The 288,358-nt window shown below is 43.6% G+C and overlaps 1 protein-coding gene and 1 long non-coding RNA gene across 3 annotated transcripts; one reads left to right on the top strand and one right to left on the bottom strand.

Annotated features, from left to right (window-relative positions):
- Positions 1–61,154: 61,154 nt before the first annotated feature.
- SPTLC3 (serine palmitoyltransferase long chain base subunit 3) lies at positions 61,155–190,774 on the bottom strand. Of its 2 annotated transcripts, none has more exons than XM_075596051.1 (12): positions 190,380–190,774; positions 167,240–167,428; positions 166,777–166,931; positions 165,452–165,600; positions 149,325–149,449; positions 136,639–136,732; positions 110,643–110,748; positions 97,920–98,139; positions 94,967–95,093; positions 74,097–74,232; positions 68,960–69,089; positions 61,155–66,797 (listed from the first exon to the last, which is right to left on the bottom strand). In XM_075596051.1, the coding sequence occupies exons 1-12, from the start codon at positions 190,473–190,475 to the stop codon at positions 66,684–66,686; spliced, it is 1,641 nt and encodes a 546-aa protein (XP_075452166.1). In that variant the 5' UTR covers positions 190,476–190,774; the 3' UTR covers positions 61,155–66,683. The 2 variants fall into 2 exon arrangements, with proteins under 2 accessions (XP_075452166.1, XP_075452165.1); XM_075596050.1 differs by lacking the exon at positions 190,380–190,774 and adding an exon at positions 180,471–180,685.
- Positions 190,775–224,982: 34,208 nt separating this feature from the next.
- On the top strand, positions 224,983–281,271 carry LOC142491954 (uncharacterized). Its single transcript, XR_012800613.1, has 3 exons — positions 224,983–225,363; positions 278,503–278,589; positions 279,722–281,271. It is a non-coding gene; the product is annotated as an uncharacterized LOC142491954 (long non-coding RNA).
- Positions 281,272–288,358: the final 7,087 nt, after the last annotated feature.

Below are 288,358 nucleotides of genomic sequence, written 5' to 3'. Positions count from 1 at the left end.
TGTGACCGGCGCCCGGCTGACGCGCGGCACGCCGGAAAAAAATAAAAGTAAGCCGCGTCTGCCCACACTTTGCAGTGGCGGCCGAGTTAGAATAAACTCTGCCGCCACTGTAGGTGCAGAATACTTAACCTACACCCACTGTTAAATGCAAGAACATGTTTACCAACATTTCTACATTCTACTTCCCTATTTCGAGGGACTATTTCCAGACTGTAAGAGATGTGTGCAGAGGTATGCAAATGGAGACTGTTTTAGGGTGAAATTATATCTTGGCTTTATTGAGCCTGTTCCTTTATCCAGGCAAAACATACAAAAACAAAAAAATAACAAGCCCCTATCCCTTTGTAAGGGCTAACTTATTTCACCAGACCCTATCTACAGGACGGGAGGGATATTCCCATTACCAGCCTATCACCCCAAAGTCTCAGGAAGTACCTTAAGCAGGTGGCTCTCCATGTCAGTCTCTGGCAGGTACCTGAGTCCTCTGTGTCCAGGAAATATAGGTCTCTGGGTGTCTGGATGTCTTGATCTCAGCACAGCCTTTGTACTCAAGACAGTGTCTGTGTGCAGGCTTCTCTGCTCTCCTTCTGTCAGCCCAAATGTGAGCTAAGGAATCTCTCTCCTATTTCCAACAGGAGGCTTTTTACAGAGGTCTCATTAGTCCAGGGGGAGACTAGTTAATTGAGTGGCTGCAATCAACTATCTCTCTGTTGGATTCTCAGAGCTCTGATGCTTCTTTATTTAAACCAGGATAAGTCCCTGTTACATAGACAATGACATTATTTCCTGTAAGTCTTCTTCCCTATTAGAGTGTAAGCTTTTTTACAATTTAGAAAACGCAGTGGTGCTGTTTATTGAAACATACTTTGTTTTCTGTAAAATCACTTCCTCATACATATTTAAGTACTTCATCACCACAATTCACAATACATATCTTGACTACATCACTTTCTAAACCAGACCCTCATAGTGATTGTCTGGGGCCTTGGTTCTAGCATCCACTGTCCTCTGTCATCTTTGTGATCTCCCAATCCCTCATTAATCCCATCCAACAGAACCTGCCAGGGAGGGATTGCAAATAAGAGTGCTGAGCTTGGTCCAAGTTAGTTCAGCTCAGAGTTATAACTTCTTAATTATTGCAGTTCCAGTTTTTAGTTGCAGACAACCATGTAAGGCTACTGTAGCTGAGTGGTGCCGCAACATCCCTGCTTCTGGACCTACCAGCTAGAGGTGGCGGCAAGTTAGAGTAGGCTCTCAAGATTCCTCCAAGCAGTGGTGGAAGGATGAGCTTCTGGCTAAAATGCTAGATTACTTGATCGGTCACCGTTTCTACAACCAGCCTATCCCATGCTGTTTCTAGTGCCCTCTAAGTGAAGTGCCCCTAGTGCTGGGTGGTGCCAGCGACCCAGTCTAGGTGATTTATTGCTGTAATTCATTTCTAAATAAAAGATCCTGCTTTCCAAGGAAAGTGTCAGCTGAGAGGAAAGCTCAGTTACAAGATTTACGAACGTTAGAGCAACGCATAGGCAAATAAGATGCTAATGACCCGTTAGCCTGACATCGCAGATCCACTAAACTCCGTTAAGATTAGCACAGGGAAATATCATTATAAAAAATAGGTCGCCGCTAAACGTGACGTTAATCACAAGCTGACCATGAGTATCCTAACGTTATTTCAGTCAATAGGCTATGATGACAAAGGGATGTAAAAAGTGGTACCCTGATATTATTTTGGTATGGTACTTTGCACTTCCCATTGAAATAGTTATGTGTCAGACCAAGATATATATTAACAATGATATACCATTCAGAAACATATCAAGAGGTGCATCTAATAAAGTATCATTTAGGTTATGTAATACACTGTATAAGGTATTTATTTGTTTAAAGTTAATGTAGGATATGTTTCTAACAGTTGCCACGATATATTATATACAGTATTATGTACTAACTAAATGATGTGTGTGCAATGACATTACAACTAATTATCGCAAAGATACGGAAATACGTAACTGAACATTTATTCATACACACAGTTAAAGCACTGCAACTGAAACACAAAGTGATCAAACAAAATGTTACTTAAACAATGCCGATTGACAAGGAACACCATTAAAAAAAAAAAAGCTTCCTCTTGTTACATTATGTAACAGACATGCGTTCCCGGTGCTGGAACGCATGTGCATTAATTGGAGTTAGATGTTTCCCAATGTGCATTGCATTGCTTATCCCTGTGCTATTAACGTACCCGCTAATGCATTTATCGCTACAATGCTGCTTATGGTGACGGACGCTGTCTTTCCATATCATTAGCTTTGTGGATACCTGTTAAACTCGCAGAAAATCACATTATTTGCCCTGATTTAACAGCGTTTCATGCATCTGGGCCTATCAGTGCACATTTGCATGTCGTTACACAGAATTAGAGATGTCTAACATTTTCTCAACGGTTTGCAAACCATGTGAAATTGAGGAAATATTTTTTCGTTTGGCAACATTTTTTTCAGAACAGAGGTTCATAATATGGGGGGAGAAAGAGAGAACGAAAGAAAGAGAGATGTATAAAGAGATAAACAGATACCTTTGAAAAGACCTGAGTTACTTGGGAAGTATGCACATTTGCATATTTAAATTAGCTAATTTGCATATTATAATTACTTTATTTCCATCTCCACATATTTTTGGAGTTCTATAAGTCAATACGTACTGATGCAAAATACCTTAATTAAGAGAATGAATGCCCCTTTCCATTATCCATTATAACTAAGGTAACAAAGTCTCCCAGTTGCAAAAATGGGGACAAAACTGGAGCAATCCAAAACTGTGCCATCTTTGTTAAAGCTAAAAATGCCACTATATCCTATAAGAATTTTTTTTTCTTTGATAAATCTGATTTTTTTTATCTTCTGTTTTGCAGCCGGGATATTTTAATATATATCCCACTACCCACAGACCGTACTTGGTCCCTTTCCCAAGCAATAAATGATATGATCAGTGTTCTTAGTAGACTCTCTAATAATAATAATTTTATATTTTTTTTATAAAATTTCCACTTTATCTTGGGTACCAGTCTTAGAATGCATCTGCCTTTTTGTGCTCTAATTATTCAGTGCCCAATGGAATAATTTTGTCAAAATCCTCTTTTATGGATAACTAATAGATGTTCTTACAGTGGAAATGTAATCATGTATTCAGTCAATGCGTAATGGTGAAGAATACAGACTATACATTTTCTATGTTTTCCATAGGCTGAGGGAAATGATTCTCTAGTGCTGGAAGAACAGGCAATGCATTTCTAAACTTTAATAATTATATAACATTGTACAAACTAGAGTATACGACCCCATATAACCTTAAATAGCAGTATGTATGATTTATTGTTCACTATATTAGACCCAATTGGAGAATGCTTTGAGCTCACAGTGTGATGTATTGAGGTTTCTGGAACAAACTGAAAGGTTTATGTGAAGCATGTGGATGAACATATCAACTAACTCTTTAAACTCAAAATAATCCCCTGATTTACTGTTAACCCCTTTGCCACTCAATAGAGTTTATATCAGAGATGTATAATAAAACTACAGATAAAACTAAATAAAAATATAATAAAACTAAAGATCTTTTACATTTTTATTAGAATTTCAAGAAATATTTTGCTTGCAGCCAAAATTAAAGTGATCATTATTTGGTTAGTTACAAAACAGAAATAAGGTTAGGTTATTACTTATGCAGGTTTAGTAAAACAAGCCCAAAATGTGATTGGGAGTTCCAGTTATAGGGGCGAATTATATGTTTGTTTACCGTTAGTTCTAATTTTATTATGTTTTACCCATCAGGCCTAAACCATTAATAGGTTTGGGTTTAGTGATATGATTCTCCAGGACTTAACACAACCACAAATTTTGGTCTTTAACTTTAGTGTCAGCCTTGCCATCATTTTGTATTTAGTTATGCAGAAGTCATACAGATCTTTTTCAGACTGTTTTACTCCATTATTAAGATGAAGCAGAAATGCCATAATAATGGTAGCCCGGGCCCTACGCTAAAAGGGCGACCTGACTCTCCCTGCCTTTTTCCTATTGGTGGGATGTTTACTAGATTGGACAGTGGCAGCTAGAGTACAAGGTTGCCACGGTGATTGCATGAGCCTCCATTCTAATTGATTTGAAATTTAGCGGTTTCTTTTGGTTCCATGGTATATAAGAACTTTCTATGGCATTTTTACATACTTTTTGTGAGGTCATTTGTGTCTTCCTCCCAGAATCAATTTTTTCAGTTTTATATCTTTGTGTTCTTGTATGTTTCTTGTAGTTTTGGTTCTGGTTTTTTTTAGCTATGTTTTACTTCCATAATGAATTAATTATTTTGTATTATGTTGATGTATTTAAATGGTTTGTAACGTATATAAATAAATATATTATATATAACACATTTTTAAAATATAAATACAAAAAATAAATAAAATAATAATTACATGTAAGGAGAAAAAGGATTGTTGCTCACTAGTACCCGATCCAATCACTCAGGTAGGGAAATCCCCGTTCTCCGGTAGAAATCAGCTACTGCTTGGTTTGCGCCTTCCAAACCCGGCTTATGTAGTTTCTTTTTGTGGTTATGGTTCTCTTCCAGCAGACACCTAAGGGAGATAAATTGTACACCTCCGCTGCTCAACGGGTCTTCACTTTGACACCAAAAAACTTCAGTATTCCTCCAGACAGGTAAGTTACGGATCCCCGCAAGGTTAGGTAGTCTTACCCTCTAGAAAGCTACTGGTTGTGGATAAATGTATATAACAAAAAACAAAAAAGCCCAAAGCTACATCCAATATGACAAACATATACAGTGAAATAAAACTCTTGAAAAAAGGGTCATTTAGTTAAACCCTTTGGCCAAAGAATTTTAAGCCTGCGAGCCACTTCAAGGCATGACCAAATATTGCAGGTCCTAACACTAACTGATTAAAATTCTTATTTACCTCTATAGTTAGAGGAAGAATGATCACATTGGATCTGTCACAGCCAGCTGCATGTCAAAGAAAAAACTGCTTACTTGGAAAGTGGGGAGGGGCGATCTTAAACCCTGGGAGGGAGGAGCCACTAACTTCCAATACAGCTGAGACCAGCTGGACAAAGTTAATAAACACATAGATACCCAGCAATCTCTAATACCCCCCAAAATTACCACATAATATATATATGTATATGTGTCAATTGGAGTGCTACTGGGCATGGCTAAATGTATGTAACAAAAAACAAAGAAGCCCAAAGCTACATCCAATATGACAAAAATATACAGTGAAATACCTATATTTCTCTTGAAAAAAGGGTCATTTAGTTAATCCCTTTGACCAAAGCATTTTAAGCCTGCAAGCCACTTCAAGACATGACCAAATATTGCAGGTCCTAACACTAACTGATTAAAATTCTTATTTACTTCTATAGTTAGAGGAAGAATGATCACATTGGATCTGTCACAACCAGCTGCATGTCAAAGAAAGACCTGCTTACTTGGAAAGTGGGGAGGGGTGAGTTTAAACCCTGGGAGGGTCCAAAACATTCAAGAAGGTAAAAAGTTCCCCGCGTCTAGTAATTTGGCTCATATTAGAATTATACATAAACAAGAGAAGGACCCCCTGAGACTGGAGTCGTATAGACCCATATCTCTGATAAATCAGAATATAAAAATCTTCACCAAGATATTAGCTGACAGGGTAGCTATGGTTCTTCCCTCAATTATACACCCGAACCAATTAGGCTTCGTGAAGGGCAGGTCCGCAGTAAAAAAAAATATAAGAAAAGTAATTTCGGTCATACACTGGATAAAATCTCGCACACTAAAAAACTTAGCCTTGGTTGCGATAGATGCGGAAAAGGCATTTGATAATATACTATGGGAACATGTGCACTATGTGTTAAAAAAATTCGGGTTTAGGGGGAACTTTTGCACAATAATCAAAGCCCTCTACAACAAAACCTCGGCCAAAATTATTCTGGGCAACAACCTATCAGAAGCCTTCACACTACACTGAGGCACCAGACAGGGATGCCCATTATCACCATTACGCTTTAACATGGCAATAGAACCATTGGCCCACTATTTAAGACAAATGGAGTAGTTTGAAGGAATTAAAATGGGAAAATTGGAGCTCAAACTGGCAGTGTTCGCAGATGACATTTTACTATTCATAAAAAACCCAGTTAAATCAATAGAGCATATACTAAAGGCAATCTCAGAGTTTAGCTCCTTTGCAGGATTTTAAATAAATGTGACTAAAACTGAGCTATTATATATATTGAGCCTGATAAAATAAACAACAACAATAATATTTCCCGAAAAATCACGACGTCCCCAATTAAGTATTTGCATATAAACCTAGAACCTGATTTGTCTAGACTATATGACACTAACATAAAGCCGATAAAAAAAAAAATAGGAGAGGAATTAAAAAGCTGCGTTGAATTTCAACTATCCCTATTCGGAAGGGCGGCAGTAATCAAAATGATTTCTTTTGCACGCCTTCTTTACCCCATGCAGACGCTACCCCTGCTTATCAAACATAAAGACATCAAACAGTTAAACAAAGATAAATAAGTTCCTTTGGAAGGGAAAGAGGACAAGAATTTTGTTGAAAAAAATGCAGATGAGTAAGGAAAAGGGAGGGATAAATCTACCAAACATAAGAGACTATAATCTAGCATGCCTAATGCGACATGTTGGAGACTGGCTCCTAGGAAAGGAACATTACTCTACATTAGACATAGAAAGACAATTCTCCAAGAACTCTCGCTAGCGAAATCCTACACCTAGAATGGAGCAATCTGCCCTCGGAACTCAAAACAAATATACTTATCAGGGACACAATAATGACATGGAAGGCGGTGAGAAAGAAATTGAGGCTTTCCTATTCAATCTCAAATACCCTAGTGTAAAATATTAATACTTACAGTACACATTATATATATATATACTGTACTGTAAGTATTAATATTTTACACTAGGGTATTTGTGCACCCACAAAGTTTAGTCCATAGGACAATAAGATATTGCATATATTCAATGTAGGTACCTGCTAAACGGAGTTTACCTTGACGAGGTTTGCAGGCTTGAATCATGTCTTTATAAAAAGATGCAACCAAATGACTCCTTTGTTACACAGACATAGGTTCTAAATGTAAACATGTCACTAGTATATTTTAGCCCACTTGGTAGGAGCGCAGGATCTGTTCTTTTGTTTTACATTAATACAAGCATTGCGGTGCAAGTGAATACTTTTGCTGGTTGGTATCTTTTTCCAAAGGGAAGCTATATCCGACCCCAAAGCTAGGTCAACAAGTAATTATTGTACTAGAGACAAAGCTGCTCTGTGCACAGGAAATGATAGCTAAACGGCACTTTAACAGGACTGCTTAAAATGAATGAGACTATTAGAACCTTGTGCTGGATTCAATTGGTTTTCAGCTTGAAAGTTCTGTGCTGCAGGTCACAGATATCTGGAATCTTTCGACTAATGATTTCTACTTTTGCAAAAGAATATTCTTATGGGGTAGGATACTTGGTGAAGCACAGGAATTGTACACATTAGCGCAACTGTGATAAGCTGGACAGTTTTAGTAACTGCACATATTTTTGAGAATAAGAAAGAAGTGGCAGATAGTTTACACATTTTCAACCCACACTTTGTGTTTCCAGTATTTTTATTAATAATAGGGATTTTATAATTGTTTGTTCAATACTAACTCAAATCTCCCTATTTCCTTTTCCTATTATTATGTTCCTATGAATATTATTATTACTCTTACTAGAAGTAACTAGAAATTATAATGATTCTTATTATCGAAGTGTGCAGCAATATATTGCAAGGGAAGCACAAAACTACAAGAAACAATTAGTTAGGATCCAATTCATTAGTAAAAGACAGTGCGATTTTTTAGACTATTTCCTTACTTATTTCTATTCAGACTCTTCCTTTGGAGCCCATAATACATGTAGGGCCACATTTAGTAAGCGGTGCCAACCACCAATGTACTTCTGATACTGGAAGACACTTTAAAGTCCATCGAGGTGAATTCTGTAGGGTGCCTTATGGAGTAGCTTAGGAAATATGGCGCACATCATATTCCCCATATTGTTACAAGCCCTTTTATTTAGTATAGTTGTTCACTATACTAAGATACTATACTAAGATGAGAGAGGATGAAGGGAGGGGGGTGAGAGAGGATAAGGGGAGGGGAGTGAGGATGAGGGGGGTGGGAGGGTGAGAGGATAAAGGGAGAGAGAGAATGAGGAAGGGTGCAATAATCTTGGAATTTGTGGGGGGAGCATTAAGATTAGTATTGTTCACCATGTACAGTATGACTACAGGTCAGTTATTTATTAAAGATCTGACCATTACGTAATTTGTTCTAAATTTCACTCCAAGCATGCACCAATTTGCATCAATTTGCACTATTTCATATTCTATTTCCTAAAAAAATCCTCGGATGGGCGCTCCCTCCCAAGACACCTCCCCAGATTTTTTCCGAAACAAAATATAAATTGGTGCAAATTGGTGAATACTTGGAGTACAATTCAGAAAAAAATACAAAAAAAGCCAGGTAATTTATAAATAACATTGTTCCCCACCAACGATTCTCATGCGCGTCACACCTTTCACCATTTTGTCCAGTATTTTTGGACAAGCCACCTGGCAACCCTACCCACAGCTTTGCACACGTGCAAGCACCTCCCCCAGCTAACCACACCTTTCCCAGCCACACACACCCTCCCCCCCCTCCCCCAACCTTGAGGTGAGCAGCGGTGCGGTCCTGTGCCGGTTCAGGGACTCCCCAGCTCCCCTCTCTCCTGTCGGACAGAATTTGGATCCTGGTGCCGACAGGCAAAGGGAGATGAGGGAGTGCGGGCCACCTGAAGGCACGGGCACAAGGTAACCACCTTGCCCTAAGGCCTGCCTGTGATGGTAGGGGCAGCCAGCCTCACATAATAAAGGTGAAGTCAGGCTGGTTGCCCCAAAGCCGTGTGTAATGGCCGCCTCTGTGAGGCTCATTTTGGCCTGTATTTTATGTGTTTTGTGTAACATCTTCCAGAAGAGAGCTATATCACTGCGTGATATGTGTAAGGGGGAAACTGTGTGTCTTGGGGAACTGGGATTGTAAAAAAGCACTGTTATTCCCCGTGTTAGTGTTTTCCCCGCACAGTTAGTAAGCCAGCCATGTCCTTTGGGTTTCTAGTATTTCTCCATGTGCAGAGACAGTAATTAACTTAGCTGGGCTGCATACAGAGAAATACCGGTTCGTGGCAGAGCTTGAGGACCTGGACAATGGTCAGTGGGCAAGGGCTGTGACTCAGGTCCGGGAACTGGTTTTTGGCGGTGCAGAGCTTTTGTTTGCCGAGACTCTTGGGTGCCTACCCCGCAGGGGGTATGGAGATGGCATGGGGAACCGTTGCCGGATCTCAGCCCCGTAGGCACACTTCCCATTGGCCAGTTCAAATTTCCCGCTCAGCAGTAGCTCACTCCCTGATGGGCGGTCCAGAGTTCCTAGGCCGGCTCCCTCCTCCGATTGGTGCAGCCGGACGAGCCCTCGTCCTCCGATTGGCTGCACCATCACAATTGGGCTGATTGGTCGGCGGCCTATGCTCCAGTGAAAATATAGGAGACTGAGGCCTATGTAATGGCCAGAGTGGGAGTTGATCCTGGAGCGTGGACCGGAGACTGTGGCATCACGACTGGCGGGCTATTCGAAAGTTTATTCTACTACTGTGTCCTGTCTGGTGATAATGATCCCGGGGTGAAAAGTTCTGGTCTCCCGTGAGACTGCCCAAACCCACGTTGTCAATCCTTCCTCATTTAGCCTATTGCATCACGTCAGTAGTGTGATAAGGATGTAAAGTGGACCCACTCAAAGACAGCTGTTTTGTCATTTTGGACTGATCATTTTGAGCTTGGTCACTGATTCTTCAATTGTCTGTTTAATACTTTAATTGTTTGACGCTTGTTTAGCTTAAAAAATCCAGTACTATAGTCCAAGTCTAGCACCTGTGTTTGTCCTGGAGAAATGTAGATTTGTTGTAGGTTGTGATACCTCTTAGGAGACAAAATGTAGGGTTCTTCATATGTAGCCCTGTGTAATTTTGGAGTTACATGCCTCTCTCTTCTGTGCAGTAATCCCTGTTAAGAGGGCAGGTTTGCCAGAAGTTATCATGGAGGTTTGCCCTCAAACCCCTGTGAGGTGTACTATGTAACAAAGGAAGTGACAGCATGCTCGGTGTCCACTTACAGTGACATAGGGGTGGTGCCTCCTGGAGCTATATAATACGCATCACTTCCTAAAGTTAGTCTGTTCAAGCTAGTCAAGTGTCAGATCTGTGAGACTGAAGTTCCAGATCAAGTCTGTCAAGTAGTTGCAGAGTGACAAGCTGACCCCACACTGTGCCAGGGCTCTGGCACAGATGGTGGCCCTCCCTTAGGGGAGAGGTGGCAGAGATGTCCCTGTATCTCTGTTTCAGAGTCAGGAGGGAACTTCCTTGAGGTGGGCAACTATGCTGATGTGCAGCTAAGTACCGGTTGCTATGATGGGCAGTCTGCCATGGAGGATGTTAATAAAGATGCCCTTGATTCAAAGAAACTTCTTGCCTGAGACTGGAGTTAATCAAGGAGAAGCTGCACCCAGGGCTCTCTTCCAGAGACTCCTCCCTGCTGTCGTGGGGACCTGGAAGAGATGGAGGCGCTGTACCAAGTGTGAGTACGATCTCAGCACTACCTCACTAGCCAATCCTGGTGAAATCCCCAATACCATCAAGCGGGAGACTCAGGAGTCCTGTCAGCCAGCAGGTGCACCACACGACATAACATGTAACTGGGGGCAGTTTCCACACTTTGGAGTCAGTATGAGAGGTGCCAAGGGAAACACCGTTACACATATATGAAATTATAGTGTACACAGAGTTAGAAACCCCAAGGCTTTTTGTACACAACTAATGTTTCAGTCAGAATTTATCACCATTGCAACTGTATAAAAATGTGCATTAGGAAGATTACTTCCTTTTCAAGAGTGTGTGGTGTCGAGTGTGTGGTGTCAATGGGCTATTTCATTATCTTGTCAGATGTGAAAACATAGTAAAACATGCCTTATCCTAAATTGCAAGTTATCAGTGAAGAATACTCGTAATAAAAAATTATTTCAGCATATTATAGTATATGCTAGGTAAAATCCATCTTTGAATCCTGCTTCATTCAACCATTTGCTGTGTGTATTATAGTATATGCTAGGTACAATCCCTCTTTGAATCCTGCATCATTCAATCATTTGCTGTAAAATCCATCTTTGAATCCCTAATTGAATTAAGCTTTGACACCTAGGCAGGGAACACCCATCTAGGTAGAAATACCATCTGTTTGAATGTGCCTCAGATGTGCTAATTAAGCAGACAGAACCTAACTGTCAGGTGACTTGCTAGGCCCATATAACCCCCAGATAGAACAGCTTTATGCTGCCTGCAGCCCATCTCCAAGTAGCCCATTGTAAGTACCTGAAGTTTAAAAGGAAGGTCAAAAGAAGTGAGGAAGTGGACAACCCCTAATGGCCCATTCCAGCATTTGAACTACGCTGGAAATGATATAGATGATATATCTATACCAGACTGCACATCTCAGCACTTTACTACGGCTGTGATGCTGCCTTTACCATTTATATTTGCTGTGATCTCACTTCTTCTCAAATTATGCACTTCTTTCTACCAGCCTCCTTATGTCTCTAACTCTATTCATATATCTGCATCACTCCTTCCTTCGCCACTTCTCAGTTCACATGAACTCCTTTCTTACCTGCACCCTCTGAAACTACACAACTATACCCCCTGTACTAAATCACACCCCTACAAATCCTCCTCACACATTCTCTTTCTATCCATGCTTCTCCTCCTTGCTTCTGGGGATATCTCTCCCAATCCTGGTCCCTGCCTTATTTCTGTATGCTCTCGTCCTCGCCTGCCAAATGCAACCTCTACTCCTTCTGGTGTTAACCCCTCTAACATCATACCCATCCCCTGTCACCCTCCCTCCTCTCTCCCTTTCTCCTGTGCCCTTTGGAATGCTCGCTCCCTTTCTAACAAGTTCCTCTCTGTGCATAACTTCTTTCTCTCTCATTCTCTGCTCCTATCTATCTATATCTATAAGGCTGAAATAATGTTTGTGTGTGTATGTCTTCTCCCTGCGTGATTGGCCCTGTGTTTTCCCTGTGTCATTGGCCACGGACGCACCCCCTGCCCCCTCACCCCACCCCTCACATTGCACCTTTTGCCCTCACTTGGATTAGGAATCTGACTTAGCAGGACCATCCACACCACTACCACCTGCCGCTCCTCGGCGCCAGCCTCACCTCTCCCCCACCACCAACCCCCCTCCCCCTGATCCCAACACTACCACCCGCCGCTCCTCTTCGCCAGCCTCACCTCTCCCCCACCACCAACCCCCTCCCCCGGTCACACCACTCTGTGTCCCTGTCTCCCGCTGAGTCCCCCTGCCCCCGGGTATCACCTCCACCTGCCCCTCCCCCCCTGGGTAGCGCATCCCCATGCCCCCCCGGGTGTCACCCCTCCCCCTACTGCCCCCTGTGTCGGTCCACCCAGGACCCTGTCCCCCACCCCTTTCCCCGGTGCCCTCTACCCCTTTCCCCGGTGCCCCCCTGTCACATGCGCACGTGTGCTCCAGCGACCTGGTGGTGCGCGCACGCTGCGGCTCCAGCCTGTGGCTGCTCCCGCTCATCGGGCACTTCAGCCTCCTCCCTCGCGCCTGCTCCGGGTTGCCGTGCGCTCGGCGGCCTGCGCTGCATGCTCCGCCCCCACCGGTCAGAGTGCCCGGACAGGAGAAAGGCGCCTTCTGGACCGGTGGGAGTGCGGAGACTGGACGGAGGTGGCTGGTGTCCGCCGGTGGGGGGAATGGGCGGGTCCTCACTGCAGTTGTTGTGGGTGCTCGAGGACATTTGTGTGTGTGTATGTGTGACACTGTGTGTGTGACACTGTGTGTACAGTATGTGTGACACTGTGTGTGACTGTGTGTGACACTGTGTGTGTGTGTGTGTGTGTGTGTGTGTGTGTGTCACTGTGTGTGTGACACTGTGTGTGTGTGTGTGTGTGTCACTGTGTGTGTGTGTGTGTCACTGTGTGTGTGTGTGTGTGTGTGTGTGTGTGTGTGTGTGTGTGTGTGTGTGTGTGTGTGTGTGTGACACTGAGTGTGTGTGTGTGTGTGTGACACTGAGTGTGTGTGTGTGTGTGACACTGTGTGTGTGTGTGTGTGTGTGTGTGTGTGTGTGTGTGTGTGTGTGACACTGTGTGTGTGTGTGTGTGTGTGTGTGTGTGTGTGTGTGTGTGTGTGTGTGTGTGTGTGTGTGTGTGTGTGTGTGTGTGTGTGTGTGTGTGTGACACTGTGTGTGTGACACTGTGTGTGTGTGTGTGACACTGTGTGTGTGTGTGTGTGTGTGTGTGTGTGTGTGTGTGTGTGTGTGTGTGTGTGTGTGTGTGTGTGTGACACTATGTGTGTGTGTGTGTTTGTGTCTGACACTGTGTGTGTGTGTCTGACACTGTGTGTGTGTATGTGTCTGACACTGTGTGTGTGTGTATGTGTCTGACACTGTGTGTGTCTCTCACTGGGTTTGTGTGTGTGGCACTGTGTGTCTCACAGTGTGTGTGGCACTGTGTGCTCCGCGCGGGGAGGGGGGGTTGGAGGACCGGAGCAGCCCAGAGGGGGGGAAGGACCACAGCTGCTCATGGGTGGGGGGAGGCGGAGAGAGACGAGGGGAACGGGGGGGGGGGGGGGTGGCGAGAGGAAGGAGCGGGAGGTTTTGGTCCCAGGCAGCGCCGGGTCTCTCAGCTAGTGTATATATAAGACTGAAATAATGTTTGTGTGTGTATTTGTTCGCCCTTTGTGATTGGCCCTGTGTGTATTTCTTCCCCCTGTGTGATTGGCCCACGGACGCCCTCCCCCCCCCCCTCACATTGCTTGCACCTCTTGCCCTCACTTGAAATTGGAACCACACTTGGCAGGACCATCTCATTTGGAAGCTGACTTGCTAGGAGAACAACTTTGCTACTCAACGCTACCCACACTCCTCGGCGACCCCGGCCTCACTGCCTGACCTCTCCTCCCACACCCACCCCCCCCGGTCACAACACAAACAGCCGCCGCAGCCACCGCTCATCGGCGCCCCAAGCAGGCGCCGGACTCACTGCCTCACCTCTCTCCCACCCCCCACCCCCCCCTGCCCAGCACAAACAGCCGCCACTCCTCTGCGCCAACGGCCTCACCTTTCTCTCTCCCCCCCCTCGACCCACCCCCCCCACCACAAGCAGCCGCCGCTCCTCGGCGCCAACGGCCTCGTCTCTCTCTCTCCCCCTCTCTCCCCCCCCCCCCCCCCGGCACAGCACAAGCAGCCGCCGCTCCTCGGCGCCAATGGCCTCACCTCTCTCTCCCCCCCCCCCCCCCGATCACAGCAAAGGCAGGCTCTGCTCCTCTGCGCCAACAGCCTCACCTCTCTCTCCCGCCCCCAAGCCCCCCCCACCTGGTTACAGAAAAAGCAGCCTCCCCGTCTCCCCCTTCCTCCGCACAACTGAGGGGTGGGGGGAGGGTGAGGGGGGGCAACACCAGACTGACTGCCACACACACATACGAACTGCCTGACACCCACACACACACACTGACTGACGCGCACACACACTGACTGGCTGACGCACACACACACACTGACTGACGCACACGCACACAATGACTGACTGACGCACGCACGCACACATGCATGCACACACATTGACGCACGCACACACACACTGACTCACGCACACACACTGACGCACGCACACACACACTGACGCACGCACACACACACTGATGCACGCACACACACTGACTGGCTGACGCACACACACACACACTGACTGACGCACACGCACACAATGACTGACTGACGCACGCACACGCGCATGCACACATGCACGCACACACACACTGACGCACGCACACACACACTGACTCACGCACACACACTGACGCACGCACACACACACTGACGCACGCACACACACACCGACGCACGCACACACACACTGACTGCTGCACACACACACTGACTGCCGTGCACACACACTGTCACGGTAACTTATGACAGGATATAATATACACCAAATAACTGGGTTGAACTGAACACGGCTTAGATATAATACAAGAATTTATTCCTTAGATAGCTGAACACAGCAGATGATACAAATAACAAACAAGAAATACACTTACTAGGGAGTGGGAATGAAGAAGTAATCAGGAACTCTATTAGCAATTCATCAGCAATCAGGCATCAATCAGTTGGTATAAATGAAGACAAAGGATATAGGGCTGACACCGCTTTATATATAGTTTCAGTCCTATATCTATCATTATAGTGCAGGCTATTGGAGAACAATTACCTGCACCCAATCTCTAACGTGGGAACATTACTAACCCATGCCCGCCAGCTAGTTGGCACATGCGTACTTTGGGCCCTGAGGGTCTCATTTCTTTAACCCCACACAAAAGTCAGGGCACCGACGAGTCTACCAGATGGGGGACCTGGTCAGGAAACGCTTTGTTTGTAGGTATGAGTTATAGCACTTACAGACCACTCAAGCCATGCATTTCTCCGCCCTAATGTATACAGCTAGGGTGGCTGAGCCTTTGATCAGGGGGTCTGTTGTAGACAATAGGACTCCCCCCTGACCATTTACATTCCACATATGGCAGGAATCTTCGCGGGCTTTTATCCCCGCTTTGAGATTCAGTACAGTTTTTAATATTGAGTCATATTAAAATAATTCATTCTGTTGGGCCCAGCGGGCTGAAACCGGCCAGTCTTTCATGCCGGGAGTGACTCTCCATAGTGGCCAAGTTTCAGCTCGCTGCGACCTTCCAGACCGGAGATACACAAATGCAGTTTAACACACTTTTTAATTTAATACAGGATTCTCCGTGAACCTCTGCTTTTCACTTGTTTCCCATTGAAATCAACTGGCTCCGCCGCCATGGGCTTTCAATGGAGCAACTCCGGCGTTGAAGTCAATGGGTTCCGCCGCCATAGACTTTCAATGGGGCAACTCCGCCATTGGCGTCTATGGGACTTCTCCGCCATAGCCTTTCAATGGGGAACCGCCGCCATTGACGTCTATGGGAAAAATCACCAATCTTTACCGTTGCCCACACTCCGTCTGGTTAGTCGGAGGGGCTGGAAATGGCCATGCAGACATGCCAGAACAGTGACTACATGTGACCCAAATCCCAGCCCTCTGGTCCTCTCAGAACCGGAGATATGGGCTTACACTTTTTATAGTTTCGGTTTTCTCGCGCTGTTCTCTCCTCCGCCATTGGAGTCAATGGCGCGACCCTTTTAGCGCGTGCGACCCTTTACGGGGGTCCTGGATTCTCGGACCCGGTGGTGGTCGAGTGTGGGGAGGCCTAGGAGCTAGGGGCAAAAAGAATTTTATTTCTATGTGCCCTAGAACCTAAGGATCCCACGCCAATTGCAGTTGAACTTGACTGATAGTGATAAAGGCTCTTTTCAAAGACATTGCTATTGCGGTCTGCGGTTTGGATGGCTGCCAACCCATTCCTAGAGGTCGGCGTCGAGGAATCCCCATTGAAGTCAATGGGCTCATTGACACAATAGGAAACCGCCGCTCCTCCTCTCGGACGCCACCTGCTGGTCTTTGCTGGAAACAGGTCCAAAACCGCTGGATTCGCCATTGGAATGAATGGAGCTGCAATGGCGACCTATTGGACCCTGCAAAATGGAGCCTGAAAAGGTGGGAACATGGAACAAAGGGCTATAATCACTTTCTAACTATTAAACCTTCTCCTCCCGGATGGATCCCAGTGTGTGTGTGGTGCAGACATGGACATGATGAGACAATACATGATAACAGGGGAAATACACATTGGAATGTTGTAGCAAGGTAAAAACCACATTCCTGGACCGCAGTCCAGTTAACCCCTTGCCTCCCTGGTGAGGTCAGGGATGGCCATATGGGGTGCAACCCCTTTAATACTGGGCCAATCCCCCTCTCCCTCCACACACACACACACACACACTGACTGCCACACGCACACGCACACGCACTCAATCACTGCCGCGCACACACACCCTGACTGACTGACGCACAGACACACCCACACACTGCCTGATGCGCCCACACACACAATGCCTGACGCGCACACTCACACACCCACACACTGCTGCACACACCCTGCATGAAGCTCTAAATGGGAGGGGGGAACTGTAAAGGGTGGGGTGAACGGGGGACAAACAGAGAGGGAGGAGGGGGGAGGGAATAGAGGACGGGGGGAGGGGAGAGAGGAGGGGGGAGGGGAGAGAGGAGGGGGAGGGGAGAGAGATAGAGAGGGGGGAGAGGAGAGAGGGGAGCGGGATCATTACATCCCGGGCAACGCCGGGTATATCAGCTTGTTTGCTATAACTGAGACCTGGCTCACTCAGTCTGACTCTGCTCTGGAAGCTGCCCTCTCTTATGGTGGCCTTTCTTTCTCCCACACTCCGCGCCCTGATGGCAGGGGTGGAGGTTTGGGGCTCCTGCTCTCCTCTCTCTGCCATTACCGAACCCTTCCTATTCCTCCCTCTCTTGTTTTTCCCTCCTTTGAGGCTCACACTGTCCAGATCTTCTCACCTCTCCCTGTCCACGTGGCAGTCATCTATCGTCCCCCTACCTCTACTCATCCCCCTTCTGCCTTTCTCTCTCACTTTGAATCCTGGCTCTCTTTCTTTCTCTCCTCAGACTCTCCTGTTCTTCTCCTTTGGGACTTCAATTGCCACATTGATGACCCCGCTCTCCCTTGGGCTTCCCGCTTTCTCTCTCTAACCTCTTCTTTTGGTCTTCAACAGTGGACTGCAGCCAGCACCCACAAGGATGGCCACTACCAAGACCTGGTTTTCACTAAAAACTTCTCTCTCTCTGATTTCTCCATTTCCCCTTTTCCTCTCTCTGACCATCACCTCATCTCATTCTCTCTATCTCGCTTCTCCCCTTCTCCACCTCCATCTACCCTCCGGTTCTGCAGAAACCTGCGCTCTATACACTTACCTGACTTTGAGTCCACTTTACGCTCCTCCCTCTCCTCTCTCAGCTCTGCTACAGACCCTGACAACCTGGTCAGGAACTACAACTCTGCCTTATCCCCCTCTCTTGATCTACATGCCCCGCTTTCTCTCTGCTGTCCTCGCCCTTCTAACCCCAGACCCTGGCTAAATTCCCACACATGCATGCTGCGTTCCTCCACTCGTTCCTCTGAACGCCTCTGGAGGAAATCTCATACTCTCGCAGACTTTCTTCACTACAAATTTATGCTATCCTGTTTCAACTCTGCCCTCTCGCAAGCTAAACAAGCCTACCTTTCTTCTCTAATCAAAAGCACAAGTCTAACCCACGCCGACTCTTCTCTGTCTTTGATGCTCTACTCAAACCACCCTCAGCTGCCTCTTCTTCCTCCATCTCCGCCCAGGACTTTGCTGACTATTTTAAAGAAAAGGTAGAATCCATACGTCAGAACATCCTGTCTGTTTCTTCCTCCCATTCTACACCTCTTCCTAACTCTCCTCCTGCCTTCCTTGACTCTTTTTCCACTGTCTCAGAGGAGGATGTGTCACTGTTGATCTCCCCTCCCCCCCTTCCACTTGCCCTCTTGACCCCATTCCCTCCCATCTCCTAAAACCTCTTGGTTCTACTATAATCCCTACCCTCACACACATTTTTAACTCCTCCCTCTACTTTGGTACCTTCCCATCCTCCTTCAAACATGCAACAGTTATACCATTACTCAAAAACAGCAAGCTTGACCCTACCTGTCTTTCTAACTATCGACCTGCCTCCCTCCGGCCTTTTGCCTCTAAACTCCTTGAACGTCTTGTATTCTCTCGCTTGCTCCTTTTTCCTAAACACCTATTCTCTCCTAGACCCTCTACAATCTGGCTTCCGCACTGCTCACTCCATGGAAACAGCCCTCACTAAAATAACAGATGACCTCCATGCTGCCAAAGACAGAGATCATTACACTCTGGTCATATTACTCGACCTCTCTGCCGCATTTGACACCATGGACCACCGTCTTCACCTTCACATTCTCCATACTCTTGGTATTCGTAACAAAGCTCTATCCTGGATCTCCTCTTACCTCTCCCATTGTACTTTCAGTGTCTCTTCTGCTAACACCTCCTCCTCCTCTATTTATCTCTCTGTGGGGGTACCCCTGGGCTCTGTCCTGGGACTTCTTCTCTTTTCTCTGTACACACTCTCTCTAGGGGACCTAATAACATCTCTTGGGTTTAAATATCACCTCTATGTTGACGACACACAAATTTACTTTTCAACACCCGACCGTACATCTGCTTACAAACCAAAGTTTCTGAATGTCTCTCTGCTATACCATCCTGGATGGCCCTCCGCCGCCTTAAACTCAACATGGCAAAAACAGAGCTCCTCATACTTCCTCCCAAACCTGGCCATATTCCCTCCTTCCACATTACTGTTGGAAGTACGATCATTCACCCAGTAGCCCAAGCACGCTGCTTATGGGTCACACTCGACGCATCTCTCACATTCTCCTCTCACATTCAGAACGTTTCTAAAACCTGTTGCTTTTTCCTCTGCAATATCACTAAGATACGCCTGTTTCTCTGTTGCTCGACTGCTAAAACTCTGACTCAGGCCCTCATTCTCTCCCGTCTAGATTACTGTAACCTCCTGCTGTCCGGCCTTCCAGCCTCACCTGTCTCCCCTACAATCTATCCTAAACGCTGCTGCCAGAATCACTCTACTCTTTCCTAAATCTGTCTCCGCGTCTCCCCTCATGAAATCCCTCTCCTGGCTTCCGATCAATTCCCGTATCACACACTCAATTCTCCTCCTCACTTTTAAAGCTTTACACTCTTCTGCTCCTCCTTACATCTCAGCCCTAATTTCTCGTTATGCACCATCCCGCCTTTGTATCTAAAGCCCTCTCCCGCCTTAAACCTTTCTCACTTACTGCCCCGCACCTCTGGAATATCCTTCCCCTCAGTACCTGACTAGCACCCTCTCTATCCACCTTTAAGACCCACCTTAAGACACACTTGCTTAAAGAAGCATATGAATAGCACTGTGGATTATACTGGACACATGATACATAAAGCTTGGCCCTTTGCAGACGCACTTACCAAAATTTCCTCCCACTGTCTCTGTACGTTCTCCCTACCTTCCAATTAGACTGTAAGCTCCTCGGAGCAGGGACTCCTCTTCCTTAATGTTACTTTTATGTCTGATGCACTTATTCCCATGACCTGTTTATATTATCTGTTATTTATTTGATTACCACGTGTATTACTACTGTGAAGCGCTATGTACATTAATGGCGCTAAATAAATAAAGACATACAATACAACTCCAGTCCTCAAGCCCCTCTCCCAACAGGTCAGGTTTTCAAAATATCCCTGCTTCAGCACTGGTGGCACAATCGGTCCCTGCTTCAGCACAGGTGGCTCAGTCAGAGGCTCAGTCTTTGACTGAGCCTCTGATTGAGGCACCTCTGCTGAAGCTTGGATATCCTGAAAACCTGACCTGTTAGGGGAGCTTGAGGACTGGAGTTGACCACCCTTGCTGTACAGGTTGTAACAAACATAACAGAACCGGAGTGCTGAAACCGAAATGTCAGCACAGGCTTACATGTGCAGGTGACTCCTTTAAAGTGGTCTTTAAAAAGGCGTTAAGCACACTTTACAAGAAGCTTTAGATATACACTAGTCAGAAAATACAAAGACACATTCCTTCCCAATTTGTTGCTATTGAATGCCAATTAGCACCAGGTTGATTTATGAGTCAGCTCTTGTATGTTGTGTGAGAAAATATTAACTCCTTTGATGCCGGGGACTATCCAGCCATTAAAAGGGCAGTCCCACTTAGCTGTGACAAAAAGGAAAGACGTTCTGCAAACATATTATCAATGTCATTTACTTCTTTTAACTAATGTAACCACCCGGAAGGCATATGCGCTTACACGGTTTATTTAAAATGGAAATAAGTGTTTGGTTTTACCTGAAATGTTGTCAGTTGTTTCTTAAACCTTTTGGTCTTTTTGAAGTCGTCAGAATTACCACGCTAGCTTCCTTTTCTATCAGGGAACCGAATAGAGTACAGCAAATACTGTGTTTTCCATGGAAGGAAAGGGACAATATTACACTACATCACACTAGAGAGTGGAGCTAATGGGAGGAAAACTACTAACATACAGCATAGCAAAATAACACTAATATACACCAAAATTGTTATAAATGGTGTGATTTTGTTTTAGGCAGTTGGAGATCCTGATGTTTTATTTGTATTGGGGGATGGGGAGGTTAGAAGCTGCCTCTTCCCAGTGGTCAACTGAAGAAAGTACTGTAGAGATGCTCGCTCTTCTCCTGCTCCATCTAGATCTAACGCTTATACAGTCCCACTAGCTATGTCAATGGATTTCTTTTTTTTTTTTTTACAGTTTAGTAACGTTGCAATACCAGTGCACCCCTAAATAATGTACATTGATGTAATGTGCAGATCCATTTTCTGTAACCAGAATCATAACGTATGCTGGAATGCAAAATGTTACAGCATCTATCCATATGGACAATCATGTTTCCCCACCTCCCAAACTGTGACACAAATAACGAATTGAATTCCTGATTGTATTCCATCACGAAATCCATTTTGTTTGAGTTATACAGTAGCACAGCTAGTGGCATTTAAATTAGATGTGGATTGCATGGCTTGCTAATACATATTTTGCTTTGCAAATAGGTTGGTAACTTGAGGAAAGACCGGGGCATTCACCATCACTGGCCCATGCAGATTTCATTAGATTTACATATTAGTAATCAGATTTTCGTTTAGTGAAACTCTTTATGGATCTTTAGCAGTAATATCTTAACCCAGATTAGGCAAATGACACATGAAGCATTCATGTTTAGTCAGTTTACAACTCTACTTCCCTTGTGTTGGATGTCTGTAAATCACCAGCATGTTTGTATCTACTGTACAGTATTATTTTAAATTGTGTGTCACCTACATGAGTTTCTTACATCCCAGAACTAAAGTAATTGCAAGAGGGCATACGGTGCACCATAAAATGTGGTATTGTGGTGGGAGCATCTGCACATTATTCATGAGCTGTTTCATCCTAGAAAATACTGCAATCACATAACATTGTAATTTTCTAAAGAGATTAATGCGTTGAGTACACGTCATTTTTTTATGTCATTGGATCATCTCATAATATAATCTGGAGATAAGATGACTGACAAACAGCATGTGAGTCTTTTTCATTGTGATTTTATATACCGTAGTCATAGTTTGTAGACTATTGGATGCAATGGCTTAATATTTTGCAGTAAATAAGGTCTATACAGCATATGATATAATTTTATAATAACTAGCACTAGAATCACATTATTAGCACTGTAACCCCTCTTTATTTGACCATACCTCAGTGTATGAGGTGGGGGCCTGAGTCCGTTTAATATAGTAATCCTTACACTTGAGTGGGGTCAGTAATAAGGGGGAACACCACAACAGGATATGTATAACAGTTTATGGATAACCAAAACAGGAATAAACGCAGGTTTGCAAATACTCGTGTGACCCTTATAATTAGGGCCACAGTATATCACACACAGTAACTTATTAACCTCTCAAATTTAACTAGCACTGCACTTATCAGTGTATAGTACTGTCACTTTAACTGAGTTCACTCCCCTATTGATCTGACAGGGATAGGTGATATTAATATCTGGTTGGAGCTCTTTATTCTGAATTGCCAGTTGCAGGCTTTTGCTTTTGATAAATGTAAAGGCTGCCCTTTCCTACTCACAGCAGGGCGATCTCTCCCTTCAGCTGTCTGTCTCCTGGGCTGATCCTCTGGGCCTGGCAGGTTCCTCACTGTGCTGCAGCTCGCCACATAAGGCCGAGTTCAGGGTGCTTACTACACGACGTGCGCGCGCACGACCGGAACAATGACATGGTTTTCCATGAACCATGTCAGGTTGCAATTAATTGTGGCGGCAAAGTACAGCGTTGTCGCTGCTACATACGAAATAGTTTTTTGGGGGGCGTCAGTCGCGACACGTGAGCTGGTTCAGCAAACCAGCACCGTGACACGTTGGTCACGTCCCCAAACGCCGCAACCCGACTCCTGCAGCCTGAACACAGATCGCTGGGCTGCAGGAGCGTGCGGTGGAGGCGCGCACGGCAGCACGCAGCCGCAGCATGCACCCTGAACTCGGCCTCACTCCACTCTCCAGCTCTGTCAGGCAGGTGCAGATCCCTTTTTGTGGATGGTTGTGCAAGCAATGCCTCACCGTCCCAGCTCCATGCAGATCTCTCTCTGCAGGATGGGCCTGCACGCCCTCACTGCCTCACAGTCCCAGCTCCATGCAGATCTCTCTCTGCAGGATGGGCCTGCACACCCTCACTGCCTCACAGTCCCAGCTCCATGCAGATCTCTCTCTGCAGGATGGGCCTGCACGCCCTCACTGCCTCACAGTCCCAGCTCCATGCAGATCTCTCTCTGCAGGATGGGCCTGCACACCCTCACTGCCTCACAGTCCCAGCTCCATGCAGATCTCTCTCTGCAGGATGGGCCTGCACGCGCTCACTGCCTCACAGTCCCAGCTCCATGCAGATCTCTCTCTGCAGGATGGGCCTGCACACTCTCACTGCCTCACCGTCCCAGCTCCATGCAGATCTCTCTCTGCAGGATGGGCCTGCACACCCTCACTGCCTCACAGTCCCAGCTCCATGCAGATCTCTCTCTGCAGGATGGGCCTGCACACGCTCACTGCCTCACAGTCCCAGCTCCATGCAGATCTCTCTCTGCAGGATGGGCCTGCACGCCCTCACTGCCTCACAGTCCCAGCTCCATGCAGATCTCTCTCTGCAGGATGGGCCTGCACGCCCTCACTGCCTCACAATCCCAGATCCATGCAGATCTCTCTCTGCAGGATGGGCCTGCACACGCTCACTGCCTCACAGTCCCAGCTCCATGCAGATCTCTCTCTGCAGGATGGGCCTGCACACCCTCACTGCCTCACAGTCCCAGCTCCATGCAGATCTCTCTCTGCAGGATGGGCCTGCACACCCTCACTGCCTCACAGTCCCAGCTCCATGCAGATCTCTCTCTGCAGGATGGGCCTGCACGCCCTCACTGCCTCACCGTCCCAGCTCCATGCAGATCTCTCTCTGCAGGATGGGCCTGCACACCCTCACTGCCTCACAGTCCCAGCTCCATGCAGATCTCTCTCTGCAGGATGGGCCTGCACACCCTCACTGCCTCACAGTCCCAGCTCCATGCAGATCTCTCTCTGCAGGATGGGCCTGCACACCTTCACTGCCTCACAGTCCCAGCTCCATGCAGATCTCTCTCTGCAGGATGGGCCTGCACACGCTCACTGCCTCACAGTCCCAGCTCCATGCAGATCTCTCTCTGCAGGATGGGCCTGCACACCCTCACTGCCTCACAATCCCAGCTCCATGCAGCTCTCTCTCTGCAGGATGGGCCTGCACACCCTAACTGCCTCACAGTCCCAGCTCCATGCAGCTCTCTCTCTGCAGGATGGGCCTGCACACGCTCACTGCCTCACAATCCCAGATCCATGCAGATCTCTCTCTGCAGGATGGGCCTGCACACCCTCACTGCCTCACAATCCCAGCTCCATGCAGATCTCTCTCTGCAGGATGGGCCTGCACACCCTCACTGCCTCACAGTCCCAGCTCCATGCAGCTCTCTCTCTGCAGGATGGGCCTGCACACCCTCACTGCATCACAGTCCCAGCTCCATGCAGATCTCTCTCTGCAGGATGGGCCTGCACACCCTCACTGCCTCACAGTCCCAGCTCCATGCAGATCTCTCTCTGCAGGATGGGCCTGCACGCCCTCACTGCCTCACAATCCCAGATCCATGCAGATCTCTCTCTGCAGGATGGGCCTGCACACCCTCACTGCCTCACAGTCCCAGCTCCATGCAGATCTCTCTCTGCAGGATGGGCCTGCACACCCTCACTGCCTCACAGTCCCAGCTCCATGCAGATCTCTCTCTGCAGGATGGGCCTGCACGCCCTCACTGCCTCACAATCCCAGATCCATGCAGATCTCTCTCTGCAGGATGGGCCTGCACACCCTCACTGCCTCACAGTCCCAGCTCCATGCAGCTCTCTCTCTGCAGGATGGGCCTGCACGCCCTCACTGCCTCACAGTCCCAGCTCCATGCAGATCTCTCTCTGCAGGATGGGCCTGCACACCCTCACTGCCTCACAGTCCCAGCTCCATGCAGCTCTCTCTCTGCAGGATGGGCCTGCACACCCTCACTGCCTCACAGTCCCAGCTCCATGCAGATCTCTCTCTGCAGGATGGGCCTGCACGCCCTCACTGCCTCACAATCCCAGATCCATGCAGATCTCTCTCTGCAGGATGGGCCTGCACGCCCTCACTGCCTCACAGTCCCAGATCCATGCAGATCTCTCTCTGCAGGATGGGCCTGCACACCCTCACTGCCTCACAATCCCAGCTCCATGCAGATCTCTCTCTGCAGGATGGGCCTGCACGCCCTCACTGCCTCACAGTCCCAGCTCCATGCAGATCTCTCTCTGCAGGATGGGCCTGCACACGCTCACTGCCTCACAGTCCCAGCTCCATGCAGATCTCTCTCTGCAGGATGGGCCTGCACACCCTCACTGCCTCACAGTCCCAGCTCCATGCAGATCTCTCTCTGCAGGATGGGCCTGCACACCCTCACTGCCTCACAGTCCCAGCTCCATGCAGCTCTCTCTCTGCAGGATGGGCCTGCACACCCTCACTGCCTCACAGTCCCAGCTCCATGCAGATCTCTCTCTGCAGGATGGGCCTGCACGCCCTCACTGCCTCACAGTCCCAGCTCCATGCAGATCTCTCTCTGCAGGATGGGCCTGCACGCCCTCACTGCCTCACAGTCCCAGCTCCATGCAGCTCTCTCTCTGCAGGATGGGCCTGCACACGCTCACTGCCTCACAGTCCCAGCTCCATGCAGATCTCTCTCTGCAGGATGGGCCTGCACACTCTCACTGCCTCACAGTCCCAGCTCCATGCAGATCTCTCTCTGCAGGATGGGCCTGCACACCCTCACTGCCTCACAGTCCCAGCTCCATGCAGATCTCTCTCTGCAGGATGGGCCTGCACACCCTCACTGCCTCACAGTCCCAGCTCCATGCAGCTCTCTCTCTGCAGGATGGGCCTGCACGCCCTCACTGCCTCACAGTCCCAGCTCCATGCAGCTCTCTCTCTGCAGGATGGGCCTGCACGCGCTCACTGCCTCACAGTCCCAGCTCCATGCAGCTCTCTCTCTGCAGGATGGGCCTGCACACCCTCACTGCCTCACAGTCCCAGCTCCATGCAGATCTCTCTCTGCAGGATGGGCCTGCACGCCCTCACTGCCTCACAGTCCCAGCTCCATGCAGATCTCTCTCTGCAGGATGGGCCTGCACGCCCTCACTGCCTCACAGTCCCAGCTCCATGCAGCTCTCTCTCTGCAGGATGGGCCTGCACACGCTCACTGCCTCACAGTCCCAGCTCCATGCAGATCTCTCTCTGCAGGATGGGCCTGCACACTCTCACTGCCTCACAGTCCCAGCTCCATGCAGATCTCTCTCTGCAGGATGGGCCTGCACACCCTCACTGCCTCACAGTCCCAGCTCCATGCAGATCTCTCTCTGCAGGATGGGCCTGCACACCCTCACTGCCTCACAGTCCCAGCTCCATGCAGCTCTCTCTCTGCAGGATGGGCCTGCACGCCCTCACTGCCTCACAGTCCCAGCTCCATGCAGCTCTCTCTCTGCAGGATGGGCCTGCACGCGCTCACTGCCTCACAGTCCCAGCTCCATGCAGCTCTCTCTCTTCAGGATGGGCCTGCACACCCTCACTGCCTCACAGTCCCAGCTCCATGCAGCTCTCTCTCTGCAGGATTTATTTATTTATAAAATATTTTACCAGGAAGAATACATTGAGAGTTACCTCTCGTTTTCAAGTATGTCCTGGGCATAGAGTTAAGACTAGGGTGACCAGTCGTCCCAGTTTTGACGATACAGTCCCGTTTTTTTCTGGGCTGTCCCGGGTGACGGTCCGTCCCGGAAATGTCCCGGGTTTTGCCCCTGGTTACTGGTCCCGTGCGCGAGTCGGCGGCGGTGGGCGGGGACGGCAGCATGAGGAGGATGCGGCAGCCGTGAGTATTTATTTTTTTCAATAGTAGAATGCCGCGGGGCTTTAGAGTAGAAGCATGGGATTGGTTGGAGGTTTGATGATGCCGGGGGCGGGGATTTGTACCGGGGGAGGGGGTCGAATGGGATGGGGGGGTGTGTGTGTGTGTTCGTTCTGAAACTTCCTCTGTTAGTCTGCCTCCCTGCCTCTGCTTGCTTATAAATCTCCTCCTGTGGAGGTGATTACAGTGCAGCAGTGTCTGCAGCTGTGTACCTGCTGCTGGCTACTTCTCTGTGGGTGCAAGTAATGACACAGCCTCACGGAGCCCTCCTCTGCCATCTCTAATCAGACTCCTCCCTCATCGTGAGAGGGTCCCCTCGTATCTATCCTTCTATAGCCCCCCCCCCGTAATACCTCTCTCCTCCCCCTCACTCTGAGGGAGCCCCCCTCATACCTCTCCCCCTCCCTCTGAGTGTCCCCTCGTACCTCTCTCCTCCCCCTCCCTCTGAGGGTGCCCACTCTGTCTCTGTGTGTGTGCGTCTCCTTTGTTCTGTGTGTGTGTGTCCTGTCTGTCTGTGTGTCATAGGAGGAGGGGAAGATACAGTATGAGATGAGAAGGGGGGAGATGTGGGGAGTGGAAGGTATGAGGAGGGGGAGATGTGGGGAGTGGAAGGTATGAGGAGGGGGAGATGTGGGGAGTGGAAGGTATGAGGAGGGGGAGATGTGGGGAGTGGAAGGTATGAGGAGGGGGAGATGTGGGGAGTGGAAGGTATGAGGAGGGGGAGATGTGGGGAGTGGAAGGTATGAGGAGGGGGAGATGTGGGGAGTGGAAGGTATGAGGAGGGGGAGAAGTGGGGAGTGGAAGGTATGAGGAGGGGGAGATGTGGGGAGTGGAAGGTATGAGGAGGGGGAGATGTGGGGAGTGGAAAGTATGAGGAGGGGGAGATGTGGGGAGTGGAAGGTATGAGGAGGGGGAGATGTGGGGAGTGGAAGGTATGAGGAGGGGGAGATGTGGGGAGTGGAAGGTATGAGGAGGGGGAGATGTGGGGAGTGGAAGGTATGAGGAGGGGGAGATGTGGGGAGTGGAAGGTATGAGGAGGGGGAGATGTGGGGAGTGGAAGGTATGAGGAGGGGGAGATGTGGGGAGTGGAAGGTATGAGGAGGGGGAGATGTGGGGAGTGGAAGGTATGAGGAGGGGGAGATGTGGGGAGTGGAAGGTATGAGGAGGGGGAGATGTGGGGAGTGGAAGGTATGAGGAGGGGGAGATGTGGGGAGTGGAAGGTATGAGGAGGGGGAGATGTGGGGAGTGGAAGGTATGAGGAGGGGGAGATGTGGGCAGTGGAAGGTATGAGGAGGGGGAGATGTGGGGAGTGGAAAGTATGAGGAGGGGGAGATGTGGGGAGTGGAAGGTATGAGGAGGGGGAGATGTGGGGAGTGGAATGTATGAGGAGGGGGAGATGTGGGGAGTGGAAGGTATGAGGAGGGGGAGATGTGGGGAGTGGAAGGTATGAGGAGGGGGAGATGTGGGGAGTGGAAGGTATGAGGAGGGGGAGATGTGGGGAGTGGAAGGTATGAGGAGGGGAGATGTGGGGAGTGGAAGGTATGAGGAGGGGGAGATGTGGGGAGTGGAAGGTATGAGGAGGGGGAGATGTGGGGAGTGGAAGGTATGAGGAGGGGGAGATGTGGGGAGTGGAAGGTATGAGGAGGGGGAGATGTGGCGAGTGGAAGGTATGAGGAGGGGGAGATGTGGTGAGTGGAAGGTATGAGGAGGGGGAGATGTGGGGAGTGGAAGGTATGAGGAGGGGGAGATGTGGGGAGTGGAAGGTATGAGGAAGGGGAGATGTGGGGAGTGGAAGGCAGGAGGGGGAGATGAGGAGGGGATGTGTGGGGAGTGGAATGCAGGAGGGGGAGATGTGGGGAGATGAGGAGGGGAGGTGTGGGGAGGGGAAGGTATGAGGAGGGGGAGATGTGGAGAGTGGAAGGTATGCGGAGGGGGAGATGTGGAGAGTGGAAAGTATGAGGAGGGGGGGCTGTGTGAGTGTGTGTCTGTGTGCACATATATTGGGGAGGGAGGTTGAGTGTGTGGAGGGGAGAAAAATACATGGGGGGTGTAAGAGAGAGAGGGGGAAGGAAAGGGTAACTGGGGAGTGTGAGGTGGGGTGAGAGTGAGGTGGTGTGTGATAAGGGGTTCTCGCAAGGCCACCAAAACGTGGGTGGGGGGCCCTGGTGGAAACGTTGGTCCTGGGCCCCAGGAAAGCTGTCTGCTGCCCTGCATGGCAGTGATGTCACTGACTGCCACGAGGAGAGCAAGAGACCCTATTTTGCAAAGTGTAATATACATACAAGGTCAGGAATGTCAGATTTTTAAAATGTCTTAATTTTAGTTAATGCCTACATTTTTTTATTCAATTTTAATTTATGTCAATTATTTATTTAATTTTAATTTGTTAATTATTTTGAGGGAGCTGAGAGCGAGAAAGGGAGGAAAGGGGGGGAGACGAGAGTTTGTGTTATATTAAGAATCGAAAATAAATACATTTTTGAAGTAGTAATCATCCCCTCCGAACTGGGCATTCTTGGCCAATAATGCTCTGGCTGCAAGAGTTGAAGGGCCCAAGCAAAGCCCCCACCTCTATACACACGAACACATACTTCAGCCCCCATCTCTATAAGCACAAACACACACTGCAGCCCCCCACCTCTATACGCACAAACACACTGCAGCCCCCACCTCTATATGCACAAACGCACACTGCAGCCCCCACCTCTATACACACAAACGCACTCTGTAGCCCCCACCTCTATACACACAAACGCTCACTGCAGCCCCCACCTCTATACACACAAACGCACACTGCAGCCCCCGCCTCTATACACACAAACGCATGCTCCATGATGTCACGCTGCATCAAGTTGACATGCGCGTTATGGCGCCGAGGCATCACGTGATGCCACATTGTCATGGCAACATGTCACCACCTGACGTCAGTGTCTCGTTGTCATGGAACGGGGTGCGTCATGTGATGTAATTTGTTTTAAAAAATTATTTATAAATGTGTCCCGGTTTTTCGTTTTGTTCACCTTAGTTAAGACAAATAATACATGGTTACAAATACAGTTACATAAGTGAACAGGGTATACATTATATATAAGACATTGCACGCACAGTTAGAGATAATATATATTATAGGCGTATGTAACAGTTAAAAACCAGATTAAAATGTGAGACAGCCTTAGTTTTGAAAGAACTTAAACTGGTGGTGGATGTGAGAGTCTCCGGTAGGATGGGCCTGCACACCCTCACTTCCTCAGCTCCCTCTAACACTCTCTCTGTTTCCAACTGGCACCCACTGGCTAAGCACAGTCACATGGTCTAGTGGAGGGAAATTCTTAAAGGAGCCATGTCCTGTGCTGCTTACAGACACAGGGGGTTACAGCACTAATTACAGTACACGGCCAATTACTTGTTATTTTTATGACACTTTGTTCTGCATGGTGCATGGTGTCAAATATGTTGGCCTGCTTTGTATATGTCATGCCCTTGCTTTATTATTGTATACTTGTTACATGTGCATTTCTTGATAAGTAAGCACACAATACGAATGATATTAACAGCTTTACAACTGATCAGGGAAGTCACGCTTAATAAAAGGTGCCGTTACTTAAGTGCCTGTGCTATTCCCTCTTCTGGGTCTGTTTTCATTTTGACAAGAATTGGAGAAAAGTAAGATTAATGTAGGATCAATATAAATTCTGCTTGTCATTTAATATTTTTCATGTGACTTAAAATAGTATTTCAAAGCAAAAGAAAAAAAGGAAACATTTGGTTTCTTTCCAAAGATATTGGGAAAATAAAAAATGATTGAAAGCTGAAGAAAGTATGACTTCCATCCATATAACGCCTATTGATACTGTTCCAACTTATACTGCAACAAGCTATGTCCCATTATCTGGAATACTTTTTTTATCTTTAATATCTATGTAAAGACTGAAATATAGGTTGAAAAGTAGCATCTGTATCTTTGTTATTGTCATTTTAATCATTTTGAGTTAAAGTTCTGGCAAAACATGAGATGGTTTTTCAAATGATGCCTCAACAAGTTAACATTTTCAGACATTTACAGAGCAGGACTGAAAGCCAGTCTACCAGTGTCGACTTGACTAAAAACATATAACCAAGCTACAAACATATTGTACACTCAATATACATGATGTATGGGGGTGTATTAAACTCACACAGCCACTAAAAGGAAAAACACATCTGTGGAAAGATTCCAGACAACCATCATCTTCTCTTTCTCCAGACCTCTTACCGTTGTATTACTGGTTGTGTCCCAGTACAGGACTGTTCTATGAAAAAGAAAGGTGAAATAATTCCACCTGGATAATTGCAGGGCTCTTATGAATAGGTTGTGCTTCTGTAAGACAAATTACGAGAGAAACAGATTGCAAAAGATGAAGGTCCAACGGCTAATGTCATTTTTGAAAATGGTGTACCTTCACATTTAAAGCATTTTATTTTTAGAGTTAAAGAGGATTTGGGCTTGTGTGATGCTCAATGTGCAAAACCTTCATTTTGTTTCTTTGTAGAAAATATATAAGCTTTGTCACTTACATTATGTACATATAGAATGTGGGTACTTGAATTGCGAAAATTAATCAGGCTGTCTCTATGCTGTCTGTAAAGCCAGGGGTTATGCCCAATATTCTAGTGTTACCCGAGAAACTGATGAAATGGGAGGTAAGACTGTATTTCATGTACACTTTACTATTGCTCTAAAAGAATTCAGCTCCGTTCAAATTAGACAAGGTCTTATTTAAGAAAATGAAACTGTATTTTAGTTTCTGCATACAATATAACACAAGACAAAATCGTTTTAAAATAGTCAAAAAACAGTCATTTGTGTAATACTGCACACAACTTGGAAACCCAAAACACGTTCTACAACTATTCAATATCTAAAAACATTAATGGAATAAACACTAAAATACTGAAACACTCATGTACAGTATATTGTATGTAGTTGAATTATTCATTAAAGGTTTTTCACCATACATACATGCCCGTATTTCCGAATAGGCCTACTAGGCCCAGGCCTAAGGCGGCATAATCTGTTTCGGTTTGCGCCCGGCACCCGATACACATTAGAGCGACGCGGTCCAACAAAATATCTTTCGTACTTTTAATGGAAGTGGCGCACAGCTGTAATGTGTATCGGGCGGCGGGCCTAAATACAGTGTAACGGGTTTCCCCCCCCAATCGCAGATACAGTGTGGGGTGCAAGAGAACATACGGTGTTACCATAGGTGTGGTGCATTACCTGTTGGCTCGCAGGAGGGCTGAGCTTCCGCCACGGGGAACCTGGGGCAATTATACTAGGGGTACTTACTTACAACGATGCAGCGCCTCCACCTGCGATGGCTCCCACCAGAGGGGGAGTGGTTCCTCGCAGGACAAACACAATAATCACATAGACAGCATGTATATTAACTAGTGACTTTACTAACATGCAAGACAACACATCACATTCATAATAACCTGTGTCCCTCTCACGAGGAGACAATAACCGCGACGTCTCACAGGACGCTTCCCCAACACCAGGTGATCCCACCCAGTGTCCAAAGAACCCCACCCAATGTCCCGCACTCTTGCAGAGAGAGTCAATGGGTGACTGCGCAGTCACTATTTATACTAAGAGCCCGTTGGTGCACTTGTGTATTAGATAGTACCTGCCGAGCACTCCCGTGCTTGGATCTCCAACTGGCTTCGCAAAGGATCAGTCGTGGAATGATTCCGTCTGATCCTACACCGGACTCCTTGCACGCGGACCACCAGGGGCGGTCCCAACCTCGAAACAGTCTCTGAGGACCCAAACTTGGATCCGGACCTCTTAGCAGGAACCGCAGCGTCCGCTGTGTCCCTATCTAATCTACCCTACTGTGACAGGATCCCTAACATAGGACCTGTCCCTACAGCACTAAGTGGCACGCGCTATACTATAGGCCGTCCCTACAGCACAGCAACCTGTAATGGCTTGGGGGAAACTCCTAGGGGCCTATAGGGGTAGCCTATCTTATGCAGGGGTCCTTGACCCCCTGCACCCGCACTACCTCTTCCCGAACTACCCAAGTCCCCTCAGCCCCACTATTACCTAATGGGTCCCAGCGCCTACAGCAGCAAGCTGTAGCTCACTGGATGCTGGCAGCCAACATGCTGCGCAACAAGGTGCCTGCCTGTCAGACCTCACAGCACTGACAGCCGTGACTCTGACAAGGCAGCACTCTATGCTAAGGGCAGCGTCCCTATCTTGGGCCTCCCTCAGCACTTACCCACTAACCTAGTGGGGAGTTGGGGTCTACCTGGGGTGTGGGTACCTATGTGGGTGCAGGAGCTGCACTTGCTCCCCGCACCCTTCCTTCCCTCACAGCTCCCTGACTCCAACTGACAATCCTGAGTGACAGGGTCCCTTAACCTAGGGCATTCCCTGGCAACACTCACTACATTGGGGTAACTAGCTACCTCGGGCCCTGGGGGTGCTGGCCTAGTACAGGGAGTCCCTGAATCCTGTACCCTACCTCCTTCCCTGGGCTGCTCCGGTCTCTGACTGCCCACACAGCTGCAAGCCCGCAAAATGTATCCACTTGCCTCTGCAAACTCTTGGCCCTCATTGGCCACACTAATGCACCTGGTGTGCTTGGCCCTAAGCCTCATGGGAGTTGTAGTCCTGTGGAGGCTGTACCTACATTGGGGCCGCGTGCGCACCTTCCCTGCGCCTGCACTAATCCCTAATGGCCGCCACAACCTTTCTATCACTGTCCCTACTCTCGCGCGACTCTGTCCTGGCTCTGGGGCTCTACCTGCGCATGCGCGACCACTGCGCATGCGCGAGCTAAGGGGCAATGGCGGCGCCCTCTCCGCCCGGCTCCGAGAGCGCCGGGATCCCCGTGACACGCGTGCGGCCTTGGCAACCGGCCGCACGCGGCCCCGGCAACCCCCGAGCCGGGACCTGACCGCCCTCTCCCCTGCCATCGCCGGATGGAGCCGCCATTGGACGCACCCGCGATCGGCAGCTGGGTGAGGGGGGTGCTGACGAGCTGGGGAGACCTGGCTACACAGTAAGAGCGTTTTATAGTTATTTGTTCATTTAATTTAGTTTTCTTTCATCCGGACGGTTGAACTCACACTGGGCAGTGGGCACTGACGTCACACGTGACATATGCATTTTATGTGAGTTTTCGTACCTAGTCCACACTCGTATTGAATTAAAAATGAGTGACGGCTGAAACAAATTTAGTGGTGCTCAATATAAGAAAAAAAGCACAAGAACAGATTGAAAAATAACTCATACTTTTAGCTCATATTAAAGATATAAAATCGTATTTAGCTGCAGTGATAGTATAGTGATCCATTGCATTTCTTAGCGAAGAGCTACTTCCTCAGGGTGTGATGAAGTAGCTCTCCACTACGAAACGCATTGGATTTAGTGTGTGCATAATTGACCTCTAAATGTATCCTTCAAATATCCTTTGATGATACTAAGGTTATATGTGTTACTGCTATTGCTATTTTGTAACTTTGTTCATTGTGGACGTTCCTCTCCTCTGGTCTCCCTTTTGGGGTGACGTCACACGTGAGCGCTCTGGTGATCCACTGGCGCCGCCCTGTACACAGAGGTGACTATATACCTGTCCTTGTTTGCTGGGGCTGAGTGAGAGGTCTGGACGTTTCTGTCTAACTTGGACTGTTGCTATTCTGCATCTGAGCTTGTATCAATGCGTCTGTTTACCCGTTTAACTGTGCTGACCATCTCCGTGCCTGGTACTCCTGCCGAGCCTGGGCTTATTAATGTCGTGAGAGCCTGCTCTGCTGTAATTTGGGACTTCATGTGCCGGACTGCGCACTGCATCTGTGGTGGTCTCAAGTCTGCCTACCATCATCCATAAGAGCAGTGGTGGGATTGAAAAATGTTAATAACCGATTCTTACCTTCGCGGTGGGTGGCGTCTACCAGCATCTTTTCCCTGCATATCTTCTCAAAATGGCTGTGCAACATCACAAGGCGCCGCGTTTCCATGACAAAGCAACGCTGCATAACGTTGTGACGTCACGTAGTATCTCGGTGCCATAGCAACGGACGTCATGTGATGCTGTTATATCAGGTGGCGTTCCCGTTGGCATGGCAACACGGCGCCATTTGATGCCGCGTGGCCATATTGAGACGATATGCAGGGAAAAGATGCTGGTGCCGCTGCCGCTGCCGCCGCCGCCACCTCAGGTAAGATAATTAAGCACCGGTTCGGCGAACTTGTGACATTTTAGTAACAGGTTTGCACGAACCGGTGCGAAACCGGCTGACTCCCACCACTGCAACCGAGGCTGGACGTTGAAGTGAAGACCTACCCCGATGTGCGGGCTCATGATTTTTATACAGTACCTCAATGCTTTAAAAATACTGATTTACTGTTCATTACCACCCCCTTCCTTTTTGTTACCACTAAATATTTTCAATACTGCACTATGAGGGTTTTGCACTTTTCCTTTGCTTACAAATGCTTCTTTCTACTCCTGCCACAAATTGCTCGGGAGAGCGATCTTTTTCTACGTTAAGAAGAGTGATAACGTATTTGCGTGCATCTATAGGGCATAAAGGCTAAATGCTTTAGTCATTCACTGCATTGAAAGGGACATTTTGCAAAATATGAATATGGATGATATCATTGACAACTTTGGAGCAGAAAAAGCAAGAAGGAAGTGTTTTTATTTTGTTTTGTATTTTCTATAGGCAATAAGTAATATTGTTGTATTATATACAGTATAATATAATATATGTTTGCACACCCCAAGTATTTCAGAGACCCACACTCTTCCCCACAGCAATTAAACTGATTGCCTGGGGAGAGAGCTGCCCTATGTAAAACAGCAGCCCTCCCATCAATGTCATGTCGTCATGGTGACGCGCCATCACGTCATGATGCCATGACGTATGCGGGACGAGGGACAGGCCGGCATTTACTACTGTATATCTACCTCATTTACAGTTTAATAAAGAAAAGAACAAAAAAAAAAAAAAACCACCAAGTTGTTCATTATTTTTATTCACTATTACAGGGAAAAGTGGGCGGCATTTCACACCGGGCCCCAGCAATAAAGTAAAATCCTACATACATATATGGAGTCTTCTCGGTATCGTGTAAACAATAAGAATGTTAGAGGTATTTTTCTAAAAGAAAATAAAGTTTTGTTTGAAGTACTGCACAATGTAACTACATAAAATGTATGCAAATAAAAAAAACTGATGTGGGTTAGATTCTCAAAATCTGTTAGGAATCTGTCCATGATTATAAAAAATATAGTAACCATTAAGGGCCATATTTACTAATGGGTGCTAAGCCTTACGGTAAGGTATACTGCGGTGCCTTAAAGTTAGTAAATGTTTCTGATTTTCTTTCCAGTTTTGTAGAAAAACTATTGGCTATGTCTCTGTTTGAACATTTGTTATTAATAAGAATACGGATCATGGTAACACAGTACAAGAATTCACTGTCAGAGCTATTGGTGTTTACTATATCTTAATGATTTGAACAAATTGGATGCAAGGCCAGAGTCAGAGCTTGTAGGCGATATTCAGTCACTTCATTCTTTTTACAGCGGAATATAGCATTTGAGAGACAAACAGATTAGATTTGATGTGGAAAATATATAGTTCACTGTTTTTTTTGTTACAAAAACCTTCAAATAAATATTTTGACATGCTATGCAGCTGCTAGGAGCGAAAACGTCTTGACGTTATGTCAGATTAAATGCCAGAAACGTCCGCACATTGTCAGCAAAGAATATGGCGTGACTGAAACATACAGGTCATTCTAAGTAGGAAGAGGGAACTGTTCTTTCTTTCTTTGTATCGTATAAAGCATTTGTAATTAGAAAGTAGAAGGGAGGGGCTGGGTAATGTCAGATTAAGGTTATATCCTCTAACACACACGTTGTTTGGAGGGGATAAATTAAAACCTGTTAGTAGAGTGCAAATCGATAAAATTGGCTAAAGAAGAGTTGGAATTGGTAGCAAGAAATGCTATTTTAAATCTTTTAAAGTGTAACATTTTATTAAATAGGTGACCTGAAGAAAGTAGCTAACTATAGCAGCCTGTTTGCTAACAAAAATACCTATATGAATAATATGTGGGTCCAGGTGCCCTAACATCATACAGGCAGCATTCAACCAGCCTGCCAGCTGTTTTGTGCAAATGCCTTTTTTCCAGGGGTAATTAATGAGGTTTTGTGTAATCTAAATAAATGCACAATTAATAATCGTATAAAGTATAATTATTCAAATAAAACCACGTTGTAACTAAAAGTGTAATAAAAACTTTCTAAAAGAAAAGCTGTATTATTCTGAAAGTAGCAAGACCAAATGCATAGAATATTTGGTTAACATAAATTAAAATGGTTTCTTAAAAATATACAGCGTATTAATAATGGCCATTCCATCAATACGAGAAGGTGTAAAATAACTTTCTAAAGCATAACAGTAATAGTTATAGCTAAAAAAGAAAACGATACACTAACATTAAATAACTGATGAAAAACATATGTTACAATAAACACATTAAGATGTTTTAAAAAGGAGTCAAAATTAGCTGCATTACTAAAGCCATCTTGACCAACGCTAAAAGCTTCATTGCTAGTAACTAGTTATACTGTACCTGAGAGTCAGCAGGGGGCGATCGGTACAGTAGTGTTTTGTCCTGGTACATACTATTTATTTATAAAATGTTTTACCAAGAAGTAATATATTGAGTTACCTCTCGTTTTCAAGTATGTCCTGGGCACAGTTATGATTGTATTGTATTGTATGTCTTTATTTATATAGCGCCATTAATGTACATAGCGCTTCACAGTAGTAATACACGTGGTAATCAAATAAATAACAGATAATATAAACAGGTTATGGGAATAAGTGCTTTAGACATAAAAGTAACATTAAGGAAGAGGAGTCCCTGCCCCGAGGAGCTTACAAGTCTAATTGGTAGGTAGAGAGAATGTACAGAGACAGTAGGAGGGAGTTCTTGTAAGTGCGTCTGCAGGGGGCCAAGCTTTATGTATCATGTGTTCAGAATATCCACAGTGCTATTCATATGCTTCTTTAAGCAAGTGCGTCTTAAGGTGGGTCTTAAAGATGGATAGAGAGGGTGCTAGTCGGGTACTGAGGGGAAGGGCATTCCAGAGGTGTGGGGCAGTCAGTGAAAAAGGTTTAAGGCAGGAGAGGGCTTTAGATACAAAGGGGGTAGAAAGAAGACATCCTTGAGAAGAACGCAAGAGTCTAGATGGTGCATAACGAGAAATTAGGGCTGAGATGTAAGGAGGGGCAGAAGAGTGTAAAGCTTTAAAAGTGAGGAGAAGAATGGAGTGTGAGATGTGGGATTTGATCGGAAGCCAGGAGAGGGATTTCATGAGGGGAGATGCTGAGACAGATCTAGGAAAGAGTAGAGTGCTTCTGGCAGCAGCGTTTAGGATAGATTGTAGGGAGACAGGTGAGAGGCAGGAAGGCCGGACAGCAGGAGGTTACAGTAATCAAGACGGGAGAGAATGAGGACCTGAGTCAGAGTTTTAGCAGTCGAGCAACAGAGAAACGGACGTATCTTAGTTATATTGCTTAGGAAAAAGCGACAGGTTTTAGAAATGTTTTGAATGTGAGGGGCGAATGTGAGAGAGGAGTCGAGTGTGACCCCTAGGCAGCGTGCTTGGGCTACTGGGTGAATGATCGTAGTTCCAACAGTAATGTGGAAGGAGGTAGTAGGGCCAGGTTTGGGAGGAAGTATGAGGAGCTCTGTTTTAGCCATGTTGAGTTTAAGGCGGCGGAGGGCCATCCAGGATGATATAGCAGAGAGACATTCAGAAACTTTGGTTTGTACAGCAGGTGTAAGGTCGGGTGTTGAAAAGTATATTTGTGTGTCATCAGCATAGAGGTGATAATTAAACCCAAAAGATGTTATTAGGTCACCTAGAGAGAGTGTGTACAGAGAAAAGAGAAGAGGTCCCAAAACAGAGCCTGGGGTACCCCCACAGAGAGATCAATAGAGGAGGGGGAGGTGTTAGCAGAAGAGACACTGAAAGTACAATGGGAGAGGTAGGATGAGATCCAGGATAGAGTTTTGTTCCGAATACCAAGAGTATGGAGAATGTGAAGGAGAAGAGGGTGGTCCACGGTGTCAAATGCTGCAGAGAGGTCGAGTAATATGAGCAGAGTGTAATGACCTCTGTCTTTGGCAGCATGGAGGTCGTCAGTTATTTTAGTGAGGGCTGTTTCCGTGGAGTGAGCAGTGCGCAAGCCAGATTGTAGAGGGTCTAGTAGAGAATAGGTGTTGAGAAAATGGAGCAAGAGAGAGAATACAAGATGTTCAAGGAGTTTAGAGGCAAAAGGCAGGAGGGAGACAGGTCGATAGTTAGAAAGGCAGGTAGGGTCAAGCTTGCTGTTTTTGAGTAATGGTATGACTGTTGCATGTTTGAAGGAGGATGGAAAGGTTCCAGAGCAGAGGGAGGAGTTAAAAATGTGTGTGAGCATAGGGATTATAGTAGGAGCAAGAGGTTTTAGGAGATGGGAGGAAATGGGGTCAAGAGGGCAAGTGGTAGAGGAAGAAGAGACCATCAACAGCGACACATCCTCGTCTGAGACAGTGGAAAAAGAGTCAAGGAAGGCAGGAGGAGAGTTAGGAAGAGGTGTAGGATGGGAGGAAGAAACAGAGGGGATGTTCTGCCGTATGGATTCCACCTTTTCTTTAAAATAGTCAGCAAAGTCCTGAGCGGAGATGGAAGGAGAGGCAGCTGACGGTGGTTTGAGTAGAGTATCAAAGACAGAGAACAATCGGCGTGGGTTAGACTTGAGCATGTTGATTAGTGAAGAAAAGTAGGCTTTTTTAGCTTGCGAGAGGGCAGAGTTGAAACAGGATAGCATAAATTTGTAGTGAAGGAAGTCTGCGAGAGGATGAGATTTCCTCCAGAGGCGTTCAGAGGAACGAGTGGAGGAACGCAGCATGCGCGTGTGGGAATTTAACCAGGGTCTAGGGTTAGAAGGGCGAGTGCGGCAGAGAGAAAGCGGGGTATGTAGATCAAGAGAGGAGGACAAAGCAGAGTTGTAGTTCTTGACCAGGTTGTCAGGGTCTGTAGCAGAGCTGAGAGAGGAGAGGGAAGAGTGTAAAGTGGACTCAAAGTCTGGTAAGTGAATAGAGCGCAGGTTTCTGCAGAACCGGGGGGTAGATGGAGGTGGAGAAGTGGAGAAGCGAGATAGAGAGAATGAGATGAGATGATGGTCAGAGAGAGGAAAAGGGGAAATGGAGAAATCAGAGAGAGAGAAGTTTTTAGTGAAAACCAGGTCTAAGTAGTGGCCATCCTTGTGGGTAATGGCTGCAGTCCACTGTTGAAGGCCAAAAGTAGAGGTTAGAGAAAGAAAGCGGGAAGCCCAAGGGAGAGAGGGGTCATCAATGTGGCAATTGAAGTCCCCAAGGAGAAGAACAGGGGAGTCTGAGGAGAGAAAGAAAGAGAGCCAGGATTCAAAGAGAGAGAGAAAGGCAGAAGGGGGGTGAGTAGAGGTAGGTGGACGATAGATAACCATCACGTGGACAGGGAGAGGAGAGAAGATCTGGACAGTGTGAACCTAAAAGGAGGGAAAAGCAAGAGAGGGGGGAATAGGAAGGGTTCGGTAACGGCAGAGAGAGGAGAGCAGGAGCCCCACGCCTCCACCCCTGCCATCAGGGCGCGGAGTGTGGGAGAAGGAAAGGCCACCGTAGGAGAGGGCTGACAAATAATACATGGTTACAAATACATAGTTACATAAGTGAACAGGGTTATACATTATATATACACAAGACATTGCATGCACAGTTAAAGATAATATATATTATAGGTGTATGTAACAGTTACAGACCAGATTATATACTAGACAGAATAACAGACTTAATTTATTGAGCAATGAGTCCTTCTTTCAGCCATGACCATTACTCTGCTAATATGTAAGGGTTAAGTCTTCATTTATAAAATGTACATTTGTAGGGGACTTTTAACAATGTTTTAACATTTTTTTATGTCTGCATAGTTTAATTTATATATATATATATATATATACATACACACACACACTCTTAAAAAATATGATGCTTACTGTCACGGTAACTTATGACAAGATATCATTTACACCAAATAACTGAGTTGAACTGAACGAGGCTTAGATATAATAAAGTATATTTATTCCTTAGATAGGTGAACACAACAAGATAGTACAATTAACAGACAAGAAGGTAACACTTACTTAGGGGTTGGAATGAAGAAGTATCAAATAGCAATTCTCCAGCAATCAGGTATCAATCAAGATGTAACAAGAAGACAAAGACTGTAGGGTTGACAACAGTTTATATATCTTTGCAACCCTATTCTTACTATTGAGTGCAGACTATTGGTGAACAATTATCTGCATCCAATCTCTAACGTGGGAACACAGTTTAACCCATGCCCCCCAGCTTGTTGGCACATGTGTCCTGGGACCCTGAGGGTCTCATTTCTGTAGCCCCACACCCAAGTCAGGGGCGCCGGGCAGTCTGCCAGATGGCGTATCTGGCAGGATATTCTTTGTTTGTAGGTGTGAATTATGGCACCTACAAACCACTCCAGCTTCATGCTTCTCCGCCCTCATGTAAACAGTTAGAGTGGCTGAGTCTTTGATCGGGGGCATGGTTCTTAGACATTAGGTCGCCCCCCTGACCATTTGCATTCCTCAGTGGGCAGGAATCTTCGCGGGCTTTTGTCCCCGCTTTGAAATACAGTATGGTTTTTAATATACACCCATATTAAAATAACTGGTTCTGTTAGGTCCAGCGGGTCCAAACTACCCAGACCTTAATGCCGGAAGTGGGACACTATAGTGTCCACGTTTCAGCCCGCTGCGACCTTCAGAACCGGAGATATGCAAATACCACATAAACCGTTTCTTATTTTATTACAAAATTCTCCGCTGCAAAATAAATCTCAGTTTTTCACTCATTCCCCATTGAAAACAACGGGCTCCGCCGCCATAGACTTTCAATGGTGAAAACTCCGCCATTGGCGTCTATGGGAGTCTGCCGCCATAGACTTACAACGGGGCACCGTTGAAGCCTATGGGACTTCTCCGCCATAGCTGGTCAATGGGGAAACGGCCGCCATTGAAGTCTAGGGGAAAAACTCACGAACCTTTATGCTGGTCCATACTCCGTCGGGTTGGTCGGAGAGGGTCGGGAATGGATCCGCGGTCATGCCGGAGCAGTGACTGCAGGCACCCCAAACCTTGGCCCTCTGGACCCTCCAGAACCGGAGATATGGGCTTATGGTTTTCAGGGTTTCGGACTTAGCCGTTTTCTCGTGCTGCTTCCGCCGCCATTGGAACCTATGGCGCGACCCTCTCAGCCAGCACGACCCTTTCTGGGGGTCCTTGATTCTTGGACCCGGTGGTGGTCAAGTGAGGGGAGGCCTAGGAGCTAGGGGCAAAAATTATTTTATTCCTGGGTGCCCTAGAACCTAAGATACCCATGCCACTTGTCTTTGAACTTGAACTAACAGTGATCAAACTCTTTTTTAGACAAAGTATCCGCTTCTGCGGTCTGCGGTTTGGACGGCTGCCAACCTGTTCCTGGAGATCGCCGTCGAGGGATCTCCATTGAAGTCAATGGGACCATTGACTTACAATGGGAAACCGCCGCTCCTCCTTTCGGACGCTACCTGCTGGTCTTTGAAGGAAACAGGTCCAAAACCGCTCTCTCCGCCATTGAAATGAATGGAGCTTCAATGGCGGCCTATGGGACTCTGCAAAATGGTGCCTGAAAAGGCGGGAACATTAAACAAAGGGCTATAATCACTGTCTAACTATTAACCCTTGTCCTCCCAGATGGATCCCAGTGTGTGTGTGGTACAGACGCGTACATGGTGGAAATACATTACAACAGGGGAACATACATTTTCATGTTATGGCAAGGTGAAAACCACATTCCTGGACCGCAGTCCAGTTAACCCCTTGCCTCCCTGGTGAGGTCAGGGGGTGGCCATATGGGGTGCAACCCCTTTGATACCGGGCCAACCCCCTCTCCCTCTACACTTACAAATCAACCACCAATAATGTATGCTGTGAAATGCAGTGCTACAAGTGATATATTCCTGCTAAAACATTTTATAAATAAATATAAACAAATAAATAATGCTTGGTCTATCCATATTTCTCCATTGCTGCTTGAGAAAACAAAGCAGCATGTGTATGATCAACATTTTAAAATATGGCCTTTATTTCATACAAGCTGAAGTTGATTTACAGTAAGTAAACTGCATCATACCCCTGTGCTGCAGTGAGGCAGCTGAAATGTGTTTAATAAAAATTTTTAAAAAAAAAGTTCAAATGGTTACAGATTACACAGAGGAACATAAGAAATCCTTGAAACTAACAAACAGAAAACACAAAACAAAGTACTATTGTCAAACATTGTTTGGGAAAGCACAGTTTGTGTAATACGAGCTTGAGACAAAAGGTGGCACTGAGTGCTCATTTGCATGTCATTTCCCAGAATCCCTTGCTGCAGTGGAAGCGCTGTATGCTGGGTGACAATGGGGAAAGACAGGGTTGCAGACCTGTCTAAGACATGCAAATGAGCATACAGTAATATTTACAGTTGCTTTATGCTTTACTGTGGAGGGTTTTTGTCACTTTTTTTACCCACCATAACCTTAATGACAGTGGTGATTACCTAGTCTAGTCTCAAACCTGCTCTAGCCATTAAGACCAGCCTCACACTGATGATACCCATCAAGGTTGAAACATGTATGTGAGTGGGTCTAATGGCTTTGCATCTCATCCCAGCCTCTGTTTAAAAGCTGTGTTTAAAACGGCATGCATTGGCTTGAGGATTGGCTTGTGTAATACGAGCTTGAGACAAAAGGTGGCACTGAGTGCTCATTTGCATGTCATTTCCCAGAATCCCTTGCTGCAGTGGAAGCGCTGTATGCTGGGTGACAATGGGGAAAGACAGGGTTGCAGACCTGTCTAAGACATGCAAATGAGCATACAGTAATATTTACAGTTGCTATATATATATATATATATATATATATTATATGTATTTTTTTTTTTAAATCCTTGTTAGAATTCATATAAAAGTATTTTATTGTCAGAGTTCTCATTTCTATTTCTACTATAAAAAGAAATGACAGCCATCCTTTTATTGCAGTAGAAAGTATAAAAAGGCTTTTTAAATGGTTGAATCACCTCCATGAAAGCTTACTTTGTTAATAACATATTTGTGATGGGAAGGAGGGACTGATAGTATGAAGGGATCCTCTCTGACATCTTTACTGTTACTGAAAACCTCTATGTTCCTTGGTAAATAAACACGTTGGTTCATTGTATTTTGTTTAACATTCTAGTAGCTGCATTGGTCCTGGAGAAATGTAGGTTGTTATCTCTCTTAGGCTGCGCTTATAGTGCCAGCGATGCGATGTTGCGTCAAAACAAATGCATTGCCGCCGTCACGTGTGCTTATAGTAAGCGCGGCGCGACGGAGCGACGGCTTGGTCGCGATCGCTGGAAGTCATCTCAATTTGATTTTTCCAGCGACCGCAGCCTGATGTCAACGGCACTATAAGCGCAGCCTTAGGATTCTTCTTAGATGACATTATAGCGAACAGACCTTTCAACCCCTTCAAGTAAAATAGACAAGAAACCTAATTGAATTTCAAATCAGAAAACAAACAAAAAATGAGTCATTCCGATACTGTTTGAAAAAAAGATAAATGCCCAACATTGATAAAACAATAAATGTGTGCAGTTTAGTGCATAAGTAGTGGGTGTCGGGATACCGATTGTCACACATCTGCTCATAATGAAAGGCAGGGCTAATTTATTGAGCTTCACTTATAAAGTAACACAAAGTAAAAGTAAATGTTTGTTTCTTCAAACAGGCACATGCTACAAGATCAGACCAGTGAGAAAGCAGTCACACTTTCTGGTTCGTTTGAGCAGGATATAGCTTCTTCTAAACAAGTGAGAGGAGGAAAAGATCATACTGCAGTGCTAATGCACACCACAGCACTGACACATGGGTGCCACAAGTGACAAACAGGACTGCAAATCAATAGCCATGCATCTATCACAGAACAGATCAAAGAAACACTGCTGAGGTGATCTTTTCCTGCAATGCAAACTAGTGCTTTAACAAAGTTAGTACATATAGGGTACATTTCTCCATTGTGACAGACTACAAAGTTTCAGACCTATCTGTACTTATTTGGCTAGATTTGTATTAGTTTGAGCTAAAATAAGAAAAGGCTGTTTTGTATCTGCTGTTGTGTCTAACGTAGGCCCGTCAAACTCAGAATAGCTGGGGGGACAATTCTTAAGTCTGACTGCAAGACTCAGGCCGTGCCAGGTATATCTTTTTAGAAACTGTCACTAGAACCTTAGCTTACACTTTTTTCTTACGTTTTCCTTATTAAAAATATGTAAACGTTGCTTGTACTGCTCTCCCTTCCCCTCCATTACGTCTCTCCCTCCCCCCCATCCCCTCTCTCTCTCCCATTCCCTCTCTCCCTCCCATTCCCTCTCTCTCCTCTCACCCCATCCCCTTTCTCTCACCCCATCCCATCTCTCTCACCCAATCCCCCCCTCTCTCCCCCATCCCTTCTCTCTCTCTCCCCCATCCATCCTCCCCCCATTCCTCTCTTTCCCATCTGGAGAAGTCTCTAGAGAAGAAGAAACAGAAAGTGGCCCTGAGAGAGAGGGGGGGAGAGACCGTCTACCCCCCCCTCTCACGTCCTCCCCCCACCATAGACTTTCTCATAAAATAGCCATTAGTTATTCCTATGGCACATAAAGAAGTGATCTGGCAATTCAATATAGTGCAGTCTATTTGACTACTCAGTCAGAAGGCATAACATAAATGTTGATTTGTTAATACATATCATAACATACAGGAATCTGTTAGCATGCTGGTTAGTGGGCTGCTGGCATACAAACAACATCGGTCTTCCAAAGGGATTTAGTTTGGCAAAATCTGTGTTCTATGTGCCTGAAAGACAAACATAGGAAGTCTGAGACAGAAGAGGAGAGATGCACACTTGGTGCCCACAGCAGACAAAGTGACCACAATACTCTTGCAAGTTCGCATCTTCACTCAGTGGAAAAATATTTCCCCTTCTTTTTGAAAATGGCTATTTTCACAAAAAAAACTCTTTGACAGTGATACAGCTTACTAGGCCAATTCTTGTTTTACCAAATGATGACTGTAAAAGAACTGATTGGGTCTATTCTGGACCTCTATCTGGATTGCTGAACTATTATGACTCTATCCCTGGAATTCACTTTAAATAATGACTCTACTTATTTCACACTCTTCTTCTGAAGAAAACCAGTATTTCTCAGAAGCTATTCTCCAAAAAAAGTCTGGATGTTTTTGTCCCATATACGTGCTGCAGATCGTTCAGCACCTGGTAGGATATCCTTCTCAAAGCAGTGTGTACGACATTAATTAGTAGAGATGTGCGCAACTACTTTGCGACTGCAGTCCAATGCAGAATTTTTTTTTTCGGGAAGAAATATTACAACACTTGAAGAGCTTTGCCAAAATCCGCCAACCATTAGAAGTCAACGTACATCGTAATATCTCTTACTGCAGGGACTATAAATAGGGCACACACCCCAATAACGAAACATGGGGGGGGTGCAATGGCGCATTTGCAACCTCCAAGAAATTCATATATTTACTCACGGTTACATAGGCCCCGCGTTCTTCCCCAGAATTAAACTGATTGTCAGGGGAGAGAGCGGGGGCTCTGTAAGAGACCAGCCCATCTCCATGTCATGTCATGTTACGCTGTGTTATCATGGCGATGCAACATCACACGGTGAAGCGTTGCCATGACAACACGCCATCACGTGACATAGTGATGTAATGCCGCTGCGCGTCACAGGACAGCAAGTAAAAACTTTGCAACCCCCCTAAAAAGAATTTCTTGATTCGCACTTAGTAGGCAATGATTGTCAAAAATATATCTGAAGGAGTGGCTCAGCGAGTAAAGACACTGACTCTGATAACAATGACACGGAGTTTGAAGAGGGGGAGCCTGACTCAAATCCCGGTGTTAGCTCCCTGTGACTTCGGGCAAGTCACTTTATCTCTTGTTCCACAGGCACCAAAAATATACATTGTAGGATCATCTGGGCAGGAACTGCGTCTGTAAAAATCCTATGTACAGTACTGCTTATCGCACTCAATACTGTAAGTGTGAAGTGCTTTGAGTCCCATTGCTAGAATAGCGCTTTATGAAATAAAAAAGTAAGTTATAGTGGCAAAAAAGGAGCGTTGCAAAGGTGACGTGGTAGTTGTGGTCATTGTGGCTGTTTATTTCAATGACAAGATTATTAAGGAGTAGGAACTTAGAGAAAAAACTAGGAACTGTGACTACTGTTCCAAAACATCAGCATTTGTAGTTGAGGCCCAGCAGCCTTCCACAGTAAAATAAATACATCTAACAGGAAGGATTCAACATCATCAGCAGGAGGTCAGGACAAACAGTTCACCAGGGTGGAACAGGTTTCCCAGAAAGAACTGCATGTTGCTGGCACCTCTCAAAGTGGCTTAGAGATTAGCCATCCATACCAAAGAAAGCAGACGTGTCATTAGTGAAAGGGAAAAACCTCTGAATGTACTCCCACAGGAGGAACAGCAGTTAATCATAATCAGGTTTATTTTGAGTTTCCTGACCACAGAGATGGAGAAGAGGAGGAGTATTTGTTTTCCCCTCAGCAAAACATGCAGGGATGGATGCTGAACTGGTCTAGCTCTTATATTTCAAGACTTTGAGGAGGTGGAGGGAGAAGGGATGACTGGGGGAGGGATTCAGGCAGAGGCGGAGATGGATGAGGTATATGATGAATTCATATTCATCATATACCTCATCCATCTCCGGTGCTCATGGTGCTGGTAATGTGTGTGTGGTGCACAAACTGTACAAGCGGGGTAGGGAAGTGACTCTGATGGTAGTGGAGGAGGTAATGATGTGATTCTTGGAGCTACTGCAACGGTTAGTGTTGTTGGTGGCAGTAGCAGTGAAGAAGGTGATGATCATACTAGTCATATATTCTGTGAGCAGCAGGCAGCCCTAAACAACCACAAATAGTAGGGCTAGTGCGCCTATTATTAGCGCTCCTATTATTAGCGGTACAGCGAAAAGATTAATTGACATGCGCATAGATTCTATATTTTAAAGTAAAAAAAAGTACACACAATGCCACTGGCAACATCATCAGCGTCAGCTTTAGAAAGAGCACACAGTGTTGGGCAACAGCAGCAAATGCCACATCATTTATCATAATCAACAAGAGTGCATAGTCCTGGTAGACTCAAAGGATACTTTCACAACAAAGTGATATAACAGATTGTGAAACCTCATCACACGCTAAACCCAAATCCTCTGACTTCACACCACCCCCTGGACTTAACCCAAAACTGGACTCCTATATACAAACCTTCCATCAGAGAGTCAACGCCAAAATCCTCAACATACAGTACAACACAGATACAAGAACAACGTTACTCTACTGGAGAGAAGAGCAATACAATCTATAATAAAAATGTTTTATGTTTTGTCATCAAGCCAGCAGACTAAAGAGGTGCAGGTGTCTTTATAATTTTCCTCCCTCTCCTCACTCCCCCCCTCTCTCCCTTCTCCCCCCCCTCTCCCCTCCCTTTTCTTTCTTTTTCTTTCTCTGTATTCTCTTTCCATCATCTATTTCTTTTCTTCTTTTTTCTGTCTCTTTTCTTTTCTTTATGTCCCTTTCAATTCCCCCTCCTTTTTTTCTCCTTTTCCTCATTTCTTTCTAGTATATATTTTCTTTATTCTTTTATATATATTTTTATTTTTTATCCTTTATTTATTCTTCTCCTATTCCTTTATTCTTCTATATTAACTTATTGTTTGTATGTATTAATATTGTGATTAATTGTGGTCTTGTTAATTAATTATACATGACCATGTAAGTTTATAGCACATATATGGGTGGCCTTTAACAGTGTTCCAATTAATTAATCCATTATTTTAATGTTTTTTGTAGACTTATTACATGTTACAATTATAGTTCTATTACTTAATTAATATTATTATATATATTTACAGATGAGTGTTTACATATAATAACTGCTTAACAGTTAATTGCACCTTCAGCGCTTATTACACATACCACTTGATCATTGTAGTCAATTTGGAGTGACTGTATAAAAGGCCCCCCTATAGGTGTCCTAAACTACAGCCTGATGAAGCACTGAATTGTGTGAAACGCGTCGCAGAGTTCTTTCAGTGCACTCATAGGGATCCAGACTGTTAGCTGTATAGTCCCAGCCTCCCCACAGAGACTTGAGCCAATTCCACATCCTCGCTCGAAGTGGGATGTGTGCTGGCAATACAGAGTACAGGCGATTGTGGTGGACTACTGAATACGGGTCCTGCGAGAAGCCGCAACCCGGAAGTGACATCTGTGTTTTGCCGAGCCGGTTAGTCCCAGCACGGGGGACTGATTTATGAACCTCAGCATTCACACACCCTGCGCCTAACATCTGACTGGACTGGAAACCTGTGTACTGGCCTCTACTGGACTTACTATATTTTATATGTAAGTTTTTACTTGTTATTACATTATTTGTATAATACATGTACCTTGACCCTTGGTGCGCATCTGTGTTTATTTCTGCATTGTTGCCCGGCGTTGGAGTCTTCCCACGGCGGTTATTGGTGAAGGAGGGGTGCCTTCATACCACAGCAGCAGCAAGAGGGGAGAACAGATCTACTTCAAGATCCTTTTTAAGAAGCATGAGCGCGTTTTGATTTTTTCATCATTTAAGGGGTGGTTGTTTGAATAACTTTTAACTATACAAAAACATCTTGTATTGAAGGGTTTAACTAATTTCTAAGACTTTTAATAGGGTGTATTGTATAATGAAGATTAATAATTTCAGTGCTGGTGCATTGTGGACCCCACTTAGGGAGTTAAACCAGAAAAAGAAGGACACACACACACACACACACACACACACACACACACACACACACACTGCAGAAGTTCCTATGGGAACCACATGTTATTTGGTTCTTTTCTCCATTCCACCTAAGTACCTTGGTAACAATCATATACTAACCACTGCCTGCTGCTCAAGCTGGTTATATGGACACCTTTTATCCAGCAGCAAAGTGTGCAGACCCTTCCCACCCCCCCCCACCCCCCCAAATGAAGCCCCATGCTTAGTGGCAGGACCCTCTGCTAACAGTTTGCAGACACCACTGCAGCTTTAACTGGCTAAGATTTTGAAACCAGACTAGCCTTTTCCAATAGACAGAAGAAATCCCCCTGTGAACCCACAGAAATTCAGCCTAATCATTTCTGTCTGTTAAGAACAACAAACAAACAAACCAAAAAAAACTTATTGGGAGGAAACATCCAGGAAGTGAGATTTACCAACAGCAGATAGAGACAATCAACTTGACGCTCTCTTCCAAATGGCAAAATGTGGGGAAATCTCAATATCACATTTTTATCAATGTCAGAAGAAAACATTACATTATGATGACAACACAACGGGAATTGGAGCTTGGTTAACAGACTTCCTAAATCTAAGTATGGAGACTATCATGAGACAGTTTGCGAAATCGTTGAAAATCTTCCCATCCACAGTATACCAAGAAATGCACTACAACATTTTACATAGGACATATACTAAGCCCAAATTCAGATACAAAGCAAAACTATCACAGGACAGTAAATGTACAAAGTGCAAAGCCCCAGAGGCAGACCTTATACACTGCCTATGGAACTGCCCGGTGGTCCAAGAGTTCTGGTCAAGAATAGGCGAATACTGCATAGATTCTCTGAATACAAAAATCCATATAGAGCCCGAATGTACGATTTTTAATATTATAAACCTAAACGCTGAAAGGGAAGCAGGGGACCAAACTGACAACAGCAAACAAACAAATTATAGCTATGGCTGCAAGGAAAACGATCTTACAATGGATACATAACACTCCCCTATCTCTGAAGATGTGGAGAGAAAAAATGTTTGGTATATTCACATTAGACTGGGTGGAAGACACGACGGACAAAGAAAAAAAAAAAGCGGAACGATTCTTCCAAATCTGGGAAGGCTTCATTGCCACACAGTCAGATGAGACAAAGTAAAAATCCAAGAAAACTAATGTAATAGGACTCACTGGTACTGCCCCTGAGGAGGTAGGTACAGCAGGTTTGTGATTGCCTAATCTTGGGACAGACCTGGTGCCTCTCCTGGCTGTACAAAAGGGCAGACACTGCCCACCTTCTGTAGTACCTTCCCCCACTTGAGGAAGGCAGGTCACACATTGGAGAGGCTGCATATTGGGCCCACTTTATTCTTCTTCCCCTTGGGGGAGAGGGATTGTGAACCTTACCTCTGCCTCCACTAGGGAGGTGGGGAAGAGCTAAGATGGCTGCAGGTGCCCTTGGCCTGTAGTAGCGGTCCAGGGACCATCATTTTCAGTGATAGCTGATCTGAGAGACTGTATCCGGTAGAAGACTGCTGAGTAACTGTTACTGCAGAGTGTAGTAATAAACCCGTTCCTGTTTGCAATATACTGTACCTCCTGCCTGGTGAGTTACCTTACTGGGGGGAGTGGTAATAGTTCTACCGTTGGAGATCACCTTCAGTTCCTGGAGTCCACGGCAGATAGAGGCGCCGCACTGCTAAAGAGATATGTGGGGTATGAATCCCAGAAGCCTGTTCCTGTGTACCCACTACCATCGGCGGATGACTCAGCCCACCTGTTGCCAGCAGGTATAAGCACCACACACCCCGTAATGGCCCCTATCTGCGTTGGGGGGGGGGGGGGGGGGTTTACACCGTTACACTAGGTAGATTTTTTTTCTCCTTCAGTTTTGGCTTGGTTTTTAGTCTGCTATATTCTTGAGAACATTCTATAAGAATGTTAACCTGAGCTCTAGTGTCCAGTTTCAAAGAAAGGCTTGTTTGATTCAGTGTCAGTGGTAGTACCCAGTCCCTTTTAGCGGAGACATATTGTGTTCAACTGTATACAATTAACTTTTCTGCATGTGGGATTTACAGCATTATATAATTATTGTTGCCACATTTATGATATCACTTCCCAAAGGACACACATAGTTTAGGGCCACGCTGCAACCCACATGTCCCACAGAACCTTCTTCATGTGTTATCTCCTGTAGCAGTGGCTTTCCTTTTATGTGTGTACCACATCAAACCCCGGCCAATAGAAAAGGTACCACAACAATAGGTTTCTGTGTCTTTGTGTTGGTGTTGGTGATGCTCAGCGGTTTGTTACCTTATTCTTTAGGTTCTCAGGGTGCTGGAATTCCTTCAGGGCCGATATGGTGAGCCATAAATAGATAGACGGCACCAGGAACTTTTCTTTAACTTTATTTGAACAGTCCAATAATACAACTTCCTTCTTTAGGGGTGCTCATGCAGCATTCCCCAAAGAGGCACAATATTTTCCCTGGTTGTCACTTTAAGGCAATGCACTTGCCTTTGAAAATGTGGCCGCTCCCACCTTCACTGGGACCTGTTGGCAGGGTGCCCTCAAGTTTGAGGAAGCCCACTTTATCCCCCTGACATAGCTTCTGTGCTCCTCTTTTGAGGACAGCAGGGAACCTTTCCCATATGGCAGCTATGGCGTGATACTCTAAGGCAGGGGAGCACAAACTGGGGGGCGCGAGAATTTTTATGGGGGGGTGCGGCGGTTACAGAGGTCCCGCGCTCTCCCCCAAAGCATTTCAATGAAATGCCGGGGAGCGGGCAAGGCCTCTGTATTACTCACTTATCTTCTCCGATGGCTTCGGGCAACTCGTCACCATGGAAACCCCGTAATTTGACGCCGCAAGGTCATTTGACGCTGGATACCAGGTGGGGTATCTATACTTATAGATTTTCCCCTGTAGCTGGGCAGAATAAAGCAAAGTTCGGCCTATGCTGAACCACCCTCTATCAGGTGTCCCTTCCAGCACATCCTGGAAACCAGAGACGGGCCAACCACCCATGTGACTTGCAACATGAAATTAGTGACATGCAACCTGCAACATTATACGAGGGTCTGTAAAATGATTTAACCCATTAACTCCCTGTAGTAACCAGGAACCCACCAAGATAACTTGGCATACCCCAAGGCTGCTACATATGAATGTTTTTTGTTGTGAGCATTTCTGACTATGCTCTTTTGTACTTACTGCATGGATATCCCCTTCTGGCGAACTCCGCACCTTCGCGTGTGCTTTGCCAGTTTCTGCAGCCCTGCATAACTTGGGAGTGTTATCTAAGGTTAGATCAGATTCACAGAAAACTCTCTCTCAACACATTTTCTTTGATGCCAGAAATGGCTTGATCTCTTATCAGAAAGTCTGTCAACTCACCAAAGGCGCAGAGTTTCAGTCATTTGGTGACATATTGCTCTATGGATTCATCACTGTTTTTGCATGCATGTGAAAATGTGTAGCAGTCAAAAGTCTCATTCATTTATGACAAACAATATTCTTCTAATTTGGCCAGTACCTCACAACCTAAAGTTTTTTTTGGGAAATATCCAATGTTTCCCCCTGCACATTATGTTAAAAAAAATTATGAATTTAATGTCATCATCTTTCTCCTGAGCTCCTATCGTGTCAAAAAACAGTCCAAAATTCTGTCTGAACTTCTTCCAGTTCTCTGCAACATTGTTAAACAGTTGGTGGATGAATGGGGGGTTGCGATACATCCATTACTTATAACAGCCTTTGTGCCTCTATTGCTTACTGCTGCACTTGTTCTCTCTTTTTCCAGCATTGAAAAAACAGGACTTCTGACTCCATGTAATGTTCTTTGCGGGTTCATAAAGCAGTGAAGCATTTTCATGAGAAAAAATGTTTTTAAATAACAAGCAACAGCCATGTTTTAGAGCAGAGGTGCGCAAACTGGAGGGTGCGCAAGATTTTTCCAGGGGTGTGGGGGGGAGGGGGGGTAAGGTGGGGAGGGTGCGTGCGGCAGTTACAGAGGCCCAGCGCTCTCCCCAAGGCATTTAAATGAAATGCCGGGGGGATCGGGTGAAGCCTCTGCAACTTCCCTTACCTTGTCAACGCGGCGTCAAATGATGCTGCAACGTGACTCCGCAGCATCTTGACGCCAGAGAAAAGGTGCAGAGGGGGGGATGTGCAAACAGGGGGGGTGCAGGGGGGAGGTGAGTTTGCACACCCCTGTTTTTGAGTACAGCTTCTTCCTGGGTGCATCACATGACCACTGCCCTTGCCTCACTGCTAGGGATCATCTCTAAATTCCCTTATTAATAACGCTGTTCTATAGTTCAAAAAGGGGCCATCGTTATACAATGTACATTTATCCGCAGATTGCAATCCTTTTATGGAGCTAATGAAATGCTCGGAGTCTCCCTGCTTTGCCCATGTACTCATCTTGGTGGTTAACCATTTCTTAGTGCAGTATGAGGAAGTGCAGGAAATATCAGAATTTAGAAAAATCTCTGTCCACTTTAGCTCCTATATAGCTCGTAATGCCCTCGGTTGTGTGTAGGAGTCTAAAAACCTGCCATGCCACAAGCTCAAAACAGAGGTTCACACTCTGCAAAGCGCAACCCTGTGCATGCTAGATGGGCTCTATTAGCAGCACAAAGCAGCAAATGATTACATAGTGGACAACTTCATGATCATATATGTGGCAAACTTGTTGCCTAACCCAGTAATTCCCAACCAGGGTTCCGCATAATATGGGTATATGAGGGTGATGATGAAGGGTGTTGGGAGAGATATGAGGATGATGATGATGAAGGGTGCTGGGGGAGATATGAGGATGATGAAGGGTGCTGAGGGAGATATGAGGATGATGAAGGGTGCTGAGGGAGATATGAGGATGATGAAGGGTGCTGGGGGAGATATGAGGATGATGATGAAGGGTGCTGGGGGAGATATGAGGATGATGATGAAGGGTGCTTGGGGAGATATGAGGATGATGATGGGTGCTGGGGGAGATATGAGGATGATGATGATGAGGGATACTGGGGAAGATATATGAGAATGATGTTGAGGGGCGCTGGGGGAGATATGATGATAATTATTTTACCCGTGCAGCCCAATAGGGCTTCCCCAAGATTTTTTTAAAGGGTTCCTCCAAACAAAAAAGGTTGGGAATCACTGGCCTAATTTGTGGCATCTGACGGGGGAGTTATATTGGCTACTACAACCATCTGAGGAGGCCACAGCTATGATCAGGAGTTGAAATGCTGAAGTCAGTGATATTATTCCAGTGTTTTATGTGACGGCTGCCACAGCATCGGGGTCTAGCGGGAGAAATCAAGTGAGAAGTGAAAGCCAGAGTCTGTCACAAGCTCATTTACTGCTGCTCAGTAAGCGGACTGACAGCTGCCACCAGTACTATCCTGCACATCGCAAATTGCTAGTACTATCAAGCACCCTTAAGTGTTCACCACACCCAGCACAGCCATTATCATCATTGATCACTAGTGCCAGTTGCATCATTTAAAATGCCATTTATTTTCTACAATTTTATGGGGGCTCAAACAAGCCAGAACCGATGCAGCATGGCCAGCCACAGATGTAATATCCCTGTTGGTCCAGTGCTTGGCTTGTTCTATGTATGTCCTAACTTTCATCTGTGGCACAAGGAGGATGGCGGGCCCAGGACTCTGTCATGGCTGCAACAGGTGGATTTTCTGCAACTATTGGTTTTCTAATGGATCCCTTTTAGGCTTTTAAGAAGCACTCTTAGTGCCCAGCTACCAGTTAGACTTATAGAGGCCAGTTATAGGAGGAGCTATAGATTGTGATGGTAAGAGTAGACAGGGGAGGCATTGCTTATTGCAGGGGTGTGCAAAGTTTCCTTCCTGCGCTCCCCTGCCTGCTCGCGCCCCCTCCCCTGCTTGGCTCTGGCATCAAATGACGCCACAGGGTCATGTGAGGTCACTTGAACTCACGCCATAATTTGACTCCGAGTTGCCTCGACGATGCATCGCTGGAAGGCAAGGTAAGTCAAGTTACAGAGGCCTCACGTGATCCTCGGCATTTAAATTAATGCCTCTGTAACCCTTCCCCCCCCCCCCAGAAAGTTTTGCGCACCCCTGGCTTAGTGCAATGTTATAATGCGTCACAGTTTGCATCTGTAAATGTCACCGTTTTCCATTTTTTTGTGTTGGTTAAATACGCCAGCTCTGAGATAACATTAACCACTGTGCCCAAGATCAGATGGAAGCAATTGAAACAACATGAAATAAAATCATCTTGGACTCTTCTGCCTCCTCAGCTTGGCATAATATCAGAAGCAGCATCAGGCAGCCACAGCAACAATGCAACTAGTGCCACCTGTGAGGCTCAGGGAGCCACGTCCTCTGCTCCCACCTCCTGCCGTGCCTGGTAACCTCCGCATTATACGCGCACACCAATCCGGAAATAGCACTGACCCCAGGCCCGCGTGGCATCCGCACGGACGCACTCCCTCACTGATGGTCCACCTCCCTACTCTGAGGTTCTCCCTGCACCTGCACTCTGCCCTACCACAGCCCTTGCTGGACACACCCCCCCACGCTGCAGGTTCTTCGTGCGCCCTCGTGACAGTGGGTGGCGTTATATCCATTTCCCACCTCAGCACCACGGGTCCGCCTTGTTTGTGGTGAGCACACCGTGACAGTATGCTCAGCCCAACAAACATGGACCCCGCTGAGGTGGAGAGGACTCTGTCCTCTCACGCCAATATGTTCTCGAGACTAGATACCTGGAGCAAAATGACTGTCGGGTGGACCTGCTACAGCAGAGCCTCCATTCCCTCACTGTCCAGACACAGACCGCCTCTCCCGTATCTACTCCACTGACAGCTGCCTCTGCTACTCTGGTTCCCGCCACAACTTCTACAGAATCCCGTCTTCCAACGCCTAACCGTTACGCAGGAGATCCCCATGGGTGTAGAGGCTTCCTTAATCAGTGCTTCATACAGTTTGAGATCACGCCTTCTCGTTATGTTTCCCCAAGATCCAAGGTCGCCTACATCATCTCTCTCCTTACGGACGATACCCCGACCTGGGCTTCCCCCATCTGGGAGCAGAGGTCGGACCTTACACAGGACAGCGGATTCTTTGCCAGGCAGTTCCGCAGGGTCTTCGACACTCTGGGACGTAAGATGACCGCAGCTTCCTCCCTTTTCCATATCTCCCAGGGGAACCGACCAGCACCTTGGCCCCAGGGGGTATGAATAAGGAGTTGCACCTGGGGTGTTTCTGAATTGGGACACCCTTGGTTGATTTTCATCCTCCTCCCCCTATCTAGGAAAGCTGATCAGCAGTGTTGTATGCTACTGTATCCTGTCTCCTCATCAGGTCTAATCCCACTCATTCCTCTTTTCAGATTGTGGACTCCTATGGCTATATAGTTGTCCCTGACTTCATGAGGGATGTGTCTGTGGTCACACTGCACCCTAAGACACTCTCAATTTGCACATCGCTATACACCAGGGATCCACTTCGGACGTCAGTGGTCTTTACCCACCTCTATTCCACTGCCTTTGGCCTTCTATATCCCACACCACCATAAATACTTTAGGTATCAATAGGCGTTCCTTACTTATTTTACTGTGCATTCCAGGTTATACCCTTCACCTGCATACTAGGATTATTTACGGCCACCCTCGTGTCTCTACCTTATGCTTGCTCACTTGAACCGATTGGCGAAACGCGTTGAGTGGAAGCCGCCAGAGGAGAGACGAGGTGCTAGTGACTGTCAATCCAAAAGGCAAAACCGGAAGTGACACGACGCCCCAGAGAGTCACCGGGAAGCAGAGAACTAACAGCAGAGGCGTCCTACCATCTGATCAATCGCTGAAAGGAGGCAGGGGGTGAGCCAGGCACAAATCGACTCTCCTATATCACATTTGGTGATTCATGCGTATTTTAACGTTTTTATTGTAAGTGTGCATTTTTGGTACCATTATAAAATTACGTTTTACTATTGGTCTGCACTATGGATATATTTATTTTTTATGTGTAGTTATGGGGCGTAAGTCCCAAATACAGTGCTCAATCTAGGTCAGAACTTGAGTAGATGATAAAGTCCTTAAACTTTTGGGGAGTCAGCCTATGAACACAGCAATGTATTGGACCCAGTGCTTGATGAATGCATCCACAATAACGTTATCATATATGAAGATAAATAAGGGTTAACATACCATTACTTTGTAGGATTGCGCCATACATGACCCTTGTGTTGCTGCACTGTTGCCGGTCATCAAGTCTCAAAGAAGAGAGACATGCAATACTCACATAGGACTGCTTCCCTGGGTGCGTGCATCCACACTCAGTGTGCAATATAGTTGTAGAAGAGATCCGAAGATTCCAGCGGTGCACAGCTCGTAGGAATGGGAGACCAGCAAGGTGTTGATTAAAAATGAATTTTTATTGAAAAAACATGTTATGGGGGACACACTCTGACGCGTTTCGGACTGGCGTTGTCCTTAATCATAGAGCTCTATGATTAAGGACGCCAGTCCGAAACGCGTCAGAGTGTGTCCCCCATACCATGTTTTTTCAATAAAAATTCATTTTTAATCAACACCTTGTTGGTCTCCCATTCCTACGAGCTGTGCACCGCTGGAATCTTCGGATCTCTTCTACAACTATATTTATTTTTTACATACATCCTCATCTCGCTGCGATTGGAGAACAACATCACTCCAAAGCCTGAAGTTTTTCCTGCTAGCCAAGCTGTCTCGTTGCCCGTTTTTCACTAAAATCCTGTGAGTAGGCTGCACATAGGAGCCAAGAATTCTACAGAGTTTATTTACTTTATTTAATTGTCTGCACTTAGATTGTTGTGTTTTGTCTTGTTTCCCTTTATGCTCCCCCTGGACTGCGAATACATTTCCACGATTTGGGGCCCAGAGAAAACAGGCCCTACCAGATGGGTCTGAGCAGGGGGTTATAATTCATATATATATATTTTTTCAAGTATTTGCACCATTATTATTCACTGTTCACTATTGAGTTATTTATTATCACTTTATTTTAAGTGGTCACTAATAGTGTTAGCGCCTGTTTTTTCACTGTCACATATCACTATGTGGATTGGCTCATCCATGATAACTCCAGCCCCTCATAGTTATGATTGATGACGCTGATTAATTCAGCGGTCCCTCCCACCTGGACAACAGATGGTCTGTTGTCTGCACAATCTAAACACTCCTTCATCCGGGGAACACTGATGATGCCGATGACGTCAGCAACTCCGTCCACGGTCACTGCACCAAACATTGTATTGGCTGAACAATCCCCTCCCTCGGTCTGGCGCGAATAGCTGGGCTATTTAAAGGCTGTGATGTGCTCTTCTCTGACACAGGGACTGTTGCAGACCATCCCAGGGGACACACGAATATTTACCACAGCAGAGGATTCGTATATTGCAGTTTTTGCTTCTCTCCATTTATCTACCTCTAGCTGCCTGATGCTTGGACTTTCACTAGTTATACTGCACCGACACACTTTATTCGAGCAAATACCCAGTATGTACCTGGCAGATACCTGGAATGCGCCGCTCCTCACCTGACAAGCCCCGTTGCGTTTGCCTTCCCAGCCTGGGTTCATGCCTGGCTGACGGGCGGCTGATCTGTTAAATGATAATGATTAGGATTTAATAGGCTGCAATGCTTCGCGTGTCTACCAGATGGCATAAATTCATGAATTGTAATGCAGTATATATATATATATATACTGTGCAGTATTGCAGCCAGCGGGAATAAAATGCTTCAATCCCTGCCTGGAAAATAACCCAATACACTCGGGCAGAAAACAGTCACAAACCTCAATACACCCGGGTATACCCGAATTCGTGGGACTAGCCGAGCTCGAATAAAGTGTGTCGCCAGTGTAGTTCAGTTTATGCCATTTGTTGGCCAGCCAGTGATCCCTTAGAAAGGGCTGGACTTAGGTGCTTAGATCAGGTTTTTCTGTGCTAGTATATTGTGCTCACCCTGTGTTGTTTTCATTGAGAGATATCTGGTTGGAGATGTGTTAATTAGGGAAGTACCACAGATTTATTACATCTGTGGGAACGGGCTTGAAAAAGGGGCGTCTGTGGCTCTAAAACATTTATTTATTTATAAAATATTTTACCAGGAAGTAATACATTGAGAGTTACCTCTCATTTTCAAGTATGTCCTAGGCACAGAGTAAAACATTGTCCCCCGACTATTTTATCCCCCTTGTCCATTACATGTATTGTACGTATAATATATATATATATTTTCCCTTTTGTGTTTTTATTATTCATTCCACCTTGTTTTCCCCGCCACCTCTCCTTTCCCTCCTTGGTGTGGTTGTCTCTGCAGGAGAGGTAGTCTCCGGACCCCGCAATTTGGTTCAATGTACAGCTGCTAAACATTTTTTCAAATACACTTTTGACTTATTCAAATTGACCATTGTCTATTGCTTCTATTTGTGTGCTGGTGCCATATGTATATATCTCTGCTCCCCTTGGGGTGATTGAGGTTCCCCCTGCTTCCGTGCGCCAACTCATCCTATTTATATACTTACCACTAATGTGGAGTGCTACCCAACCGACATACTTTTTCCAATTATGTATACAGTTTACAATATGCAAAATGATCAAAGTTTTCAGGTTGTGCCCCTCCAAACTGGCATTCAAAGGAATAAGGATGATACATAGTGGAATATATTATTGGTTATCGATGCAATGCATTGCTCTGCGCCCTCAGAACAGAAGGGTCAGAACAGAACATAGCTTTAACTTGGATTTAAACATACTTAAGTCATTTTGGCGCAAGACCGTTAAAAAATAGACAGAATACATATTGATTTCTTAAGATGCAATAAAACATCAAACATCTTTATTAAACATTAAAAAGTTCAGATAGTGTTATAGAAGTCATGTTGCAATAAGCATGTCTTTTATGAAAAGCGTATTATATGTACACCATCACATACATTTGAAACTATATATAAAAAAAAAAGATTTGAGCACATTTTGATTTACATTAACAAAATAACAATTCTGATTCATAAAATTTATTTTACACATGAAATTAGGGTTTTAGAAAAGGAATAGTTTACATTAATTAAAAAAAAAAAAAAGGCATCTCTATATACTGTAGGTAGCAACTATGCATCCTCTAATCTTGCATGTAAGATAGGTTTCAGACACCTCCAACATTTATAGTATATATCCCCAAATGCCGTAGACCAGTGGTTTCCAACCTTTTTTTTGGCTAAGGAACCCCAAGTGAAATTCTGAGGAACCCCCAAGCATCTCTAATAGGAACTCTGATCAGATAGATTGTAAATTCTTCTGTATTTGGCAACATTTTCAAATTACCAGGAAATTGCAGGGAACCCTTTAGGGATGCCCGGGGAACCCTGGTTGAAAAACACTGCTGTAGACTGTAACCTAGCATAATGCAATTAATCCTCTACTCCTTGGCCCACTAGACATCAGGCCTTTAAAGAGAAGAGGGGAAATTTTACTGATCACCATATTGGGTTTAATAAATATTTTCTAAAACATCTCAATAGCCAAAGATTCCACATACTCCGCAATCTACCTCAAAGTTAAGATGTCCACAAACCTCCATAAGTCTTACTTCAATGGTAACTATTGGATTTAAGCCATTTAAACAACCTTCAGTAATTCAAAATTGCCAATAAAGTAGTGTGGCTTCTTTAAACACTTCCGCAACATTTGTGAAACTTATGTCTTGTTAAAAAAAGTAGCCCACCCTACTTTACTGGTTTAAAATGAATTGTACTTTTGCTTGGTCTCTAGAGGAGAAAGGAAGTGCAAGATTGTGAAAGCAAAGCTTTTATTGTTTTAGGCATGTACTGAAATGTTTTTTTTTTTCCTTCAAAACCTTGGTTTAAAAACAAAATCGTTTTATTAAATCGCCTTTTCTTTTCCATTTGTATCTTAATCACATACTGCAGTGGAAAATCTACAAAAGTTTTCATTTTTTTTTTAAGAGAAATATTAATTGTGATAAAATTGTGGATATTCTAAGAAAAGCCTAAAAACTCACATCATACAAATCTGGAATCACTAAAAAGTGTAGCTCATATAGGTGATTCCTTCACTCACCCCCCACACAAGCAGTGTGCATTGCATACGCTATGGCATTTTTTTGTTGTGCTTCAAGTAGTCAGATTTTTTTAGTGTAAATTTAAAAAGCTATTAAATAAATCTTGAGCTACGAAACGAACAGTAACAAATTGTAACACAATGTGTCAAATCCCTGAGCACTCTTAAGCAATTGAAATACATTACAAAGTGTGACTGAATAAGTGTTACATAATAGTCTTCCCCGCATAAGAACAATTTCAATGTCAAGTTAGTCCACTAGCCTATTATATGCTGGCTGAATTTAAAGTTTGTTGCAGGTAGCACGAACGTTTCATGGACCAGAGTGAACAGTGTTTTTAAATCTCACAGATCTATTCATCCTGTGTATATACAGTATTGTTCTAGAATTTGTTTGACGCTTCTCCAGCACTGAATGGGTTAATACAGATGAACCTTCCTGAGTGTCCCAAATACCATATTATTGTACAAAATTAAGACATTCATTTGAATGTATTTATTTACTTACATGCTGTAAGGTGTGTTATGGAGTTGCACAGTTTAGGAAATATGGCCCTTAATTTGCTCACTGCAAGACAGGACTTTAAAGAAGCCATGAGGGTAAGATGCAAACACTGTGATAATGAGAGCAGTGAGTATTCATGTGCAAGCATTATTTCAGTGCAATGCGAGAGGTACTTTTTTATTTATCATCCAAGAATAAAACGGCTCATCTAACACAATTACATACATACAATTATTGTATCAAAAAGTATTTATACTTTAAACACAGGGAACTTCAGTGCAAAACAAGAACCTGTTACACATACAATGCAAACATTTCACATTACCGAATAATCCTTATTGCTGATGTGAAAGTCAACAATTATGTAATTTTCAATGACTTCTATCACAAAACAAAATGTGGTAACACCAGAATTGAAAATATAGCAACACAGAGGTGGCCAACTCCAGTTCTCAAGGGCCACCACCAGGTCAGGTTTTCAGGATATCCCTGCTCCAGCACAGGTGGCTCAATCAGACCCTGCTTCAGCACAGAACTGAGCCACCTGTGCTGAAGCTGGGATATCCTGAAAACCTGACCTGTGGGGGGTGTGGGGGTTGAGGACTGGAGTTGAGCACCCTTGCAATAACACAAAAAGTTAGAACATAGTGAACAATGGTAGTGAACAATGGTAAGGTCTGCCCACCTGCACCAGACCCTGCAGACACATTGCTTCTAAGGACTCGTTACCGTCAGCACCAGAGCGACCTGTAAGATATTTCAAAGGCACTGAAAAAAGCAGGGCATTGTGGCACAATATTGAATTAACCACGTCACTGCCAGAGAGGCCTGCAAAACACTGTAAATTAATGCAGTTCCCGCTCATCGACATTTGGCGTGGCCACTTTCTTCCCCATTACTGCAATTTTTTTATTTTTATTATTATTTAAAACTTTAAAGCACCCAACATTTGTATTCCTTCTTCTCAAGAGATATTTGTACCAAGGATGAAGATTGCCAATGGTATGGTTTTAATTTTCCGCTCAGTGATAGTTAATACTGCGGAATGTGTGGTAGCTGATTTTCAAAAAGTTAAAGAGACCAAGTGGCTTACATGGACTTGAATGTGAAATGTGAGTTCTTACGGTAAAGTCTCACATAAAACGGTTTTAACGAGCAGCTGAGCCTTTCTTGAATTGGCGCGCTGCTATTAAATTGATCCTTTGTAAATCCCATAATATGGCCGAGGTTGAATCTGAACCCGTGTTTACACGGACTTACAGTGTAGCACAACTGAACATTAAACACATGTTGAGGTGGTATATCTAAATCAAGTTTGATATGCTTTTCCAAGTTTATTAGCCAAGCCACAAAACATAGTGACTGTACTTTATAAAATGTGTATCTGCAGCATTTCTTTTATGAACAGTCTTACATTTGGTTCATGACAAAGATCTCTGAGATATTACAAAAATAACCTGTTCTACATTTACAATTAGTTCATCCATAGACCAATTCTTCTTCCGCTTCATATGAACAAATATCTTAAACCACATACTAAAAAATATAATCCAACATGTAAAATTAAACATTGTAGCAGCAGCAAAAAAATGAAAATGAAAGACATCCACCTACACCAAACAATATGTTTAGGAAAAAGAAAAACAGAACTATTTGCTTGTTTAACCTGGGTCAGTGCTAGAGGGGCTGGAACGACAGTAATTCGCCTGTAGACATTTCTTATTGGAAGGGTCTGAAAACCATTACAAATATTTGCCCCCATTTCAATAGGTTTTGAAACCGTTTTTTTCCTTTTTCAATGAAGCTTCAAAACTCCGTTCAAATGAACGGAGTCCAGCGGCTTCCAAGCTGCTTCACAGCACATTGAATTGGGGCCACAGAAAGATTGACATGTCAATCTAAGGATGAAAAATAATACTAATGGTGGTCCTTTACATTACAAATCCGTCCAAGTGTGATACGACCCAGCTAGTGCAAGGGGACACAATACACAGGGATTTTCTTTTACTATAGAAGGATTATTATTATGTAAGTAAGATTTGCTTATATATGTTTACCCATCCAGTCTATGGGGCATTCACATCTGCTGATGTGGCCATTTAGAACTCTTAACATGTTCCTTTATAAACAACAACAACAACAACAACAACAACAAGTACCACTTCTGCTCACGAGGCTCCACGTTTCTAGATAAAATCCATGTTATGGATGCATTGCTTAGTATTCAATTCATAGTTGTTTTTACAGCAATGCGTGCAATGATATAAAATTAACTACGGTAGAATAATATTACGTTTTCAGAAATTCAGTGTTTTCATTACTCTTATGAAACTCTAAAGTAATTCAAGTTCATTCAGTGAACCCAAGATTTGTGTCGTTTTCTGAAATTTTATGAATATAAAAAAAAGTATTAAAAAAAAAATATTTTAATAGACATTTCATATATTTTCAATCTGCAATTTTTCTCATTTAAACTGAAATGACATAGCTATCTGGAGATGCTTACAGTGGTCTCACTGGATTAATATAAATTATTACACATTTGTTGTCTAGATTAATTTCTACACAAATTAATACTTGGACATGCGATAGTTGTTATGTTATAGCACTATCTCGGAGATTCTATCATTCAAGATGGGTTTTTCTCAATGATTTTGTTTTATTATTTAAATCCTTGAGATTTTCATGGTAAGAGAACTACTGTAGTTCCAAGTTTATAAGTTGATACTACACTTCCACATATATTTGAAGGTACTGCATGCAGACATTTATAGATCAAGTACAGTACCCTTTAGAACAGCGATTCCCAAAAGAGGGTTCGTGAACCCCTAAGGCTTTGCCAAAAAAAATACAAATGTAATGGTAGACCCAGACAGTAGTGGGTCCCTGAGCCTGTGTGGGCACTGGACACTTCGTAAGGCCCCAAACTGCATCGTGAGTGGCATAGCTGTCAATTACAGCAGTAGCTTCCAATGTCTCTCCCCACATTGTTTTGCATCTAGAGCGACAAGGCATTGTGACTTTGGAAGCTCCCACTGTAATTGACAGCTATACCATCCCTGCCGTCTGCACACACTGAGGTGCAGTTTGCAGCCTTATTAAGCATGTGTCACCCACACGAGTTCAGGATACTATTCGGCCTGGGATTGGTCACACCGTTTGTTAGGAACAGCCTGATGAGTAGGCAATGAGATTAATTAGGGATTCTCGGAACACATATTTTCCATCAGGGGGGAAGGGGTGCAAAATGTAAAAAAGGTTGGGAACACCTGGTTTAGAAGATATAATATTATCAGAGTATGTTTTTGACATATCTGCATACTTTAATATTCTTTTCTTCAGCAGTAAAAAGTAGAAATTCAATTGCACACAGGATGCTCTACCCTCTGTTTGGCAGCACTGCATCCAGCTGTCACAGTGCAGTTGTATATTCACATGTGCAAAATGTTTTAAAGTATTAATGGAGACAAAATGACAAAATTAAAGTGGGGGGAAAAAAACCACAACAAGAACAAGACAAGTAAAGCAAAGAACGGATGAAGACAAAACACTGCAACATAATGATGCTACAGTATATTTTTGTATTCCCTTTATTGCAAGCTTTGTTGAGTTGAGGCTTCTCCTGCAATGAAGGGCTGAATGGCGTTATCCACAGCGGTATTGTCCTCTGAATCCAGAGATATGAAGCTACACGACAGCAGTGCTATCATGTTGTGGAGGCATAAGGAGGAACACGAGGCCCTTCGCTCAGTCATCAAGTTCCAAGTTGGTTTCATCAAACTGCTCTGAACGGGGTGATCTGGGGTTCCTTGAATATTTCACCCACAGAAAATCGCCCATCTCATCAAGAGTATCAAGGACCTGAAAAATCCATGTATATGGTAAGCTTTCTGCAAAGACAGGGCATCTAAAGAAATGTATAGTATGTGTACCTACTGTAGCATGCATTGATATATACAAAAGGCAGGTGTTCTCAACTCCAATCTTCAATCTTTCTGCTAGCAGCTACATCCAATGTACCGTGATTGTTGAAGGTGATTCTTTAATGTGACACTGGTTAAGTTAACAGCTTTATGCTACCTCAGGTATCACAAAGTTTGACAAAAAGTGTAATAAAATGATGGTCAGAGAAGCAAAATTATATAATAGCGTCTCGCTCCTATTATGAAGTATTGTAAGTCCTCCCTAACCTCTCCTTTGACACACCTCATACTGCCAGCTGCTGATATAAAAATGCTTCTGAGCATCAAATCGTCTTACTACCTAAACACCAGAACCGTTAAATCCAAGGTGATAGAGGGGGACATGCAATAAGCTCAGACGTGGGGTATCGTATCCTGATCCGACATTACTGCCATTCAAGGCCATGCCAGATACGATACCCCACACCGGCGGCACTCATTGAATCCCGGCCAGAAAACTTAAGGGGCTTATTCTATACCTGGCGAAGAAGATATTTTACCTTTACTTAGAACTTCACTGACTAGCATTTCAGATTAGCCGGTTGTCAAAAAAAATTACTTTCTAAATCACTTCTCTTTTTCAACAATATAATTAATTCTGCAATTCCCCAACAGCTTTCTGATTTAAAGACTTGCCGGTCAAAAATGTGAGTACTGAATTTTTTTTTATCCAATTGTGAGTTTTTTCAAATGAGTATAACCCGGAATGGATCATTACATTTGCGTATGGAGCTCCTAAGAATCTCTAAGCTCCCAAGTACGATGCAGAGAAATTAGCATTGCATGTTATGCAGGATTTGCTACTTTGTCAAACAAACTTTATCAGGGTTGAAAAAAAAAAAACTATGAAACAAATGTTAAATATGGCATAGAAGATGTTACATTCCTGTCTGTTTTTCCTTTTGTGAAACTTCAATGTATGTTGCAAAAGCTGAGACACTTTAAAAAATTTAATTAAAGAAGATGTATATTATCTAAAATACAAAACACCTGACTCATTGCAAGCAATACTTGGGTATATATAAATATAGATCATTTGAATATTAATGATATGGATTAACATCTGCCAATACAGTACATGTCATTAAAAACACATCAACTCAAAGTAAATAAGTATACAGGCGGTCCCCGTTTATCCAAAACAATGCGTTCTTTTAAATAGCTTCGGATAGTGAATCATCGTAAAGCGAGACCCATTTTCTGCCCATTGGTTTGTATTCTAAAAAGAGTCGGATACGAGTCGGTGAGTATTGGGTAAGGTGTTTTGCCGTTTGGAAAACAGCCCATTGGTACTGTATGCATTATAAAGCATCGGATATGATGTGCGTTGAAAAGGGAAACGTCGGAAAACGACGACCACTTGTAGTTCACTCCCAATACAGTGAGATAGTAAAATCTGAAAGCAATTCCAACAACTCAAACTTTCATCATATCTTAAGCCTTTACAGCTCATCAAAAGTATATTACGCACACAGTTGTTGAATATATTCCAAGTGCTCTCTCCATCTCACCTACCCATTTTAAAACTATGAAGCACAGCACCAGCGGACATACTGTATAGTCCTGACATGGTGCCTGAGGTATGCTGGGTGATCTATAACGTTAAAGTACTCCACAAAACAAATTCTACAAATACAGAACATGTTCACACAGCAGTACAGAGAGCTGTATCTTTGCTCTAAAACAATTCTGAAATTGCACTCCAAACAACTGAAAAATATATGTGTATCTTCCCAGATATGGATCATAACCCATGTAAATAAACCCTTCTATGATCAGCCATATCTCAAAATGAAAAGCTATCTGTTTTATGTTAACTATGGAAGTGCATGGGTCTAGTTTGCTGTAGCAGTTTAATGAAAAGGGGACCGATGCATTACATTGTTGAAATTCTGTCCCTTCCAAAAAAGTTGCGCATGGGAGGTTGATAAAAACGGAACTCCAGTATGGGAAATTACTGTGGCTCAAAGCTACCTGCTTTCCAAGTCATTTTCAGTTGCAGTTATAAATCATCTATCTTTGCCAAAACTCTGAGTGCGACATGTCAACATGGGAACTTACCGTGTCCAACATCTCTCTCGTATGTGCGGCTGACATACAAAATCTTGCTCTGGATTCTGTTATGGGGGTTGCTGGAAACCCAACTACAACAACACCAATTTTTTTTTCCAACATATGCCTTGCAAAGGCCCTGCGGGGGTAACAAAAAGGATATTAGTAAACATGTTTTTTTTTTTTTTATGTTTTATCAAAGTGTAAATTGAAGACAGCCTAATATTCGGTTAAAATCATCACATTACTTTAACACCAATCTATTTATAACTAGCTGAAAGTACCTGGCGTTGCTCAGGAACTCTAAGAAACACCAAAAATACTGAGATTTATAAATGGATAATTACATTTTTTTAGTGTCTTAATGTGAAATCCCTCTGCTAAAATAACAACTCCTCCACCCAAAATAGTTCTCTTGCCTCTATGGTCCTGAAGTGTTTGATCGAGATCCTTTAATGCGTGTTTGTGGGACATTGTACTCTCATCCCAAACAACGATCTCACACACTCTTAATGGACTATGGCTCATCTTTTTTGCTAATGTTGCAAATGGGATTTTCAGAGTGACCAAGCTTAAGTGGTAGCTTAAGGGTTGTGTGATGGGATGAAGTCATTTGTGATGCCATACTGTACAGTATGTGAATTGTATCCAAACAGACAAAAACCTGCTCCTTGATCTCACAAACCATCATGCAGAATTTGGTTACGATCTCTTAAGAGATATACAAATCCATAGCAAACAAGACACACAACTTTCCAAAATATATAGTAGAAGCATCATTATGGAGATAGAATGATATTCTGCTGTATGTTTCCTCCTTTTATGTTGGTTATACTCCATTCAAGTCATATACTGAATCAACTACCCAAATTGAACGTGAGCTATAGAATATGTTGGTTCCATATATACACAAAGTCAGGCTTTCCCTCAGACAACACCCATAAACATTAATATTCAATATTTTTGTTATAGGGTCTAATCCTCTAAACTGCATTAACAGTATCAGAATGCGCATTATTAAGTAAGCAAATTAGCACAATATTCACTAAGGGAGTTATTCGCCAAACTCTGTTACGGATTAACACACCCAAATGGGCAAGAACTCCCATTCAAAGCCCGTTTGAGCGAGTTAGCCAGTAACAGAGCTTGATGAATATAGGTTCAAAATTCAGAACATTTCAAAATCAAGCGAAATGTGATGCCTAGCAGCTACAGGACTTTAAATCAATAACAGCTGCTAACATTATAATACATGTGACATTCAAATAAAAAAAACAATATACTACCCAATGGGAATGATCACCTAAGATGAAAATATTACCTGGCCATTATTACTTAAATTCACGCATGCTGTTCTTTTATTACTCGTTTTAGCATCCACTTAAACAGGGATGCAAATGACTTGCAAACAATCAAAGTGATCCGTATCATGGTTTCTCACACTGTTATTAGCCTAATTTATATCGGATTAGAACCAAATGTAATAATCTATGGTAGGAGATATGTGTAGAAAAATAAAAATAAAAATACAGGAAGCAGCCTACAAATGATACTTTGGTACCTAAAAAGCCCTTTTCAGCTTGATTTATTACAAGTTCACTTCATTGCTAGAACTCAATGCAATACTTTTCTATAGTTTATAAAGTTAAAAAATACGTTAGATCATTCAGATTTTATATTTTCCCATAATTATTTTTTACAATCAGTAAACATATTGACACACGGTTATAATATTAATATGCAAAAGTTAAATCAATTTTGGAACCCATGCATAAAATATATGGTAATAAACATCTACAGATTATAATATTTATGGGGGAAAATATATTAAACATGTTACTTGAATTATTTACTTTTTTTGATAACTGAATAAGAGACATTGGAACCTAAGGGTATAAATAAAATGAGTATATACACACAGTATTGTTTGTAGCAGTAATAGGCTTTATCACTTTTTGCACTTGTCATCTTAGGTCATATTTTATATGGGTATTGGTAATTAATACATGTATCTTTTTTGTGTACTTATAACTAATAACTAAGGAGTTATTTGTTACATAATATATATTTGTAGCACTCATTCTAAGATTATAGCTTATTTTTTTAATCAATACTAGTTTTTGAATGATTAATTTCTATACTGATTAAGTCATACTTTAACTATTATACAGTAAATGTTTCTAATTAGTGTGTAATGTATTCTTACCTAACTAAATGTTATTTTATATATCATTTATAATATATTAAAGATCTAATATATTGAATTGTAGCAATGGATATAAGGTGTAACAAGACTTTTTTTTTTTTAGGAAGAGCCAATAAAGCTTGAAACGCGTTGGCTTTTTGTACAAAGTTACAATTTCTACAGTGTGTAGTTTTAAGTTCACTGAGAGGCAGAGATGGTAGGATGTCTGAAGAGGCGGTAAAGGACTACAGCTAGCAGTAACGTCATGCTGTGGTGCCAGGGAGACCTGGACGTAGCGGAAGGCCAGTCAATGGCTGGTCTCGAGAAGATAACGTTCAGTACGGAGGGCAGCAGTGACGATGCTGGAAAGTGGCGAGAGCTGGAGACAAGCACATCAAATGTGTACGGTTCTGCACTGAATAATGCTGAAGGCCTCAAGTCATCAGACATTACTTATAGAAGGACAGTTTTCTGCGAAGAAGCCATAGTTCTTTTATTATCTTTTAATATGCAGATATACTAAATAATGCGTGTTGAATAGTGGGGGAAAAAAGACTAGTACAAATTCTATTGTAATTTTGTAAAGTTCTGGAATTATTACACTGAGAAAAGCCTTTTAGATGGTATTATTCTGGTAAGGCTACTCGTTACAAATAATCACAGGGAAAAACATTTACTATTTAAAGTACATCTGTAGCATACTACGGTTATTTGCAAGACAAAATATTTTGTTAAAATGTACTTTTAATAAATAAAAACAATTTTTCTGTTTTAGTTGGCCAAAATTGTATTTAAACCCTGTTGCAATAAATAACAGTGAATATAATTAATGGAGTTCCATGCATAGCTGAGATACCTCTGACTGGTTTTACGGATGTCATTGGCAATGAGAGCAAATCTCCAGAGATTTAATCATCCATAGTAAAAAAAACAAGAAGGGATTACTGTGCACCCATATTGGGTAACTCTCCATCTGTTACCATGCTTAACATTTGTACTTTCATTTATCCATGCATCCTGGTCACTCCCTGCTTTCTATGTAACTACAGTATATAGTTCATATAGTTAATACTATAGGTAATACTTATTGTACTTTTCTCCCAATGGGCTTTACAATCTGTTTGGTGCCTGAGGCATTTGCCCAAAGTCACAATGAGCAGACACTGAGATGTGAAACCGGGCTCTACTTCTGTAAGGCTTGGTCCCCGCTGGCTGCCGCTGCGAGGACAAGAGCCCCCCCTCACTGGGGCCGGGCCTGCTGCAGGGAGCGGCCGCCGCGCTGTGCGCACCGTTTTTCCTGCAGACAGGAAAATTGTGAGCAGAACTAGTGACTGAGCACAAGGCCACACCAGCCTGGCAGGCACGTGTGCAGCGCAGACAGCGGGGCCGTAGCCTAAAGCTGCAGACCAAGCAGTAGCCTTCATGTGTAATTTTTAAAAAATAAAATCAGTTCTATACTATGAGAAAATATTTGTAGCATTTATCTTTTTTAAACAACTCTGAATTACATTTTTTATGTATTATAATGTAACAAGCTTTGTTTCTATAGCAAGCATTTACTAAGTCACATCGCCTTCCTCTTCTGAAACAGGCTCGGGTACACCCCTTTTTGAGCCCCGCCCACCCTCTAGCAGTGCACAAATTGTATCTAGTGACTACCTGTCACATGATCGTCTCCACAGATCTTTGCATCTTTGTCCCTCTTCTGCTGCACTGACAGCCATTTAGTGAACCCCAGAGCCAAATTTTCACCGATCGATCACAGGAGAACGGATCGATCAACAACTTAGCTAATTACGTATCATTGTGTGGATTGTATTGATGCACACATTAAAGGGGGAGGGGGAAATTAAAAAAAAAAAAAAAAATGACAGCTTGGACTGCTGCTTTAAAGTCTGTGCCTTTACTCACTGAGCCACCCACGTCAACCCTAAAACAAGTGTATATAAATAAATGTATATAGCTACATATAAAAATGCACGCGTGTAACTTTGCATGTCGGCAAGTTAAAAGTGTTAACCCTGTGTTACTGTATACGGACAAAGCTATCCGGACTGCAATAGAATCAAAAAAGGGAATGAAAGCGGCAGTATGTGGTATTCACACTTTGTAATTGGGATCTTCTGAAATGCCGCCTTTTGTGCTAGTTTGACTAAATCAATACTTTTTTTTTTAGTTCTTATTTCATATCCTAAAAAACACTTTTTTTCTGTGATATCAAAGGAATTTCATGATACCTTACACTATGACTATACTGTACATATTTGTCAGGTGCCTAATGAAAACCAGCTGTACCTATTGTACATATTTCTGCCATTGTGTGAAAGCCGAGGAGGGCGCCAATGTGACTCCTGAACCGCAAAACCTCCCGCTAATTTGAGATGCTGGTTAACATACTACTGAAAAAAATTAAATAAAAAAAACACAGATGTGAAACATTTTATCAAAGAGAAAAATTCCTCCTACTCTGCTTACAAAAACGCAACGTGTGTGTTGTGTGTGTGATTAGCTGCATAAGTTAAGGGACTTCCATAGGAATTTCTTGAAAGTAGCAACTAAAGTGTATCTATTTTTGTGTCATGTTGCAAGGTCTGTTATAGCCAATGACCCGGGAAAGTATGTGAAGAGCATCACAAAACATAATATGTATAGCATTATTACTCAGACCCCATACCCGGTTCCAGACATATTGTAAGGTCTGGCTGAGAATGCAAGCTGCTTGTGGTATAGATTGACTTGATCCTGTGCTTTACTGCAGTTTTACATTGCTATATTCTAGTATTGTATCACCCCCCTGCTACATTTTAAAAAGGCAATGGGTTTAGATAGTGGCTGGCCCTATATCAAAGTAATATCAATATAAATATATAATGTATATCAACATATAAAGTTTTATGTTTCGCAGCCTTCAAAGAAAGCAGCATTCACATGTGATTTCTAAAATAGACCTGTAATACTTACCCTACTTTACCAGGCAAGTACAAGAGTAGAGGGACGACAGGAGACTCCTCATTCCCGTAAGTGATAAATCCCATGTCATGCAATCTCTCTCTGAAGTATCTGGTGTTTTCCGCAAGTTGACGCACCCTTTCACGTCCTAACAGGAGCAAAATACCACAAACAATTAATGATTAAAACCAAAATTTTTTTTTTTAAAGCAATATTTCTGGTTTCAAATGTATGTCTATTTTTATTTGTAGAGCACAAATGTATGCAGCAGTTTATAAAAGAAATAAATACATTAAAATAGAGGGAAACCACACGCGAACCAGACCCACAAGCTTTCTGCCCCTTTATTTCTGTTTCCCTCTGCGTCACAAAATATCTAAATATACCATATTTTAATAATGATGTTACACTAATTTAAAACCTCTACTTACTACTCACAAATGTTTCAAACTGCTCACAAGTGATATTTTTATTTGCTTAATCTGTTTCGAAACACTTCACAGTGTATTGTATAAAACAGTGTGTGTGCGCTAATCAATGCAGATAAAGAGATCTTAGTCATTTCCCTCCCAAATGGAGTTCAAGCACATTGGCTACGTCAGGGTTACACGGCAAAGTGGTGCAGTGTTAACATACACACAAATCTTTACAAGCATATACAAAAAATAAATGCATACAAATTCAACACTATTTAAAGTGACAGCCCCTCCTATGTCCAAAGTGAATGAACGGGAGATTTAATCATTTAAAAAAAAAAGCTATTACTTTGAGAAGTTGTTTAAAACACTTAAAAAAAAAACATTTTTGACTGCTATCTGCAAATGCATTGTTGAGATAATCCAAATTCGTAAGAAAAGTGAATCCATTGTGGTTAAAAAAAATAAAATAAAATACAAGTAAAATAAAAGAAAATACAATATTCTCTTAAGTCCACAAATGAGTAATGGGGACTCACGTTCTCAATGGTGTATGCACCTTCACATATATGATTTCGCAAAATAATTGTGGAACTTTGTGAAGGAGCCAGACAGGGAAACTCTGCCTATGCTGGACCCTGCTCACACAACAGAAAGTGCATACAGACCTCTCTCTCACTCACCAGTGCCATTTTTATTGGGTGTGCCGTGTGCTCTTCGTATTTCACGGATCACAGAGCCCATAGGTAAAAACTAACAATGGCTTTGTCTGCCCCCCTCCCTTAGTGCACTGGAGAGAGGCTTCAGGCAGTTCCTCTTCCAGGATGTTCCAGCACACTGACTACTTTCAATATATAAAAGGACTGACATTCTGTTTTCTATTTAATGTATATTGGGTCTCTGACGTGCTGGTCATATTCATGGGCACAAGAGCAGAACTTCTTTCTGTATGTGATTAGCGTGTGCAACAGTAACCTAAGAATCACTTAAGTAAATCATCTAATAAAGTAGTACATACGCGTCTAACGAATATTTTTTTTCTACAAAAATGGTCTGTTTAAATTAAAGGAAACTATACTCAATGCCAATAAGTTTTTTTTTTAATTGTTATTTTTAACTTGCTTTAGTGTGTAGCATTAGCTCATACCTGCAAAACAAAGTTCTTTATGGCTACATTTGTACAACTTAAAATATAACATAATAAATTGGTTGAATGGATACCATTGCATTCAAAGTCCCACATTTATTGGTTAATCTAAGTAGTTGTTATGAGTTGTAGCTAAGACACAGACACTAAGATATAAGAAATAATAGGGTAATAGACTGTTGTCCTGTGTTTGCTTGCTGCTTTACCTTTGTATGGTTCTAGACATCCTTTAGAAGTTAAGGATTATAGGGAGTACATCTCTGACTGGTACAACACAGCACTAATGTCATACTGATTTCAGGAAGTTTATAATTAAACGACTGGCAGGAGATCACATAACTCCATAAGACTATGGAGAAGACGCTACCGAAAGCTTCAAGCTGCATTTACAAATATACAGTATTTGACTTTAGGTCACAATATATCAAAATTGTTGTGCCTGTAACCCCCTACCAGCACTTTCATGTCTCTTTATTTACTCACTTCAAGAAGCCTAATTCTGTAGGGTTAGAGGAACGCATACCAAGTTTATTTCAGATCCTTCTGTATTATTTGTGCCTAGAACATTTAGGGGTGTTTCTTGGTATTAATTTTGAATGAGTAACATGTCTACTGAGAAATAAATTAAGAGGCGAATTTCTAAATTGCGTTAAATGTACTGAGGATCAGAAGACTACCTACAAATGTAAAGGCTCTAGCAGTGCGAATTACGACGAGCCCGAGGAAGCAAATGTATCTTGTGAAATGCATAGGGTGAGATTTAGAGATACCAGTGTGACAAGCAGTAAAGATCAAAGACTCTGAAGGAACTCCGTGAGACTCCGGATGAGAGATGCGCATGACCCGGAGTGACGTTAGACGCCAACATCAGGAACGGACACACGAGATAAAGAGATTCTCTCCTGCACTACACTGATACTTTTCACTTAAAATCAATGCTTTAAAGAATGACTCTACTGTAAGTGTTTTTAATTCACTTTGACCACATTTTAAAAGTTCATTATACATATTGCGCTGTGTTTGCCCCACTTTGTTTTTTCTTACAAACTCCATGAACATGTCCCTGTGACCAAAAACAAAGGAGGAGGTTCGCCTTATGAACCACCGCCTATATTATAGGCACTAAATGTGAGTGCAATACCCAATATTTTTTCTCAACAGCACAGTCATTTAAAGCTGTATTACACTATATATTGTTTCTTTTTCCCATCAAACTCCTTCTCGAGGTTTTTTTTGTGCTGCATTATTCCTGTTTTCTACAATAAAAAATGGACGCAGGAACAGTCCCCTCACTCCAGCAGCAGAGCATTTAGAGTTTTAAGCCTAGCGGTATCCCAATATTCACCGAGTGTTTAACTAGCGCTTTAGTCCTTGTTCTTTGTTTATATTTTGCTGTGCTTGAAGCATTTTTTCCGACACGCACATTATTTGAATAAAATCCTATAAAACACGCTGTGTTTCAGTTTCTAGAACAAAACATATATTTTTCAAAAATTCGCTTTCTGATTAAAACCTGTAGTAGTTGGCTACAACCTGCCGTTTGGTTTGGTTTTACCAGTTCATTTTTCAATATACTGGGTGAGTTGAGGCCACAAATCCTTCGTAAATTTCCCTGTCTAAAACAAAACATCTGTGCCATACTGAAGAAAGCAGATGAAGTGAAGCGCTCAACTACAAATCTCTCCAGTACTTAATACAAAAAGAGGTCTGTGGTATTTTTAAAAGAATATTTTTGGCATACCATGCTTCCACAGAAATCCACTCTCCCACTTACAGTTTCTCTAAAAACAAGACAAAATAGCTTTTAAAATTACTTGGGATTCTAGATGCTTTACCATACACAATGGATTTACACCATATGAAGTCAACCAGATGCAGAAAAGTCCACAGTGGCTTCCAACCTTTTCTTAATCTTGACCATTGCAAACATTTTCAAATAATGTCAGCCAAGAAATACAAAAAACACGCAACAGTAAACAAAATGCTTTACAGGGAGGGATAATTTGTCTTTTAACCATGTTTTAGGTTGTATTAGCTCATTTACTAACATGGATGTACTTAAAAGAATATGCTGGATCAACCAGAAATATTTATTAATGAGCTCTCCAGATCCGTACATTTGCTCCCCACGAACAAAGTTTATTGAAGGAACTTCTGTGGTTTTGTAAAAGCCAGCACAGCCTTTTCCCCAACATGATCGGTACGGATATTAGAACTCTACACTACATAATAGACTGCCAAATACATTCACTGTCAGCCAAATCACACTTTTTTTTTCTTCTCGACTTTCTCCCACTTCTTACATAGCATCCCCTTTATTTCCTCCATCAAGCAAAGCTGCTGATTTTACAAGTTATTATTATTTTTTTACAGTTTGGTCTGGAAATGGGTCACTAATAGAAATATATATTGATAGCAATGGCCTCATGGCACTAGGATTAACATCAACATGCTTAAACTCAGAATGCAACATCTTCACTCAATTCCCTATTCCACTCTACAAATCCAGATCATCAGGACAATGATTCCAAAGATATTTTTAGATGCCTTTAATTCCCCTTTTAGGTAATTAACATGGCTGCTAAATCAGCTTCAGTCAAGTCAATTCAGTTTCCAACGGGAGCCTCCGTTAATCCCACTGGACTGTGCAAGTATGGGAATGAGAAAGCAAAGCTTTTTCTGCTACCATACCAATGACAAAGTGATGAAGAAAGGGATGTCTTTGAAGAACAACATATAATGAAAGGCTAATCAAGCAAGAGGAGTAACAGGAAGCTTGCAATGACAAAGTATTCACCAGTGAAACTGTCAGTGCACTACAACAGCCCCAAATGGGATAACTGTATGTATATATATATATATATATATATTTATGTTCTTACATTTTAAAGTAGCTCTTCTTTAATCTATTACACTATAGTAACTGGCTGCTTTGTAGAACTGCCCCTTTTTACAGACATAAGGCCTTGTCCATGCTGATCGCGAGCGCACATGAGCGCACTGATCGCGAGTCCATACTGTGCACGCGGGTAGGAGCGATGCGTGCAAAGATAAACTTTTTTTGTCTTTGTCGCACGATACCGGGGTCACGTGCGCGGTTCAGCCAATGAGGGCAAACCGCTCACGTGCTGTCACGGGCATGCCCCAGCCACGCCCCCCATAGCGCATCACTGCAGGCCATGGATCTCAGGAAATACAAGCGCGCATGACGTCACGGTGCTCAGTTGCGCACGTGCAATCAGCATGGACGCGACCTTAGAGAATGAACATTCAGCAAAGTTCAAGGTTCTGCATGTTTTTGTTGACATTATACAGGCCGACAAAGTGATATACTTCATTGAGCTAGCTGCCGAGGAAGGAAAACTGAGCTTTTTGGAGAGAGCAACTCCATAAGCATTGCCACTGATGCACATACCTAATGTAACGCTCTGTATAATGTATGCAGCACGCACTTTAACTACTCTGTCAGACTCAACAGTGAGCACTGAGCATGTGACTAATGATGGAAATGACAGCAGCCAATGACCAATGATGTGAGAAGGGAGGGACTAAGTTGAGAGGAGTCTTTAAGAGAAGGTGGCGGAGCACGCGTAGCAGAGGTGCTGGAGCCCGAGGGATCTCAGGATTGATCAATGGTAACCGGGAGCCAGTCAACGATCCACTCTAATTAACGGAGATTGCCGTCGCATTGCCGCCATCGCGCACGCGTCGGCTATGTATTTGTTTTGGGGCGGCGTCGCCGGGACTATACGCACGGCCTAACTTAGGACCAGAGGGGAATACCGTATCGAAGGAGGGCGAATGAGGCCCCCAACTCAGCATTAGGTGTCGGTCTGAGGCAAATGAGAGGGGTTACAATAAGAAAGTTTACTTTGAGTAACTGCAGTAATATTATGTATTTGCCTGAGATTTCCCATTAAAGAAGGTTAGTGGAATGTGAACCTACACATGGCCTCCACCAAACCACGGTGGGCCATCTTTTACCATGCGGTGGCAAGCCATTTCACTTGAAAGGGTCTTAATGTTAGGGTGACCAGACGTCTCAGTTTAACAGGAACAGTTCTGTTTTTCTACACTTTGTCCCAGGTCCCAACTTTTATCTTAAATGTCCTGGTTTTTGGGACAGCACTGGTATGCGCACGAGCAGACGGCTAGTGCCGATCATGCATGCGTGGCCGGCATTTGGCAGCTGCTCGTGCGAATGCGCGTTCGGCACATGCGCACTCGGCGGTCTTTAGCGCTCAGCGGTCGCCTAACTGTGAAAATTCTCATTTACCTCTGTAATGGAAGCAGAAATGTCTCAATAGACGAGGTGTTAGGACTTACAAAGCGGCCATGCCTTGGCGTGGCTGCAGGCTTATAATGCTTTGGCCAAAGAGTTTAACTAAATGACCCTTACTTTTGAGAAGACAAACTGTTAAGTATTTAACTCTATATTTTTGTCATATTGGATGTAGCATTGGGAATTGTATTTTGTCATTATCGCAGAAGTGTTTAATGAAACAAACACCACCAATCTTCTATAGCTGTTAACAATATTGGTAAAGGTACTAGAGCCTACTCTCCTTTAAGGAAAGTAGAATGCTTAATGACATCATTTATTAGGTCATTAATTCATGATCAAGTTTCCAATATCCAGACCTGCTACCTGTTTACAAATACTTCCCATGGTTGCACTTTCATAATCTTTTGACCTCATGTATGCAGAGACAATCCTGTCTGTTACTTCACTTAATATAATCAATGAGATTTAGGTAGAGTTCTATTTTAAAAGAAGTAGTCCCTTTTATCCCACCCCTAAACCAACTTCAACATTTTTTTTTTAATCCAATTCCTCTCTACCTTGTAGTTTTTGATTGAGATCACCATTGTAAAAAAAAAAATCTGCAGTTTTTTGGTGAGGGGAAAACGTATTTAGAACATTCCCCTGGAATAGATCCAGGTTTCTTTCCTTGGTTATTCAAGCACTGGTGATGAAAGCGATTACAATTGCTTATCCTCTTGTGGTGGCTCCTTTAAGAAGCTATTAAACATACCTTGAATTATATTATAATGATATTTTTTCACAGCTTGTGTTCTCATTGTAACATACAAAGTACCGTCAACTGTACCTATTTAAGCACCTTCATTTTTCATCCTCGTCTTATAGGTCATGATGAAAAAAAGCTTTCCATTTTGGAGAAATATTAATTTCAAGTACTTTTTTCATTGACGAGGGGGGGAAAAAAGAAAACCACTAATGTAAATTACTTGGGAAATTCAACAGAGTTCTTTCTTCACTTATATTTGAGCCACAGACAAGAGACAATGTGTGGCTAGTCTGTGGCAGTGAAGCTCATATTCAATTAGATTGTAAGCTCTTTGGAGCAGGGACTCCTTTTCCTAAATGTTACTTTTACGTCTGAAGCACTTCTTCCCTTTGTGTTATTTATATCTTATTATTTATATGATTGTAACTATTACTGCTGTGAAGCGCTATTTACATTAATGGCGCTATACAAATAAAGACATACATACATATTCCGGGATATTGTCTGTTGCCTTGTTTGGAATGCACTGGGCAGTACATAATAAAAACATCTCAACTTCAGATCTAAACTTTCAAATTAATACAAAATGTATTCCCTTTGTAACAATCTTTTACATGTTGGACCAACACATGTAAAGCCTTCTGTGTGCCGATTAGAAAAAGAAAAGAAAATTGTAATATTTAAAATAAAATCAGTCCCTGTTTTCTATTTAATTGGCATGTTGGACTGTGCTCTCTATGATTGCTATATTCCAGCTTTATGTATTTACGGAATATAAAATAATCACATCTACCAGCTACCAGATAACACCTGCATACCTTCACTTTTCTCTTTTATAAACAAAGAAGAGGTTTGCTTGTTCCCTTCTGTCTGGCTCATTGGTAGGTGCATTAATGTGCAGTTCTTTTAAATGGGGTTTTATAAAGGCTATAGATGTGTTTGTGGAGCCTTGGTAGGAAGAGAACCACATCAAATAAATTGCAATTAAAAAAAAAAAAAAAAAGGAATATAGCTGCTTCAGCTTAAGTAACATGTCCAAAAGCTTCTACTTCTTGCAAAGGCTACTCTAGTACAGCAGGTCTTATGAGTATTACCAAGTACAGGTGATTAATCACCAGGCATGTCAGGTCCTCAGCCGAAAAACAGCCAGCACATATTGTCCTCCATCTGGTATGTATTACGTAGCACTGAAATGCCAACGATCTGAAAGCATTTAAAAAGTTCTCTCTTTTGTGTTTCTGAAACTGATAACAGATTGCCAGCTGGAGTTATAAAATTAAAAGGCAGGCCCAGTTACCAATGCCATTGCCAACAGAACAGAAGACTTGTGCAACATGAAGACGCTGAAAGGTCTATTTATCAAAGACTATTGGCTGCAAGACTAGGGCACAATTGGTGCAATAAACGGCACCAGACTTATCAAATAAAATGTATCCTCATAAAACGTTTTTTTTTCTTTTCATATTTTTGATTTGCACCAGTTTTTCATTTTTACACCAGTTTTGCAGCTAGGAGACAATGATAAATAAATCCTTAAGAAAATATATATTTTTATCTCAGTCAGGAGATGTCTTCCATACTAACTTCTTGAATTTTACATAAATACTTTTAGCTAGAGAGATTCATGGCACCTCAGACTTGGCACTTTATTTGTAAATGCACAGAAATAGACAAAAAAAAAAAACAAGGGTACAGATTCGGACGCAGAACTAAATACATTCCATTAGAATGCATGTAGTGTAAATCTTCCCTAACTCCTATTAATACTATCCAAATACGTTATAGTGTATAGTGTATATTCAGTAGTTAACTACACTAGTTAACTACAGTGCTATTTGGATCTCCATGTGTAAACCCCTGCCGTCTCTTAATGGGTACGGTTAATCTGCATATTATCATTTGTTATGGGCAAATGTAAAAAAAAAAAAAATGTTTGCCTTCCTCTGGATCAAAATGCTGTAAAAACAAATATAGGATAAAGCAGGGGTGCACAAACTGGGGGGGGGGGGTTTGGAGATTTTGCTTGGGGGGGGGAGGGGCTTGGCGGTTGCAGAGGCCCCTCGCTCTTCCCCAAGGCATTTAAATTAAATGCCGGGGGACTGCGTGAAGCCTCTGCAACTCTCAACTTACCGTAATTCAGACGCTGCGGGGTCATGTGACGTGACGTCACACGTGTCAAATGACGCCTCGGGTCATTTGACACAGCTCCAAGGTAGGGGGGGCGAGCACCGGGGCAGGCAAGACAGGGGGGCGCGGAAGCAAATGTTTGCACTCCCCCGGGATAAAGTATCCGTCGTCTAAATTTAGCATAGGTTGAACTTGATGGACACGTCTCATCTAATATGTAACTACTTTGTAACTGCGTAACATTTATTGTAAAATTACGGTTGGAGATCAATGCAACCCAGTAAATTGGTGACATCAGAAAATAAAATACACACAGATGTAGCAGGAATCGCTGTTCTCACTGAGGACAGTGTCTGCAGTGATCGAACTGTGGGGGGTACATGGTTCCGAATGGGACCCCCCACAGCGGTAATCCCCCAGTGCCGAAACCACGGGTGGCAGCGGCACCGAAGACACTGAGTCTAGCTACATCTGTATACGTTTTCAAAATCATCCCCAAAAAACTGCTCCACTGCAAGCAAGATCCAACTATAATTTGACAGCATCAACAAACACAAACAGCTTGTTGAACAATGCCCTCTACTGGAAAGTGCCTAGTTGCATAAATAAAAGATAATTTAAAGCAGTGCTTCTCACACTCTTCCATATCATGAACCACTTCAATGTCAATAATCATTTGGAGGACCACCATACAAACAGCTAGCTCTGTTCATTAATGTATTTATATACCCGTTTTGTTTAGCATACATTTACAAAATGCTGGGCCGGTATCTAAAATTAGCCTTTAGTAGTCACAGAAAATGCAGAGGGAGAGAGAGGGAGAGAGAGGGAGAGAGAGGGAGAGAGAGGGAGAGAGATGGAGAGAGAGGGAGAGCGGTGAGAAAAGAGTGAGATGAGAAGAGTGAGAGAAGTGATTTAATCATTTTTAAATTATTTTTTTAAAGGTAAAGCTCATTTAAAGCATCATTTCCTCCTTTTAAATACATGCACCAGTTAGTTACATTTACAGTAATGCATTTATCTAAGCAGCCGATCGATCGGCAAAGATCCTGCTTCCCAGGGCATGCAATATGGCCGCCTATTTCAAAAGAGGAAGCCGCGTGGTTTCCTAAATGGTTACTATAGCAACCCAAGGACACTTAATACAGTATACCAGGAGTTCTCAACTCCAGTCTTCAGAATCCTCCAGGTCAGGTTTTAAGGATCTCAGCTTCACCACAGGTCTTCGACTGAATCACTGACTTAGCCACCTGTGCTGAAGCAGGGATATCCTGAAAACCTGACCTGTTGGGGGGGGGGGGGGAGGGGGGTCTTTAGGACTGGAGGTGAGAACCCCTGCATTACACAATAGAAATCATAGGGCAGTAACTATTATCTAATATTACACAACTGTTTTGTTTAAAAAAAACAAACAAACAAAACACATACAGTATAGGATTTTGAATTAAATTCTGCTTTAAACAAAGGCAAAAACAAAAACAGCCACATGCCAGTATGATGCCTCTAAAAAGCAAATCACTGGAGTCTATTTTGCTGTATGTTTTCAATATTTTGATCTGATTTCCAGATGAAGCGGAAAGCTAAATTAAAAAAATTCTTCTATGTGGTTTGAAAAATCAATGCAGTAAAAGACTTTAATCCTGAAGCCAGTTGCACTTCCCCATGAGCAACGTTTAATGAACACGTTTTTACCATGCTCCCAATTCCAAGAAATAATTGTAACTATAAAAATATCGGGCTTTAAATCAATGTTCTATTTGTCTTGCATAGGCCAAACCATAAATATACTTGCTAAAGAGACCTATCAAGGCTCCAAAGCTGTAAACCGGAATGGTAAAGAAACAAAAAATTTTTTTTATCAAGAGAAAAAACAAAACATAACCCTCCAATGTGTTCTTTACAGTAGGGGAGCTCAACTCTAGTCCTCAAGCTCAAGCCCCCCAAACAAGTCAGGTTTTCAGGATATCCCTGCTTCAGCACAGGTGGCTCAATCAGAGGCTCAGTCGAAGACTCTTTTTGTAATATTATTGGATGTGTGTGTTTTTTCCCCCCACTGTTTTGTCTGTCTCCACAGGACAAACGCCTCGAGCGATACTGCTAAAATTTTGAGGATATCTTTTCTGCCATCCCAAGTTAGATCTGACAGACGGTTTAACCAAAATCAATGCACTCCCCATCTTGGAATTACATTTTAGTTTTTTTAAGTGATTAAAAAAAAAAAAAAAATGTAAACGGTACATCACATCGACCGGATTCTAGATGCAAAACATTAAATGTACAGTATTATTTTGCAACTTCTATTACATTTTCAACTAGCTTGAACCAGAGAAATTAAACATTTAAAATTAAAATAAATTGGTAACCACAATAATAAAACAACAACAACAACCTGTAGATTAACTTTGCCATCTACTGTGGTTTGCAGTGATAATTATTCACTGCATAATACGTTTTTGATTGGTGTTCTACTGTAGCTACTAAGTCCGTACAGGAATCCCCCGATACATGGAACAGATACGTTCCTGAAAAGTTGTCCGTAATGCGAAATTCCATATATCAAAACCTATTTTCCCATTGACTTCCATTAAATAAATAGAGATGCGTTCCTACAAAGAAAGATTCAGCCCCAAGACATAATAAAATCACACGTAAGAAGGCAGCAAACCTTTTTTATGCACAGATTTATTGGGAAATTGATAATTGTATGATAAAATATTAATAATAGTAGTCAAAATTAAGAGTGTGAGGAAACCAGTTCAGGATGAAAAGCGTGCGCAAACAACTTAAAGCAACATGAACTGCATTTGGACAAATGACAGACCGTGCAATGTACAGCCCCTCCACCCCCAAATGTATCGTTTAGAGATTCAACATTCTGTAAATGTAACATTTCTTCTCCAAGTTATAAATTCCGTTATAGCGAGATTCCGTACATCGAGATTCCGTGCATCGAGGGATGCCTGTACACGAACAGACCCTCTTCTCTACGAGGCCGCCCATAGTGCGCGCGAGTGATGCCGAGCGTCACGTGAGCAGTTCAGCCAATGGGGGTCGAACCAGCCTGGTAATGCCTCCCCATCGCCTAAGACCTCGGTACAGGGTTCGCTCGAGCGATAGGCGTGTGCGACGCCATGCGCGATGTTGTGCACGCCTACTATAATCTCAGCCCAACTTTTCATACATCACAACCTTCTTGAGAATAATTAGTTTTGTGTGTTTGTTTTTCAACTTTCAGACAGTTTGTTGTGAATGAGATTGTTACATGGAAGTGTTTTGCAGTTTTTGATATTATATAAAACGCATTTCTTTTCAAGTCACAATAATGTGAGTTTTGAGGTGGTATTCAGTATTTACATTTTTGTTTGACTTCAATACAGTGCTTTATCATTGTAACAGACAATAGCTGCCTTTCTGGACAACTCCACTATCAGTGGAAACTAGACTTTTTTATCAGTTCTTATAATACAACACAATAATGTGATAATTAAATTAGCAAGACATTATAATTTTTACTGAAGTTTGAGAATACTAGGACAATTTGATGACAAAATTCACAAATTGATGATGTTTCAAATTTTGTTTTGCCCGCATTCTATTAGGTTTACGCACTCATCCCACAAAGTGGTATAAAATATAGTGTTTTCCTAGTAGCTTTTAAAGGGTATTTAGTATTTGTCAGGTATCTTGTAAATCGATTTATTTTTCTGTGTTTGCAATCTATGTTTTTGTTTATTGATCACAAATTACATTGTGACATGCAAATTTCATGACATTTAGAATAACGAAAACGGAGTATGGAATAGGGTTTTTTCTCATGTTCCTTACACGTGAAGAGACAGGCACATACAAAACGTGATGTTTCAGGGCGACACAGCTCTTTGTTCCGACTTGCCAAATATATACCTAAGTGAGGAGGTTGTCTTAGTGATAATTAAGGCGAGGCCAATTAATCAAGTACCACATCTTTATATGAAGGTGATATAAGCATATGGGTAACTGGATTGGGAGGCATAGCAGATACATCCAGGAATTTCTGGGTCAAAGATGTCAAACTCCAAAGACTGAAATCATTGAGATTTGAGGGTTCTAGTCTAAGAATTGCATTTTAATGGAAAAGTACCATTATTTGGAGTGAGACTCCATTGAAAACTATTGCAAAAAATCAATGTGACAGAAAAAAAGTGACAGTTACCCCAGACCTGTTAAGTTGTTAATCCTTAAAACAGATGGGAAAAAAACTACTGTCTCCTACTAATTGATATACCTTCTCTTCCCTGCTGGGCCCCTCAAATTCACTCCTGATTGTCTGCATTACCCAGCAGCAGTCATTCAGGATAAAGGAAGCTGCCCAGCCCCCTAGCAGCAGCCCTGCTCGGGGAAATCATGCAACCCCCAAAGCCGGTCAGGTCACTATGTCCACAGAGATAATACCGGACACATACATGTCCAGTATTACCTCTAATTTTTGTGCAGAGATAATCAGCTTAATAGTACAATGTTTCACATCTAGGAATTGTCAAAATGCCCCCCCCCCCCCCCCAATAGAAAGTGCTTATTTACAATAACTCTCCCCCCCCCCCCATTTTATTTTTTATTGGAACCTTAATCAGGAGGGCCTACTTATAAAATTATCAAAGAATTGTTGCAAAAATCACTAAAAAAACATTTGTATTGATACAAATTGTGAGCTCTTGCCATATTCAGTAGAGCTAGATATGTAAAAATATTGCTTTTAAGAAATATCATTTACATGCAGTTACGTGACAGTGGTATGTTTGACACGATTTGTCTTTATACAGATTCTTGCACACAATTAATAAGTAAGCCAGAGGTGGTGTTACAAACAAGAGATAGATTACCGTTAATGTGTGTCCTCTCTCTCTCCTTGACATGAAATCCAATTTTCAACATGAATCTATCATCCACTGCTATCCAGTGGTGGGACCACCTCAATATTACCACCAGGAAGTGTGCTGGCACTTTGTACAACTAAAAATGGATGAGCCGCATTGCAGCCAAGGAATAAGGGGAATGTTGCATCTCATCGCAACTTCCTCTTTATTTATGGCCTGTCTCAATAGGCAGTCAAAGCTTAAAGAGAGTTCAAATGTCAAGTCTTCCTCTGAAAAAAATAAATACAGAAACATCCTGAGGCACTTCCTCCGGCTCTGGTTATTGTAAGTGTTCTTAGAGAGAGCACTTTTACTTCTCTACTCCGTCTCCCCTACAGAGTCCTCCCAAAGAATAAACAGGTGCTACTCAATCTGTTGCTCGTGCAGAACCCAAACCAGCCCCAGACCAACATTGCTATTGCTGCACTATACAAGGTATATATACTATAAACTATACGAGCTTCTGTTCAGGCGCACACTTTACGTTGTATGTGCCTAGTTCAAAATTACATACCGTACCTTCCCCTTCCACAATCTCTACGTTATATAGCGTGCCTTCATACTCTCTAAAACTAAACTGTAACAATGAAAGACCATCGCAGAGCTGGTCTGGTGGGTTTAATCTCTAGATATGCACATGAAACCACAGCTTTTTTTGAGACTAAATGGAAATGTTACATGTTTAAGAATAATGTGAACGCATAATTTTTTATTATTTAAAAAAATAAATAAATAAAGGAGGGGGGGGGGGGAATTCTATTAATATTTTTGTTTCAGTGCAAATATTCAACATTGCACCAGTAATTACACTGAAACAACATAATTGTCTTTTTGTCTCAAAACTTCTCCAAGCTTTGCTCCATAAGGACCCGTGCTGATGCGCGCTGCTGCTCGGCAGTGAGCCCCTGCAGCCGCAATGAGAGCGGCTTTAGCAGGGGCTCGCTTACGCAAGCGTGCGGAAGCGGAAGTCTTACCAAAATTTTAAATTCAAGCGCTCAAGGGAGCGCAGGGCCGGTCACGTGAGCGGTTCGCCCAATGAGGGCGAACCAGCTCCGTGACGTCACATGCCGTCCCCCCCCCCCCCCCGACACGCCCCCGGACGGCGCGTGGTCTAAGGCCAGGGAAAGCACCCGCTTTCCCTCAGCCTCAGCGCACCTCCGCCTAAGGCTGCGTCCTCTGTTCCGCTGATGGCGCTCATGCTTGAGAGCGACGACGTCACCAACTCTCCAAGCATGAGCGCTCGGCTGTCCGGCATATTTTTTGTTTTCGCATGAGCAGGGGGAAGGGGTGTTGGCAGGCGCGTTGCCAGGGGTGTGGCTGATCAGTGATTGGCACTGATTGGTTGAAGTGGTCATGTGACCCCTCAGCGCGCCTGAAAGACAAATTAATCTGTCTCGGCAAGCACCTAGAGCCTTCAAGCATACGGGCGCGCCGTGTGAGCGTGGCCGGACACCTTCCCATTCATTGTGCTGACCGCGCTAAGTGGCACAGAGGACGCAGCCTAATACACAAGCTAAACGATTAAAACTTGGAGGAAAAAGAGCTTATAAAGAGCTAATTTAATTTAAAGAATTAAAATAACACCACTATTTTATTACCATAGTACTGCACATGCAGACCAACGGAGCCCTGGAAAACTGCAGAAGAGCTTCTGTGCTAAACACATTTAAAAGAAGAGATCAAGAGCACATGTGGAAGTCACATTCATGTCTGCACTTCTGTGTTCAAAAGCAACAGTGAAGAAAACTACTGTCATTTTTTTTTTTTTTATAAATCAGAAGCACGGTTGCAGCCACTGTTAATAAATCCACACGGGCCTCAGGCCAAAATGAACATATGTTTTTAATCTGTTTTTACAAAAAGACCATTCCATATAGAACGGAGCAACACACTGTAGGCACAATAGCAGTCGCTATTTTTATACTTAGAGGGGTGGGGGTTATTCACTAAGCAGTAGTAGCAATCATTGTTAAAATACTCCATAGAAAATATTGTATATGTACAATACACACACATTATGTATATATATATATATATATATATATATATATATATATATATATATATATATATATATATATATATATATATATATATATATATATATACACATACACATACACATACACACACACACACATTTTAAGTTATAGTGGCTGAAAAAGGCAACAAAAAACCTCCACCGTTAGCATATAGCCAATAAAGAATATCACTTGTGAGCACATTCACATGTCTTAGACAGGTCTGCAACCTAGCATACAGTGCTCCCACTGCAGAAAGGGATTCTGAGAAATGACATGCAAATGAGCACACGTGTCACCTTTTGCCTGGAATATCCATTCACATGGAGCCCATGGGCCGCAAACAGAAATTGGTCCACAGAAAACTTTACAACGAAGTTAAAGACACTGATAATAGAACAAAACAGTGCAGCAACACACTGTGCAACAGTATGATCCTTTAACATTGAGTGTTCTATTGTTGTGACTGGCTGTGGATCTTGGCATATACAGTTGTGTGAAAAAGAACGTACACCCTCTTTGAATTCTATGGTTTTACATATCAGGACATAATAACACTCATCTGTTCCCAAGCAGGTCTTAAAATTAGGTAAATACAACCTAAGATGAACAACAACACATGACATATTACACTGTGTCATGATTTATTTAACAAAAATAAAGCCAAAATGGAGAAGCCATGTGTGAAAAACTAAGTACACCTTATGATTCAATCGCTTGTAGAACCACCTTTAGCCGCAATAACTTGAAGTAATCGTTTTCTGTATGACTTTATCAGTCTCTCACATCGTTGTGGAGGAATTTTGGCCCACTCTTCTTTACAATGTTGCTTCAGTTCATTGAGGTTTGTGGGCATTTGTTTATGCACAGCTCTCTTAAGGTCCAGCCACAGCATTTCAATTGGTTTGAGGTCTGGACTTTGACTGGGCCATTGCAACACCTTGATTCTTTTCTTTTTCAGCCATTCTGTTGTAGATTTGCTGGTGTGCTTGGGATCATTGTCCTGTTGCATGACCCAATTTCGACCAAGCTTTAACTGTCGGACAGATGGCCTCACATTTGACTCTAGAATACTTTGGTATACAGAGGAGTTCATGGTCGACTCAATGACTGCAAGGTTCCCAGGTCCTGTGTCTGCAAAACAAGCCCAACTCATCACCCCTCCACCACCGTCCTTGGCAGTTGGTACAGCTCAACCCCGTTATAGCGCGATCCCCTTATAACGCGGTCTAAGCATGGCTCCCGATTTGAAAATCTCAATTTTGCCGCGCGAGGACTGACCGGCATCTAGATCTCTCTCCTAACTTCATTGGGCTGTGTCCACGTGCTGACTAACGGACACATACACACATACCATTTGGAAATGTAACATTAATACATTTTGTATAACACACATGCAGGGATCGAACTCAGGACCTTCCATATACTGATATCAATGCCTTACCTCTACACCACAGGCTTGGTGTGACAAGACGTACCCTATAAATATATTTATCCTATACAGCACATTGCCACAGTGCACTATGCAAATGTTACATGTTGTGGTGTAGAGGTACAGACCTTAACTAGCATATGAAAGGTCCTGGGTCCGATTCCTGTATGGTATAATTTATATATTAAAAAAAAAAAAAATAATGTATAAATTATTATTGTATTTTTATTATATTGTATAATTATCATTAATATTAATCATTATTAATAATAATCAATAATAATAATCATCAATGATGATTTTTATTAATGATGATGATAATTATTATTGATTATTATTATTAATAATCAATAATAATAATAATAATATTGATGATTATTATTGATTATGATGCTACCATGCTCCGCGGTCACCCGGGGACTCACACCCGACACCCCTTGGGCTGTCAACTCACCTTTGTCGGCGTGGAGGTGTACTGATCCCAAGCCTGGGACCGTCGGTACCGTCGTTGTAGGCCGGACTGGCCGTGGTAGGGCCCACGGGCCCACCGCAGGGTCTGCAGTATCAACTGAGGTAGCAGCAAGTGGCATGGAACCCCTGGAGCTTCTGGACACATTTAGCAGGGCGAATGGGCCCACGCCATCCGTGGCAGGAAACAGGAATGGAACGGCACCCGTCGGGGTAACATGTCGCGAGGTAGGCATACAACTCTGCAGACACAGGGCTGGCAGGCCGCAGATAGTAGGTGCCACAGTGCTGGCACCGAGCATTTAGGCCCACAGGGCCACCAGGTAGGCGACAGTGCACGCACACACTGCGCAGATGGATTTACTCTCCAACCCTCACTATCAGATAGCCACCTGGGAGGGAGTAGTTGGATACTTCTAAATCCAGAGATTCGCTAGAGGCAGCCATGTTACAGTGATTCCTCACAATGGTATGACAGCTCTTCTCTCTCTTACAGCTCACAGATAAATGACCCTTCAGAGGCAGGGCTAGCCTCCCAGCACTAGTTTCTCTAGGATTGGCTGATGGACTCGCTGTTAGCTCCTCCCCTGGGTGGAATTAGAAGCAGGGGTGGAAGCAGAGTGTGACCTGCTCTGACTATGCCAGTCACGTTGAGGGGCGGGGCCAAGCTTTGGCGCTGAAAGAATGCAACTTATTTTGCAACTTTTGCAGATTTTGCAATTGCAAGCCCATGCGGTCTACTGCTCTGGCAGGAGCGCCATTTTGGATATCTTTACTGCGCGACCACCACGCGGTGGCAGCCTTTTTAGATCACTCATTAGGTGCACAGGATCCCTGCCACATACCACAGGGCCTGTCCCTTTTTGCTCTTTCAACCCCCAGCATGGAAAGTCTAGAGCCTGCCAGGTACACAATCTTCAAAGCCACTGCAATAGATGGTTCCTTGTTGGCCGCGGCCAATTGGGGTACACGCTCCCAGGACAATGTTCCCTTCTGGGAGCCCCAAATACAGAATGTGTAATGAACCAAGTGGGGGTCATGTTACCACGGACACACTGTCCGGTATGACTCCCCCACAGTACGGGGTACGCCGAGCACAGTGGTGCTAGTTTGCTGTACCCCTCCCCTGTTTACCCCCTCTGAGGGTCATTGTGCTTCCAGGTGCCCCATTCCACAACAACTAATGCAGCTGGTGGTCCCCTATATGGCAGAGTATAAAAATCAGGGTACACACTCCCAAGAGTCACACAGTAACCTGGTGGGAGCCCCCTCAGAAAACCTGGACATGGACCGTGGGGGTCACGCTACTGTCGGACACAGTCCAAGGCGACTCCCCCACAGCACGTGTACTGTGTGGACATTGAAAATAGCACAATGTATCACCCTGTGATACCCCCTTTGACGGTCAGGATGCTGCCGGGGCCCTGATCTCAGAAACAAATGCAACAGGTGTTCCCTTAATGGCAGCGTACACAGATTGGGGTACACGCTCCCAAGAGTCACACAGTCTCCTGGTGGGAGCCCCCAATATAGAACATGACTGGGTGAAGGGTATACACGCTCCCTGATGCTGGATGCGCCCAACACCATCCATTAAGGAAAGGTTCAGGGATTTCTTATCTCTCCACCAGCCTAGCCCTGTGAGGATTCCCCCTTTCCCGCACAGTCTACACTGGCGACACACTTTATTCGAGCTTGGCTAGTCCCACGAATTCGGGTATACCCGGGTGTATTGAGGTTTGTGACTGTTTTCTGCCCGAGTGCATTGAGGTATTTTCCAGGCAGGGATTGAAGCATTTTATTCCCGCTGGCTGCAATACTGCACAGTATATATATATATACTGCATTACAATTCATGAATTTATGCCATCTGGTAGACACGCGAAGCATTGCAGCCTATTAAATCTTAATCATTATCATTTAACAGATCAGCTGCCCGTCAGCCAGGCATGAACCCAGGCTGGGAAGGCAAACGCAACGGGGCTTGTCAGAGGTGAGGAGCGGCGCATTCCAGGTATCTGACTGGTACATACTGGGTATTTGCTCGAATAAAGTGTGTCGGTGCAGTATGTGCTTGGTGCCCCGGGGCTTCCCCGTACATAATGGGGCTTACCCCTGGCCCTCTTGCTCCAAAGTGAAGTATGGGTGGCCAAGGGTCCCTGGCAGTATACCATCAGAGGCCCTGGCCTTTTTCTGCATTCGCTGCTTTCTGAAAACCTGCCTTGATTGATCTCAGCAGCGCCTCCAAATGTAACCCATGTCTGCCCCCCCCCCTTGGGAGAAGGATTGAATTACTCTCTTAGTGTGGTGCTGAGGCATACCTGCTAGTTCAGGAAAGCTGAGTAGCCACGATGGTAGGGGCAACAGGACAGTCTTTTGGGTGGTCTCTGGGTTATTGCTAGTAGTTTCAGCGCCTCCAGCTGTGACGGGATCCTTGGTAAAAGGATGTCCACTGCACTCCTTACCCCTCCTGCCCAGGAACTGACACCCAGGCAGAGGTATGGTGAACAGACAGCTTTATTGGACATGCTGCAGCAGCTCTTCACACAGCATAGTTCTTATAGTTCAACATCCCTGGACTTCAGGATGGTGCTTGCCCGATAGTATGGAACCTTGAGTCTTGTTGTCCTCAGGACCTTAGGCCTGTACCCATCACCAATAGGCTTACACAGGCCATGAGTCACCACCTTACTTCCATCACTTACAAGTGGGCGAAAAGGGGGGTCAATGGCCATAGATTAACCCATGAAGGCCCTGAACTTACTAGGGACTTACATTACAGATACACTGTGGGGGAAAGAGAGGTACGTATGGACATACCATGTTACACTAGTTATAAATACAAAATACACATAATTCTGCTTTAATTTAAATTGTATGAGTCAGGTATTTAACATGAGGGGTACAACAACAAAACATGTCATACTGTATGCATGAAGTCTTCATATATGGAAGTCACATTTATTGAAAATTTGCATTACTTTTTAGCACTGAATTGTTAATGCATTAAAAAGAATTAATCTTAGTGCCTATCCTCCATCATATCAGTTGACACTAGTGGAAAAAAAAAAGGTGAAAAAAAACCCCATCAAACTGTCAACCTGACATTGGATAACTTAAGGAAATTGGCTACCTCATCTTATACGTTTGTATAAGATGAGGCATCTTAAAATGAGACACTCACAGCTCAGTATCAGTCTAGCAGCCACTCTGAGAAGAGCAATGCAAAATATTTTTTTTGGTGGGGGGTGGGGGGGTGGGGGGGAGGAGGGGCAAAGAGCGCAACTGCTGCTATTTATTAAGCTTAGGAAGGAACTCATACAAAACTGAATGTAACAAGAGATCTTACCTATCGATGTCCCATCAAGTCCCATGATGCACTTCATCACCTTCATGATCTGCTCTGTAACAGGTGGGGACATTGATGTTGCATAAACTGCACTATGTGAATGAGTTCTCAGGAAGTCCACAAGCTCCTGCAAATGGAAAGATGTTAAGAACTTTAATTGGAACTCAACAGGTTCCCATTCAAAACAAAAATGTTGACTTAAAAAAAAAAAACGCTCTCCTAATCACGTTTGACCCATACCTGTGGCAAATATGCAAATGGTTTAAGATCTCTAAGAAGATGCCCCAATATTTGCTCAAAAAGATTACATGATAGACTAGAGTCTTGACATCTGCTGTTCATCGTTGTTACATTTTCTGTGTAACAGATTTTACTTGCGAGTTCCACTGCCCGTGTTCAAATTTGTGGAAAAGAAATAAAAAGGCCACTTTAGCTATGGAGGAGACAAACACTTCCTAAAAATTACTTCATGAGACACACACACTTTTTATAATTATTTTTTTTAAGCAAACCCCCCAGAAAAGTTGGAACAATGTTCAAATAACCATATTTTACAAAATCCTAAAGACGAGAATACAATGGACCATATTTAGTAAGAAATGCTACTTTCTAATATACCTTCTATGAGCCAAAGGGGGCCCTGTTAATTCAGGGATGTTACTCCGCGAAATAAATTTTACAGGCAATTCACATGGGCCATAAAGGACCATGGTTATAAAGTCCCCGGGTAGGCGTCTTATTGCGTAATCCTGTTTAGTAAATATCCCACTAACGCTGGAAATATTCAAGTGTGTTGTAAGATATTGTGCCTATTCTGGCACTAACCGCCATTCAAGTCAATGGTAGTTACCATCATCATCTTTTCAAACCAAGCAGAACTGGATGCAGATTTACAGGTCTTTATTTTATAAACTTTCTAAAACAGGACCAATGGGGAAAAGCATGAAAAAGCGACACTGTTGTTCTTTAAAGAATGCACAACTTTGTACATTTTAGGAGGACAAATCTTGTGAAGAAGAAAACCTTGATTTAAGAAGAGCCTGTGCTCCCCACATTGTAAGATCTTATGTTTAATTGCAAATACTATCACAGGATTAGGGTAACAGCAATGGGCACGGCATGTTCCCCTATCTATGATAATCTATATCTATGGCAATGGACGGACCAGATTGTATTGATCACAGGGATATCAAAATACACTGATCATATCCAATTATGGATTAGATTTATAATGACCTTTTACTGATCTGGAAGGGACTGAAAAAACGATTTAATGCATTTGTTGCGTTTTGAATTGCAATAGGCTCAATTTATAGATGACCGATTTGGTCTTCCAATATTTACGCCTTGAGAAATTGCTCAACAACAGAAAAATGTAACAAAAACAGGCAAAAGATTTATAAGCACAAAAACAATACGATGCATAAATAAATTCAACAGACAATGGTCACAGATAAAAAAAATAAAAAACATATTTGCAATACACTGGAATATCCTTTTAGTGGATGATGATTTTAAGCCTGTTCGGTGTCCAAAAGCAGTGACAAGTACTGTATGAGATCGCTGTATCAGATCTTTAGCTCAATAGCCACTTTGTACTTAAAGCACTAATGAACAGCTAGCTGGCTTTCATCACAAATACTGTAGTTGGTTCAAATACAGTAAATATAATGACTGCAAGGCGGGCAGGTTTAGAATACCAAGTAAGCATTTCTTCTATTCGGATGAAACAGACAAATTTAAGATACAACACTTTATTAACTGCAACCAACTGAATTATCTATCTGGTCATGTGTACAGTACTGGATGTGGTGTAAAATTTGTGGGTAAAACTATCAGATCGGTCAGACAACATATTGTTTTTTAAATATTAACAGCATCAATATGTCTGACAGCCCTCTGCACACCATGCAAATAACCATCATTATGGTAAAGTGAATTGTGTGAAATTTATTGGAATTGACTGAATTAAAAGCCCAATTTTAATAGATCTTGATAATAAATGCTTTAAATGAAAAATGAAGTCCAGCAGGTTTAAATAAGGGATTTACAGTATGTTTTCCCCATTATCTGAAGAATACAGAATTATTTATCTTTAATACATTCTAAAGGACAAAAATGTATGCAAAGTATAACTATGTATAGCAATAAAATTGAATACAGTTGAGACAAATATATAGTTAAATGTACATCAACTCCGTCCTGTGTGCATCATGACAATATAATCTACGTGAATTATTCATTACATGGGTTATCAATAATGGTTTTATATCTAATTATAGAAGGAGCCCCATGTATATTTGTATATTTATGTAACCCTACCTGCCCGGCTCCTGGGGAGTTAACATCAATCTCTTTATTATTGGCTACTCAGAAGGCTTTACCTTATTCAGGGTGCTGGCAGGGGTGGATTTACAAATCCACCGCCCTTTGGCACTTGCTTGTGTCTGCCGCTCTGCTTCTCCTTCAGAATACAGCGCCAAATGACGCCGCGGATGTCCCCAACGTGACGTTGCGCGGTATCACTTACCATGGTAACGCGGCGTCATGACGTCATTTGACGGTGCACCATCACGGTTGCCATGGCAACGAGACGCCGTGTGACATCGTTTGTGACGTCCGCGGCATCATTTCATGCTCGATTTTGAAGGAGAAGCAGGGCGGCAGAACGGAGGTGGCCGGCACAGGCAAGTCCTTTCCATTAGGTCCGATAGGCCTGCGAGTGCGGCAAATCCAAAATGTTGCCGCCTTAGGCCTGGGCCTGACAGGCCTAATTTGAAATCTGACACTGGGTGCTGGACTAGGGGGGCTGGGCGATGAAGTAGCAAAGATATTGTGTTTGTATTTAGACATCAATTTTAGCTGCAGTGTTTGTGTACAATACGATCAGTGGTATATACATGAAAATAATTTTTGTACTGTACCCACACTGCCCACAAATAAAAGGGTTTACCTTTTTTCCAGCAATGTATCCTCCCACTGCACCAAAACTTTTGGTGAATGTGCCCATCAACACATCGATATCATCCGGGTCTATTCCAAAATACTCCACCACTCCTCGGCCTGTTGGTCCCACTGCACCGACACTGTGTGCTTCGTCCAAATACAGGTAGGCCTTATACTTCTTCTTTAAAGCTACGATCTCCGGTAGACGAACAATAGAGCCTTCCATGCTGGATAAAAAGCGTTAAAGAGTAAAAAGGTAAAGCGTCTGCAATGTGTAATGAATAACAAAACTTGATAAGGAGATCCCTCTCCACAATATTCATTATCAAAAGTATTCACCACCTGAGGAAACATGGCCTCCATGTGTTCTGAATTAATTAGGCCTTAAATGGAACCAGACTACACAGGTCAAACCAAATTCTTACAGCCCTGGCAGATCAAAGCGAAACCCTTAATCATTCGCGATATATATACTCCATGGCTGGATGTCGGAAAGAAAAACAGCGCAAAATGAGCACAACCAAATATTAGGAGGGCTTGTTGACTAATCCCTCCCCCCCGCCCCCCAAAAGGCTGGCTTTTTGATGATTTTTTTTGAATGATATATATATTGATCAAGAACAAATTGGTTACACTGTAGTTTTTCCTGTTACTGACAACCTCTGACCAGTTCCAGTCATGGCTAGTAATATTTTTTTTTTAATTTAGTACTGCTTAAGCTTTAAAAAAAGAAGAAAAAAAAGAAGTTATTATAAGGACCAGATGTTTTCTTGCATTGACAGGCTGTGATTCCTAGATTAGGTGAAGACTTTATTATTATTTTTTACATTTTTTAATACCATGAACATACAAATAAATTCACCTAACAATAAATGTACCAATATTTAGTCACGCACTGAGATGCCTATAGGACTTCTATTTATTCCTACTGTCTCTGTCCCATTAGATTGTAAGTTCTGTGGGGCTCCCTTTGTTTACACATGTATAATGCTCTTATCACTAATTATACATGTCCAGTAAATTCCTGTACTGTAATTGTTGACAAGCTCCCATTGCACTGCATGTAACACGATTGTATTATATCAAAATAAATTACATGTTACACTGCAATGCCTTCATCACGCAAGTCTGTTATCTCATTTGACACGCATGGATTGTTCCCATGATACAGACAACTATATTGCAATGACATCCACGTAAGCCAATAGTGAAATAGAGTAACTATACACAAGAGCAAATATCACGGTTTACTTTTGTTTTTTTGCTATATTTATATTTGCTGGTTCATAAATCTGTGTGAAATTGTCCAAAAATCTTTCAACATTATGAGCATGTACATTTTTATTTATGTAGCAGCAACCATGTATGCAAATCTTTACAGCAATAAAATGCTGCAAAAGTAATGCAAAGTAAGGATACAGCCCTTTAAATATAAAGATTGTTTTCTACCAGTTTCGGCCCTTAACAGCCTAAAATTTTAATGAGTGGTATGTTGGGAGAAATATGTCTTTATTGTGCAAGCGGCAAGAACACCCATTAGAAGCTCCGTAGCATAGTCGGATCAGACCCACCGGAAGGTCCTAAGTAAACTCCCGATCCGACAAGTATAGACTAGGAATGCCATGCACCAAAACGGGATAGTGATCCCAGAGAAGTGTGTGTGCGCGCCAACAAAGGTCAACCTGAGATAGGGCATTATTGAAGCTATGCAGGAGATCAGCAGGAGATCACCAATCTAACTAATACTAAGGGGGGGGAAAGTTGTGTGTGCGGAGCACGCGCATTGTAAGTGAAACTTCTTTGTGTTTTGTCCCAGAAATGTTATTTGCAATGGTGATGTTTTTAATTCAATAAGTGTATAATTTATTTGATTTATTTTTGTGTTGAAATTTCCATGCTATCACTTGGAATACATGATATATGTATCTTACTTTAGTTATCATAAGTCAATTATATTTGGGATTTTAAAGTATCTAAATGCCGTTACTCTCAAAAGTCTTTCATTCAATGTAAATCATGAAAATCAAAAACACAATTTCAGTGACGAAACGCAAAGAAGAACGTGCGTGCTCGGCACACACCCTCTCTTATTTTTTTATAATTATTACAGCTACTATATTATATTAATCTATATACAATTCATGTGTTATATGTTTACACACCTTGCATGTCTTCCACTTCTGCCTTTTGATTATAAATGGTACATTTCAATTTTTTTTTGCTTATGCACTTCTATATTTATACTCACTTGGAATTCTTCTAGTAACAGTGGTGTGTGTGGGAGGTGGGGGGGGAGTGTGTCCCCTCCCTTCTGAGCTTGCGCGTGCCGGGCGGCCCATTCTGCGCATGCGCGGAGTCCGGCGGACCCTTCTGCGCATGTGCGGAGTCCGGCGGACCCTTCTGCGCATGCGCGGAGTCCGGCGGACCCTTCTGCTCATGCGCGGAGTCCGACGGACCCTTCTGCGCATGCGCGGAGTCCGGCGGACCCTTCTGCGCATGCGCGGAGTCCGGCGGACCCTTCTGCGCATGCGGAGTCCGGCGGACCCTTCTGCGCATGCGCGGAGTCCGGCGGACCCTTCTGCGCATGCGCGGAGTCCGGCGGACCCTTCTGCGCATGCACGGAGTCCGGCGGATCCTTCTGCGCATGCGCGGCCATCACCAGGCCATGACGTAACTTCCGTTACGCATTTCCGTTACAAGCAACGAGATTTTTCCCATCAAAACACTGTAGGTGCCACCAAAGAAGTTTCACTTCAACAAGCATAAGTACCTCCTCAGCGTAGGAGTGAGAGCCAGCAGGGGAAGAAACACAGAGTAACCGTATTGTTTGACACCAGGTAATTTCGGAAGTGAAGTCTGTCTGCTCTATGGGGAGCATTATAAACGGCTGTGAATAAAGCTCTTGTTTGTTCTATAAAAGCTCCTGGCACCCATTATTCTGTCTGCATATCCACGCCCAGCCTGCACAGACCCAGCACCGGTATGAGAGATGAAGCGCAGCTATGCACACATATCTCCAACTCGATGTAGACGCCTTTAGAGCCGGGCAAGGAGGGTTACATGCATATGAACCTTTCTGCTTTAATAGAGATGTGGATGGAAGAAACACAATGCACTCTTAATTTCCACTAAGTAAAAACAGCTAATTGTTTGCTTTAACATCTGTTTGGGGAAGCCAATTAAGTGACTCACACAATGTTTTCTTTAGTCAAGCTAATTAGGTTCCTTATTTACATGCAAGGCTATACACTTTTTCAAAACTTGGTTAAAAACGATAAAACAAATATGTATAATTTCATTTATATAATATCAACCATGTACGCAGCGCATTACAACGTAACAGTAGGAGGTGAATAATGTACATTATAAACAATTGGAATAAGGGCAATAGGTAAATGACAACATACGGCTAAACGAGTCCCTGCCCCAAAGAGCTAACACTAAGTGCTACGTCCGGAAGCTTACAGACATTAGGAGAGAAAAGTTAATTACTGTACTTTTCCTTACAGTGCTTGCACTGCAGCAAGGGATTCTGGGAAATTACATGCAAATGAGTACACAATGTGTTACTTGAAATGCAGACAGAGGAGGTCAAGTGCATCTGGAGTTAATAGCAAAGGCATAACACATTTAAACGAACTGCTTCTTCTAAGGGTGGATTTTCAGCTGGGATTTGAATGTGGAAAGTGAAGGTTCTTTGACGAATATGGAGTTCCATAGGTAGACAGAGATTAGTAAAATTAACCGTTTAAGGCGGGAGAGGGCTGTAGAAGTAAAAGGTGCAAAGATGAGACCACCTTGGGTTGAGCTTAAGTGACGAATAGGGGTGTATATTTAAGAGTTGGCAAGATAGTTTTTGTCAATACAGTGCTTGGTAACCATGGAAATGTAGGTAAAGGTAATTTGCACCCTCATTTTTATTTTTTAGGTTAATTGAACAAAACTGCTACACGGAAGTAATTCAAATTCTTCAAAGAATAGGTATTTTTTTTCATATTTGTTGCTATAACTGAAGTAATTGTAATATAATTGAAAAAAAAAAAAAAAAAAAAAAGGATGCTATATGAAAAGTAAATATGTAAAGCAATACCCTTAATAACCAAGCAAACTTCTTCGATAAAAGAAAAAGCAAAATCATCACCGCTCCAATACAAGCTGCACCCTGCATCAATAGGAAGATTTCAGCAGGCTTTGGAAAAGCAGCAACAGCAGCTGCAGCTGCACTGCGTTCTGTGCACCATGTAACCAACAGTGATATTTGGCATTAACATGTTGGTGGTCCCATCTCTAGCTGATCAAAGAGTTTAAGAACGTAACGTTTCTCTGTTGTGCCAAATTCTGTTTATTTAGTGTTTAATCTGATCAGAGAGAGAAGAGATGTCCAGACTGCTCAGGATCAGCAGGTCAGTGGTAATGTTGTGCTAGCATTGAGTGACAGGTGTTTAGATAAAGGCTGGTTTATGCATTTGGCCTGTCGCAGATAACACTTGGATTATGCTGGATATACTGGATAAGGAGCAGCCTGGAGGAATTCTCTAAGAAATGTCTCTAGGTTGCAACAGTGAGAGACTTCTAACGGTACCAAAAATATGTGCTCAGATAGGCGAAAAGGACTTCTATTGATTCAAGATGTGGAAGATAAACTATGAGGAAATCTGGTTACAGATCATGGCTAATGACAGCATTTGTTTAATAATCAGAATTAGCCTTTTCCTGTGACCCCTGTCTACTCTTGCTACACTTTACAATCAAGACAAAAATGTCAGCATCATTATTAAATTGTTTAACTGGCCAATATGTTTCCAAAGGAATATATAGAATTATATAAAAAATGCCTTTGTATTATATTGTATTGTATTGTATGTCTTTATTTATATAGCGCCATTAGTGTACATAGTGCTTCACAGTAGTAATACATGTGGTAAACAAATACATAACAGATAATATAAATAACAGATCATGGGAATAAGTGCTTTAGACATAAAAGTAAAATTTCGGAAGAGGAGTCCCTGCCCCGAGGAGCATACAGTCTAATTGGTAGGTAGGGAGAATGTACAGAGACAGTAGGAGGGAGTTCTGGTAAGTGCGTCTGCAGGGGGCCAAGCATTATGTATCGTGTTTAGAATATCCACAGTGCTATTCATATGCTTCATTAAGCAAGTGTGTCTTAAGGTGGGTCTTAAAGGTGGATAGAGAGGGTGCTAGTCGGGTACTGAGGGGAAGGGCATTCCAGAGGTGTGGGGCAGTCAGTGAAAAAGGTTTAAGGCGGGAGAGGGCTTTAGATACAAAGGGGGTAGAAAGAAGACATCCTTGAGAAGAACGCAAGAGTCTGGATGGTGCATACCGAGAAATTAGGGATGAGATGTAAGGAGGGGCAGAAGAATGTAAAGCTTTAAAAGTGAGGAGAAGAATGGAGTGTGAGATGCGGGATTTGATCGGAAGCCAGGAGAGGGATTTCATGAGGGGAGATGCTGAGACAGATCTTGGAAAGAGTAGAGTGATTCTGGCAGCAGCGTTAAGGATAGATTGTAGGGGAGACAGGTGAGAGGCAGGAAGGCCGGACAGCAGGAGGTTACAGTAATCAAGACGGGAGAGAATGAGGGCCTGAGTCAGAGTTTTAGCAGTCGAACAACAGAGGAAAGGGCGTATCTTAGTTATATTGCGGAGGAAAAAGCGACAAGTTTTAGAAATGTTTTGAATGTGAGGGGCGAATGTGAGAGAGGAGTCGAATGTGACCCCTAGGCAGCATGCTTGGGCTACTGGGTGAATGATTGTAGTTCCAACAGTAATGTGGAAGGAGGTAGTAGGGCCAGGTTTGGGAGGAAGTATGAGGAGCTCTGTTTTAGCCATGTTGAGTTTAAGGCGTCGGAGGGCCATCCAGGATGATATAGCAGAGAGACATTCAGAAACTTTGGTTTGTACAGCAGGTGTAAGGTCAGGTGTTGAAAAGTATATTTGTGTGTCGTCGGCATAGAGGTGATAATTAAACCCAAAAGATGTTATTAGGTCACCTAGAGAGAGTGTGTACAGAGAAAAGATAAGAGGTCCCAGGACAGAGCCCTGGGGTACCCCCACAGAGAGATCAATAGAGGAGGAGGAGGAGGTGTTAGCAGAAGAGACACTAAAAGTACGATGGGAGAGGTAGGATGAGATCCAGGATAGAGCTTTGTTCCGAATACCTAGAGTATGGAGAATGTGGAGGAGAAGAGGGTGGTCCACTGTGTCAAATGCTGCAGAGAGGTCGAGTAATATGAGCAGAGTGTAATGACCATATATATATATATATATATATATATATATATATATATATATATACATACTTTTATATTCTTATCTCATTTGAGCAAATGTCAGCAAGCCAACCTCACACTGATGATACCCATCAAGGTTGAAACATGTCTGTGAGTGGGTTAACTGACTGCATCTCCCAAGTCCTTGCTTAAAAGCTGTGTTTAAAGCAGCATGCATTGGCTAAGGGTTGCTCATGTAATGTGAGCATGAGATAAAAAGTGGCACTGTGTGCTCATTTGCATGTCTTTCCCAGAATTCCTTGCTGCAGTGGAAGTGCTGTTTGCTGGGTGATAATGGTGAAAGACAGGGTTGCAGACCTGTCTAAGACATGCAAATGAATATACAGGAATATTTACAGTTGATATAGATAATATATATATACAGTGCTCGACAAATAATGATAACCACTCGCCCGTTGCGAGTGGATTTAGGCCGCTGGCGAGCCGTGCTGCAGCTCTATGAATTCCCCTGCTCCTGCCAAATTTTTTTTTTTTTTTTTAATAAATAAATAATCTCCCTCCCTGATTGGGTTAACGCGGGGAAGAGCTCCTTCCCCTGATCTCCTCCCCCTCCTGATCTCCTCCCGTGAGTCAGGGGGAGCCCGGCCGGGTGCCTGTTCATTACATTTTAAAAAAAAGTTAAAAAAAAAATGGCGGCGATTTCCTTGGTCCCGGCGCGCATGCACAGGGCAAGCAGGGTGTCCTGCCCTCTGTGCTGCCTGTGGGCCCGCTGCCTGCCCCCCCCCAGCAACCCAGAATCCCCCGCACCCTCACCCCCCCCCCGCTCCCCACGTGGGACGGAGGGGGAAGCCCAAAACAAGCGCCGCGCGCAATCTAGCCTCCTCCGCTCCCTCCCCCCTCCGCTCCCTACGTGGGACGGAGGGGGAAGCCCAAAGCAAGCCCCGCGCGCAACCCACGTGGGACGGAGGGGGAAGCGCCAACCCAGCTTCCCCCGTGCGTGCCTCCTGCGCATGATCTCCCCCTAATCACCTGCCCCCGATCCCCGCTTGGTGTTCGGGGAGCGTGCTTCGGGGGGGGGGGGAGGGGCCTGCTGCCGTGCGGAGGGGCCTGCTGCCTTAAGGAGGGGCCTGCTGACGTGCGGAGGGGCCTGCTGCCTTAAGGAGGGGCCTGCTGCTGTGCGGAGGGGCCTGCTGCCTTAAGGAGGGGCCTGCTGCCTTAAGGAGGGGCCTGCTGCCTTAAGGAGGGGCCTGCTGCCTTAAGGAGGGGCCTGCTGCTGTGCGGAGGGGCCTGCTGCCGCTTGCGACCCGGTGAGTGTGTGTGTGAGTGACAGAGTGAGTGTCTGTGTCTGTCTGTGAGTGAGTGTCTGTGAGTGAGTGTGCCTGTGTGTGTGTGCCTGTGTGTGTGTGCCTGTGTGTGTGTGCGTGTGTGTGTGTGCGTGTGTGTGTGTGCGTGCCTGTGTGTGTGTGTGTCTGTGTGTGTGTCTGTGTGTGTCAGAGCGAGTGTGTGTCTGAGTGTTCGGAGTGAGTGTGTCTCTGAGTGTGTCTCTGAGTGTGTCTCTGCGTGTGTGTCTCTGCGTGAGTGAGTGTGTCTGAGTGAGTGTCTCTGCGTGTGTGTCTCTGCGTGAGTGAGTGTGTCTGAGTGAGTGTGTCTGAGTGAGTGTGTCTGAGTGAGTGTGTCTGAGTGAGTGTGTCTGAGTGAGTGTGTCTGAGTGAGTGTGTCTGAGTGAGTGTGTCTGAGTGAGTGTGTCTGAGTGAGTGTGTCTGAGTGAGTGTGTCTGAGTGAGTGTGTCTGAGTGAGTGTGTCTGAGTGAGTGTGTCTCTGCGTGAGTGTGTCTCTGCGTGAGTGTGTCTCTGCGTGAGTGTGTCTCTGCGTGAGTGTGTCTCTGCGTGAGTGTGTCTCTGCGTGAGTGTGTCTCTGCGTGAGTGTGTCTCTGCGTGAGTGTGTCTCTGCGTGAGTGTGTCTCTGCGTGAGTGTCTCTGCGTGTCTGTGAGTGTGTGTGTCTGTGAGTGTCACCCTCTCCCTGTGTCGCCCTCGCCTTCTCCCTGTGTCGCCCTCGCATTCTCGCCCTCGCACTCTCTCTGTCTTTGTCTCACATTCTCTCTCTCTGTCTCTCTTTTTCTGTGTGTCTCTCTTTTTCTGTGTGTCTCTCTTTTTCTGTGTGTCTCTCTTTTTCTGTGTGTCTCTCTTTTTCTGTGTGTCTCTCTTTTTCTGTGTGTCTCTCTTTTTCTGTGTGTCTCTCTTTTTCTGTGTGTCTCTCTTTTTCTGTGTGTCTCTCTTTTTCTGTGTGTCTCTCTTTCTGTGTGTCTCTCTTTCTGTGTGTCTCTCTCTTTCTGTGTGTCTCTCTCTTTCTGTGTGTCTCTCTCTTTCTGTGTGTCTCTCTCTTTCTGTGTGTCTCTCTCTTTCTGTGTGTCTCTCTCTTTCTGTGTGTCTCTCTCTTTCTGTGTGTCTCTCTCTTTCTGTGTGTCTCTCTCTTTCTGTGTGTCTCTCTCTTTCTGTGTGTCTCTCTCTTTCTGTGTGTCTCTCTTTCTCTGTGTGTCTCTCTTTCTGTGTGTCTCTCTTTCTGTGTGTCTCTCTTTCTGTGTGTCTCTCTTTCTGTGTGTCTCTCTTTCTGTGTGTCTCTCTTTCTGTGTGTCTCTCTTTCTGTGTGTCTCTCTTTCTGTGTGTCTCTCTCTTTTTCTGTGTGTCTCTCTTTTTCTGTGTGTCTCTCTTTTTCTGTGTCTCTCTCTCTCTGGCTCTCTGGCCGAGTCCATAGAAGGACAGGCCGCGCTGAGCCGTGCGGACGGTCCGTGCTGAGCCCCTACATCCTCAATGCGGATGCCTTGAGAGGGGGCTCACGCGAGCGTCCGCAGGCGTGCTGAGGCGCTGGATTTTTCAGCCGACAGCAAAACTGTTTTTCAGAGCACTGTCGGCTGAAAACATCCAATCAGCGCGGAGCAGCGTCAACGTCACGGCGCCATGACGTTGACGTCGGTGCGTCGCGGGGGATTGGCCCAGCGACGTCACTGCCCCGCCTCCGTCAGTCTCCCCCCGTCTCCCGATCGCGCCCGCTGGCTCGCCTGCATGGGCATGAAATCGCGCAGATTTCAGCAGGCGAGCTTCAGCGTCAGCGCGGTTCCAAACTGCTTACCCCTCTATGGCCCCAGCCTTAGTCTCTCTCTCTCTATCCGTCTCTCTGTCTCTCTCTCTGTCTCTCTCTCTCCCACCCACTCTCTCACTCTCCCACCCACTCTCCCACCCACTCTCTCACTCTCCCACCCACTCTCTCACTCTCCCACCCACTCTCCCACCCACTCTCTCACTCTCCCACCCACTCTCCCACCCACTCTCTCACTCTCCCACCCACTCTCCCACCCACTCTCTCACTCTCCCACCCACTCTCTCACCCACTCTCTCACCCACTCTCTCACCCACTCTCTCACTCTCCCACCCACTCTCTCACCCACCCTCCCACCCACTCTCCCACCCACCCTCCCACTCTCTCACTCTCCCACCCACTCTCTCACTCTCCCACCCACTCTCCCACCCACTCTCTCACTCTCCCACCCACTCTCCCACCCACCCTCCCACCCACCCACTCTCCCACCCACTCTCTCACTCTCCCACCCACTCTCCCACCCACTCTCTCACTCTCCCACCCACTCTCTCACTCTCCCACCCACTCTCTCACTCTCCCACCCACTCTCTCACTCTCCCACCCACTCTCTCACTCTCCCACCCACTCTCTCACTCTCCCACCCACTCTCTCACTCTCCCACCCACTCTCTCACTCTCCCACCCACTCTCCCACCCATTCTCCCACCCACTCTCCCACCCACTCTCCCACCCACTCTCTCACCCACTCTCTCACCCACTCTCTCACCCACTCTCTCACCCACTCTCTCACCCACTCTCTCACTCTCCCACTCTCCCACCCACTCTCCCACTCTCCCACCCACTCTCTCACTCACCCACCCACTCTCTCACCCACCCACCCACTCTCCCACTCACCCTCTCACCCATCCTCCCACCCATCCTCCCACCCACCCTCCCACTCACTCTCCCACCCTCTCACTCTCTCACTCTCTCACTCTCTCACTCTCTCACTCTCTCACTCTCTCACTCTCTCACTCTCTCACTCTCTCACTCTCTCACTCTCTCACTCTCTCACTCTCTCACTCTCTCACTCTCTCACTCTCTCACTCTCTCACTCTGTCCCCCACTCCCTCGCTCTCCCACTCTCTCCCCCTGGATATCTTATTTACCCTATATATCTTAACTGCTCTATACTACAGTGAAATAACCTATACTGCTTACTTCCAGATCTGACTCAAGCTTCACACTGAAGACATCGGAACTCCCCCCCCCCCTAACCCAGAAGACAGGTAGGGAACACATCCCCTCCAATGTATAACATTGCCGGAATGAGGGTACCTGGACATTGAGGGACTGCGGATCAGGTAAGATCCCAGGCGGGATTGCTGCTTTAAATATTCTGGCTTTTTTTTTTCTAGATTCGACATTTATATACACACACACACACACACACACACACACACACACACACACACACACACACACACACACACACACACACACACACACACACACACACGACTAATTGTAGTATAATGTAATACAATAAATAAACTAATGTCAAAAACGAATGTTCTTACTAGGAATTTGTTTTTTTAAAAATGAGGGACTGGGGGCGGGATTAGAGGCGGGGTTGGGGGCGGGATTAGAGGCGGGACTAGGTGGCGAGTAGATTTTTTGGTTCGGCGAGTAGATTTTTGGGTGATTTGTCAAGCACTGTATATATATAGATATATATATCTGTTCCGTGTTAGCCGAGCTTGAATAATCAATATATAATCCAGAGAGAGAGAGAAGTATGTTTAATTATCTATTATAAATACAAATCTGAAATGTATTTATAATATGCTCCTCTGAGTATAGTCCTTCCCGACTTATTGAATCCGTTTGCTAGGATATGGTTTAACCATGCACAAGCGCCATTATGTGCGGCAATCACGACCAAATATGTTGGTGCCATTTTAATAAACAATAAAAGGTCACACTTTGTGTGCCCCACTGCTTAATAGACATGACAAATCCGTAAAGGTTCTAATTGTTTTGTATATTAGGTCTCTATTTATAAAATTAAGAAAAGGGGTTTCCTGGTAACGGTGACCCTGTACAACACTGCAAGTCCTATTGTTGGAGACGGTGTGCATTACCGGAAGTGTCCTGTTCACAGAGAACCTGCAAACATCAGTGTCGTTAAACTTAGTAACCAAAATGCCTGATTGACTTCATAAAATGTGAGTGTAATACTTCTTCTTGCTCAAAGTGCATCATACAATATTACAATATTGTGTGTTTTTTCTTCCTTTTTTTATTTATACTTTGATGAGACTGTGCGCATTGGAAACCCCTTTTCATCAACTACTCAAGTGGCTTAGAACGAACCCATTTGCTATCCGGTGCGGCACCCATCAAAAGAAACCATTATTTATGGACTCTATCGTATCCTTTTAAACTCTCAGTCTTTTTGCGCTTGTTTCTTTTCCTTTTTTTATTTATAAAATGTCATCATACTTAAATATATAGTGCAGATAGTAGATCACTGCTATAAAGATAATCAATATAGGAAATACTCCTGACGAAGCAGTGTGCGAAACGCGTAAAGTTTTTGGAGAGAATTTGTGCACTGAAGGATTGGCAATCTACTGCTGTTACCAGACCCATTTTGGCTTCCCGCCCTCACCCGTGACGCGAAACCGGAAGTGACGCGACGGCAGAGACTGATGCGGAACTACACTGTGAGGTGCAAGTGAAGCACCGGACAGCAGCTCCACACTTCACCACCCTTCTATCGGCGGTTCTCTCCACCACCCATCTTATTTATGGAAAATTATGCACTATTTGTGGTTTCTTTTATTCGCATATCAACCACTTCACTGAGGGGTATCCTGACCCCAGCTATACAAAGGGCTCCAGTCAGAGAGAGATGGATCTCTGACATGCAGTAACATAATACGATTTTTGTGAGTTCATTGCCTATATTGATTATCTTTATAGCAGTGATCTACCATCTGCACTATATATATATATCTTTATTTTTTGCATATCACGAGTATATCCTGCGCTCCTCCTCAACCCCAAGAAAAGAAAAATCATACTTAAATACTTTATTCATTCTATAATTAACAGGTTTATAACAATTATTTCTAATCATAACAGAAAAGGGGAGACACTTTAATTTTGATACATATAGATATACATGGCAAAAGCTATACAGTATGTACTATATTTGTCATGTAATATCGCTATATTCTGGTTATAGTTAGAGTAAGGCTTTCAGGCCTCAATGTGAAAAGCTATTAAATATACTTTGCATCATAAACAAAAAAAACACAGTAGAAAAAGTTGGTGAAGATGCCAGATATACTTCTTTCACTTTATTGCTCTCTAGCATATCAATCTGCACTGACGTTTACCTGTAAATGCCTTCAACAAGAATGAGGATTTTTCTCCAGCCTCTGTGGCTGCGAGGCTGACCACTGACCACTGCGTCCCGTAATAGCTTCTCCAGGCTCTGCATATCTAAAGACACAGTACCAAGAATAAACATTACAACGGTGCCGGACACAAACCTCTGTAAAACAACTCAGTTTGATGAGAATAAATCAATTTCGACATCTTGTATTACTTAGATTTGAATTCAATAAGTGGTCGAAGTAGGCATGAAATAAGATTTTGAGCACACCTGATTTGGGGTTTCTGGGAACTCCCCAGTGTTATTACCTCCAGAAAAAAACCGTCAGGCCACTATGTGTCTCCATTGTACCTGGAACAGTCAGCAGTAGAACACTGCTCGTACAAAGCAATAATGAGTACTGTACATAAATCGCTATTCTCTTTGTCGAGAGGCTTGAGATAATGGGGGGGAAAAAAATTGATGGATTTCTGAATTATGGTCCAAAACCATCTGTATTGCTGTCACACCCCAAATATGAGGAAAATGTTAAACTAATGGCATTTTAGAAAAATTAGCTTGACAACATTTTTTAAGCAGTTTATACTGGGAGTAAGAAAGGTTGGTACTCATTCCAAATAGGTGGGAATTGATCAGACTGTATTTGTATTATTAATCATTCTGTGTCCAAAAGACGTGGAAATCAAAATGTGGCATGTGTGTTCTATTGCTTCCATACAAGATTCCAAACTGATGCAACTTTTGTTAGCATTATGCACCCGTGGACAGGTGGAAATGTATTCTTTATGTCAATGAACAACAAATCGGCTTGCTGGTCTGTTGATAATTACGAGAAACGTCTCACAATGATTAATTTTTATATTTGGGGAATCTGGTCTATATTGCTACATTCAATTATTTTATTCTATAAAATATGTGTCTAGGAATGCCAGACGTTTCTACATTTTTATTGATAACATCCATTCTTTAAACTTCATAATGATTATGCAATTTTAAAAAAATGGTATGATGCATACTTCAATATTGTATTTGTGTTATTAATTGTAAATTAGATTTGTTTACATTAGAAAAGAGCCGTCTAAGAGGGGATATCATAACTATATACAAATATATTCGGTGACAGTACAAGGAGCTTTCAAAAGAACTATTCATCCCAAACAATACAAACAACACAGGGTCATCCCTTAAGGTTGGAGGAAAGGAGATTTCACCAGCAACAAAGAAAAAGGTTATTTACAGTTAACAGGTGGAATTCATTACCCATGGAGACTGTGATGGCAAATACAATAGATATCTTCAAAAAAAAGTTAGACATTTTTAGAAATTATATAACCAGAGATGGGGGGGGGGGGGGGAGGGGGACGGGTGGAGGGAGCCCTCGCTACTGCCACAAACACAGGTGCTGCAATCAGGGGAAATAACTGAACAACAACAAGGAGAGGAAGATCCCCTATGATGAGAGCACTCAGCGGCTAGTGATACTGATTGTTACTATGAACCTGATGGAGACAATAGGTCAATGGTTGACATGTAATGTTGAATAACTTAAAATTCAATTTTAATTGGAGAAATCCTCAAATAAAATAAATGGTCCTCAGTGTGAGGTAATCCTAAACAATTAGCGAAATTAAAATGGAGGTAAGGGGTAGGGATAATGAGTCCTATTAAATAATAGGTGCTCTCTATACAACTTCAACATCCAAGGTAAGTATACAAAAATGTTCAATGATCGGGTGTGCTGGTGTACCCAAAAGTATATGGGATATACTGTGTGACATTAACACATACAGCAACAAGAGGTATAGGTGACTCAAAATGTGAACAAAGTGTCTAGCTCAAACATAATGCACACATAATAGCTCCTTCATATAAAACCTGAATAAGTTCTCTATATATCCAGAGCTGTGAGTCCGACAGATTGGCAGGTAAGTAATATCTGCCAAGGTGTGTTATGACAACGACTTGTGCCCGGAGCCCTCACTAGTACCAATGAAAGATCCGTGAGTCAAGTACAATATATACCTATTAGGGATTATGGACCCGTATATACACTGAACAGTAGTGGTGGTGAAGATATAAGCAATAAATAGAACATACACACTGCGTGGCTGGACCATGAGGCAGACTGAATAATGTCTGCAACAGTGTCTCCAACTGCCACGTCTAACACTGTGCTGGGAACTCAATGTAGTTTAAATCAATAACCCTTGCGGTAAGAATATCGCTACAAACCCCCCTCCAGAACACACAGACCATAGAAGTCGGTGTATCAGAAAGTCCCTCCACGGTGGGAAGGAGTGAAACAGTGTTCAGCGGTATGCGGAAGTGACGAACCGGAGAGTCTCGGAAGTCGTCACCTATGACGTCATTACGTCTATTTGCCGACGTACGTTTCGCTGGTAAGCTTTATCGAGGCTGATGGGAGCCCTCCAAGTGCCTGCTATTTAAGGTAGTGTGCAGTGCCCTGATTGGTAGTTAGAGAAGTGAATGCACGATGGCGTCAATTAGCATAATTGGGTATTATGATTAAATGAATGAACGTTGAGGGAATACAATCCCCGAGGGCCTCTAGTGGTGGAGATGAGAAACCCAGAATCCCAGCAAAGGGGGAGCGTAGGAAAAATGACCATACTGCTGCGGCACAGTTTATTCGAGCATTTGCCCGTTCTGTGCCGCAGCAGTAGCCTGGCGCGCGCCCGAGTGTGACGGGCGCGCGCCGAAGCAGCGGAAGAGCGCCCTCCGATCGGGGCGCTCTCCCTACCGCTGCCGGGTCCGCCGGGTCCCCCGGAACCCCCTGCCGCTGTCCCGCGATCGCGGGACACCAGGGCTCCCTCGGGGAGCCCCTGGACACGCGTGCAGGGGGCGCACGCTCCCGATGACGCGTGACCGCGCGTCACCACTAGCAAGCCGGGAGATTTCCCGGCTTGCGGTACCGACCACACTTCAATAAAGTGTGTCGGTAGTGTAGATAGGCGATACAGTTTAAATGAAGGGATAAAAAACAAATCCCTCATTTAAACCTTGGGGGGAGAGTGTACCCAATGTATATATCCATCTTGATTCTTTTTGAAGTAGAATCTCCTCCTTTTTGAAGTAGAATCTCCAATCTCCTTTTCTTGGGCCCAGGGAATATTGGTCTATGCCTACAAAATGACAAAACATTGCTGTCCCCATTGTGATTTTCCAGAACGTGTCGTGTCTTTGAGTTTTTTATTGATTGTATTGTATTGTATGTCTTTATTTATATAGCGCCATTAATGTACATAGCGCTTCACAGTAGTAATACATGTGGTAATCGAATAAATAACAGATAATATAAATAACAGATCATGGGAATAAGTGCTTTAGACAAACATAACATTAAGGAAGAGGAGTCCCTGCCCCGAGGAGCTTACAATCTAATTGGTAGGTAGGGAGAACGTACAGAGACAGGAGGAGGGAGTTCTGGTAAGTGCGTCTGCAGGGGGCCAAGCTTTATGTATCATGTGTTCAGAATGTTCACAGTGCTATTCCTATGCTTCTTTAAACAAGTGTGTCTTAAGGTGGGTCTTAAAGGTGGATAGTGAGGGTGCTAGTCGGGTACTGAGGGGAAGGGCATTCCAGAGGTGTGGGGCAGTCAGTGAAAAAGGTTTAAGGCGGGAGAGGGCTTTAGATAAAAAGGGGGTAGAAAGAAGACATCCTTGAGCAGAACGCAAGAGTCGGGGTGGTGCATAGCGAGAAATTAGGGCCGAGATGTAAGGAGGGGCAGAAGAGTGTAAAGCTTTAAAAGTGAGGAGAAGAATGGAGTGTGAGATGCGGGATTTAATTGGAAGCCAGGAGAGGGATTTCAGGAGGGGAGATGCTGAGACAGATCTAGGAAAGAGTAGAGTGATTCTGGCAGCAGAATTTAGGATAGATTGTAGGGGAGACAGGTGAGAGGCAGGAAGGCCGGACAGCAGGAGATTTGCAAGCTTTGCAATTATGGCAGCTGAGGGCTTTATGGTTATAGTTTTGTCCTCTCTGAGTTCTTTAAGGGTTATTATTATTAAGGTTATCAAGTAAATTACGTGTAGATTTGGTAAGGAGTTCAAGATCCTTGGTGACCAAGTTAACAAATACTGCAATACTAGAGCTTGAATCAAGTGAGGGCATAAATTTGGATTTAGGTCTTAAAGTTGGAAAAGGGCCCTCACCTAGTATCAGAGTATCTAAATTTTGTCTACTCATAAGGTCCATAGGGTCAAGGCCTAGATCATCAGTGATCATATCATCCCTACGCTTGAACATCTTATGTAAGAGTAACTTTCTTGCGAATCTATTTATGCCCTCCCTTGATTCATGCTCTAGTATTGCAGTATTTGTTAACTTGGTCCCCAAAGATCTTTAACTCCTTAACAAATCTACACGTAATTTACTTGATAACCTTAATAACGAGGAAAGACTAGCCCTTAAAGAACTCAGAGAGGACAAAACTATAACCATAAAGTCCTCAGACAAAGGGGGCAACGTGGTTATTCTTAACAGCAAAGATTATTTGATAGAAAATGAGCGACTCCTATCAGATAGGGCCTGTTACACAATCCTCAAAATTGACCCTACTGCTACCTTTAACCTGGAACTCAATGAAATTCTTAACAGTATATTAGACAAAGTTATCTCTGATAAAGAGAAAGACTTCATTTTAGTCAAACATCCAAAGATTGCTACCCTATACAGTCTACCCAAAATACACAAGGGTAAGACACCACCACCGGGACGACCAATTGTCTCAGGCATAGGGAGTTTGACTGAAAATGCCAGTGATTACATCGACTGTATATTAAGATCATTTGTTATAGCCCTTCCATCACACCTTAGGGACACCAAAGATATCCTCTGTAAAATAGAGGATATCAATGTCACTACAGATACCATCCTGGTGTCCCTAGATGTTGAAGGGCAATATACGAGCATACCTCATACAGTAGGTTTAGCGGATGTATCCTATTTTCTTAACACTCGAGGTACTAACCTTTCAAATCACAATGAGTTTGTTCTCAAGTTGCTTCAATTTGTTTTAACCAAGAATTACTTCTGGTTCAACAAAAAACTCTACCACCAAACCAAGGATACAGCAATGGGTACTAAATGTGCCCCATCATACTGTATGCCAATCTGTACCTGGGCTGGTGGGAAGCGGAAGTAGTTTTCTCCGAGAACCTTGAACATTATACCAACCACATTTAACTATGGTATAGGTTTATAGATGATATCATCTTACTCTGGAATGGTACAGAGAAACTACTATTAGAGTTCATTACCATCTTGAATACAAATACTTTCAACTTGAGACTTACCTTTGAAATCGGTCCTACTGAGATTTCCTTTTTGGACCTGAAAATCTCAATCAAAGAGAATGGGTACATGGCATCCACTGCCTTCAGAAAGATAACAGCTACCAATAGTATCCTCAGAGCGAACAGTCACCACCCCCCTAATCTCATTATGAATATCCCAGTTGGTCAGTTCCTCCGTATCAGAAGGAACTGTACCACATCCTCTGACTTCGAGACACAAGCTGTCCTTATGAAGGAAAGATTCCTTGCACGTGGCTACAGTAAGAACAGTATAAAGAGGGCTTACAAAAGAGCTAGAAACACTCCAAGGGAAACTTTATTAAGAGACAAAACCCAGGAACCCATACCTAATTGCATCAGGTTCATCGGTACATACAATTCTAAATAGGATCAGGCCAGAAGAATTTTTCAGACACATTGGCACATTTTGCAATCAGATTCTGACCTTAATGAAATACTCAAATCACATCCAGAGATGACACCTAGAAGGGCCAAAAATCTCCGTGATTATCTAGTTAACAGTCACTTCGAAGGAGATAAGACTCTGAGTACTTGGCTACCATACAAACCAGTTGGTTGCTTTAGCTGCCATAATTGCAAAGCTTGCAAATCAATAAAAAACTCAAAGACTTTCCACAACTGGAATAACACTAAGAAATATGACATCAGGAGATTTATTAACTGTAGATCCTCTGGTGTTATCTATCTAGTGACCTGCATCTGCCAAAAGAAGTATGTAGGAAAAACCGACGTCCATTTAGGATCCGAGCCCTAGAACATCTGGGCAGTATTCGCAACCATCAGGACACACCAGTAGCCAGACACGTTCTGGAAAATCACAATGGGGACAGCAATGTTTTGTCATTTGTAGGCATAGACCAATATTCCCTGGTCCCAAGAAAAGGAGATTGGGACGAGATTCTACTTCTAAAAGAATCAAGATGGATATATACATTGGGTACACTCTCCCCCCAAGGTTTAAATGAGGGATTTGTTTTTTATCCCTTCATTTAAACTGTATCGCCTATCTATGGTCATTTTTCCTACGCTCCCCCTTTGCTGGGATTCTGGGTTTCTCATCTCCACCACTAGAGGCCCTCGGGAATTGTATTCCCTCAAAGTTCATTCATTTAATCATAATACCCAATTATGCTAATTGACGCCATCGTGCATTCACTTCTCTAACTACCAATCAGGTCACTGCACACTACCTTAAAAAGCAGGCACTTGGAGGGCTCCCATCAGCCTCGATAAAGCTTACCAGCGAAACGTACGTCGGCAAATAGACGTAATGACGTCATAGGTGACGACTTCCGAGACTCTCCGGTTCGTCACTTCCGCATACCGCTGAACACTGTTTCACTCCTTCCCACCGTTGAGGGACTTTCTGATACACAGACTTCCATGGTCTGTGTGTTCTGGAGGGGGGTTTGTAGCGATATACTTACCGCAAGGGTTATTGATTTAAACTACATTGAGTTCACAGCACAGTGTTAGACGTGGCAGTTGGAGACACTGTTGCAGACATTATTCAGTCTGCCTCATGGTCCAGCCACGCAGTGTGTATGTTCTATTTATTGCTTATATCTTCACCACCACTACTGTTCAGTGTATATACGGGTCCATAATCCCTAATAGGTATATATTGTACTTGACTCACGGATCTTTCATTGGTACTAGTGAGGGCTCTGGGCACAAGTCGTTGTCATAACACACCTTGGCAGATATTACTTACCTGCCAATCTGTCGGACTCGCAGCTCTGGATATATAGAGAACTTATTCAGGTTTTATATGAAGGAGCTACTATGTATGCATTATGTTTGAGCTAGACACTTTGTTCACATTTTGAGTCACCTATACCTCTTGTTGCTGTATGTGTTAATGTCACACAGTATATCCCATATACTTTTGGGTACACCAGCACACCCGATCATTGAACATTTTTGTATACTTACCTTGGATGTTGAAGTTGTATAGAGAGCACCTATTATTTAATAGGACTCATTATCCCTACCCCTTACCTCCATTTTAATTTAGCTAATTGTTTAGGATTACCTCACACTGAGGACCATTTATTTTATTTGAGGATTTCTCCAATTAAAATTGAACTTTAAGTTATTCAACATTACATGTCAACCATTGACCTATTGTCTCCATCAGGTTCATAGTAACAATCAGTATAACTAGCCGCTGAGTGCTCTCATCATAGGGGTTCTTCCTCTCCTTGTTGTTGTACATTTTTAGAAAGGAAAGATATACAGGTATATACCAAATAAGTAAACATGTGAAGGATGTTGTAATCTGCCAATATTTGGAGTCAGGAAGGAATTTATTTTCCCCCTTATAAGACATTAGATATTTCACTGGGGTTTTGTGTTTGCCTTACTCAGGATAATATACTGTAAGTACAAATATAGGATAAAAGTATCGGTCATCTAAATTTAGCATAGGTTGAACTTGATGGATGTATGTCTTTTTTCAACCTCAAATACTATGTATTTAGACCATGCAATGTGTAAACAGGTCAAATCTCTATTGTTTTTCACTATACAGGGCTTTGTTTTATTACATTCCACATATTGGAATAATACAGTCAGCTCATCCTGTCCTTCCGATCTGTGACGATTCAGAACAAAAATGTATGAAATGCTTGTTTGCTTATATGTATGGATTTACGCCCTAGTTACAACACTGGATATCCATGCGTGCTGAAAAAATGCATATGAATATTCAGATGAGAGAACAAAAAAAAAAAAAGCATCTAATTAATTGATGCAAGACAATGCATCATCTTGAGCTGGTAATTTATCCATTTCTGCATATCATCCTGAACTGACCATGTTTAAATTTTGGGTGAAACGTGTTATATTGGGCATGTATATATTATTTTTTAACATTACCTGTTGTGTTTCTACCACAAATATCAAATATGTTATACTTGACCCAATGAAGTATACTGTACATGTTCGTTGGTATATGCAGGTCACATTCAATATCATGTTCTAAGCATAGTTTCACCAGACACCAAGCAGAACACACGGCAGTAATCTGTGTTATGATGAACTTAAACAACATGTGCTTTTAAAGCCATTAGGTTCGGTTTGTTTAACATCTGGTCAGCCAAAGACAAAATAGTGACTTGTGAAGTCCTTTTTATTTGAAGAGGTCTTGGGCTTATTCCCAACATAGTCAGCTGCTTGTAATCATCAAAAGAAGTGCTTTGATCAGGACGAATGAATCACAACAGAATAAAACAATCCCTTACAAGATAACAAAAAAAGAGAAACCTGTCTCACAAAAAACAAGATGGTCTTAGAGTTTGAACATAAATACTAGGTTTGTGACGCACATAACAACTCATAATAACTCCTACACTCTGAGACTAATCCTACAATGCTGTACCATTCCTTCATGCGCACCATAACAGAACTGAATGAATGTACACTGAAGTATGTAGCATCACTTAGACAAAAAAAAAATTGTGGCTAAAACAATTACTCTATTAGGAGGGAGAAAGACCACCATTGGATCTATATCCAGTAGAATGATATTCCCAGGTTTTAAGCCCGCCCCTCCCCACTTCCCAAGTGAGTAGGTTCTTTTATTCTATTGGATATAGATCCAATAGTGGTCTTTCTCCCTCCTAATAGAGGTAAATGAGAATTTTAATCCTAATAGAGATATATTAGTATTTTATCTGGTAGTGTTAGGACTTGCGAACAGGGTTTGCCTTGTCGTGGCTTGCAAGCTTACAATGCCTTGGCCAAAGGGTTAAACTAAATGACCCATTTTCAAGAGAATATATAAGTATTTTACTGTGTATTTTTGTCATATTTGATGTAGTATTGGGCTTCTCTGTCCTTTCTCCATTGGCGCATTCTAAATCGATATGCATTAATATGAAGGCATGTTCATACAGAAAGTTTAAAATAGGGGCTGGTGTTACATTAATCCCCTGACCTAGAATGGCTCTTCTATCTGCTAATAGAAACAACTCAACCATCATAAGGATTTTTGTGTTTTTGACGATTAGTTTCTACCTTGGATATGTATTACTAAATAATAAAGTTAGTGTGTTCATATCCATTTTTATTCGCTTGATTTTTAAAATATATTTGGCTACAACATCTTTAGGATATACTCCATAACAAGGTTTTAGATAATTGGTTAGCTTTCACTTTTGGCATTTGTTTTCTGTTTCTTTTTGTTTTTTTATTAGTGTCAAATCCTAAATCGGCTCTATGTACTGTATATTCTAAAAATTAGGTTCCTCTCCAAATTCCAACAGAAATAAGAAGTCTTCCAAATATGAGATTTCAGGAAAGTACTTCTTCCAGTTTTTGAAAGTTTTTTTGTTAATGTTTTGTATTTCTCAATTAAGTTTGTAAAAGTTTGCAACTTTATATCTAAATTTTTCTGATGTCTTGAGGAAATTGGCAGATTTGGGCTTTTTCCAAGAATTAATCCTCCCGTGGTGTTCCAAATATCTCTTTGAAAATCCCTGGAGTAAAATAAAGTTCTGGCGCTCCTACCAGCAACTAGGAATAGAGCTACATTTTTCTTCAGGGTATCATCCCCAAACCAACGGCCAGACTGAGCGCACCAACCAGTCCCTGGAGCAATATATCTGGTGTTTCGTTTCGGATACTCAGGACGACTGGTCCGAGCTCCTTCCCTGGGCCGAGTTCGCCATAACAATTTGACCAACGAATCCACCACAGAGTCGCCCTTCATTAATTATTAATCTTCTTCATTACTTCTACCAATTTCTACTTCCACTTCCGGGGTACCAGAAGCAGACAACAGAATCAATAGTCTTCAAAAGCTGCGGAGAAGGATCCAAGAGAATCTCAAGACGGCAACTACCAGACAAAAGGACCAAGCAGATCGTCACCGAAGAAAGATCCAAGAGTTTAAACCAGGAGACAAGGTGTGGCTGTCATCTAAAAACATCAAACGCAAGGTTCCTACGCTGAAACTGGCACCTAGATTCATAGGACTATTTGAAATTACTGAGAAGGTCAACCTTGTCACTTACCGGCTGCGTCTCCGACATCCATGAGGATACCCTCTGTCTATCATGTTTTCCTCCAGAAGCCGGTTATCTTGAATCCCCACTCTTCTGACACGTCCTCGCCTCCTCCTTCTCTTCTCGTACAAGGCCAACAGGAGTACAGGCTATCCTGGATTCTAGGTCCTCCAGAGGATCAACTCAATACCTGGTGCAGTGGAAGGGTTTCGGACCCGAAGAAAGGTCTTGGATTTCACACCGCCGTCTTCATGATCCTACAGACTCCTACAACTCTTCCACCAGATATATCCTCACAAACCTTCCTGGAGTTGCCCAGAGGTCCCTCCTGAAGGGGGGGGGGGTACTGTAAGGACGCATCATTTGCGCCCTCCCCAGCGCGCTCCCTACCTGCCTAGACCTACAACCGGGCCTCACGCGGTCCGGCGAATACCAGCGTTTCTTCTAGGGGTGCGCGGACCGCACTCGGCACTAAATGCTGTTCCCGCCTACAAACTTCGCTTGCGCAGTGACATCGCCATGCAGTGCGCACCCACTATGCGTGGCACCTGCGCATGCGTGCAGAAGCTTCCTTGTTCATCTGTTTAAAGGGATACACCTGTGCGGTCTCTCTCAGCCAACCACAGCCAGGCATACTCCTGAGTATGCTCCCAGCTCACTGGACTATTCTCCCTTATATGCTCAGCCTGCCCTCTGGCACATTGGCTGAGCATAACCTTGTTTATGTATGCTGTGTTCACTGCAGTTCTGCCTCCTGTCTGAGCCTTGTTTGCTTTTTGGATTACACACTCCTCCGCTCCCGACCCAGGCTTACCCACGACGATCCGCACCTCTTCAATCCCGACCTTGGCAAAAGTACCTGCAACGATTCCTACGGCTCCAATCTAGACCTCGGCAAGTATCATTGACCATCCTGACCTCTCCTACCCCGACCGGGCTACCTCGACCTATCTACACTCCAGACGCCCTTGCGGCTGTGGGTTGCCGTTTACCAAATCTCCACCTCGGCCTTGCGGTCACGCCTTGTTTGTGGTGAGCGCATCTTAACACTATTGCAGGCATGAATTCCTTTACTACCGTCTTTGCAATCTCAGTGTGATCCAAGTTTTAGTTTGGCCCCTGATTCATATCCCCTCCAATCTCCCAGAGGATCGGGTCTCCTGAGAGTCTGCCATTTTGGGCAGTTCCCACTTTTATTCCTGCTTCTCCTGAATTTTTGGTGCCATTTGAGGTAGCTTTTTAAAGATGAATTTGTCCATAAAAAGCGATTTTCTGCAAGATTCTGCCTTTTTGGCTTTCGGAGGTTTTTTTTGCTGTTGCTCCTTTCTGCCGGAGCCATACCGGAATTCCCATAATGCATTTTTATAAATAATAGAACGTAAAATAGCCAAAAGGCAGCACACAGTATTATCATGCTTATTCTTATAATGTGCACGCTCATCTTACTCCCAATAATTATCAGCAAGGCATTCTTTCCACACAACCGAGGTTCTGCTGTTACCGAGTCTTGGCGTGGTCTTGAGGCAGTTTATATAGGCAGTATAGTCAACAGGTGTAAGTGGAAATTGCCAAAATAGGTACTGGATCTCTTCAAACAACAGATATGTCTTAGATAATAAGGGAGATGTCATCAGCAAAAAAAAAAAAAAATGTAATGACCAATCCCAGGAAGTATAATGGGTTTCAGAGCTCGTGTGGGGACGGCGTACTTACTAAGGCCCAAAACTGCACTGTGGGTGCTATAGCGGTCAATTAAGCTTCCAAAGTAGCTCCCCAAATTGTTTTGCATCGACAGCATCCAGGCATTGGATGAAATAAGGCATGACATTGGAAGCTCTTCCAGATGCAGTGGCCGTTATCCGACCATTTCTCTAATTGGTTTTGGAGATACTTTCAACATTTGCCGCGACAAACTAATGGCCCATAGGATTAACACAGCAGGGGTTCCTGCTGTGCTAATCCTACCGGGGTCTGTCTGTAAGTGACACACAGTAAGAGATAGGCTGAATCAGTCACTCTACCTGCGTACCTCTAACAAGCGATCGCTGGGTTTTTATTTAATTTTAACACTACAGTATTTTAGCAGGGGGTCTCCAGAGCTGAACCGCATTGATTTCAGGTCTGTGATCCCCTACTTCCCGAGTTACAGGCCCTGTTATGGGGTGCCGGTATCCCGGCCATGTTAAAATCCTGTGGGTCACGTGGCCGTGGGATTTTAACATTGCAGGAGATACCGGCACCCCATAACGGGGCCTGTATCTTGGGAAGCAGGGGGTCCATTTAGTCTGCAGCGGACAATCTCGGATCACCATGCACTAAGGTGCGTGATTTAACCTGAGAAATGGTCCGATAACGGCCGTTGCATCTGTACTATAATTACCCGCTATACCACCCATGAGGTCTGCACTATAATTACCCGCTATACCACCCATGAGGTCTGTACTATAATTACCCGCTATACCACCCATGAGGTCTGTACTATAATTACCCGCTATACCACCCATGAGGTCTGTACTATAATTACCCGCTATACCACCCATGAGGTCTGTACTATAATTACCCGCTATACCACCCATGAGGTCTGTACTATAATTACCCGCTATACCACCCATGAGGTCTGTACACACGTGGAGCAGTTTGGAGCCTTATTAATGGTATGTTCCCCCCACAAACTCAGGACACTATACTAGAAATGTTGTGGTGGTCAGCGCAAGATGTTGAACTCAAAAGATAAAAGATAATAAAATACACGGAATTTGTTCATTTTGTATCAAAAACATGCACTAACAGCCCAGTGTCAGCCGTAGGTCTGTCCGGCAGACCCTTTCCTTCCAGTTGCATTCCCGCTAGCGCGTCCGACAGCGGGACCGAGAGGGAGGATCTTTTCCGGAAGTCCGGCGGCTGCCTGGGTCTCTCACACAATGAACCTGACGAAGCATCATTTGCGAAACGCGTAGTTCCCTGCCGGAGCTCATTGTGTGAGTGACCCAGGCAGCCGCCGGACTTCCGGAAAAGATCCTCCCTCTCGGTCCCGCTGTCGGACGCGCTAGCGGGAATGCAACTGGAAGGAAAGGGTCTGCCGGACAGACCTACGGCTGACACTGGGCTGTTTGTTCATTTTGTGTCATACAGTTTTTATATTTTATTGATGTAATAAACCTTTATTTGCCACTAATCCAGGCTTTGCCCATTTCTTGGCATATGGGCACCTGGGAGAGGAGCTATTCACGCATTGCCTCTATTGGGAGAATTTGAAAAAAGAAAAGACGTTACTGATTCCTATCAGACTGATGACATCATTCACTGAGGGAAGGGGCTCACACAAGGCCGTGTGAGTTTTTCTTTTCTGTAGTATTCCTCGATTATAGAGGAATTATTCCACCTATTTCATTCTTCTCTGAGGGTGGAGTCTCACATTAGGCCGTGTGAGTCATTGAAACATATGTTTTAATGTTTCTAATATTTTATATTTAGTATCACCAATTGCTCTTCACCTATTGTCCCCAACCCCCCCTCCCCCCTCCATTCTACCTTCTCCTCCCCTCTGCACCTTTAGACCAATTATGTCTATCAAAAGCATGCACTAATTCCGTGTATTTTATTATCTTTTATCTTTTGAGTTCAACATCTTGCGTTGACCACCACAACATTTCTTTTGCCGCTATAAGAAGATCCCGGGCTTCATCTTCTCCTCGGTCCAACTGCAGAAATACAACGAGGGCCAGTATATTTTTCTTTCCCTTGGTTTCACACTAGCCCACAGGCGTTCTATTTTTATACGCCACATTCAGTAGGGAGCGCCCCAGTTTCACCTTTTGTTTCAGGACACTATACTGCCTGGTATCGCTCAAACAGTTTTGTTATCAATAGTTGGAGTAGTAGACAATAAGATTTATTAATTAGGGGTTCTTGGAACAAATATTTCCTAGCAATGTAAAATAGATTGAGAACAGTTTGAAATTGATAGAAGTGCCCGGGCACAGTCAGTTTTCATTTATACTGTAGCAAGTGCATTTTGTTGACTTGTGTAAACATATTTTGGTGCACACAAAATGCCTGATACACCATGGATAGTTAGAAACAAAATAAACAATGTAAATAGGCAAAAGAAGAAGAAATAAGGAATGTTAATATATCACTGTGTTTTTAACATTTATGATGTCTGAGTATATGTAGGGTAGAAACCACTAGATGGTGCTAAAAGTCAACATAAAGAGCTGTACAGTACAAGGCGATCCAATAACAAAGTAACCTATTCTGGTGTAACTCAGCAGGATAATTAAAAGTTAAAGCCTAATTAATAAGCACACACACACATCCTGCGCTCCACCCAAATTGTCTTGCCATTTGGGAGGAGTGCAGGATTTGTGCATTTGTTTTCTATAAATGTAAGGCCAATTATTTTCCTAGCTGCATACTCAGTCAAGGGAGGAGCACGGAGTTGTGTATTTAGTTAAGAACATACACACACGTTCGAATGAAGTCAAAATACTCTGCCATGTAACACATGTTCTAGTAGTTTTACCAGTGGCTTCATAATGTAAGTAAGGTTATATGGCGTGGCAGATTTAGGCCAGCAAAGTTAAAAACTGTGCAATGCAGTATAACATATTACACACTTCTGGTATCTCTGTTGAATGGATATGTTTCTTGGCATCATGTAATATGCCATGATAGTTTTATGTTACATAGGGGGGGCAGCTTACAATGCATGTTTCTTGCAAGCTAACAGTCATAGCATTTGCCATGTAAATTGTCCCCACAGTATATATAATCAAAATGTCACAAATATTGGTATAGCGAGTGAGCACGTTCATATTCAACATATATAAGTGTTTCATCCAAGGTCTTGTGGCAAAAAGTAGTAGATTAAAGCCAGGCTTTTTCAGCAATTGGTATAGCAATCCTATAATTTTTCTACAGATTTTATAATTATGAATGCATAGTCATTTGTAATTGCAGGAGTTTGGTTTGATAATTGGTGTCGTCCTAATGGCTGGTTTATTGGAAAGTCAAAAGTGTTCCAACGGAATGCAAGACAAGTGTGGTTATCAGTGACAAATCCTGACACAAGAGTTGCTCCCTTGAGTGACTCAGAGCTACAATGGCATTAATACTTATAGAATTTTTTGTAAAGGGATCGAAAAAACATATCAAGATTGATCCGAATTTCGTATTAAAAATACATAAATTATAAGCACATGCATATGTTTAAGGCAAACCTGTATTTGTACCAGCAAAGCATAACATGGCGGTTGCTTCTAGTGAAACTACGCAAGTTATCCTAATCTCAGTAAAAGGCTAAAAACAACAGAAACTCCTATTAAATCGGTTCCTCCAACAACCAAAATTATATGGTTTATATTTATTTGTGAAATCAACGACCAAATTAATCTTTTTTTTCTTATTCTGAGGAGCCCTAAAATGCCAGGTTTCACCTGTTTGGTCGAAAAACATTTCCTTGTAAAATTTCAATTATAATTCTAATCACGCACACTTTGGTCATTTACTGTGAAACTACACATTGGTTTTCTGTTGAGAAACATCAATGAAAACACATTTATTTTGATTCTTTTAAAAATGGCTGTTACAGTACTATTAATTTTGGTTTTTTAAATGCTGCGTAACTCATTCTTGTGTAGTTAAACTTAAAGCAGCAATCCTTCCTATTCACCCTAAAAATAAAAAAATAAAAAATAAACATTTCCATTCTTTTTAATCAATGCGAAGTCATGTGGTTGATATTTTTAGCAAAGTCACGTTTTTAAATTCTGTAATTGTTTTCTGGAAGTGAATGATTAATTAAAATTGCCACTGATGTCCACACACAGTAAGACAGTGATTCCCAACCAGGGTTCCTGGGGCTCTTTGAAGCAGTCTCAGGGGTTCCTCTCAGACCACGGAACCCTTCTGTCCCCCCCCCCCCCAAAAGCCTGCTCGCTCTCAGGACTGTATGGTAGGAGCGCGCTCTCTAGTAGTGTGACCCGGCACTTCTGGTGCCTGCTGCTAGCTAGAGCGCTCGAGCGTGTGCAGTCACTGCGAAGGCAGACTTGGTCTCAAAAAATGATATCTGGTAATTGGTCCAAAGGCTGCAGCTTCTTGAACACCACTTTTATTATTCAACTTCTTGTCACGTGCTCCACACACCAAATTTGGGGATTTTATTAGCCTTTCCATATGCTTCAGTTTTCTGAATAGTCTTCACAGAAGGGGCTTTAGGCCGCGTCCATGCTGGTCGCGCGATCAAAACAATGTAAATTGAAGCGCCCACACTGCACGCGTGCGCGCACATGTGAGCATGGGTAGGAGTGATGTGTGTGGACACAAACTTTTTTGTCTTTGTCGTGCGATGCCCTTGTCACGTGAGCGGTTCAGCCAATGAAGGCGAACTGCTCACGCCCCCCCGGCATGCCCCCCATCGCACAACCCTGCAGGCCATGGATCTCTGCAAGTACAGGAACACGTGACTGTCGTGAGTGCGAGTGCCCCTACTATGCAGCTAGCCTTAGACATTGTAATAGCAAGAACAATTTTAAAAAGGACAAAACAAAAACCCCACACAAACATACACACGGTGCATGTCCTGAAGAGGCTACTGGAGGAAAAACTTGTTCAGACTTCACCATGATGCTCAGAGTCTTCCGTGTAATAATTCAATATCAACAGGCTGCTGAGGTCACTGCGCACCCCAAAGCATAATAATATAGACTCCCAGGCCTATTTGGCACATCCCAAATGTGAAGCAGGGGGGTATGTAGGTCTGCCTACCACGGGGCATTTCCCTGAAGCCCCTGCATATGGTGCACCCCCATGCCTAGCATGGTTGGCCACGAGTCTGGTCATCCACCATATGGTGGCCCACTGACTGCAGCCCTACTTCTATGGGTTTCTCAGATTGGGTCTCTTGCACACCAGGTCACTGGGGACATCTGACACCCAAGAATAGTACAGCAGACATGCAAAATGCACACAGGTAAGCCCCCACTAACAAACCACACTGCGTAGGGACATTGTGGAAGAAAGGAGGTGCCTTATCTGGGGGAAAAGCGTCTACTTTACTGCTCAGCAAAAGGGAGGAGCTTACCAGTTGGTCTTTACTGTCATAGAAGAAATATTATTTTACAATACAACAAAAATAGCATTTGAATTTCACAGTGAAGTCTATGAGCAGAATTCAAAAAACAAAGAGCAGAGAAAATAAATATTTGTGAAACAAGTAAATTATGCTGCATCTCAAAAGGGCACAATGTGAGTCCCTGGAACGCACTGCCACATGCGGAGTATCACACAGAGTTTAAAAAGTTAGGATGGGCACAACATGCATTACAGATATACGAGATACATTAAAGGAGGCATTATTAAAACGAAATAGAGCCATGTTGAACTAATTGAGATTAACTAATCAATCAGGTGAAATGTTTATAGACGGGTTAACATTAAAAAAAAATACAGATTTGCACTACAGAGATTTTACTTTAATAACATGACCTCTGCAAGGTGAATTGCACGAATTGCCACTCGGGAGGAGATTAATGTGCTGAATTAACCACACAATTTAAGAAAACCTCTGAGCATAATGGCTATGTGAATTCAGCCACCTCAGCAGGAATAATGAAGGCAAATCTCTTAATCCTCCCCAAAGTGCACCGAGATCAGGGAATTTGCATACAGGAGAGAGAAGAAATGATGTATTTTTCAGGTAATATCTGAATATCTGATCAACATACTTCTTAACTACGTTGCTGCCAGAGGAACCTAAAAAATGACTGCATTGCATATTTTGCAGGCCCTTGTGACAGTATACAAGTTCAAAAGAAAGAGATACTATGTTTGTTTGTACCGGACAAAAACCCATAAAAGAATATAACTTAAAAAAAAAAAAAAAAAAACAATTTAACAGTTCATTGTCGTCATCCATCCCCAGCAGTGAAAACTTTAACACCTAGTGAGAAGTTGGGGATTAGAGATCAATGGCACAAGGATTTTCAACCAGGTATAAAGTCCATCTCCGATACCGGTAACCCAACATGATGTTTATACAGCGATTGTAAAAGGGCTAGGTGTTTGCTTAAAACGCACCCGCATTATAATTATCAATTTTTAACTACAGGGTATTTAGTGAATGTACTACATTGCAAATAAGGTTATCGCATGTGAATCATCGACTTTCGCTGGAATGCTTTATTGCTATGGTTGCCGTATGGCACACTTGTTCTCTTATATCCATCCAAATGAGACCATGCTTTCATACAACATCATCTCTGGGAAATTGGCTACTGTCCGACAAAACGAGGCTTGCATACGTCCTAATAATATAAATACATACATTGGAACTGTAAAAACATTCACAGTGGAATGGTAGTAGGGCAGGGGTTCTGAACTCCAACCCTCAAGACCCCACCACCCCCCAGGTTTTTGGGATATCTCTGCTTCAGCACAGGTGGCTCAATCACTCCCTGCTGAGCCACTGATTGAGCCACCTGTGCTGAAGCAGGGATATCCCAAAAACCTGATCTATCGGGGGGTCTAAAGGACTGGAGTTGATCTGTGTGGTTGATTGAAGTGCTGGTTGGTTAAAGTGTGTGCAGTTAGAACCAGAAGTAAAGGGAAGTGCTGGTTGGTTAAAGTGTGTGCAGTTAGAACCAGAAGCAGTTTGAACAAGGAAGCGGTTAAACAAGGTATAGTTATTGAAGTACAGTTTACTGTTAGTACTTCTAAACTTCATAGTTGCTAGAATGAGCAGGATTGAAAATGCCACTCAATGCACATCTTGCCACATGTATGTGCACTTGGAGCAGCTGTTCCAAGGAGCATACCGCTGTGAAAAGTGTGAGCGGGTGGTCTCTTTAGACTCAGAGATTGCTGATCTGAAGAGGCAACTTGCAATATTGAGGGACATTGGCAATCTTGAAAGGGAATTAGAGCTAACGGAGCAGGCCCTTGCTTCGACTAGTGGTGCAGATGGTGGCGCTGTTAGTGAGGAGCAGGTAGGTAGCTTAGTGGCTGTTAGTGAGGAGCAGGTAGGTAGCTGGGTGACAGTTAGAAGGGGAAGCAGGGGCAATAGGGAGAGGCAGGCTGTTTCTGAGCTGACACATCCCAATAGATTTGCCATGTTGAGTGAAGATATTGGGAATGTTGGGGCAGAAATGGCAAGGCTGGGGGAGACTAATTCCTCTAGCAGCCAGGGGAATAGTTCCTCCAGCACAGTGGGGACCCAGGATGCTCAGATACAAAGAAAGATTTTGGTGGTAGGGGACTCCATTATTAGGAAGGTAGATAGGGCAATCTGTTGCCGGGACCGCATGAACCGAACAGTTTGTTGTCTCCCGGGTGCTCGGGTTCGGCACATTGCGGATCGGGTAGACAGATTGTTGGGGGGGGGGGCTGGGATTGACCCGGCGGTCTTGGTACATGTTGGCACCAATGACAAAGTTAGAGAAAGATGGAGGGTCCTAAAAAATGATTACAGGGATCTAGGCCAAAAGCTTAAGCCAAGGACCTCCAAGGTATTATTTTCTGAAATACTACCAGTGCCATGCGCTACCGCAGGGAGACAGTCAGAGATCAGGGAGGTTAATGCATGGCTAAGAAAGTGGTGCAGGAAGGAGGGGCTTGGGTTCTTAGAGCACTGGGACTCCTTTTCTGAGAGGTGCCATCTATATTCTAGGGACGGATTGCACCTCAATGAAGAGGGATCTTCTGTGCTAGGGGGGAGAATGCTAAAAAGGTTGGAGGAGATTTTAAACTAGGATGGAGGGGGGAAGGGAATGAAACAGATAATTAACTAAATGGAGTAGAGGAGGATACAAGGTTGTATGGAGGTAGAAGGAGGGCAAGTGCAAGTTTGACGAGCAGTGAGATACCCATAGTAAATAGAGATAATACTAGAAAACATCTAAAGACTAAACCAAGTGGGAGCAGAAAGGAAGGAGCAGATAAGATAATAGTACAGGCTGAAAAAAAAACTTAAATGCATGCTTGCTAATGCAAGAAGCCTGACAGATAAAATGGGGGAGCTTGAATTAATAGCTACAAGGGAGCAGTATGACATCATAGGCATTAATGAAACATGGTGGGATGAAACTCATGACTGGACAGTTAATTTAGATGGTTATTCTCTTTTTCGGAAGGATCGAACAAATAGAAGGGGAGGTGGAGTATGTTTATATGTTAAACCGGATCTAAAACCTATTATAAGGGATGATGTCTATGAAAGGAATGATGAAAATGTAGAGACCTTGTGGATAGAAATTAGCAGTGGAGGTAAAAGTATAAAGAAAATGTTTGTGGGAATATGCTATAAACCACCAAATATCTGTGAGATTGAGGAAGCTAAAATACTTTTGCAAATGGAGAAGGCATCAAAACTGGGTCATGTTTGCATAATGGGGGATTTTAATTATCCAGACATAGACTGGGGCAATGAGATTAGCGTTACAACAAAAGGAAACAGGTTTTTGGGGGTGCTTAAAGATAATTATATGACCCAAATTATTGAGGAACCAACCAGGAAAGGGGCAGTTCTGGATTTGGTCATATCAAACAATGTAGAAGTAATAACAAATATTCAAGTCCTGGAACATTTGGGTAACAGTGATCATAACATGGTCTCATTTGAAATAAATGATCAAAAAACAGATTAATTGGGTTCAACAAAGACTTTAAACTTTAGAAAGGCAGATTTTAATAAACTGAGGTCTAATCTAGTAGTAATACAATGGGATGATGTTTTTGCAGGGAAAAATGTAGAAGATAAATGGGCAGTCTTTAAAACATTGTTAGAAAAGCACACTTATCAGTGTATACCCTTGGGTAATAAGAATAAAAGAAATACGTCAAAACCAATGTGGCAAAATAAACAGGTAGTGGAGGAAATGGACAAGAAGAGGAAGGCGTTTAGATTCTTTAAGTCAGAAGGGACAGAGACATCGTATCAGAATTATAAGGAATGTAACAAAAATTGCAAAAGGGCAATCAAATTAGCAAAAATGGATAATGAAAAAAAGGATTGCAATAGAAAGTAAGGTCAACCCTAAAAAGTTCTTTAAGTACCTTAATAACAAAAAAATGAGAAAAGAAAATATAGGACCCTTTCAGTGTGAGATGGGTAGGCAGATTATTGGAGATAAGGAAAAAGCAGAGGTATTAAACAAATTGTTTGCCTCTTTGTTTACCAGGGAAGAATCAAGTTCAATAGTAGCGCCACAGGAGGAAGCCACAACCTCCATATTAATGAACAATTGGTTAACTGAGGAAGAAGTTCATAAGCGACTTGAAAAAATTGAAGTTAATAAGGCACCTGGCCCCGATGGCATACATCCAAGAGTTCTCAAGGAGTTAAGCTCAGTAATAGCAAAACCATTATATTTAATATTCAAGGACTCCATTTCCACAGGCTCAGTACCACAAGATTGGCGTAAAGCAGATGTGGTGCCTATATTTAAAAAGGGAGCTAGATCACACCCGGGGAATTACAGACCTGTAAGCCTGACTTCAATAGTAGGGAAACTACTTGAAGGTTTAATACGGGATAATATTCAGGAATATCTAATGGAAAACAAAATTATTAGTAATAGTCAGCATGGATTTATGAAGGATAGATCTTGCCAAACTAACCTTATTTGTTTCTTTGAGGAGGTAAGTAGGAATTTAGACCAGGGTAATGCAGTTGATGTGGTCTACTTAGATTTTGCAAAGGCTTTTGATACGGTTTCACACAAGAGGTTGGTGTACAAAATAAAGAAAATTGGACTCAGTAATAATATATGCACCTGGATTGAAAACTGGTTAAAGGACAGACAACAGAGGGTTGTCATAAATGGAACTTTTTCAGGTTGGGCTAAAGTCGTGAGTGGAGTACCTCAAGGATCGGAACTGGGACGCCTGCTTTTTAACTTGTTTATTAATGACCTTGAGGTTGGGATCAAGAGCAAAGTCTCCATCTTTGATGATGATACTAAATTGTGTAAGGTAATAGAATCAGAGCAGGATGTAATTTCTCTTCAGAAGGACTTGGAGAGACTGGAAACGTGGGCAGGTAAATGGCAAATGAGGTTTAATACAGATAAATGTAAGGTTATGCATTTGGGATGCAAGAATAAAAAGGCGACTTACAAATTAAATGGAGATATATTGGGGGAATCCTTGATGGAGAAGGATTTAGGAGTGCTTGTAGACAGCAGGCTTAGCAATAGTGCCCAATGTCATGCAGTAGCTGCAAAGGCAAACAAGATCTTATCTTGTATCAAACGGGCAATGGATGGAAGGGAAGTAAACATAATTATGCCCCTTTACAAAGCATTAGTAAGACCACACCTTGAATATGGAGTACAATTTTGGGCACCAATCCTAAGAAAAGACATTATGGAACTAGAGAGAGTGCAGAGAAGAGCCACCAAATTAATAAAGGGGATGGACATTCTAACTTATGAGGAGAGGCTAGCTAAATTAGATTTATTTACATTAGAAAAGAGGCATCTAAGAGGGGATATGATAACTATATACAAATATATTCAGGTACAATACAAGGAGCTTTCAAAAGAACTATTCATCCCACGGGCAGTACAAAGGACTCGGGGCCATCCCTTAAGGTTGGAGGAAAGGAAATTTCACCAGCAACAAAGGAAAGGTTTCTTTACAGTAAGGGCAGTTAAAATGTGGAATTCATTACCCATGGAGACTGTGATGGCAGATACAATAGATTTGTTCAAAAAAAGGTTGGACATCTTTTTAGATGGGAAAGGTATACAGGGATATGCCAAATAAGTATACATGGGAAGGATGTTGATCCAGGGATTAATCCGATTGCCAATTCTTGGAGTCAGGAAGGAATTAATTTTTCCCCTTAATGGGGTTTTTTGTTTGCCTTCCTCTGGATCAATAAGTAAGTATAGATATAGGATAAAGTATCTGTTGCCTAAATTTAGCATAGGTTGAACTTGATGGACGTACATCTTTTTTCAACCTCATCTACTATGTAACTATGTAACTCCTGTAGTAGACGGTACGGAATACCACTAGTTTATTTACAAACTCATTGTCCAAGGTGCAGCTCACATTTCTTTAAAGAAAAAGTGTATTCAAAAATAAATATCCCTCTTCTTTTTGAGAACTGACGAAGCACGTACATTTGGGAAATGTGTAAGAAATGATGGGGGCTCTGTGTTAAAGCAGGAGTCCAAGGTGCCCCCCCCCTTAATATGTGCATCAATATAATCCACACAATAAGTAATTGGCTAAATTGCCGATGGGCGAAGATTCGGCTTGGGGCTCTCTAAATGGCTGTCAGTGCAGCAGAAGAGGACCAAAGATGCAAAGCTCTGTGGGGGAGATCATGTGACCAGGCAGTCACTAGATACAATTGGTTCACTGCTAGAGAGGGCAGAGCTCAAAAAAGGGGTGTGCCAGAACCTTTTTCAGAAGAGGAAGGGGATGTGAATGGTGAATTGTAAATGGTTCCAATAGAAACAAAAAATGCTCCTTACATAATACATAAAAAATGCCCTTCACGGGGGTTAAAAACCAAACAAAACAAATATGCTACAAATAATGTCCCATAATACTAAACTGATTTATTTAATAAAAAAAATAAAAAAAACATGTAGGATATGGCTTGGTCTGCAACTTTAAGGTCATTTTTGAGCAAAGAAAGTGTGTTTTGGTGCATGGCACCATTATTTGAAACAGTTGTGTCGAATGTTTTAATGCATGGAGAAAGGGAGAAAGTGATGCACAGAGACGCAGCTTCATACATCTCATTATAGGCACATCTTGACATTTCCCAAATCGCAAGCTGACGCATATGGGGCAAAAAATGCTCAATACATTGACGCATGAAGACACGAGATGAAATGGACACTATTTGCTTCAATTTTGCTATAATACACATGTCTTAGGCAGGTCTGCAACCCTGCCTTTCACCATTATCCCCAGCAACCCTACAGTCTTGAAAATTGCAAAGCCAGCAGTACAACCAACACTGATGATAACCATTAAGGTTGAAACATGTCTGTGAATGGTTTCTCTGGCTTTGCATCTGATTCCCATGCTGTTCTTTAAAGCTGTGTTAACAGCGAGCATTAGCTTTTATGGGCTCCATGTAACAATGGTTTTTCAGACAAAAAGGTGACACATTGTGTGCTCATTTGCATGTCATTTCCCAGAATCCCTTCCTGCAGTGGAAGCGCTGTGTGCTGGGCGATAATGGGGAAAGACAGGGTTGCAGACCTGTCTAAGACATGCAAATGAGCATACAGTAATATTTACAGTTGCTATATATATATGTTCTGTGGTTCACCTGTTAAGTGATACATGCCAGTTTTTATTGGCACTATTGTAAGTGCGTTTTCTATATTTTACTATAAAGATTTCCTTTAATATAATTGATCTGTGCTATGTAGTCCTTCTTATCTTTTTTACATCGGTTGGAGTACACACCTATCGCTGTGACATTGGAGGAGACGCACTTATTTATTCGTGGGATTTTATCCCTCAACGCCTTGTGATAACTTCTTTCCTGTGAGTAGGCTGGGCATAGAGCCAAGAATACAACTTCTACATTGCCACTGTGTTCCTACGTCTGCACTTATATTTTCTGTGTCGCCGGTTTCTTCTCTTCCCCATGCTCCCCCTGGATTTCGTAAGAATCATTCTTCTGTTCTGGAACCCGTGAAAACAGGTCCCACCGGAGGGTTTGAGTTTATATATAATTTTCATATATTTTTAAGATTGACTTTTGGGGCAATTGCGCCTATAATATCACTGTCACATACTCACTAGGGTTTGGATTGAGAAATCCTTACATACATTGTTTGATACTCTTACACAAAGTTCTTTCTTGCATTTGCTCTCCACAAGTAATAATGAATAGAGATGTGCAATCCTTCTGAGAATCGCTTTGCCACAGTTTCGAGTGGTGTCTAAAAGTTTGCAAAACCAGCGAAAACTTCTCAAATCAAAAGTTCTAGAAAAAATGGCCAAAATTGATAACATTTTGCTATTTCACGTTTTAAAAAGGAGCAATCCAAGCACGTTTAAAAAAAAAAAAAATATATTTTTTACCCAGAATTGAAGCAGGGGGTCTCCAGAGCTGAACCCCATTAATTTCAGCTCCGTGGCCCACCTGCTTCTGGAGAAACCTCCATAGTTGGTGCCGGTAGCCGCTCGAACGTTTAAAGCTCCCGCGTCACACTGTTCGATAGGAAGCCGAACCTGATGACGTCACAGCTTCCTGTTGGCCTGCGGAGCGAGGGAGCTTTGAAACGACTCCACAACATGAACGCTGGTAACCGAGCAGAGCGGCTACCGGCAGCCCCTATGTAGGTATCTTCGGAAGGTCCAGGGAGTACAACTTTAAAAGTGGTGTAATTAGAAGACCTGCAACTTTTTAACATCCTTTAAAAAATAAAATAAAGAGTTATTGAATTTCGAAAGTAAAAAAGTCATCAAAAATTAAATCAAACAGGCCGTGCCCATTGACTTTTTAGCGTTAAGTGAACTTATTGCGAATGTTTGGATAGAAGAGCACTTTTTTTTGCCGGGCTAAAAATGGTGATATTCACAAACTTCGCTTAGGCATACGAAAGGTTTGCACATCTCTAATAATAAACACTGACGTACTGGATGCAATATGCATTGTACATCAGACACTTACTATTGTGTTTGAAAATTCGAATGGTAGCTCCTGAAAGTCTGGCGCCAAGTACCAAAGAGGTGTGGTTCAACTCGTCACTTAAAATGAGACAGCCCTGTAAGAGGAAAGCAGATTGGTTCAGCTGGCAAACACAGATTGAGAAAAGTAAATGCATGACTTATAAAAGGAAGCTGCTAATATGGACAATCATTAAACGTCACATTGGTTTTCTAGCAAGCTCTACTGTATATTAAGACACTACTTGCAGCAAAGAAGACAACATTATACCGCCGAATTTATGAGAGGATTTAGATGAATGGACACACAAAACAGGGCAAGGCAGCCGCCTTGGGCCCCACACCTCCGGAGGCCCCACGCTCCCTCCTCTACCTCCTAGTGCCGGGATCCAACTTTCACTCGACCGCAGAGGGAGCGCCCCCCCCTGTACCCATACCCGGAAACACGGCTTGTATCATGAAGCTTTGAATACTCTGACCCGCCGAGGCAGACTAGCTAAACTGTTTGTTATAAGTAGCGCTCTCCTATACAGCATGCATTGCCACATAACAGATGACAACATACTTTAGATTCAGACACAGCCATAATTTGATGGATATTTTCTGTGTGTGTCCTGCATAGAATCTGATAGTATTGTCTTATATCTGTGAAGCAGAAACATTGGTATAACATACTATGGTATTTCTTTGAGATACTGGATTTGAAATGTCTTTATGGTGTGTATTCACCAATCTGCTTTTACTATGACTAAAATTTATTGTGACGCAAAGCATGTATGAACTACCGAGAGACTAAGGCCTCGGTCCCGCTGCGCTCGTTGGCGCGGGCGGCGGGTCGCGAGTTCCCCACCAGCAGGGGAATCCTCGCGAGCCGGTCCCGGTCCCCACTGGCTGCACAGAGCACTACACGCTGTAGCGCGTCAGCCGCTGGAGACACCAGAGAATGGTGTTTTCTAGCTTTGACGCGTGACGTGTGTGGCTGTGAGCCAATGGGGAGGGGAGGCTGCGGGAGGAGGAGAGGCTTCGGGGAGCGGGGAGGAGTGTGGAGTGAAAGCAGGTGAGTGCCTTTCTCTGTGTGTGTGTCTGAGTGCGTGCCTGTCTGTGTGTGTATGTGTCTGAGTGCGTGAGTGCCTGTCTGTGTGTGTGTGTGCCCGAGTGCCTGCCTCTGTCTGTGTGTGTATGTGTCTGAGTGCGTGAGTGCCTGTCTGTGTGTGTGTGTGCCCGAGTGCCTGCCTCTGTCTGTGTGTGTGTGTGTGTATGAGTGCGTGAGTGCCTGCCTGTGTGTGCGCGCGTGTGTGTGTGTATGAGTGCGTGAGTGCCTGCCTGTGTGTGTGTGTGCGCGTGTGCGCGTGTATGAATGAGTGCCTGCGTGTGTGTGTTTAAACTTACCTTCCAGCTCCAGCCCGAGTCCGTGGAGGGAGGGGGGGGGGAGAGTAGCGGGTCCCTCCGCTCAAGCCACGCCCCCCCTCCCTGTCAAACCTCCCACCTCCCGCCCACCTCCAGCTCCGGCTCCCGCTCCCTACAGACCGCAGATCGCGGTCTGTGTATCTCAGCGCACCGCCTGTCAGCAGCGCAGGTGCGCTGACTCTGGGAGCGGGGCCTTAGCCTAAGAGATACTAAGCGACTACAACATTGTGTTACAAGCCACTGTTTATTCTGACCCGCCGAGGAAGAACAATAACGTCCTACCTTGGAGTTACAACATATTGTATAACATACTTATGAATATATACAATGCATAATCTCCTATAAGCAAGAAATATCTTCAAATTGGAGATGCTACTTATTCGTCAATAGGCTTATCTGCAATAGATAATCCTGACCCACTCAGGCAGGATCTTTGCAATATTTGCCCAGACGCTTGGGATTCCATATGTCTCTATTCCTACCATATATCTAGACACATATAAACACGACACCAATTTATGTGGTAACATGCCTTGTCTGTGAAATCAGCTTGTGTCAAAATAGAATATTTATGGTATAATCATCTGGACTTACAACTAGAGATATGGAGTCTTGTATCTAGTATTACAAACAGTTAACTTATTATATGTTTTTCTAGAATTTTTCTGGTAAATATAATTGGATATAATACCAATTTGGATGTCGCAGTAGAAATTGGGCCAAAAACCTACATGGTTAAAATATTTCCTAATTTGCCCAAAATCTCTATACCAAAGAGAACTTCTACTACTCCGATACAGGGGTTTTTAAGATATTTTTATTTTTCACTAAGTCACATATATAAATTTTTTGATGTAATAAAATTTTATTGTTTTGAATTTTAAACAGACCCTACTCCAGAGAAAACATAAGCTGGCTGAACAAACCATATATCAGTACTTATATTATCATAGAGTGCATCTTTGGAAGGTCTTCTCTTGATCCTTTTAGGATCAATTTGTTAATACCGGTTGTCCCGTAATTCTCCCCGACATGCAAGCAGGATCTGCGGGTTCGCAAGGTGAATTACACCGGGGTTACAGTGTCCCCCAGAATCCTGGTTTTCGACCCCAGGTATCCCAGACCCATTTCCCCCATAAGTATAAGGTTTTCCAAAGGTATAAGTTTAATAAAACAGTGTAATATGTTTTATACTGTGTGTATTAATCTCTATACAGCCAGCCCGGGCATTTACATAGGTGCCGGGATGTCTGTATAGAGATCGCGGATCAAAGGGGAGAAAGGATGTCCAGAGGTGTCGGAACAGTTTGGTGAGCGGGGAAGGACGGAGTACTGGGTGTAGAGAACAAAGACTTCCCACAGGGAAGACACTTGGACTGCAAGACCTGGTTGAGCCTGCCCAGCGGAGGCCAATGGGTTGGCTGGAGGAAGCCGGTGCTCGTAGGCGCGAACCCCATTGGCAAATTCGTATTTCCCGCTCATCTGACTATGTGAGCCAGCTCGACGCACCCCCTACTCTGACATGAGCAGCCAGACGAGCCCCTATTCTGATTGGCTGGCTGAGTTACGATCTGTCCTCTGATTGGTCGCCACCCCCTTCTCCATGTTAGACATAGACCTCTGTGTTCTATGTAAGGGTACTGGCCGATCAGAGGACCAGACGATTTCAGGCTTAGGTCAGTGAGGTGCTGGCGGGCTTTTCAAAATTGCTCTGTTGCAAATGGCAGAGCAACCAGCTTCGTTTTTAGCCGGAGAAGCCTGCCTAGCTGAGACCAAGTCCTGCATTTTGCGGCCAAGTTCTACTTTCCACTTTGCTCGCTGTTAAGGTATAGAGGCTTGTATCTTCCTGGAGTAAGGTACGGGGCCAGGAGCGGACAGGGTAAGCCTTCTGAACCAGGCGCCCTGCACCTAGTTAGGCTAGTTTCTTCCCCAGTCCCCCAGTAAGTGTATATTCTCTGTATTTTGTGTAATATCTGTATGTCTACCTTGTTTTGCAAAGTGAATGCTCCCAGTAGGTAAAAGGTGTGAAAAAGTACTGGTCACCTGTGAAACAGTCACAATGTCATGTGACACCTGGTTGCCATGGCAACGTTGTCACTCTCCCCCAGAAAATCTTGCGCCCCCCAGTTTGCACACCTCTGCCTTACACAATGGTTTCCACCGTACGGATTTCATTACAAGTATATTTGAAACAATATTATTATCCTAATACCGGATATTTACGGCATGTTTCCCTTACTTACTAAGAGACCATCAGTATGACAAATGAATTTATGCTTGATAGACAAATAAAAGACTGTCCAAATGGAAGGGGTTTATTCTTCATCTCAGTATAGCTCCCACAGATTATGGTAAATCTGTTATTTAGTTTTCCGTAGGAAACAAAAAAGGTAGACTGTTTTCTCTTGGGATTTAAAGGGGCAATCTCAAAGTGAACTAACCACAGTGACAATTTAGGGGGTTACATTTGAGCAATTTACTTTTTTTTATCAAATTCTAACACCTTAGAGTATTTATGAATCATTCTAAAAGTTCGGTTGTAAACATGGTGAGCTGAGCCTTGGGAGGAATTTAATTTCTTCTTGCTATTCCCCTGTGTGTGATGTCGGTGTGTTTTCAAAAAGGAATTGCACAGGGAAAATGATCTCTGTCCTTCCCTTCTCTTTATTGGTTCTCCGATTGAGACAGTGTGAGATAAGGGTAAAGATAACACTTGCTTAACAAACACCACCTTCTTCCATTTAGAGGCCCTTAAGAAATCAAATAAAAATTCCCACAAAACAAAAAGCAGTCATATAGCCTATTTGCTTTTAGAACAGTTAGATTTAATGAAGCCACTTAATATTGTTTCACTCCTTCCAAAAGGTTGTATTTTGGCCAGCAATACGGGGATTGCCAATTTAAGTGTTCTAGTACTGCTAACGTATTGCAGTGACAAACACCAGGATACCAAGTCATGCTTTAAAGCTGGAGGTTGACAGACTCAGATGAGTTGGATTTTGCAGCAATAAGAAAAATGGTCAGAATATGTGGGGCAAATGTCTCTTGCCCGTCACCGGTTTCTAAGATTGGTAGCTGGCCAGTGGAGACCGAGGATGCACAAATGGGAATAGGAACGAGAGGGGGAAAAAAGCAATGGTATGAAAGAAAGTTCACTAACCACACAGCACCTTACAGCAGTAGCCACATATTGTTCTGCAGTATAATCAGCAATCATTAGTCCCCATTTCCCTGTGTATCAGTATCTTTACTTTTCAAAGTGTGAACGATCCTGCCATGCCAAGAAACTAGAGGCTGTTCTAACCTGCAGAGGTCTCGGAATAACAAGATGTGTAAAGCCAACACCAAAGAGACAGCCTGTATTTACTGGCTACCATTGCTTCATTTGATATGAGAAAGGTAGCAAGTCAAATGGGAAGATCACAGCAGTGGAAGACCCAGGGCATTCTCTATATACAGTAGTCACACAGGAGTGACCAAATGCCTTTGATCGTGGCTTTGGATAAAATAGCTTGCAATGCTCGACTCAGGTTATGGAATGGAAGACCATGCGCAGTGTGATGTACTTAAATACTTAAACAAACCTGGAACACCAGGAGTACCTTCCCTGAGGGACTGATAGCAATGCCTGAACCGCCTGCGCATCCAAACTGGCAGATGAAAGACTAACATGATCAAATGGGGCTACTCAAAACGACACAAATACATGCGAATGTGGTGAAGTACAGACCGTGAAGCACCTACTCATTTTTCGACTCATTGGGGAGACCTGTACGATGAAGGACTTTGCTACAGCAACGGAAATAGCCATTGCTTGTTCATGGTTCTGGAAAAGCATCTAGTCTGTGACAAGGACATGAGAAGAAGTATCTTTACAGGACGAAGGATGAAAATATACAAGTTCCTTAACAGATTCCTAGATGTTCTTGATTCTTGGTAACAGAAGTATATTTAAAGGTCAATGTTTCGAGCTTCTCCACTTTTCTAGATATAACTAGCTCACTTCTACTAAAAAGCCTTTAAACTCAAGGATAGACTTGGAACCATAAAAATGGAATTTGAATTAACATTTTCTACACAACAAAAAACAAGTGAAATTAAAGTCCTCCTAACTTCTTGCTAGGACTGGAAAGTAACTGGGCTGAAATCACTAACTAGTCCAGCAGTAACGCTAAAAAAAAAAAAACTCCCCCAAACTTTTTAAGGCTCTGACACTAGGTACCCTCTGTTGCATGGTTTTAAAATTACACAGTTGCAGTCTTTTTTAAATGCATGTTGTTGAACTATACAGATCTGTGGATCACTACTCTGCATGTAGGTTCTTTTTCGTTTGGATACTATCCACTACCCATATTGCCTGCTAAATGAAATCTATGAGTTGAGGCTTCCTGTGTTCCAACATCTCTCCTCAAAATCTGCCTTGGTTCAAACTGATCACTCTGTCCTGCGCTCCGGTGACACTAGGGCCAATAGCTACAAAAAGTTGATTAGCACACCTCAGCTCCCACTCACATGAATGGGAGTAAAGGTGTTGTAAAGCTTAGAATCTTTTTGTAGATCCGGGCCTAGGAAATCTGTGGTAGGGCTCGAAACTGAAGAGGATCCGTATTCTGTTTGGGTAAAAGATGGAAGGCTCCAAAATAAAACGCAGTCACTGTAATATTGATTACCTCTCCGGACACAAAAAACTCAACTCAAAACTCAATTAGACCAACCCCACCCCCCCGTCTGCTTTACAGTTTTCAAGTATGTATGTACGTATGTAATATTATATACACACACACACACACACACACACACGTGGAAGCCGGCACTCCACTGGTAAAGTCCATACAGGTAGGTGCTTATCCCATAAAAGATAAATAAGCAATACGATACCGTTTTCACACGTAATCAGGGGATAGCCCTCGGGTAAGTCAGGTAAACAAGTTTGTATTGTGAACAAAAAATGACACAGGGGGAGGGGGCAGATAGCACACATGGGCTGTTTCAGCCCTTGTGAAGCAGGATATCCACTGCTGGGTCAAGGTGACTTTGTCAGTCCTGACGGAGACCAGCAAGGAGGAAGGTAGTGTCCAGGGAGCAGTCAGCTTCCTGGACTAGGCCAGACCTTGCCCCCTAGGCCCCGAGTCAGCTATAGTGCAGTATTGTAGGGGAGGCCCCAGATAGGGACTACGCAGGGTGTGATATTATTGTGCTGTTGCATTATACTGTGTGTAGTAAAGATGAGATATAGATATAGATATATATATATATATAGCCCCTTTACCCCCACCCTAAGTGAGATTAGGTCTGCTACTCCATATTTGCTGTGGTGTATACCTGTGAGGTAACAGGAGGGCTGGGCACTTCCGCGGTGGTGTGGGGAATCATCAGGATAGGTTCACAAGGTACCTTTGTTCATTGGTTGCAGCGACTCCAGTCAGCTTGGATCCTCTGGACAGAAGGATGGCCCAGACGGACACCTTTCTTTAGCCCAAGACAGTGAATCACACGGGTATCTGGTTCCTTGGTATTTATTGCAGTGTTCAAGATCTTACACAGCAGGTACATTTTTTGCTTCCCCAAAGAAGGCAACTTCAAGGCTTGAGGCCCACCCAAGTTTCCGCCTGCATGGTACTCCTCGAGTCTCCTTGGGAAACCATGGAAGTTGTTGCTCACTCCACAGAGGGAGGAAAGAGACACACCCACTTTTGGGAAAGTACCAGTATTTATACCCTTGGATTGTGTTTGTAACTCTGCCCTATAACAGTGCAGGTCTGGATACTGACAGGCCATCACATCCAGCATGTGACCCAACCAGTATCCACCCGTCAGGCTGATACTTTCTGGATACATCAAATGTATCCAAGGCTGCAATAGCACACAAGGCCTTTCTGAAGGAATTAACCCATCCACTGCCTGCACCTAACAGGACTTACACTGGTAGGGCCAAGGAAAATAAGTAGCGGCCGGAGGCTATGCTACACATATATGGTGTGATATTATTATTAGTTTGTATTGGTTCCTATGAGGAGTCATCCCGCCAACACTGGGATCCCTCATAGGTGGAGGCGCTGCACTAAAAGAGAGAGCTCACCCCAGGCTCCCAGAAGCGGAGGCTCAGGTCTCCTGTGAGTGTACAGCTACTAGCAGCATGCGTAAAGCCCGCGGTTTCCCCTAGGCATAGGGAAAGGGGGTTACACCTATATCAAGAGTCCTTGCATACTGTAAGCACTTAGACGTCGCAATGACGTATGTACTTACTCCTACAGTAGCAGATGTGTCATTACTTACCAACAAAAATTAGTCTACCTTTTAATTGTCACTAGTGAATAGTAGATTTAGTTGTATGAAGTGCAAATTTATTATTGCTCCCAGAGTAAAACAATTAGTGGAAACCTAATCAGCTGGATACCCAGCAGGAATGTTCTGCAGGAAATAGGTTTGCCCAAACACTAATCCCTTTCAATAAATAGCTACATATGATCAGCTTAAAAGACGACGTTTCAGTATAGTAACTGTATCCAAAAATGATTTTTTCGGGGGGGGGGGAGGGGAGGAAAAGTACGTGCATTCTCCGTTTCAACTTTAGCACGTAACTGAAATGTTGATGTCAAAACTTTGCCGTTAAAAAAAATGAGGAAAAAAACAATATCATTTTATACAAATATGATTTTGAACAACTGCAGCATTTGTTTCTAAGCAAAGAAGGGTGTATTCGAACGCCTGTGTTATTTTATATTGTGCTTTCTGGGTTAGAATTTACAAAGCTACCTTACGAGAACTTAAATTGTAAAACATCATAATCATAGTAGACCAGGTATTATGCGACTGCACATTTCATAAGTATTTATGCTGTCAGTATCCTATTCAGAGGGAGAAGGCATGCAACTGCATGTTGTCATGGTGTCACCTGGGGGAGTACGCCTTTAAATACTACTTGAAATCTCCCAGGCAGCAGAGAACTAGGCGAATTGCTGACACACTGACAGACTGGACTGACATGTAATGCAAAGAAAGTAGACAGGAAGCAGCAGCTCAGCCTGTTGTATTGCTAAAAGAGATGGAGGAAAGCATCAGGTGTGAGAACTACAGTACCTCGTTCAGAAGGTCATTGACAGGGCTGTGGTTTGTTTCCTTTCTGGCTTCCTGTTCCATCTGCACTATGAACTCATCATGAGACAGGGAGTCACTCTAGTGTGTTGCAATAACCTTAGAAATGGTTTCAATTTTTCCCATGATTTCTGCCCTTATCAGGACCTTGGTAATTTGTGAAATTTAACTAATGCAACACATTACGTAATAATGACAGCATGCCGACGAGCTTCTCTTCCTCATTTAAATGGCAGAAAATAGTGTATTTTTTTGTATATAAATTATAAAAACATAACATTTATATTGGTTAGATCTTCAAAAACACAAACATTAAATATCAGCAACGGGCAAGATCTAGATAGATAAATACACACACACACACACACACACACACACACACACACACGTTGGATGGATATTCTAGGAAGGATGAGCCAGGCACTTCTGGATAGCACCATCTCATACTTCTTAATACTTTTATTTTTTTTATTTCAAATAGTTTTTATTAGTTTTCCGCATAATACAAATCACAGACATCTGAGCTTCAACAAAATTACCGAGCAAACATTCTTATACATTTAGTAGGAATAATATCAATGAAATACTATAAAATAATCATACAAACACTCTTAGCTATGTACTTATATTCTCGTTATGCTTAAATTGCAGATGATTAGACACAAAATCTACTTTAGTACAGTTACTGTTGGCGACTCGGTTCCAACAGGGTGATTTATATACTATGGTGCAGGGTAATAAGAACAGAGAGGAAGAATACAGAGAGAAAGAGGAGAGAGGATAACCAAGAAGGACGGGGGGTTGGAGATTTTCGATTTTCTGTTGGGCTGTTTTGTATTAAATTTTGTATTGCATACTTTTTTTCACTGGTAATTATTACATATCTTGGTGTGATATTACTTGATAACATTTGTATATGTCAACTCACCAGTCCGGAATACAGCTGGATAAACGTCTATCATTTACAATGTTTGTCAGAAGAAAATGGTACTGTATATTTTGGGTCAATACATTGCGTATAATATATGGAGTTCCATCAATTTGATAGATCATCCTTGTAAATATTATTGTCACCCTTGTCATGAGGGATTCCATACCACGGAAAGCAGGTGTGAGACAGAGCATCAGGAAAGGAAGAAGTCATTTGAGTCCACTTTATGCTCCTCCCTCTCCTCTCTCAGCTCTGCTACAGACCCCGACAACCTGGTCAGGAACTACAACTCTGTCTTGTCCTCGTCTCTTGATCTACATGCCCCGCTTTCTCTCTGCCGCAATCGCCCTTCTAACCCTAGACCCTGGCTAAATTCCCACACACACACGTGCTGCGTTCCTCCACTCGTTCCTCTGAACGCCTCTTGAGGAAGTCTCACACTCTCGCAGACTTCCTTCACTACAAATTTATGCTATCCTGTTTCAACTCTGCCCTCTCGCAAGCTAAACAAGCCTACTTTTCTGCACTAATCAACATGCAAAAGTCTAACCCACGCCGACTGTTCTCTGTCTTTGATACTCTACTCAAACCACCCTCAGCTGCCTCTCCTTCCTCCATCTCTGCTCAGGACTTTGCTGACTATTTTAAGGAAAAGGTGGAATCCATACGGCAGAACATCCCCTCTGTTTCTTCCTCCCATCCTACACCTCTTCCTAACTCTCCTCCTGCCTTCCTTGACTCTTTTCCCACTGTCTCAGAGGAGGATGTGTCGCTGTTGATCGCCTCTTCTCCCTCTACCACTTGCCCTCTTGACCCCATTCCCTCCCATCTCCTAAAACCTCTTGCTCCTACTATAATCCCTATGCTCACACACATTTTTAACTCCTCCCTCTGCTCTGGAACCTTTCCATCCTCCTTCAAACATGCAACAGTCATACCATTACTCAAAAACAGCAAGCTTGACCCTACCTGTCTTTCAAACTATCGACCTGTCTCCCTCCTGCCTTTTGCCTCTAAACTCCTTGAACGTCTTGTATTCTCTCGCTTGCTCCATTTTCTCAACACCTATTCTCTCCTAGACCCTCTACAATCTGGCTTCCGCACTGCTCACTCCACGGAAACAGCCCTCACTAAAATAACTGACGACCTCCATGCTGCCAAAGATAGAGGTCATTACACTCTGCTCATATTACTCGACCTCTCTGCAGCATTTGACACCGTGGACCACCCTCTTCTCCTTCATATTCTCCATACTCTTGGTATTCGGAACAAAGCTCTATCCTGGATCTCATCCTACCTCTCCCATCGTACTTTCAGTGTCTCTTCTGCTAACACCTCCTCCTTCTCTATTGATCTCTCTGTGGGGGTACCCCAGGGCTCTGTCCTGGGACCTCTTCTCTTTTCTCTGTACACACTCTCTCTAGGTGACCTAGTAACATATTTTGGGTTTAAATATCACCTCTATGCTGACGACACACAAATATACTTTTCAACACCCGACCTTACACCTGCTGTACAAACCAAAGTTTCTGAATGTCTCTCTGCTATATCATCCTGGATGGCCCTCCGCCGCCTTAAACTCAACATGGCTAAAACAGAGCTCCTCATACTTCCTCCCAAACCTGGCCCTACTACCACCTTCCACATTACTGTTGGAACTACGATCATTCACCCAGTAGCCCAAGCACGCTGCCTAGGGGTCACACTCGACTCCTCTCTCACATTCGCCCCTCACATTCAAAACATTTCTAAAACCTGTCGCTTTTTCCTCCGCAATATAACAAAGATACGCCCTTTCCTCTGTTGCTCGACTGCTAAAACTCTGACTCAGGCCCTCATTCTCTCCCGTCTTGATTACTATAACCTCCTGCTGTCCGGCCTTCCTGCCTCTCACCTGTCTCCCCTACAATCTATCCTAAATGCTGCTACCAGAATCACTCGACTCTTTCCTAGATCTGTCTCAGCATCTCCCCTCCTGAAATCCCTCTCCTGGCTTCCGATCAAATCCCGCATCTCCATTCTTCTCCTCACTTTTAAAGCTTTACACTCTTCTGCCCCTCCTTACATCTCAGCCCTAATTTCTCGCTATGCACCATCCTGACTCATGCGTTCTGCTCAAGGATGTCTTCTTTCTACCCCCTTTGTATCTAAAGCCCTCTCCCGTCTTAAACCTCTTTCGCTGACTGCCCCACACCTCTGGAATGCCCTTCCCCTCAGTACCCGACAAGCACCCTCTCTATCCACCTTTAAGACCCACCTTAAGACACACTTGTTTAAAGAAGCATATGAATAGCACTGTGAATATTGATACATAACATGATACATAAAGCTTGGCCCCCTGCAGACGCACTTACCAGAACTCCCTCCTACTGTCTCTGTACGTTCTCCCTACCTACCAATTAGACTGTAAGCTCCTCGGGGCAGGGACTCCTCTTCCTTAATGTTACGTTTATGTCTAAAGCACTTATTCCCATGACCTGTTATTTATATTATCTGTTATTTCTTTGATTACCACATGTATTACTACTGTGAAGCGCTATGTACATTAATGGCGCTATATAAATAAAGACATACAATACAATACAAAGTCATTACATGTTATCCTGGAGTACTGAAATCCAAGTAAATATATCTCAGGAACCAGGTAGTCCATAGAGGTCAGAGTATTGCAGTTCTCCCGCAGGAAAGCTCCTAATCTACTTAATGAAAAGTCAATAAAAAATGGCGCAGCAAGCATTGCTGCTTTAAAGAGGCAATCCAAGCTGTTTTTCATCTTAATTTTTTTAATACAGGATTGAAGCAGCGGCTCTCTGGAGCTAAACCCCATTAATTTCATTCCGGGTCCACCTGTTTCCAGAGTTACTTACCCTCCATAGTAGGTGCCAATAGCTACTCAAGGGGTCACTATATGGCTACTTTTCAAAGCGCTGGGACCCTGCGGGCCAATAGGAAGCCATGACATTATTGACCCTTCCTATTGATCCATGTGAACGGGGGCTTTAAAATGCAGAAAACTGTATATATACCCCAGAACGGAAATTAATGCATTCAACTCCAGAGAACCCTTTGCTCAATCCTGTATTAATAAACGAAGAAGAAAAAAACAGCCTGGATTGCTCCTTTAAAAAATAAATAATCGTATTATGTTTGTTTGATGTTAATGTTGTATGCCAACAATGACCTTTCAATGGCCGATGTTTTCAGACACAATATATAATATTATAATATATATCATCAAAATAAGAATTATGCCTTACCTTGCCAACCAATGCAGGGATATTCATTGAGTTTGTTGCAAAACCCATACCAAAAACCATAGCTGCTTCTACATCAAGGAACTGGGCCACCAAATCTTCCAGCTCTTTATGCTTATCCAAGTTTCCTGGAAGACAATGAGTTTGCAATTAACTGAAACTTGCCCAGAGAAATTACTATTTCATGTTTTGGCTTAGCACCACTAGTATGGGACTAGTGTGGGGGGGCGAGGGGGGTGTACACACACACACACACACACACACACACACACACACAGAGTATAGAACTATACACACCTAAAAATGTGGCACAACATTTTCAATAAACACAAATAGATGACCTTCGGTCCTCCCCCAGTTCACCATGATAAGTCAAACACACTTGTGGTAGAAACAAGTCTGCTGCTCCAGCTTATGCTTTTTGTGCACACACTCAAAACCATGATTAAGACCAGACACAAGTCTTGGATCAAATACAGATCTTATAACTAAACCTGATGACAAGAGTTATGAACATTCCAACTACAGAAGTAAAAAATTTAGACAACTCAATGACGCGGCTGCTTATCGCAAGTTTGATAGAGACCCCACCAATCAATAAAAACTGCTTTTTGATTATACTCTGAAATTAGGTTGTGCAAATGGTTGGTTGGATGACAAAACCTTTACATTTCTGACACAAACACCCGAAACGGACAACAATATATATTCTCCCCAAAATTCACAATAAATATCCTTGGCCGGCCAATCATCTCAGCCCGTGATTCTCTCTGCCAGCCCATAGCCCAATATTTAGACTACCGGCTGCAACCTTTAATGGAAACGCTACCCAGTTACCTCAGAGATAATACCTCTTTTTGTACAGCACTGAATGATATCACAAGCATGCCTAGGGACACTATTCTGGTAACATTAGATGCAACAAGTCTGTATACAGCGATTCCGCATCTAGAAGGTGTTGAAGTAGGTAAAAAAAGCCAGCACAGCAAATCCACTCTACCCCCGGTAGAATTCTGTGTAGACCTACAGTCAATGACACTTACCCATAATTATTTTAAGTTTGAGTTCACCTTTCATCACCAACTCAGGGCACTGCAATGGAGTCAAATGTTGCCACATCATTAGCAAAATATATATACATATATATATATATGTATTTGAGGGGGACGTTTCCACTATCGCTATGGTCTTTGCACTGATGCGCAGCGGTAGAAATCCTAAAACAGGTATTAGTGGGCGCTGGTAACCATATAAGGAAGGTAAATCTTTAAAAGAGACATAACTGTTCACCTTAGGCCGTGCTTATAGTGCCGGCGACGCGACGTCGCCTGAAAACAAAAGCATTGCCGCCGCCGCGTGCGCTTATAGTGCGCGCAACGGCGACAAAGCGACGGAGCCGTCGCGAAAACTGGTAGCCAGCAAAATTTTATTTTTCAAGGGCTGTCGCGTCACGTGACGGCCCCTGTACCAATCAAATTGCCGGAATTACGCGCCGCCGCCCGGCGAAATATAACTTTCGCCAGTGGCGATGGCTGACGTCACCCGTCGTGTCGCCATCGACGGCACTATAGGCACGGCCTAAGAGCATCAGTTTGCAGTGTATACCTTGCATACAGATCCCAGGATAGTACCTGTGATTGTAATCCAAAGGTAACAGGAGTAGGTTTTGAGAGACAGCTTTTAGCTCAAGAGTGCTCTTATACAAAGATTTGTAGTATCCCAATAAGGTTTTATGTATGCAATACTAATATTATACTATCCATTGAGGATGGTCCAGACAGGTGCAAAGCCAAGATGTTGATTGATATTATTACTAAATATACCAAATAAATCATCATTTAATAAGGAGTGGCTCAGTGAGTAAAGACACTGACTGGCACTGAGTTTGAAGCAGGGGAACCTGGTTAGTTAGTTTATTTTATTGCAGATTTAGCAATAGTATAATTCACAGTAATTTACACTTATTGCACATAGTAGTATTTTTAAAGCGTTTAACATGGGTGGGTTATCAATCACCCAGGCTGTATACATTTGATATTGCACCAGCTGTATCCTTCTCTGCTGATGCACGCAATGAATCATGTTTGAAATGCATACACATTTCTGTGATGCATTGTGATTGGATTAAGGGGCTATTTAATACCTGTGAGGTTGCTCAGCGCGTTCTCTCATTGGTTGGTGTTGCTGAACTGGAAAGTTAGACTTGCCGTTCCAACAGCTGACGGAGATCGCAGTCCAGACTAGAACATCTGCGGTTCATCTCCAGCTATCTGGTCTGCCTACACCTTTACTTATTGTAAGTTTTATTCTTTGTATTTTGTTATTGCGGATTTTGTATTATTTTTAAGTGTAGTTGCATTCTTGAACATGTCGTATTTATTTATGTGGTCCGTTATTAGTGGACTTTTTACTAAAGATACTTATTCAAACTGACCGTCTGCTTTTTCTTTTTCTGTGGGACCTCCTTTGCGAGATCTCACATAGGGGATTTTGGAGTGCTCCTGTCGACTGCTGCAAGGGGTTATCAGTAACATCATTTAAACACACACTGGGCAGGTACGAGCACGGATTCCATTATAGGAATCTTTATGAATCAATACAACCTTATAGAATGTGCACTCAGATGCTACCCATTCTTTAGAGCAGGGATGTGCAATTTGACGTTACGTCACCCCACAGTGGCATTTGAGGGTGGCGAGGGCAGAGAGGGACAGGTGGCGGGGCAGGGAGGGACAGGTGGTAGGGGCAGGGGGGGACAGGTGGTAGGGGCAGGGAGGAACAGGTGGTAGGGGCAGGGAGGGATAGGGGCAGGGAGTGACAAGTAGAGGGCAATGTAAATAGGTGATCCCTAGCCTGTGCTCAACCTGTTGTGCAGCAATGAGGGAGGCAAGCAGCACAGAGACCCCACCCCTCCACACATAACAGGAGGGGAGGAGAGGTGGTGACGTCCTCTCCTAGTCTCTCCCTCCCTGTGTAAGTTAAGACCGGCCCTCAACAGCAAGTGTTGGTGAGGTAGTGGCTTCGGCTCGCATCCCCGCCCATAGAGCTTTACTTCCGGGGTTTCAGTGTCCCGATTTCCCGGTGAAGGAGCAAATTTCCAAGGAAATGAGAAATTTCCCGGGAAGTGGAAACACTGAATACAGCAAATGACGCAGGGCTATACCACGTGCTAGGGATAGAGCAGTGGTTTCCAATTTTTTTTGGTTAAAGAATCCAATGTGAAATTCTGAGGAACCCCAGCCCTCTCTAATAGTAACTATGATCAGATGCATTGCAAGGAACACCAACCCTCACTAATAACGAGTCTATGTATTGTAAAGGAACCCCAACCTTCTAGAATAGCGTATCTAAGATCAGATGCATTGTAAGGAACCCCCAACCCTCTCTAATAGCATGACTGAGTTCAGATGCATTGTAAGGAACCTAAACACTCTCTAATATCGCGTCTGAGATCAGATGCATTGTAAGGAACCCCAACGCTCTCTTAAAGCGCGTCCGAGACCAGATGCATCTCATTCTGTATTTGGTACAATTTTAAAAGGACTTGAAAATTACAGGGAACCCTTTATGGATGCCTGGGGAACCCAAGGGTCCCTAGGAACCCTGGTTAAAACTCACTGGGATAGAGAATCATACCAAAACCCAGGGGCCGGGAAGGGTGACTGCTGAAAACAAAGGCTGAATGGGAGCAAACGGCGGTGACCCAGACACATTATGCGGTGACCCAGACATTATGCAGTGTCTTATTTCTGTGCTGACCTGAGGACTTTCTACCACTTATGCTACACAGCTGATAAGTATACAGTATATGGAGACACCATACAACCTTTTCTCCTCTATACTCAGGATTTCCCTTTGGGGATGAACATTGTTCCTTTTTTCCTATTACCAACATGAGGTTCTGCTCAATGTTTGGACTTATTGGATATTATTGTATCTTATTCACTGTTCTATAGTATTTCAGGGATTTCCCTAGATTTACTGCAATTGAGATTTTATTCTCCTTCATATCCGCTGATTGCTCTAAATTGACTCATTCTTCCATGTGTTAATGGTCTTTACAATATTTGAGATATTAGCATTTTGATTCTTGTACTTCTCGGGTCTTTTGATTACATATATGACCGGCCGGTCTTGCGTACCTAGGAAAACATTTTTTCCTTAGGTTTGCACAGTATATTCTATTGCACCAGCCTTTATTTAGGGTGGTGGTGCAGTAAGCCTATCCTGTCATTCCTGATTTATGTGCACGTTGTGTTTATTTAGGGTCCCACCCCCCTTTTTTTTGGTTTTAATATGTTTTTAGCATGTTATAATTGATGACATTAAAGTTTGTTACCTTTTCAGTTGATATTTTGAGTGCTCGTTTTTGAGACCTTTTTGTCTTGTTTTTGAGAGATTTGATTAGATTAGATTAGATAGATACTGCCGACGCTGCAAATGACCAGCGGAGCAAACCAGATCCAATTGTTCCATAGTGTTCATTCTTGCCTCATGGACAAAACTTGTTGAATCTTGGGAACTGAGAGGTTCTTGGAGGTCAGGGTACTGTGGATCTCCCAAGGGATCCGCCCTGTTCAGGTAATTACAACAACAAGAAAGAAAGCGCAGACTGCTGTTTTGAAAAGTTATTCTAGCTAAAGAATGTATTATACGGCTGAGTGCCGTCATTTATTTATAGTTTTGCTATAAACGGCTTAAATGAGACTCACTTTCAGTCATCAGAATGAAGCAAATGTAGTGGTGAATAGTGTTGTGCTATTGAATTACATTGTTGTGCTTACAGTATTTTTTTATGTGCAAGCAAGCAATTATAATAGTGATATGGTAGTAAATCACTGATTAATGCAACATCAAGTAAACTTAGCATGCACCTAGAGAGCTTTTTGAAAAAATGACTATGTAAATATACTGTAGACCAAAAGGATCAGCAATGCAGCAAAGGGGAGGACATGTTGCAATCTGTGAAGCAACTACTACCACAAGATCCCTTCCACAATTGTATAACCATGACTGCGCATATGTAAAAGTACAAAAATGTATGATAAGAATCATGCACACACATCCTTTACTACTGAATCAGGGTCTATACTATGTTCAAAACCACAAAAGTTTGAAGTAGCAAGTATGTGTTCTCCTAATTGGATCCAGGATGATTTACTGTATGGGGCTGAACTGTGGTATTTTAACTGCAGGGACCACCCTGGTTACCGAAATAATATCCGGTCAACTCACCGGTGCCAGAGCTCCCTCCTGGGAAACAATATGGGCGCCAAATCTCACGGAACCTGCGAGCCAATAGAAAGTCACAACCAATGACAATGTGGCGTCTCATTGTTCTGCTGGCAACAGATTTGAAAATCTGCCACCACCAGGCACTTAGGACCCGCTGCATGCGCCCGCACGGCCGTCTTGCTTGCCGCCGGTGCATGCAAGTCAATGCACCGCGATCTGTGGTCTGCAGTTAACGTTTTTCGGTGCGGGGGCTTGGCCAAAACGGGACGGGGGGGCGCAGCGATTGAGGAGGAGGGGAGAGGGGTGGAGGAAGTTGTGGGTCTGCAGGAGAGGGAGGAAATGGGGGGGGGGGGGGGGTTAATATACAAGGGGGCAGATTGATCGGGCTGTAAAGTGCTGTAAAGTCCCCCCCTCCCGGGCTGTGCGAAACACACACACACACACACACACACACACACACACACACTTTCCACCCTACCTTTTGGAGGTGGGGAAAGCTCTGACAGCTCCAGGCTCCGGTGCTGATAGGCTCACAAGCGCACCACGTGATGCATCACAGCTCGGGATCACAATCCTCTTGCATCCCCTGGCGGCTGATGCGTCACAGCACGTAGTGAGCAGGGACTGCTGGGGCCGGCACAGGAGGACATCATGGGCAGGTGAGTGACGCGCACGCGGCCGCGTGCGCCACCGACCGCAGCGGGTCCTCAGCCTTACAAGTGGCGGCCGCCTCCTTGCTGTCAACCCCCTTCTCCTTCTGAACCGTCACACGGCATCGCGTTACCATGTTAATGCGACATCATGATGTCATTTTTCGCTGTGGTTCAGAAGGATAAGGGGGGCAGCAGCAAGAAGGCAGCTGCCACATGTAAGTTCTTCCCATGAAGCCCGATAGGCCAGAGAGCGCAGCAAATTCATATGGGGGCAGACATTTTTGCCTCCCCCAAATTTTGCTGCCCGGGCCTAACAAGAAACCTGCCACTGTCTGATGCATGGTTGCCACCACTCCGGATTTGACCCAGAGACTACGGTTTTGGCCACGTAACTCCGGGTGGTGGCGTGCGGCGACGTCTCCTCATATCCTCAGTGTCCTCCCGGCATCTCCCCCTAAACCTCCTGTCAATATGGCCATGCGGCGTCAAATGGGGCCGCGTTGCCATGTCAACAGGGACGCCCGTTGCCATGACGAAACACTACATGATGTCACGTGGCTCCATTACAACGTGCCGCCTCGGTGCCGTAAGACGTCCCGTTGTCATGGCAACTTGACGCTGCACGGTCATATTGACGGGTTGCAGGAGGAGATGCCGGGAGGATGCCCGGAGACAAAGGTAAGTGCTAAATTTTAAAATGTTGTCTCCGTGTAAGCCTTCAGTAGAAGGTGGCAACCCTGGTCTGATGGTCTGCCATATTAAAATCTGTGTGATGAACACCGGCACCAAAAATAGCATTTATTTCAAGAATGGGAAGGCCTTTAGAGCGGAATATATAGAGCGGTTACAAAACACGGGAATAATATAATAGAAATGATATCTAAATTTGTTAAATTCTCACCTACCATCAAGAGAATAGATTTAGAATATTATTAGAATTCTTCCAGGGAGAACCTCAACTTTTGAGTTCTCCAAAGATGCAAACACATAAGCACCTTTCCGGTGATTTGTTTTGTGAATCAGTGAAGAGAGCATAAGACATTACGAGCAGTGTAAAGGCATGCAGTATCGCCCAGTAAAACAGGTATTTCCACATGGGTGGTTTCTCTTTAAGAAGATGTTAAAAACCATTATTTGTCTCAATGTCAACATACTAGCAAAATTTGCAGTGGTTAAAAAAAAATGAAGGCCTTGAAAAATATACATTATTTAAACACCCAGGTCGGAGAAGGCTGAAAACGTTTCAGGCATATAAATCTAAACACAATACATCTCTTGAAAATGTAGTGATGACATAACACTTACTCCAGGAAGGGCAAAGATCAGATCCACAATCTTTCCCCCCCCCCTTTCTTTTTTTAGCATCATCCACTATACAGGCATACCCCGCTTTAAGTACACTCACTTTAAGTACACTCGTGAGTAAGTACATATCGCCCAATAGGCAAACGGCAGCTCACGCATGCGCCTGTCATCACGTCTTGAACAGCAATACCGGCTCCCTACCTGTACCGAAGCTGTGCGCAAGCAGGGAGACTATAGAGCCTGTTACAAATGCGTTATTTACATCAGTTATGCACGTATATAACGATTGCAGTACAGTGCATGCATCGATAAGTGGGAAAAGGTAGTGCTTCACTTTAAGTACATTTTCGCTTTACATACATGCTCCGGTCCCATTGCGTACGTTAATGCGGGGTATGCCTGTATGTATTTTGTAAGCGGAATCGGACATTTGGCCGTCTGGCCGATACCACGTCTCCGTCAGCGTTTTGCTGCCGAAGGACCCTTCAATGCTGGACACTCAGCTGCCGGCCGTTTCGTCAAGAAGGTAAATTAATTTAAGGGGATTCAGCGGTTAGGGTAGGGGGTTAAGGATAGAGGTTCTAGGGTAAGGGGTTTAGGGCAAGGGCGCAGCGTTCGTATTGAAGTGCAGATAGTATAACCAAAAAAGATGAAAAAACAAGTGCACTATTCCCCTCGGATCTTTACTGTCCTTGTAATACCCACACTTTTTTTATTTTTAACACAATGCAAGTAGTACATTTTACTTTTTATATTGATATATACCATGAACCATTTTACATTCTGCACTATTGGTCTTCTCTGGTTCTATCTGCAAAAGATCCTCTCTTGTAAGATTACCAGCGGGTCACGCTGCCAATGCCACCGATTTGGAATATGCTTGTAATACTGGGGAATATGCGAGTATATTCCACATCAAAGTCTTGTTCACGTTTTTTGGTTCCCAGACATACTGCACTTTATTGTAATTTTTTTCTTCGTTTTTTGGTTGTACCATCTTCACTCCCCGAGTCTTGGAACATCTATACTGAGGGATTGAGGAAGCAATTCACACGAACGGTTTGAGCTGCAATCAACGGTTATTTTATTGATTATTAGTAATTTATTCACGTTTGATTTTTACCCTTTGATCACGTGTGTTTATGTGTGGATGTGCACAGGTGTTATCCAAGGCGCAGAGGTGCGCAAACTGGGTGGCGCAGAGGTGCGCAAACTGGGTGGCGCAGTGCTTACAGAGGCCCCCGCGCTCTTCTCGAAGGCATTTAAATGTAATACCGGGGGAGCGGCGAAGGCTTCTGGCGACGCGTCACCATGGCAATACAGCAGCAAATTATGCCGGAGCCAAGGTATGGAGGGGGGCGCGAGCAGGAGGGAGAGCTGGCGGGGTGCACAGGGGAGAAAGATTGCGCACCCCTGATCTAAGGATATAAATTGTTAGATTTACTATATCCTTCACGTTAGGACTGAACAGTGGTAAGAAATCCTATCACTGCTATAGGTCTTCTAACACTGTTTCAGGTTCCTTTACTGATGTTTTAAAATCTATTTATTGGGCGCCAAGTGTAACTTTCATTCTCTATTAAGGTTAGGGGTTCATTTTGGACGACCCGATAGAGAGATGTCACTGCGGTTAGGTAAGTAGCGGCTAGACACCAGCGAACATTTTCTACATTACACACCTGCCTTCCAGAGTTACTGCTACATGGGACTGTGTTAATATACCTGGTCACACGTATATTTCAAAGAAAACAAAAGGAAAATATGCAGATGTCCACGTTGCAAAGACCATTTGATCCCACTGGTGTATGCACTATGAGCAGCAATAATGTGAAAAACACACAGCAATTCACTTTTTTACTCAAAATGAAATGTCCTGTTTTCTGAAGGCGCATTGACAAACTGCGGGATATGATATCAAGATGGAACAAATACAATCTGAAAACATAGTGCTTCAGTTGAGTAGAAGTAGGAGAGAGAGAGAGAGAGAGAGAGAGAGAGAGAGAGAGAGAGAGAGAGAGAGAGAGAGAGAGAGAGAGAGAGAGAGAGAGAGAGAGAGAGAGAGAGAGAGAGAGAGAGAGAGAGAGAGAGAGAGAGAGAGAGAGAGAGAGAGAGATTAACAAGTCTCATCATATCTACTCAAGATCATAACATTAAAGCAGCAGTCCAAGCTGCCGGTTTTTATAAAAAAAAAAATATTCTTTCCCCCTTTAATATGTGCATCAATACAATCCACACAATGATAAGTAATAAGCCAAGTTGCTAACCTATCGATCGGCGAAGATTCGGCTCGAGGCTTCTGTGGCAGGGAAAGGGTTAACCAGGCTTATAATAAAGGTCCAGCCCACTTGGTTACCCCTGACCCGTGTTTTGGGGTCCTAGAGTGTCAAGCTCTTGGGCCCGGGCATTGTGTATGCATTACTGTGACTGTGTGCAAAATATGAGAAAACTGTAACACATTGTAGCAGCAGAATGTGTATATTTTACCACACATAAGACAGGCCACAATATATTATATTACACAGGTATAGTTTAATGTGTATATATGTTGATGCCCTGTGAATGAACTGGGATTTCAAAGTCATGGCTACCAAGCTCGGCGCCTATGCGTCTCCGAGACAGCCAGGACTTGAAAGCCTCAGAGATCCCAGAGGTGTGAACCCTCTTGTTAGAAGGAAAAGCTAAAATAGAATAACCATATCTTCTGTTCAAAGGGTCACCTAGATCAAAGTCCCACATGTTGGCATAGGTGTGAAATATAGCACAGTTGGCTACACAGGGGGCCGAGCCTCAAAGCATTTCTAGACAAGGGGGGTATAGAAGGCCAGGGGCTTGGCTACAGAAGGTATGAAGGGAGTGACCTTATTAAAATATGAGAATATCGTGAGATGTCCTCTGCGGAATATGATAAAAATTACATGTGTGTATCGGTGGGACAAAGTCGCACATGCTGATTAGACACAGGGGGTCTAGCAGGTATTAAGAGACAGATATTAATATTTCTCTTAATTTTAGGATGACCCGGTTATGTTTAGTATCATTGGGACTGGCATGCGTGCCGGAATGTATTAATGTGTCTCACGTGTCAGGCAGTATTACAGAACTGAAGTTCTGAGTACATTTAGATATGAAAAGCAGTTTTTAAACGTCCTTTGGGGGCAGAGTTTTACTCTAGGGTAAGACTGTCAATCTCACCACTGATTTACGACAGGGAGGCATTATATCTCCAGGGAAGTAGGCTTGGCTAGATATACTAAGCGGCTGAAATGCAAAGTTGGCACATGCTCACAGCATACATTGAAGCTTCTGCCAGGCTACCTGAAGTACTGGCGGAGCATGCCCATAGGTGGGGGGGGGGGGGGGTTGGTTCCCACGCAGTGATTCGCTGCAGACTCTCAGGATGGACTTTTAGGAGTTTTTAAAAGGTCGTGCAGTCCGTCAGAAAGTTAGTTCCATCGGATCCATCTAAGTTTTTCATGAGTTACATCAGTTCCATCTTGTGTGATTCAGTCCCATTTGAGAAGTTCCAGCTCTGAGTAAATCGCCTAAATTTCTCAGAGGCTAAGTGACCAGAATCCAAACAGCAAGAGGTCACAGGAAGGAATTATTTTGCTGTGTGTTTGCAGCTAGAAAATATTAGTTTTGTTATCCCAGTTTCTAAAGGAAGTGTGTCTTTTTCCTGTAATTTGTGTAACATAGTTGTGTACGTTCGTTATGTGCATAAATGCAATTTATTTTTATCTCTCTGCTTTTCTTAATCAAAGATCCCGGTAATTAAAAGTCTTAATAAGCTTGGACTACCGTGACAGGTTCACCAAATGGAGCAGAAGAGGACCAAAGATGCAAAGTTCTGTGGGGAAGATCATGTGACAAGGCAGTCACTAGATACAATTGGTGAACTGCTAGAGAGGGGGCACGGCTCAAAAAGGGGTGTGCCAGAGCCTATTTCAGAAGAGGAAAGGGATGTGACTTTCTAAATGGTTGCTATAGAAACAAAAAAATGCTTGTTACATTATAATACATCAAAAATGCCAGAGTTGTTTTTTTTAATGCTATAAATATTTTCTCATAGTACAGAACTGATTTATTTAAAAACACATGTAGGGTATTGCTTGGTCTGCAGCTTTAAAATGCAAGTATATTACAACAGGAAACTGTGTTTCAAATAATTGGAGTATCAATGATACTGTATTTATCGTCTTCACTGCTAAAGGAGCCTGCAGCACAATGCAAGCCTTTCTGATAGCAAAAAAAAAAGTTGTCACAAGTATACTGTATATAGTCACGCTACTAACCACCTAAGGGGCCATATGACATATACTACGTCATCGGGTCATCGGGTTCCGCTTGTTTTCTTCAGGGTGTTTGCAAAACTAAAAACAGACCGCAGATTGCGTGAGTGCTCAGGACTGCGATCACAAGTGTCGGAGAGACCATGGTCTCAGAGACGACCCTAAGGCACTAAAAGGGGTGGATGCTAATGGCAGGAATTCGATTGATTAGATAGAATGCTGGATTTAGATAATTTATCTCTTACTAGCTGAAATTACCCGGCGTGCCTTGAGAATTCAAAGAAACTAAAAGAATATACTAAGATTTATAAATGGATCATTAACATTTTTAATTCCACAATGGGGGGGGGGCGGGGAAGAAAAAAAAAGGGGGGGGGGGAGAATGTATTTTTAGGCTAATTCTGTTGTGTAAACTATATTTTTGTTTTTTCCATCAGGCGCAATAACATACTAATTTTTCTCCAGTTCTCACTCTGGAGCATCCAACATAAAGTTGACCACGTGCAAAACATGAATTTTCTAAATTCAGTCCAGCTACTTTAGGCGACTGTCCTTGAGATTTATTATTATTATATTGACATTGCAAAGGCAGCTTCACAGGGAACTGAAGTCATTTGAATTCGAAAGGAATGCTGGTTGGAATGAGCGGCATTCTTGGTATGACTAGGTCTTCTGCCTTACCAAAGCCTGTTAAATTAGTGGCTTCGATGACATTAGATAGAGAGTAGGTGTACTTTGCTGTCTAGACAAGGTACACTGAGAAGGTCCCAAATAATGGCGCACTGCAGACCAATTTTATAATATAATAAGGTCAAAAGGTAAAGCTGGATATTTACAGTTAAAATAAATTTTATTGATAAACGTTATATACTAGTAAAAATAGATATAAATCCTAATTAAGAGGAATAGGATATACCTATGGAAGAAAACCCTCAAGATGGAAATCTATATGTAGCTAGTGGTTAAGGCATCCATAAAATTCGAGAATGCCTATATCCTAAGTGTAAATATCAAATGACTAGGTAGGGAAATGAGTCACAGTACCTCCTATGTATTCTTATCCTACATCCTAGGTGTACATTTTAAATCACTAGGTAGGGAAATGAGTCACAGTATCTCCTATGTATTCTTATCGTATCTCTGCTGCTAGTATGCACAGAGGAGGATTATTACTTCCCGGGATGTGATGAATCAGATTATACCCCCTAATGAGCAGGTGGCTCTGTGCTGTGGGAATCTGAAGTTTGCTAATCCTCAGGTAGGGGTCTTAATGATCCCTTGGTTAGATTAATGTCTATCCTGTTGCTGGTGATACCTCCCAAGTATCCCCTTGCCCAAACTGAAGTCGTCAGTTTACTAATGGTTTATGAAAGTAGTTCAGTTTAGCATAAGGAAATTCAGGTAGCTGTCTATGTAAGTATGTCATCATCACTATAAAAGTCGAGTTCCATTACATAGTCTTGGAGCATCTACTTTTGCATGATAGGTGAGCCAATTTTAAGCATCCAGTTATGTGGCGGCAACCAAGATGGTTCGATTGAGTTGAGAAACTCGGCGGGATATTCAACTGCTTCATTTATATTCATGACGGTGTCGATTGATTTGTATGTTCTAGCTTCTCCAGCCAAATTTTGTTGTATTTGTATGTTGATTTCATTCGACAATACTTTTTTTGGAGCAAGAATTGCACGTTCGGAAAGCCATTTCTATTTTTTTAAATTCACTTGTATGTTTGGAGAGACTGTTTTGCAAACTTTTTCTGGAAAACGGATGAGTCCAGTGAGTTGATCGACTGGAAGTTCTCTTTCACCAAGATCAAGAACTGTACCTGTTGAGCGAATCTGCCAGCAGAATCCTCCTCACCTTGTAAATTAATTTGCATTTTTGTTGTTAGCTACAAACTGGTAAAATTCCACCAGAAATGTTTTTTTTATTTTTTTTAGTTTAATTGTCTCAGAGGTCCTGAAGTGTTAGATCGAGAGCCTCTAATGCGTGTTTGTGGGATATTGTACTCTCGTCCCAAACAATGATCTGAAGAACTTTGGCTGCTCCAGTATTTTTGCTAATCTTGTCAATTGGATTTTCATCAGTGATGTCATTTGTAATGTAATATGTGACGTCATGTATGATGACATCAGCAAAGCATGGGGGGGGGGGGCGAGAAGTGAAGGTCGTTTGTCACCTAAACTTTGAAATATCCAGACTTTTGAAGGGTTTGCTTACTAATCTTAACTACAGTTAAACAAAGTTTTTTTTTTTTAAATAGAATATATATACATGTATGGCATGTGTGTATAAATGTATATACATATGTCTTGTAATAAAAGAGGCTGTGTGTCTGTGTCAGAGTCATAGCTCCAAACCACACACACACACACACACACACACACACACTTAAAAATCAGTGCAGTTTTGAAAGGTTCAGAAAGTATATAGATTAAACAGCACGTGTGTGTATGTGTATGTACATACATACATACATACATACATACATACACACGTGAAATACGAATGTGGTGCAACGGGAACCTGGAGGGACCCTATACCAAAAGAAAGATGGAGTTCCCAGCACTCAAACCGATAAATGATGAAATAAGAAAAAATAAGAAAAATTGCTTTTACTAGAAAATATACATAAAGGGCATAGATACTGGAAATATAAATCAAGGTTAACAGCACAATTGATCAAAGCAAAGAAGGGCCCAACAGTGTATGGTGTAGGTTAAACATATACTACGGGAGAACACGGGGTGAGGGAAGGGAAGGGAGGAGGGGAAGACAAGGGGAAAATTAGGGAAGGGACAATGTTTAGGGGCGGAGAGACCCTTCTTCTGGCCTGTTCCAAGATCTATGTACAATCCCAGGTACTTCCCTTACACCTAACTGGAACAGGGTCTCCCTTACAAGGTCGACACAGTGAGCAAGTGCACATTTTTTTTCCGTTTGACCTACACTTGGACGTCATTTTCAATGTCATAGTGGGTGCCACTTTGTATATATGTATATAAATGCCACACTAATTATGCCCACACAATGGTAAAAACACACCCGCAAAGGTTCAGTCCATCTTGATTTAAAATGGCATCCAAGTGTATCTCAAACAGACAAAAATGTGCACCTTGATCTCAGGAACCATCATGCAAAATTTGGTTATGATATCTTAAGAGGTGTCCAAATGCATAGCGAACAGACAAACACTGTTCCAAAATATATATATTCGATTTAAATGCGCTCGTACAGAAAGACCACACCTTGTCTACTATCAATATTTATTAACATTTTGCACCATCTTTAAATCAGTAATTTTTTTGGGGGGGTGGAAGGAAAGGAGTTTTAAAATCACTTGAACTTGGGGGGGGTTTCCCTGTGATGACCTGTGTTTCTCCGACATCAGAGGACCCCCCCACCCCCCTGATTCCGGTAACATTACTCCTTTTGTCTGAGAAGGAAGAATATATCCTCCTGGATAGAAAATAGTCTTCTTTATCATGCTCGATCCCGGGCAGCCAATACAGCTGCTACATTGTCATTGCATCTTTCTATTGGTGACCCGACGGCCATGTTAGTATGTGTATGTTACACTGGCACAAAAAACTACTAATATCCCTGGAAACTGGGAAGTCTCTGGATGCCAGTGGACCACAGATCAGCTCCAAGACCAATTTTTGGCGCAGGGATAGCTTCTAGGGTCAATCCCAGCTGGTTTTGTTTCTTTCCCCCAAATACAGAATTGAAGCAGGGGGTCTCCAGAGCTGAACCTCATTCATTTCAGCTACAGGGACCACCTGCTTTTGGTCGTACTTACCTCCGTAGGGGGGTGCCGGTAACCACTCTGGGGTTCACTATATGTCTACATTTCAAAGCTGCCGGGCCCTGTGAGCCAATAGGAAGCTGTGACATCATCAGGTGCAGCTTCCTATTGGTCCATTGTGACGAGTACGCTGAAAACTGTAGAAAGTTGTTGGAGATACAAACCAGTGTAGGGGGTGCCGGTATCTGAGGAAGCAGGGGATCCCCGGAGCTGAAATGAATGGGCTCTGCTCCGGAGACCCCCCGGCTTCAAACCTGTAGTTAAAAAAAAAAAAAAAATTGCTTGGATTGCCTCTTTAACACCTGTGTCCAAATAACAATGCTGCAATCATCCTAAAAGATAATATCTACATCAGATCTACTAGAACAGGATCCCTGCCTCCAGAAGACCTCTTGTTCTGCTGAAATGTGCCTCTGTAGTCCCCAACATAAAAATCGTCAGGGGTATACCAGCCAAACACAATCAGTAATGGTAATCCTGGATGGATAGTATCATGCAGGGAAAGCTGGGCCAAACTGTGATGGAACCCGGGCTTGCTCAATGGTAAATGCAGATTTTCTGGATGTAGAAGGAGCGTTGTGCTGTAATGAGCACGTCATATCGGCAAGCTTTGATGAAGGTTAACTAATGCCAGCAGCAATGCAAAAAGGTTTTCAACTTTGTTTTCTACGATAATTCGAGTGTTAAATTAGATTTTGACTCCCTCGGGCCTAAAGTTAAAGCAAATCAGTGTGTAATGTTTAACATTGCTGGTAAGATCCACTTTCCACAGGCCTTGTAAAACCAAACCATTTAGAAACAGAAGCCATGGAAACAAACTCTTGTGAGAGCACATACCCATTTCCTGTCTGCTGCTGCACACTCCTGTTCCATAATCCTTTACCGTGCCCATCACCGTCTCCAAGGACTCGGGGTCATTCTCTGCAAAGCCCAGGTAGTTATATGATCCCATGTTTATGACGTCTTTAATAACTCTCCCTGTGTGCCTATAAGTGTCAAAACAATTAAGCACAGTTAAGTTAATTAGGACATACTTGAAAACGAGAGGTAACTCTCAATGTATTACTTCCTGGTAAAATATTTTAAAAATAAATAAATAATGCATTGCCTTTAGTTTTTCACAGTTGTGCAAATCAAGTGTAATCGACCTGATCAATGTTAATGAATTCTTGAAAACGAGAGTTAACTCTCAATGTATTACTTCCAGGTTAAAACATTTTATTAAAAAAAAAAAAAAAACACACAAATAAAACACACAATGCCACCCCCCAACCATTCCCTAGTAGAAGCACTGGCTCTCATGGAGTCTGAAAGGGAAAGTAGTCCAGAAAGGAATGGTATCTATACTGATATTGTCTTCTTGTTATGGTTGATAAGGGCCGGGGGAGTGTTTTAAAAGAGCAGAGGAGGGGCACAGGCTTGAGGACAACATGGTATTGCAATGAGGTAAGCAATAGAAATAGGTGGGAGGATTAAAAAAAAAGGGAGGCTTTTGGAGATGGGCATACAAAAAGGAAACATGAGAAAAAGATGGTGATATGATGAAAAGTTCTACGAGGAGGGTGGAGGGACAGGGCGCTTGAGATACACGAAGGGAAGCTGGGGATATAACAGGGGAAGGTGTTAAGAGGAGCATGAACTCTTAGATGCCTGCTGCTATCACTATGCTTCTCAGAACTCTGCCACTGTTACTTCAGTGCCACAGACCCTCCAGCACTAGCAGTCATGTGATCACTCCTGGTTCCAGTGACCGGGACAAAAGAGAGGGGGGGGAGGGAGGGGGGAGGGGGTTAGGGAGCTTAGGCGAACAATACATGGAAAAAGAGCAAAATGCCTTGAAGAACAGCGGACGTCATAATGGCACTTAAGGGGTTAAGCAGACATGTATTACAAATCAGTGAAGGATTTGACAATTAATTAGGTGGTACATTAGCTACCCATGTCTCAAAGCATTGTTATAATAATATAAAGTAAAGTAGTTTTAAACTAAATGTTTCATTGGTACTGTAGAATGAAGGGGTGGATGGGTATTTTCTGCTACTGGATAACTTTTCCTCTGATGGAAGAGGTAAATGGTCCAAAATTTGATCAGATGGCCATAGTATCTCCTTGAAATGCAAACACGTATTTATGAAGTTCTTAGTACAAAAAACACCATCTACCTGAATGTCCAATTATAGTCATCTGTCACACGCTCCATTAGATCAAACTTAGGTCCTGGCACACTGCAGATGGGGCGGTTCCAGTTATCACGTACTCTCATGTAAAGGTTCCTTGTGTAAAAGTTTTCAAAGTCTTGATAGAGGGGCACGAAATCCTGCATTACAAATTAAGATTGAAGTTATTATTTTAATACTTTTCTTACAGAAAAACAAAAACAACAAAAAAAGGTTGGCCTTTAAAGGGGCAGTCCCACATACGATCATGGGGAATGAATGGTTGTGATATGTAGAACAGGTTAAAACATAGGCTGAAACCACCTATGTTCAAAATAAAACTTTTATATATAAAAAAAATAAGGAAAAAAAAAGCTGCAAGACCTAGGATGACCCTTTAAATACTTTTATCTGTTGAATGACAACCTCACACGGACACAATATTTAAAAGCCATTGGTGCTTACTCACTTTTTGTGCCTCCCTTTCTGTGGCCATTTGGCATTTTTCCAGCCCCCAAGTTCTCATAAAGTCACGTAAGTAGCCAAACAATGTCACAAGTCCAAACCCCATGTAGGTGAACACAGCAATATACAGTGGGGCTTCTTCAAAGGATTCGATGAACGGTCTCTTGTAAAGGCTGCTATTGGCAGTTCCATTCTGCAGGAATGAGAAAACAATATGAAGAAAGCCCAAATTAAAGCAGCAGTCCAAGTTGCCATTTTAAAAAATATATATATTTATTACCTTTAATATGTGCATCAATACAATCCACACAATAATAAGTCCAATGTAGGACGCTGCCATCTTGCGCGAAATTGCGCATGCGCAGTGGAGCTCCGGCGGCCCTGACTAGTTGCGCATGCGCGAGTGCAGCTCGCGAAACCCTAGCCTACCAGGGAAGGCTCTTGGACGGGGCTACAAGTCCCATGAGCGCCCCACATGACGCCAGGGAGCCAATAGGGCTGGAGTATCTCCCTGCTCTGAGGGTTTTGATACATTTTGCGCGCGCGGGACACGGCAGTCGGGACCAGGAAGAGGGGTAGGAGGTGAGTGCAGGTGCAGGTGAGTGCAGGGGTCTGTGACCCACTGCAGTAGGCCAGCAGCCCCCTAGCCCCAGTCAGGTCCTGGGCCACATTATAGTTTGTTGTACTATAGGGACAGGCCCTAGGTAAGGGACTTTGCCCCATTAGTGATATTGTCAGTTAGGGACACTGCGCTCCCCGCGAAGAGGCTTGGGCTCAAGCCTACGCCACAAAGAGATAAGGACTATCTCCAGGGTGGGATCGCCCCTGGCGGACCCTCATGCTAGGAAAGGCAGGATACGCAGACGTGATCACCGAGCGGTGGATCTTTTTCAAAGTTATCTGCAGGCCCGAGTGCAGGAGCACTCGGCAGGTACCTTCATAAGTGCACCAACAATACACCGTCTATATACAGTATACTATACACACAGGAGCAGCGCTGCCCCACATCTGGGTGGGGATCCAGGACACTGGGACGCTGGTGCCGAGCACCCAATTATTGTGGGCACTGTATGGTGGTGGGACATTGGACACGGTAGAGAGTTGCGTCCTGCGTGACGCGTTAGTCAGTGGTACTCCTAATCAGAAAGGGGATACACACATTACGTTATCTGTGAAGTATGGTTATGTTGCATATATAGTAAACCTGTGTTATATATACTCCGGTGTATGTACTTATTGTGTATGTGGGTCCTGTGTAGGCAACCTTCTATATTCCTAGAATCCTACACAGGTGGAGGCGCTGCAAACCAGATCGTTCCAGAGGATTCACCCCAGGTTCCCAGCAAGCGGAGGCTCAGGCCTCTTGTGAACCTACAGGTCTACGCACCACACCTGGTAACACATAGATTCCCCCTCACATGCACTCTATCTGCGTTTGGGATAGGGGGAATAACCGTTACATACACATTAGAATTGTTCTGCACATTCCATAACCAAACATCAACTGACAAGGTCTGACTGCAGGGTGAAAATTACCGTTGCACGCTACAATATGCCCTCCAAAGTAATACAAAAAGTCAGTACGGTATGTACAATAACATGCAACTATTTAGGTTACAGAAAAGCAGAGTGGAAGGACCTGGTTGAAAATGCAGTGTCTTTGAGGTGGAAGATTCCTGGTCCCCAATGACCTTGGTGCACCAAAAATTAATTTTACGTTCTTGGGACAGGGAGACACTTAAAAGTGTTTTTTTTTAAATGTTTTTATTGTACACTATTCATCATCAAATGCCCATTTTTGTAGAGATTTCACGACTCGCTCCTTTTGTGGGTTTAATGGGTTTTTTTCTTATGTCACTTTTGCAAATACTCAAAATGTACCCTTGTTCTTAAAGTGGAAATAAAAAATAAAAAAATGTAGCGCATATTTTAATTTTTAACGTTTCCTAAACTCCAGAATTACTTAAAATCGCCAGCTTTATATGGTTATATTATACATATCAGCTTGCAGCCGCCTGCCAACCCTCCAACTACACCGATTTGGGCAGTACAGTGCAGTCTTTCCACTGGGTGTACCAGCTTCCAAACAATGTAACTGCTTGCACCGGTTTTCATGGGCTCAACCGCATATGCCCCCTGCCAATCAAAATCTTGTGCAACACTAAAAGGCTGGTGGCAGTGGCCTTGCTCCCTCGCTACTCAGCCAGCCAATGGAGGTGGGATTAAGCAGGTTGCAGGGCAGAGTTGCTCAGTCAGTCCTGGGCCTGGGCTGCTCTGCACTATGAAGAGACCGATTTCCCCCGCCCAGGGTCACCCACTCCTTTACTCATTGAGTGATGAGGAGCTTGGGGGCTTGCCCCGCTGTGGAGATGAGGAGGCCTGAATGCATGAGGCTGCAATGTGCTTCAGCGGACTGCTGGGTGAAGAGGAGGGGGGAGATGCCTCTTTACTAGAGAGAGAGAGTGAGGTCTCCGACAATTTCATGGGAGTCCTACTCCTCTCTGGAAGGTGGTGTCACTCAATTACAGAAAGTCTCACTAAATTAAGCAAATCTCACTCTCAGAATCTTGTCAGTCATTAGGAGTGATTGTTACTCAACAAAAAGCAGATTCACAAATATAGGCTACAAATATGCGAGATTGCATATATTGTCAAATAATCCTATTAATATTACCCGTACCTACAATTGGTGTTATACAATACCAAATATGGAAATATTTATTCACACCGACCTCGTTCTTATTACGTGTGTGTAAATGCAGTCATCCCTTTTCTCTAGAAGAAACATACACAATTTTGTATGCTGCAGAGAAAAAAAAAAAAAAAAAGAGTATTTCTCATGTTAAACATTCCTGTTAAAAGGAAGTAGCACAAAAAAAATGAAAATAGATAAATATGGTGTACTGTTGTATTTGAGGGGACTGCGGTTTTATTATCACATGTGAAGTAGAGCATTTACTTCATGGGCACATGTACCTATTTTAATCTGTTAAATATTGGAGGGTCTGCCGTTAATATAGCAAAAGCAGGTGGAGTGTTGCTCTGCACGCTTGCGAAATAGCGAGGACACCCGTCGCTCATGCTTGGAGAGTTGGTGACGTCACCACTGTCCAAGCATGAGCACGGTCAGCGGCACAGGAGACTCAGCCTAAGAAGGTTACATGGAATAGTTATTTTAGTGGATTAATGGAAGGACAGACAGACAGACATACCGTTTATGTCCTCACTGATGTCGGTTAAACATTTTTTAATGTACCCCAAAAGCCATAATTTTATAAGAAATGTGTCTGTATAGATGTCTGTCCATGATCAACACATTTTTTTTTTTGTTTTTGCTAGATTTTTAGGAACTAGGGAAAATGTACAGTTTTTTTTGGCAAGAAATATTTCACTAAGCTCAAAGGCATTCGCACAACTGGTGTTGTGACCTCAGTCACATGATTGTTTTTTCTTCCATTTTCACATTTTTATGCCTTTTTAAGCAAGTGTGAACCTTTGCAAAAATTTAAGAGAAGTTGTCAAATATTTTTTTTGCAAAGCAGCATTTCAAGGCATTTTCACATGTACGCGTAATGCGGTCATAGAAACAAGCAGTGCACGTCAAACAGTGATTAATTGCAGCAATCTCCCATCTAATTACTTTTAATTAGGCAAATACAAACACACACACACCTGTTGTCATAGCACACATTTAGTATTTACAAACAACTTACTACGTCATTAACAAATGCACGTGTCCCTTTTTTTATTACCAATAATAAAATGAATGCACTCTTCATATTACCCTTATATTGCTGGGTGGACAAAACATCCATTTGTAATAACTGGAGAAATAATTTGACAGCAAATGCCTAAAACCTCTACTCCTATTATCACAACAGTGACCTCCAGAATATGCAGTAACAAATTGGAAGCCAATTACTAGATATGGGTGAATGTGTCAATTTGCTTTGCGCCTCCTCTCCCCCCCTCCCCCAAAATAAAATTGAGAAGTCGCACAAATTTGTGGGGAAAATTATTAGACAGAAATTGTCCAATCTTGTCATAATCTTTGTTTCGTTACAAAAACACTGCCCAGTTTTTCATTTTCAAATTTATTTTTTCTGGTTTTCCTTTGAAAATAAAATGTTGAATACTCACGTTTTAAATTTTTTCAAAAACAACAACAAACAACGTGTGTCCATTCAGCCTGCTCGTCTTTGGACCTTACTCCCTATATATGCTCAGCCTGCCCTCTGGCAAATTGGCTGAGCATAATCATTTCCTTTGTGCGAAGTGCTTACTGCGATTCCTGCCTCCTTGTCCTGTCATGTTACTCTGGTTCCTAGCTCTCCTCTTGTCTGACCTTGGCTTTCATCTTGACTCCGTTCTTCTATACGCCTGACCCTGTCTTACCACGACGATCCGCATCTCTCCAACACCGACCTCAGCAAAGTACCTACTGTATAACGATCCGCACCTCTCCAATTCCCGACCTCGGCAAGTACCTTTGACTATTGTGACCTCTCTAACCCCGACCAATCTACACTCCAGACGCATCCTCGCGGCTGAAGGTTGGGGTTACATCAAATCCCCACCTCTGCCCCGCGGTCACGCCTTGTTTGTGGTGGGCACTCCATTACATACATACATACATACATACATACATACATACACTTGTATGATTCTCTAAAAAGCCGAGAATAGTTCTTCCTCTACGGAAACCTACAACGATGAAAGATAATAGAACTGGCTGCACATTGCCCTCACAATAAAGTCACCAGGATAACTGTAGCAGAGACGGCCCTGTAAAATTGCCAATTCATTCCCAGTCATAAACGACAATCTGTTGTTCAACTGGTTTTGATTATTCTGATAAATCTACATCTGTGTTTTTCTTTGAATTGAAAAATCCAGGTTGAACAATTCAAGAATGATTAGGTTTCAAAAACTCATTCATTCTTTTTCCTGTCTTTTCGGGTAATACCCAGCATACATTTCTCCATACTTTTTTTGCATGGTCTGAAGATTCTGAATTAACGTCGCATTTAGGGTCCACGTTTCACATTCATAAGCAAGCAAACCTGATCTATTTTAGATGCTATATATACACTGTATATAAGTGCATGATAAACTCATGGTGAAATACTGCGTTTAAATATAAAGAATAAAAACCATACACACGAGTGCATGGAATCCTACTCACAATAAATAAATTCAGATGTCCTTGGGGACTTCATGGTATTTTCTCTGAGGGAGCTCCGTGGTCGTCCATTAGATAGACATTGAGTCCCGGCGGTGCTGGAGACAAACACCGAAATGCTAGCAGTGAGTCAAATTGATCATCACACTCTTCCAGATACGGTGCTCACTACGGGTCTTTCGAAGGAACAACAAGGCCAACGCATTTCGTAAATGAGTTACTTCACCAGAACTTTTTGTTCCTTCAAAGGATCCGTACTGAGCGCCGAACGATGAACTGACATGAAGTGAGTGTGACGTTCATTTTAACTCACTGCTAGCATTACAGTTACTAATTCGTCTCCAGGACGCAACGTCTATTTAACGAATGACCAAGGATCTCCCTGGGAGAAAATACCACACGGAACACACAAGGACATCTCTTTTTATTCAGATGAGCCATTTTTATGCTTACAAATTGTGGGTAAGATTCCATCCGCTCTCGTACATGTTTTGATTCATTATATATTAAAGCGGTTTTGCACCATAAAAGGGAGTTTCTCATGCGCTTGTATTACAGATGCCAAATGATTTGAAGAACAGAGGATTCTTTTCAAGGAGCTACATTACTTTTCATGTGGTGTAACTTTTTTCCCCTTTTCCCTACAGGCTAACATTGTTTATTTTCTATTGAACTTTACTGGACTGCAGATACTACTGTAGTTCACTTTGCCAGCAAGTCATGTTGGTTGTGTGTCTTCAGGTGACATTTATTCTTAAATTGAGATTTGTTTTTGTTCTAAAGTGGTTCATTTTTATCTATTTGTATTCATTTTTAAATTCTTTTTTTTCTATTTTGTGTAGTAACCGAGCTATTCACTATTCCTCTCACTTTGCTTCTGGTGGTCCATTTTTACATTATTCCCCAGTGTTTTCCTCTTCATCTGTTGACATCTTGAGCACTTAAGGGCACACACACACACACACACACACACACACACACACACACTTTCATTGCCTAACAACCCCCACTAAACAAACCCTTAACGTGATTCCTTATATCAACAGTGTACGCTAAATGGAGGTGGAGGGGATGGGGAAATGACATACATAAAACTCGGCAAGGACTATCCTAAAGGCTTACAGATGGTAAATCTATCATATATAGAACCAATATGAAAATAGTACAAATACGAAGTGCAGGATGAGATTAAATACACCATGGAGGGTGCAACATATGTATACATACACAACAGGGTTATTGCAACCAGTTCTGTCCGCATAAAGCATCTCATAAAATGGGTGGTGCAGTGAACAAACATGGTTCATCTGGCTATATTTCTGGCATAAAAATATTAGAACATCTAAAGACACAGCAGGTTTGAATGCTCAGGACTAATACGTCAAATTAGTTAGAATAGGTGCTTCACATTGAGGCATACAATAGTAAACACAAACAAATGGGTAGCCACAAGGATGGATCTATAAACGCACAAAATCAGTGAGTAATTGGTATCTTTATCGAGAGTGAGACAGTGGCTATTTCAATTTACATCCAGTGTTCCTGCATTGTACACAAGACAGAACTTTTTCTATAAATATGGACCATCATTTAACGGACCTTCTGAACTCTAGATGTACATCCCATTTGTACAGCTGCACTTGGAGTGATCAGATGCATACTTTAGTTAAAAACACCACTGGGGCAGGCTTCATTCTAAGATCAACAATTGGAGTCACTATACTTAGACTCGAGCCTCTACTCACTTATTTACGTTCCTCCCTTCTGGTTTATTTTTATGATCTATTCACAGTTGTGGATATTCGATCACTTATTAAATGTTATGTTTTAACTAATGTATGTCTGTCTTTATACAGCGCCATTAATGTACAAAGCTCTTTACAACAGTAATACACGTGACAATCATATAAATAACAAATACTACAAATAACAGATCAGGGGAATAAGTGCTTCAGACATACACTGGCGACACACTTTATTCGAGCTCGGCTAGTCCCACAAATTCAGGTATACCCGGGTGTATTGAGGTTTGTGACTGTTTTCTGCCCGAGTGCATTGGGTTATTTTCAAGGCAGGGATTGAAGCATTTTATTCCCGCTGGCTGCAATACTGCACAGTATATATATATATACTGCATTACAATTCATGAATTTATGCCATCTGGTAGACACGCGAAGCATTGCAGCCTATTAAATCCTAATCATTATCATTTAACAGATCAGCCGCCCGTCAGCCAGGCATAAACCCAGGCTAGGAAGGCAAACGCAACGGGGCTTGTCAGAGGTGAGGAGCGGCGCATTCCAGGTATCTGCCAGGTACATACTGGGTATTTGCTCGAATAAAGTGTGTCGGTGCAGTAAAAGTAACTTTTCGGAAGAGGAGTCGCTGCTCCGAGGAGCTTGCAATCTAATAGGTAGGAAGAACGTACGGAGACAGTAGGAGGGCATTCTGGTAAGTGCGTCTGCAGGGGGCCAAGCTTTATGTATCATGTGTATAGTATCAGCCACGATGCTACTCATATGCTTCTTTAAGCAATTGTGTCTTAAGGTGGGTCTTAAAGGTGATATAGAGGGTGCTAGTCGGGTATTGAAGAGAAGGGTATTCCAGAGGTGTGGGACAATCAGTGAGAAATGTTTAAGGCAGGAGAGGGCTTTAGGTACAATGGGGGTAGAGAGAAGACATCCTTGAGCAGAACGCAAGAGTCGGGATGGTGCATGGTGAGAAATTAGGGCCGAGATGTAGGGAGGGGCAGAAGAGTGTAAAGCTTTAAAATTGAGGAGGAGAATTGAGTGTGAGATGCAAGATTTGATAGGAAGCCAGGAGAGTGATTTCAGCAGTGGAGATGCCGAGACAGATTTCGGAAATAGTAGAGTGATTCTGGCACCAGCGGATAGATTGTAGGGGAGACAGGTGAAAGGCAGGAAGGCCGGACAGCAGGAGGTTAAGGTAATTGAGATGGTAGAGAATGAGGGACTGAGTCAAACTTTTAGCAGTCGAGTAACAGAGGAAAGGGCGTATCTTTGTAATATTGCAAAGGAAAAAGCAACAGGTTTTAGATACATTCTGAATGTGAGAAGAAAATGTAGAGAGGAGTAGAGTGTGACCCTTAGGCAGCGTGCTCGGGCTAGTGGGTGAATGATCGTACTTCCAACAGTAATGTGGAAGGAGGTAGTAGGGCCAGGTTTGGGAGGAAGTATGAGCAGCTCTGTTTTTGCCATGTTAAGTTTAAGTCTGAGTCCCCGCTGGCGCTGAGCGCGCTCATGCTTGGAGAGCGCTCCAAGCATGAGCGCCGGGTGTCCTTGCATTTACACGCGAGCGGGGGGGGCATTGCGGGTAGTTGAGCGCACAAGAAAGCAACATTTTTTTGTTTATCTAAGCGCCGAGCACGAGCGCACCGCGTGAGCGGGGACTTACATATATCTAAGCCTAAGTCGGTGGAGAGCCACCCAGGATGATAATCACAGAGAGACATTTAGAAACTTTGGTTTATACAGCAGGAAAAAGGTCAGGGGTTGAAAAGTAAATGTGTGTGTTGTCAGCATAGAGGTGATATTTAAACACAAGAGATGTGATTAGGTCACCTAGAGAAAGTGTGCACAGCATGGAGGTCGTCAGTTATTTTAGTGAGGGCTGTTTCAGTGGAGTTAGAGTGCGGAAGCCATATTGTAGATCAGGCCAGCACAACTCCAGTCCTCGAGGGCCGCAAACAGGCCAGGTTTTCTGGATATCCCTACTTCAGCACAGCTGGCTCAATTAGTGGCTCAGTATGAAGAAGTTTTTGTGGCTACCCCTACCTTAGTTGTTGTATTAGAACATTAACTGCAGTGCTGTGTCTTATTCTTCGGACCTTTGTTGGGTGAAGTATCTATCTAATATTCTCTCTTGTTGTCTCAAGAATTTTACAGACACAGCCCTTGCCCAGATGAGTTTACAAATCGATGTTTTTGGTGCCTGAGGCACAGGGAGATAAAGTGACTTGCCCAAGGAGTGGACACTGGGATTTGAACCAGGTTCCCCTGCTTCAAACTCAGTGTCATTGTTTTCAGAGTCACTGCCTTTACTCAGTTGTGGATTTCAAGATCCGCCGCCCCTAGGCACTTGGAAGTGGCAGCTGCCTCCCTCCTTCTGAATCGCAGCGTCAAATGAGGCCGCGGACGTCACCAACGTGACGTCGCACGGCATAGAGTTGCCTTGGTAACACAGCGTTGTGACGTCATTTGACGTGCACGTCACGTTGCCATGGCAACGAGACACTGATGTCATGGTGACGTCCGCAGTGTAATTTGACGCTGCGATTCGTAAGGCGGCCACCACATGTACGTACGTGCCTTCCCATCAGGCCCGATAAGCCCGGGAGCGTAGCATCTGTATATGGTGGTGGATATTTTTGCTGCCCCAAAATTTTGCCACGCTAGGCCCGGGCCTAGTGGGAAATCCACCACTGCCTTTTACTCACTGAGCTGCTCCTTCAGCAAGTGCAAGAGAACACCTCCACTTAGCACTGTTTTTCTTTTGACTACAAAAGGTTAAAAAAAAGCTGTGTGTGCTGTGCACGCGCATAGTAAGTGAAACTTCTTTGACTTTTGTCGCAGAAATTGACTTATAACGCGCGTGCTCGGCACACGTGTCAGTCAGTGTATGTGTCAGTCAGTGAGTATGTATGTGCGTGTGTGTCACTCAGTGTGTGTATGTGTGTCAGTCAGTGAGTATGTATGTGCGTGTGTGTCAGTCAGTGTGTGCATGTGTGTCAGTCAGTGTGTGCATGTGTGTCAGTCAGCGTGTGTGCGCGTGTGTCAGTCAGTGTGTGTGTGTGCGCGTGTGTCAGTCAGTCAGTGTGTGCGCGTGTGTCAGTCAGTCAGTGTGTGTGCGCGTGTGTGTGTCAGTCAGTGTGTGTGCGCGTGTGTCAGTCAGTGTGTGTGTGCGCGTGTGTGAGTCAGTGTGTGAGTGTGTGAGTGTGAGTGTGAGTCAGTGTGTGAGTGTGAGTCAGTGTGTGAGTGTGTCAGTCAGTGTGTGTGTGTGTGTCAGTCAGTGTCAGTCAGTGTCAGTCAGTCAGTGTGTGTGTGTGTCAGTCAGTGTGTGTCTCTCTCTCTGTGTTGTGTGAATGTCTCTCTGTGTTGTGCCCCCCACCCCTCCTCCTCCCCCCCTCCCACTACCCCAGGCGGAGCTGCGGACTCCCAGCCGCCCCCCCCCCGCGACACGTGGTCCCGTTACCCCCCTCCTCCCGCCTCTCACTACCCCAGGCGGAGCTGCGGACTCCCAGCCCCCCCCCCCCCCGGCGACACGTGGTCCAGTTACCCCCCTCCTCCCGACTCCCACTACCCCCCTCCTCCCGACTCCCACTACCCCCCTCCTCCCGACTCCCACTACCCCAGGCTGATCTTCGGACACGGAGCTGCGGACTCCCAGCCCCCCCGGCGACACGTGGTCCTGTTACCCCCCTCCTCCCGTTACCAAAGCAGGAGTGACAGGGCAGGGGGTGGAGCCTCGGCCTCAGCTATCCCACCACGGAGCAGCGTACTCCACGGCGGGCAGCACCACAGAGCCCGTGCCGGATGAGGGGAATTAAATACCCCTTAACACACCTTACGTGACAGCCGCCGCTGCATGTCAGCAGGAAAGCGGAGGTAGGGAGGAGAGAGGCTGCGCGGCATGGCAGCGGCCGTTAGGAGCGGCGGCTATTGCCGCCGCATATGTCACGGTGTGTGGGGGGGTGGGGCTCGGGGGGGGGGTGGGGCTCGGGGGGGGGGGGTGATTAGGAGCCGCGCCGGCGGCTATCGCCGCCGCATCTGATTTGTGGAGCGGGTGTGATGTCAGTGTTGGGGTCGGGCTGAGCTAGAACACAGCCCGGCCTCAACTGCCAGCACTGACGTCACATCCGTTTCATTTCTGTCTCCACAATTCTTTTTTGCCCCATCACGAATGAGGTGCCACTAAGGAAGTTTCACTTCAAAAATTATGAGATCTGAACTCGCAATAGATAATCTATAAAAATGAACTTTTCTAGCGCTTTGCCTGCCTCCTTTGTTCACCTTCCCGCTTGCAGATGATGTACCACAGTCAAGCTCCTCGGTCAGGGGCCCTTGTGACGTCAGATGGGCAGTCGCATTTGAACTCTGTGTATACATGTCAGATGGACAGTCGCTATGGCGACCCTACACGTTTTGCAAGGCCTTACCTTTAGCTCACATACAGGGGGTATTTATACCCCACTGATCAATTAGACCAAATTCCATATACAGTTATTTAAACCCATCTGATTTAGGCTAGTTTGTTTGTGTATAATCAGCCTTCTGATATATATTTCTTTGCATCGGGAGGAGGCACAGAAATTTAAAAAAAAAAAAAATCAAATGAACAGGGAGAAAATAACTTGTGACTGCAAAATAATTCTATACAAAAAGCACAGATATTGCAGAGGAGAAAAAATACAATAAAAATAAATAAATAGAAAACAGACAGAACACAAATGAATCATGTTATCAAATTGCTCACACAGTGCCACACACACACACACACACAAAACAATTCTGCAAACTAACAGTCCTGGCATGGGAAATCATACAGAAGCATAAAAGTAGTATTTAAATTAAAAAGAGTAATCTTCTAAGGGTGTCTCTATAGGGGGGGGGGGGGGGGAAGGGGGTTGAGGGGGAAGAGAAAGAAGGTTGCACTTGATTAATACCCCAAAGTCTCTCAGTTGCAAAACTAGGACAGAATTAGAGTAAATATACTGCACCAGATCACAGCAAAAATAAAATCCCATTGAATTTAATGGAATTGCTTTTCTTTGTACAAATTGAGAAAAGAATAAAACATCTGTACTGGATTTACTAACCTAGAGACTGATACATAGCTTACTGAGGCCCAAACCCACGAAAGGGTGCCACGCTTTAGCACGCATTTACTCACATTCATTTGAATAGAAGTAAGGCGATCTAAATCTTAGCACCCTTTTAATGGAAAAAGGTGCTAAATTGCGGCGAGATTCCATTGACACAGGGAACACGGATGCTAAAAACCAGTGCGACCAATTACAAATCTTGTGAGAGTTGACATATCTGTTAAATACAAAATGCTGCATTTTATACCTTTGATTTAACCCCTTGACTGCCAGATTACAGGCCTGTCTCCCTGCCCAGGGCTTCATAATGAATGTGACATTCTAAAGCAAGCTTCTGGGCAAATCACAATTATTTACCTTCAAAAAGGAAAATGAGAACATGCGCTCCTTGCCATTTACACGTTATAAGTGCAGAAAACGTAGTGATTATTATTATTATTATTATTTTAGGCAGAGAAGATTAAATACACAATACACAGCTAGTAAACATTCTGCCATTTTCTTTTATTAACCCACTCAGGTCCTCGGCAACCGAATTTGAAGGCAATCCCCGACTACCGTTCTGGTCTTCTATAAACCGCATTTATTTCCAGGGGGGGGGGGGGGAGTCAAGAAATACAGTACTGAATCAAACGTTTCCCTGGCAATAGAGAGGTTAGGCCATGAGCATTTATGGAATACAGGGATGAACCCAATATTTTTAGTGGCACAGGACATCGAGCAGTACAAAACACTAGTGCTCATTACTGTAAAAGATGACATTATGTGAAATATAAACTGCACTGCCTAGTCAAAACACAGCTAGATGTCATTTACTACTTTCGGAGCAAATCACTGCAGTGCTAAAGTGTCATTATATTTACTGGCACCACGTGCTCCATCCAATTATAAAGCAATGTGCAGTATTTTTTAAGGCAAACCCCTTAATGTACGCCTTGTATTTATTTCATACATTGCCCCGAAGACTTTTTATTGCAGTTTTAAGAGGAAATGGCATTTATGTCAACTGTAGGTCTCAGCTCAGATTTTTTTACATTAGGAGGATTTTCCATATACATACCCTATATCCTGTAATCCCTGTGCTGCATGGGCCTATATCAGGGTGGAGTTTAAGGGGATTCCATCTATACTGTAGGCCACTGGAAGACGACACAGCATTTATAAAAAAAAATATAGGCTAATAAACACTCAAGATCAAGTATGTCACTGTACCTCCACAACTGGTCCTGCTTTGTAGCGCAGCTTTTTGCAAGTGGCATTTACTCTTAGTGTTCCATTTGCGTAGTGATCCTCTCCGAAAAAAACTCTCACTCTATTCTCTGCAGAATTCGGATATTTATACATGGCCAGAAAGAGCTTTGTTTTTCTGTAAGTAAGATGTATTTTTGTCTACCTAATAGATACCAACTACCTCTTAACAAGATAGTAATGGCTGACTGTCTGCGGATTAAATTTGCTCCACACTGCCACCCAGTGTTAGAAAGTTTTAAATACAGCCCATTAGGCATTTTATAGTTGGCTTCCTTTAAAGCAGCAATACGGGTTCACTTTAAAAATATATACTGTATATATATTATTATTATTTTTTTTTTCTATTAAAGGTTTGAAGCAGGGGGTATACAGAGCTGAACCCCAGTAATTTCAGCTCCGGATACCCCCTGCTTCCACTGATACAGATATTCCCCCGCTGTAGGGGGCGCCGGTATCTCTGCTGAGTTTACAGGTCCAGCGTGTCAACGGGAAGCCGCATCGGATGAAGACACCGCTTCCGCAGGACATTTAAGCCGCCATTAGATTAAAGAACACAGTTTCTCTGCCTGCAGGGATACAGGCACCACTACGGAGGCAGGTATCTCTGGAAGCAACTTTATTTGTTTTAAAGTTAACCTGTATTGCTGCTTTAAATGCTGGAGGGTGGGAGGCTCAGTGGGAATGTAAGTGCTGGAGGGTGGGAGTCTCAGTGGGAATGTAAATGCTGGAGGGTGGGAGTCTCAGTGGGAATGTAAATGCTGGAGGGTGGGAGTCTCAGTGGGAATGTAAGTGCTGGAGGGTGGGAGTCTCAGTGGGAATGTAAATGCTGGAGGGTGGGAGTCTCAGTGGGAATGTAAATGCTGGAGGGTGGGAGTCTCAGTGGGAATGTAAATGCTGGAGGGTGGGAGTCTCAGTGGGAATGTAAATGCTGGAGGGTGGGAGTCTCAGTGGGAATGTAAGTGCTGGAGGGTGGGAGTCTCAGTGGGAATGTAAGTGCTGGAGGGTGGGAGTCTCAGTGGGAATGTAAGTGCTGGAGGGTGGGAGTCTCAGTGGGAATGTAAATGCTGGAGGGTGGGAGTCTCAGTGGGAATGTAAATGCTGGAGGGTGGGAGTCTCAGTGGGAATGTAAATGCTGGAGGGTGGGAGTCTCAGTGGGAATGTAAATGCTGGAGGGTGGGAGTCTCAGTGGGAATGTAAATGCTGGAGGGTGGGAGTCTCAGTGGGAATGTAAATGCTGGAGGGTGGGAGTCTCAGTGGGAATGTAAATGCTGGAGGGTGGGAGTCTCAGTGGGAATGTAAATGCTGGAGGGTGGGAGTCTCAGTGGGAATGTAAATGCTAGAGGGTGGGAGTCTCAGTGGGAATGTAAATGCTGGAGGGTGGGAGTCTCAGTGGGAATGTAAATGCTGGAGGGTGGGAGTCTCAGTGGGAATGTAAATGCTGGAGGGTGGGAGTCTCAGTGGGAATGTAAGTGCTGGAGGGTGGGAGGCTCAGTGGGAATGTAAATGCTGGAGGTTGGGAGTCTCAGTGGGAATGTAAATGCTGGAGGGTGGGAGTCTCAGTGGGAATGTAAATGCTCGAGGGTGGGAGTCTCAGTGGGAATGTAAATGCTGGAGGGTGGGAGTCTCAGTGGGAATGTAAATGCTGGAGGGTGGGAGTCTCAGTGGGAATGTAAGTGCTGGAGGGTGGGAGGCTCAGTGGGAATGTAAATGCTGGAGGTTGGGAGTCTCAGTGGGAATGTAAATGCTGGAGGGTGGGAGTCTCAGTGGGAATGTAAATGCTGGAGGGTGGGAGTCTCAGTGGGAATGTAAATGCTGGAGGGTGGGAGTCTCAGTGGGAATGTAAATGCTGGAGGGTGGGAGTCTCAGTGGGAATGTAAATGCTGGAGGGTGGGAGTCTCAGTGGGAATGTAAATGCTAGAGGGTGGGAGTCTCAGTGGGAATGTAAATGCTGGAGGGTGGGAGTCTCAGTGGGAATGTAAATGCTGGAGGGTGGGAGTCTCAGTGGGAATGTAAGTGCTGGAGGGTGGGAGGCTCAGTGGGAATGTAAATGCTGGAGGTTGGGAGTCTCAGTGGGAATGTAAATGCTGGAGGGTGGGAGTCTCAGTGGGAATGTAAATGCTCGAGGGTGGGAGTCTCAGTGGGAATGTAAATGCTGGAGGGTGGGAGTCTCAGTGGGAATGTAAATGCTGGAGGGTGGGAGTCTCAGTGGGAATGTAAGTGCTGGAGGGTGGGAGGCTCAGTGGGAATGTAAATGCTGGAGGTTGGGAGTCTCAGTGGGAATGTAAATGCTGGAGGGTGGGAGTCTCAGTGGGAATGTAAATGCTGGAGGGTGGGAGTCTCAGTGGGAATGTAAATGCTGGAGGGTGGGAGTCTCAGTGGGAATGTAAATGCTGGAGGGTGGGAGTCTCAGTGGGAATGTAAATGCTGGAGGGTGGGAGTCTCAGTGGGAATGTAAGTGCTGGAGGGTGGGAGGCTCAGTGGGAAAGTAAATGCTGGAGGTTGGGAGGCTCAGTGGGAATGTAAATGCTGGAGGGTGGGAGGCTCAGTGGGAATGTAAATGCTGGAGGGTGGGAGTCTCAGTGGGAATGTAAATGCTGGAGGGTGGGAGTCTCAGTGGGAATGTAAATGCTGGAGGGTGGGAGTCTCAGTGGGAATGTAAATGCTGGAGGGTGGGAGGCTCAGTGGGAATGTGAGGAAGTACTTGTTCACAGAAAGGGTGGTAGATTTGTGGAATAGCCTGCCATAGAGGTGCTAAAAGCTAATAGAGTAAGTGCAGAGTCGTCAATAGGGTGGGGGGGGGGGGGGAGAAAAGGCACAGGGACATTTGTCCCGGGCCCAGCATCTGCTCTCTGCCACCTGGGTGGACCCCTTTCCACTGCCAGGTAGAGCCCGAACGGACCCCGCGGGGGAGGGGTCAGAGAGAGAGAGAGAGATAGAGAGGGAGCAGAGGCAGGACGATTTACCCCATGTCAGGAGTACCTTTGTTCCGTGCAGACTCTCAAGACCTGCAGCACGAGGCCGTGCCTATAGCGACAGCGACACGACAGGTGACGTCACCGTCGCAAGTTATATTTCGCCGGGCAGGGGAGTCGCATGTTTCTGGCAATTTGATTGGTTCAAGGGCCTTCACGTGACGCGGCAGCCCTTGAAAAATCACATTTTGCCAGCTACCAGTTTTCACGACGGCTCTGTCGCTCCGTCGCGCGCACTATGAGTTGAACACCCCTGAACTAAAACTGAACTAGAAATACCCACTGAACAAGCACACAAGCATGAAACACACCATTCCATGGCTATCACCTAGCAGCCCAGCAGACATTATCCTGTATAATGCATTACAAAAGTAAAAAATTTGTGCCACAGCACTAAATATTGCTGAAAAAATATTTTATCAAATTAATCTACGTTTCTTTATATTTGATTCAGATTTTTCTTTGTGGTATCACAACTACTAACAGAAGTTCTGCTTTGACTCATTAAAACAGACACAATATCACTGTTAAGTTTCACGCTCAAGTAACAGGACATGAAAACGATCACAATTTGCAGAAGTTTATTTTACCAAAGGGAGGTTTAACCTTGGGTGACAGATGCAGTAGAAACAGAAATGGATTTAGTTTGACTGGTTGGAAGTGGAGAGCACAATTGTTATGTTTACAATGTATTTGTAAGAAATTAAGTCAGCTAGGTTTACATACAGTATGTAGAAAATTAAATATTATCAGAATGGTGCTTAATCCCAAATTAGGCTGCGCTTATAGTGCCGGCGACGTGACGTCGCGGCAAAACAAATGTATTGCCGCCATCGTGCGCTCTTATAGTAAGCGCGGCGCAACGGAAGCGACGTGGAGGCCGAAATTTGGAAGCCGGTCAAATTTGATTTTTCAGAGGCTGTTGCCACACGTGACAGCCTCTGAACCAATCAATGGCCAGGTCGCTTGCGACGTCGCTGCAAAGCGAAATACAACTTTCGCGGACGGTGACGTCATCCGTCACGCGGCCTTAGTGCAAGTCTTATAATAATACAGTACCCAGTGATAATTAAAGTGAAGTTGGAGTAAAATACAAGTGCAATCTAGTTACAACAAATCTCTGATGTGAGATCAAATAATAAATGATAGCCGTTGGTTGCAACTCAAACCCTTTGTGGATTGCTTTTCCAATCCTGTGTTCACAGTTTTCCAGGTCTTGGGGAGCGCAGAGATATAGATAGAGATATATATATGAAAATACAAAAGAACACACAGCGCTGATGATGAAGAAACCACCAGTCGGTGAAACGCGTTGAAGGAAATCGCGGTGTAGCACGGTGACACAGTGCTGACTACTCCTGCTCACCATCCGGGGACTCCACCCAGAAGTGCGGGAGCCGGACACGAGAGACGCATACTGCTGCGGCCCCTTTTAACCTCCAACATACCCGAGTTGCTCTCCGATATTTCTCCGTATGCCACGCGTTCAGACGCATTCAGCGCTGAACGGCTAGACGCGCTAAACAATGAAAAAATGCCCGGGGCGCTTAAAACGCCCGGAACATGCCGCATCTGCCCGCAAGTTCGAATTTCGTGCAGAAAATGCCGCAGGAGGCTAAAGGCGGCCGCCACTGTACAACGCTGGGGAGAGGAACGGTGAAAACACCGGGGATCCCAGCCTGCTGCACTCTAAGGGCTGTTATATAGTGGCCGAGCGCACTCCACCGTGCGCGCGGCACTTATAAACGACTGTGGTTAGTCAACCTTTCTATAATAGGGCCGAGCACGCACGGCAGTGAGCGTGGAGCTGGCCGACGAGGGAACAGATGGGGAAAATTTTGCGCCGCTACCGCCACTGTAATGTATGTGTGTGTCAAAGCTGCACAATAAAAAAATGTTTTTATTTATACATGTTTTTTTTTCTTAAATATTATTTAATACATTTTTAACTCACAATACACACACACACACTACCTTCCATCCCAGTTGCTCACAGCATATACACAAAGCGTGCGTCACGTGCACGCACAGGCGCGCGCACACTATTCAACATCCCTTATGTCCAAAATGCTTTTAACTGACACCATGTGAGTATCATTGTTAGATAGATAGAATTTCCATTCTGCACTACTGTTTTTTTTTAACTTATTCACGAAGGTCATCCCATACCAAGATGTACAGAACAATACAACATTGCCACTGATTTAAGATATGCATAAAAAGGCAGGGGAACATGCGAGTTGTGGATTCAAAGGCCGAGTCCATACACTGCCACAAACATATTGCAGTGCATATTGAAGTGTGTTCTTTTGTATTTCCATATATACCTGCGCTCCACAAGACCTGGAAAAAGGTTCACATATATGTGTCCTGTAATAAAGAATCTCTTTAGCACCTCTTGGTGATGGTGAGCGAGACAAGTAATTCACTATTGGGTGTTTTTTTCACGCCAACAGAAATGACAATTTTTAAAACAAAGTTGACTAGAAAGTAGATATACAACCATACATAGTACACTCTGGCTGGTAGACAAAAAATAGCAGTAGCATGGGTCTCTCCCATAAGGTTAGTGTCAAATGTGCAGTTACAAACAATTAACATTTAGTTTTTTTTTTCCATTTGAAATATTCAATGTACAGTAATGTGCTCAATTTAAGTCAAGCAATAAAGTGTAGGCTAATTAATAATGTTCCAGTAAAAGAACTCCACATGCTCCTAATGCTGTATTTCAGGGCTGTGAAAATTGCAGAACAGATTTTGTTTCGTTTTTTGAATACAATACTGAAATGCAGAAACACTTTTTTTCTAGAAAGAGCTGTTTTTAGAAATCTGTAAATTATTTGGAACATAAGAAATAAACCAAAATTTAAAAAATAAAAAAAAGGGAAGGAAGAATTAACAACGAATTGTGTTTTAGTATCAAGGGTTCTCAACTCCAGTCCTCAAGACTCCCCCCCCCCCCCCCCAAAAGGGCAGGTAAAGCATAGCCTCCGGACGCTATTTCTGCTAGGGACAGGCACTGTAAGGGTTAATTCCTCATGAAGGCCTAGTTTGCTATTGCAGCCTTGGATACACTTACAGTATCCAGGGGTGGGCCTAGCAACAACTTGAGAGTGTCAGCCTGATGGAGGATACTTGGCTGGGTCACATGCAGTGACTGTGATGCCTGTCAGTATCAGTCCTGCCCTGTTGTGGGGCAGGGTTACAAGCCCAACCACCAGGGTATATACTGGCACTCTCCCAGAAATCAGTGCGCTCTTCCCTCCCCCTGCTGAGTGTGCAACAGCTACCCTGTATCCATAAGGGGATACAGGAGGAGCTCAGGAGGGAGCCCAGATGGGCCTCAAGCCTTAAGGTGCCCTTCAGGGGAATGTGGATTTGCTGTGATTTCTGGGACCATGCAATAAACATCAGTTGAACCATCTATTAGTGTGGCTTACTGAGATACAGAAGTGTCAGCCTATACCATCCTGCCAGCTCAGGATCCTAGCTGACTGTAGGCGCTGTCATGTGAGAATAAAGAACCCTGAAAGCCTGTCCTGATTCTACCCACACCACCACGGAGCAACTCAGAGCCTCCTGGATTACCAACAGGTATGCACAGCACTAGGAAAAATACAGGTAGCGACCCAATCTCACATAGGGTGGGGGTAAGATTAAAAAAAAAAAAAAAAAAAAGGGGGGGGTGGGGGGAAGAAGAATTAACAACGAATGATGTTTCTTATTCCTCTTCATAGTAAGGTCCAAGAAAAACAGAACGTCTACCCATCTCCCTTATTGCCTACAATGCATTAGTCTGCACTGAGCAGGTTAACCCAAGGGTTCTCAACTCCAGGCCTCAAGACCCCTTAACAGGTCAGGTTTTTAGTATATCCCAGCTTCAGCACACGTGGCTCAGTTTTTGACCGATATGGGGGTCTTGAGAACTCTTGGATTAACCAATGACTATGTTGAAGGCAAGTGCCTCATGACTAACTTAGGGTACGATCATGTGATTACCAAGAAGGTTGGTGTTACTTGTTGAAAAATGGCTTTTCCGCATGTTTAATGACTGACACCCATAACAATAGGCACATATCCTACAAACATCTATAATAAATCACTTCTATAAAGACTGCATTGAACAGATGGCCATATAAAAGGATTAAAAACGCATTCCAATGCTTTGCTTTTCTGTGTACACTTGGAGACCTGTGAGGTGTAAAAAAAAAAGTTGTGTACGCTATAATTTTCTATGAAGATCTCTTTACTAGTAAAGCTTTCAAGGCTCGAAGACTAGATAATGTAGAAGAACTTGTTATCTACTATATACATTTATAAAAAATAAAAAAAATAGGCAAAATTGTGAAATCACGCGACGGAGGTATTGCTTTATACACCAAAATAACGGTTACATTTCCATAGACTTCAATAGGGAATTTTAGCCAAAAACTGCCTGTACAGACCCTCTGACGTAGATATATATATATATATATATATATATTTATATATATATATTTATAAAATATAAAAGCTATACACTGTAGCAGTACCGTGGAATCCTGGTGTGCCACGACCCTCTGCCACGGTTGACACGGCCCCAGGGAAAAAAACTCAGCCGACTGTTTCGCAGGCTCCGCCTGCTCTGTCTGGAGACAAAGGCTGTAATCTGCCTCTCCTCTCACCCCAGCACAAATGAAAGGAACCCCTCTCTTCCCCTTGCTTAGGCTGAGGCCCCAGTACCTCCGCTGCACGCGAGACTGACGGCGCGTGCAGCCGATTCCCCAGTTTGCAGGGAGCTGCAGACCAAAAGACCAGGGGGGGGGGGGGGCGTGGCGAGGGAGTGACGGGGGCGCAGCCATGACATCACCTGGCAGGTTCGCCCTCATTGGCTGAACTGCGGGAGGCGTGGCTTAGTGCTCCATCGCGAGTCCTGCTCTCAATTCTAACTTGCGCCACAGCGCTGCGGCCCCCCTTCGCAGCGGGCCCGGCGCCATTGAGGGGAGGGCTCTTGTCCCTGCAGCGTCCGACACAGCGGGCGCTGCAGTAGCCAGCGGGGTCCAGCCCTTATAGTGCTGGCACGCTGAGGCGCTGGAAAAATCAAATTGACTTGACTTCCAGCGATCAATCCGTCGCTCCGCTTCTACTATACTATACTGTAACCAGAGTGGACACTGATTTTACCCATTTATTCTTATGAGAATAGGATTTTTTTTTTTTTTTTAAAGGGCTATCCCTCTATGGACCAAAGTGAACTAATTGGAGTGACATGTTTAAGACTTCTGGGTAATTGATACTTTTTTTGAACCCAAATCTGGTACCTGTAGGTATTGGCTCTCTGATAAGGACCGGTGGGATAAGGGTAAAGAAAACACTTGATAGAGAAACACTCCCCCCATTCAGAGGCCACTTAGTTGAATTTCTATGTGGAATTAATTGCTCCTTTAAGAACAAGAAAAAAAAATTGACTAATCAACAGAGACAAATTATGTAAATGTATAGAGAACAAAATAGGTGTGACTATAGTAAAGAAAAACCACGGGAACGGAAGTAGGAAATATTTGCTTTAACAAACAGGTGCACAGAAGTCATAAAAATGACTCACAATGTTCAGTCCAATGCCTTTACTGCAGTCCATTAACGATTTAGTTTACAAAAAAAAAAAAAAGAAGGTCTATTTACCTGGTTGCTCTAACCTCTTCCTCTCCCTTATTTACCCAGCAGTAATAATGTTCAGATTACTAGGACTCGCACAGTGGGGGGTAGAATGAAGGGGCTGGAATGTTCAGCTGAACAAGTGTCTTATGTGAGGCTGCCTGTTAAACAGAACTATCATGAGAAGTGGCGCAAGATGGACAACTGCAGGGTTCTGTGCAGTATACTGTATGTGCCTTTATATCAGTGGTAGGCAACATGATAACTTGTAGGCAACCTTGCGGCTGTGGGTTGGAGCTTCTCCCTGCCCCCTCCAGTCTGCTTCCCTGATGAATACTGTCACACTCCTTTCCTTACACTTGGAACCAGTAATTAGCACCGTCAACAGGCGGCTGAGGGAGCGGGAAGAAGATTTCCAGTGGCAACATCTCCACTGTCTCTTCACTGGGGAGTGAAGCCTCAAACGGCAGCATTCTGCCCCCCAAATCCACCTGTTGGCTACCAATGCTTTAGATACAGTAACTAAAAATATACTTTACAAAATGTGGCAGAAAACCCCCCAGTATCTATACAAGCATATATTTCCATATGCAGTAGTGGCAAAAGTTACTCCAGAAGGAATTTACTCCCTCATTCGTTCATCTCAAATATCAGGAAACAAAGCCATTTGTTTTACTAAACCATGAAGTTGGTTAGTACATGATATCTCTGTAGCAACCACCGGCATATCATTGCATTCACTCGATTGCTGCTTTGGTAGACAACATGGGTCATTTCAAGTCACATGACAAGAACAAATACATAACAGTCATGATTTAAGTATTTTTAACAGATCCAGGTAGTATACACAACAAATATTACTGTGTGCGTGCAAGCAGACATACAAACACATACAGTAGTACAGGTACAGCTTTTATGTTAAGATGCAAGACTGCCATAGACACGCAATGATAATCCGGTGAATACATATCTAATTGTTCTGAATGAGAAACTGCATTGGATATTTGTGCTATATTAAAGCTCTAGAACGAGGACTGGCTAAACCTGACCCTGGCAATTTGGTTTGGGTGATAACGATATTATAGTAATTACAAGATAATCAGACAAATTCAATCAATCCTGGTTTTATATTTTTATATGGGGGCGGGGGGCTGCAGTAAAATAAATTATGTAAAAAACAGCAGCTACAAGACCCGAGCTGGTTGAGCCTGACTTAAGTAACCTGAAACAGGGTCACCTAAAAGGAAAGAGCGCAAGATCTTACCTGCTGTGTTTTTGAAATCCCATTTCTCTTACACACTCCGTTTTTTAAATGGTCCTTGTGTGTTCCATTACAAAAAGCAAGCTGGGGATTAGCCATTGGGGGGAGAAGCGTCAGGGACTTGTGGAGTATTCTGCAGTGTGAAGCAAAAGCTGATAGAAAAGTGAGCACCCAACCAGTCTGTCAGGCTTATCCAGGGGAAGGGTGTGGCGACATGGGGGAGGAGAAGGACTTCCTTATCCCAGCTCTTACTCCTTGAAACATACTGTCACCTGTGCACACCTTTAAAGCTCTGTGCATATGGAAAGCAGTTTACATGACAACGGGTTGACTCAATGAACTGCTGCATCAGCCCCCTCTGGATGGGAGGTGGTTGTAAGGCAAGGACTCGTTAACCTTACAACAAGCCCAGTGCAGGGTTGGTGCCTGGTGTTGTGACCTGCAGAATGTGGGCGGCCACTGCAGTTAAAGGGACACAGCACAATGTCAGCAAGAAAGCAGTGGCGCTGCCCTCTCTCCTGCATTGCAACACACCACTTCAGTGCTGAGGGGTTGTACAAGGAAATGCATAACACCAATTAGTGTGTACAATAGATTGAGGCTTGTATCTGGCAAAAGATTAAGGAAAGAGAGGGCAGCATTAGGAAACATTAACCATGTCGCTGCCATAGGGGCGTGCAACGCCTTGCAAATGAAGTCCCGTGCTTCCACTTTTTGTGCAAGTGCATTTTCCCAGCGAAAAAAAAAGTTCCCGTATCTGAGCACGAAATTGTAAAAGCAGAAGGTTACTTAACCGTTTCATGTTCCTGATTTTCTATCCTTGACACGTGTTTTCCTTTGGGGCAAAACTGTTCTCAACATTACTCTCTATTTCTCGTGGCTTTCTTTTTGTCCTAATATGTTTCTTCAAATGGGAAAACTGATATCTACAGTATATGAGCAGTTAAACAGTCAATCATAGCCAAGTGGATGTGAAAGTTTCTCTGATTGTTGAGGCGAGTTCTTGGAGGAGTTTTGCTTAAGTATAACTTTAAATGCATCTGTGTTATACTTCAACTATTTCCCTCACTGATGGAGACAAAAAAAAAGTCACAAGTGGCACGGTTAGGGGACTGATACATTCCTTTACCAAAGTGGTGTAGGAAACATTGCTTCTCAGTGCGTTGTAGGAGATTATAGAACTGGTCAAGTGAAACATCATTAAATAGAGAGTTACTGTTGAAGATAGCCAGACACCAGTAAAATGAAACATTGTTTATAAGATCCACTGTCGAGTGGAAAGATCTCCTTCAGTAGAAATGTATTTATGACCTTTTTGGGTTAAACAGCATTTTGCACCTTCTATTGCCAAAGTCAACCAATGGCATTGATAAGTTTATTGGGTAAATATTGGACAATGGGCAGCGCTGTAAACTGGTCATAAGTGGAACATATAGGAGATGTGCAGGTCCTTCTTAAAAGGATAAAAAGTAAACATTTTATTTTAGAGTAATTACATTTCCTAGAAAAATAGATGTGTGTGTATATGTGTGTATGTGTGTATGTATATATGTATACACACACACACACACACACACACACACACACACACACACACACACACACACACACACACACACACACACACACACACACACACACACACACACACACACACACACACACACACACACACACACACACACACACACACTATAGATCTATCCTCCTGGTGTAATTCCTGCTAAGGCAGGTTGCCAGTAGTTATCATGGGTTTCCCCCATTTCAAGCACTGCCCTGAGTGGTGGAGGTAGGTCACCTGACCCTGTGTTGAAGGCAGAGACACAGGGGCGGTGCCTGCTGATATCATAAAGAGCAGTGCACTTCCTATTTAGAGTTGAGTCTAAGTCTAGTCTAGAGTTAGAAGTGTATGGAGTGTACAGTTGGAGAAGGAGAAGCCAGCAGCCTCTGAGTAGAGCTGCTGGAATTATAGTGTAGTGAGGTGGACCAATGCCTCTCACCCTGCTTAGGGGGTGAGGGAAGAGTTAGCCCCACTCTGGAGGCCCTTGCTCCAGGGTGGTGGCAGGGAAGAGACCATCCTGAAGGTGAGCAATCAGAGTGAAGTGGATACCCTGTATCTGGCTGCTGCTGTTGTTGCTACTACTGCTGCTGCTGTGAATAAAGACTGCTGCTATTTAAAGATATCTACCTGTGTGAGACTGGAATCTCTCATCCCTGTGTGGGAACTCTCTAGAAGTATTCCACCACGCATTCCTGGGGCTTACTAGAGATGGAGGCGCTGCACCACTAGATGAGAACGAAGGCATCCACCCCAGAAACCTGTTCCTGTCATCCCCCATACCATCGTGGGAGACTCAGGCCCTCCTGTTGCCAGCAGGTATGCACCACATACAGACATGTAGGGGGGCCGATCTGCGATTGCCCCGGGGTCCATGGGTTACATATATATATAAAATCAGGGCCGCAAACAGATTCCCCCGCCCCCCCCCATGTCGGTGGTCTTGCAAGTCCCCCCCCCATTTCACACCTTGCAAGCCCCCTCTATTTCACTTCCTCTTCACATGTTTTATTATCCCTTCCGTCTCACCTCTTAGCCCCCTCCATACATGTATTTCTCTCCCCTACATCTCATTCTTACTCCACCCCTCACCCCCTCACTCCTCTCACTCTCTCCCGTCCCTCACCCCCTCACTCCTCTCACTCTCCCCCTGTCAATTACCCCACTCTCTCAATCCCCCCTCCTCACACTCATTCCCTCCCCCTCACACAACCCACCCCCCCACAAAATACATACCAAAAAACCCAACCCCTAAATACATATCAAAATACCCCCCCCAAATACATATCAAAATACCCCAGCCCTCTAAATACATACAAAAAAATCCCTCCCCCCAAATATATACAAACCCCCAAATACATATTAAAAAAAAATACAGATGTAGTCAGGTCCCCCTCTTACTTTGTGGTCTGCGGCAGGGGGACTACTGCAGTCGGTTAGGGGGCGAGCGGGTCGCCGGAGCTCCGCAGCGGCTCCCTTAGCAGGGCACCGCCATCTTGAAAGTCACGCATGCGTGATAGACTTCCCACGCCTGCGCAGTGTAGCCGAGCAGCGGCGGCCATTACCAGGCTCCGTGAGGAGGGACTACAAGTCCCAGCAGCATCTAGGGTTGCTACCACATGGGCAGCAGGAGCCAATAGGGCTCATAGGATCACGGCCAGTGACTGATACTTTTGGCACGCTCAGTGGGGACCACGCCAGTCGGAACAGGGATGCAGAGGGTAAGATAGTGTCTGGGTGCAAGTAACTCCCAGACTAGTACAGATACCCCCTTTAGGCCCCAACTCACACTAGATTGTGGATCCTACAGGGAAAGCCCATAGGTAGGGACATTTCCCCAGTAGCTGCCTATAGTTAGAGTATATCACCGGTGTCGACACGCGGTGATTGCAGCCTGTGGTCTGGGACCAGACCACCTATGTTGATAGACTCTCAAAGGTGAGACCCTCCAGCGGAAGTTCACCCCAGGTAGAAGCAGATGCCTTCGCGGACGACAACGTCGCTAGATCAGCGGATCCCTGCTTGTTGTTCGGCAGTACCCGGGGGCTGGAGTGCCTGGGTGGGTACCACACCAAATGCACCAACGGTTCACGGGATAGTGCTATTTCATACACTTTTGGGTGGGCCCTGACATTGGGAAAGGACATCAGGGATACTGGTGTCAAGCACCCTATGTAAATTGGGGACACTCATCTGGTGTATTGGGGTTGTGTGTGGGCTATATACTGTGGGGTACAGGTTGATTACCCTGCGTTCAATACCCTGTGTGTGATTATTATTGGTATTGTTCCTGTGAGGGGCTTATCCCACCAGGTTGAGATCCCTCTCAGGTGTAGGTGCTGCACCGAGGCGAACGAGATTTCACTCCAGGCTCCCAGTGACTGAGGCTCAGGCCTTCTGGTAGCCAAACAGGTAACAGCAGTACTGGTAGTTCTTTTAGTGATGGGGAAAAGGGGCTACACATACAAACCTCCCAAATCCATATACCCCCCTCCCCCAATACATATATAAAAACTACATATATAAGGAAAAACAATACTGTACATATAAAAAAGCTACAATGCATATAAGAGCCCCAATACATATAAAAAACGCCCCAATATAGACTGTATAAAAACGCCCCAATACATATATGTATAAAAAAAATACATATAAAAAAGCCCCAATACATATAAAAATATATATTATATATATATATAATAATATATATATATATATGTATATATATATATATATATATTATATATATAAACATAAAAAATTGCCTGCTACTGACCTGTGTACTGTAAATAAACCTTAATCAGTAATAACATAAAACCTAACCAAGATGGGCTACTGACGGTGCTGGGGATGTAATAAATGTAAACAAAGAGAAAGAAGGAAAAATCCCACGTAAAGCACTCAGGTATACAAAAATATAAAGCAAGTTTATTAAATAACATGACACAAATACATATTTAAAACAGTCTCATAATCCTCATGTGTGACAAACTCGGGCTGAATGCAGTAGAATCCTAACTGGTAAGTGCCAGAACATAAGATATAATATATACTGTAAAGACACTCTACCAACAGGTGGTTAAGGCAAAAATAATGCCTCCCACCTGTGTGACCGGCCGGTCAAGCAATAAAGCCTGACAGTCAAAGTGAAGCAAACAACCAGAAATCCTGCACTAACTGAGGATCTGACAGATGAGGTCAGATGCTGGGATTGCAATACAGTAAACTCCCTATATAATCAAATGGGAAGGAGATGAGCTATGCAGGGGTGTGATGGTGGAAAAATTATGAAATTAATGATGAACACACACACACACACACTGGGGACCCAATAGGCCACACAATACAAAATTGATAATCAGGCGGCACTCAGACATAAAACAGAGGTGAGGGTAACAGCTAAAGATCTCATTGCTGTGTGCTCCAAAGTCAAGCTGGGATGAGTATCAAAGAATCACAGCAAGATAAGGCAGTACTTAGCCCAATAAGTCCTCCGTAAGTCTGAGCACAGCAGTCCCGCATGTGTGGTAAACAAACACGATCCACCACCGATAGGAGAGTCAATCCCGGAAGTGCAGGAGGCCACACGTGGAGGGGATATGAGAGGACAAACAGGACAAACCCGACGTACGTTTCGCCTCCGCTTTGTCATAATCCCCTGATGAAATCACCTAATGTGAAGAAACGCGTAGGGTGAACTGCTAGTGAGAGAAAGCTGCAACATACTGTACCTTTTGAAATCCTGCACTCAAAGACGCTGACGGCTACTTTCTACGATTCCTGCTTATTCAACCCTGCCCGGAACCCATTGCATACGAGGATTGTTCCCGGAGGACACTAAGAGAGGCTGTATGCTCCCTGAGTTCCTGCTGGACGGTGGCTTAGAATCGTTTTGATCGCATACAGCAGAGAGGCGTGTGAGCAGAGTAGCTGAGTTCCAGTTGGTGCATGAGTATTACTCATAACATTCTCTTTATTCTTTGTTGTTTGTGAGTTTTAAATTGTTGGACTTTTTATTGGGAATATTAAATATTATTTTTAAACTTATTTCACATGGATCGGGCGCTTTCTTTTTTTCGTTTTTGCATAGATCTACTGGGAGGTCGTTGGTTCCATGTAGAAGGCTGCCAGTATCCTGATTAAAGTGCATTCATCATCTGAGAATATCTTCATATGGACTATATCCATTCATGTTTTTTTGGACTTTATATTGATATTTCTATTGTTTATTCCTATTAATTACAACTTATTCACAATCATGGGTATTTATAGACACTAGCATTACACTGATAATATTTACATATTTAGGATATTATACAATTTTTATTAATCATCCTTTGGTTGTTACATTATTTGGTATATTTATTTCACCCATGTTGGTAGCCCTACTTTAGGGACAAATACTATTACATCATTTACTTAATGTTATATATATATATATATATATATATATATATATATATATATATACAGTGTTCGACAAACCTATACATTTGCTCGCCCCGGGCGAGTGGATTTAACCCCCGGGCGAGTAAATATTGGCCCAAGCAGCACACGTTTGGTACTAGGTGGCGAGTAGATTTTTTTGTGTGGCGATTAGATTTTTTGGTGATTTGTCAACCACTGTATATATATATATATATATATCCCTCTATAGGCGCAGTCTTTTGTTATATATATATATATATATATATATATATAAATATAAATATATATATATATATATATATATATATATATATAAATATATATATATATATATATATATATATATATATATATATATATATATATACAGTGTTCGACAAACCTATACATTTGCTCGCCCCGGGCGAGTGGATTTAACCCCCGGGCGAGTAAATATTGGCCCAAGCAGCACACGTTTGGTACTAGGTGGCAAGTAGATTTTTTTGTGTGGCGAGTAGATTTTTTGGTGATTTGTCAACCACTGTATATATATATATATATATATATATATATATATATATATATATACAGTGTTCGACAAACCTATACATTTGCTCGCCCCGGGCGAGTGGATTTAACCCCCGGGCGAGTAAATATTGGCCCAAGCAGCACACGTTTGGTACTAGGTGGCGAGTAGATTTTTTTGTGTGGCGAGTAGATTTTTTGGTGATTTGTCAACCACTGTGTATATATATATATATATATATATATATATATATATATATATACACACACAGTCTGTGTGCGCCTTGGTCTTTTAATTTTCCTGGGAATCCAGTTGATTATGAAGTGTGTGTGTGTGTGTGTGTGTTTGTGTGTGTGTATGTGTGTGTGTGTACACACGCCTTTTGGAAGCGAGGTGTCCAATTTAGCCGGATCACTAGGCTACTAAATAGGGATTTCGGGTCTGGGAAGTGTATGGTAGGATTGAAAGACAACTCCAAATGAAGGTTTAGTACATAGGTTATAACAAGTAACAGTCACATGATCAGTCCAGTCCTGGTTCTGGTTGTCCAGAGACATGTGACTTTCGTAGGTCGCACCAAACCCCTTGCACAACCCCACTTTATAACACTAAACATTAACAAATTTAAAAACCATGTGACACTCTGACATGGTGGTAAGTAAGGCCACAGCACAATTTATTAATACCAGAAAACACTTTTATTGTTAAACATTACCATAAATATGCTTATAAAACCATAAATACCTCATATCTTCCATCTGGCCTCCCAGCCGTGAGGTTAACTCGTTGTACTCCATCTCCATCCCCCCAGCCAGGAGCCTGCAAAAGGTAAACTGATCATAGACGTTAACAATATTAAATTACTTTCAACACAGCCAACAAAATTACTATCACTGTAGAATCACTGGTAAGGCTATTTGTCATCACAAATTGGTCTCCAAGCCGGCACCTCCCAAAATGAATAAGGCTTTATTCATTCCCTCTTGAATCCCAACACTATAGATTTCTAATCCTATCTAATCCTAAATCTTTTGCATTAAATACTACAGACTCGGCGCTTGCGCTTCTGTTTGTTTTTCAGATTGTTCTATTTGATTGAGGTTGGGCAGAGCCTTATATTGAAGAAGCGGCACCTATTACTGGACACATCACTGGACATTTAATTGTTCTTGGTTTGAACTTTTTTTATGGTCACTAATTGCGTTTTATGAATGTATTGGATGTCGTAGTATTTCCATCGTTATTTGATATATTCTTTAAATATATTTTTTATTTATGTAGTTATCACTTGTAGATATTGACTTTCACTAAGTGAAACAATCTCGCTATTTCTCAGCACAACAAAAAATGCTAACATTAATGTCCCTTTAAAAAGTGTACATTCGTGAAAAGATTGACAAACATACTGTAACACCCCAACATATATTTTTTTCTCCAATAACTGAGGTGTTGGTGACGTCCACTTCTTTTTTTCCATCCTGCGTTTTTGTGTGGCCTTTTAACAAATTATTTTATTAAATCTTTTTTTCCCTCAATGTCAGGAAAAAAAGGAAATGCCAGCTATTTTGTTTTCTATAAGGCTGTAGCCGAAACACTACCTTGAATATTATCCAAAATAAAGGCTACTAAAATGTTGACTAAATTATCCATCTCTAACCTCTCAAAAAAACTTCTTAAACTGTTAGACAAAACAAGGACTGATCTAAAGCAGATCCAATTAGACGAAGTAGAGAGCGCGCTAAGGTAGACAAACCAATGCTACTATGATAAGGGCAACAAGGCAGACCGGCTATTGGCTAACAAACTAAGAGGTCTTAGGGTCAAATCCAAAAACCTCATGATACGAACCAAATCAGGACTAAAAACATACAACGAAAAAGAAATAGCCCAGGAATTCTCAGATTTGTACACTAAATTATATAGTTAACATTCATCTCAGGGTCCCCATACAGGGTCCGAGGCAATATCTGAGTATCTTAAAAAGTGTAATCTCCCCGTACTAACGCAGGAAGATTCTGAAAGACTTAATAAGAGAATCTCACAGGAAGAACTTTCAGATGCAATCAAACAACTAAAAATAAATAAAACACCCGGCCCGGATGTTTTTCCAACCTGTACTATAAGAAATCTAAGGCGGTGCTATCCCTGTTTATTCTTGAAATGTTTAATTCATTTCTAGAGGGAGCAGCTATTCCAACCTCTATGTCTATGGCCAATTTGGCTATCATACACAAAGAGGGAAGGTATCCACTTAAATGTGGCAACTATAGACATATATCCCTTCTTAACTCAGATCTAAAAATTTATAGTAAAATTCTGGTGAACAGGCTGAATCCGATTTTACCGAGCCTGATTCATATAGATCAAGTAGGTTGTCTCTGGCAGACAGGCCTCGGACAACACTCAAAAGATTATAAATATTATCGACCATGTGCACCTGACCGGTACGAAGGCTATCCTACTAAGTTTAGACGCGAAAAAAGCGTTTTATAGAATAAAGTGGGCATTTTTAGATGAAACAATAACATTTGGATTTTCGGACCGTTCCTGGAGGGTGTTAGAGCTCTCTACAGGACGCCCACAGAGGCAGGGGGAGATATTAGCTTCTCTGTCCTCTTCCCCCCCCCCCCCCATCCCAGTCCCATGTATATCCTCCCCCCCCCCTCTCCCTCTTCTATCTGTTCTTTTCTCTCTCTATCCCTTTTTTAATTTCCAAAGGGTTTCGGAAAACATTGCTTTCTAAGTAAGAAAGAGAAAGGATCCTTGGTTAAAGAGCGGTTAGAATAACAAGGTTCATTATGTGTTTTGTTTAATTGCTGTGAGGATTTGGGGATTGCGTCCCTTGCGGCGCGGTTCCTTCTCTCTACATAACAGTACTGCAGCGGCTGCTGCCTCCGATCTGCCCCCCGCTGGTGCGCGCACCCACGCTCTGTTTACAGAGCGCGTGCGCACCCGCGCCTCTTTTACCAGGTCACAGACCTTAGCTCCGCCCCCTCGGTCACGCCGCGCCTCCGCTGCACGCGCCGTGCACGCGTGATGTCGTGCAATGAGCCCCAGCTGCGAGTCAAGATTGCTATGAGCCCTTGTCTCCTGCAGCCTATCCTTTGCATCTGCAGAGGCTCCGCCTCCACTCCGCCCCCTCTCCTACTGGTTCCTGTCTCCTATAAGAAACTTCCTCTTCCTGTCATACCTTGCTGAACATAACCTTGTGTAGCCTTTGCGTGTGCCTGTCTTGTCCAGCCCAGTCTTGTCTTGTTCTCTGCAGTTAACCTCTGGTGTACCGACCTGGCTTTGCATTTGGATTCTCTCTGGCTCTTGACCCCTGGCATACGGATAACGACTACGAGTACCTCTCCAACCCCAGACCACAGGCTTACGGACTCCAACTACGTGTACCTCTCCAACCCACGGACCCCGGCAAGTATTGGATTAACCCTTTCTACATACCCAGACCCAGCAACGCTACAAACCACCTTCTGGGCTCGCCCCCACTACTGTGGGTGTGTGGCACAGTGCTTCCCACCTCAGTGCCGGGGTCAGGTCTTGTTTGTGGGCTCGCGCAAGCGTTACAATTGCACCTTTCCGTCTCAATGTACATAATTTGTTGTGAGGACACCTGTTCAAAAATGTTATTCTAATACCAAACTGTGAAACCCTGTGAAAACCAATAAAACAGTTTGAAATAAAAAATTATCCATCTCAACTTCTTTAAGTTGCTTGGCAAAATGACACACATTTCCACAGGGTAATGGTGGGACTGGCCTAATGGTAACAACATTGGCTTGGGTGGGAGATTTTCTTTCAAGCTTTTTGAGCAGAACTTTTTGTCTTCAAAATGTTTTGGATTGTCAAATATCAATATTATTTATACAAACCTAATATATAAATAGTGGTGCTGTGCTGCACACTGCTGTATATTCTAATTGTGTATAGTCCAGCGGCTATTTTCATTGGGAGGAATATGGCTTGGGCCATGGTGCCACAGTAGCATAAAATAGTGAAAAAATGTAATTGTAACGGCGCTTACTTATAACAATGTCCTAAAAAAGTGAAATATGTATAACAATGTGTTTAAAAGCAAATGACAGAAATAATATCTACAACTTCAATTGCAATGTGAACTGTGATCTATTAGTTAATTATGTGATAAATCCACCACCCAGTGTAAAAGGTGCTAATAGAAAAGCAACTCAAAACCCTTATAAAGACTGTTCTCTTAGTCTTTTTGATTGCAGAATTCCTCAAAGATACAGGGGAGCGCCAAGGTTCACGTGATTATATGAAAAAGAAAGATAAAGGCAACATAGTGTGATACAGTCTCAGTTTTTTCCTTTCTTTCTAGTGAAGAAGGTAATCCACTCACAATTTTCCTTTAAAAAATCAGGCATTACAGAGACACTTCTCTCTCTGTTTAGAGCAATGAGCATGGATATCCACAGGTGTAGACCCCTTTCACTTATTTCTCCACCACCGCACGAATACCCAGAAATAATAAGAAATACCAAAATTGCGCAATAACGTCTTAAAATGTATTGGAGATCATCACAGATAAAACATATGGCTATGCACTCACATAAGTAATAATAGGTACAGTCATTGTACGAAATCCCGATCGTTACTGCAATTCACCGGTACACAGTGTGTTTCTTCCCTCTGCTTCTCTGCTCCCATCTACTGTACGTCACATCCGGTTGACGCAGGGCTGTGGGCGGAAGTGCTGTGAGGGGGATTTCCGGCTTCCAGGACTTCGTAACTGCGACTTGCACAGACTGGATGCTGGACACAGGATTCTACGCGTTTCGTCGGTACGACTTCTTCAGGAATCTAATTGGCCTATCACTGCTTAGCATATTTATAGGCACAGAACTAGTGAATTAGTTAATCACTTAATTACATTCCATATGGTAAAAGCTTGATGGTAATTGGTGGTGATTGTTACGCAAATACTCATTACATACAGTAGTAGTGCTCCAAATAATTATAACACACAATGGTATAAAAATGACAATCTATTTAATAAACATGAATGTTACATAAGTAAAAATATTTAAACATTTTAAGTAAAAAGTTTTTTAATACAAAATCTTCGTGCTAATAATAAAATATTTTAAAATTGACATACATTACTAAATTAATCTAATTGATTCAGACCTGGGGAGGAGATGGAAAAAGCAAAATGAGTACTTTATGAAAATAGTGCAGACAATCAATACAGCCAGCAAAAGAGTTGTTTATCACAAAAAAGCTCCTATGTCAATGCTGACATTTAACCCCTCTGGAACCAGCGTTTGGAGTCTATGGATCCAGTATGTTTCACGCTGGGCCAGAAGGGTTAATCTGTCACCACCTCTCCAGTGAATAGGGACATGCTCTATTCCTTTATATGTTACCAGTGTAGGATCTGAATGGTGGTAAATACCGAAATGTTTGGAAACACAATGGGTTAACAAATTTTTCTTAATATTCCCCATGTGTTCCAATATACGGACTTTAAGGGGTCGTGATGTTCTCCCCACATATTGTAGGCCGCAAGGGCATTCTAATATATACACTACATATGAGTATTTGCAATTTATATACTGGTTGATCTTAAACATTTCATTCGTTACATTTGATTTAAAAGTACATTTTTCCGCACTTTTTTGAACACAGGCTTTGCATGAAATGCAACCGTAGAAACCAATTGGTTTATCTAACCAAGAACCACTATCTTTTTTCATTTTCATAGTAGTGGGAGCAAGCAGACTTTTCAGATTGGGCGCTTTTTTTAAAATGACACAGGGTTTCTCTGGAATGTGGCCACGTAATACAGGGTCATTCATAAGTACGTGCCAGTGTTTAGATATTATTTTCTTAATCTGAGCAGACTCTCTATTGAATTCTGTAATAAAAGACATACCATATTTCATATTGTTGGTTACATTTTTTCTTTTACTTGTTGCAATTTTGGGCTGAATGATATCACCTCTTGGTACTGATTCTAATTTCTGTATAGCTTTGTTTATAATATTTTCTCCATATTTACGTTCCCTGAATTTTTCAATTAATATCTCAGATTGTTCTAAGTACATATTTGCATCTGTGCAGTTCTGTTTGATGCGTCTCAGTTGGCCATATGGGATGTTGTGTATCCAGTTCTTATCGTGACAACTTGTCTCCAGAATAAAATTATTTGCATCAACTGGTTTAAAGTGTGTTTTCGTATTTAATCTCCCTTCTTTCACATATATTACTAAGTCAAGGAACACAATTTCGTTTGGACTAGTGACTGAGGTAAATTTAATATTCTGATTATTTTCATTCAATCCAATCAGGAAGGAATCCAGAGATAATTGATCTCCCTGCCATACAATCACCACATCGTCAATGAAGCGCTGCCATAGGACCAAACTTGCCCCAAGCCCATGCTGGGGCCAGATGGAATTATGTTCCCAGTGGCCCATGAATAAATTAGCATAGCTGGGGGCAAATTTGGTCCCCATGGCGGTCCCACACAACTGTAAATAGTTCGTGTCATTAAACTAAAATAGTTCTTCTCCAAAATAAATCTAATGGATTTTAGAAGAAATTCAACCTGCTCCATCAATAACAATTCATCATTACTTAAATAGAATTCTACTGCATTACAACCATCATCATGTGAAATTGAGGTGTAGAGAGAACTAACATCAGCGGTAGCTAGTAAAAAAATATCTTGCCATTCAATGGTGTCTAGAATTTGGATTATATCTGCTGAATCCCTGATGTGTGATCTTAAATCTTTAACATATTTCTGTAAGAAATGATCTATGTATTCTGAAAGGTTGCTTGTCAAAGAGTCTATACCAGAAATTATTGGTCTTCCTGGCGGGCGGGAAATACATTTATGCAGTTTGGGGAGGAAATAGAACAGTGGAAGTTTAGGGTTCTCATTCATCAGGTACTTAAATTCATTACTGTTCAAAACCTGAAGTTCTTTCCCCTTTTCTAACAGGCCCCTTAGTTCTCTTTGAAAATCATATGTGGGTTTTTTTTCTAATATTTTATAAGTATCCTTTTCTCCCAATAGTCTATTTGCTTCCTCAATGTAATAACTTTTATTTAAAATTACCACTCCCCCCCCTTTATCTGCCTGCTTAATGACAATATCTTCTCTATCCTGTAATTCTTTAAGTGCATCTCTTTCTCTTTTATTTAAATTGTTTTTAAACTTTGTTTTAGAACTAATGTCCACAAGATTCTTAAAGTCATTATTGATTAGTTGATAATACACATTAAGAAAGTCTCCCTTCTCCTGACTGGGATAAAATTTTGACTTCGGTTTCAAATTTGTATGAATATATCCCTGATTACTGTATTGGTATTGCGCTTCTCAGTCATATTTCGGTTCTTCTGTCCTGACTTGTGTGGAAAGCCAATCGTAGCACTGAGATGGCATTGCGGGTGCGCTTATAGCAACGCACAGCTTGCTTAGTTGTGATGTAGAACCTATATCAGGATGGAATCACACCAGCAGCTTCCTTCATTTTTTTTGTAGTATCTTTGCTGAAGACACTTCCTAACATTTGACTGGAGTAAGATTACACGCTGCTTCAAATGCTTATAATTCTTTCTTTGATGTTGCATTCTCCATATGGATTCGAGAAGGCAGGCTTCTTTATTCTGGCTATTTAGCCGACGAGTTTTCATTCCTCTGTAGGCAGCCTGTATGGTGAGAGCTGCAGAGCGTTTGCGCAGATACATTTCACTTTCCAACCTTGCTTGGACAAGAGCTTTGTAGTACTTCTGAAGTACTCTGCTGCTTTTCTCCCTTTTTAACTTTTTTAAAAGTTTAGCTCATCAGCAAGAGAATCCTGTTTCTGGAGCTTACCCTGAGTGTGCATCAACGCATTCTTTTTGGAGCTCTGTGGAATTCTTTGCTCGGGCCCCAGTTGCTTGCCTCATTTTCTGGACCTTCTTGTACTCTCTCCTGTACCGAGTCACCTGGCCTCTAAGCTTGGCCTCCAGCTATGCTCTGGTGATGCTCAGTGTATTCTTTTGTTTTTCATGCTGCTTTGCGGGGACACACTGGGTAATCAGACGTTCCTGCAGCACTTGTACTTCTTTAGCAGCCTGCAGATTTTCTTCCTGCAGAGATCCCTGCTTCTCTTTGGTAATCTGTAGGTGCGCACGCAGACCTTGCAGTTAGTTCTGCAGTAGGTGCTCTGCTTGTGTGTGTTGCTCCAATGCTTCTAACTTTTCATCTTCAAATAGTTTCATAATTTTTTTCTAGCTCATGAAGTTTTCCATTCTTTTCACTGACGTGGTCAGTCAAATCAGGATTTTCTGTAATATTCAGGGCCTCCTTGTAGTGCTCCTTCCATTTACGCACTACTGAGTTGAGACTCCCTGTCTCCTGGCGTGAGACTTATATCTCTGGGTTGAGGGTGCGAAGCTCCTTCTGAGAGACTTTAAGATCCATAATAAGACTGTAGATAGCTTTTTGAGAGATGTCCAGCTCCTCAGCGAGACTGTGAAGTTCCTTTTTAGAGACTTCCAGTTCTGTGCGGCAACTGCTGACCTCTTGGTGTGAGGCATGCAGTTCTATGCGGAAAGTATGAACCTCATTTTGCGATATGTCCACCTCTGTCCGGACACTATAAGTGAAAAATTACTGCAAAAATAGCACTCCCGTGACAAACATAAAAATACTTAAACTATATAGTGACAACAAAATAATCAACCTGTGCACTTGAGGCCAAAAAAAGAGTCCAATGAGCTGCCCAAAAAGTCAATCTGGTTATCTCAAAACCATTGATGGTAATGAGAATAGTTAACCTCTTGTGGCGCTATGGATATAAGCAGCTTGTGTACAGTGTCCTGAATATAATTACCTCAAGAAAAGGGAGACAAAATACGGAAAAACACTACAATAGTGTGTTACCCCAATAACATTGTATACCATATACTGGCAGAGCAATTTAATACTCCAAAATGGAGGAATATAAGAATAAAATAGTGTACACAACGTACATCACACATTAACAAACACATAATGAGTGCTCCTTGCACTCCGATAAAATATGGCTACGCCGAGTGGAAAAATTGGAATCCTACTCACTAGAGGTGACTAGTACATTCGCCTTAGTGTGGAGTAGTCACTAGCTGGAGTACACTGCTCACAGTTGGGTATATCGTGTCAGTAACCTCGAGGAGATCCGCCGTCCGGACTCAATGCTTCTGGAGTCTCACCGATCGGCTCCTCTGCTGACGTTACCGCTAGTATTCACTGCTACGGTATCCTCGCTGTGCCACAATGTCCAACGCGTTTTGAAACTCTCAATCTCGGGTCTCTTCGTCAGGGATGGATTCTAAGGTGGGTTTGCTCTACTATATATATCCAAATATGCTCACCAACCAATTACTCCAATAAGGATACTAGTATTGTGCAGCGCCGGCTGCGATTGGGAGATCTGGTGCAGGAGGATCCCTGACGATGACTGATGATTTGGTACTTGCGTGCGCTGAGCGCGCACCACATTTTCGTGCCGCGTGTCGATGTCAGCATGTGGGTGCAACCTGGAGGCGGGGCCAGAAGACTCAGTATGTACCTCTGCGTGGGATGTGCGCACGCGCCCGTAGTACCGCGGCTGGTAGTGGCTGGCACACATGACATGCTGGAGGAGGTGGAGGAAGCGGAGCACCCGATCGCGGGGTTGGGGTAAGCGTGGAGCGCGCCGTGGGTGGCGCGGTTCACAGATCCTTACAGTATGGTTGGTTGAGGGTTCCTCACTGTTGGCACTGAACAGACACTTCTTTGGGTTACACAACTTCTGCCTTGAGCCCTCTGGATATTCTGTCATCCACGTGACAAATCCTCAATTTTCTCCAGTCTGCAGGGCATCTCGGATCCCCTTTTTCTCTGCAGGATCTGCGGATGTGTCTGTTCCTTCCACGGTAAGTGAAGCACAACTTTTCTTTTTCCGCCTTTTTGTTTTGGACGACTCCGTCCCATCAGGGATACTGGGGTCTCCGTCTTTATTTGAAACTTCAGCAGTTGCACTGTGTCCGCCAGGCTTTTCTTGCAGTTGCATTAGCTGGCGTAGATATTCAGTGATTTGCTGCTCTTTCTCCTGCCGATCACATTCGTCATCATAGAGACCGGTCTTTTCAGTGCATACTGAGTTCAGGCACTCCACCATTCATGGGTGTTTTGTGGGTGTGACTCGTTTCGGGTTCCCCATAAGAGATATCTTCATTCTTATCCGTATCCTCATAGGACCGGAAGGGCCACTCTTCCGTTGGGTCGGGTTCCTTACAGGAACGCCATACCTTGTCCTCCATTTTTGCGGTATCGGGTGTATTTTTCTTCCTGACCTCGGGAGGCGCTATTGCAGCTGTTTTGTCTGTATTCGCTAGAACCTCAGCTGGTAGTCCTAAAGGTGGGCAGATTTTGCTTGCAGAGTTTGTAGCTCTCACAGGCGTCTCTGTTAACTTTGTCTTCGTCTTACTTTTGCAGATTCTGACATCAGTAGTACTGTGCACACATTCTTTCTCATCAGTGATACTGGATGTGCCCTTGCTAAGAAAAACTTCTGCATTTTCCTTGTGACCACAGCGCATTGCTTGCTGCTGCAGTTCCTTGGCACATTGAAAAAAATATTCCCTTGGCTGCTGCCCTTTTTCTGGGGCCACATAGGCATCCTCCTCATCATCCGAATAAGGCCTGAAGGGACATTGCTCCGTGTGGCTGGGCTCTTTATACCATGAACACATTTCCTTCCCCATTCTTGCAAGGTCTGTTTTTGACTTCAGCTGGGCGGCCATTTTAAATTCCCAGGTTTTTTTTCTCTTCCACACAAGTGGTGGGGTAGACTCTGGTCATGAGCATCAGTCCCTTGTGTGGGACACCATCTGTCGCAGTCTTCCCAGTCCAACTGTGGGGTTGTGACTTTCTCCAGTGCAGTGTAGCTTTCCTGTCTGGATGTGTAGCCCTTTAAATCTGGTCACTTCTGCACGTGTTTCGTTGTTTTATTGCTCAGGCTGTTTGCAGGAACTGTATGCAGGAAAAAGAACAAAAATTCACAGGCAGTCTCTGGGGCCCCTTTTAAATTCAAGGGCCACCTCTCATCCCAACTTCTGACACCATATGTAAGAGATGTGTGCAGAGGTATGCAAATGGAGACTGTTTTTGGGTGAAATTAATATAAGGCTTTATTGCCTGGTCCTTTAACCAGGCAAAACATACAAAAACAACAAAATAACAAACCCCCTATCCCATTGTAAGGGCTAACTTACTTTCCCAGACCCTATCTGTAGGACTGAAGGGATATTCCCATTACCAGCCTATCACCCCACATTCTCAGGTGGCCCTACAAGCAGGTGGCCCTACATGTCAGTCTCTAGCAGGTTCCTGGGTGCTCTGTGTCCAGGAAATATAGGTCTCTGGGTGTCTTGATCTCAGCACAGCCTTTGTGCTCAAGACAGTGTCGGTGTACATGCTTCTCTGCTCTCCTTCTGTCAGCCCAAATGTGAGCTAAGGAATCTCTCCTGTTTCCAACAGGAGGCTTTTGTATTAATGTATTACTGACAGGTAGGGGTAATGGCGGGCTTACCTTTATTAAAAGCAGTCACATCTACCCCTACCGCCACAAAGACCTCTAAAAAACAAAAGCAGGTGACTGAATCAATATTGTTGAACGGCAATGATAACTACTGTCTTTTAAATACCTTATTTGTTTTCGCTTTTTTTTATAACTGCTTGATACGTTTCTACATTGTTATTGCTAGACAATATTGCACCAGTTGTCAACCGTATCAAACAGAAGATCTGCACAACTTCTAATAAAAAACAAACATTCATTCTGTGCATGCAGAAGGCAACACAAACAGCAAAAGGGCTAGGCATATGGGTAAAAGATATCACTGCACACACCCATAGGTGCCAAAGCATACACCTAGCTCTGCTAGAATCTGACATGTGCAGATATCTCTGGAAGAACAACAAAGGAGAAATAGTTGAACTAGGGAATGTGCCCTCTTTCCTTCAGCTTGTGTTTAGTAGTGATTATTGGTTATCCCCGGACCAAACATAGATGGTGTTTGCCATACTAATGTAAGTGTGTATTATTTTTTACCTTTATCAGTAATATTTAATAATAGCGTTGTAAGATTTTGTAATGCTTTATTAAATGTTTTTAGTGAGACAAAGGAGTGACGCGCATATCGTCTGCTTCTGTTGCAGGGGGATTGGGAGAAGATGCCCAGATGAATGTGGCAGTTTGCTGAAGGAATAACATATAAAACAAAGCATCCTCAACACAGGGTAGAACAATTAATTTTTATTTGGGTCAGCAATATTTTGCTTGTTGCTTGTACAATGTCTGAAAAAATCTCTCATTGCATGCATATTTGCAGTCAACATTTGTTTAGGGTACTCCAGATTAGTTTTCTTTTTAACATAATAATGAAATTAACCATAAAGCAACTCATTCCATGGCCATCATTAACTCCATTATCTATTGAGGATGAAAGTCCTTGATGAACAGGTAAAAAGACAGCTTCAGTCATGCTACCTTCTCAGAAGCCTGCTTTCAAAGGGTGGGGGGAGTGTGGTCTTGCTCCTAAGGCTGCGGACATGGTCGGGCAGACCGCGCTGTCCCATGTGGACGCTCCACGATGAGCCCTGTCATCCTCAAAGAGGATGTCTTTAGAAGGGGCTTCCACGAGCGTCCGCAGGCATGCTGAAGCATGCTGAATTAGAGCCGACACCTCAAAATGTTTCCGAGCGCGTTGGGGCGTTGAAGAGCCAATCAGAGTGAAGCCGTTGACGTTGGTGCTGTGACGTGAACATCGTCACGTTGACGTTGGCGGCACGCGAGACATTGTCACCGTGATGTCATTGCCACGCCTCCCAAGCGCGCATGCTGCCTTGCCTGCAAAGCCATGAAATCTCTCCGGCTTGAGCAGGCGGGCCGCAGCGCGGACGCTGTACCATGTCCGCAGCCTTAGTTTGCTTGGACCTGGCTCCTTATTGAATACTTTGTCTTCTTCGCTACATGGATGACGGGACATAAGTATGAATTTTATTTTATGAAGGAGGGGATCCATTATCTCTATTATGTATGATCATGCACATAGATTATTAGAGTAACCACAAAAATTAAGTTGAGAGTGTACAAAGTATTTACAGTATCAGGAAAAGAGTAGTAAGGCCTCATAACTATTTTCATGAAGAACTGTACTTATGTTCTCAAACAAAATATCTATGGAAAATGAAGGAAAGGAAACACCCTTTAACTTGCACTCAGTGTCTCGGTAGATATGATTATTAGAGTTAATACTTATTATTTTAATATAGAAATTTAAAAAAGGGGGGGTGATATCATGAACATCTAATCTTGATCATGTACATACATTTAGAACAACAAACCCAAACATATATACAAACATAAACTGGAAAGGGACCTAATGAGCCATTACAACAATTATTTGGACAAGAAGATAGTTATTATGCTGAAACAAATTGTCAAGTACTGGCAGCATAGTTATATTACACCTTATATTCAAGGGATGATGTATAGGTGATGTTAGCAGACACATTATAGCAGATATTTGGACAGTGAGTTAATAATTGTGCTGTATTGAGTTATTAAGTACTGGCAGCATTGTTGCGTCAGTTATAATGAATCTTGTACTTAGAGGGTGTAAAGATGATATTAGTGAGTACGCACTTAGGAAGCTATATCCACATATCATAACAATGAATGGAAGGTTGCACAAAGAGATCAATGTTATGCTTCATATAAAGGGGGAGAACAGGAAACCCTCATTTATGCCGCTTAGCGTTCCCATTAACCCGAGAGGGGGGGACTGGAATCGCCTCATTTTGCAGAAGGAGTCCAAATGGATCTACCTGTTGGGCACCCTAACACCGGGCGGCATAAATGAGGGTTTCCTGTTCTCCCCCTTTATATGAAGCATAACATTGATCTCTTTGTGCAACCTTCCATTCATTGTTATGATATGTGGATATAGCTTCCTAAGTGCGTACTCACTAATATCATCTTTACACCCTCTAAGTACAAGATTCATTATAACTGACGCAACAATGCTGCCAGTACTTAATAACTCAATACAGCACAATTATTAACTCACTGTCCAAATATCTGCTATAATGTGTCTGCTAACATCACCTATACATCATCCCTTGAATATAAGGTGTAATATAACTATGCTGCCAGTACTTGACAATTTGTTTCAGCATAATAACTATCTTCTTGTCCAAATAATTGTTGTAATGGCTCATTAGGTCCCTTTCCAGTTTATGTTTGTATATATGTTTGGGTTTGTTGTTCTAAATGTATGTACATGATCAAGATTAGATGTTCATGATATCACCCCCCCTTTTTTAAATTTCTATCTTAAAATAATAAGTATTAACTCTAATAATCATATCTACCGAGACACTGAGTGCAAGTTAAAGGGTGTTTCCTTTCCTTCATATTCCATTGTCTATTCATTCCCCCTATGCACCTCTGTCACTATGCATTTGTATCGTTAATTAAGCTGTAGCGAGAGTCCACTTCCCCATCCTCCTCCCTTTTCCCTTACTATAAACAAAATATCTAATAAGAATTCCAGACTGTTTTTTTATTGTTTTTTTTTTGTATTACACTTTCCAAGAAATACTACCCTTAGGCCCCGGCCAAGCTTCCCGCTGGCGTGCTGAGGCGCGCTGAGGCTCAGGGAAAGCGGGTGCTTTCCCTGGCCTTGCGGGTGCCTTCCCTGCGTGCCGTCAGGGGGCGATCCGGGGGCGGGCCAGTGACGTCACGGAGCTGGTTCGCCCTCATTGGGCGAACCGCTTACGTGATCGGCCCTGCGCTCCGGCAAGCGGGGAAATTTTAAATTTCCCTAAGACCTATGCTTCCATGCGCTTGCGGAAGCGTAGGCGAGCCTCTACTAAAGCCGCTCTAATTGCGGCTGTAGGGGCTCAGTGCTGAGCGGGAGCGCGCCTCAGCACGCCTCCGCCAGCAAGCAAGTAACATGGCCGAGGCCTTAGACGTTCATTCACTAAACATTGGTAGACTTGAGGGATCATTTATGTCCACTCAAGTGAATATACAGAAGAGAAAACCTGTAGCACTCAGAGACAATGATCACATAGGAATGCTTACCAATAATACAAAACATTATTGACACAGTGATGTAAACAAGAACAGACAAAGGTTTGTGCATCTCTTCTTGTTTACATCACTCTAAATAAATAAGTTTTGTATTATTGGTAAGCATTCCTTTTTGATCATTGTCTCTGTTTGTTACTATCTAGTATTAGAATGCCCACCATTACTATTTTTCTGTCAGTCAAGGTATTAATGACAACTAATGGCTCATAGTTCATAATGTTAACTATTCAGACTTTTAGAAAATATAAAAATACCATACATATATACATAAATAAAGTGTAGAATGGTACACTATGGGCACATGGCCATTGTGTGTATGTGAGAGCCAGACTTGTCAGCAATTATTTACTGTAGGTTGCCTACTAGTTTATTTAGGCATATGAGCCATCTTACATAACCGTATTTGTTATTAGGGCAAACAAAAGAAATGTAGACTTGTTGGAGAAGCTTCCTGATTGCATGATTAAAGCTGCAGTTCAAGCTGTCGTTTTTTTTTTTTTTTAATTCAATATGTGCATCGATATAATCTACACTGACAAGTGATTAGCTAAATTGCTGATCGATCCGTTTTCCTGTAATCGATCGCTGAAGATTCAGCTCAGGGTTCACTAAATGCATCCTGAGTCCTCTTCTGCTGCATTGACAGCCAAAGTTCTGTGAGGAAGATCATGTGACCAGACAGGCACTAGATTCAATTGGTTCACTGCTAGAGAGAGCAGGGCTCAAAAAAGTGCTGCTGTTTCAGAAGGGGAAGGGGATGTGACTTTGCAAATGGTTGCTATAGGAACAAAAATGCTGGTTACATTATAATACATTAAAAATGTCTTTAACATAGTTTTTTTTTAAAGGCTACAAGTATTTTCTCATAGTACAGAACTGATTATTTAAAAAAATAAAAAGAAACACACACATATACAGTAGGATATTGCTTGAACTGCAGCTTTAAGATAGGAATTGTGATAGAGGATGGCTTTCAAAATGATCTGGTGTTGTAGAAATATAGCAACCTGTGACATTGTTTCTTTATTTTTTTTCCCTTCAAAATTATTTCGAATTGTGTCCAGCAATGGTAATTTTGTATTTTCATAAACATCCAGAAAGAAAAAAAACGATTGATTCTATGAATGGTCTCAGTGTTCTCACTATGGAGGAGTTCTAGTTCATGCCCTTGAACTTCCTCCATTTAACTAGAACTGTAAATCATTGCAAGATTTTATGCTACATCAATAACCTGCTACCTGCTACGGAGGAGGTAAGGCTTTTAGAGATAACAACTTTACAAACGCATTTGACATTTCCTTGCCTCATTAAGCTATTAACAGAGCAGTGCGTGATGTGCAGCGTAAATACACCATTTGCAACAAAAAGAGGATAGGTCGTGATAGTTCGGTCTCGAAATGAGTGCTGGTCCTACACGTTATCAGATCATTGAGACCTTCAGCGTATTTTTTTTGTTGCCTTGTGAGCTTGTAGAAAATGAGATTGTAAGTACTTCCGAGTATTATGCCTGTAGATTTGGTCGCTGATTGTACAACATATACAAATAAATAAGAATAATTGCGGCCTGGGGGGACATTGAAAAATTAGGGCCTATTCATTCAAGTGCAAGAATGTGCCACGCGAATACAGTCACAATCACTCTGAAACACAGCTCATCATACTGTATTCATTAAACAGTTACTGCATGCCCAAACTGTGCAAAAAAAACCAAAACATGTATATATGTGTGTGTATATATATATATATATATATATATATGTATATATATATATATATATATATATATATATATATATATATATATATATATATATATATATACAGTGTTCGACAATCCTATACATTTACACGCCCGGAGCGGGTGGATTTAACCCCCGGGCGAGTAAATATTGGCCCAAGCAGCACACGTGTTTTTTTTTTAATTCCCCGGTTCGCACTGAAATTTTCCCTGCTCGCGCTAAAAAAAAAACAAAAAAAAAAAACTCCCCCTACCTGACTGCTGATTGTCGCGCGCTCCCAGGCTTTGTGGGTGCCCGGCCAGGCTCTATATGAGCCTGCCCCCAACGAGCGGCCATTCTTTCTCTGCCAGGGGATCTGTTGGAGGGTAAGTACTCTCCATGCTGCGGCCCCTCTGCTCCTTCCCTGCGATCCCCCTGGTCCCCACATGGCTCTCTACTCCCCACCGCGGCAGCTCTCCTGTCCCCTGCTCTTGTCCCCTGCTCCTGTCCCCTGCTCCTGTCCCCTGCTCCTGTCCCCTGCTCCTGTCCCCTCCTCCTGCTCCTGTCCCCATCCCCTCCTCCTGCTACTGTCCCCTTCCCCTCCTCCTGTCCCCTTCCCCTGGATCCACCGATCGAAGCCCGGGGTGGGAGGTACCTGCTGCTGCAGCCCGGTTGGCTTGCGGGGGGGGGGGGCCTCGGCCCTCACCATGTGCCTCCCATGCGCCAGCTACCTTCATGACGGCGCAGCCGCCGCAGCCGCCGCATGAGGTGGGGGGGATGTCGGCCTGGCCCCCTCGCCCCCCCCCCACGAGCTTCATGCCGCCGCGGGCTGGGGGGGAAGAAGCAGCCTGCAAAGCTGCTTGGCCGTGCACTGTGACATGCCGGTAGGGGGAGCAGGGCAGTGGCGGCCACGGCGGGGCTGACTGTCCCCTGGGGCGCCCGGTGGGGGATACCTCGCCACGTGCCTCCTACCCACCCTGCTGATTGGGGGGGGGATGTCGGCCTCCCCCCCCCACACAGGAGCGGGAGATGGGCGCGGGTGGGTGGGGCAGGAGCGTGGTGCTGGTCAAGGCCTTTCCTCCCGTGTGTGTGTGTGTGTGTATGAATGTGTGTATGGGAGTATGTGTGTGACACCAGAGGTACCCCCCCAATCAGTAACCTCCCCCCCCCAATCAGTAACCTCCCCCCCCAGTCAGTAACCCCCCCCAGTCAGTAACCCCCCCAGTCAGTAACATCCCCCCCAGTCAGTAACCCCCCCAGTCAGTCACCCCCCCCCGAGTCAGTGCCAGTCACCCCCCACCCCCAGTCAGTGTCAGTCACCCCCACCCCCAGTCAGTGTCAGTCACCCCCCACCCCCAGTCAGTGTCAGTCATCCCCCAACCCCAGTCAGTGTCAGTCACCCCCCCACCCCCAGTCAGTGTCAGTCACATCCTCACCCCCAGCCAGTGTCAGTCACATCCTCACCCCCAGTCAGTGTCAGTCACCCCCCCACCCCCAGTCAGTGTCAGTCACCCCCCCACCCCCAGTCAGTGTCAGTCACCCCCCCACCCCCAGTCATTGTCAGTCACCCCCCCACCCCCAGTCAGTGTCAGTCACCTCCTCACCCCCAGTCAGTGTCAGTCACCCCCCCACCCCCAGTCAGTGTCAGTCACCCCCCCACCCCCAGTCAGTGTCAGTCACCCCCCCACCCCCAGTCAGTGTAAGTCACCCCCCCACCCCCAGTCAGTGTCAGTCACCCCCCCACCCCCAGTCAGTGTCAGTCACCCCCCCACCCCCAGTCAGTGTCAGTCACCCCCCCACCCCCAGTCAGTGTCAGTCACCCCCCCACCCCCAGTCAGTGTCAGTCACCCCCCCACCCCCAGTCAGTGTAAGTCACCCCCCCACCCCCAGTCAGTGTCAGTCACCCCCCCACCCCCAGTCAGTGTCAGTCACCCCCCCACCCCCAGTCAGTGTCAGTCACCCCCCCACCCCCAGTCAGTGTCAGTCACCCCCCACCCCCAGTCAGTGTCAGTCACCCCCCACCCCCAGTCAGTGTCAGTCACCCCCCCACCCCCAGTCAGTCTCAGTCACCCCTGCCCCAGTCAGTGTCAGTCACCCCTGCCCCAGTCAGTGTCAGTCACTCACCCACCCACCCAGTCACCCCTGCCCCACCCAGTCACTCACCCAGCCAGCCACTCACCCAGCCAGCCACTCACGCAGCCAGTCACTCACCCAGCCTCTCTCTCTCTGTGTATCACCCACCCTCTGTGTGTGTCACCCACCGTTTCTCTCCTCTGTCTCCCCCACACTCTCTCTCTCCCCCACACTCTCTCCCCACACTCTCTCTCCCCCCACACTCTCTCTCTCTCCCCCACACTCTCTTTCTCCCCCACACACTCTCTCTCTCTCCCCCACACTCTCTCTCTCCCCCACACTCTCTCTCCCCCACACTCTCTCTCTCTCCCCCACACCCCCTCTCTCCCCCACACTCTCTCTCTCTGTCACTCACACTCTGGATCTCTTATTTACCCTATATATCTTAAGTGCCCTATACTACACCGAAATCTTAACTGCCCTATACTGCTTTCTTCCAGATCTGGCTCAAGCTTCACATGGAAGACATCGGAACCCCCCCGCCCCCTAACCCAGAAGACAGGTAGGGAACACCTCCCCTCCAATGTATAACATTGCGGGAATGAGGGTACCTGGACATTGAGGGACTGCGGATCAGGTAAGATCCCAGGTGGGATTGCTGCTTTAGATATTGTGAAGCGGGGGCATCCAGACACTGGTTAAGGGGTTCAGGAAACTAGTCATTCACACCTGGCTTTTAATTCTAGATCCGACATTTACACACACACACACACACGTAACAAGGACTAATTGTAGTATAATGTAATACAATAAATACATTTGTCAAAAACTAATGTTGTTCTGACTAGGAATTTATTAAATGTATTTTATTTATGTATTTTATTTTAAAGCGGGGTTGGGGGCGGGACTAGGGGCGGGGTTGGGGCAGGACTAGGGGTGGGGTTGGGGGCGGGACTAGGTGGTGAGTAGATTTTTTGGTTGGGCGAGTAGATTTTTGGGTGATTTGTTGAACACTGTATATAAATATATATATATATATATATATATATATATATAGATTTTTTATTTTTTATTTTTTTGGGGGGGGGTAGAGATTTGGTTCTAGCTGTGCAATTCCATATGGTATTCAATAATGTGTTACATTGGATTTGACAGAGAAAATATTGCTACCCCAGGTGAGAGAAACTCTTAAATTCATAAGAACGAGCAAACGTGATACAGTACAGTACTATAAATCAGGCCCCATCTCGCCCTTCTCATCGATACTGAATACATTAAAATGTTAGGATACAAGAGGGATAGCACATTTCTCACACTGTAAACCCGTTTCTATTTCAGGTTGGGGTGATGGACAAAGTGTACACAGTCTCTGATATCATTTTGTTTATTTGTATTTTAATAAATTAAAAATGTTTCAAGAATTCTTACCACTGTATACTGTAACTATTTTGACAATTTTATAGGTGCAATCTAAACTTGAGGATCTCACTATAAAGTTGCTTTGTGAATCTTTCTCTTGAACAAAACCTACATAAATAACACCCCCCCTTTTTTTTTCTCTTTCCTCACAATGTTCCAACAAAATGAAGTTCCTTCTGTCTCAGTAGTATAAACTATATTCCTTTATTGTATTTTCCTTGTCGACAGGCAGGCGCACACGAATGTGCAACAATCTGTGGAATGCATAGCTTATTACTGCATCTTTACGTACAGTACGTATCTCACTTCAACGCATATGCGTACCACTGACCTACAGTATACGTAACATGACTCAATGGGACACCTAGTGGGCAAAGCAGGTATTGCAATAAAATATAAATTAGCAATTTTATTCCATGTTAAAGCAGCAATCCTGCTTTTTTTTTAAATTATAGTATTGTAGCAGGGCATCTCAGGAGCTGAACCGAATTGATTTCAGCTCTGGGGATCCCATACTTCCCGGGATACTTACCTCAGTAGGAAGTGTCAGCAGAAACTCCAGTAGTGCTGTGTGTGGCGATCACAATGGCGGCCACCAATAGGTAGCCACAAGGGATGATGTCACGGCTTCCTATTGGCTCGTGGGGCATTTAAACACCGCTATTTTGATAGCCCCAACAACCCCATCGGAGCTGCTGTCTGCATCTTGGGAAGCAAGGGACCCCTCAGCTGAAATTAACGCAGTTCTGATCCGGAGACCCCCTGCTTCAATTCTACAACTCTAAAAAAATTAAAAATTAAGGAAAACAGGCGTGCTGCTTTGATACATGTCAGTGAGAAAGCAGAATGGTGCTGTACTCTGCATAAAGTGCCGTGTTAATGAGGGCAGTAACATTGGCTATATGTGTAATAAAGAATAATGCTATAGCACTAATGCTCAAAGTGACTGGTGATTGTGCTGTGATGTGGGGGTGCTGATAATAAACACAGTTAAACTCACAGCTGTAATCCAAATTGGATAGTACACATATATATATGTGCTAGGCTGCCTAAAGGAATACCGATCGATACAAATCAGGTTAACACAGATACAGACAATAAATTGTTTCCGGCGCCTTAAAGTTAATAATAAGTCCAGATATCAAGGAATGGCAAATGTGGATCAAACCATATAATTGAGTCCAGTCAGGAGGATTCGGATGTGCCTCAAACGTTCACGAAGATCTCCTCAGGACATGTGGAGATAAACATACAGAGAAATCATAGTGTATACTGCTAAACCACTAAAATAACTGACAGAACATGTAAAAACCAAAACTAATACTAAACAGACAACAAGACTAGACTGAACACTGGACTAACAGACATACATACACATAGAATGCTAGTGAACTGCTGGTAAAGTAAAATACAATTTAATAAAATATATGAAAAGGAAAGACAATCCGATGTCTGGATCACAGAGATAACGTGGCGCTGATGCTCATCAATGTGGAAAAATTGGAGCCCTACTTACAACAAGTAAGGTATAAACAGGCACATCAGGTATGAAGTCCACTTGGAAGGGGCTGCAGGAGACCCGCGTGTGCTCCTCTCCGGAACGCCTACTGTATGTTTAGTGGATATATACAGTTGTGTGAAAAAGAAAGTACATCCACATTGAATTCTATGGTTTTACATATCAGGACATAAAAACAATCATCTGTTCCTTAGCAGGTCTTAAAATGAGGTAAATACAACCTCAGATGAACAACAACACACGACATATTACACCGTGTCATGATTTATTTAACAAAAATAAAGCCAAAATGGAGAAGCTATGTGTGAAAAACTAAGTACTCCCTTACTGCTTCCATAGGAATTAAGATGCTAAGTAGCAGACAGGTGCTGCTAATCAGATGCCCTTCATTAATTGATCATCAGCAAGTGAGACCACCTCTATAAAAGCTGAAGTTTTAGCAGTTTGCTGGTCTGGAGCATTCAGGTGTGTGTTAAAACAATGCCAAGGAGGAAAGACATCAGCTATGATCTCAGAGAAGCAATTGTTGCTGCCCATCAATCTGGGAAGGGTTATAAGGCCATTTCCAAACAATTTAAAGTCCATCATTCTACAGTGAAAAAGATTATTCAAAAGTGGAAAACATTCAAGACAGTTGACAATTTTCCCAGGAGTGGACTGTAGAGGGAGAGGGGGATTGGCCCGGTATTAAAGGGGTTGCACCCCATATGGCCACCACCTGACCTCACCAGGGAGGCAAGGGGTTAACTGGACTGCGGTCCAGGAATGTGGTTTACACCTTGCTATGTCATGAAAATGTATGTTCCCCTGTTCCCATGTTTTATTATAATGTCATTGTCTGCACCACACACACACACTGGGATCCATCCGGGAGGGCAAGGGTTAATAGTTGTATAGTGATTATAGCCCTTTGTTTAATTTCCCGCCTTTTCAGGCACCATTTTGCAGGGTCCTATAGGCCGCCATTGGGGCTCCATTCATTTCAATGGCGGATCTAGCTGTTTTGGTCCTGTTTCCCTCAAAGACCAGCAGGTGGTGTCCGAGAGGAGGAGCGGCGGCTTCCCATTGTAAGTCAATGGGCTCATTGACTTCAATGGAGATTCCTCGACTGCGCTTTCCAGGAACGAGTTGGCAGCCGTCCAAACCGCAAAACCGCAAAGCGGATACATTGTCTGAAAAAGTGCTTTCATCACTGATTAGTCAAGTTCAATGTCAAGTGGCGTGGGAATCTTAGGTTCTAGGGCACCCAGAAATGAAATTCTTTTTGCCCCTAGTTCCTAGGCCTCCCCTCACTCGACCACCACCGGGTCCCAGAATCCAGGACCCCCGGAAAGGGTCGTGCTGGCAGAGCGGGTCGCGCCATAGGTTCCAATGGCGACGGAAGAAGCAGCACGAGAAAATGGGTAAGTCCGAAACCCTACAAATCATAAGCCCATACCTCCGGTTCTGGAGGGTCCAGAGGGCCATGGTTTGGGATGCCTGTAGTCACTGCTCCGGCATGGCTGCAAAACCATTCCTGACCCTCTCTGACCAACCCGACGGAGTATGGACCACCATAAAGGTTCGTGAGTTTTCCCCATAGACTTCAATGGAGGCCGTTTCCCATTGACCGGTTATGGCGGAGAAACCCCATAGGTTTCAACGGCGGCGATGCCCCGTTAAAAGTCTATGGCGGCGGACTCCCATAGCCGCCAATGGCGGCGGGTTATCATTGAAAGTCTATGGCGGCGGAGCCCGTTGTTTTCAATGGGGATTTAGTGAAAAACTGTGATTTATTTTACAGCGGAGAATTTTGTGTTAAAGTATGAAACGTTTTAAGTGGTATTTGTATATCTCCGGTTCTGAAGGTCGCAGCGGGCTGAAACTCGGACCCTATAGTATCCCAGTTCCGGCATTAAGGTCTGGGAAGTTTGGACCCGCTGAACCTAACAGAACCGGATATTTTAATATGTTTGTGTTTTAACTTTAATATTGTATTCCAAAGCGGGGATAAAAACCCGCGAAGATTCCTTCACACAAAGGAATGCAAATAGTCAGGGGGGCGACCCAATGTCTAGAAACCAAGTGCTGATCAAAAGACTCTGCCACTCTAACTGTTTACATGAGGACGGAGAAGCATCAAACTGGAGTGGTTTGTAAGTGTTATATTTTACACCTACAAACAAGGAAGATCCTGCCAGATACTTCATTTGGTAGACTGGCCGGCGCCCCTGATTTAGATATGGGGCTACAGAAATGAGACCCTCCGAGTCCCAGTACGCATTGGGCGAACTAGCTGGGGGGCATGGGTTAAACTGTGTTCCCACGTTAGAGATTGGATACAGATAATTGTTCTCCAATAGTCTGTATTCAATGTTAAGAATAGGGTTACCAAGGTATATAAACTGTGGTCAATCTTACAGTCTTTGTCTTCTAATTACATCTTGATTGTCACCTGATTGCTAGAGAATTGCTATCTGATACTTCTTCAACTCCCAACCCTAAGTAAGTGTTACCTTCTTGCCTGTTAATTGTACTATATTGCTGTGTTCACCTATTTAAGGAATAAATATACTTTATTATATCTAAGCCTCGTTCACTTCAACACAGTTATTTGGTGTATATTATATCTTGTCATAAGTTACCGTGACATGGACGTCCCAGCAAATTCACCCCAAGGTCAGACCGTGCAATGCTCAGAGAAATTGCAAAAAACCCAAGAGTTACATCTCAGACTCTACAGGCCTCAGTTAGCATGTTAAATGTTAAAGTTCATGACAATACAATTAGAAAAAGACTGAACAAGTATGGTTTGTTTGGAAGGGTTGCCAGGAGAAAGCCTCTTCTCTCTAAAAAGAACATGGCAGCATGGCTTAGGTTTGCAAAGTTGCATCTGAACAAACCACAAGACTTCTGGAACAATGTCCTTTGGACAGACGAGACCAAAGTGGAGATGTTTGGCCATAATGCACAGTGCCACGTTTGGTGAAAACCAAACACAGCATATCAGCACAAATACCTCATACCAACTGTCAAGCATGGTGGTGGAGGGGTGATGGTTTGGGCTTGTTTTGCAGCCACATGACCTGGGAACCTTGCAGTCATTGAGTCGACCATGAACTCCTCTGTATACCAAAGTATTCTAGAGTCAAACGTGAGGCCATCTGTCCGACAGCTAAAGCTTGGCAGAAATTGTGTCATGCAACAGGACAATGATCCCAAGCACCCCAGCAAATCTACAACAGAATGGCTGAAAAAGAAAAGAATCAAAGTGTTGCAATGGCCCAGTCAAAGTCCAGACCTCAACTCGATTGAAATGCTGTGGCTAGACCTTAAGAGAGCTGTGCATAAACAAGTGCCCACAAACTTCAATGAACTGAAGCAACATTGTTAAGAAGAGTGGGCCAAAATTCCTCCACAACGATGTGAGAGACTGATAAAGTCATACAGAAGACCATTACTTCAAGTTATTGCTGCTGAAGGTGGTTCTACAAGCTATTGAATCATAAGGTGTACTTAGTTTTTCACACATGGCTTCTCCATTTTGGCGTTATTTTTGTTAAATAAATCATGACACTGTGTAATATGTCATGTGTTGTTTTCATCTGAGGTTGTATTTATCGACGTTTAAGACCTGCTAAGGAACAGATGATTATTATTATGTCCTGATATGTAAAAGCATAGAATTCAAAGAGGGTGTACTTTCTTTTTCACACAACTGTATCTGTTGTTAATCATTTAACTGATCCAGAGAAGTGGGCGCAATCCGGCTCACACAGTCCAAGTGAGGCAGCAAACACAGCAGCAGCCATATACACTCATTCCGAGTGATCAGACAGCACCGTGTCATCCATGTGATTAATTTTGTAGCAATCATATCACTCTGATGTAAAATGTGATCGGCACCGAGGCACCTAAATACATTTGGCACCTAAAGGGTTACATGAACCAGACTCCTAATAGATTATTTTATTACCATTACTAGAGTGCGATGGGGCAGTGGTTGAATGATTTACTTAAGTACACTTTATCATGTATTTGGCACAGTATGCCTCTGTTGTGGAGGAGGAAATTGGTACGTATTAAGAAATTTGAAATGAGGTAACTTTAAAAGATCTACAACTAAGACATTTCTAAATTACACATAACATCATACCATTAACAAACTATGGTGTAAAAGGGAGAGATTATCTCCCCTACATGGAATCCTGTAATGACTTAATGAATAGTGTCTGCCAAAGATTTAGAGTAAGATTCAATATGTCAAAAACAAAATTGAGAGGAATTGTCACACTGAATTCAAAAGAAAGATTATGAAACTGAAGGGGAAATATCTGCATAGTAGTGATGTACCAGGTCCAAAAAATCACCGGGTACCCGGGAAAAAAAAATACCTGGCCAGGTAGGGTAGTTTCGGCTTACCTGCAGCCGGCGGCGAAGGGTGTGTAAGGATTCTGCTCGATCCGTGCCGAGTTTTGCTGCCAGTTCAGGGTTTCCCGACTGCCTACCCTTTCTGCTCAAACTGGCCATTTTGGGTACTGGCAGTCTGCTTTATACGGCTGCAGTTCCTGGTGGGAGTCGCCGAGCAAAGTTCTGTTTGCTGCAGCTTCATTTGATCTTTGCTGTCACGCTTTACCCTTTTGCCTATTTGGAATTCCTGTTGCTGACCCCGGACCGTGACCCCGACCTCGCTGCCTTCCACCTGCCCTGACCTTTTGCCTATCACCGGGACTCTGCACCACTGCCGCCAGCCCTGACCCCTGCCTGCTTACCGACTACGAATACTATTACAGGACTCTGTCCCTGGCTCTGGTCAGCTATTCTGCATTCCTACCTCAGCCCTATTGGTCCGCTTTCTAATTCGAGATGAGCACCGTCACAGTGGGGAGGACCGTGGCGGAGGGTGAGGAGGACCATGGCGACATCCTGGTGGCGGTGGGAGCAGCGGAAGACATCCTTCAGGCGGTGGCAGCAGAGGACGTCATTCTTCAGCTGGTGAGAGCAACGGAAAACATCCTTCACAGCCGGTGCCGGTGGGAGCAGAGGAACATGTGACCAGAGCACGAGCATTGCTATTGAACAGCCAGGGAGGAGCGCGCCTTCCGACTTCCTGTACATCTCCTCCCCGGCTGTACAATAGTAACACTCCTGCTCCGGTAACATGTTCCTTTGCTCCCACCGGCACGGGCTGTGAAGGATGTCTTCTGCTGCTCCCACCGGCTGAAAAATAACATCCTCTGCTGCCACCGCCTGAAGGATGTCTTTCGCTGCTCCCACCGCCACCAGGATGTCGCTTAAGTTCTACTCGCCCTCCTCTGCCGGCTGCAGGTAAGTCTTCTGCTGCTCTGCTCCTGCCATTCTCCAAGCAGAAGACCGAGGGAGCAGTACAGAACGGAAATTACCTGCACCGGGTCCCAGCACCCTGGGCCGATTCGGGGTGGGTTCTGGGTACTTTCCGGGTACCCGGCGCATCATTACTGCATAGTTTTTTTTCTTTTTATGTTCAGGTTAATAATAACAAATATGTTGTAAAATAATATACTTTGTTAAGCTGTGATATGTTTACTTCTTCCGTGTTTGACATACTGTAATACAAAGGTGATAAGATAAGGTAGTGTTGTCTTTCATATATTTCCATTGTTATTACAGATATAATTAATTATTTAATGCTGCTGTGACCCCATAGATTGGAATGTGACCTTATTGAGTATTACTCCACATCATTAAAACGTGTATAGTATAATAATTACAATTATATTATAAAAACCATGTGAGTAATATCTGAACCTAAAATGTTACCTAAAATCATTGTACTTTCTCATTGTATTTGTGACGGTAGGGGTGAATGTGACTGCTTTTAATAACGGCCAAGCCTGCCATTACCCCTACCTATCAGCAATACATCAGTATTATGTTTGCATATATATATCTGTATTGTAAGCCTGGCTCCAGCATTTCAGGAACCAGGGGTTAATGTTATGTTCAGCTGCAATGTTGCAAAGTGACCTGTGATCTTTCCAAGTAACTCTTTGCATGTAACTGTATTTGTTGTTGCATTTCCACCCACCAATCAGGGGCTGGGTAATATTGCAAACACCTGGGGGAGGAAGACCCCTAGATAAGATCAGCTCAGCTTTAGGCCTCGTTCAGGGTGCCAGAGGCAGGAGTTGGAGGGAGGGCGTTCGGGAGGGAGGGCGGCAGTCTGCTGGGCGATGTGTGTGTTCATCCCCAGCAGACGTTTTCAGGAGTTGAGGAGGGGGCGGGGCTACAGACGTGAGGTTAGGGATCGAGGCTGCAGTCTTGAAATCATTCTCAAGAATGATTTCATTGGCTGCCTAGGTCCCAGTGACGCTGCTGCAGCTTCAAAAAACGATTTTTTTGTTTATTGAAACTGTAGCCAGCGTCAACTCCGGGCTTCGGAGACAGGGCAGCTGCTACCCTGACAACCAGTATTCAATTTGAATACTTTGTGTCCCACGGCAGCTCGCACGGCAGCACGCCCTCCCTCCGAAGCCTGCACCCTGAACGAGGCCTTAGCTGTGAATTCAGAGTTCTTTAGCTGAGGCAATTGGAAAGGAGCTGGGAGTAACTGGGAGAAGCTGCAGACGACCCTACAGGAAGAAAGAACAAGGAACATTGCTTTAGGTAGGTCCCTGCATCCAGATTTATAGGGTACGCCCAGTTTCCCAGGTGTAAGTGTGCATGTGTTGATTTACTGTAAATAATTGTGGATATTTATTTTTCCAATAAATTAATTTGATACATTGTGTGTTTCTGTCTGGCAAATGGATCCCTGGTGTGATAATCATGGTCTCCCGTAACAGTATTAACAAGATTAATCAATTTGTTTATTTCTCAGCTAATTGTCGTTACTTTCAATTTTCACCCTATTCATATATTTTATTAAAAACCCCTTTAGTTCTTTCGTCTTTCTTTACTTGTCCCTAACAAAAGTAGCCAATATTATATTGTGTTTTTGTTTATGTGGCGCCAATCACGTACGAAAACAGTTAACAGACACAATGCAGGGAAGGAAAATATAAATGGGTAAAAGTGCATAATATGTCAAAGTAAACATTGAGTTAGGGGTCCCTAGAGTTTACAACCTAACTGAAAAATACAGCACATTGTGTATTGTGTGCCTCTGTGCTTTTCCAATTCGTATTTTGAGTTTTATTTGCAAAGCTATTATATCTTAAATTATGCATCTACATTAAATATAGTTTAAATGTGTTACATGGCTGAATGCTTCCAGTTTAGTACAGCCAAGAGAGTTGCAGATAATGATATCTGTGTTTTCTTTATGTAGACTACAAACATCCCCTCTTTAGAGATCTTTTTGTCCCTCAATGTTAGCATTGTTGCCACTTAATCGCTAACTGCAACATTGTACATTGAAAACGAAAAGATAACTTGAAATACCTAAAACAGAGATAATACTGTATACTATGGCAAATTATATTAACAATGCAACATTTCAGCTAGATGTTAATAGTGACCACAATACAAAACATATTACTGGAACGAGGAAGTATTGTGTACCTGGGTAAAATAAGCGAGGTAGTCATTGTGACTATGGTGATAGGTTCTGTATCAGTGGTAGGACTAGAGATGATGTCACAGTTTGTACAAGCAAGAATAGGATAAATACAGATGTGGCAAGACTTGCTGTTCCTGGTACCGGGGCAAAGTTCGAGATTCCTCCTGTTGGAAGACTTTGTTTGCTGAAGGAAGCTTACAAAATGACACGGTTAGGTGTTTAAAATTGTCATTTCAGTATCTGAAAAAGAGAAGGTGGTTATTGGTGTCTTAAAAACAACTGCCACTTTTCTTACACAGTACTATAAAGAACGTGCATGACTGTAGCCATAGCTTCAAAATACACTACCACTAGCATCACTTATTATTAATTCAAACAACTACAGAAGCCACAAAACATCACTGTGCAGCCGTGATGATGGGGCCGCGACATGCGATGAAGTATCGAGGCATTTCACTTATTTACCAACGGTTATGGGAATAGTCTTTTTACATCTGTATGGGCTTTCTTGTTAGTACAAATACAAGAAAGCAACTCGTTCTATGCATATCTTTAAAGCAGCAACCCCCCTCAGAAGCCTATATGAGTTGAACTCATATAATGCTAGTATATTGCCCCTAATCATGTCCTCCTCTTTTTCATAAAAAAAAAAACAAAAAAAACATTCAAGTGTTAAAAAACACAATTTTCTTATTCTCTAGCTTGCGGGGTTACCATGGTAACCTTTAGACTGCAATGGGCTCTGGGAACAGCTTCATTTAACCTCCTGGACTCTTAATATTTCAAAAGCTTATATCTCCTGAACAAAGAAGATATCTCTTTTTGTTGGTTGACTGGTAAATTAAACTGAGCACTTGTTACCTAATTGGTAAGGTTCTATTGGGAACAATTCTAATAAACCTCTACTGATCTACTCATCTCTTTTTTCGTGTCAACAATATGTTCTGACCTATGTGCGAAACATGCCACAAGCCCGCCACTATGGAGTATAGTCCCAGAGGACAAAGAGGTGGTCCAACACTTCATTTCTACGAATATTTATTTATACATCAACAACTTACACACAGTGTAGGAACATTATGGTCCGACTACATCAAGCTATGGTAAGCAAAAAGTTCGGTATTACTGCCAAAAAAAGTGTTTGTGTTTACAGTGGCAAAGTTTTTCAACGTTGCAGCACTACAAATAATGTATTATTTTGGCATTGTCCTGCCATGCATCACGTTCCGATATCTATCGGCAGAAATACCACGGTATTTTTTGTCACCTACTCCAGGCTGGTGTTAGCCCTCTCTTGACTAGATATACTGTATAATGGGCAATACATTGAAATATGTGATCATATATAACTTTAAATACATTACAGTGAATATTAACCCACTAGTAGCCCAAGTGGCCAACTAGTCATGGGTTTAGCCAGATGCGATATAAACTCCATTTTAACGAGCTTGATGTATCCCGGCCTATGGTGGCTATGCTGTTTGTAAGTTGTTCATGTATAATAAAATATTTCTGTGTGTGCGTCCGTGACGGAATATGTTGGCGCTTGACCAATAAACGCTAATAATAATAGTGATTAAACAACGATTGCACATGTTGGAATAAATGGCAGGTGATAGTTCTGCAATGACATTGATATGGTGGTGTATTAAGTGCCGAATCCGTATCTTCTGTAGAGAATAGTTTTGTGTAAGTACCATATGCACTTTACAGATCAATGTATGGGGTGGTGTGGCTCTGTTAATGAAGACTGGGTGATCTAAATTGATTTTAACACGTCCTTCTGCCATTCTGGAATGTCCCTGACATGTGCCTGTCAAATCCTATGTGCAGTGTGCTGTATTGCAATTGGGAAGTGCTTTTAGTCCGATTAGGAGAAAAGCACTATATAAAATAAAGTTATTATTAAATGTACCACCAATTTCTTTGCATAGCAATATACAATGTAAAAGTTTATTGAACATGTACTGACCTCTTGTGGTTGTTTAGCAGTGCTGTAACTCTTTTAAAAAGGTTATTTGAAAGTTGGCACAACCTCTTTTCTCAGTGCGTTGGCTACATTTGTCACTAGATAACCAAACAACACCATAATAAGAAGAACAATATCTAACAAAGTACCAAATGCATATATCTATGTATGCCTTTGTATTGAATATAAGATATTTGAATGAATAGCAATCTAAGGTTGGAGCTTAATCATGGATTAGAAGATCACTTCAACATTGAAACAGTTTCTTCATACAAAAACCATGTGCAGCATTATTACAGTGATTAACAACTTCAGGGGAACATATTGAATTGCAATGCATTATCAATTGCTATATGAGTTTCGTGGATTTGTGCAACTTGTATGCATTACTTTTTCAGATCAGTAATTATAGACTAAATGGTAGTGATTCAGATTTGCATCCCAATTCTTTTCCCCACAACCTACTATGCATGTTCAATTCCCCTCTCTCTAGTCCCATGTCACTAACTGTGCTATCTTCTTCTGGATGTCCAACCGCTATCCCAAATTCAATATCTTTTCATCTTTCATCACACCTATAGCATTCCTGGCCCAAATGATCAAATAGCAATAAATACTCCATCATGTTCTCAAAACTTAAAACCCAATGTCTATGAGTCACCTTTGACTGCTCCTTGTCCTTTTATCCCCACATACATTTTTTTTAAATCCAGTTCTGCTGTTTGTCCATTCACAATACTACTTCTTCCCATAATTAAACAACATTTGAATGTCCCTGTAACAGGGCCATAACCCCTGTCTCAAAGGGCTTCAATTGAAAGCATGTCTAGGTCTGAGAAATCCAGCAGGGAGCTGGTTAATTGCGGTTAGACAATTAACCAGTCTCGACCTGACTCATCAGACAGATAGAAAAATCTCCTGCTCAAACTGCAGGATATCTCTTGAGCACATAGGAACTGTGTTGCCAGAAAGAGACATTGTCTTGAGCATAGCTACACATTCAGGCACGAAAGCTACACTGCACTGGGGAAAGACACAACGCCACACTCTGACTGGGGGGACTGTAACAGACGGTGACCCATCTGATCAAAGTCTACCTCACCCCTTGTGCAAAGAAACCCCCACCTGGGTTTTTTAAATGGCTGCTCAGAAAAGGGAAAAGTATACAGAGGCGCCTGTGAGAGCTACAAACTCTGCAAGCGAAGTGTAGCCACCTGTAGGACTACTAGCTGGGGTTCTAGCATCTACGGAGAAAATTACTGCAATAGCGCTTCCCAAGGTCAGTGGGAAGAATACACCTCAGTCCGCCAAAATGGAGGGCAAAATGTGGTGTTCCTGTAATGAACCCGGCTACACGGAAGAGTGTCCCTTCCGGTCCTACGAGGATATGGATGAAGAGGAAGATATCTTATGTGGGCCCCGAAATGAGACGCACCCACAAAACACTGCTACGATGGTTGAGGTGCCCTTAAGTACGCACCAAAAAGACAGATCTCTATGACCACAAATATGATTGGAGGCAGCAAGAGCCAGATAAGCTGAACGCGATTATTCCTGCCAACTAATGCAACTGCAAGAAAAGCATGGTGTTGCTGTGAAACTGCTGAAGTTTCAATAAAGAAGGAGACTCCAGTATCCCCGATGGGATGGAGCTGTCCGAAGCAAAAAGGCGGAAATAGAAATGAGGTTCTCCACTTACCATGGAAGGGTCAGACATGTCTGCAGATCCTGTGGAGAAAAAGAGAGGCCACGAGTAACGGTCAGGTGTGAGAACTACAACCAAATTGATGTACAGGAATCGAAGTATCCTGAACAAAGTGCAATTGACCTCTCTACTGATAAGGGGGTTGTGCTTGTTGAGGATAAGCCTGCGAGGGATAAGAAATCTGTAGACATGGTTCACCTGGTAATGAAGGAGCTTCAAAACGGTGCTACTATAGCAGAGATACCCCACCAGACATCACTTGGGATTTCCCCACACATTGAAGAATCGATCAGCGTAAAAAGAAATACGTCAAGACGATAAGTCTACCAACTACCAAACTTAGACGCCATGGGGGTCAATCAGAGTGGATAAAAACTCCACCCAGGTTGAACCACCCGTGATCATGGATACTGAATCCGATGCAGGTGGTCACCCTAGGCTCAGGGAAGAAAAGATTGCCCAATGCATGGAAAAACTTGTGAACAAGTGGTTAAATGAAGAAAACTTGGTAAAATAGAAAGAGGAGCTTGAGCGAAGAGTCCTCTGCAGAGGTGAGGAAGCTAAGCACATCATGGAAAGATTGTGCTTGGGAAAGGTCCTCCCTGAGCGACTAAAGAGCACTGATTTCAAGCACCTTTTGAAGAGACCCTGGTTACCTGGAGAAAGGGCTCCAATCAAAGTTCTGTCTTGTTTCACACACTCCCCCTCATGTCTCCTTTATGTCTAGACTTCCTTTGCATTTCAAAAGATAATAGTCTTCTACAGTATGTCTCTGGTGTTAATTTCCACCCCATACTATCTGTTTCTACCTCATCTTATTTCACACTTCCTGTCTACATCCATTGTAACCAGATATCCCTCTTACGTACACTGTATATTATATTGTGTTTTTGTATTTCTGCCATACCCGGTAAAGGACCCTGAGAGGTTTGAAAGCTTGTAGCATTTCAACAACTTGTTGATCCAATAAACGGTATCATACCACCTTCTCCCTCTACTTCCTTTGTAACTACATGCATACCAGTTTTAGTAATTTCAACTGCTAGCAATTGGTTATGAGAACTGTGTGATTACAAATAACATTTGTCTTCTGTGGCTCGCATGTACTAATTGAGCTTTGCTTGAGCAGAACTTAATTGAGTCAGGTGACTTCTTAGGCCTATATACTGTAGGTAGGGACAGACTAGGACAGCAGCCTACTACAGGGGTAGGCAGTCTATCTTTGAAGAGGCCTGCCTTTTTAAGTGGCATGCAATATGGAGTTTAACAGGGAGTGAAACAAGAAGTGGACAACTGTACATCTACAGGCCTTGGATTCTGATTTTGAACTGCACTGGAACGGAGGAGAGTTTATATTACAGACATAGGACGCAGCTCTCTCCACTCTAGAGCACCACCACTCATATATTACATTTCTCACAACTTCTACTTTATCCTTATCCTAATCTAATTTTCACTGCCCAGTCCTCACGCATCTCTCAACACTAAACTATCACTAATACTACTCTACTATTTATATTTGTTCTGTCCTCACTTCTTTGCAAACTACACTTTTTTTCTTTCTAGCCTCATTATTCCTTTAAATCCATTCATATTTCTCCATCTCTCCTTCATTCTCCACTTCTTAGTTCACATGAACTCCTTTCCTATCTGTGCCCTCTAACACTAACCAGCTATACCCACTGCACAAAAAAGGGTGTGTGTGCAGAGCACGCGCATTTTAAGTTAAACTTCTTTGTCTTTTGTAACTGTTTTGTCGCAGAAATTGTATTTGTGATGGTGCTGTTTTTAATTAAATCAATTTTAATTCAATCAAATTTAATCAAAACACAATTTCAGTGACAAAACGCAAAGATGTTTCACTTAGAATGTGTGTGCTCTACACACACACCCTGTTTTAGCTATTTGCACTTCTATATTTATACTAACGGTGAATTCCTCGTTTGTTTGTGTCGCTGTGTGCGTGACAGTGGACGACAGTGGGTGACAGTGTGTGGGGGGAGGGGTGACAGTGTGTCAGTGTGTGTGGGTGACAGGGTGACAGTGTGTGTGGGTGACTGACCTGGGTGGGTGACTGACTGACCGACCTTGACTGACTTGGGTAGGTGATGGACTGACTGACCTGGGTGGGTGGGTGACTGACCTGGGTGACTGACTGACCTGGGTGACTGGGTGACTGACCTGGATGGGTGGGTGGTGGGTGGGTGACTGACGTGGGAGGGAGACTGACTGGTGACTGACTGGGTGGGTGACCCACCTGTGCAGCAGAGAGTTCCATGTGAGGCAGGCATAGGAAGGGGTCCATAATGATAAAAATTACTATTATCCAGATATGATTAATAGTGCATTTACCTATTCAAAATAAAACATTATCTAGCTAGCATAAAGTAAATAAAACTTTCACTTACCCCTGCCAGGATGAAGGCCACCCTCATCACCATCCTCCATGTCCATGTCCTCCGTTGGCAGGAACACAACAATAACAAATTAAATCTAATGGCCCCTAACCCTTTAATCACTTTAGTGGTTAGTAACCACTAAAGTAATTAAGGGGTTAACCTCCCTCCCCTGCTACCCACCCGGGCGGCCTAACCTCCCACCCTGGGGCAACTATCCCCACTCTCTCCCCTTTGATTGATTGGCACAGTGGTACATTATGCCCATATAATATGGGCATTAGAAGCCACTATAGCAGTCAATCAGCAACCTAAAAAAAACAACAGCACCAAAAAGACACAACAATAAAAAATACCCAAGAACCTAAACACCAGAACAATAAAATAAATCAAGCCCCTAAATACCAGAAGAATAAAAGAAATCTAACACCTAAACACCAGAACAATAAAATAAATCAAACCTAAACAACAGAACAACAAAAGAAATCAAACACCTAAAACACCAGAAGAATAAAAGAAATGAAAAGCCTAAACACCAGAAGAATAAAAGAAATAACGATAAAAGAAATCAAACGCCTAAACAATCAAAACATTAAATAAAAACAAGCCCTACAAATACATAACAATTAACTCTAAACAATAAACAGAAATACAAAACATAACAATTAATTAAAAACAACCATTTGCCAAAAAATGCATTGCCTGTAACTGTATTTATGTATACCCTAAAGTGGCACAGATAAATACATTAGCAGTCAATGGGCAAGCAAAAAAAATAAAAATGAAAAAATACAATAAAAAAACCTGAAAAACAAAAATTGCATACATTCAATATTTTTCTTACATTTAGATGTCTTCACACTAAGGGCCTCATGCAGTAAGCAGCGAAAAAATGCATTAGCCAGTTTAGCAATTAGCCATGTTTTTGGCGTGTTAAACTGGCTGTGTGCTGTAAGGGGCGAATCCCTGGCGAATGAATTAGCCACCACCATTTGATGAAATGGCGTGTAACCGGTGGCGGGACGGCTGCCTGGCGAGAAACTGCCGAGAAGCCGTCCCCTGCCGAGTTGTGTTTGCAGCAGAGAGAGATCCGCTGCTCTCTCGACGCAAACATCAGCACAATAAAAATTATTTTTAAAACAACTTTTATTCATAGTGTACATGTGCAGGGGGTCTCCGGAGCTGAACCGCATTGGTTTCAGGTCGGGGGACCCCCTGCTTCCCGAGATACAGGCACCTTTATGAGGTGCCGGTATCCCTCTGCATTTAAAGGTCCCGATCACGTGACCGCGGCATGTAAACAAAGCACAGGGATACCAGCACCCCCTAAAGGGGCCTGTATCTCGGGGAGCACGGGGTCCCCGGACCTAAAACAAAAGCGCTTCAGCTCCGGAGACCCTCTGCACATCTACAGTATGAATAAAACACATATATCAATAAAGACTCGTTCCTTACCTTACAGGGTATCTGCTACGGTAGCGAAGCAGCATGAATATTTATTTAATAATACTGTACAGTGAGCAGGGGGTCCCCCGAGCTGAACCGCATCACTTTGTGGACCAGGGACCCCCTGCTTCCCGAGTTGCAGGCCCCGGTATGTGTGATCGGATGGGCAGTGTCGCCGCCATGTTTATAGCGTCCCATACGCTACGTGCCCGCAACAAACATGGCGTCCACACTGTAACCGATGCCCCAAACCGGGGCCTGTAACTCGGGAAGCAGGGGGTCTCTGAGCCACAAATAAATGCGGTTCAGCTCACGGGGCCCCCTGCTCCCGCACACTATTAATAAAATACATTAATGCTGCTTCATTACGATAGCGGATAGCCGCTAAGGTAATGAAGGGGTTAACGCACAATAGCATGTTTATTGGGGACAAATGCCCCCAATAAACATAGCAGCAATACACAACATACAATACAGTAATGGGCACAATGACTATTATCCACAAATGGATAATAGTGCAGTTGTCCATTTAAAATACATACACAACAATAAAGACATTAAATACATATAGCACTCACCCATGTGCGGCTGCCACGATAAAGGCCATCCTCATCTTCATCCTGCCCATGCCCCATCCGCTTCTGCAAAACAGACACAAGAATTAAAACATCCAATGTAATGTCCCCTAACCCCTTAATCACCATAGCGGTTATTAACCGCTACAGTCATTAAGGGGTTAACCCACCATCACCCACATACCCTCCACCACTAACCCCCCCAACCCTGAGGCCTAACCACCCTCACCCACTACCCACAGGGGAGTCCTACCAAATACCCTTGGGGCCAATACCCCCTCCCCCAGCACATACAGTACAATAATGTGCCAAATAACTATTATCCACATAGGGATAATACATTATTTGGCCATTATTAAACACATTAAATACCGTAATAAAGTAAAGAAAATTGTACTAACCTCATCAATAAGAAGGCTCCGTCGCCAGCATCATCCTTGGGGTCCGTTGTCAAAATAATAAATAGCCAATACATCTCGATGACATTAACATACCAATGAACCCCATAATCACCTTATTGGGTACTAACCTCAAAGGTAATTAAGGGGTTAAGCCATCCTGCAATGGCAACACCATGTATGCATAACATCCTCAATGAATTAAAAAGCAATTTCCTACACAAATCTCATGTAATCATTCAATCTGAAGCCTCAAATGCCACTTAAAACATTGCATTTACAGTGTATACATGTAGCATAACATGTAAACTACATGTACATGCTGCAAATCAATGTTAACAATACAATAATCCAACTCAAATAGCCTGACATGACAAGAAGTATATTATGTAAGCAAATAAAGTCACCATCAATGAATTAACACACATGAATTACATCCCTAAACAATTAAAATACCATCCATACCAATTACACAATTAACTATAGCTATCGTTACAGAGAACAAGTTCAAAACATACAAAAAAGGACACCAACAATTACAATATACTAAAGCAAGCCTCTCCATAACCTACAGTACAGCATAGAAGCCCAAAACTTACATCTCTCTAATAATAAAATACATTTAACACACATCTATGCATAGCAACAATCATTTACAATACAGAAAATCAAGCTTTAACAACACTATCATTTCTTACCCTGTATGTATATATCTCTCTAGATATACATACATAAATACATACAGTGGCAAGAAATGATATGCATAAAAAAAAATGAAAACATGAAAAAGCAAAAAAACCCACAGTTACATTAAATACATTTCTTTATTTAACTTACCATTACTTGCCCCCACCGACTCCCGTTGATCAGCTTACTCATGAACCAATCCACGAACAGGAACCCATAAAATAAAAAACCATAAAATAATAAACATTAAATTAATAAAACACGACAATCCAGGGGTCTTCTAGTTGTAATCCATCTTCATCTGTATTCTTCTACCTTCTTCCGGGGTCTTCTTGCCATCCGGTGCCACGCCCTGGTCTTCTTTCTTCAGTACGGCAGCCAATCAGAGCGTGGGAAGTCTTTCCCTACTCTGATTGGTTCAAGTACCATGTTACAGGCTTTCAATGACGTCATATCCGTTCTTCCCCAAGCCTCTGTCACATGGTACTTGAACCAATCAGAGTAGGGATAGACTTCCCACGCTCTGATTGGCTGCCGTACCATGTGAGTCCAGCCATGTGTCTTTTCATGACGTCATCTTAAAGGCAATTGAAGCAAAGCCATTCTGATTGGCTGTGCTTTCTTTGCCTTTAAGTGACGTCATCATTTTTTTTTACATCGGCCAAAACACATGGTTTTCACGGCCCAATCAGGGCCGTGGGAACCATATGATGAAAATGTGACGTCATACGCCTTTAAAAGCCTATGTCGTCTCATTTTGAAGCCAGACGCCGAGGAGGAAGGACCTCCTACTGAAGAAAGAAGACCAGGGCGTGGCACCGGACGGCAAGAAGACCCCGGAAGAAGGTAGAAGAATACAGATGAAGATGGATTACAACTAGAAGACCCCTGGATTGTCGTGTTTTATTATTTTAATGTTTATTATTTTATGGTTTTTTATTTTATGGGTTCCTGTTCGTGGATTGGTTCGTGAGTAAGCTGATCAACGGGAGTCGGTGGGGGCAAATAATAGTAAGTTAAATAGAGAAATGTATTTAATGTAACTGTGGTTTTTTTTGCTTTTTCATGTGTTCATTTTTTTTAATGCATATCATTTCTTGCCACTGTATGTATGTATGTATGTATGTACTGCTGCGACACACTTTATTCGAGCAAATAACCAGTTTGTACCTGGCAGAAACCTGGAATGCACCGCTCCTCACCTCTGACAAGCCGCGTTGCGTTTGCCTTCCCAGCCACGGTTCATGCCTGGCTGACGGGCGGCTGATCTGTTAAATGATAATGATCAGGATTTAATAGGCTGCAATGCTTCGCGTGTCCACCAGATGGCATAAATTCATGAATTGTAATGCAGTATATATATACAGTACTGTATATACACAGTATATATATATATATATACTGTATAACAACAACCCCTATAACCCCTAACATACAGTACTGTACACATACAGTACTGTATATGCACATACATAAATGATACTATGGGCCGGCGGGGGCGAGATGTGTTTGCAGCAGAGAGAGATCCTTTTGCGTTTAAAGGTCCCGATCACGTGATCGCGGCCTGTAAACCAAGCAGAGCAGAGGGATACCGGCACCCCCTAAAGGGGCCTGTATCTCGGGGAGCAGGGGGTCCCCGGACCTAAAACCACAGCGGTTCTGCTCCGGAGACCCTCTGCACATGTACAGTATAAATAAAACACATATATAAATAAACACTCGTTCTTTACCTTAGCGGCTGTGCGCTATGGTAAAGAAGCAGCATTTCTGTATTTTTAATAATATTGAGCAGGAGCAGGGGGCCTCTGAGTTTAGATTTCTGGCTCAGGGAACCCCCTGCTCACTGTACAATATTATTAAAAATACAGAAATGCTGCTTCTTTACCATAGCGCATAGCCGCTAAGGTAAAGAACGAGTGTGTTTTATTTATACTGTACATGTGCAGAGGGTCTCCGGAGCAGAACCGCTGTGGTTTTAGGTCCGGGGACCCCCTGCTCCCCGAGATACAGGCCCCTTTAGGGGGTGCCGGTATCCCTCTGCTCTGCTTGGTTTACAGGCCGCGATCACGTGATCGGGACCTTTAAACGCAGAGGGATAAACCAGTTCAGCTCCCGAGACCCCCTGCACATCTACACTATAAATAAAAATGTATTTAAAATAATTTTTAATGTGCCGATGTTTGCGCAGAGAGCGAGCAGCGGATCTCTCTCTGTTGCAAACACATCTCGCCCCCGCCGGCCCATAGTATCATTTATGTATGTGCATATACAGTACTGTATGTGTACAGTACTGTATGTTAGGTGTTATAGGGGTTGTTGTTATACAGTATATATATATATATATATACAGTATATATACTGCATTACAATTCATTATAAGGGACGGCTTCAAAGAGAACAGCTCGCAAGCGCCCCCATGTGTTTTACACGGCATTGCAGTATTGCAGCCAGCCGGAATAAAATGCTTCAATCCCTGCCGGGAAAATAACGCTATACACTCCGGCAGAAAACGATCACAAACCTCAATACACCCGAGTATACCCGAATTCACGGGACTAGCCGAGCGAGAATAAAGTGTGTCGCCACTGTATGTATGTCTAGAGAGATATATACATACAGGGTAAGAAATGATAGTGTTGTTAAAGCTTGATTTTCTGTATTGTAAATAATTGTGGCTATGCTGCTATGCATAGATGTGTGTTAAATGTATTTTATTATTAGAGAGATGTAAGTTTTGGGCTTCTATGCTGTACTGTAGGTTATGGAGAGGCTTGCTTTAGTATATTGTAATTGTTGGTGTCCTTTTTTGTATGTTTTGAACTTGTTCTCTGTAACGATAGCTATAGTTAATTGTGTAATTGGTATGGATGGTATTTTAGTTTTTTAGGGATGTAATTCATGTGTGTTAATTCATTGATGGTGACTTTATTTGCTTACATAATATACTTCTTGTGATGTCAGGCTATTTGAGTTGGATTATTGTATTGTTAACATTGATTTGCAGCGTGTACATATAGTTTACATGTTATGCTACATGTATACTGTACACTGTAAATGCAATGTTTTAAGTGGCATTTGAGGCTTCAGATTGAATGATTACATGAGATTTGTGTAGGAAATTGCTTTTTAATTCATTGAGGATGTTATGCATAAGTGGTGCCATTGCAGGATGGCTTAACCCCTTAATTACCTTTGAGGTTAGTACCCGATAAGGTGATTAAGGGGTTCATTGGTATGTTAATGTCATTGAGATGTATTGGCTATTTATTATTTTGGCAACGGACCCCAAGGATGATGCTGGCAACGGAGCCTTCTTATTGATGAGGTTAGTACAATTTTCTTTACTTTATTACGGTATTTAATGTGTTTAATAATGGCCAAATAATGTATTATCCCTATGTGGATAATAGTTATTTGGCACATTATTGTACTGTATGTGCTGGAGGAGGGGGTATTGGCCCCAAGGGTATTTGGTAGGACTCCCCTGTGGGTAGTGGGTGAGGGTGGTTAGGCCTCAGGGTTGGGGGGGGGGTTAGTGGGGGAGGGTATGTGGGTGATGGTGGGTTAACCCCTTAATGACTGTAGCAGTTAATAACTGCTATGGTGATTAAGGGGTTAGGGGACATTACATTGGATATTTTAATTCTTGTGTCTGTTTTGCAGAAGCGGATGGGGCATGGGCAGGATGAAGATGAGGATGGCCTTCATCGTGGCAGCCGCACATGGGTGAGTGCTATATGTATTTAATGTCTTTATTGTCGTGTATGTATTTTAAATGGACAACTGCACTATTATCCATTTGTGGATAATAGTCATTGTGCCCATTACTATACTGTATGTTAGGGGGGTATAGGTGTTGTTGGGGTCATATATATATATATATATATATATATATATATATATATATATATATATTTATTTATTTAGTTAGTGTGGGGCTGGTGTGTGTATTTGTTATTATTGTGGGTAGTGGGGGTGGGTGAAGGGGGTATTAGCCCCAACAGTGGTTGTTTAGGGCTTGCGTGTGGGTAGCGGGAGGCCTTACCCCCTTCATGTCCGTAGTTGTATTAACCGCTACGGTCGTGAAGGGGTTAAGTGCACCCGCAACCCCACCGCAAGCCCTTAACAAACAACAAGGGCCAAATACCCCCTTCACCACCCCCGCTACCCACAATAAACCTGGCACGGCTCTTTAACCCCTTCATTGCCTTAGCGGTTAACCGCTAAGGTAATGAAGTGGGCTTCAAATGCATTTTTCCTGCCTCGGATGCATGCCGGGGGGTCCGGAGCTGATATTAATGGTATCAGCTCCGGAGACCCCCGGCATCAATCCCAGCCAGGAAAAAGGCCTGAATTTTTTCTAAGTGCCGATCCGCCACTCATCCGCTGCCTCTGAGCAGCAACTTGCCATCTTTTTCTTGCGTGGCTGATCCGCCAGCAAAACGGTATTCTAGAGAGGCGAATTGCTCCGCTTAGCTACTCGCCTCTACTAGAATACAGGGTGGCGGAAAAAGTTGGATTTTTAGGCAGAAAGTGCCTTCTCGCCCCGCCACCGGCGGAAAAAAAAAACCGCCAGCCAAACTGGTGTTTTTTTTTTAATCTCGCCACTTTCTCGCCCGTTACTGAATACGGATAGGCTTTTTAGGCGGGAAAGTGGCGAGAAGTGCCTTTCCGCCGCTTACTGCATGAGGCCCTAAGTGTCATTAGGAAAAGGTCCCTGCCTCGAAGAGCTTACAATCTAAGTGATAAGTAGGGAGAACTTACAGAGACAGTAGGAGGGTGTTCTGGTAAGTGCATCTGCAAGGGGTCAAGGTCAGTGCATCTGAGATGTATTGTGTCAGCCAGCAGAGCTATCCATATGCATTGTTAAAGAGGTGTGTCTTAAGAAAGGTCTTAAAGGTAGAGAGAGAGGATGCTAATCCGATATTAAGGCAAAGGAAATTCCAGAGGTGTGGGGCTGTGAGTGAGAAATTTATATGTAGCACCCTTTGGGTATGCTAGAATTTTCTGAGTGAGTCCTGGTCACTACAGGGAGTTAAGGGGTTAAATCCTAGTTCATGTAGCTAATGTTAAATAACCAATTGTAAGTAACTAATGTGAAGTAACTTATTTCATGTTGCATGTCACATAGGATTGTGATTGGGTCTACCCTGTAGGAGATGACTTAGGCGCGTCCATGGTTACCACGATCGTTCGTACAAAATGCAGCGCTCTATGAGGCTGTTCTTAGAGTGCGCGACGATAAACGATGCACGAGGAAACAAATACCTTTGTTTCTGTCGCTCGACGGCTGGGTCATGTGAGCGGGTCGCCCAATGAGGGCGAACCAGCTCCGTGACGTCATGGCCACACCGTGAAACGTCCCCTCATTGCGTCCACCTAGAAAGCACATCGCTCCAGCTAGAGGCACGCGAGAAGCCACGAGCACGCACCCACCATGGACGTGACCTCAGTTAGGTAAGCCTTCTCTTTTCCTGCCTAGCTATAGGGGTGGGGAAAATGTTATAAATGTTTGGCACCTGGATATTTACCTCAGATCATAATGTGACCATCACTGAAGGGATCTCGGGGCTCCTAGCCCTTTAAAAGGGTAACCAACTTTTCTTGTTTTTTAAGTTAGGGCAAGTCTCCCAGTATAGGGGCCCTTCAGGCACAACACTAAAAAGGAATCCTGCCACAGTAGGGAGTAGGTTCTGCACAGCAGGGGTTCATTGAGGAGACCTGGGGAATCTGCAAGGAATTGCAGAAGAAGGTTCCAGCTTTTGCAAGTCCTAACACACTATCTGCAAACGTTCTCTTAACCTCTCTGACAGAGGAAGAAATCTTAATAGACTGGTCATTCACAGCTGCATTCTCAGGTTTGTTGATTCCATGCATGCTGATTTATATGGATATGACATTGGCATAAATGCTTTTACTGCTATATAAAGTCAGACCAAACCTTGTTATGTACAGTATACACACACATTAATCAAAACTCACAAACAAGATGCATTTCTCCAACAGCCACTAGATGGCTGTATTGCATTGCTTTGCCAATTCTTTCATGATGTATCATAACATTTTAAATGTAAATCGGGTTTGTTTTTCCCTTTCTTTTTGTGGTATGTACAATATATATTCTTCTTCTTCTTTTTTTTTTTTGCACAATTGTGTTTCAAGACTCCACAAATGAAAAAAAAAAAAAAACATATTAATTTATTACAAATTCAAATGTGGTGTTTTACCCCAAAACATATACTCATATTTTCTGTTCTTTATTGAAAAAGATAAAATGTAATCGAAATAAAAAGAAACTGAGCACAATTGCCTTACATGCAATCATATCATGCACAGTGTACATAGCGAAACAAATATTGGGGGAGGGAGGATATACTGTGCTCCAATACGTGTTATCAGAGCTGGACTGGGATTAATGATCAATGGCAGTTAACACCGGATCAGGCTACCTCTTACTGGAGCTTTGGGTATCCCAGGAATTATTTTCATACTTTAGCAATGGCTACATTTACTAAAGAGACCAACATATGGTTAAATATCCTGAACATTAGCGAACATCAAGTACCGTACTTTATTCAGTAAATGAATTGTATGCACATTTCTTGTCACTGCCCATATATAGAGATATAGAAGCTTCAATGTTCTCGCAGATAACAGAATATAAATTTCATGACAATGTTGGTGCAGAATATTACATTATATCCAACCAAAAGGAACAAAGAAGCCCACTGCATCTGCACGTTAACTGAACAGAGAGGAGTGTGGCTTTATAAAGTGTATATCCCTTTGGGCATGGCATCCTAGAGCCTAGGGATTAAATCCCTGGAAAAGGGATGGGCAATCTTAATAGATATATACTTAAAGTTTGACCTGTTAGTGTAGAATATTACAGACAGATGGAATTTGTTGTGTGTTTTCGCAAAATACTGTATTGATTTGCTCTGGGTGTAGTTGAAGCGGGAAAAGAAGAGTGACCAGCGAGCCTGGCGGGAGCCCAAGCGACGAGCACCCTCAATATATAACAAATTTTGTGGTCAGTGAGAATGGCGATTGGTTCCTCGGAACCCTCTAAAAGATGTCTCCATTCCTGGAGAGCCAACTTAATGGCCAAAAGTTCACAATTACTGACATCATAATTCTTTTCTGCTGCTAAAAATTTCCGTGAAAAAAACCCACAAGGATGGAGTTTTTCTTGGGGAGAAGTCCTCTGGGACAGAACTGCGCCAGCTCCCACGTCTGAGGCATCGACCTCCAAAGTAAAGGGGAGGGAGGTATCCGGATGACGAAGGATGGGGGCAGACACGAAAAAGCCTTCTTGAGAGTCTCAAAGGCTGCGATGGCCTCGGGTGACCAGGATGAGACGTCGGCGCCCTTTTTGGTCAAGGCGGTGATGGGAAGGGCAATGGAAGAATTTTTTTTGATAAACTTCCTGTAATAATTGGCGAAGCCAAGAAAACGTTGCACAGCCTTGAGCGAAATAGGGAGTGGCCAATCGAGAACCGCCTTCAGCTTCTCTGGGTCCATGGAGAAACCTTGGCTGGAGATGATATAGCTTAGGAAGGCCGTGGAAGCCTGGTGAAATAAACACTTCTCCATCTTGGCGTTAAGACGGTTAGAACGAAGCCTGGAGAGCACAAGTTTGGTATGTTGAATGTGTTCCTCCAGATTTTTAGAAAAAATAAGGATGTCGTCTAGATAGACAATGACAAAAGTTCCCAAAACATCACGGAAGATGTCGTTCATAAATTCCTGAAACACGGCCGGGGCGTTACACAGCCCAAAGGGCATAACAAGGTTTTCATAGTGTCCAGAACATGTGTTAAATGCTGTTTTCCACTCGTCTCCCTCCCTTATGCGAATGAGATTATAGGCACCCGTTAAATCAAGTTTTGAAAAAATAGAGGCCCCCTTGGAGACGATCGAACAGTTCAGAAATGAGCAGAAGCAGATACCTGTTTTTCACCGTGATCTTATTGAGTCCGCGGAAGTCTATGCATGGCCTTAGAGATCCATCCTTCTTCTTCACAAAAAAAAACCCAGCACCGGCAGGAGAGGTGGAGTTGCGGATGAAACCTCTTTCCAGGTTTTCTTGAATATAAGTAGTCATGGCCTCGGTCTCCGGGATGGAGAGTGGGTAAGACTTAGACTTTGGCAGAACAGTCCCAGGAATGAGGTCGACCGGGCAATCGAACGGGCGATTAGGAGGGAGGACCTCTGCTTGTACCTTGTTGAACATGTCCAGGTACTCATGGTACTCCTTGTGACCATCAGCCAGGGTCAAGGTAAGAGGAATAGACTCCCAGATGATGAAAACCGGCTGGAGTGGTCGTCCGTCGATGGCCTCAAGGCCAACTGGGCTCTTCCTTCTGACCATGGGGATTTGATTCTCCACTACAAACTGCTGGTCCAGGAAATTGCTGCCCGATCCGGAATCTATGAACGCTTCGACCTTTACGACAAGGTTGGGACCCTCCAGCGTGGCAGGTAGCATCAGCTTCTTTGGTAGAGCTTTGGAAGGAGAGGGGTTAGGACAGACAGTACCCAGTAGAAGCCCCTCTAACTTTACTGGGTGTGCCCGTTTCCCGGCTTCAAGGGACAATTCTGGAGATGATGTTCCGAGGAAGCACAGTAGAAACACAGCCTGTTCTGGCGCCGCCGTGCTCTCTCAGTGGAGCCTGGAGTTGTTGACTGCCAACCAGCATAGGTTCCGAGGCCTCCAGGGCCAGGAGAGGAGTAGCGACTGGCCTGTGAGAAACAACAGAGGGAGAAGAACGGGAACAGTGTTTCTCGTGTCGTCGCCCCTGCGTGCGCTGATCCATGCGTACACTCAGGGTGATGAGTTCCTCCAGGGACGTAGGTCGGGCGTGAGTAGCGAGATCGTCTTTCAACGTATCTGAGAATCCATGCCAGTACGCAGCTGCGAGCACCTCATCATTCCATTGGATTTCGGCGGCCAGCGTACGGAACACGATGGTGTATTTGGCAGCTGAATTTCGACCCTGAGAAACATGGAAGAGGGGTATCAAACACAAGTTGAAATTCACGTCTAAATAAAGTATAATCTTGCGTTATTTCGCCTCCACACGCCCATAGGGGAGAGGCCCAGGCAAGGGCGTCTCCGGTGAGTAGGGCGTAAATATAAGCAATCTTAGCACGGCCAGTAGGAAACAGAGAGGGAGACATCTCAAACTGCACCTCACATTGGTTTAAGAACCCGCGGCAGTTGAGGGGGTTCCCATCATAGCGATTCAGAGAGGAAATCCGTGGGCCATGGCTGGCGTAGGTATTGGCCATTGTTGGCACAGAAGCCGTGGAACCCTCCTGACGAGTGAAGGTGGCTAATTGCTGGGAAACCGTGGACAGCTGATCGCTAACAAAGCGTAAGGCCTCTATGGTAATACTTGTACCCACCTCAAGGGGGTCTGCATTTGTTGGGCTCTGCATAATGTCACGCCTGTATGCCCACAGACCAAGCTAGACCTCAGTACTGAGGTGGGAACGGTATGATACCACACACCCACAGCAGTGGGAGCAAGCCCGGAGTGTGGTATAGCGTTGCTGGGCCTGTTGGAAGAGTTGTTAGAGTATACTTGCAATGCTTGGGGAATGTCTGTGAGAGTAGTCGTGTCCGTTTGCCAATGTTCAGGGATCCAGAGGGTAGAGTCGTCAGAGGGCAAGCCAGGTCCTAGGAAGCCAGAAGTCAGCGGAGTCGTACTGTATGCTTAGCAGGGTTCAAAGGGCTACCAGAGAGCAGAGTAGTCCAGGGTAAGCAGGGGTCAAAGCCAGGAAAATCCAAAGTAACACAGGAGCAGGTAATCACAGGAGCACAGGGGGAGCACAGCATAGGTCAGGTATACACAGGGAAACAGGAACTATGCAGAGTGAGGAAGAGGTGGACAGACAGGGATTATAAACGAAGGTGCACCCATGACAGAGAGGGGAGGAGTAGAGAGAGAAGTGGGAAAAGCTAGAGATAGGTCAGGGAGAGAAGAGGAGGAGACAGAAGTGGCAGTCAGGGGACTGGCCTGTACAGCTTCGGAGGCGGAGACAGGGGGAACCTGATAAAAAGAGTCTGTGCGTGAACCCTCTGTAAGCTGGGGATGCGTCGCACAGGTTGCAACCCAGGCGCGGCCTGCACGGAGCAGGGGAAGACCGCAGGATGGGGACAGAGCCAAGAGGAGGGGAATGCGTGCGAGGCCTGTGCCCGCGTGATGGCCAGCAAAGGCAGAGAGGAGCATGTATGCGCGTCCTCCGTGGGCTGAGGGGGTGCACGCACCGGATGCGTCACCAGGCGCGCGGAACACCGCGCCGCGGGCACCACGCGAGGAGGAGGCAACGGGACAGATGGCACCACAGGAGAAGGTAAAGGAGCTACTGCTGGGGAGAGGGAGCGGGGAGGATCAAAGCAGGGGCTAAGGGAGCGCGTGAGTATGCGAGACCTGCGGGGAACGCGCTGTGGCAAGGGGAGAGAGGTAGAAGATGAAGGAGAGGAGTCGGAAGGTGTAGAAAGGGTAACAGGAGATGGGAGAGAGGGACAAGGAGAGGAAGGAATAACCTGAGTCATCACAGGAACGCAGTCTAGAGAACGTGCACCAATATCAGATGGGGGCTGATCAGGAAACCACCTGACGAGATCAAAGCGGATAGAGACGGACGGTTTGTAATGGTCTTGGGCCTCCAAAACCTGGTACAAGTCACCTTAGTTAATGTCTACGCCCCCAATATAGATCAATTTATATTTTTCAATGAGCTAATGGGCAAAATTGACAAATTTTAAAAAGTTAAATGAATATTGGGAGGAGACTTTAATATGCCTCTCAACCCCACAATAGACAAAACGGGCCCAATAGCGTACTCGCCAACAAACAAAAATCTCAGGAAATTATTCTAAAAATTCTCTCTCCTGGACTCTTGGAGAATTCTTAATCCGGAGGTAAAGGATTACTCTTTTTATTTTCTAATGTCCATTGGACATTTTCTAGAATAGATTACTGTATGTAATGGTTGAATCCTCACTCTGTAACTGTCTTGCTGCGGCAAAGATATGCTCCACTGTCTGGTCAGATCACAGCTCAATTGTAGTAAACTTCAAAAACTGGGGCCACACATACAAACCCACAACCTGGAGGCTACAAGAATCCTTATTCTGCAGTTCAGAAGTGGGAGAAGAAATTAGGGAAACACTTAAGACCTATTTTGTTATTAACAATACTGACTCGGACACATATGACCCTTTGGGACGCCCATAAAGCTGTTATCAGGGGCAAGCTAATAGCGATTGGAAACAAAAGGTACAGGATATAAATAGACTAACCCAAGAACTAGAAAAGTCTGAGAGACTACACAACGCAAACCCTTCAGACCCACACTTTAAGCACATGAACCAAGATACGGAACACCTTAATTCGCTATTATTAGACAAGATAGAGAAAGCTATGTATTGGATGCAGCAAAAATATTATCAAAAAGGAAACAAGTCTGATCGCCCATTAGCAAATAAGTTAAACCAGAAAAGGAAGCAATATTAAATATGCTCAATTTGAAATAAAATAGGGCAAGAAATATATGATCCAAATAGGAACAGAGTTTAAACAATATTATGAGAAATTATATAACCTGTCTAATACTAACAAAAAAGTACAAAACAAATCGGGCCTGTCCTCTTTTCTACATAGATGTACCTTACTAAAGATATCTAATATACATAGAGAGAAACTTGAGTCCCCAATTACAGGCCTACAGATAGTGGATGTTATTAAAACACTGAAAAACGGGAAAACTCCTGGGCCGGATGGGTTTTCGAGTAAATAATATAATAAATTCTGTACAATATTGGTCCCCCATCTAACAAAATTATTTAATACATTTCTAAAAAGGACTATATAGGTGTATCAAAGAGGATACACTAAAGAATCCCTTTTAATAGGTGCACCGCAGACCTTAATGTAATAAACGGTCAGGGGTGAAATAAGTAAAAAGTGTTCTTTAACAAATGGTGTAATACTTTATTTAATTAGATTCAGTGAAAGTGTAGTTAAAACAATGTACGTCCTCGTAGTCAGTTGAGTGTACTTTATTAAAAAATAGACACTAAAGGGTCTATATGGTCTACCTAACACCCACTATAGCTTATGAATAGAGAGTAGTTTTACTGCTTTGATAGCCTATATGCTATTGCTGCATCCGCGCCTGTAGTTGCGTCTTATATTGGGGCAGATACTAATGTAGATTGTCCTTAGCTCAGTGGCTTATGGTGTGATTACCTGGCTTTCTGCCGAGTGATAACAGGGTATAGCTGAATATACAGATGTTTATTTATTTATTTATCCCCCGTTTGGACAAGGAAGCCTGGTGGAGTTGCTGTATGGGGGCTTCACATGCAGTTCATATGTAATCTGTTGATGTCCTTATACTCATTGTGTATATACAATGTTGAGGCTAATCATCATGCCCCTCGTGCAAGTATGTATGGCTATTCCCTGTTATGCGGGATATTGTCATAGGATATCCCTGTGTGGACGGGATAAGTTAGATGTGGATACTCTGAATTCCAAAAGAGTTTCTGGCAGTGTGTATGCCAGGTACGTTTTGTGCTCAAATGCAGTCTCTGCCTGCGCATGCGTGAGAACGAGATGATGTCACTGCTTATCCCGTGCTGTCCGTATATACAGGGTTGTATACTTTGCCCTACATACAAATGAGTGTGGCTAAGCGCTGTAATGTCAGGGATAGTCACAGGATCGCGTGTGTGGGCGAGCTGGATTCGGTAATATGGATACTATGCGCCCCTGTTCAGATTCTGGCTATGCATATATCAGATGCTGTTAGTCTACGCTCCAGTGGGGACTCTGACTGCGCATGTGTGAAAAACGGGACTATGTCACCGTCTACCCGGTGGTATCAGTGTGTATCCTGTATTCAGGTAGGTATGACTAGATACTGTTGCGTCAGGTGAATCAAGTGAGTCTCCCCCTCTAGAGTGGGCCAGTTTAGGGGTACGGATGATTCTCTTGATTGACAATAAACTAGCTGAACTTAAGAAACTAAACTTCGATATAGAGAAAAACAAAAAAGAAGCGGTCCAATGGAAGGAATCCCCCAATTTCGAAAAATACGAAAGTATCCTGCAAAAAACAACTGATCAGTATGTGAAGGGAATAAAAGAAAGGAAGCGTATAAAATATCTTAGAGATAGTGGAGATTACAGTAAGGGTAAAATCTATAAACACCACTTCCAGGCAGAGAAAGTGAAAATACAGGAACACAGTGACTCGTCCACTGACTGGGACATGTCAGAAGCTGAAGACAACAGCAGTTACCAAAACAAAGTAACAACAAGATCTAAAACAAATAAAGACAAAATAACAACACAAATGAACAGTCACAATCCTCATTTTTTAGAACAGGCCCAGGAAGGAGTAGACTTTGGCCCAGAAAGACGCGAAGAGGAGGGATACTGGAGAGGAAGAGGAAGATGGTCAGGTTACAGGAGAAGGAGACACTGAGCACCGAGAACATAAACAAAAATAAGTGCAAAATCATTAACCTCTCAGAAACCATACTTACAAATGCACAACTTAGCCTCTTAGAAAAAGGCCTCTCCTATGTTCCCTCCAACAGATTCGACTTTTTCGAGGCAATCAAGGATGTCAACCTTTTTGCCCGTAAAATGCTGCTACACAAATTTTTCAAAAGACGAGGACGAAATACATCACCAAACGATTATGAAGAATTTCTACAAACGTAAGACTAAGAATACCTGGCGAATCTGGTCAATCTCCTGGAAGACGGGGAAAAGAATCCTGGGGACGGACCCCATCCTACTCTAAAACCCCAAAGTCGCTTCACACCCCACCAAGACAGCTGCGCTAACATCTCAACGTTCCTGAATTTAGTCACCAAGGACCTTGAGTCACTAAAGGAAACCAAAATACAAAGCAATCTAAGCCAACAGGAACAAATGGCACTCAAAGAAATAAAAGACATGCAAGAAATTACAATAAAACCAGCCGATAAAGGAGGGAATCTTGTAATATTAAAAACAGAAGATTACAAAACGGAGAACCTCAGACTTCTGAAAGACAAACAATGCTACAGAATCCTCCCCAATGATCCAACCACATTATTTCAAAAAGCTCTAGGAACGATACTACACAAAGGGTTGGAAAACAAAGTCATAACAAAGAACGAACATGACTTCATGATGCCAAGAGATCCCACGATAGCCACCTTTTATAGTATCCCCAAGGTGCATAAGAGCATCCACAAACCACCTGGAAGGCCAATAGTGTCGGGAATCGACTCACTCACCGAGAACTCCAGCATATACATTGACAAAGTTCTTAGGGACTTCGTAACATCTCTACCATCCTTCGTACAGGACACTAAGGATGTCCTTAACAGACTTGAAGGAATACAAGTCAACAAGGACACACTGCTGGTTAGCTTCGACGTGGAATCATTATACACAAGTATCAAACATGAGTTCGGCCTCATAGCAGTCACACACTTCCTCTCATCACGGAGTTGCCTGTTCTCCCAACATAATGCTTTCATTGTTGAGCTTCTGGAGTTTGTATTACAACACAATTATTTCCTGTTTGACTCTAAATACTATCTACAAGTACAGGGAACAGCCATGGGGACAACTTGCGCCCCCACCTACGCCAACCTGTACTTAGGCTGGTGGGAGGAGATCAGTGTTTTTTCAGAAGGTATGTCAATGTATACGGACCACATAGATCTATGGATCCGCTACATAGATGACATCCTTCTACTCTGGAACGGTACAAAGAAAGAACTAGAGACCTCAATTTGCTAAATTACAATGATCACAACTTGAAACTTACATCAGAGATCAGCACTAGCAGCATTACCTTTCTGGATTTACGAATAACAATCAATGATGATGGTTATCTATCCACTAATAACCACAAAAAGAAGACTGCTGCGAACAGCTATCTAAGAGCAGATAGTTTCCATCCCAAACCCCTCATCAGGGGGATCCCCACAGGACAATATCTGCGCATAAGAAGGAACTGCTCAGATATCCTGGCCTTCAAAGAAGAAAGCATAAAAATGAGGGATAACTTCATTGCCAGGGGATACTCTAAGCGTCAATTAAAGACAGCATACCACCGAGCTATCAATACTCCATGCAATGAACTACTAAAATCAAGGAAACCTGGGGAGATTAACAAAACAAGTGAAATTAGATGTATCGCTACCTACCATAATCAGTGGAGAGACATCAATAAAATACTAACCAAACATTGGCACATTTTGACCAACGATGATGATCTCAAACTGGTCTTCAAGAGTCACCCATCCGTGGTCTGGAGACGGGCAGCAAACATCAAGGACCACCTGGTACATAGCCACTTCACTGTCAAAAATAATAATAAAAAAAGCAAAACATGGCTTAGTGTCAAAGGCTCATACAAGTGCCACCACTGTAAGTCATGCAGTTACATGAAGGAAAGTAAAAACTTCACAGACACAAATGACAACAAAACCTACAACATAAAACATTTCATCAACTGCAAAAGCAGAGGGATTATTTACCTAGTAACGTGTCTATGCGGAAAAATATATGTAGGGAAGACGAAAAGGGAATTGAGAAGGCGCATTTTGGAACACATGGAATCCATAAGAAACGCTTTAGATACCCCTATTTCCCGCCACATTAGAGAACAACATGCAGGGAACATGAACACACTGAGCTTCCAGGGCATAGACCATATCCCCCCAAGTACACTGGCGACACACTTTATTCGAGCTCGGCTAGTCCCACGAATTCGGGTATACCCGGGTGTATTGAAGTTTGTGACTGTTTTCTGCCCGAGTGCATTGAGGTATTTTCCAGGCAGGGATTGAAGCATTTTATTCCCACTGGCTGCAATACTGCACAGTATATATATATATACTGCATTACAATTCATGAATTTATGCCATCTGGTAGACACGCAAAGCATTGCAGTCTATTAAATCCTAATCATTATCATTTAACAGATCAGCCGCCTGTCAGCCAGGCATGAACCCAGGCTGGGAAGGCAAACGCAACGGGGCTTGTCAGAGGTGAGGAGTGGCGCATTCCAGGTATCTGCCAGGTACATACTGGGTATTTGCTCGAATAAAGTGTGTCGGTGCAGTATACGGAGGGGAAACTGGGATAAGAAGCTTCTGCAGCGTGAGGCCAGATGGATATATCTGCTTAACACCCACTACCCATCTGGCATAAACGAAGGTTTTGTTTTCACCTCTTTCCTCTAATTCATCTTAGTGTCATCACATGGAGGCATTCTTCTTGATACTTACTCACATAAACACTGTGTATACTACATACAGCAACTATTTTGGTCAGGTGTGGGTGCAGTACCTATGCACCACCACCACTACTCGGCAATTAAAGCATCTTACGATCGCTATGGCAACCACCGGGTATAAATGAGCGAGTGAGGACGCAGATACGCCCACCCCGGAAGAAGTCACAGGAAGTGACGAAACATGCGGCATGTCGGGTCTTTTGCCGACAGACTCTACCTTAACTTCCTGTAGCTATTAAATACTGCTTAAACTTGAATAAACTCACGATATGCATCACAGCTGCCTATGTTGACACACCCATTTAAAGAGGTGTTAGCTATAGATATCTGGTTTACTACACTATTTATCTCACCATTGATGGGGCGCTCCTACCCATATCTCTGAGCTCTATGAGATCATCTGGAACTGCGCACGATTACCTGATCTATTCTTTTTTTTTTTTTTTTTTCAATGTTTTTATTAGGCATTTTTAGAGGGTACAACATTTCTGACAAATTTTGTTGCCTAACATTTTCCAAAACATATATTTTTTTTAAAGGGGGGGAAAGAAGGGCAACCTAAGTTGTCCATGAAAAAAAAAAAGGGGGGGAGCCTTCATAGAGAGAAGGTAAGGAGGGAAGGTGGAGGGGTGGTTGAGGGGGTGGGAGGAAGAAGGGGGGTAGGGGGATGGGGGGGGAGGGTATTGTCGTCCTACAGGGCTGATAGAGTGTGGTTGATGAGGTTCGTACTGATTTTGTCTTATGGGGGGGAGTTAGTCTCCCACCTCCCTGGGTTGATCGGGGCGCTCTGGAAAAGTGGAACCAGGGTTCCCAGATATCCTCAAAGGCCGGGGTTTTTTGTTTGATGTTGGCTGTGAACCTTTCCATGGTCATAACTTCCCCAATCCTTTTCTTTATTGTATTGAGCGCTGGCGTAGCTGTTTTCCTCCAGGAGGCCGCAATACAGCATCGCGCCGCAGTGAGAATGAAGGATATTAATTTCCTGGTGGGCCGAACTATATTCGGCATGGGTGCAGCCAACAGGAAGGTCAGTGATTCAATAGGAATTTCTAGGCCTGTGACCTCTTTTATAAGAATTTGGACCTTGGCCCAGTATTTCACAATTTCTGGACAGGTCCACCAGATGTGGGCCATGTCCCCTCTATTACCACAGCCTCTCCAACATTGGTCTGATGCCAGAGGGTAGATCTGGTTTAATCGTGCTGGGGTAAGATACCAGCCAAACATGATATTATAGATGTTTTCCTTAATTGTGGTGCAAAGGGAAGTTTCTGAGGCTGCCTGCCAGATTTCCTCCCAAGTCTCTCTTTCTATATCAACGTTTAGGTCAGCTGACCATCGCAGCATGTAGTCGTGCTGTGTAGGGGACGTTGAGCGCATTAGGATATTATATATATCAGAGATAAGTCCCTTCTGGTAAGACTTGTCCTCACACAAGAGTTCAAACGTCGTGAGAGTGGGGTATTCTGGATGAGGGCACGTAGTTCTGACAAAGTTTCTAATTTGTAGATATTTAAAGGTGTCCAATTTTGTAATTTTAAATTTGTTCCTCAGTTCTTGGTAGCTCAGGAGCTTCCCTAGGCTCAGTACGTCGGCAATCGCCTCTATACCCCGTGTGTGAAAGTGGGCGAACAGCTTAGATCCGCATCCTGGAGGGAATTTAGGGTTATTAACGAAGGGGGTGAGTTGTGAGTTTATGGATGTGAGGTTAAATTTAAGTTTGCATCTGGACCAGGTGTCCCACGTGAATCGTGAGGCCTGTAGCTTAAGATTGTGTCCTCTGTTCAGGCTCCAGAGGTAGGCTTGCAGAGAAGGCAGTTTGGCACACCGAGTTTCCATTCCCACCCAGCAACATCGGGTCGGGTCTGAGTTCCACATTACTACCTGCCTGAGCTGAGCGGCTAGATAGTATTTATATAGGTCAGGCACCCCCATCCCTCCTCTGGATCTCATGGTCATCAGGACTGATCTGGCTACCCTGGGTCTCTTACCCTGCCAAATGAAGTGGAGTAGTCTATTCTGTATATATTTTAGATCGGCAGCCGGGACCTGGATTGGGAGCGTCTGGAATAGGTACAACATTCTTGGGAGTATATTCATTTTGGTAGAGATCATCCTCCCAATCCATGAGATCTGATAACCTTCCCACCGATCTAGATCCCTTTTGATCTGATCCCATAGTTTCGGGTAGTTATCCCTATATAGGTCCCGATAGTGCCTAGATACATTAATTCCCAGATACTTAATGCATGAGGGGCACCATCGGTAGTTGAAATTCAGCTTGAGGAGTTTGATTGTGGGGTCGGGAAGATTAATATTTAGGGCCTCAGATTTGTCGCTATTTATTTTATATCCTGAAACCTTTCCAAACTCCGTCAGTTCCATCTGGAGGTTGGGGAGGGAAGTTAGGGGTCTGGTCAAGGTCAGGATAATATCGTCAGCGAATAGGGAAATTTTGTATTGTTCCGTGGCCATAGGTATACCCTGGATGTTTGGGTTTTGTCTTATTTTGGCCGCCAGTGGTTCAATCGTGAGAGCGAAAAGGAGAGGGGAGAGGGGGCAACCCTGTCGGGTACCATTTCGAATGTGGATTTGTTCCGCTCCTCCACCCGATAGTCTAACTGAGGCGGATGGAGTTTGGTAGAGCGCCTGGACACCCGTAAGAAAGGAGTCCCTGAATCCGAATTTTTTTAATGTTTGGTCTAGGAACAGCCAGTCAATTCTGTCAAATGCCTTCTCTGCGTCTAAGCTTAGTAACATAGCTTGTGAGTCTGTAAGGTGGGCCTGGTCAACAAGGTTAATGATTTTACGGGTATTGTCTGAGGCCTGACGGCCCAGGACAAACCCGACCTGGTCCATGTGTACTAGTCTCGGGAGAATTGGATTAAGTCTGTTCGCCAATATTTTACTGTATAGTTTTAGATCATTGTTCAACAGTGAGATTGGTCTATAGCTACCGCATTGTGTGGGGTCCTTCCCTTCTTTAAGGATTATGGCCAAATTGGCGGACGACATTGAAGATGGGATAGGACATCCTTCTAAGAATGAGTTGAACAATTGTAAACGGTGGGTGGACAGAGTGGGGAGAAACTTCTTATAGTAGGCATTTGTGAAACCATCAGGGCCCGGTGCTTTAGAAATTTTGGAGGCCTTAACGGCCCATTCTAGTTCTTCCGCCGTTATTTTGGCGTTCAGGAGAAGGAGTTCCTCCTCTGTTAATGAGGGGAGGTCGCAGTCAGCTAGATAATCAATGGTAGCCGATAGCTCCTTCGGGTCTGGGCTAGCAGAGTGAGCCCGTAGGTTATATAATTTAGAGTAAAATTTAGTGAATTCCTCTGCAATTTTTTTTTCATTGTATAGGAGCTCACCAGCACTATTCCGAATCGCCGTTATTTGCGATCTTTTGTGTATGCCTCGTAACTTGCTAGCAAGAAGTCTGTCGGCCTTGTTCCCTTTATCGTAATACCTCTGACCCATCCATTTAAGAGCTTTTTCGACATTGTCCATTTGAATTATTCTTAAGTCGCTTCTGGTAGAAGTCAACTGTTTATAAATTTTCCGGGAAGGGTTATTTTTATGCTGTTGTTCTAAACTTATTATTTTGTCTGTTAGCTCTTTGGTTTGTTTAAGTTTAGTTTTTTTCCTATGGGAGGCAATCGAGATGAAATGTCCTCTAATTGTCGCCTTATGGGCTTCCCACAGGCTCGCTGGAGAGGTAACAGTACCTATATTTGTCCGGAAATATTCCTTAAGGGATTTTTTGATCTCCCGTACTGTCTCTGCGTGATTCAGTAGGGAGTCGTTCAGTCTCCAGGAATACGAGGTTGTTTTCACGAATGGGATGGATAGGGTCAGGGTGATGGGAGCATGATCTGACTACGTGATTGGGCCGATGTCGGTATCTAGGGCGGCTTCTAGGATGTTCTTGGTAGCAAGAAAGTAGTCTATACGGGAATATGTCTGGTGAGGGGCCGAGTAAAAGGTATAATCCCTTTGTCCCTGGTGTTGTGTTCTCCAGATGTCTAAAAGTGAAAAGTCCCCCATTATGTCCTTGAATTTTTTCCCCAGTCTTTGTGACTGGGTGGATTGTTGTCGCCCTGGGAGGCTCGATTTATCTTCTTTAGGGTTGAGAGCCATATTTAGATCGCCTGCAATAAGTAGCGATGATAGGTATTGGGGGTCAATTTCTGCCAGAACTGTTTTTAAGAAATCTGTCTGGTTCTCGTTTGGGGCATATAGGTTAATAAGGGCGATTGCCGAGCCTGAGAGCGAACCGTAGATCACAATAAATCTTCCCTCTGGATCTGCCTGGATTTTAGCAAGATTAAATGGGGTGCCCTGACGAATCAGAATGGCGACCCCTCTGCGGGGAACGGGGGGGGGGTAGGGGAACGGGGGGGGTAGGGGAACGGGGGGGAGATACATATATCCGCATGAGCAACAATTAGTCTCAGCCTGTGAGTGAAGCGAGCATAATAACATGAGCATGGGGCCCTGAATCAAAATCAAAATGGGGGAACCTCTATAACGCTAACGATAAAGGGAAGAGGGGGGGGAAGGGAAGTGGGGGGGGAAGGGGAGAGGGGGGGGGAGGGGAGAGGGGGGGGGAAGGGGAGAGGGGGGGGGAAGGGGAGAGAGGGGGGCGAAGGGGGGTAGGGAAGGGGGGGTAGGGGAACGGGGGGGGGGGTAGGGGAACGGGGGGGGTAGGGGAACGGGGGGGGGGAGATACATATATCCGCATGAGCAACAATTAGTCTCAGCCTGTGAGTGAAGCGAGCATAATAACATGAGCTCCATTCGGAGCAATAACAGTAACGTTCGCAGCAGCAACAACAGAACCCTTTCATGGGGCCCTGAATCAACATCAAAATGGGGGAACCTCTATAACGCTAACGATAAAGGAATGGGAGCTTGAGGGAAGGAGTCAGTGTCAAATCCTGATAATCCTTCTAGTGGGGGATAACACAACTATAGGGTAGTGAGGGGGGTACCCAGCTGACTCTTAGGGGTGGTAGGAAGAGACTCAGAGGGGAATATATGTGGGTATCATAGTTTTACAGACCCCATCCCTGGAAGTATGACCGCGGAAGGGCTCATGTGGGGCTGTGGAGACTTGCGCTGGCAGCACTCCTCCAGGGAGGGAGAGGGAGCCCGGGATCCGGTGAGGGTATAAGATTGCCCCGGAAGGGCCCACCGGGGGGAGCGCCAGGCTGCCCCGAGCTGGGAGTATCCTGTGGTATCAGCGGTGTGTCACTCAGCCGCTGGGAGTCGCTCGGGGGGCCCCGGTATCGCCCCCCGGACCAGGAGCAGACGAGGCCTCCGTCGGCGCCGGGCGCGGGTCGCGCACCCTGCTGACGTCATTTGCGGCTCGTCCGTGAGCCCCATGATGCTCCGCGGGCGGGGACGGCTTCTGGGTTCAGGCGGGGTCTCCGTTGGCGCCGGATGTGAGGCGCGCCTCCTGCTGACGTCAGCCGTGGCACGCCAGCAGGTCCCACGGAGCACCGCGGGCGGGGACGTCCCCAGCGGGCGCCATTTTGTGGAGGGAGCTTGCAACTCAGCCAGGGGTGCCACGTGGACCGGTAAGTTCATTCCGGACGTCATATTTGGGGAGAAATTTGGAGCAGGCGATGGCGTTGTCCTTGTCGAGCACCGCGAGTAGCCGCGAAGATCCGCAGTTGGTCGCGCAGTGTCCGCCCTCCGATTATTCTTGGTGAGGCTTCTGGGACCGGGGAGGAAGAAGGGCACCCCGCTGCCGCGATCCGGAGGTCTTCTCCATGGGAAGGTAAGGTTGCATCAGGCGCCATTTTGGGTGAGTTTCAGGGCTGATGCTGGCGTGGATCTGGGCGGGAGGTTGGTTTGTCTCTGAGTGTTTCTTTATTTGTCGCGGGATTGTCTTTGCTCGGCAATCCGCTCCGAGGCTCTCACAGGTTGGTCATCTTTTTCCTGGTCCCGGTTACCAGCTGGGTGGGCAGGTTGGAGGGAGTCCACGGGAAGGCCCAGGGTTTTTGCTAAGTGCATCATATCCTCAGGGTGCCGGATGGTGAGGAATTTACCCTTGTGGGGAATAATCAATTTGAAAGGGAACCCCCATCTGTAGTTTATTTCTTTCGCACGAAGGAGTAATGTTAGGGGACGTAGTGCTTTGCGTCGATCCACCGTAAGCTTGGAGAGGTCGTTATAGACCTGAAGCCGGTCGCTGCGGAACGCGATCGTGTCCCTCCCTCTGCTAGCTCCTATTAGTTTGTCTTTGGTGGAGTAGCTGTGGAGCCGCACGATCACGTCCCGCCGACGGTTGGGGTCCTCGGAGCGCGGGCCCAGGGCTCTGTGCGCCCTATCCATTTCCAAGTCCCGGGAATCAAGGTCTGGGCATATGGAGAGGAAGAAGTCCTTCAGGTATGCACGCAGATGCGTGGGTAGCACCGCCTCAGGGATGCCGCGGATCCGCAGGTTCTGGCGGCGATCCCTGTTTTCCTGGTCCTCCAGTCCGTCACGTAGTATATTTATTTCTTGGCCCAGGCGTATGATCTCATCATCGGCCTCTGACTGGTGGTGTAAGGCCTCATCCAGCCTGGTCTCCAGTGTGGTAGTGCGTTCCTGCAGCCCCTGGATATCATGCCTAATTTCCGCTACCGCGTCCTTTATATTAGCCTGTAGTGAACGTTGGAGCTTGGCATGGAGGTCCTCCAGGTATGCCTTTGTGATCCCCCCGTCCGGGGAAGCGGGGGTCTCAGTAAGGCTTGCTGAGTCTGAGAGGCCTTGTTTGCCTCGTGGGCCCGAAGCCTGGGGGCCATCTTGCTTTCTATTCCCTGTCTCAGCAGGCTGTTTTGCAGGAGAGAAGTACTTCCCCACTCCCTGAGTCGGGGGATTTTTCCCCTTATTAGCCATCTCTCTGGTTTTAGAGGGTCGTCAGGGGCTTTTTTCAGGGTTTTTGCCCGGGATAAAAGGGTTTAAATCTGCGGTTAATCAGGAGGGTCTCTGGAGCTCAGCTTTTACCCGACTGTCCTGGATGACGTCATAGACACGCCCCTACCTGATCTATTCTAACCCGGGGCGCAACACTGCTTTAACTACCCCGATCTAGGAGTGTCACATAGGATACGGTAATTTGCTCTCTGTCACACACACACTGCCAAATCATTACGGTGCTGGCAGAAACACCGTCATGCTCTAACGCATGCGCAATCGGAGTCTACATTGAAATATAGACTATCAGCGTAATAAGAGAGAGCAGAGCATCCGCACCCCTAAACTGGCCCACTCTAGAGGGGGAGACTCACTTGATTCACCTGACGCAACAGTATCTAGTCATACCTACCTGAATACAGGATACACACTGATACCACCGGGTAGACGGTGACAAAGTCCCGTTTTTCACGCATGCGCAGTCAGAGTCCCCACTGGAGCGTAGACTAACAGCATCTGATATATGCATAGCCAGAATCTGAACAGGGGCGCATAATATCCATATTACCGAATCCAGCTCGCCCACACAGGCGATCCTGTGACTATCCCTGACATTACAGCGCTTAGCCACACTCATTTGTATGTAGGGCAAAGTATACAACCCTGTATATACGGACAGCACGGGATAAGCAGTGACATCATCTCGTTCTCACGCATGCGCAGGCAGAGACTGCATTTGAGCACAAAACGTACCTGGCATACACACTGCCAGAAACTCTTTTGGAATTCAGAGTATCCACATATAACTTATCCCGTCCACACAGGGATATCCTATGACAATATCCCGCATAACAGGGAATAGCCATACATACTTGCACGAGGGGCATGATGATTAGCCTCAACATTGTATATACACAATGAGTATAAGGACATCAACAGATTACATATGAACTGAACGTGAAGCCCCCATACAGCAACTCCACCAGGCTTCCTTGTCCAAACGGGGGATAAATAAATAAATAAATAAACATCTGTATATTCAGCTATACCCTGTTATCACTCGGCTACTGTGTGTAAATTACCACAGAAAGCCAGGTAATCACACCATAAGCCACTGAGCTAAGGACAATCTACATTAGTATCTGCCCCAATATGACGCAACTACAGGCGCGGATGCAGCAATAGCATATAGGCTATCAAAGCAGTAAAACTACTCTCTATTCATAAGCTATAGTGGGCGTTAGGTAGACCATATAGACCCTTTAGTGTCTATTTTTTAATAAAGTACACTCAACTGACTACGAGAGCGTACATTGTTTTAACTAAACTTTCACTGAATCTAATTAAATAAAGTATTACACCATTTGTTAAAGAACACTTTTTACTTATTTCACCCCTGACCGTTTATTACATAAAGGTCTGCGGTGCACCTATTAAAAGGGATTCTTTAGTGTATCCTCTTTGATACACCTATATAGTCATTTTTGACCTATCCCTAGGCAGCACGCCTCCTTCATCAAGGGGTATCAGAGCGAGGTTTCCCTCTATAGTATCTCAATTTCTAAAAAGGAGCAAGCCCCTCCAAAGAAATGTCACAAGCTACTATAGTAGTAATACATAAAGAAGGTAGAGACCCCCTGAACTGTGATACAGTAGCTATCGCCTATCAACTCTGATATAAAAATATACGCCAAGGTTTTGGCTAACAGATTAAATGTAATTATGACCACAATAATTCCCCCTGACCAAATGGGTTTTATAACTGGCAGGCAAGCCTCCAATAATACCAGGAGGTTGGCGAATATTATGCACATAGCTCAATCAACTACATTGTAGCGGTTAGCTAAATCAACTACATTGTAGCGGTTAGCTAAATCAACTACATTGTAGCGGTTAGCTAAATCAACTACATTGTAGCGGTTAGCTAAATCAACTACATTGTAGCGGTTAGTTAAATCAACTACATTGTAGCGGTTAGCTGCTAAGGTAATTAAGTTGCCTGTAAATGCATTTTTATTGCATGAGATTCATGCCGGGATTCTCCGGTGCTGATTTTAATGGGTATCCACTACGGAGACTCCCGGCATCAAGTTCCGTCTCGCCGCCTCTGAGCAGCTTCTCACCAGCCTCATGCCAAGTTTTCCTTGTCCCAAAAGTACTGTATTTATACTTTGTTTTAAATTTGCTGTACCATGGAGGATATTTGTCACTTTTTTTCTCGTCATAACTTATTTTGTGTACCTATTTCTTGTTAATAATTTAAGATAACCAAATTAGACACATATAGCCTTTTTTTCACCCACCTCTAACAATTTAAAAAGTAAATAGAACAATAAAAATGAGTGAGTGCCACTGATTAGTTTTGAATGATGTCTTGCTCCATATGGGCTCAATAAAAATGTTACTAACATCATATAAACTGCATGGTAGAGAGCTCTAACTCATGTGCCATTAACCTGCATCTTATATCACAGAGAAATCCACGGTTTGTCTTCTTTCTCTTTTCACATTGATTTGTTTGACTGATCAGGGAATTCAATATCATCAGTTTCTTGAAAAAGAGGCTGCTTTGCAAGGTTATACAATCATTTATATTTCAATCCTTTTTGTGAAAAGGTGTCTCAGATATAATAGCTCTGTGTTTTTTTTTTTTGCAAGTCTCCTTTTCCTTTCGTATCATCATTTCATTGTTTTCAGTTATTCAAGATTTTTTTTCCCGTTCATTCAATCTCCTGTGAGTTCTATTTTTTTTTGGATGACCTGATTTTTTTCTCGTGGTTATACAGTACTAGTAATAAATACATTTTAATGCAATAGTTACAGGAGTTCTTCTTCATGACCTTTCTATATGATAATGACAATGCAATGACACTAGAAAACAAGTGTAAATATTACTATAATATAATAATACCCCTACTATCTGCAAAGACTCAGTTCAATATTTTCTGTGGACCTGAAACAAATGGCATCTTTTGTTATTTTATCTCTGTTTCTTTCACCTTTTTGTTACAATGTACAGATGCAGCGGCCGTTATTCGAACAAATAACGGAGCCGTTTTCGTGTACGCTGCTGTACTCCATGCGGCAGTAACGCGGCCAATCGCCCTAGGCACACGTGTTTATCGCGGTTGCTTTGTTTGAATTTCATGGATTGTGTGCAATTAAATGCAATGAAATGAATGAATTGTAATGTGTACAGTACTGTGCTACTGTGTCAATTTCAGGTGTTTAAAAGCCAGAACACTAAAATGCCATTTTCTGCACTCGCGTCTAAAGGCGGTACGGTTGGAAGAAATCACGCGCCATGACATGGGAATTCCGAGGTGTGCAATGCGTGAAGTGTTTGAATAATGGCCACTGCATCTGTATGTATATATGCCTTTATTTATATTGTGCCACTAATGTACATAGCGCTTCACAGCAGTAATAAACGTGACAATCATATAAATAACAAAAAATACAAATACATCACGGAATAAGTGCTTCAGACATAAAAGTAACATTTAGGAAAAGGAGTCCCTGCTCTGAAGAGCTTACAATCGAATTGGTAGGTAGGAAAAATGTACAGACACAGTAGGAGGGCGTTCTGGTAAGTGCGTCTGCAAGGGACCAAGCTTTATGTATCGTGTATAGTATTAGCCACGGTTCTACTCATATGCTTTGTTAAGCAGGTGTGCTTTAAGGTGGGTCTGAACGGTGGATAGAGAGGTACTAGTCGGATATTTAGCGGAAGGGCATTCCACAGGTGTGGGGCAGTACATGAGAAAAGTTTAAGGCGGAAGAGGGCTTTAGATACAAAAGGGTAGAAAGAAGACATCCTTGAGCAGAACACAAAAGTCGGGATGGTGTTTAGCGAGAAATTAGGGCTGAGATGTAAGGAGGAGCAGAAGAGTGTAAAGCTTTAAATGTGAGGAGGACAATTGAGTGTGTGGTAAGGGATTTGATAGGAAGCCAGGAGAGTGATTTCAGCAGGAGAAAGCCTGAGACAAATTTAGGAAAGAATAGAGTGATTGTGGCAGCAGCGTTTAGGATAGATTGTAGGGGAGACAGGTGAGAGGCAGAAAGGTCGGACAGCAGGAGGTTACAGTACTCGAGACAGGAGAGCTTGTGTCAAAGTTTTAGTAGTCGAGCAACAGAGGAAAGGGTGTATCTTTGTGATATTGCGGAGGAAAAAACGACAAGTTTTAGCTACCTTTTGAATGTGAGAGGAGAATGTGAGAGAGGAGTCGAGTGTGACCCTTAGGCAGCGTGCTTGGGCTACTGGGTGTATGAAAGAACTTCCAACAGTAATGTGGAAGGGGGTAGTGGGGCCAGGTTTGGGATGAAATATGAAGAGCTCCGTTCTGTTGTACTTTAATGATATGTCTTCCTCTCCACTCCCAGCTTTTCATTTGGAATCCCACTGTGCACTTTACTATAATTTCTGTTGTTCTCTAGCTACGTATTCCCTTGTTGAACTAATGTGCTCATTGGATTTTAATTATATAACACCTATATCCCCCTCCCCCTAAGGGAGATCTGCTGGTCTATAGTGTGTTAGTGGTGCGGTGGTGCATACCTGTTGGGTCTCAGGAGGTCTGAGTCTCCGCAGATGGTAGAGGAGTCAGACGACAGGACAGGCTTTCAGGATGCTGCAGCGCCTCCATCCTGCAGAGCTCTGCCAGTGGCACCAATCCTCCACCAGTGTTAGATACTAATATAAGCTCATTTCCTAAGGGTACCTTGCATTTCAGCAAGTTTCCCAGTGCTTTAACCTATTCATATCTGCCCATAATAACTATTAAGCGTGCAACATCATGTTTATTAAAGAAAAGGAATCCCATTGAAAGCTATGGGATATGTTATTTTAATCAATCTGGTGCATTTTTTTTAAAAACTGCTTTTACCCCAATATAAAAACACTTTATAGATCCGCACTTACTAATCTCACATTGACTTATACTCTCCATTGCACCAGACAGCTTTTAGTACAGTAGGTTGTACTATCAGTCGTTTTTCTAAATCTCTCTCTTGCAAAGATGGCGTGATAGTGCTTCAAAACTCTGCACTCACCCTGCCTTCATTGTGATTAATTTATTTCATATATAATGTATGGTACAGTTTTTTGCTGCAGGGGAGCATGATAAATAGACTCCACAGAAGACATTTCAACATATTTGTGTAATAGCAACTGAAATGCTTTCTTCACAAGTACATAATAAAAGAAAGAAAATAACAGACCACAAACGCTCACCCTAAAAATACAGTTTATTAATGTAGCCATGCTGTAAAATGGACTGCAGTTTCCTCTCCTGCTGGCAGTAAGGCCTGGTAAGTAACAGGGATGCCAGCAGTAATCATGGAGGTTTGCCCTCACACCCTGGTGAGGTGTCCTATGTGTGGATGGGAGTGGCTACATACTCTGAGTCCACCGTTAGTGACATCAGAGATGTGCCCGCCCCCTGGAGATATAAGGCACAGCACTGTTCAAAGTTAGTGTGTTGGAGTAAGGAGCAGGTCTGCATTGAGACCTGGGGACAGAGGGCGCTAGTGCTGTAACTAGTGGCCCTATACTGATAAATCAGCAGCAAGCTGTGTACACGATACTGTGTCCAGGGACCTGGCACAGGGGTGATCTCCCTAAGGGGAGAGGGGATCCCACTTCATTGGGAGGGTGTACCTTTGAAAGGAGCACACGGTGCAATGTGTGGCTAAGTGACTTACTGCGAGGGGCAGCTAGCCCACATCAAGCAATAAAGAATGACCTTGAATAAAGACACTTCACTGTGTGAGTCTGGAATTACTCAGCAGGTGAAGACACCACCAAGAAGGAGTTCCTCATCAGAACCATCCCCATGCGGACGCAGGGATCCTTATGAGGTGGAGGCGCTGCACTGGATATAGGTAGGACTCATGCACACTACCTCAGCTGCCTGTCTGGATTGGCAATCCCCACACAACATCATGCGGGAGACTCAGGAGTCCTGTTGCCAACAGGTGCACCACCAGACACGACCATGTAATGGGGCTGGTTAGACCACAGGGGCCAATGTGAGATTGGGTGGGTCAGGCTAGGCCAGAAAATCTGTTACATTTGGAGGCGCTGCTGAGATACCTGTCAACAGGACAGGCTTTTGCTAGGCGCACTGGGAAACAGGGAGAGTGTATGCTGCCACTTTGTGCTGTGTTGGGACAGACCTAGGAGTAGTCAGGGGGCTGATGGAGTATAGTCAGCTCGCAGGGACGACCTAGGGGCCTGTAAGGAGTTGGAGGTTTAGGAGGGGCTATAGCTGTTCTAGTCACCTTGAGGCAGTGCTAGTTGGTAGGATGCCTGGAGGGATAGCCTGTTAACGAGGTCAGGAATTCTGGAAAGGGTCTGCGATAGGCTAGCCAACAGTAGGTAGACGCCCAAGTACTGCATCGAAGAGCCAGAGTACTCTAGCCCATTCCAGACCACTTACCGAAGGGAGCACAGACTGGGAGGAAGGAGATACAGCAGAACTGAGAGAGTGAGCCTAGCCTGAGGTAGTGCAACACGAGTCCAGCCTACATTAGGTATACAAGGTGGTGCATCAAGGCAATCTTTATTGTACCGGTGTGGTAGCTGCCCCGCAGAGAGGAGCTCCATGTACAATAACCGCAAGTACAGCAATCTAGGGGTACTGACCCTGAGGACACTGAGGAGGACATTACCCAGATTTGTGGAGAACATTATGAGATTGACTGTCAGTCGGCATACAAAGAGTTAAACGCTACCTCACTGCTCAAAGAGACTGACAGTGCAACCCAAAATGGCGGCTCCCGCTTCCCTGGGAGACCGCGTGGAGAAAGTGCAGAGAATTCTGCAGATTCTGGACTTGCAGAGAGTTGGCCAGGAGTGGTGCCAATGGGAAAACCCCACCCTGCTGGGGGGTATGGCGCGAAACCTGAGGCCGCGCCCTCATGGACAATGACTGGCTCAGCCCCAGTGCTGAGCCAACCGATCAACCTGTGGGACCTCCCCCTTATCTCAACCAGGGGGAATGGTTTCCAACTGTGCCCAGTGGGAACGGATCCTGCCGAGCGAGGAGCTGGTGAGCCGGCCGCACCCTTACAGAATGTAATCCCTGTAATTGGTGCTGCCTGTGAAAGAAAGGATAAAGAGGCTGAGAAGACTTGGCCGGGAATGGCGCCAAATAAGGAGTGGTGCTCGGGTGTTGGCGCGAAACCTGAAGCCGCGCCCCCCCGGACTGTGAAAAGTACAGCCCTAATTCCGGGACATCCTATAAGACTGTGGGACCCTCCCATAATCTCCACAAGTGCGAGTGGTTTTCAGCTTTGTCAGATGAGGGTGGAGCTAGTCAAGGGAGTGGTTGGCAATCCAACCCCCTGCTCGTCAGTCACGAGGAGCCAGTACGCGGAACAGACCGTTGCTGCGAGTACCTCCTATCGTGACTATGGCCTGTAAGCCGGAAGAAAATACCATGGTCTCCAGCCAACCCTATTCGGCACCAGGAGGCTTCCTGGTGATTGGGGTGGTGGGCACTGAGACAGTGGCGTGTCTCTGCTTGCAGTGCAGATTACCCGGTGATACCGTGGGTACAGCGGCACGCTGCCCGCACTATGGCCTCCAGTACATGTGGCCCATGCCTACTTTCGTGCCCTACCAGGCCGTCGAAGCAGTGAGAGCTACGGCTATGCTGTCAGCCGAGCTTCCCGGTGCGCTGTGGAGGGAAGGTGCGGATCCCGGAGAATGGGGATCGGGGCCGGTTGCCAAAACCGAGCCCGAGGAGAAAGAAGCTAGCGGTCAGTGTACCGGCCGAGAGACTAAGCGACGGTCACCCCGACCGGTGACCTCAAGCAAGGTGGAAGTCCGGTGTGGTGGTTTGCCAACCATCAACCTCCTGTGGCGGTAACGGGAGAAAGGTGCCACTTACCGGAGCTGTCGATGAGCGGAGCCGGGTGTCACCAGTACCGCGAAAGACCGAGAGACGGAGTCCTTCGATTCCAGGGACCGGCGGGTCCAGTGGTGAGGTTCGATCCACCCCCAAACCACGAAGCGGTAAGAGCAGTCCTTGTTCTTACCTGACGCTGACGGCGACCTCGGTGGAGGAAAGGCGTTACCAGGCCCAGGCGGGGAGGCAGAACCAAGCGGAACTTCCGGATGTCGTGGTGGAGGAAGAGGTCCCGCTTGGGGACCCATCCCAAGATGGCGGAGCATCCAGCTTGTAGATGACGTCACTTCCGGCTGGCGTGGCAGACCGGCTGGAGAGACGACTATGTATAGTGGATCGGGCAGTGCTTCCCGATCGCCTGGTCCCAAGAGGAGTTGGCAGGCGGCGAGAAAGGAGAGCGGTGAGACCCGACCAGCGGAGAGCCCTTGCGGTAACTCTGGACACTGTAGTGGGAGTGAGCGGGTTGGAACCCCGCAGATACCCATAGTCCGCCCCTATGCCCAACCCCACGCCTTAGCTAAAGCCCCAGTCCCGGTCACTTTTTCCCGAGGGTCCTCGTCAAATCTGGGATTGTCCGGAGGGTCCCAGGGTACCTCCGAAGAACGGACTGGGGAGAGACTGGAGGGTTTCACGTCGGATGACGGGTCGTTGGGTGGGGGTTATTCACGGGAAGTGTCCATTTCTAGTGGGTGCCCTAGCGTGGTAAGCGTAATGCTAGAGAATAGGCCCAAGCGTGTGGGGCGGCCTAATTCACGATCTACCGGGACATCTGGGGTGTCCTCCTGGGGAGAGCAAGAGGAAGGGGACTCCATAGAATCTGCCCCTGAAGAGTTTAGGGAGACCCGGTGGTGGGCCCCCTTATTCGAGGGTTATGTAGGCTGGTTGGACCGTACTCGGTTCCTACTAGAGAGAGAGGATGTGGTCGACTACTGGTGGGCTCGTGGGGAGTTTACGGCGGAAGAGCGGAAAAGGGAAATGCAGGAGCGGTGGTACCAAATCCGCCACCATAACATAGAGCCCATGGGTTCCAGTCGATTAACAGATCCGGTAGAACCGGAAGAGCCCCTATCATGGGTGTTACCTGGGAAAGCAGGCAATGCCAATTTGACCCGCGTAAGTAGAGCGGAGAGGGCCATTATCACGAAGTATAAAAACTCTCATGGCCTGGAGTATCCGTATGTCCCTGAAGTGCTCATGCAGGAAATTGAGGACAACAGGGATAGGTGGTTGCGCGAAACCATAGAGTTATATATGGTTAATAAGGGTGGCGCCATTACTGGGCACAAGGCCGAGGAGAGAATCGCACAGCTTATGCGGGTATGGAGCATAGGGCGGAACATTTACAAGCACAAGGTAGTATACAGACCAGAAAATGGGATACCGCGTGAGTACTACGTCATGGTCCTGGATATGGGGGGACGGGAGGTTAAGAAGCCCGACCCACGTCACTATTACTAGGAAGTACAGGACAGATGTTGTGCGGGTTAGTGCCTGCTGGTCCGGGCGTGCTTTGTGCGATACCGTTACTGTGAAGTTCAAACGTGTTATCAATTATGTGTTCCATTTTTCAGTGCTTCCCGGAGAAGGTGCAACAAATTTATGTCCCAGATGGGTCGTTGGGATTCACCAGGGGGAGAATGTAGCCATGCTGTAAAATGGACTGCAGTTTCCTCTCCTGCTGGCAGTAAGGCCTGGTAAGTAACAGGGATGCCAGCAGTAATCATGGAGGTTTGCCCTCACACCCTGGTGAGGTGTCCTATGTGTGGATGGGAGTGGCTACATACTCTGAGTCCACCGTTAGTGACATCAGAGTTGTGCCCGCCCCCTGGAGATATAAGGCACAGCACTGTTCAAAGTTAGTGTGTTGGAGTAAGGAGCAGGTCTGCGTTGAGATCTGGGGACAGAGGGCGCTAGTCCTGTAACTAGTGTAACTAGTGCTGTAACTAGGGACAGAGGGCGCTAGTGCTGTAACTAGTGCTGTAACTAGTGGCTGATAAATCAGCAGCAAGCTGTGTACACGGTACTGTGTCCAGGGACCTGGCACAGGGGTGATCTCCCTAAGGGGAGAGGGGATCCCACTCCATTGGGAGGGTGTACCTTTGAAAGGAGCACACGGTGCAATGTGTGGCTAAGTGACTTACTGCGAGGGGCAGCTAGCCCACATCAAGCAATAAAGAATGACCTTGAATAAAGACACTTCACTGTGTGAGTCTGGAATTACTCAGCAGGTGAAGACACCACCAAGAAGGAGTTCCTCATCAGAACTATCCCCATGCGGACGCAGGGATCCTGATGAGGTGGAGGCGCTGCACTGGATATAGGTAGGACTCATGCACACTACCTCAGCTGCCTGTCTGGGTTGGCAATCCCCACACAACATCATGCGGGAGACTCAGGAGTCCTGTTGCCAACAGGTGCACCACCAGACACGACCATGTAGTGGGGACTGGTTAGACCACAGATTGGGTGGGTCAGGTTAGGCCAGAAAATCCGTTACATTAACATTAGTACATTTCCTTATCATATTCAAATGAAAAGCAAAATGAAGAGCTGCTTGTATTCGACAGTAAGAACTGGCCTCCGTAGCCTCCGGCGATGCGCTCGCCCCTGCAGCTCCCTCAACAGTCCCTGCATTTCCCCGCTGTAGCGGAGGTAAGCGGGAACAACCGGAGACCGGGGGGATCCTGCTATACTTACATGGGGTTTTTTATGGAAGTCTTATTGCGGCAAAACAGAGGAAAAACTGGTGAAACAAAACAGCCAAGACTTTGATTTAAATTAGATCCCTTTTGTATCAGGAATTTGGTGCTGTTTTTTTGCACTCGTTGGCCAAGGTTTGGAGCTGGGAAACTCTGATAAATAGACCCCGCTTTCTTATTAATGCTTTCCCAGAAGACGGTGTGATAATGGAGCTTACAAAATTTGCTGAGCATCACCACAGACATGTTTGAAATTTTACAAATAAATATTTCAGTGACAAAGGGTTGAATTTACTGAGAGAGGGGAATGCTAATGAAAAATCAGAAACAAAGTGGTCCACATGAATCAGCATGTGAGCCCTAGAGGTGACATTAGCTTCTGTATTCTGGAGACAAAGCCCATCACTACTAACTGCAAACCCCCTGCCAACAAACACTCAGAAGGAACATTGTATTGTGTCACATAGCTGTGCCATCAATCACCTTTCAGTTCAATTATTTTCTATTGACACTATAATGCACACCTTTTGCAAATAGACTTCTCTTACAGTACATTATCGATGGTTTTAATGCTGGACCTCTAAAATAAAGTAATAAGGTGTGATAAAACAAAACTAGAAACATAGGTCCACTCAGAATATGTTGTCTCTATTTTATGAAATACGTTTTTAATAAAAAGAGTACATTTGCAGCCTGGTTATATTCAGTCCAATATCATTCTTAACTCCCTTAAAGAAACCAAGTCAAAAGAACATAAAGTAAACATTTTTTCTTTGATCCTTAGTTGATTAACAACTAATCAATTGTATTCTACTTCAATTAAAGGTCATAGATGACCACAGACACTAGTCCTTCGAGCAAGCTGCCCATGCTTCAATATTTGAAATGTACATACCGGTATTTTTCAAAAGGTTAAATGATTCAAAGACAAGGAATCCTACTCTGTACTACTCTATCCCACTCCTTGAGGAGAAAAAGGAATACTTTGTACGCTTAATATTCTCTGGAACCTACTGTACAATTTATTAACCAATTCAATATTTCAGATATTCTATTTTGAAGGGCATTTAAGAAAAATAAACCTGGGATAGTTTGTGAGTCACTGATGTACAAATATCTTCAAATTTACTTCGCCACATTGTTTGAATATTTTTTTTCATTTCTTTTGCTTTTTCCAAAAATGTTTTAAACCTGTGCAAAATGTTGGCAATTTTGTGAATTGTGCCTACATTTCTACATCTTTGCCAAAATTGAACGTAAATGGCAGTAAATAAAGGGCCGTATGACCTTGCAAGTTGACTTTTAATGCTTACCAAATTTATTTGTCAAGCTTGCAATTTTCATCCCCACAAAAACGCAAATCTCACCTGACTCGTGAACTTCAGTGAAATTGTTGCACATCTCTAATGGCAAATGGGTGAACTGGTCCAAATCCCTTCCCCATATTTCCACAGATTTCTTTTAGACCAAATCTGATCCCCTCACCAAAATCAGCCTGCGAATTGTGTACTAAAGAATCCTAGAGGATAAATGCTAATCTGCCATTGGATACAATCCAGGCAGATGTTTGAGAATCCGTACTCAGGTTCCATATTGAATCCGAAATCCACACAGCGGATTAATAATCCACTGTCTGAGTGTTAAAAATCTGTACTCAGTTTAAATTTCTCTCTCCCCCCCACCCAATCGGATTTAATCAATGATAGAAAAAAAATGGTGCATTTAACTTTTTGAGACTGATCCGCAGAAATCTGCAGCCCAAAGGAACAAGACAATCCGCGTTGCCTTAAAAACACAGAACAAATTCACCCATCTTTAATCACTGGCAAAGGGATAACATATGGCAGAGGTATCAAAGGCGGCCGTATTACACTAAAATATAATAAGTACAGATGGTAGATTGGATTAAAGTAGGTTTAAGGCTTTGGCCCCCCTGGTGCTGACCGCGATCATATGCTTGAGAGTAGTGACGTCACCAGCTTTCCAAGCATGAACGCCGGGAGTCCTTGCTATTTCGCAAGCACGCGTGGGGGGGGGGGGGGGGGGGCGCTACGGGCAATTTGAGCACGCTTTAAATGTACATGAGTGGGGACTTGCACATAAAGATTTGTGTAACTAAAAGCGGCAAGCACCACGCGGTCAGCGCCAGCGGGGCCGCAGCCTAAGTTCTATCGGTCAAGTCCTATTTCTCAGTATATTGCACAAGTCTCTCTAGGGTGATGTTGTTTACAGCTAAAGATGGCTGTCACGGGAGACCAGGACTGTCACACCATGGATCAACACGCCAGACAGAAACACAAGAGTTTATAAAATGTATTTATTGGAAAGAGAAATATTCACAACTATACAGATAAACGGATAACACATACTCAACCAGGGAAAACTGGGGATACCCTGCAGAGCTAGTTTCAGGGACCCCCATGCGGAGATTTCCCCTGGTTCCTTCTTCCCTGCAGTGTCCTATGGAACAGAACTCCAGGCCTGGCACCAGCACTGGAGTTGACACTTCAGCTGGAATCCCCACTGGAACATCAAACTTGAGCTGCAGCTAAAATCCGCTTCACTGCTACACCTAGTTTAAATATAGAAAAGTTCACCTTAGCACACTCACAGGATGTAAAATATTGTAGTGGTAACATTTTGGAATAGACTATGCTATGGAAGAGGACTAAGGCTGTGCTTATAGTGCCTGGCGACGGCAACACGATGTCGCTCCAAAACAAATCCATTGACTCCGTCGCAAGCGCTTATAGTAAGTGCGACGGGGCAACGGAGCGACCAAAAATTTGGATGCCATGTAAATTTGATTTTTTAGATACAGTTGCCACATGTGACTGTCTCTAAACCAATCAGAGAGCGCAGCCAGCCTCCTTCGTGATGTCACTGGCCTTGTCGCCAGCGACGTAGCTTAAAAATTATTTTTTACTTTCACTAGTGGCGACGGTGATGTCATCGGTCACGTCGCCGTCACCGGTACTATAAGCACGGCCTAAGGAAGAACTGAATAAAACTATGCAGAATGCAAATGGAATTCATGAGACAATTAAATATACCTGTGAATCAAGCAGTACAAAGATACACTATCTAAATGTAATGCTAGTTATAAAAAGATGAAAGGTTAATGTTGAACCTTTATAAGAAACCAACAGATAGGAATAATATGTTGATAGCCACAAGTTTTCATCCACCAGTTCTAAAGAAAATGTAAATTTATCCTCTACTTCACCATAAGTAGGAACCGTCCCCTTCAACTCGGAAGACCATCTAGAGAGGCCTTTACCACTCCTGAGGTGCTGTACTGAAAAAGAATACGAGCACTCGGAGGGGAAAGTAATTGAGTCAGACAACACGAGTGTTCATTGTCAAAAACCTCTCCTAGCTTATTCTTGGTTACATCAGGGGTTATATAAACCCATTACCAATTTCTAAATTACAATTCACACTGCTCTTCTATAACTACTAGTATATTATGGCGGCTAAAAAATTCTGAGTATTGGTGGGAGCTAATTTCTACTGAGAGCGACTGCACAAACATCCTTCTTGCACACATCTTTCATACTGCATTTATTCAGAATGGCAAAACAGCAAAATGGCTGCTATGGTCAAAAATGGCTGACTTGGAATTCTTTCCTTGTGGTTGACTCACACCCCTGGGTGACCTCCCCACCTTCCTTATAGCCTCATATCCGATCCTCTCAGTCCCCTCTTATTCTTAAGAGACAGTCTATTTAAAGAACAGTTAACCATTTCATAGTCCTGCTGGACCAAAAAGTCCAGTTGTGCATGACTTCACTCCTTTCCGGCCATTATATCGGCGCAGTTGATTTCTTCTTCGGTCTCTTCTTCTGGGGGACTGCCGACATCTTTATTACCGAAAAGAGGCATTGCGTTGGTGGGGGATTGCAGCGGACTTCTGGACCAAAGTTTTACTGTACTTAACACATACATAGAGAGTAATGAGTAGAACAGACACACATACAAAAACATCCGCTAGCTTCGCTTCCAGAGAACTAATCCAACCACCAAGTCCCAACAAATCCCATCCGTCATCTCTACCTTTAAACACTGGAACTACTTTTCCCAAAAAAATAACCTGGTCTAGTTGCAGGGTAATTTTCTATCTGTCCTTCTACCACAGAGTTAATAACTTCCCTAGGGCAAACTCGTAGTTATACACCCTTCGTAAACCAATCTCTTATAGATAGTTCTACAAATGTCTTATATCATATTGTCCTTTTCTCAAAGGGTTAAATATAACTCATATTCCTGGGGTGCAACCTATTGAATATAGATAGTACATTGGGTTACATTATACATAAAATATGGGCTTTGTTTACCAGGATTCCATTGTGTGACAAAAAGGTGTGCATATATACCATACACAGAATAATAAAACAAAATAACAATTACTAAACAAAATATACCTGTTACTACCCTATCGTCTTTGTGTGCACACTATTTACACAAACCTAATAGAATATACATTATAATTAAAATAACAAAACCTGTAAAGAAAAAAAAGATTATTAAAAAGTTCAAAGTTCATGTGTTGAGGCCCAGACTTTTGGCTGTGTCTTTAGGCTTTTCCACCTTGGCGATGGTGTAAATTGAAGCAACTGTGGGTGGTGCTGGGATAAGTTTCATGTGCGTAACGTGGATTCAAAAAGAGACCACTGCCACTTTAATTGCTGTAATGGTGATGAGTAGTACTTTTAGTAGTAGGGCCTTTTCATCTGGGATGAAGAACGTTCTTGCGTAGGAAATGTTTGACCATCAACCCGTCTCTCGCAGGTGCACTTTCAACTTTGACATATGCCTAGAGAGACTCAAAAATATATTATTTGCATACAATAATTACTAATTGTTTTACTAAACAGTCACTGTGGTCTTGACTGTGCTACAATCTAAATTCATTAAAATTGGTGCCCCAGCTATTGCCACACCAAAAAAAAATAGTTAAAATAATTTTGTATAAGATTCCACACTAATTTACTTGTAATATAATTTCTTTGAAAAGTGCCGAGCACACTATACCACAATGAGGGAATGCAAAACTGTTTGATCCTGCCTGCAAACTATATTAATAAAAATTTCCTTCTCTTTTATTATCATATCCTAAACTACAGTTAAACCTAATTTGTAGCTACGGAGCTTCAGTTAACTTTTGTGTCTGAAATGTATGTATCTCTGCACTTTTTTTTTAAACTGGAGAAGGGGGTGTCTGGGCTGCTATTCTCTCTCTCTCTCTCTCTCTCTCTCAGTTTGTGTTATAGTGGGGGTGTACACCTTTAAAAATTAAACTTCAACATGAGCAATTAATTATATTCTTAATTTAGAAACACTTGCAAGTTCCTAGATGATAATTTTGTATATGTACAATAAACCGACATTCATATTATTCAATGCACATAAAACTTTCACATAGTTAGGATTCACTCAGATTAAACAAGCACACAGGGATTACTCAATCAATCAACCTTTTTACCATATTTATAAAATGTAATAAAACATTTTCCTACCTTGAATTTACACACAAAACATATTTTCCACTGAGATTTACAATACTTGATATTCTCAATACCGGCGGGAAAGACCCGTCCGAATTTAGACAAAAATATTCAAGTAAAAAACTCTTTCGTTCTCTTTTTAGGGGCTGCATTGCAATTACTGGCAAAATATCCTGTCTCTACAATTATAACATTTCCTGTCCTTTCTTTTCCTTTGCTTTCTTAGCTTCCCTGCTCTTTTTTTTTTCATTCTCTACCAAAGTAGCAATGTCTGACAATCTTTTATGCTTCCAGCCAATACACTTCCTCTACTCTCGTCCCAATTTCTGCATGTAAACCTTTAAAAAACCCGCCACTATAAATGGTCTTGTGCTCGTCTCTACTTCCTCAATACTTCCATATGCCTATATTATTTCCAATATTCTATCGGCAAATTCACTTGCTGTTTCTTCCTTATTCACTTACGTTATGTTAAAAATAAATACAGCAGCTATAACACACTTTTTTTTGGAGCCCGTGCGTTGTTTGACAGACCTGCATAAAACTGTGCCACAGTGTCAGTATCTGATTCTGATTCATCCTGTGACTTTTCCCTGTCCCGTGAACGGTCCCTGGCACGGGTTCATTCCTGCCTAGAGTCCGTCTCTTCCCCATCCGTACTGATCTGCCTGGCAGGCATATCAATAGGGAGTGGTCTAGGGAGCCTATTGCTTCGGGTTCCCCATGAAGCCATAAGAACTTCTTTATCGGGGACTGCCTCAGAACCTGTGACCTGGGAAAGGTTAAGGGCTCAGGGGGTCTTAGAACAGGGACACTGGGGTAAATTGGGGCTACCTATGGAAATGGTAATTGTCCCGATGCCATAGGGGCAGGGGGCAAATATGCATTTTGAGTGTTATATAAAAAAATTCAGTTGGCAGCACTTAAAAGATGCAATTTTGACACAGGCTGCAGCACATTCCTTATCAGTTTTAACACATTTCATTAGTCTGATACTTTATTTTGTGTGGCTTAGTTCCAGACAACATTTTACTTGTTAGTACTCTTTTTAAACAAGCAAGCACAGCACAGTAAATATGGGCAAAAACAGCGTAATTATGCACTCTATAGAGATATCTCCCTTTTTTCCCTCCCACTTTTTCACAGTCACCTTAGAGTATTTCCAGATATACACTTATATCTTATTCCTTTATGCCAGTCGGGGACTGTAACCCTGACTAACTATTTGAGTCATATGTTTATAACAAAATCTTCCAGTAAGGAGGTATAACTATAATGGGCTCTGGATAAGGAGACACCGGGAGGATAATACAGATAAATAGTATCTTGTACTTACCCTGCCGATGGCGCCTTAATCCCACTTCTTACACCAAATGTAAATTTGTCCTCTACTTCAGCATAAGTAAGAACCGTCCCCTTCAACTCGGAAGACCCTCTTAAGAGGCCTTTACCACTCCTAAGGTGCTGTACTGGAAAAGAATACGAGCGCTTGGAGGAGAAAGTAATTGAGTCAGACAACACGAGTGTTCATTGTCAAAAACCTCTCCTAGTTTATTCTTAGTTACATCAGGGGTTATATAGCTAAGCAAGCGAGCGAGTATACGTGCAGAAAACTTACTTCAAATATTCTGACATTAACTCCTTATCTAAAAGTCACAACAGTCTGTCTTTAAATGAAGTCATAAATTCTGACTCGAGCCTTGAGAAACTGAATGCTGAGATAGTACAATGTGAAATTGCGTATGTGTCCAGATTTCCTGCTTTTACAGGAACTGCCATCTGAACACATACTTGGCATTCATCCAACATAGATGGGGCATATATGGGGCAAAGGTGAACAACAGAAAAACAACTTAACTTTATAAATCGATATGGAGTACCCCCTATAAAATACACATTATCAGAAAGGATACTTCAGAAGTCAATTACTGAGAGTAATATATATAACTTCTAATGATACATTATATGAACTAAGGGCAAATGAAATTATTGAGACATTAACTGATAGAGAGAGAGTACACCAGAAATGAATTGAATAAACAGAATGAACAAGTGTGGAAGATACAGCGACAAATTTTATGAAAATCAAAAACAGCGAATAAAAAAGTATAGAGAATTCCCTAAATTTCAGCATTTGATAGTAATTCATTGAGCATTAGGAAAACTATTCTAAAATATTGGCCTCTTATGCGAAGAGACCAGCATTATGGAAAATGTTTGCATGAACCCCCACTATTTTCATATAGAAGAGTGAAAAATGTAAGCAAGGCACTAATTAAGGGAGACTTTAAAATGTAAAAAAAACTATTCCCCCTAAGGAAAAAAAAAAAGACCCATAAAACAATGCAAATTTGAACATAAAAGTAATATTAGGAATTATAATCCAGAGAATGAAAAAATCCTTTTACAAAGAGAATTATACTGGATAATACAATTAGACACACTTGCCCCAAAAGGACTTAAGGAAGAAAACTATAGGTGCTTCCTTAAATAAATGCATTGGTACAGTACATAGCCATAGATCCTAACACTCTATTAATAAATTACTAATATTTAAATCAGTTCTCTGCTGTATCATTTACCAGTCTCTTTAAAAATTGTACTAATCATATTTTCTCTATGGTAATCATAAATATGATTTAAAGTCACTAATGTTTCTAAAGTAGATGGTGTGTGTATACAGTATATATATACATACAAATATACATATATATATATATATACATATATATATACATATATATATATATATAAATATATATATACGTATATATATATATACATATATATACGTATATATATATATATATATATACCCCTCCCCGTCCTAATTGTAACAGATATAAACTGAAGCGGGGCACTCCCATTTTGTTCTAAATCTAAGATAGAAATATTTCTGCACATGGGTACATTAAAGATGGCCACCAATGCATCCTTGATTCTATTGCTTTTATTACTGCCTATCTATAATATTGTTAAAGGTATTTTAAAATTGTTTATTGCACTTAAGTGATACAGAATACTCTAAATCCCATGCGCTTATTGTATAGAATTGTTTCAATTGAATGTACATTTTAAATGTTTTTGTACACCTACTTTCGGGTTAGTATGGGAGGAAGGGTAAATAATCCGGTATAAAAAGAAATATTACTAATGAGAAAATCTTTCCACATGATGAAGGGTGGTCGTGTCCTCCCCGAAAAAAATTGTGTTTTTTGTCCCTAAACGGACGTCTAATTCTCTGGAATCTTTAATAGATATCTGTGAGCCCTCCTTTAGAACTATCAGTCATAAACGGAAGCCCATATCTGTTTCTGATGTTCTTACGGCTCAGTCCCATCTAGGTACACTGAAGGTCTATTTCTGGCAGCAACCATTATGGACAGTTTAGATGTAAAATAATGAAAGCGGACGATGACATCTCTATGTCCGCATTGAGAGCCTTTGGTTTCAGCTCTCTATGAGCTCTGTCAAGAAGCAGCAAACTTGCCGTTTTTTGGGGGGGGGGTCAGGGTCTGACACTGCAAGAGTAGATAAGCCGATAGATTCTAAACCTTCTCTGGGATATTCCGGATCTGGACATTGTTCTGTCTAGAGCAGTTGTCATTGTCTTCTTCTTTTTTTTTAAAGATCTCGTTCATCGTGTTTTTAACACCTTTTTTATCTTGACAGAAAACGTTATGCGCCTCATTGATCTCAACCATCTTTTTTTTTTTTACAGCTCATCTATTCTCCCGCCGAGCTCAGTCACTACAACGCTCACCTCTCTCAAGGACTTTTGCAGCTCTGTTTGATAGGCTGTTTTCAGGTTGGTGCAGACCTCTTCAATATCTAGTTTGGTACGTAACTGGGGACTGAGCTCATCCTCCTACTCCAAGTCTGAATTATCATGCGGAGATCCACTCTCTGGGGATAAACGAGACAGCCCCTGCCATTTCTTCACAAAGTCGGTGATGTCCCGGGTAAGGGTTTTGTTTGACCTTCAGTGGCATACTGGCCCTGGAGACGTATTTATGTTGTAGTTACTCAGTGAAAGGAGTTAGAGTAATGTCTTAAAAGATCAAATATTTAGGAGATCATGCCTCCCTCATGTGGAGCTGCACTACGGCATTCAGCTCAATGTCTTACCTGCTCATATTGGTTGTTTAAAACATGTTTTTCATTACTAATGTCCGACACTGGGAAACATTTTTCCGCACAAAGTCATTGTATCCATATAAGGTTGGGAAACTCCTGTTCCTGTATAAATGAATGACGTCATGCAGGTAGTCTTGTTATCATAGCACCTACTGTTCTCTTTCTTTTGACACACACTGGCATAATACAGCCCACAGTTAATGTGGCCACACCTGAGCTTGTGTGTATTATGTCTGATGGGTTTTGATGAGTGTATGCAGTATTTGGTGACACAAAATGTGATCTCTGTTTATAAGTACGAATAGATCAAAACACAAAAGAGTATATACTACTCACTAAAATTGATATATAAGTTGATATAATGTCAATATAAGTTTCGCCCACAAATGCCTAGAGTGGCATTGGGTGCATCAGAATTCACACTATACACATATTTACCATTCAATATTTTATTTTCATGTGTAGACTTTTTTATCACAAGTTTATTAAATGTTAAGTTTTAACTGCCCCGGAATGCACCTATCAATGTACTTCTAGCTAGAGATAGGGTGGTAACACACCCTTTTCTCTAATTTTGGAATAAATAAGTATGAATAGAAGTTCGTGTAGTGCCACTGAAAAATATTGTATTGGGATAGTGTACAGTCAGCCTCAATAGCCTAAGTATTTAGTTGGTGGTGATTGGCTACAATTGTGATGAATCTTAAAAATCTCCCAAAGGGTTTAAAATTTGTAAACATAGCATTACATATTGCCTTAAAAATGTACTGTTTCTGAAATGCCTTGTCGTACTTTTTTCACAGAATGCAGTATATGAATTTGGCTTGTAACGTATATCAGGATGTTTTATTAGATTGGTTGAACATGGAGATAATAAAAGAAGAACCGAGGCAAGGATTGATGACTGTTAAGAACAGTTTGCATTGGTATCTAAGTGAAACATGAAGGTGCAAGAAAGAAGGCATGTGTGGAATAACATGCATTAATAAAACATGGGTTGACAACTATGCAGGAAATTTTTATTTGTTGTATAGCATAAAAACGAATGACAAGCTACATGCTTTATAATATTCTTATGTAGCAGGTGTAATCACACTGCTACCTCAAATTCTTACTAGATCATCATTAATGATGTTAATATTGATTGGAAATGTGGAGATTGTCATAGCTACATGATTAATGGATAAATCAACACCTTTGCATTACTGCAGAACAACTGATGAACAATTTATAATTATGATAGTTATAATCACACGTGTTATAGTACTTGTATAGGTTGTTATTGTATAATGTATATGTGTGTAATTTATGGAGAAAGCTTAATGTGTGATGATATAACAAGTTCATATGTTTTTATTTGATGGGCATACTTTTGCTCCCAGGGAAATGATACACATAGTATATTAGGTAGAAAAAAGACATATATCCACAGAGTTCCATCTTTTGTTAAATTCCAATTAGGTTATATGATTAGCATGAGTGTACTTTGTATGAGTTTACTTTCCTAAATCTCTGTGTGTCTCCCCTGCTTAAATCCCTCTCCTGGCTTCCTATGAAATCCTGTATCACACACTCAATTCTCCTCCTCACTTTTAAGGCTTTACACTCTTCTCCCCCTCCTTACAACTCAGCCCTAATTTCTTGCTATGCACCATCCCGACTCTTGCGTTCTGCTCAAGGAAGTCTTCTCTCTACCCCTTATGTATCTAAAGCCCTCTTGTGCCTTAAACCTTTCTCACTAACTGCCCTATACCTCTGGAAAGCCCTTCTCCTCAATATCCGACTAGCACACTCTCTATCCACCTTTAAGACCCATCTTAAAACCCACCTCCTTAACGAAGCATATGAGTAGCTTTGTGGCTGATACTATACACCTCATACATCGACCCTGGCCCCTTATAGACGCATTTACCAGAACACCTTCCTACTGTCTCTGTACATTCTTCTTACCAACCAATTACTGGGGATATGGTGCCCCAGACCATGCGCGCAGAAGCGGGAGGGGGCGCGTGTTGTGCAAGAAATCAGTTGAAACCCCCTGAAGAAGCGCCATTTGGGTGCGAAACGCGTTGAGGTCATCACGCAGTGATGCGAGATCGTGACGACGATACCCGGAAGCTGTTGTTACCCAACTCCACGAGGACTCCGATTCCTGTTTTCAAGATAAGCTTGCCCCTTACATCTTATGCGGTTTGTACTGTGTTTGAACTTTTTTAGCCTGTATCATTTGTGCTTCAAGCAGCTTTCTCTTGTCCCTACAGTATCTGCCTTCCTTTCTCTCTGGATTGACAGATAGTGGGGAGGTTTTGTGTGTCTGTATGGGGATTTTCCCTGTGTTGATGGGTGCTTTTGAGGAGTGGATGTACTGATGGATGTGATCTTTTCCCTTCTCTCTTAATTATGTATTATATGTTTTTGTGATATAATTAAATAAAATTATTTTGCAATATTATTAATTTTGCCTTTTGTTGTATATCCCCTTCTGCGGCCTTTTTTGTGTTTTATGTACTCTAGTGACCTCGTTGATCGCGGGAGAATAGGAGCAGCGGAGGGTCCTTGCGACACTATTGGGGAGAGTCTTTGGGGATAGCGCGCACTGAATCCCTCATCAGCACTCAGAAGACACTGTCTTTACAAGGATGAACGCAAACGTCAATTATTGCATAAAACAAAAATCTTCATTTTTAGCAGTGGAACAGCGTTATTGGAATCTGTCTTCTATATTGTGTTACTATTTTGACAGTTTTGTTGACCAAGCTGTTTTAGAGATGAGCACAAAGTGATATTTTTTTAGAAATTTTGAATGCAGCTTTTAACCTAATTGATAGCATTTTTTAATGCATTGCTCTCTCTCCCCCATCCCCTCTCACTCCACATTCCCTCTTTCCCCCTCTCATTCACCCCCATCCCTCTCTCTCTCCCCATATCCCCCCTCTCTGCCTCTCACCCAATCCCCTCTCCCTCATCCTCTTTCTCCCCATCCATTCTCTCTCTCCCCACCCCCACGCTCTCTCTCCCCATCCCCACTCTCTCACCCCCACATCCCCTCTTTCTCCAACATTCCCTCTCTTCCCCATCCCCTCTCTCTCTCTTCACCAAACACCGTCCCTTCTGAACAGTCACACAACCTACCGCACTCTCTCGCTACTGGGAAAACATCCTGCCCACTTTATTTCCTGGCCAAACAACCTCCCTACCACTCTCCCTCTCAGCCAAACAACTTCCATCCTGGCCAAATAAGTTCCGGGTTGCATGGCAAGTTTGCTTGTGCTGCATGCGGCCTGGGCCATGTGTCTGACATGCTTGAACTAGTACAATGCAAAATATTTTTTAACGCCTACTGTATATCTTTTTCATTGTGTATATTGTGCTGTTACAGTACATCATTCAAGCCAGCTTGTCAGCAGTATGTTTACAAGACATTGCATTGAAATAACACAGACAATCTACAATAATTATTTTTTTATAAATAAATGTATTATTTTGCTGGGATTCTCATTAATACATGTACTTGATTTGCAAGATGCAAACTTTGTAACTTCAAATGGTTATACCCATTGTTACACATGGATCCTACCAGTGTTTAGTAACGCTGAGACCAAGTCTTTGTTTTGTCCCTAAAACACACACACAGTTTTCTGGTTGTCCTGTTTTGATTATTCTATTTAGATGGTTATTTATTAAACTTCAATCTAAACTATCTCACATAAACTCCCACTGAAGTAAATCATAGTTTTTCTGAATAACCCACTGTAACAGGGACATATCCCTGTTGATAAAAACATCTCTAAAATCCAGCAGGGATCTGGTTGAGTGCAGCAGGCGATTAACAAGACTCCACCTGGCCAATTAAGTCTATAAGAAAAGCCTCCTGTTTTAAACATGAGAGAGATTTTCCTTAGCTCACATTTGGGCTGACAGAAGGAGAGCAGAGAAGCCTGCACACAGACACTGTATTGAGCACAAAGGCTGTGCTGAGATCAAGACACCCAGTCACCCGGAAACCTATATTTCCTGGACACAGAGGACCCAGGAGCCTGCCAGAGAATGACATAGAGGGCCACCTGCTTAAGGTACTTTCTGAGACTTTGGGGTGATAGGCTGGTAATGGGAATATCCCTCCAGTCCAGCAGATAGGGTCAGGGGAAGTAAGTTAGCCCTTACAAAGGGATAGGGGTTTGTTATTTTGTTGTTTTTGTATGTTTTGCCTGGATAAAGGAACAGGCTCAATAATGCCAAGATATAATTTCACCCAAATCGGTCTCCATTATAGGTAACTCTGCACACATCCCTTACACCCACCCAGCCACCATCCTATTCCCGTGCTATCCACCACCATCCTATTCGGAGCATCATGAAAACCCCTTGCACACCTTGCACCTGCAGCCTGTCTTCTACTGGCCACTGCATCCTGTGGCTTCCGCTGGCACTGGCTCCCCTTGCCTACTCCTGCTCCACGGCCTGTGGAGTAGACTGGACAGGGAGGAGTACTCCGCAGCAGTGGATCGCGCGTCCTAAGAATTCCCTTTTGAAGGTGTCCCCTCATCTTCCAGCCACGCACGGAGTTGCCTGTGACTTCCTTACTCCCGTACAACCTCCTGCTCTGTGCCAATGGCATGGAGGAGGGGGAAGGAGATAGCTCATTGCGTCAGCCCTCAGCATAGGTAGGGAAACAGGCCACCTACAGTAATGCCTGATGCGTGGCACACTACCTCTAGTGAGATTAGACAAGGATTGTTTATGTTTTATGTACACTATTATTGTCTAATTTTGCTGTGTGTTTTATGGGAGTCCTGTGATCCTTTGCCTTAGTGGAGATCCCTCTGCCCCCAGAAACCCCCAGGGCAAAGTATATATACCATGGGAAACGGGAGGGAAAGGGTAGGAAAGGTAAGTGAACCTCGCTAGAAGGTAAGTATATAATTATGTGGATAAGGTGCTTGACTGAGAATTGCATTGACAAATAAACCAAAAGAAAAAAGAACTCAGTTAAATGTAGCACTCTGTTATCACTAGTGATGAATGTCAATATTAAAATAATCTTTAATTAAATTTACTATTAAAATAAATGGTGCATGAAATAGGTTAAAAAATTACATCATGACTCAGTATGTCAGATAACTGGATGAATACCAGTAGTAGCAGGTCACTACGTTTAGATGGACCCCTAATGTCGGTCTCCACGAGTGGCAGTGTCTAGTTGCTTTAATAAGTGTGGATAAATGGTTATACTCCCCCCTGGCCAGGGAGAGGAGTAAGGTGATATGAGGCTGCGATTCGTATGTCACATAGAATGCTATTCAATATAGCCTAGAGCAGCAGTATATGCTATAGATTCTAGTTGATTTCTCAGTCGGGTAAAAAAGCTTTGCTACATAGGTGGAATGGCATTGTAGCACTATACAAAGTATCTGTCTTTGCATATACCCACTGGTAACGCTACATATGGAACATCACTCACACTAGCAATGTGACGTCCCGCTATATTAGCATAATATCGTATCAACCAATCATTGACATCCCTCTATTATGCTGAACAGCCAATCGGCGCTGCGTATTGTGTATAAATGGTTCCCATAGGGTCGCACTCACCTTCAGCCCAAGAGTCTTGACAAAGCGGTAACACGCAAAACGATCGTTGACTGGGCTTTTTAATTCAGTGGCAGTGTCAGTTATACTTTTTCCATCAGCTGAAGATATGTATATAATATAAGGCTGCGATTTTGAGGGCAATGGCTCGTAACGCCATCGATATAGTCTCCTGGTTTACTTCCGATACTTACCGAGAGGATTAGGAGCTGGACATATACCCTTAAAGCAATACCACACAAACAGGGTGAACAGCCGAAATGCAGGTAGTACTAGACAACAGCTACTGCCGTTGTTACATTAGTATAACTGGATATGTGGCTAATTGAAGATATCACTCATCTGTATTGTGATTACGTGGGCTTTGAACATTGCTGATTACACAGCAAATTGTAGCTACATATCTGCACAGGGCGATGCAAGCAGTACAGCTGCAGTTGATCTGCCTTCCACCTATGTAGCAAAGCTTTTTTACCCTGACTGAGAAATCAACTAGAATCTATAGCATATACTGCTGCTCTAGGCTATATTGAATAGCATTCTATGTGACATATGAATCGCAGCCTCATACTGTATCACCTTACTCCTCTCCCTGGCCAGGGGGAGTATAACCATTTATCCACACTTATTAAAGCAACTAGACACTGCCACTCGCGGAGACCGACATTAGGGGTCCATCTAAACGTAGTGACCCGCTACTACTGGTATTCATCCAGTTATCTGACATACTGAGTCATGATGTAATTTTTAACCTATTTCATGCACCATTTATTTTAATAGTAAATTTAATTAAAGATTATTTTAATATTGACATTCATCACTAGTGATAACAGAGTGCTACATTTAACTGGGTTCTTTTTTCTTTTGGTTTATTTCCCAGGGCAATGTAGTAAGATTGTGGCTCCCAATGAAAGCCTGTGGTTTCCAGGAGTGGGTGGAAGGAACTGTAGTCCAGATATAAGCCCACAGCCCTTGGGTGGTTCCCACTAGTGGTCCTGATTTGTAACACTACCATCCTAGTTTGTTGAGGCTAGGATTATTTCAGTGTGTTTCCGACACCTTTTTGCCATAGTCCGGAGAGGGAACCCATCACGGTTGGTAGAACCGAGGCGCCTTCCCAATGGCGGAGTCCGGACAAACTCAGTGTATCAATGACCAGCTATTTTGGGTACCGATTATCTGGCATTACATCTGAATAAATATGTTGGTTAGTGAGTGAGGTACTGTAATGTTATTGAATGATTTATTTAATCCTTGCATTAAATTAATATCACTCTTCTGTGGTGAATTTTAGGCTATGGCCCCAGTCACTATGTGCGCAGACACATCGGAGTGCCTGGCGGCGCGTGCACCAGTTTAAGCCCCGGTCTGTGGTCTAGGAGTATTGATGGGACGCGCGTCTTGAGTAGAGCATGGGGCGGCGTGGTGGGGGCGCGACCATGACGTCCCTCGGCTGGTTCATCCTCATTGGCTGAACCAATGTTCGGCCGCTACCCCAAAAATGTTATCTTTGGCAAAGGCAGTCACACATCACACTTTGTGCGTGCTCACACACATGCCGACTGGGGACTTCCCCATAGAAGGTTGAAATTTGTGTGCGGCACGCACACCATCGCGCGTACAGTCGCGGCCACCAGGGACGAAGCCTAAGACTCATCTTTAGTAAACTGTGGTATTCCATCAGATGCCCTCTGGGACTGGAAGACATCTTTTGGAATTGAACTGCTTACTACGTAAATACTGGTCTAAATGTGAAGGTTCGCCAGGCATTAATTATTAATAATGTAAGAAGTGCTAAGAAATCAATTTAATCTACTGCTTATCTATTTCAATAAAAAAAAATGTATTTCATAGATATTGGTGTACTCTAATCCCTATTTTACATCTTGTCCTTGTTATATGCCAACTCCTGCACATAACTCTTTTCTATACTGTCATCAACTGCACTCCAGACAGTCCTATGTGAATTAATTTGCTGGAGTTTATAGCCTCTTTGACATGCATTTCTTTACTCATAAATATAAAGTACATCTGCGAATGGACAACAAAATAAGAAAAGTTTTTAAGTAACTATTTATTCAGTCCAGTGAACAACAAACCCCCATCAATCAACATGATATTTTAAACAACCATAGACAATTATTGGAGAGCAGCTGAGGCTTTTTATAACTCAAGGCTGATCCACAACAGGAAATGCATTCCACATACAGAACAGTACTATAGTTTGACCCAAAATGTGAGCTAGTATTTTCGTACTTTCTTTAGGACTATCTTCAGTTCTCACACAAACCAATTAACAATGTGTAAATATAAAGTAATCCCGAATTACAAGGAGCAATTTAAAAAAAACACACTCTCCCATGTTAATTTAAGACTAAATGTGATCTGAAATACCATAGAAATTAACTATTACTTGTTCATGAGCAAATACGGTGTCATTCAAACATTACAGAGGCTCATTTATCACCCAGTTATTAGAACCCTTTTGGACCTCAGGTTTGGATTATCATTTATAAAGTGAGGACCTGGGATATTTAATTAAATTTATTTTAAATATAAATCTAAAACAGGTTATTAGACTCATCTTGAAAATACATATTGCTTGCACATGTGTTCTTTTTCATTACTAAATGCATTGCAATACTATTTCACTCTCATAGGGTTACCATTGCAGTCAAAAATGCAGATACTGACTTATTTTACACATTTTGTTTTCATCTGTAACAAATAATCTAGAGTGAATTGATACTAGAAGAGAGATGCTTACATTATAGTAATAGAGGATAGAAGCTTACATTATTATTTTAACCACTGATTTATATAATATTTTTCAAACCAATCAGAAAATGACACACATAATTTTTACATACGGATGTAACAGATGTATTGCACCGATTATCTCACAATAAAACTTTACTGCTTACATGAGTTTTAACACGTTATCACAAATCATAATATAACGCCCGCTACAGCTGGCTGTCAACCTACATATATTACGATCTATTTGCTAGTCAGTTACTTTTCAAAGCCATTTAGAATCCAAAAACGAATACTTAAGATACTGGGGCCTATTCTATAATCCTCCATAACACACTTATCGAGGCCTTTTCACCCCGAAGGCCTACTGCTATTCTGTAAGCCTCGATAAGTGGGCGATAAAGGCATGAATCATCAATTTTTTCAACCGTCCAAAACAAATGGCCGGGTGAGCGGCTATAAGCCACTTATCGGCAGGTTCTGAATCTCGTGCAATTCTAGTAGCCTCGATTAGTTTACACGTGGGTAGCGGGGGACGGGGGTTAACCCCATAATCACTATAGCGGTTATTAAGCGTTAAGGTGATTAAGGGGTTAAGGGTCAGTAGAGTGTATTTTTTTCATGTACTCTTGCAACGGAGGACATGTACCTGCAGCATGCTGACGAGTATGCGCTTCATAATGGCAGGGATAAGTAGAAAGTTTTATTTACTTTATTTATGCTGGCTGGCAAATGTTTGATTTTATAATGGGCAAATGAGCTACTATCCATATCTGGATAATAGTTATTTTGCCCATTAATGTACTGTATGTGTTGTTGGGGGTAGAGGACGTGGTAGCAGGGTTGTTGTGTTTATTTTTGTTTCTTGGGTGTTGAGGGATTGGGTGAAGGGGGTAGTAGCCCCAATGGTGGGTGTATAGGCATTACGGGGGTAGTGGGAGTGGTTAACCCCTTCATTACCATAGCGGTTCCCACTGGTATGATAGCGAAGGGGTTAACTCCGCCCGCAACCTTCCAAGCAGGCCTAAGCACCCACCCTGGGACTACTACCCCCTTCATCCACCCCCTTTGCCCCAATAAACAGGCTATTGAGG

Source organism: Ascaphus truei, chromosome 4 (genome assembly GCF_040206685.1).
Source record: "Ascaphus truei isolate aAscTru1 chromosome 4, aAscTru1.hap1, whole genome shotgun sequence".
Classification (NCBI taxonomy): domain Eukaryota; kingdom Metazoa; phylum Chordata; class Amphibia; order Anura; family Ascaphidae; genus Ascaphus; species Ascaphus truei.
The sequence above is the reverse complement of the archived record's forward strand: the minus strand, read 5'-3'. Positions and strand labels throughout refer to the sequence as shown.

Bases quoted from the DNA above. Each gene is read 5' to 3' on its own strand.
- SPTLC3 (XM_075596050.1), bottom strand. From the start codon at position 180,602: ATGTATAAATATCCGAATTCTGCAGAGAATAGAGTGAGAGTTTTTTTC. The intron at 167,429-180,470 runs GTACAGTGACAT...TCATTCCTGCAG, and splicing joins AAGCAGGACCAGTTGTGGAG to AATGGAACTGCCAATAGCAG. The intron at 165,601-166,776 runs GTAGATGGTGTT...TGACACTTATAG, and splicing joins GACTATAATTGGACATTCAG to GCACACAGGGAGAGTTATTA.